The 288,358-nt window shown below is 38.4% G+C and overlaps 2 protein-coding genes across 8 annotated transcripts; both read left to right on the top strand.

Moving 5' to 3' along the window:
• The first annotated feature begins 59,208 nt into the window (after positions 1 to 59,208).
• CWC22 (CWC22 spliceosome associated protein homolog) lies at positions 59,209 to 90,709 on the top strand. 2 transcript variants are annotated; one of them, XM_074829268.1, is made up of 20 exons: positions 59,209 to 59,266; positions 59,863 to 59,974; positions 62,906 to 62,973; positions 63,788 to 63,904; positions 64,006 to 64,263; positions 64,753 to 64,881; positions 67,112 to 67,280; positions 67,654 to 67,707; positions 68,625 to 68,760; positions 68,850 to 69,056; positions 69,176 to 69,238; positions 69,590 to 69,685; positions 70,899 to 70,980; positions 72,191 to 72,251; positions 82,959 to 83,036; positions 84,006 to 84,158; positions 85,080 to 85,207; positions 86,168 to 86,269; positions 86,368 to 86,561; positions 89,870 to 90,709. In XM_074829268.1, the coding sequence occupies exons 2-20, from the start codon at positions 59,948 to 59,950 to the stop codon at positions 90,454 to 90,456; spliced, it is 2,709 nt and encodes a 902-aa protein (XP_074685369.1). In that variant the 5' UTR covers positions 59,209 to 59,266; positions 59,863 to 59,947; the 3' UTR covers positions 90,457 to 90,709. The 2 variants fall into 2 exon arrangements, with proteins under 2 accessions (XP_074685369.1, XP_074685370.1); XM_074829269.1 differs by lacking the exon at positions 59,209 to 59,266 and adding an exon at positions 59,495 to 59,703.
• Positions 90,710 to 115,309: 24,600 nt separating this feature from the next.
• Positions 115,310 to 288,113, top strand: ZNF385B (zinc finger protein 385B). Of its 6 annotated transcripts, none has more exons than XM_074829263.1 (9): positions 115,310 to 115,491; positions 148,076 to 148,378; positions 229,021 to 229,151; positions 247,371 to 247,481; positions 261,215 to 261,377; positions 282,375 to 282,620; positions 283,693 to 283,871; positions 284,972 to 285,073; positions 286,672 to 288,113. In XM_074829263.1, the coding sequence occupies exons 2-9, from the start codon at positions 148,078 to 148,080 to the stop codon at positions 286,888 to 286,890; spliced, it is 1,452 nt and encodes a 483-aa protein (XP_074685364.1). In that variant the 5' UTR covers positions 115,310 to 115,491; positions 148,076 to 148,077; the 3' UTR covers positions 286,891 to 288,113. The 6 variants fall into 6 exon arrangements, with proteins under 6 accessions (XP_074685364.1, XP_074685365.1, XP_074685362.1 ...); XM_074829264.1 differs by lacking the exon at positions 115,310 to 115,491 and adding an exon at positions 115,554 to 115,781; XM_074829261.1 differs by lacking the exon at positions 115,310 to 115,491 and adding an exon at positions 115,884 to 115,996.
• Positions 288,114 to 288,358: the final 245 nt, after the last annotated feature.

Raw genomic sequence — 288,358 nt, 5'->3', positions numbered from 1 at the left:
AGCATCTTTCATATATGGGGGGGACTCCTAGGTTTCTTTTGCTCTGCTGCACTAACTAAAAGGCTGTCTTCCAGTATGAGATCTGAGTCTAAGTTAATGTCTTCAAATTAACTTTTTTATTTACAGAATGTTTAATTTAAAAAATATTTTTTTTACAGCTATTTTAGCAATCTAGAATATTTGATACAAAGAGTGGAGAAAAACTGAAATGCTCATAAAAGTTGTTTTTTAATTTGGAAAAAGGGATGAAATATAGAGGGAAAAATATGTTAGCTAAAGCAGTGAATAGGCAATGGAAATTCTGAGGACAAGGACATGAGGATGGCAGGGGAGGACAGTGAAGTGAATGCAGGCAGCTGCAGTCTGGGCAATGCAGCCTTGAATTGGCAGTGGAGGTGGTTCAGTTGTGAGGGAAGGATGGCTGTTGTTAACAACTGCTCTTCTTCTCCATGGAGCATTGCCAACTAATAAAGACTGTGTTATGAATCAAGTCCCCTCTCACCAAGTGTCTCATCAAAGGCCAAAATTATTTTCTTAGGATTGCAAGAATTTTTGTGATTATTTATTCTGGAGAAGAGACAGTGGAATGGTGTTACACCACATTGTCACTTCATGAAAGTTTGTAGTTGGGAAACTGAAGGCCATAAGTTAGATATTGATTTGATAGTCTGATGTATCTGGAGGTATGTTAAATAACAAAGTTTAAAGTATCTGTCTTAATTGTAGAATATTATGAAAATATTACTATTATGTAGTTATTTTGGTGCAGACCTAATTGATCCTGAAAAGTATCAACTAATGTAATGCCATATGGTGATCAAAGAATGGCACCCCTTTCATTTACCAGCTCAGCGTTAGTAGTGATCTGATTCCCATTTTTTGAAGTTTTTATTTTGGAACTTTTACGGAAGTTGTTTTCTGGTGTTGCTGGTTTGGAGGGCATTCAGACATCTGAAGCTGGAGGTAGACATTTGCTGTGCTGAAAGTCTGAACAGAGAGATTTGCTAAGCAAAGCAGATCAAACTGTGGGCTGAAGGTCTAATAGTACTCATGGCTGGCACTGAAGTGATCACAAGGCCACCCTAAAGAAACCATTGAGAACATACTGCCTCGATTCAGGCCAGCTCCCCTTCTTTTTATGGCCTTCTCTTCTTCCGAGTTTCCTTTTATCTGGCTAATGGATCATGACTAGAAGTCAAAGAGGATGGGTCTAGAGCTAGGAGAACATCCCTATGTGCACTAGCAAAATCTAGCCTGCAAAATGAGCATTAGGAACCAGTGTTGCAAGTATAAATTGCAGAGGCCTATCTGTGACCATGCCCAAGTAGAGCAGTATAAAGGTCTCATGAGCCTCAGCTGGCCTTATGCTGTCCACCTTGCCCATATAGCTCAAAGTTCTTATCAAACAAAGCCTGATATTGGAGATTCTCTTGTGCTCTCAATTTGTTTAAAATTAATTTCATTAAGTGAAACTTTTTTTGTTAGACAATGGTCAAGGAAGAATTAAATATTTTTCTCTTGCAAAGTTATCTCTCTCCTACATTTCCATCAAGGCATAGTTGTGATACAAATCTGTCATGTTTCTGAGTCCTAGAGTGCCTATTTAAAAAAATGCTGATCATATTCTTAAGCCAGGATTCCATAAATCCAAAACTCCTTAAATAATTTTTTTTTAAAAAAAAAAGATTTTTCTAAAAGGTTATCTAATTGTTTTCCTACTTACTGTCTGTTGATTATACTACTATATTTCAAGTAATTCTTCATCTGATTATCTGTAAGCACTGTAATTATGGCCAATTATCATAATGCATATGTTGTATAATTTCATTATATCCACTGGTGACTCAAAAGCCAAGCTGTTATAACTGAAAGCAGAGTCTGATGTAAGGCAGTCAACGTCATGTGAAAGAATGCTCACTTTTATAAAACAGCTTTTCTCACAGGAGATGAAAGGTGCAGTGGGTAATACAGTAGCTAGGGCACCAAAGCAGACTTGAAAATCCTTGCTGTAGTCACAAAAAAACCCTAAGGTTTTTATAGCTTGATCATCAAGAATGATATTAGATTACCTGACCTTGAGATCTCGTCCCTAAATGTAAGCTGTACAGAACACAATTGAGTAAAGTGTAACTTGGGCTCCTTCAGGAGGGAATTCAGAGCACCTGCCTCCACTGACAGGAAAAGGGTCTCAGGGTGGTTTGCTAACTAGATTTCCTGGTAAAATTAGATAACTAAATTCAGATAGGAACAATGGTCCTTTTCTCCTAAGGGTTCAAGCAGTGAGACAAATTTCCCTAGATAGAGATTTGCAGGATTAAGGAAACAGTAACTCCAGACATGATACACAGTCCTGTGACTTTCATATGCTTCAATTCCCTGTGATTTTATCCAAGTAAGGCACTCCATGTTTTGATCTGTTAGTGTGCAAGCTTGACATTGTCTTACATTATTAGCTATCTGGACAAGGTCTGTAACTAACCTGCCTATGTCAAGATATGTCTATCAGAAGCAAAACATGGACTTCATAGCTCCTTCTCTTAATTCAGTAGAAAGTGTTTGTCTAGCCACCCAGTGACTGGGAGGATTAATGATATAATGTTACATGATTTATAGAAACAATTCAGATACCCAAAAAACAGGCACTGAGTGCCATTTTAGATGGCTGGGGTATCCTGTCTAGCCTTTGCTTGCTGCCTCAGAGCAATTTGGATCTCTCCTATGTACTTCATCCTATTGCCAGTCCTGCATGGATGTCACCGATACCCTAGGATGTCTCAGATGTCACTAGACAAACCCATTTGAGCACCTGAATCTCACCTTCTCCATCTAAAATGTAAATATTTCATTTTAACAATACAAATGGTGTGAGATACTGTCACCAAGATGTTCCATCCTTAACAAAAGTAGCTTCCAAGCTGTTATGTCTGATGGGAACCAATACATAAATCTAAATTGTTGTTGTTTGGTTTGGGGATTTTTTTGCAACCAGAACTGAAAAAGCAAGTCCTTAGCAAATTTGGTCATTGCTTCAGGAAGCAAAGGAATAATATTGTTGCAAAACAGTTAAATGCCTAAAGCAATACAGCAGTTATTTGGAAACCAGATAATTTTGGTACCATTATGATGTGTTGTATTGTGCATCAGAGAATTTTGATATCATTGCATTAAACTTCAGCTGGAGCCTATGGAATGTGGCAATTTACATGAAATCAACTTTTGACCTGTAATGAATTATCTCCCTTGGAACGTCTGACAGTTTATAAAGCTGTCACAACCATAACTTCAATAATAAATTAGAATGTTCACTCAAAATATCTTGAGCTGAAAAGCAGCGGTCTCCAAGTTTAGTTAAAGCAATAAACTTCAGTCGTTAATTCTAATGTTGGGTTTTATTCTCCCTGACACATAAAATGCAATAAAATTGCTGTCTTCCTTCAAATACCTGCCAAGGATACTATTTGCGTAATGAAGTACCAAGTTTTAAGTTAGTCCATCACAATAGGCGTAGGAGCAGGAAAGTGAGGTTTCATGAAATAAAAGGGTTTTTTTAATTAAACTTCTTAAAAAAAAAAAAATATTTCATAACCTGAAATATTTTGAGGAAAAAGCTTATCCTCTGTAAAAATGTTTGATTAATCAAAACAAATTCTCCTCCGGAAAAAAATTCCAATAGAAAATTTGCAATAATTTCCATCTTGTGATGCTTTGTTGGTTTAATGTCTTTGCCATATTGCTCTGCTAACTTCAGCAACACTCAACTGTTTAACTCAACTGTTGCCATAAGGTATAATAAATCACGTTTGGAAAGGTATCTGCAAAGCAAATGTTCCTCCCAAGTTAAAAAGTCGAACATCTAGAGTTGAGTTGGCAGTAGATACATGTTTCTCATTACTTACTACACCTCTGATGTAAACTACAGGCTTCTTCAAAAGAAGCTCAGACCTGACCCAGGAAAAGCTCTTTCATCCTTTACTCTCATCTTTTGGAAACATGCTCTACAGAGAAGTGTTCATAAAAAATAAGAAAGATGTTAGAACTTTTTGTGATATAATTTAACCACCAAAAATAAATATGCCCCTATTTAAGATAACAGGAGTATTGCCAGTGCTCTCAATGAAGCCAGAACTAGGATGCCAGACAGGACTTAGCTGCTTTTTATTAAATGAGGTCTGGAGTTTCTTACAGATTGTTCAGAATCAACTCTCAAGCCAAATCTCTGGTCTGCTACATGTTACTGACAAGAAAGAAGTACAAAACTTGAAGCACTGATGAAAAGATTTAATTTCATACTTTTTAAAGAAAAAGCTAGTATGTCAACAGGTCCAAAATAAACATTTTCTCTGTGTTACTTTTTCTTTTCTGAACTTGAAATTCAAAATTATACTTTATGCCACTTAGCACAATGTTTCTTTACTAATAATTAAAAGATCTTCTAACTTTAAATCTACCAAAGCTTTACAATCTACTCTGAAAATTTTCTGCCTTTGCTGTAAATTTTTAAATGGATACATACAGATACGTTGAATGATTTTGTAATGGTTATAAATAGTCTTGGCCTAATCCAAAGGTTATTTTGCCTCTGTAAACGTCTCCTGCTGATGTCAGGGGCCCTGAACCCAGCTTCTTTAACCTGGCAAAGCACTTAAACTAGCACTTAACTTCAAGCACAGGAATAGATGACTGGCATCAAAAAGCTAACGTGTGTAAACAATTTCTGGGTTATCGACCAGCTCCTTAGAGGAAAAGAATTAACTTCAAAATATGCTTAGGCTTCCATAGCTTCAGGGGCAAAAGTCACGCAAATCAGTAAGACCTGGCACATAGTAGAAAAGAGGCCAAAGGTTCAGATACAGAAAGTTTCGTTTCAGAACACAAAATTTATTCTAACTGTGACCTTGTAGAATTACCAACAGAACAAATACTGATGAAAATATTGCAAGTGTCAGGTACAATTACAGCCAATAAATTCAGGAGATAGTTGATAGTTTTATTTCAGTTTAGATGCAGATTCTTTTTTTTTTTTTTAATTCTGTAACTTACAGGTTTTTCTCTCAGTTACATTTGACAAGGCTAATGTGGCCAAAGTCAGCCACAACAAAATTGCTTAAAATTTGTCATGACTAAGAACTATGTAGATTTGGGATTTTAGCAACCAATGCAGAGAGACAGGCTAAACAAAACCCAACATAACCAGGGAAGAAACCAGGAAGACAGTAAGGTGTGTGGTGTTGACACTAGCCATGGACTATGTTGATCCTGGGCAAAAAGTCATTGATAAAAGTTGGTATAAAAGCTATTACTAGCCTGCAGAAATAGGTGGAAAAAGTGTATTGCAGACAGCTGGGAAGATCTTTGCCCAGAAGGCCCTGAAAGAAGAGGTGACTATGTTAATGGAAATAGACAGGTCTGATTCTTCTTTAGGTCATCTATGTCCTCAGCAATTCCAGTCACTTCCACTTTCCTTCACTAAGATTTAGCATCATCTTCCAGCAGCCTGAGTTAGCTTTCAGTCTCGTATTAGCAGCCTTGCAGAGCTTTAGCTGGATCTGAATGTCCCCATTCTATTCACTATAGCTCAGCAAAAAGTTTTTATTTTAGTTGGGTGAGTCCACACACATTTGTATTTTTTTTTCCTAGATAAGCTAAGTATACTTTCATCATTGCAAAAATAAGTATCTGTTAGACTTTACCCATTTCTTTAGCTTATCTATCTACTAAACTCAAACTCTATTGTAAAAAGATGGTGAATTCCTAACACAGTAAGAGTTTACCCAGGAAAATCAATGTTGAAGAATGACAGCAAAGACAGTCATATAAGTAGTATGACTTTGCCATGTGCTCAATATTTTTGGAGCCCAGACAGTACATTAAGAAGTGACAGATTCGTGTAGTTTAGCTGGTGATTTATAAAGTTTGCTAGCTGATTTAATAGAGTGCTAGAAAGCGTTGTTGTTCAACCAAGTAAAGAGAATCATAAAATGGTAATGAATGTTATGACAGTTCATGAATATTTCATTTGGGGTCTCTTTCAGATGCCTGTTAGTTTATTTCAAGATCTAGGAGTATACTGCATATAAATCTGATGGAGGGTAGAACTGCACAGTATGCCAAGAGATAGAGAGGAGAGAGGTTGGTGAGAGCAACGCGTGTTTGAACAAGTGTCTCAAAACCACTGTATCTCTGCTAAATTCTCTACATGAATTGTAAAGTATTTAGGGCATCAAGCAGTGGTCTTGTATTTATTTGCTATTTGAACATTTAGAAACAACACGTAGTGTCTTTCAAGCTTGTCATCTTTACCAGTGGCTGCTGAGAGCACTGGGTTACTGTGACTTTGGAGGTAAGCCTTGTTTGAAAAGGCCAAATGGATTCCCATCTCATCAAGTATTTCTTACACATGCCAACCAGAGCAATAACCAATGTGGGCAGATATTTGTAATAAGGTAAATCTGGAACAAAGGCTTCCATTTTTTCACCTTTAACATCCTGAAGTGGGGAATGTATTCTCTATGCTACTTTGTCTTGCACAGGTATATTTACCCTCTAATCAATTATGTGTTTCATTGTTGATTTTGTAATAGGTCTTGAATACTTCAAATTGAATTCTTTGTGTGATCTAATGCCAAATATTAATGCAAAAATAAGAAAAAGTTTTATCCATATAAGCTGTATTTCACTGTCTTTTGGTCCACACAAGCAACATGGACCTGCCTTTTCATAGCAGTGCTGTCCACCATGAGGTGGAAATTATTCTGTTTCCACTTCCCTGGTTGTTTCTTATCAATAAACCCCTTTAGAACAATGGACTTCTAACTATATGCAGCCTGAAGGCTTGCACAACACAAAGCAATGAAAGAGCAACATCTGAGAGTGGGTCAGCAATAGCACCATGCCAGAAGTTCTGAATAATGGGGATTACTCATTCAGAAGAGGTGAAAACAAATATGAAGGACTTGAAGAGGCTTACACAGGTGGTTCATAGGTTTTCTGTCAGTGCTCGCATATGAAACAAGATTGAATCCCATCCCACAGTCTGAAGGCCATGGGATGAAGGGTCTTATTTCAGCTAATAAATCGTTTTGGTATTAGCCCATGGAATCCAAGATTCAGCTTCATTTTTATATCTGTGGGCAAGATGAGCTTGTATCTGAGGATGAAAATGCACTATTTAGAGTGAATTAGAAGGATGCTGTTAGGACAGATTCTCTGCCACTAACTGTATCATGGCACAACTTTGTACCAGTTGACACCATCTGAGAGACAAGAAGGTGGGAATGGCATCTCATGAAAGCTGCAAGGCCTTGCAGTTTGTCACACTGGTTGAATCACCATTTATGAAGGGATTCAATTAAGTATTAAAATCTCTGTAGTATAAATCATTGTTTACTTTCAATAAAAAACCTAGAAGTTCATAAATGAGTCTGCTTTTACCAGATGAATTTGGTGCTGCAATACAAAGAAAAATGTGCAACTTTCCTATATAGTTTATCACGTTAATTATAACGAGTATAGGTAACTGTGGTGCAGTCTTGTATAGGTAAGTCCAAAGAAATAGTTTTTCCTGTTGTTATCACATCTTGGACAGTAACACACTGAGAAAACAGTATGCACCAATTTTTCAGTGACACCTTCTGTGATAACCTGATCTGTATTTGCAAGATGGACAACGAAGTCAGAACATATTTGTGAAGAATTGCTTGTTAGGTTCTGGTTTTTGTCCAGGTCTGTTCTGCAAACCAGAGGGAGAAAGACATGCTGTCCTAGCAGATTTGACTTATGTTTACAGTAATTTGTTTGGCCAGTGTTTATTACTTAATAATCAATCTTTATTATTACATTAATTCTAATTGGGATATGTGAAGCATGTAGTGCATTGGCCACATGACATCGGTTTATTTGCTGAATAATTTAAGCTATTTCCTTCTAATACCTTAGGCTGCAATATCATTACTATTAGGCTGTCCTAATACTCTAGTTATATTGATGTTATCTCACTTGTTATTACCTTCTTGACATGAAATTGTTTTTCAAATATGGAAATCTTGCTCAAATATTTCTAGATGACAGAATCCTGCACTAGCTTATAATGTATCATAATAACAAAACAGTGCAACATAGAGGAAATGATTTGTTTTCTAGCCTGTGCCAGCCTTCACAGTAACGGGACAAAAGATGCCACAAGGAGAATTTTGGTCTACGTATTTTTTTCATATATTCTTATCCAGTTTGCCAGAATGCAGGGAATAATCTTGCTGATAACACAGAGGCAGCAAACGCACAACCATTAAATGGACAGTGTGATTTATCCCACTTCACACTGCTTTATAAGCAGCATGTATCACTCCTGTGAGTCATCTTCTGCTTAAAAAATTGTAAGAAATATATCTTACTATTACTTTTATTGATAAAACAGACCAAACCACCTTAATTCATTCTTCATTCAGAGTCTTTTATCACAGCATGGCTGTGATTAGGATTCTGATCACCCTGTGTGCCACTCTGAGATTGAGAGGCTCTATCTACTCATCTATTATTCTTCACGAAGCAAAGCTCCAGCGTACCATCTGTTTTCTTACTGAATCTTGCATGTAGCTGCAAAGAGCTGGTCACCAGAGATAGAGTCTGGCAAACAAGCTTCTTGGTTTGCTTGGAGATAGCCAAGCATTCACTGCTATTGGCCTGCTTAAGGTTCAGGTGAAAATAAACTACTGTTCTCTGCTGTATTTTAATTTATATTTGATCTGGTATTTACTTATATTTAATTTATATCTGATCATAATTTATTTTGTATTTTTGTTGGTTTTATCCAACAAAAAGTCAGTTGGGAAAAGACCCCAGAGCCATAAATAAGCATGCTATAGAGCTTTAATTGAGGACAGGTCTGTCTTGTATCTTATAATACAACCTGAATTAACAAAAGCAGTTTTATGCTGATGATGCCTGCCTCTTTTGACACAAGGAACAGAGATGGATCCTGGTATGATCATGCTCAGGTAAAACATGGTAGCAGCAACCAACTGAATATACCTGATTGATTGCAATCCATGATTGCTCTTGCTTAACCAGGTCATATAATCACCTTTGCTTTATTTTAAGAGTGTAAGATTGAAAGGGACTAGCTGAACCACCCAGGCATTGCAAGTTTACATTACGTTGTACAAGACTGAAGGGCAGGGTGCTGAACACTGCATATAGTTGGGATGTGGCTTTCTCTGGGGCATCCCGCCATCCCTGCCCCATACACCACTGTCTTCTACTGTACAGAGGTGTAGCTCTACCCCACTCACTGCCACTGAGCTTTCCCCGTCTTCCTTGAGGCTTTTTTCCTTTAAACTACATGATGCTATTGGAGCTTCACAACCTGCAGTATTTTATAATAGTCTGCGCTATTCCCCAAAGAGCAATAAAAAGTAGCTTTTGAGGCTCCTCTTTTTGATCCATTATTTAGAGCCTGATTTGTGCTGTCTGCAATCCCCACATCAGTGCCAGTGGTCCTGCAGTTCTGCAAATTCCCTTCAGGACTAGACTAAAATCATAAATCTTTTTTTAGGAGGTATTTAGATATCATCATAGTACAATTTTTTACAATCTGCTCCTCTTACCATGGATTTGATTTTCATAGCAGAGAAGGACTGTCTGAGGAAACAACTCTATTTCTTACTGACTCTCAGCTTCCAGATTAAATTTTTACTTGGCAACAAAACTTCCTTTCCCAAGATGATGGTTAGACTGTATTAGTCCTGGGCTCAGCTCAAGCAAACATTTGTGTTTGTACAAAACCTGGCTATTTTCCCCATATGCTCAGTAGGACTCTGGGAACTGAGCCATACAGGGTCAGCAAGACCTAAAGTCATTAGCTCTGTGCAGATTCTACATCAAGCAATGCAGGTTGTTAGACTATTTCAGTAGTAGTAAGGGAGTTTATTTTTGCTTCATTCCTGTAAATGACAGCTTTATAAAATGTGCACACTTGGGCAATCAATCTTTTGTTTCTTTTTTTTTTTCTTTTTTTTTGGTGCTCCTTTTACAGCAGGAGTAAAACCGTTCTTTTCCTTAAATATGCTAAGGCCTTTTTTCACTTCCATTTAATTTGTTTTGCGATATACAATGTTTTGCCTGACATAGCAGCCCAGCGATGCCACATGGCAGCCTGATACTGCATTATGATTCATTCAGATGCCATAGCTGCACATACTAATTGACAAAACTAGTCACTGACAGGCTCTTTAGCCCAAGCAACTTGCAGTCTAAGTGCTAATGATGCTGTGTGGTGCAAATCCACAGAGTCATGGGCATGCTGCTGGCAATACTTGTGCAGAGGTTTTGCAGGCTTCATCTTTGCATCACCAAGGAATTTCATGTGGGCTTTAAAGCAGCCCAGAAGGCAAATTTGTTGAGTGAGAGAGTAACAATGCACATGAGCATGTAAGTTACACAAGAAGCAGAGTAACTCCCCTTCCTGCTGGGTGAAGGGCCCTTGCATGGGGGTTCAAGAAGGAACACAGAGGTTTGGTCCCTACTTCAAAGACTACAGAAATGTCATAGATTAAGTCATCCTTGCAACACAGCTCATCCAGAACACTGCTCAGAGGAATACCCTAGGGATATAAACTATAATGTTATATTACCTTGTTTCACCTCACAGTCCCTCTCTGAGAACCAAAGACAATTTTTTTCTTCTTTTTTTCTTTTTTCTTTTTTTCTTTTTTCCTTTTTTCTTTTAATTTTCTCTTTTCTCTTTTTTCTTTTCCATCGTTTTTGATGCTGAGTAGTTCAAAAGCAGTTCAACAGGAGAGGAAAAGAATCTTTGTCCTCTCCCCAAATAACCTTAGGCCAATGCTGAAAACACTCCTCTGGACTGTAGAACTAGGTTGAGAGGGTGCTGAACACAAGTCTCCTGGATGATCACTAACTTCCCGTGGAAGAGGGGAGCGACAGCATCAGCACTGCCCCTGCTTCCCTCCCCAACGGTTGGTGCCACTGCCGTGCCCCTGCTGTAAGGACCCCTCTCTCCCGCTGCACTGGCGCATTCTGAGCAGGCCCATGAGGCAACCTCAGACCACTGACAGCACATCTCTGCTGAACTTCCAGATCCCATTTAGCTGAGGCTCACGCCCGCTCAGACTGCAGCGATTTAGGACACAAGCAAAATTCCAGGCAGCCTTGCGTTTATGTGCTTCTGGGGTCAGGTTGTGGAGAAGTGGTTTGCGTGTGGGTGCTTTGCTTCTTCCTAAATCCTTCCTAATGAGTCCAAAGTCCCTACTCTTTAGCTTTCAAAGTGGCAATTTTATTAGTTTATTTTGCTGATCACAAACTGTAGCTAGTAAAAAGGAAGATGTTTTAGGGCCTGATTCAGATAAGAAGTAAGCCTGTGCCAGCTCATTTGGAGACCTGGGTACAAGAAGCTCCAGGAATGGGAAGCACAAGGTTTTCAAGACTCCTGAAAGCAGTTGTATCTGTCTTCAAGCAGGAGCTAAGAATCTCATTGTGCACGTTATATAAACAGCTAGACAGAACAAAACCCTTCAAAGAGAGCAAAATCTGGAGACTAAAAATGGTATGTCAGAAATTAGTCAACAAAAAGGTGAGATTTATTCAGGTGCTTATTCAGCCATAGCTCTGGGGACTATATCATTTGCTATCAGTGCTAGAAGTGCAGACGGAGCAACAGAAACTTTTTTTTTTTTTTAAATCATCATGGATATCCCATCCCGCTTGCCTCCTACACTCATCAGTGCCACCAGGGCCTCGCTGGACTGAGATGTGTATCAAAGAAAACCAAACAATATCACTCCTTTTACTGTCATCTGTGACTCTTGCCCATGATGCTGTGAACCTGTCAGCAAAAAAAGCAACTTCAGTTTAAGACCAGAAGTCATTTGCTGTACCTAGAGGGCCTGATAAAGCAATGGAAAGTGCCTTCCTTCTCTGGTATATGGTCTGCAAGTCAGAGACAGTCTCAGAGACTGTCTCAGAGACATGAGCTGCTGCTTCTGCCAGTGCTGTTTTGCTCCTTTCTTTGTGGGTGTTTCATTTTGTCATCTCTCCAAAAGAGCTGTTATCTTCAACACCATCTGAAAAAACCTAGTGTGATCTTATGTAACAGGCTAAAATGATTGCTAACAGATCACTAACAGTGGTGGTTTGCCATGGAAATCAGCAGCCTGATAGCTCTTTACTCAGACCTCAAACCTTGTTTAACTGCCTCATATCGTAGGATGACAAGGCCACACTAGCATTTTGACCATCTGAACCCATTTATGCCACTGAAATCACCCACATCACAGTGTACTGAGTAATGCTTCTGCTGTAACTCCAGATGCGCTCTGAAAACCTTCAGGCTGGAAGAGGCTGTACACAGGGAAGACTGTCATCTGAATTTCTGCAAACCCCTTCCTGCTCCCTCCATGCACACCAGGTCTGGCTCTTACCTACGTTATTAATTGTTTGTTTAGGGTTTTCTTTATAACCATTCTTCAGTTATCAAAATCGTTGTTGCTTTTTGATAAGTTGCAACCTGTATTATTAGCATGTCTGAAATAGTAACAGAAAATGAATTAAAGTGGATACCTGCTGCTTTCAATTCTGATATCAAAACCATGTGTGACATAATACCACTGGTCAGAAGAAGCAGACTGAGCTGCTAATGGCCACATTATCTGTGAAATACAGCTATTGCCTTTCCACGGATTGCTTCGGGGAAAAGTACAGAACAGTGGATTCTCACATTTCAGATTCCCTCTTGATAAAAATAAATATGTTTGATTATTCAAATATATGCTGATTGAAAAAACAAAATTCAAAGTAGATATTAAAAAATGAAATGGAAAGCTGTCTTTATGCTTAGGGCCTAGAGCATGAACGGTTCATATTCATGATCATTTCTACACTGAAGTCTCCATCTATGGCACTGGACAACTCTGCCAGGTCAGATGCTCCAGGTGGCCACATAACATTGCAATCCACTTGGTGGTATGAAGATCTTTAAGCAGCTTTTGAGGATCTGGATTTGGTCCCTGGGGGTTGGTTCCCCACCTCTAAAAGAGCAAAAAGTAGTTTTCTGTTTCAAACTACACTTCGTAGTTACATTCTGAGTAGTCAGAATACTTCTGTGATGGAGACCATAGCAGAACACTTACAACTTTCTCGTGTGTGTAACAGTCAAATTTCTAACTTTGCTGTGCTCAACACCTAGATCTGAACTTTATATAGTAAGCCATCTCAACTGAAAAGTTAAAGAAAATAAAACAGTAAAAATAACATACAGGAAGTAGAGATTTTTTTATTAAATAAAACGTCAAAATAATTGATGTTCCGAAAAATACTGTGTTGAACTGAAACAGGGATTTGAATTTTGTTATAATTGTTTAAAAGCACAGAGAGTATAAATACATTGACTTTATGCATGCATCTTGGCTAACTTGAGCAACTGTCACACTCATAGTGGCAGTGGCTTGAAGTTGTCTTTCCTCTTGTAGGGAAACCGTAAGTTAGAAAAGCAAGTTCTCCCTGGTTGCAACTTCACTTTCTGTGGTGATGACAAATCAGTGTCTCAACCTAGAGCTTTTATCATGAAATGTGTATGAGAGGGATGAGCGAGTTTAAAGAAAATAAGGCAGCGGGTACATACTCCATTTTATTTATTTAATATCTTGAATTATTAAAAAGACAGGTGCTGCTTGGCAGCTAGCTTCCATTGTTGTATGAACTATCAACCAGCAAAAGGACCAATGTGTTGACAGATATCTTGACCATGAATTACAATTACAGGGATTGAACCATGAAGGATACAAAAGAATGAATCCCATTATATTTGTAGCTAGAGTGAACAGAAGCCTACAGATATATGATAACAATATAAACTGACATGAATTATTTTAGGATTAATTCCTTTTTAAACAATAAATGTAGAAGATCACAAACTAAAGGACCTCTTTGCTAAATGACACTTAACACTAGGGCAAACTATCCTGGCAGACTGGTAACAGGCTACAGTGCTTTTAATCCATAGGTCATTGACTTGAATCTGTCTCAAAATGCTAATGATCAGTGGAGGGTCAAGGATCTCTTCACTGATCTAGACATTTATGTTCAGGAAATGGCAAGAACAATGCAAGAAAAAAATGAAGGACAAAAGAAGAATAAAAAAGAGAGAAAAATGCAGTAATCTTTTTTTTTTTTTTTCTTTTACACCATAGCAAGGAACATAGGCAAGATACTGAAAAAAGTCGTCCTTAAGGAAAAGAACTGTCTTTGCTGATAGAGGTACCTTTGAAAGAAATGTGTTATATTTACTTTTCAGAGAATATATAGTATACGAATAGATTAAAAAATAGCATGATATTGTAATGTATCTCCCTAATTCATGAGCAAAAGAACGTGATTTTAACACCTATCTTGGACTAGGAATTTTGATTCAAGTCTTTTCATCTAATGATGTTGCTTTTGTACATGATGTTGGGTTTTTTTGTTTCATTGTTTTTTTTTTCTTGGGCATGGACTACTGAACTAGAACTAACTAAGATTTGATTAAACTGCCTCTCTTCTAAGCTGTTTGACTCAGAATAGAATCTATTCTAGTGCAATTGCTCTGTGCAGAATTCCACAGCTGAAAAAAGTAGTCTTATTTCCTCCTGCCTCATATTGTGCTCCACTTTCGACTAACTCTGAGGAGATGTCCACATGGGGATTCAAGTATGCTTTAAATTTCCACCATAAATTTCTCTGCACAGCATCCTCATGTAAATAATCCATATAGTATCAGTCCTTGAAATATATCTACTTTCAGACTACTGTTGTAGCTCCCATGGCATCTCTCTGCTGGACAGTCACTCTTTTGCTGTCAGTGGGCTTTATGTTCTTCCAACTCTCAGCAGAGAATTGAGACCAGTCACAACCCTGTCTGCAACTCTGGAGTAGGGGGTTCCTCATTTTTTGAGATGAGAACTGTCTGACAAAATTAATAAAGTTTTGCTTGTTATTTGATTCAGCCTCTCACTAGTGCTCCCTTTGCACTTGGAAAAGCCCTACCATGCTCATCAGACTCCATCCAGAGCCACCTCAGTGTTTTTATCAGAGTCACCTTTGCAGGGACACCTTACATGGTTGTGCAGAGCCAAGCCCTGACTCAGCAGAGCTTATCCACTTTGCACTGCCTGCAGTGGGCCAAAAGCAGAGCTCCCATGTGGTATCGCTCGGCAGAGCACACACCTGTGTGCCAGCTCTGCCTGGATATGTCTCAGCTGCTGAGGCCCTGAGTCTACATTGTCTCCCCTTTGTGTCACCCACTCCTCAGAGGTCCTTTCTCTAGTGCTGCACTCATTTTTTTTATGGTTAAATTATTTGAGGTCATCTACCAGGTCAGGTAAAGAACAAACTTTGAACTAGAATTTCTTAAATGTGCAGTTTGCTGTTGGAGAGCATGTGAAATGTTTACAATTAATGAAGTCTATGAATTTAGATCCTGAAAATAATTCCATCAGACATCAACTTTTTTGGGTGTCTTTGGGAAAAGTTGAAAACATTGCTGCTCCTACTTTCCCCTTTTGTGCTAGAAGCTCCCTATCACAGTAAGGATATTATTTTTCACAGTAGAAAAATACGATGTTTTTATTTTTAATTCTTCTCTCTCTACCATATCCTCTTTCCCTACTCAGACTTCTGTTTCTGACAGAGTGACTAAGAGTCAGTGGCTTTACTTACCTGCAGCCCCATTTCCTAACATGTCGTTTGACCTGTTTCAGCTTTCTTAGTTGCCAATCCACTTCTGCTATGGAACAGACCTTGTCAAGCATAGTAGAGACTATAGACATAAAAATAATAGTAGACAAATTGGCATCCAGACTCTGTCTACACCACCACAATTATGCTGTTATATGTACTTCTGGCAGTTGGATAACCTGCATGGGGCATTATTTTTCATGTTGTTAATAATGTTTTTGACATTTTGACTCCTGTGCAGCATGGTAGATTTGAGTACTGTCAAGAATTACATTCACACTATAACTCCTGACTATTTTGTAAAAGAAATTCTCTTTAACAAGTTAAATAGCAAAATGATGAGTGTGGTCAAAGATTTTCATTTAAATAGTATTTATTGATTTACCTGTGGTCCAGCAAGCAAATCCAGCTGTATATAACAATCACATCTGCTTCCTTCTGCCAAAGTTTATACTCTCTCTGCTTCTTTGTTGCAAGAGCTTAGATCTTCAATAGAACCACTAGTGACGATTAGTGCCTCATAGGTACAGCTCTTGATTGACTGATCTTAACTTTCTTAAGTAGTCTTAAATGCTTAACTTTCGTTAATTAAGCTCTGGACAGATGCTTTTATTCAGCAAGGGGGTTTCAGGATGCTGCCTGTGTGCAGGTCCTGGGACAATCAGATGATTACCTTTCAGGAGAACATTGCTGGACCATTCTGCTTTACAGTTCATCACCCTTACCTCTTGTTAAGAGTTTAGCCTGCACAGAGAACAAGGAAGGTTTTCTCATCCTCATTATTTTCCAAACCAGTAGTTCCCTGGCAGGAATATTTGTAAATCCAAGTTCTTCATTAAAACAGCTAGATGAAAATGTGATCTAAAACTATTGCCACATAAACCAAGAAACAGATTTGGACATAATGGTCATGTTTTTACATAAAATGTGAAAAACATTACCAATTGTATATTTATAGCTTAGAAGATACCCTTTAGGTCACAATTATTTATGTACCCAACTGTAGAAGTTACTAACCCTTTAATTTAAATGTAATCTGATGTAAATCTTTGCCACTTTAGAGAGTTTAGAGACCATTAAATTATAAAACTCTGTTATCAGAAGCAGTAAAATGGGGGAAATAGTTTGGTAAACCACATACAGAAAGAAATAAGAATCTTCTGAAAACTCTGTACATCTTAGCTGAAAAAAAGCTCCATTACAAGCTAAAAATCTCTTTGGGCTGCATTCTCAATTGTTAAAATAAATGACATAATTTGAATGTGTTGCTTTCAGACTATTAAAAGACTAAATAAGCCATACCTAACTTTTCATGTTGCTATTCTGTTTAATAACTACATTGATAAAATCTTTCCTTTTATATGGCAGGAACAGGCTTGAAATGCCTTACTCTACATAACATAGCACCCTGGTAGTGTGCGCTTGCAAAAGGAAAACTGTCCTTGTAAAATGAAAACTGGACACATGCAAACAGACTCAAAATGAGTAATTCACGCCTCCTCTCTGAAGCACTTAATACCGTAACTCAGGAGGCTGTCTGGGTCTGTATGTCACAAAACAAATGTCCAGACTGAGACTGAAGAGGCTAATTTGCACCCTCTAGTGACCCAAACTAGTTGAAACATTGGCAGCTACAAATTACTAAATGACTTGGAATGCTTCTCCCCAGTCAAGACCTTTATTGCTCTATTACTGTTTTAGGGCAAATAATCAAAAATATCAGTAAAATTGAGAAAACTGGACTGTATCAGGTAATATAGAAGCTTCCACAGACCATAGGTGTTGCTGTCTCCCAGCCCACAGGTGCTGCCAGCCCAGCCATGAGCAGCTGTATAAGGTGGAAAGCAGGCCCACCTTATGGGCCAAGCTGTTTGCTCTGTCCTCACTGCCACCCACTCTTGAGCTCTGCTTTCCTGGAGCACAGGCCGGGGGCGGGGGAGTGGGGTGGGGGGCGTGTCTGTACCCTCCATGCAGTCCCTGTACCCCGTTTCCCCTCTGCGGGAGGGCTGTGCCACTCCCAGCTTCCTGCAGCCATGCAGCAGGGTTGTACAGATTAGCCTGGGGGAGCCTTGAGAGCATGTTCCAAAAATAAAGGCAGTTATAGTAATCTGCTGTGGCAAGCATGCGTGTGTATGATACGCATTTACTGCAAACCTAGTGATTTAATAGGATTAAATTCTGATCAGCAGAGAGAAGACTGATCATAGTAATGAGAAGATGGGTAGAGTACATCTGGCTCAATGGCAAACTGGCTTGAGAAAGAAAGTGATACAGTTCAGTGTACATTATGAAGGAATCATACTGGACCTTGGGCTTATTCACTATATTAAGTGAGCAATACTGTAAGAAGATTGGATAGGCTAGCATCCCCTTTTTGGGTAAGCATCTAATGCTTTGCTGTGATACTTTATTCTCCTTTTTCAGTACTAGGCATGAAATGAAGTGTTCAAAATAATATGGTCATAAAAGCAGATTTACAAACAGAGAAGAATTCCCAGCCCAGTAGCAAATGTAGTACCATGTAATGCAGCATTTGGTGAAGATTATAACAAAGTGATTTTCATGGCTGGATTCAAAACTTATGCTGTCAGTAGTCCTGCTTTCAGTCGCAGTGAACCTGACAGGGAAATCATCTGAGAAAGAATAGACTCCCGGTGTTGTCAGACTGCAAGGCAACTCTCCAAAAGGGACAGCTTGCAGCATACAGATGAAGTAAAGAAAACTACAGGGGGTTAGACTCCAGTAAAGTACAGTATAGGTGCTCATTACTTAGAGGTAAAGCAAGTGGAGAAAGAAAGTTCAAGCAGAGGGCTCCAGGGAATTACCAGGGAGAATAATTAAAAATTTGGAAGAATGCTAATGTGCTGAACTAAGAAAAAGAGAAAATTTAAAGATTAGGAAAAAAAATAGGTCAAGGGAGTAGAAAAGGCAATGAAACCTGACGACTGCAAATGTGCTTTTCTGCCCTCCTGGCAGCCTTAGACTTGATAAGCAGAGATTGGCAGAAAGCAGGCAGAGCAACCAGCACATCCATGTGCAACTAGCAGACACTTCTAATGAAAAACAGTAATGGGAGAATGTCCTCTTCAAAACTACTTTTGCCAAAGGTTTCATTTTGCTTGGGTTTTTTTTTATGTTTTTTTTTTTCCCCTGTGATATTTTGTGTTTCTAGAATTTTAACTGCATTTTTTTTGCTGGCTTTTTGCTGGTGGTGGGTTTTGTTTCAATGTGGCCGTTCTGGTGTATTTGCATTGCCATATTTCAGTTTTGATTTGCTGCTTTGACAGTGTAATAGCACCTTGTTTAAACCTCGAAGTTTATCATACGAGGAATGTGAAATTTTTAAACTTTGGGAAAAATCTCATCAAGAAATCCATGCATGACTTCAGGAAGTGTGAAAAGTCATTTATTTAACAAAAGGAAAATGAAGATGTTCTTCAAAAGTTGCAAACATATTTTTATGCCATTGTACTTATTTTATTTTACCATGTTTAATAATAAGTCTCTACACATGGTCCACCTTTTTTTAGTTCAAGTCTTGAAGCAGAAGCAGTAAATAACAACTTCCCTCATGTTCATTATCTGATTAAAGTAATTGAGGCATGTAACAATACAGAGGTTAAAAGATAGGGAGGATTAAAGGATGAGTGTAGCTAATTAAGGAACCAGCCCTGCAAGCAATTACATACATGGTTAACTTTAAGCACTTCAGCATTAATGGGACTACTTGCATGCTTAAGTTAAGCACATGTGTTTGTGAACTGGGGCCTGAAGACCACATCCTGTGAGATGTTGAGAACATGCTGTACATTGAAGAGGACAGGACTGCCCTAATTCCAGTGGGAGCTGAGGACATTATGCACTTCCCACTACCAGGCTTCAGGAGAGGGTAGCACAGGCTAATTGGGAAGAGGTTGTTGATGGGGGTTTTACAGTAAGGCTTCCTAGGTAAATAATGGACAGCATTTCTTTTCATAAACATTCAGAAGCAAGCCTTTGTTGATGAACATGTATTTTAAATAAGCTTCACAATAGACATACTGAAATTAAGAAGGATTTTTATGCTATCAGACAGCAACATAGAATAAAGAAAACATGAGCTGAAAGGGATCCATTCCACTGGGGTAGGCTGGTACAAGGTATGGGCCCGCAAGAAGTGGGTTGTGACAAGGTGCAGTTTTATTTCTCAAGCTGTGTTTTATGCAGCTACCTCGTTCGTGCATTTGGGCTCATGCCAAGGCCACAGTACAGCCCTATACAACCAAAACCTCATACACAAAGGACATATAGCAAGTGAGTCATTCTATGTATACGTTTGATCTAGACATCATTGCTTAAATTAGTGAATTCATATGTCCTTGGGAGCTGTTAAAATCTTAGAAACACTGACAACTGCTTTTCAAAGAATAGTGCACTGAACCTAATCCATTTACATGTACAAAATTGTGACATACTCTGTATTATCCCTCTTCCCCTGATAAAGGTAAATTGAATTTGATTTCAGATTAAAGTTAGTACTTTTTGTCTCTCCTGTAGTGATGATCTATTTTGACTCAGGGAAAGTACAGAATCATTGATCCAGTAGGATTTCTTTAGTTTGTCAGTTTAATTTTTAGAAGTACTATTTGTAACTTAAATGAGCAAAGGAATCAAATGTAATTTGGTCACATCTTCTGACAGTCATAACTGCCCACACTAGCTGGGAAAATATTTCTTACACTGTGTTTGGTTTGCTGTTTCCTAGTAAGAAGGAACGGCTGTGGGTATCTTTTCCTGTTTTTTTTTTTTTTTTTCTGTTTCCTGGTGTGCCAAAAAGAAAGGGCTTGTTTGGCATTGTGCTCTATGTCGTTTATTGTCTTTCTGTATCATTTCCAAAGAAAGAAATAGTTGTTGACACTGATTTAGAAATTAGGATTAAACTGTCAGCATCATAACTGCCAACCAGTTGAGCAGACAGTAAAATGATGAAAAGTGAGAAGACAGCCTTATCTTAGGCAGAGTATATCTCAGTGTCCTACAGTTTCCTCAGTTGGAATCCATTAAAATGATTGATTTTTTTTTTTCCAATTCAAAGGCACTGACTTTTTAAACTGGGCAGTGTAAAAACCTGAGTACTGGTGTTTTCTCAGCTGTTGTCTTCACCAGTGAGGCTCCATTAGTAGTGGCAATTGTGAGAATGCAAGGGGGGCAGGGGGTGGGCAAAGGCATGGAGGAGAGGAGGGATTGACTTGATTGACTGGGCTATCAGAAAAAAAGTCGTTTGACACTGAAACTCGGTTACTGTTGACTTGACTGTCGGAGGCAGTCTCTGGAGAGACAGTAGGAGTTACAGGGATGGTCCCTTCTCTTGTACTTCTTGTTGCTCCTCTTTGGGGTGCGAATTCTGAAGCAGACCGACTGGGAGAGTCTAGATGCCAGCAGCAATATGTGGCTGCTTGGCATTAAATTCCTACTCGTTACAAAGGTCTATCTATCATTTCACAGAGACACCATTCTCCTCACGTTCAGTAAGCTTTCCATACCCTGGCATGAGGAAACAGCCTCAGCTAAAGAACTCCTTCTCCCAGAAGAAGGTGATATTCCCCTGCCTTCCTCCTCAGCTCTCCCATTAGCAAGGTAATGCTGGAAATTATTTATTTTCTGCCATTTTTGAGTGTCCATTAGCAAGTCCCAGACTCTCCCCATGAGGTTGTTTTGCCCTACTCACACACTCCCATGAATATTTTGGAAAGAAAAAAAAAAAAAAGGTTTTCTTAAAAAGTGGTATTCACATAGATTTTCAGCAGTACCTTTAGTGCAATGATAAGCCTTATGTTGCTCATGTGGATGCCTATGTCAGTATGGGAAGGGTCATACTACATCCTTCTTTTCTTCAGTCATCTTGTCATGGTTTTCTTCTCCTCCTAACTTCATACCAACGTACCACTTTTCTGCAATTTTGAGTTAAATTGAGAAAGACTACTGCCACAACTATAGTGCCCCCAAAAACAGGAAAGGAGTTTGCACTTACTGGTGTGGACAATCATTCAGAAGTGCAACTGCACATAGCCTATCCAGAGGTTTGGCAGCTTACCTATCATTCTGTGTTATCAGTATCTGAACATCCTTCCCATTCCATTTATCCTTAAACTAGTCTGAAAGCTTCTGCCTGGCACACAGACTTTGCAAAAGGGTCAGAAGTAGTATCTCAGAGCTGGTTCTTGTGCACCTCAGAGGCCATCACTGGTTCCTTTATCTTTGTTGTTCACTTCATTTAGATACCTCAGAGCAGGTGCATCCCGACAGCTGTGAGCACCCACACAGTGGTGTGTGCCAGGCTCACCTGGACCCGCCTCCACCAGAGAGAGCTGCCAGCAGCAGCTTTGGGCTGGCAACCATAGAGGAGAGTTTGGCCTTTGTTCTGCCCTGGAGTCACCCCTCAGAATTTCAAATGACAGCATCTTCTAAAGGCCCTAATTCTTCTTAAACCTTGTGTAATTCAACATCAAAGTTCATATCCAGCTGTGCTCACTACTGCTTTTTTCCCTCTTCAGATCCAAATCTGTCGCTAACTGCATTTTCAACTTTTTCAAGTTCCTGGGTCTTTTGAAGTGTCACTACGCCCATGTTCCCCACAGCCTATTCCCCAACCTGCTTTGCACTGTTATCAAGGACTGAGAGATCCTTTGTCCCAAATCCTCAAAGGAATATTTCAGTTCTCTCTTTATCCATTTCTGAGACAGCTCTGTCCTTTGGCCTGTGCACTTCTTAATTTACTCTTAACATTCAATGCATTTTTCTATGGGCGCTTAAAATTCACTCTTAACTTTCCTCATTTCAATCAACATTCACACAGGGACACTTGCATGTGTCTTGAATTGTCATTTTATTAAAACCCTTTGCTCCTTTACCATTTCAATTACCATTCTGTATAATATCATTTGCATTTGCATGGTACCTTCATCCATAAAAGAATAAAGTTTTTATTCTTTCTTAACAGATGAGTAAAATGGAATCAGAGAGATTAGAAAGATACCTTTGCAGCTCAATACAGCTATATGGTCTCCAATTTCTGAGCTTAATTGCATTGGAGGAAAACACTGTAAGCACGATGGATTGACATGTAAATCAAAGTGATATAAATCACGGATCTGAATCACAGAACCTTGATTTGAATAACTGCTTTTAATCTTGGTTTGTATTTGCACTTTTGTTATTCTAAAAATGTTTGCACTTACTGGTGTGCACAATCATTCAGAAGTGCAACTGCACATAGCCTTTAATCCAGCTGGATATTTCTTACTATGTACTGCTCATATACGTGTTTATTTAAGCAGAAAATTTAACCTATCTTTATTCAAATTCTGTGCTAGAAACCTTAACTTGCATTAGAAAATAGTTCACTACATCTTCAATTTGTTTTTTTTTAAATTTGTATCAACCTGAATGTACAATAACAATGCAAAAGATGTACAAATTGAGATTTAAAAAATATACTATTAGTAATCCTTTTGTTACATATAAAATAGCATCATTTATTAAAACATATATTAGCATTATATTAGTATTAATTACAGTTAGTGAATTAGAAGCTTGTTTCTTGTCACTAGATATTAGGACTCCAAATCTGCAGTAGAGGTGTAATGAGATTTTCAAAACTGCACTGGCAATCAGGTGCCTGCTTCCAAAGAAATCAATGGATACAAGGTGACCTGTAGGTAGTCTTGAAAATCCCCAGGGGCATCTGTTCACAAATGTTCTCAAAAACCTGTACTGGGCACCTTCAAATTTCTGAAATTAGTTCAGTTTATCCTCACTTGCTGTGTCTATTCATGGATTTTGAAATACCAAAATAGGCTGTTCTTTTCAACTCAAAATTGATCTCATTATTCTGACTTATTTGGAAAAGTACATATTCTCTCTATTCCTGCTGAACTGCAGTGAAAAGTCATTTGGCCAAAAGCTTTTCTGCAGTCCTGAACATACTTACACCTACAAAAGTAAACAGAACCCATCGTCTGCTGTTATAAAGATATAGAAAATACATTTAGTCAGTAGCACATTACATATGTTGTTAATGAAGTTGAGATAACATTTTTGGATTTTTATGTTTCAGCGATTCTGCATATAATTTAAAAAGTAACATTCTTTAACTCCTTCTTGAGTTAGAGTACTTATTATAAAACATGGTTTTGTTTAGCAGTAAATTATACTAAGTCTTAGCACATGCTTGCTCCACATGTAATTTCACATTAAATTTTAAAGTTTTAAAATGAAAAATAGTATTTTTTTAAAAAAATATTTTTTATTACTTCTTTGGAAAACTGTTTTTGTAAGCTATTCTTCTCTAGAGCTAGCAGTGGACCTCAGGAAACTCTTCAGACTTTCTCAGCCCTGAGCCCTGGTTTCCGTACACAGTTGCCGAAGCCCCCTCGAAGTCCCTGCCTGACAGCAGCACTCTTGCTATTTGACTCCTCAGTCCTTTCCAGTGCTGGTGGTTCTGTTGTTGCTTATCCTCTAAATGGACTTTTATTAGAAAATGATAAGCAAGTTTTTCAGCATCCTAGATCTTTTCCCAACTAACAGAAAAAAAAAAAAAAAAAAAAAAAGGAGAGATTTTCTGAGATCTGCGAGCAGTGTAGCAAAAGATGGGAGAAGAGCCAGAAACAGGAAAGCGCAGCCTGGGGGAGAAGGGACGGGACCCGCCTGGGCACGAGGGGCAGACGGGCCTACGGTATCCACAAGTCTGACCACTGCAGGCCAACATGGCGGCCGACCTGGGGGAGCAGGTGGTCTTAGAGGTGTGACATGGATGTATGCCTCGAAGAGGCCATGCCCTGAGCCAGCCATCCCCACGGCTGGCTTGGCTTTTCACTGTTCTCCAGTATTTGGGCAATAGTTGTGTAAGGCCTGACTCTTAAAACACCCTCCTTGGTGAGGCCAAATGGCCGCTCTGCTGAGGGCTCACGACCAAGACCGCTCTGCCGCAATTAACGCTTTCTCTGAGCAGCAGCAGCTGTTCCGCCCCCCCTTCGCCCCTCACCTCTCTGCACCCCGGCTGCGGCACCCGAGCCCCGACCCACCCTCCGCCCAGACCCGGCCCGGGCCGCCGCGCCGTCCCCGCCTTGCCGCGCGCCGGCAGCGGGACCGGGGTGGGGAGCTGGCGGGCGGGCGGGCTGGGGACAGAAGAGGCCCTAAGCGGAGTGACACCCCCGTCCGGGCTCTGCGTTTCCGCGCCGCCTGCTGCCATCTTGTGGGGAGGGGCCCGCACTGCCCGCCGCCCGCGCGCGGAGGGAGAGGGCGGCTGCGGGTGCGCTGAGGCCGTATCGCTCCGCGTTGCCTCAGCGGCCGTGAGGCGCTAGCGGGCGGTGTCTTTTGCGCGCCCCGTCCCTTCCTGCCCCCGCGCTCACACCCGGCCAGGGCCTGGGGCAGGGCGGGCGGCTGGGCTCAGGGCACGCCATGGCGTCCCTCAGGGCTAACGCGCCGAGCCGCTTTGCTCCCTTGACTAGGCGACGGGGGGGGGGGGAGGAAATGACGACGGTGCAAATGATCTCTGATGACCCCAGCTGTTTGTATGTTGGTTATGAGAGGCACAGGGGTCGAGGCTGTCTGTGGTATTTCTGTGCCCAAAGACCACGAGGCGGGCCTTCATGCCGAAAGCCGCAGGACACGACAAAGCTGGGTTCGGCTGCCCTCAGAAAATCCTCGGAAGCCTCTCAGAAGGTGCTTTACCATAAACAGCCGTGTGTCAAAAGCTCTGTTTAACCTTTCATAACACAGAGACCAGATCCTACCAAGGAGTATTTTTTATGATGCAAAAATTGTCATGCTGTGTACAAAGAAAAGTAGACAGTTTGACAAGAATTATTTCAATTTTATCTGATAAGTCTAAATCATTTCCATTTTACTCTAAAGAATGATGTTTCAAGAGCTTTAAAAAAAGTTTCATTTTTGAATCAAAGGAAATCGTTGGGTTTTTTTCATCTGCTTCACTTGCAGCTTGTTGCAAATATGAGCACTACTTTGTTTTGTTTCAGGTTAATCCAATGCAATTTTCATTTTGACATTCTCAGGCAAATCACAGTAGCTGTTATTTATACAGCTCTTACTCACTGCTCACCACTTTAAGGACGAATTGAGGCCCTAATCCTGTAAAGACCTATCTATTTTTATGGGTAGAACTGCTTACTGAGCATAAAGTTAATCACGTTAAGCTTGTAAAGCGCTAGAGATCCTAGAATGGAAAACATTAGAGATGTGCAAAGTAGTATTTTGACTTTCAAACACTTCTCCCTTTCTCTGCCTTTTCCTGCTGAAGGATAGGGGACTCAATTCAAACGGAATTAAAAAAAAAATTTCAGTTAGGATCTCAGTTCTGCGTATTTTCTTTCATTTTATGCAGTGACTGTATTCTCTATACTAGTAGTATTTCAGTTTAAAATAATGCTTGTCTGGTCAATTCAGTTCAACTTAAAATATTTTATTCCGATCCTTCATATTAAAATACCGTATAAACAGAGTGTGGAAGAGGTGTGCAGACATGGAGAAAATTACTGCCCACCTTAATTTAAAAGGTGGTGTGAGTAATGCTTTTTTTACAGCTGGAATAATGCCCCGTTTGCTCTCCTTCCTCTCCTCTCTGTTCTCTTCAGAACATGGATCTCAAGAGTTACTGACCAAACCAAAAAACAGTGCTCTCTTCACTCTTTGCACCCTCTCCTACCCAAAGTGCCTCTGCTGTAGACTTCACTCAGTGTCATAGCTTGGGTGATGCTTTTCACTCTCCTTTTTTCGTATGTGGAAAAAAATTCATACGCCAGCTTGAGAATGCTTTACATTCAGACAAGTGAGACAGAATGAGGGATGGGCTTAATCTCAGTTTTGCCTCAACGAGAGTTTGAAATGGGCTTTCATCAAAATATATTCTAAATGAGCTTTTCTCAAAATAAATTCTAAATGAGCATTCTAAATCCACAGTTCCACATGGACCATACTCCTCCTAATTCCTTTCTTCTTTCAGTCCGTTTTTCATCCTCTTTGCTGTAATTTGGCTGCACTTTCTCACAGTTCAAACAGGGACAGACTTTGAGACCTACCTCTGTCCCCCACACTTAAGATGGCATGATACCTGATAGGTACAGATTGGTAGACGACCAGAACAGTTGTTAACAAAATGTGTTGTTCCCATGTTGGACAAAACAGGAATAGAAGTTAAGAGAAAAAAGCTTTCCTAGGACTGTGAAGTGTGAGAGTCTTTGAAAGCTGTAAGACAGCCAGCTGTAAATCCATGCCTTTGCACTGCGAAAGTGGCTCGACTTTGGCATGTGTGGTACCAGGCAGGTTCTGCAATGCCAGTATCACTTGTTCAAAGCTAATACTGCAGGGAAGCTGTAACATACCTCAGAACAAAATTCTTACATTTTTATCCTTAGTGTAGGAGTTAGGTTTAAACATACGTTGGCATTGCTGACCATTGTTTATCACTTAGGGTGTTCAAGGGTTAAATTGGGCTCTGGCAATGTAGGTCCTCAGTTCGCAGGGCTCTGAAGGCTTGTCTTTATTGCATCTGCCAAGCTGGCCTGGCTGGCAGAGGCCCTGGTACAGATTCAAGACATGCTGACAGAAGGAATTTTTTGGCTTTTAGCTGCACCACATTCCTGACTGACATAAGCAAAGACAGCATTTTTCTGCTGACGTAGCTGAGTGCACAGAAGAGGTCTGCCAGTGCAGCTAAGAGAACTAGAAGTGTGGATTTATTTTTAAATTAAAAAAATAATTATCTATCACGATTGCTCCAGAAATCTTGAAAATCTGAAGCTAAAAGGCTTTAGAACTATAAAACATTTAAAAATCAAATATAATGTAAAAAAATCTTACTATTTGCTGTAATAGGGAAGTATAGGTCATGATTTATGTTTTTTTGCAACTGGAAACATTACTGTTTGATTCATGTGAGCCCTTCCCTTGTGCCCTGAAATCATTACAGTCAGCATAGTCGTATGTTGACACAACTCTCCATTCTTTGGGCAGAAGCAGGGTGTAAATGGCATATAACAATTGCTTAAAGGTTCAAACATATTTTTTTCCCTCCTGGTACTTTTCAAGAAATAGAAGAGTATTGGTATCTCATTTCTTAAGTACCCTTAATATTGTTTTATCAAGCAACAAGGATTTTTTTAGATTAAAAATTGATGGTATAGAAAATAGTTAGCATGTCATTGGCAGAAAATTTCAGAGGTCTTTAAACAAATGCCCCTGTCCCAGACACGTTACAGGCAGGTTCCTTCATCGTAAATGCAAAAGAGAAAGCTGCCAACTCCTTTATTATCACCTCTTCATTAAGCACTTGTAGTTAAAAGATTTAATATGGAGTAAAAAGATACATTAAAGGCAGTGTTTCAGGCACATCCTGTTTTGGTGAGAATTATATGTTGCCGAATACAGGCCTCAGAGCTGACAAGAATCAGGATAACAAATGATGGACTCTGCTCCAGCCCAAAGTCCCTGAAAGAGCCAGAGGGGTCCCTGGGTGAAGACCGAGGAGGGCAGGGATTTGCCACTCTACTTGGCTAAAGCCCCAGACATAAAGAAGGAGGATCATTACTAGAGCCTCTGGGAACTGAAAGGTGGTTGGGGCTAATAGGTCAAAACAAAGAAATTTTTATCACATCAGTATTGCAGAATGAAATTACATGAATTAGTAAAAAAAAACATACGGAGGGCACTGAAGATAGATAGAAAGTGTTATGTTTCTAGTTCTGGGGTGCAAAAGGCTGCATCACAGCCATGTCTGCAGTAGATGTTGTCACACTGTGGGCCATATGCTTTTAAGTTTCTCAGGAATTAATAAAATCATGACTCTGCTTCCCCCAACCTCCCCCACAGGTCAGCCAAATTACGGGGTGTGCTGCCCTGGCATGCTCTCTCACAGTGGTGATACTTTGAAAATCAAGTCTAAATACATCTTCTCACATAATAATTCTACCAACAAGTATCAAGGCAGACTTTGCACAGCAACTTTGAGATGCAAATATCCTCGCTGTGACTAGTGAGCTAATTGGACTGCGTAGGAGGCATACAAGTGGAATTCCAGTTTTATAGATGGGCACACACTAAATAATTTTTAGGTATTGTGATCTAGCTAACCTCCTTTCTGCACAGCTTTAATCCATCAATCACCGACCAGATCTATAGCATTTATTTTCTTTTGTTAGCTACAAATCTGAGATGGTCATGATACTTGTCAAACTTCTAGAAATATTGTTCATCATCCTTGCCACTGAGTGTATTGACCGTACACAGAATTAAGTGACAGGCTGATTAGTTAGTTATCCGAGGGCTCTTGTAGTGGCCAGTAGTAAGAAATAAGGATAGCATTAAGAGCCTTATCCTTCCTAAGCTGCCGAGTAACCTCATTTTCGGTAGACTTCAGTGAGGAATGGGGGACAAAAGCCCAACATGGAATGGTGTCTTTGGGGAGGAGCATTGTCTCATGACAGCCAGCAAAGCTGTTCTGGCAGTGGGGACAGCTTCTGTGCTCACTATATATCTGATATGAGTCAGAATATTACATAGTGCTGCTATGTCAGAGAAGGGCATTCCTGCCACCAAATTCTGCACTTGTACTTACTGAAATAAAAGCCATAATAGAATATTTTATATATATATAAAAATTCCTTTCTTCTGTTACTATGGTGATTAGTCTTAAAAGGTACTATAATAAACACAATGAGTAGTAATTATTCAATGTTAAAAAAAAAAGGAAACAAACCCCTTGCTCTAGTTCCCTTGAAATGTCAAGCACTTCTGACTGGAACAGGAACTATCTGCTAAGAACAGTGGATTGTTATGATGAAGTGGGAGGGTGCCTGCTTTATAGAAATGCAACTAATGAATTAAGAAAAAAATCAACACTGATATGATAAGCTTGCTTGACTTAAATTAGTTGCTATGAGAAATCACTGAAAAAAGAGGCTTCTACCGTTTTTTTTTTTTTTGAACTGGATTATGCTTATGGTGTTAAAAGGGTGAATGTATAAAAGCAGTGAGTTGTAGAATCTTTAATGTTGACCTTCTTTTGATAACTTAGCTTTGGCATAGCCTTTGCTTTTAAATGAGAGCACTCAGTTTGTAGTGCTGGCTAAAATTCAGTGTATGGCTAGTGAGCTTCAGCAGGTTTAGTGCTTCTCAACTTTAGACACGAGCATTTGTATGTTTTTTCCTCCCCAAAGAAGTAAATTATTTATACAGTACCAACCTTTTTTAACCTAGCTTCTGACAGGCTGGGATTTTTCCAATCTCAGTTGAAACTGTCTAAATAATTTATCAAGTATTCTTTCAAAGTACAATGAATTCTGAAACCTAAGAAATGTTAAATGAGATTCTTTGCCCTTCCAGTGTGAGTGGGTTACTGAGGTTAAGCTAGTATTTTCTTTGAACTTTTCTCAGTCCCTGTTTTCTTGCATTGTACAGATTCCCCTTTTTCTCTCCTACTGTCTATCTATTCATTTTCATGACATTTTCTATTTATCAGACTTTTCTTTTGTGTTTTGTATCTTTTACTAACTCTAGCCTTGCTGATGTCTTCCTATACCTTTTATTCTTAGTTACAGTAAGACAGCTGTCCCTTTCGATGGTCCTCCAGATAGAGGAACCATTGATTTCTGTGTCCCAAGCTGTACAGGCAGTATCAGTCTAGCCAGTGTCCTCAGTGCTGGATCTTTCAGTCCACCCTCAAGTTTAACTGACCCTTCTCCCATGCTCATAAAGAAAACAGTGATGAACAGTGTTAAGATCTTTGGTAAAGATGAGCACAAAGAAGTTTGCATAGAACTTGGGTCTGCAAACAATACGTAAGCTTGCAAGGACGTATTTTCAGGTCAGGTATCTAACACCTCTGCCCCCCACCATTTCTGTCTGGTCAAAATTTCTTCAAAGATAGATTTTTCCTTAAAACTTGGATAATTGTCTCAAAGTACCTGTATAAGAAGTTTCTAAAAAACAAAAAAAACCCCACCACAACCAAACCAAAATGTCTGGAACTATAAACAAGAAAACAGCAACAAACCAACCCACAATGACATGGGCTATTCCATATTTTCCAGCAAGTATTTTAATCCTTCTAAAATTTTGTCAAATGTTTCAGCTGACTTCTTTTACCTGAATCAATTATTCCAGTTCTACTCACAAAAGAACTTCCAGTTTTCTTTTCAGAAGGAAAAAATAATGAAGTAGCACCCCATACAGATTTTTATTTAGACTCAGCAATTCATAAACATACTTGACTGTTATGTGTCTATGACAGGGGCATTTGTTGAAAGATCTCTGAAGACAGACTAAGCAATCAAGTCTGTTTGGAGCAAGAGGAAAAGCCCGAGGTTTCAAAGAAAGCTGTAGCCTTGTTGTGGTAAATGAGAAGCAAGAGGTTTAAATTGCAGTGAAGAAAAGCAGTGTTGCATTGGGGAAAACTTGAGCAATCTGGTGGGATGCTGCTTACAGCAGCAGCCTGTAAACTAATTTTCATGCCTCGGGAAGAGCAGATCCTGCCCAGCTTTGGGGCAACTTGGTAAGCACAGGGAAGGGACATCTCCATGCTGCCTTCTAGGCAGCAGCCCTCTATGCACAGCAGCTGGGACGCTGGAACAAAAAGGATGCACTGCTCTAGTCAGGTGAGGGGTATGACCTGGTCACTGTGCACTGTCCCCTTGCACAAGCAGAGATGGTACTGGGCAGCAAGGAGAGCCCAGGCTCCTGAGGCATGGAGTATGCTGGAGAATGTGCAAAAATGTCACAGAACTGAAGTAGCGCAAATGCTAATCAAATTTAATTTAAATCCTGAATAAAAAAAATTATTAAAAGGGCAAGAACTGAATGCACATTAGCAAATCATACCAAGATGCCAGGGAGATCCTAATGTGAGCAACTAGAAACCACCACCATTAACATCGCACTTTAATATTGTTAGTAAAGCTGAGAACTTTTTTCTGTAGTCTTCAATCCTTTCTTTTCTTGTACTAAGATTTAGACCTAGATTGCTACTGAAAGCCTACTGGTCTCCTTGCTGGCTGTGAACTGCACAGCTTTTCTGCTGACAGGTCAGAACAAGTCCCCCCAGCATGTCCTTTATGGCTGCAGGCATTGGTTTTCGAAACCAAAGACAAGAATAAATTGTGGATTTCTTCCCAGGAAAGCCCACCCACACACTCAGGAAGACTCTGCGGAGACGAGAAGACACAAGGGCCTGATGGCATTGCTATTTCTGTGGGTTGACATGCATTAGGAAACTCTTGCTCTATCCCTGACCCACAATGCTCTCTCTCTGTGCTGCAAAGGGTGTCCACACAGGGCTCCCAGAGCACCCCACAGCCACTCACCCCTTCCCCCTCAGGAATGTGAAAGAGGTAATACAGCAGAAGGCTCAGAGATCGAGATAAAGGCAGGGAGAGATGACTCGCCCATTATGGTCACAGGCAAAAGACAGATTCCTTAGGGGAAGAAAAAGAACATCAATTTAATTCAAACACTAACAACAAGAACACTTAACAAGCAGAGTAGGACAGTGAGATGTATTACCACATCTTAAAAAAACACCATCTCCCCACCCCTCCCTTCTTCCCAGGCTCAGCTTTGCTCCCAATTTCTCCACTTCCCACCCCCCTCAGCAGCACAGGGGGGCAGGGGATGGGGTTCCGGTCAGTCCCGCCGCTCCTTCCTCCTCAGGGGGAGGATTCCTCGCATTCTTCCCCTGCTCTAGTGTGGGATCAATCTCACAGGAGAGTCTTCCATGAACTTTCTCTGACATGAGTGCTTCCATGGGCCATAGCCCTTCCCGAGCCACTCTGGTGTGGATCCCCACTGCGTGGTGCAGTCGTCCCAGCGCTAAACTAGAACAGTGGGGGCTTCCATCGGAGTCCCAGCCTCCTTTGGGCACAGCCACCTGCTCCACCGTGGGGCCCTCCACAGGTGGGCATCTGCTCCATCCGTGACCCCATGGGTGGCGGGGGGCAGCCCTGCCGCCTCACCATGGGTTACAGTGGGTCTCTGCTCTGGTGCACCTCCGCCCCTTCCTCCTTCATTCCACTGACCGAAGCAGAGAGGCTTGTGTCTCTGCGCCTCCATGGACCTGTGCCTTGTCTGGTCTCCTGCCCCCATTCCTCTGCCCCGCAGTGTAACAGGAGCCACAGTGGGTGCACTGCGTCCCGTGAGTCCCATGCGAGTGCTAGGCCGCAGGGTCTGCACCGAGTTTGCAAGGCCTCTGGGAGAGGAGGTAGTAGGGCCCAACGGACATGTGAGGAAACATGGCGTAGGCCCAGGAGAAGGGGGAGAAAGCAGCACAGGTGGGGATAGCAGTGCCACCAAGGGTGATAGTAATACTGAGGCTTTTTCTGCAGTTCTCATGCCTTTTATTTCACTGCATTTTATTATTAGATTCAAGGGGCTGGGATCTCTTGGGGACCATCCTGAGTCCCAGCTGCCAGCCCGGATGTATCTTGGCTGGCCGCTGAGGCACCTTCCCAGTGTTACTGATGGCAGGGTGGCTTCTTGGGGGGCTGGGAGGGTTCCTCAGGGCTGCTAGCCCTCCTCTTCAGGGCTCACCAGGGACCCCCAGGGGAGCGTTGGCTGCCCCGGCTGGGGGTGGAGGGCCCAGGCACAGCCTCCTCTGGGTCATCCTGTGGCTCTTCTTGCTCCCCATGTGTGGGAACAGGGGCAGAGTGGGGGACTGCCAGGAGCCCCACAAAGGGCTGGGTTGGGGGCAGAGCACCCCCCTCGGGAGACGGTCGGGCCGGCGGCAGCTGCGGGGCTGCCCACCTGCTCCTCAGCAGCACAGGCATCCCCCAGGCCCATCTGACATCAGGCCTCCCCACTGCACTGGTGCACGATGGCGTCGATCAGCTGGCACACAGAGCTCCTCGTGTGCCTGCCCAGGACGTCCTGCCACAGCTGGAACAGGGTTTCCTCATCCAGGCCAAAGAGGTGTGGGCTGTATAGGATGATCCTCTGTGCTGCTGCTGCTGGTTCCCAGCAGCCACCCTTGAAGATCAGCCCCGACTCCTGTTGCGGCCAGGGCAGCTGGGGCTGGAGCAGAGCTGGGTGCTCTGGGAAGAGCAATGCCCGGACGTGGGGATGGAGGCTGCCCACAGGAGCCCTGGGCACCAGCCCCGCAGCTGATGGCTGTGATGCTGCAGGGCAGTGAAGATTGTGGGCGGCTGGGTGCCCAGGAGCTCCTTCTGCCTGGCTGATGGCGCTGCCGGTGGTGTGATGACATGGTCCTCAAAGACATCGTCCGCCTGCACTGACAGCATGGTGGAGGGGATCCTCCTGCTGCAGACGGGGCCCTCGGACTTGCTCTCAGCCCACCACAGGATGCATGGGGAGCAGAGTTGGTGGAGGCATGGCATCACATAGCTGGCTTCCTCCCAGCTGTCCAGGCATAAGTGGTCAGCGGTTCTCCAGTTCCACGGCCATGCTCTCCACTCTCTGCAGTGGGCTGGGGGGAGCTGGGGATGCCGAGCCGCTCCCTCTCACTGGCACTGCAGCAGCTGGTGTCACACTAGAAAGGGGAGAGTAGCCACGGTCACTGGCTGGCCCAAGGAGGGGTGTAGAAATGTCCAGGTGCCTCAAGAAGAAAAGTCTCCCAGATCCCAGGGTGAGGCTTCCCCTCCCAGCTCACCTCTGCTGCTGTGAGCAGGCCCCCTGGGTGTCCCGGCTGCCTGAACCGGGCAGGGCCAGGGAAAATACTCTGGCGGCTCTGGGGTCAGACACGGAGAGTGCAACGAACTCGCCAAGCGCAACACCAGCACCAAAAGCCTCGCTCAACACTCCAGAGATCCCAAATTTGCTCAGCTGGAGCATGGACATGAGCTGGTTGGGTGAGGCTCAGCACCCGAATATAAGCAGCAAGGGATGCGTGGTCACGATCCATTGCTCGGGGACATCAGTCGATTGCTTGGAGATGTCAAGGCCCATCCTTCGGTGACGTCAGAACCCATCGCTCAGGGCCATCACCATCGCTCACTTGGGAACATCACAGTTCATCACTTGGAGATGTTGCATCCCATTCTTTGGTGACATCAGAACCCATCGCTCGGGGACGTCACCATCCATCGCTCAGGGATGTCACAACGGGCCGTCCTCATCTGTTTGAACACTAAAGTCAGGGCCCTGAGCCCAGCAGCCTCCAATTGCCATCCATGCTTAGCCAACAGCCACCCGTTTCTGCAGTCCTCCCCCCGTATCACTAGCGACAGTCCTAATGAAAGTATCATTAAATAATGCAAGCTTGCATATCTCATAACAAATCTTTACACATACAGTTTTAAAGTATTTTTAGTAGTATCAAGTTAGCCATACATTGGAAAAACTGTTACTCCTGAAATGAAGGTCAAAGCTTCATTCGTGACTGATCTTTTTATTATGTATGGTGAAATAACAACCCAAAGTTATGATGGGACAAATCTCTGGTTTTAAGACTGAGCACTAGAATGTAGTTTTCTGTAAGGAAACCTTCAGAAAAGGAATTCAGTGTAAGTCAGAAAATGGCAACATTTGGCAAGTGGAGAAGAAAAACTGCAATATAGCTGTGTTACGGAGGTATGCCAAAGCGGCTCCACACAGATAATGAACAAACTTCAATTTGTAACCAAATCCGAACAGCCAAAACCAAGAAGACAACAGGGACAATCAAAACAACGCTCCATGAACATTTAACAAACTGCAGGTTCGAGGTACCAGCTGGGGAAGTGGCTACTACACAACGAGACAGAAGGACAATGACACATTAGATTGATGATGCCACTCACTGGAGGGGAAAGCTCTCACTCAAGGGTACCCAAAAGGTGTAATCGCTCACCCAGAGGGCCAAGAGCTCTCTCAAGGATGCCCAGCAGGAGTATTCACTCACCAAGGCGGGGGGTGAGGGCACTCAGTCCTGGGAGGTTTCCTTGGGTGGTGTCCCATTCCCAAGGGGACGGCTTCCAATCACAGACCTGCTGCTCCCAGGAGAACCACTCAAAGGGGATCTCCAGCGAGGGCACCATTTTATAGCCTGGTTGGATCTCAGCTGTGGTCATATATGGTCAGCGTTCCAGAAACTTCTCCAGACCAAAGCGTGTTGTTGGCCAAAGGTCTCATCTGTCAACCAGGGCTCCTGCCTCCCTTTTCCCGCCACAGTGGGGAGGGATGTGCTGGTCTCCCCCTGGCCAGGCCGCGTACTGACAGCACCCACGGTGTTCCGCCACAGGTGTGAAAATGAGGGTGCGAAAGAGCCGGCGGCTGCCATGTTAAAAGCCCTAGGGTGTGGGGGAGTGCAGGGGTGTTCCTGCCACCACCTGTAATTCACAAAAAATTATTATAAGGAGCTTATCTGCAAGTTAGTTTGCTGATTTCATCCCCTTTTTTTGTTGTGTACTTTTTAGATAACTAGTGGGCAGAACATAGATAGATGTTCCAGGTTGTCTAGGAGTGCTATAGATGAAGAAAATGACCACCCTCAGTTGTAGTAGCAGCATATTGGTATGGCAGGTATGACAACAGTGTATAATGTCATGTGGAGTTTTTAATAGGGAGTTAAATGGAGGACAAGAAAGTTTCCCTGTTAAAGAGATTTTTCAAAATAAAGTGGCAAATCCAGTGAAGAAAATACTGTCCATGATGCAATTCCCCCATTTTCAAAGAATAAGCTAAATTAGTTCAAACTTACTGCAAAATTGAGTTAATATTTTATACACCTAAATTTTTTCCCAGGTTTGCCAATTGCAACATAAGAAATTGAGAAAGGTAAAGAACGCTAAATAATTGTAATAAAACTGAATAAAAAGAAATGGAGGATTAGTTTGCTTGTTAATTTGATGTCATTCTTTGCTTTCAGGACTAGCTGCCTAATCAATATTTCTGCTTTTCACATTTACTTAATCAGTGACCAGAGGGGAAAAATCACTAGTGGATAAGTATCACCAAGGATAAAAAAAATCTATTTCAGTGTTATTTTGTCTTATATAGAGTAATAGTCACTATATGGGAAAATACTGATATGGCAAAGAAAACAAAACTCTTAAGAGCCTCTGCCTTTTATGAAAGCTGATGCAAGCTGGAGAGCAGGCTCGCTGGGGAAGGGATCTGTACCCCCTGGAGTATCCCATTGTGCTACTGGGGTACCTCTGCGAGAACAATTGAGACCCAGCCACTAATAGGAGATATGTGCAACTTTGGGTTAAATTCTCTGTGTAAAAAGTGATGTAATGACACACACGAGGTGGGAAGTGTAATTTTTAAACTGCTACAGTGTATTACCTCATGTTCTTAATTGCTTGTTGGTTGGTGGTAGGAGGCAAGACAGGAAGGATATGGAAAGGGACTTTGTGGTGTGTGTTTGCAGCCTGTTCCTACAAGGTGGCTCTCACAGGGTGGGTGTCAGGAAGCATCGGTTTATCTAAACTGATGCAGCCCATCACTAACCTGGCACAGCACTGCCTTACAGGCGTCCCGCTGGGGCCCGCTTCAGCGCCAGTGCCCACAGATGCCAGAGACTGAAATGGAAAAATGGGCACCACAGCTACCACTGTGATTATTGGAGGCATAATCAGGGGGGCTGGACTGGGGGAGGAGTATTTAAGCTGCATTTTGTTTCTGTTCTTGCATGGCTGCATAACAATTGCGGACTTCTATTGAATCTCTCCCTGTTTGCTCCTTGGCCATGTATCTACATGGGATGCAGCACCCGGGCACGCCCCAGCATTGTTGCTCGCCTGTTCTGCACGAGTAGTGCCAAGGAGCACTGTGCGGCCAGGACTGCCACTGAGATGCCTGGGCAATGCTCCCCCGTTCCCCGCGGTTCCCATTTGCATCTCAATGCCAGAACTGGGGCGATGAGCTGCACTCCATCTCACTTACACCAGAGTAATAATTGATTTCAGGCCTGAGTAAGTCCATTGAGCCCAGCTGAGTTTCTCCAGATTTACACTGATGTAACCAAGATCAGTTTGTGACCTCTGTGTAAGATGAAACATTATCATTAAGCATTTGTCCTTTTGCGTTCATGAAGAGTAAAGCACACACTACTGACAGTCATATGCTCATAAGGGAGCAAAACGACGACTGAGGAAGGAAGAAAGAGTTTTGAGTGCAAATCTTAGAATTCTGAGACAAAGGTGAACAGTATTTAGATAGAGATGGATCTGACAAACATATATATAGATATAAACTTTGATTCCCATTATTTCAAAATTGTTTTTCCATCAAGTTCAAAAAAAAGAGTTATCCAAATATTCACTGTTGTGTTTCTCTCATTGAACTTTATGCTGTCATGTGAACATGCTCACCTTACTTCCCAGTAATGCTTTGCTTTTTTATTTTGAAAAAAATCTTTGACTATCGTATCATAACCTTGAAAATGAAATGCAACACTTTGGTAATTATTTATTGATTTGTAGTTCTATTTCCTGTTGTAAAAAAAATCTAAATTCTTTGAAATTTGAGATAAAACCAAAATTCTAGAATTTCTCTGTGAAAGAAACATGCAGTTCCTGCCTGCTTACCAAGCCTTATCCTTTCTGTGGCAGTACATAGAATCCTGCCCAGAATTCTTCCTCTGTGTTGTGTTGCCTTCAACTGCCATTGTATGGCAGAGATCCCCACATCTTCCTGAGAATGGTACACCACATCCACCTAAAACTCCAGTTACATTATTACTTGCCTATGTAGAAAATCAGGAAGAATATCAGAAAACCTGAGTATGTTAGTCATTTTGGGAAAGCTGACCATAGTAAGCACAGTTAGCACCAGTGACATAGTAGGGTCCAACACCTTTATCCTTTCAGCAGGGAAAAGAGGCCAAGCCCTAGATCATATCGCTCCAATCCCAGCTGTTGAGAATACCCGAGACGGGAGATGTGCAGATGAACCCCATCAAAATGCTTGTCTGCTTGCCAACACATAGGCTGCCTTCCCTTTTGAATTTCACCTATCAGTTTTTCACATTTCTATTCCCCATCCTATCATTACTCAGTTCTGTGACAACCTCTTATATAGATGCTGGCAAATGACAAACAGGGCTAGGAAATACAATGTGAAACATTTACAGATCATATATGCGTAGCTGCATAATGAGTATCTAAGAAGATAGCACATTTCTTGGCAGAATGGATTTAAAGAAAGTTCTACAAAGTTAAAGCCAATCCTACAAAGTTCTATCATTCTGCTGCCTTTCACTCGTTTCCTTCCTGTATTTTTTTTTTTTTTAACTTTGGCGTAGAGCAGTAGGGTCAACACAGCAAGTACAGCTCTCTACACAGTGGTTACTAGCTGAGGCTGTGCCTTTGATGTTGGGAGTGGGATCTGCCTTAACTATATATTTCACTGAAGACTTTTTAAGGTACTATATTTTTTCAGCTAGTAAATAAAAAGAGATGATCCATGCTTTTCAAAGAATGGACATGTTTTCCACACTCACAATGGTTCTTACTAGCTGACTGAAATATAATTCAGACAGCACTTGAGAAGAATTGACTTTCTAAAATCCTCACCATCCCTGCAGAGGTGCTTTGGTAGAATTTTAAATAGATATTTCTGTTCCTGGTTTTGTTCAGTTTTAAGATGCTACTCATTTTAGTGCATCTTCTTTTGCAAATCCCAGAATAAAAAGAAATGTTGCAAGTGTACAAGTCAATGCTGTTTGAAGAGAATGTATTGTAAAATTATCTCTGCATCCTTTTTATACTATAAAAGTGCTGACAGCACTTTGATGTGGAAAGGATGAGATACAGTAATCTGAGGGGCTGCTATGAAAGGAACAACATGCTTTAAACTGGAACTATACAAAGAAACACACAGAGTAATGACAGCTTCACACAACATCTAATTTGATTCCTTCCTTGCACCACAGTGGAATCATTAAACCACAGCCATCTGCTAACGAGCAGGGAGGCTTCTGAACAGAGGTCACCTTTCTCCCATATTTTGTAAAATTCACTCCACCCCAGTTGTAAAACCATCATCTCCTTTTGTTCCACAACATTTTGTCTTTGGCAAGTGTACTGTCACATAGAAATCAAATCAGGAAAGGGAGAAATTAGTGCCTGCTTGTCCTGGTTTTGGCTGGGATAGAGTTAATTTTCTTCCTAGTAGCTGGTACAGTGCTGTGTTTTGGATTTAGTGTGAGAATAATGTTGATAACACACTGATGTTTTAGTTGTTGCTAAGTAGTGTTTATCCTAAGTTAAGCATTTTTCAGTTTCCTGTGCTCTGCCAGCGAGGAGGTGCACAAGAAGCTGGGAGGGACCGTGGCCAGGACAGCCGGCCCGAACTAGCCAAAGGGATGTTCCATACCATGGAACGTCATGCGCAGTGTATAAACTGGGGGGAGTTGGCCGGGAGGGGCCGATTGCTGCTTGGGCAAGGGTCAGCGGGTGGTGAGCAGTTGCTCTGTACATCACTTGTCTTCTCCTGGGTTTCATTTCTCTCTCTTTTTGTTATATGGCTTTTCATTATTATTATTATCATTATCATTATTATTATTATCATTATCATTATTATTATTATATTGCTATTATTTTATTTTATTTTATTTTAGTTATTAAACCATCCTTCTCTTAACCCATGAGTTTTACTTTTTTTTCCAATTCTCCTCCCCATCCCACTGGGACCAGGGAGGAGTGAGCAAGTAGCTGTGTGGTGCTTAGCTGCTGACTGGGCTTAAACCACAACAGTCATTTTTGGCACCCAGCGTGGGGCTCAAAGGGTTGAGATAATGACAGATGACCAGAGTGTGTTAAAACAAAATTGTTATAAGCATTCATTATATTAGTTTAATAATTAGTCACTGGTCACAATGTTGATTTTTTGGCTCTTAGAGTTGTGGTGCTTGTTCTTAGAATCACCTCACTTGCTGTATATAGTCCCTGTGCTGCTGATTATCGCCCATAGGAGGTGGATTAGGGTTTTCACTTTGCTGTACTATATAACACTGGTTTATGGTATGATAGTAGTATCGGTCGTGGGACTAATCCGGTATTTTTACTCAGCATTGCCGTCACCTCTGTACTTCGGGAGCCATCTAGCGAAAATATTAATAAATTACACTCTTTACCTTTTCTCCTCGGAGAGGCAATCTATGGGGAGACACCTTCCTTTACCTCCCCCTTCTCCTCCAGGCTAATTACAATAGCGTTTGAGAATTTTGAAAATTTTTAGTATCCTTGGGATGTTGAAACTAAAAAGGTCCTATTACTAGGAATCAGCATGTCCCTGAATCTGATTCAGGTGTTGTTCAGGGTTAAAGAACTATTTAAGAGTACCACCCAGAGACCTACTCCAAGGCTGGAGAGTTATGAGTGGCAAGGTGTGTGGGATAGCATGGGCAAATGCCTAGGATGGTGGGAACCTCCAGTGTTTTGGAACTTCACCCTTCAACAAGTGCAGAAACCTGGAAAACTAGGAGAACATTTGGAAAAAGTATGCTGTCATCCCAACAATTCCAGGGAGACACATGAGGAACATGTGGAAGAGGACACAAGGAAGTGGGATGGAAAACCTACTTTGATCCTAGATGCACTGGTGTGGCAGGTGCACCTGCCAAATGAAAACAGAGCTTCTTGGCTGCTGAAGTGTGGCAGCTCCTGATTGCCATTGCTCTCGGGGCTTCACGGTAGTTGGGGCCTTTGGTCAATGGGAGCCACTATTGACTACAGGTCAGATTTGGCCTGGGTATAAATGGAGTCCCCTGGGGAGCCATTTTGAGCTTGTCCCCTGGAGCAGCACACTGCGGTCAAGGACTCTCCCCTTGGGTCGGGACATCACCCAAGGAAACTCCTTGAGGTGACTTGGGTAGAGGCACTACCCTGAGCAGGTCCTTGAGGTTGAGAGCCCTCACTTGTTAGGTGAGTGGTAGAGTGGTTTGGGTTGTTGTTAAACCCTAAGGAGTTGTGCTTTGTCCTGCGTTTTGGGTTGTTGTTAAACCCTAGGAAGTTGTTCTGTTCTCCTCTCACAGACATTCGAACCTGTAATTTGCGGAGGGCTAGTTAATTGTGTTGACAATAAATTTTTAATTTTTGGTGGTTGGTTGTTTATTTGAGAGCCTCCGTAACAACAGGTACATGAGTTGTGAGGAAAAATAAATCACAAAATGGGATTCTTCCAGGAAAAATATTGCTCCAGTTTCCAATGGCCAATTCCCCAGACAGAGTAGAAGGGCTGATCTTCTGATCCTCTTGAAGGAACTTCTTAGCCAATTTTACAAGAAGTGAGTAACAAAAACTCTGACCAGGATTAGAGGGGCCTGGCCTCCAGCCATTGAAATTACTTCTAATTTGAAGTAGAAATTACTTCTATAGATGGAGAAATTAGTTACAAATATTCCTTAAAAAAAAAAGAAAAGGCAGACTTCCTCTCCCCCCCACACACGCTCCAGCTAAATAACAAATGCAAAGCTGGAATACTGTCGTTTCAAGCAGGAGTATCACTACACACATGCTTCCTGGTCACTGCTCTACCAGAAGTGACTTGCAGTGTAGGATCACATTTTGGTATTGCCAACTCAAGTTGGCAAATGTTGACTACAGTTCTCAAGGGAAAGAAACTTGAAGAGCAGCAGAACTATTTGCTGTACTAGGAAAGGAAATCTCATACTCATTAATACACCTGTTCAAGTTTCATATTTGACTGTGTTAATGCTAAAAAGAAAAACCCAGATAAAGGCAAATGCTGAATTTTGAATGCTAGGAAATAAATGCATCAAGTTATGTTTATACCTGTGAATGTTAGATAGTGAAATATTTCCTAAAGCTCTGAAATCTGTCAGTTTATTGATCAAAATAAAATAAACCCACTGAATTGCAAATAATGCACTGAATGCCTAGTGAAAAGGCATGCTGATTAGCCATACCACAACTTACCTGTGCTTATATCAAGCACAAAACACAACTGACTCACCCTGAAGTATCTGTGACTATCACAAGTCACCTAAAAATTAAGAGTACTTGTTTAATTTTCTCAGAGTAGAGTTTATTCTACCACCCCTAAGGTATGTGCTGTGATGCAAACAGACTGGAAAAACTAGATGTGTGGTGTCAAAGCTGTGAAGATCCATAAAACAGTGATTAAGACAGTAGATCTTTATTTACATTTTTTTCAGAAGCCAGTATGGCCTTTAAAAGATTGTCTACGTAGATGAATTTGACAGATAAGTTACAGCACATTTATTTTATTATTATTAGGGAATCTAATTAGTTGTAATTCTAATACAACAAGGAATAATTAAGTTTTTAAACTCAGTGAGATGAAGAATGGACACACTCTGCAACCCAAAATGAGCTTTTAACTTCCATGTAAAAATATTCAGTGAATGTGTAATGAAGGGAGGGAAGCTGCAGAATCTAGACACTTCCTATGCAGAGAACAAAGCTACATGTCACAGAGTTAAGCTTAATTCTGTTGCTTTTCCCACGACTGAGAGCATAGTTTTAGTATTTGGAACTTGGGAGTGCCTAGGAATGCTATGATTTATTTCTTGTATGTGTGTTTTATAGTACTTTCTCATACTTGTCTTCCTTCACACAGATCTGTACAACTCAGAAATAACCACATCTGGCTGGCTGCACTCTTGATCTGAACAACATCATCTAGTTTACTGCATTACTGCCCTGGCACAGATCTTATCACATCACAAGTCTTTCACACTTATTTATCAGTCTGAAATGCTCTGTACTGTGTCCAGATAGAGCTCAAAGTACTGCCTTCAACTCTAAAGCTCTCAGTGGCCTAGGACCTGGCTGGAAATTGTCTGTTTAAATGGAAATATATCTAAGAAAACTAGATCACTCTGCTAAAGAGAGGTATTAGCAGGCTATTTTGGGAGACCATGCCTACTATTTAAACTTCCTACTTCTGTGGCAGATGCAAGTCCTAAGCTGTTACTGTGACAGGCTATTGACAATTGTTTAAAGCAATTATTTGCATATGTATGTTTTTAAATTTCATTTCTAAATTAAAACTTATGGCCAACCCATGCAATGGGATGGAGAGAAAGACATAGAACTACCCAGAATTCTGTTTGTGGTGTATGTTTTTCAGGGTTAGACTATATCAGGGCACCAGGGTGGTGTAAGAAATACTGGAGGGGAACAAATTTTGTTTGTGGAGGAGGCAGCTGTCTTGAACCGGCAGTCAGTAAGAGAGTGTGAGCAAAGCTGGAGGGTCACCAGCTCAGCAGGTGGCAGAGGACCCTGCTGAAGCCAGAAGGTGCCTCAGCTGGGCAGCTGAAGTGTGTGAAGGTGCGACTTTGATAGACTTGCACTTACACGATCCCAGCTCCTCAGTCTGGTGTGAAATAGCCTGTATTGCTGAACATCACAGTGTGCTGCAAAGCTCATCTGTCAGTGACTGTGGTGTATGGGACTGACGGGGAGACTTTGCCAGGACAGGGAGTTCTTCCTTTCCATTTCATGGATTTTAATTTTTCACTGCTGACAAATTAGGGTAACTGCTGTGTGAGGCGGATGCTCTCACCTTTCATTTTAAATTATTGTGAAATAGTTTTCATTGGTGTGGAGCTCATTGATAGGAATCTTTTTCTTGCTTTCCTTTCCAGTAAGGTCTGTTACCCCAGGAGACCGACCATTACAGAGAAATGAAGGGCCATGCCCACTTCTCCTGGCTGTTCCTCTCACAAACCCAACCTCAGCCTGTCAGCCACAATCTCCAGTCCTTTTTACTCCCTTTCTCTTCCTTTGCCGCTCCCAGCGATGAGCTAATCAGACCTAAATGTTTACTGTCCATGCACAAACTTGTATCATCGCTCTGATGTACACCCTTTTACTTAACCATAAACATTGCTACTTTTCAGTAGATAACTACTTTAAGCAATCAGATTAGACTGAGTATCATCTTTTCCGGGAAGATCTGCAGTCCAAATTGTCCTGTCTGTATATGGTAGGTAATCTGCAGACAGTTTTGGATTATAGTTAGATATACTTATGAAACTAGTTGGCAGGCTGAAGCCAATGATTAATTTTCCACAAAATCTATCCTTTCCTTTCCCCCTTCCCTTCCCTTCCCTTCCCTTCCCTTCCCTTCCCTTCCCTTCCCTTCCCTTCCCTTCCCTTCCCTTCCCTTCCCTTCCCTTCCCTTCCCTTCCCTTCCCTTCCCTTCCCTTCCCTTCCCTTCCCTTCCCTTCCCTTCCCTTCCCTTCCCTTCCCTTCCCTTCCCTTCCCTTCCCTTCCCTTCCCTTCCCTTCCCTTCCCTTCCCTTCCCTTCCCTTCCCTTCCCTTCCCTTCCCTTCCCTTCCCTTCCCTTCCCTTCCCTTCCCTTCCGCTTATGACTCTTCTTGTGCTCTGTGGTGCTAATAATACAGTAAATTCAATTCTACACTGAATTCAAAGATTAATAAAGGGATTTTTTTCCCAAGTGGCATCCCTTCCTGTTTTCAAACCTCTTTTTCTCTCTTACCCTTCCCCTCTTCCTCATGCTCTCTCTGAATATAAAGGCTCATTGGCAGATAAACTGTCATTTTTTCATTTCCAAATTTTGCTTTAAAAAATTCCTTCTTTAAGTATGATGAATCTACTAGATGCTGTGATGATGGTTCCTCATTTTTTCAACAGTCATGATGCTGTCAATCAACTGCTGTGTATTACTCAGAAAAAGTAGTGATGACTCTTAACACTTAAAAAATGCTAAAAAATTATATCACTTCAGGTTATTATAAAAATCTGCCTCTATGAGATTTAGAGGCTATTCATTATTATTTTCACGTGTTTTTCATGTATTTTAGGGAAAATGCCTAAAGGCTTGTAAATTTGTATTTTTATGACTGCTATAGCTAAAGCTATTTGTTCTCTCTCTTTGTTCTCCTTCACTTCATGCCATCTTTCTTCGCTGTTTATCCACACACAAACAAACAAACAAACAGTGCTTCCTGCTGCCTCCTGGGCCGCTGCCAGCTGTCCTGATGTCAACCAGCAAAGGACAAAACCAGCCCAGCAATAAAGAAACTTGCCAAGAAGCAATGCTCTGCAGCCTCAGCAGGCAGCGCATCCTCCCTTTCTTCAGAATGCCAGCAAAGATGTCCTCTGCAGGCAGAGGTCTCCATACTGGAAATATTAGAATTCAGTCATTTAGCTAACTATTATTTGGCATAAAATAAGAAAACCAAAATAAACTGTCTTTTGACTGTCCTTCAAACCAACATCTCTGGTTGCAATGCTTGGCAGAATTTTTATGTTTAGAGATTAATATGCTGGTGAATAGTTAATTGACTTAATTTTCTTAAACTGCCCTTTCCTAAAGAAAAGCTCTTGGGGGCACTGTTTCATTATGAAAAGAAGGGAGAAAAGCTGAGAAAAAGAAGATGCTTCTGTTTGCAGAATTTAATTTCCCACAATGATACACAGTGATGCTATAGAGAATGACACATAAGTGATAGAAGTATTATCAGTAAATTTTGGAGCTATGAAAACTTCTCAGTGTCAAAAATGAATAACTAACTTCAACGTAATTCATAACTGGAGCTGAGAAGCTGTGGAACAACATATTAGGGAACTTATAAAAGGATTTCCAGAAGTAACAGTTCATTATAGCTATAGGTAGGAGGTGGGGGAAAAAATCGATATTGTTGCTAACAATTGGTATGGTAGAAAATAACAACAGCTATTTGATTAGGTAGGGAAAAAATAGGAATACATTTTAATTCCTAGAGCATCTGTGCTCGAAAGAAGAAATTCTGAAAAGAATTGATTAACAAGACATTCTTTCTCCTGTTACTTCTTATACATGCAAATTACCTATGATCCAATGCTTAAAAAAACCACAGCAAAAAACCAAACCCTCCAGCACTTCCTAATGCATACTGACAGGAACACACACCAAAAAGAAAATCATATCAGGTTTTCAGGAAACATTCATGTCCAAAAAATGGCTACCTTCAAAATTTAAGTTTTTATCAAATGAGATTTTAAAAATTGCATCTATAAAGTAAACCCAGTTTAAAGCTGAATCATAGTAGAACTGCAGGATGCCTCATCCAAGTAAGAGTTAAGGAACATGTTTTTGTAAATCTTAGTAATTTTATTCTTTTTGACCTGTGCTCTTTTTTAGAACTACTGAATCTGAAGTGTACTGAATGGGGTATTTGTGCTTATTTTCATCTCTGTTAATTGAGGAGGCTCTCTGTCCTTGCTATAACCTACTTTCTCTCCTGAAGTCATTTTGCCTTATAAACCCCATGGAGATTTGAGACGCGAAGCCAGTTTATTTCTACAGTGGTCCTGCTTTGTTCAGAAATAGTGCCAAAGGCTTATTTGGAAACCCTTCTCATAGGAAATAGGAACATTTGGTACTTTGCAAAGACCGTTAAGGACTCAAAATAGAAAGTGCAGTTACCAACTGTAAGATGAGTATACTGCCTCCCTTTAAATTTAACATCTGAGGAGAAAGCCCATTAGAAACTAAAAACTATTAATATTCATCAGGTATTGAAACATAGTGTGACTGGAAGTATTGATATAATTATTGGTTAATTGCTTGATAGTTATTATCAATTACGATTGTCATTTTCTGATACGGGCTTTACCATTCTGTAGCAAAATGTTAAAGAAAATTACTATTTTTGTGTATACTTTCTTGCTGCATTTTATGCCTGAAAATATAGAAGTCTCTTCACCGTGATCAAAAAGGATGGGACATTTACAACTGCATATCTTGAAAAAAAATCTCAAATCTTTACAAATTTGTAAATAAATGAAGTATGTGCCGGTATGCCTGAATGCCTCCTGTTAAGCGGGACGCAGAGGTGACTGACAGAGAGTGCCACCTGTACCCAGACAGGTCTTTTATGAGCACTGTTCACGACTGCTCTGTGCTTCCAAAAGAGAACAGTGTCACTATTTCACGTGATCCGCCCCACAGTGAGGATGAAATCTGTCTGTTCAGAAGGACTCCTGGGAAGCAGACAGTTTTTTGTCAGTGTTCAACTGCAGTCATGGTGTCCCCAGAAGTTTCATGAAGTAGATACTTCACCAGTAACAGGGCAGCAAAGAAGTATAACCATATCAGCAGCTGAGCAGCTGAATTTCCTACCCTGGGTAGCTGAGAGGAACTGCAGGAAGGAGGCAGTGCTTGGGACTAGAATTTAACCTTGCAGGGGAAAATAAGAAATCTCTTCCTTGAGTGCAGTGGGATTCTGCCCTTCAGAAGATTCCCACCCATGTCTGTTCTGGTATTTCCACACCAAATCTGGTATTCCCATTAATAGTTTTGTATTTGTTATTTATAGGAGGTCTTCACCAAACCAGTAATGCAATTAGTTTGGCATTAGCTCCATTAACTGTGCCCCGGACCTTGCAGACCTTCTGATCTGCAGGCCATAATGGTAACTAAACCATCAAATAACAGTAACGTATTCTAGATCTTAAAGTTGCTATATCACAGCCCTTTGAGAAATACAGCCATATGCCATAGGAAAACCAGTGCCCATTTTTAGCACAAGCAACAAGATACAAATCACATCACACAGAGTCAGAGTTAATTAAGTCAGGCACCTACTGTTTGCCTATAGTTTGAAACAGCTATTAATTTGAAGGTCTGCTATAGTGCTGAGGAAAGATAATTAACAAATGTAGCATTTCATGACATGAATGCATTTCTAAAGGGGCTTGTTATGGTGACTTTTTCTGGATAACGCTGCTCTTAGTAAAATTTTAGACAATATACTATAGTAATTTAAAGGGAAAAAAATCTCCGTCTCCAGGTAAAGTGGAAAAAGGCCAAGAGCTCTTACCATTGAAAATGCAGTGTGCAAAACCACACTACAACTTGTAAAACTATCAAAGGAGCATCAACATTTTCGTATTTGTTTTCATTATTTTGAACACATCATTTTGCCAATTTCTGTGAAATTGTTTTTAAAATATATATATTTTTAAACATGACAGAAACTCTGTATTTTGTTTAAAATCATACTGAATGACATACATGCTGTCACTGTCACTCCAAAGTCATTGTTTTGCTCTATTTAGAGCATCTCTGCTTATTGAGTGAAAAATCTTCTCTTCTAGATTGAAGTGCTAACTCTTCCATTACACACCACCAGAAGAAGCTTCTATCTTGGAGAAAAAAGACAGTCTAGGACTGAGGAACAACTGCTATGATACATACTACAATTAAAAAGATTAAAATGAGAGACAGGAGACAGTATTAAGGCTCTGCGAGGATTTGGACCAGCTACAATCACAAGTCAGGGAAAATCCTTCACCCTGAACCCAAATGTTGATCTCACATAGTGAAAAGCTGCACTTTTAACTAAAATGTATCACTTCCAAGAAAAGACTATTGGCATCACATTTTGCACAAAACCTAATACTGCAACACTAGTTGGCTGTTATAGAGGAATAAATATTTTAATACAAATATGCTTAAGTTTAGAATTTAATTGTTATTTTTCTTGTTAACTATACTCTCCTGCCTTTATTTTTTCAATCATGTTACTGTTCTGTATATAATAAAGTTCTTTGTGAAATACTTCAGGGGGTCTTCACAGCATTGTTACTGTGTTTAAACTCTGAAGAAAATGTTTTCAACCAACCTTCTAAGTTTTTAAATCTCTGTTGAGATTAGCTCACATAGCTGGATATGCTGCAAGATCCAGGAGCTCCGAAGGGTGCTCAGTGTCCTGCCCATATCTGGATGTTCTGTTATGACATCAGGACCATAAGATATATCAAGAAACTGAAGAAATTCAGAAGAAGTAATTAATACACAGGTTTTTAACATTTCAGGTCCACTAAACAAGGCAAACTATATATAGTCTTTCTAGTACTTTATGATATATCATCTACCCTGATGTATTTATGCTTTAATGTCACATGAGATTCATTGCAAGCAGTCACTAGCTCCAGTCAGACAGTACCTTTCCCTCTGCATTGCTGAATAGGTGAAAGATAAACACAACATCAAAATGCCAGTTCAGTAGCTGAGAAATAGCTATGCTAACTTGTCCTTTAGTTAAAGGCTTCAGTGGCTGCTTCTGCTCGATTAAATAATCACAAAAATACAGCAGAAAAGGGACAGAAGGAATAGGGGACTATTTTTTTTAACTGTTGTGAAAGATAAACTGGGGGAAGAACACATATTCTCCATTTCTAGCTTGAAAAAGCAAAGTTGAAGAAGGGTCTAGCCCCATTTTTAGAAGCATGTAACAATTAATTAATTGGTCCTTAATACAGGACAAAATGCAGGTGGAATTTCCAGTATGGATGGAATATTCTTGTTTCTGGTATCTTTACAGTCATGTTCCCTTTCTATTTAAAGAGTAAAATTTGAGTAAAATTATATATCTAGATTTCAGTGAGAGAAGATTACATCACATAAGCTTTGCATGCTCAGCAAAGAATGTGGCCACAACCCCCCAGACCACTAACCAGTGCATTATGCTATACAATCACCACTTTAATGCAGGTAGTTAAAACCAAAAGTGCGTTCATCATACCCTGTCCTACAGTTTCTGGGCACAAACCCTCCTTCTGGCACTGAACGTCATGTCCCCACGAGGGGCTTTACTGTCCCAGCTGTGCAGAACAGCAGAGATATTTTTTTCTTTAAAGGCTAGGAGATATAAAAATACTTCATAAAGGCTGAAAAAAAATCAGCACAAAGGAACAAAATCATAATTGAACGGGTCTTAGTTGCTAAAAAAGGATTTTAGTTGCAAAATAAGCTAAAGCTGCCAAATGATGATACAGCTCAATTCATGGTATAGCCTCAAAATTTTAGACAGGCTTATTCTAATTCAGGAGGCTCACTGTAGAATAACACCCTGGTTTGATGAACTCTTACCACTGTGGAATAGAACCAGCATTATTCTGCAGTGTGTAAGGGTGAAGTGAAACTAAGGACAGGAAAACACCAGTTCACACAGATCAGTGACCTGTACCTACAGCACTACCTCTGGCTTCAGTCTACACCACTGAATAGGAATGGCTTCAAACAAACAAACAAAAAACCAACAACAATAATGAGCAAAACCTGAGAGTAAAACAAAACCTCTTTTATGCCAATCTGCATTTCCTGTGCACTTCTTTTCTGAATAATATGCTTTGTGTATTACTTTAAGGGTAGAAGGTGCCTGAAGGGACAGGAATTGTTTCCAGTCCCAGAAGCTGGTTGGAGAACAGCATTGCCACACAATTAAAATAAAGAAAACCTTAGCATACCGATTAGGAACCTGCTTTAAACAGGAGCTGAACAGATTTTTGACTATGAGAAGCAACTGAGAGACTGTCATTAAAAATAATAGAAAACATATGTGATGTGTTTTCACACAATGGAAATTGTGTGGAAGTTCCACATATGATCATCCCTACCCACTGAGCTCATGGGGATAGCTTTGCTTTGATGAGGTTTCAAAGCAAGCTAGGACTCTGCTGGTGCTTTCTTGGAAAAAATAAAATTTGTGATGGAGTGTCACGAATGTCACCCATTTAAGGTACTAAAAAGAGATACTTCTCAGTTACTATTGTAAATCCCTGATCTTCTAGCATTTATGAAAATGTAACGGTGACGGGACTTCACAACATAGATATTAGATCCCTCTGAAACAGTGGTATATTCATGGTGTAAGAGGTTTCTTTCTCTCTCTCCCACATGTTGGTTCTTAACACCCTGTAGCAGAGATTACTGCTGCCACAAAAGAGGTAGCAGACGGCATTACGTGGCCATGTCCCACTCCATTACCGAACAAGTTCAGCTTTGTTGTCTCAGACCTCCTTTGCTGGCTAGGCTCAGCTCACTTATCTGACCTTGTACTGAAGCTGCAGAGGATGTGATTTCTTGTCTCAGCTGAGGTGTGGAGTAATATTCTATGGCTGGTGCATTGTAACAGCTATCTGGAAATACAGTTTGAGCCTTGCACAAAATTTTAATTCTACAGCATGCTAAAGGTCACACTGATTAATTTTAATGGGAATTAGTTGTGTATAAATGCCTTACTCTTAATAAAGCAGGCAGGGAAACCAGTCTCCATCATTCTGTGATTAATGAATAAAAGAATATGAATTGCAAAGAATCTGCTACCAGAATAAGGTATTGGAGCAGCTATGGTTGCCTTTCCAGTAGCATTAGATACTTTCAGTGAGTTTCTAGATACAAACCTTTATTGCTCATTTGTAGAAGACTGGGAGTTGATAGAGCTACAGCTGCTTATGCCAGAAAAGGCACCAGTCCAGGCAGCATATGGATGATTTTTAACTTGTATCATTTCAAGCACAATGACAAAAACTGCCTTGGGAAAACAACATGACTAAAACTATGTTTTCTGTGACTTACTAATGGAGTATTCATGCACAACATTAAGCTGATGAATATGAATTTGTTGGACACATTATCCTTTCTCCCTTTGTGCAGGTTTCAAAGATTATAATTATGTTTGGTTTAATTGCTATTAGTCTCAGTTGAATTGTCACTGCTTTCAGCATTTTCAGTGCATAGAAATTTATATTTTAAATTTGCCTTATCTGAAGGCACAACTTCTCATGTTGGTTTAATTTTATATGAATTGGGTGTTACTGTATTTTAAGGTCTGATCGATCATTGTGCTCACTTAAGGAGAAGCATTCTGTGTTGATTATTGCTGTCCTAAATATACATAAATCCACTTGACATGAGTTAATTCAGATACCAGAAGCAATGTGATCCTGCTAACCCATCCATAGCACTGTGCTAACCTAATGAAACAAGGTGTATCAGACAACACAGATTTCTACCTAGTGTGGCTATATGGTTTCTGGTACCAGAACTAGCTCATTTAGAGTTAATTTAGCTCATTTACCTCCACTTCACTCGTGCTATGGAGTAGACATGCCCTGAGATAACTCATACATACATATAAACCCATATGAAAGTAATCTCCAAAGAGCTCTAGTTATTCTCATGCAGTTTCTTCCAGTATGTGATTAATAATGTTTATGAGTCACTCGTGCTTCTATGCATTTTACTGTAACTGGGAGGGTCAAGTTTCAGTTCAGGGTTGAACAGAGTCCCGCCACACTCTGACTGGTTCCACTGGGTGAAGGTCCTGTTACCTGCTCTTTGCACATGGGGGCAGCTCTGTGAGGTCACTGGGGTTACTTGTGCGTACATGTAGGACTGATGATTGAGTATATACTTCTTCGGGGCTTTTTTTGTTTTGCTTGTTTGTTTCTTGTGTGTTTTTGTCTTTGGATTTTTTTTTCCAGACTCCATAATGATGCTCCATTCCAATTGCAAGAATTTACTTCAGTGATATAGAGATAAGAGATCCTAGCCATCTCTTACACTTACAGACTAGCTGCGTGGCTCCTGCAGGGTGATTAGAATTGCTACAGTTAGATGCTTCATCCACCACAATCAGAGAGACCTGAGTGCTTCCCAGGCAATTAAGGCCCACATGTTGAGCAAGAAGCTGTGCAAGACACACCAAGCAGGAGGATGCATCTGAATTCCTCCTACTCTCTAGAAGTAGGAAACCACAGTCATGGTTCTACTTCAGCCTCTGTACATTTGGGATCTGGAGTGTAGTAGATTAAAAAAGGCTGGTCTGGGGTATTCAACCTGCACTGCTGTCTTCTGCTTAAAGCATTCACTCAGGAAGTGCAGGCTTTGGACCTATGTGTTCTTTTCACCCTCACAGAATTAAAACTTACATTTCTTAAAGTGCATTGCCAAACCACAAGACTAGACCCGCTATAAAACTGAAAGTATTCTCCATTCACCCTGATGAGGAATAAAATGTAAGGGTGATATACTGCAGAAAAGGCACTGCAAGATGAGCACACCAGAGAAATGAGCAGAAGGGACCTTCACTCTGTAATCCAATAGTAAAAGAATTAACTTAGGAAAGGAGAAAGGGAAAATCTCACTTCACTACTTCTATTCAGCACTAAACTGCCCTCTCCGTTTCTTGTTCAATGAATCCCACCTTCCCAGCCCCTCCTCTGCTTTCCACATTTAAGCAGAGAACTGGAGTGTAATTTATGTCACCCCATGTTATTCAGCTGCTTTCAAAACATAAACTTGTTTCTCAGAGGCAATCAGTTGTCTCCAGGTGAAGGCACCTCGAAGCAGACTGTTTATTTTCCGTCCCTGTCCCCAGGCTCCCTCTGAGGGGAATGCTCAGCTGTCCGTGTTTGCTCTCTCCCAGGGCGTTTGAAGGGACAGCCTGAGTGATGGTACATGCGCCATCAGCCACAGGACGTCCTTCTCATGAGATGCTGCTGCCACACTGATGCCATATGCCTTTTTATTTCATGACACCTGTTTACACAGTGTGAGTCAGGAAAAAGATTACTTTCACAGCAGAATGGGAAACCACAGAGCATCCACAGGCAGGCGACGTATTTGCAGTGGGTTCACGGAATATCTAGTGAAAGCATTTAGCAATTCATATTGTCAGAATTTGTATAACCATCCAGATACATGCTGGTTTCAGTCTCCTGCAAGCACCACAGTTGCAAATAATTTTAAAAAGCCAAAGAAATCAAATTCTGTAGCTAAAACTTAGTTATATGCAGAAAAAAAGATGTACTTTTCCCGATTATTATTATTTAACATATCCTACCCCCATGTTTGTTTTGATTAGAGATTTTTTGCTTTATTGTTTATTCTTAGTATGGTAAAGTAAATGAGAGAGTTGAATTTTATGACCTTTTAAGTAAAAATTGTTGTCATCTCAGTGCAGAATATTTATATCCGGTATGATGCACAATTTTACAATAGCACTGCAGGCCTTTGGAAAAGTTTGAGAACAGGTTTGTACTCATTTTGCTAATGCTTCAAGTGCTGGAGAGTAAAGAGTAGTACCTTAGTTTAAACCAAAGAGGTTTTAAGTTAAAGTGCTGCATAGCATACTCAGTGATCTCAGCCATGGGCTGATGCACTCTTCTATGGGATCATAGTCTTGGACAGATCAGGGCAGACAGCTTAAATCTTGGTGGCTAAGTCTTCAACTGCTGCACCACATTAGCCAGACTTAATCTATCAAATCATGAATGTCCCCTCCTCACTGTGTTGTGATTTTTTTTTTTTTTTTAACATGGAGGATTCAAGCCTGTAATATTTGTTGCAATGAAAGTAGTTTTACAGGTGTTACATGATGTGACAAAACAGAAGTACTATAATGTTCATCAGAGAATAAATAAGTTGATTTAAGAACCTATAAAAAGAAAGAAGGAAGCTTGTAACACTTTCCAACCTTGAGAAAGCTTTACTAAATTCAGTTGATATTTTTAAAAATTAACATTACCAGAAAATATTAAAAATACCCCTAAAAATATTAATTGCATTGCATTCATATGGTTTTATCCACAAAAGAAAAAAAAAACCTACAAAAACTGTGATCAACTATAAGCCAAATGCACCCAAAGAAGCTGTGTTTTCTGTGTTGTTCTACAAAAGGGTTATTGAAATAGTGAGGAAGATTAGGAATTAGCCCAATGTATCACAGCAAGTCGTTGGCAAAACTGGAAAAACAGCTCAGGAGTCCTGAACAGAAATTATATGGTCAAGGAGAAAACAAGGTATTCCATTCCCACAGCCAGGAACGTGGTATCATTAAGAAACAAAGGAATATGTAACTTAAGAACGTTTAGGAAAGAAGTGGGGGGAAAGGCTAGTCATTTCCCTGAGCAGGGTATGAGAAACAAGCCTTTATAAAGCAGGAATGTGGCTTCCTGTTTGAACAAAACCAGAGAAGTAAGCAGAATTCTGTCTTGTGTCCTTCTGCCTGCGTGATGCAGTTAAGCGAAATACTAGCTACTAAAACTACAAGTCATCTGACCTAAAGAGAAAGGAGTGCTGAGAGTCCTCAGTTGTTTCAGCACTAAAAGAATGGGATTCCCCTCTTTTTATACTAAAAGGAGATGGATCCACGTTTTGAATATGGCTCTCATTACTACTAGGGACCCTACTGAAACAGGGATGTGCATGTTCAACAGAAAAGCAAGAGACAGCATCGTTTTAGGAATGCTAAGAACAGATGGCAGCAGAATCAAAACAAATATTGGGGTTTCATAATAACATGTAGAAACCATCATTTGATTATGTACTTCACTTCTTCTCTCCTTTACATATTTTGTATGCTTAACAAACCAACTAGGTGTGTTCATGGAAACCGGTATTTCTTCACAAAGCACCAGTGACAATAGACTCTTAATGGCATCCGTGTATCTTTGCAGAATGAAATGCTGGATCTGAATTTTAACTAAATGGTATGACTGCATGAAAGTTATCATGATTAAAACGTTTTCCTATATTTGCATCAAAAAATCCGAGCCTTATATTTACTAATGTATACTCAATGTGAGCAAAAATGATGGGGAGGAATGCTTCTTTTAAATGATAGCATTTCAGAACAGCTGGTTATGTGATATAATGTCCTAATGTCACTGGTAATCATCTGCATGACAGAACCTGGTGGTAGAATCAAGCTCTATTTAAAGTGAAGCATAATTATGGTAACATTTTCAAGCTATATAACTAAGCCTATCTTTTACCCTTAGCAAATATGCAAGTCAAACACAAAAAAAATTCCATAAGCAATTAAGCAATAAGGCCCCAGTCAAAGCCATGCTAAACCCATGCCATTTACAAGATCACAGCTGTTAGGCCCCAGCTCTGCAAATTCTCTAGCCCCACACTTCACTTCAAGCAAGAATTTGATACGGAGGTTATTGTAGTCCTGACCTTGCAAAGCAATCCACAGGGTGCAATGAGGAAGTGGTTTGCATCACTGGGACTTAAAAACATTTTGTTTCAGTACAAATAGCCTTGTCCCAAGAGAATTCTCGCAAAATAAATACTGTATTTCCGTATTGATAAGAATGAATAAAATGGGAAGTGTTAGACATGTAAGCACAACTAAATTTTTAATAGTCTTATCTAGTGCTCTATACACATGTATTTAAGCAACAACAAATCTTCCAGAGCATGTACAAATTAAAGTTTCCTTGTTATTGAGGAACAAAAATCCCCATCCTTTCAGTAACTACCTTTTTAAATCAACACCTTAATCCTCCAGAAGCCTTATATCATTCCACAATGAGAACTGACTGACATGGATATACATCAAGCACGAACAGAATAAGTCTGCTGAATAATAAAGGAAGCAAATCAGTGTCCTGAAAGGTCAGTTAAAAAATAGTAGCTATTCCAGCAATTGCATATAAGTGTGAGCTGCTATGAACATGAAAAAAAGTCTGGATTCCTGACAGTAAATAATTCTTAGAAAGTAGCAAGAAGATACCGAGAACTGTGCTTTTCAAAAAAGTGTGGACCTTAAAATTTGTAGCCTAAGCAATAAATATTGCAGAATAAGTCAATAGAAGATTTCCAATAACTCTGTATTGAAGGGATTTTCCTCAAAAATAACCACTGAATCAGACTTCTACTTTACATGTTTTCTTACAGAACTTTGTGTCATAAATTTCAATTATTTTTTTTTAAATGAAACATCTTAATTTTGCTTTCTTTACTTCAGCATTTTGATTTCACTGTTTATTCCATACTTTGTGGTGTATTGAAATAGCTGGTTTTCTGCACTGTTTCAATAAAATTTTCCTATTGTTTCAGGAAATAACACATCTCTACTTTTTCCCCCATGCATGCTGTTTCCCCATACTGTTGTCTGGCATGTGAGACTGGTCAGCATCACAACACAAAAAGGCGATTAAGCCCTTATGACCCTTTTAGTCACCCTGCACCTGAAGTGAGAGGTTCAGCTATCTGGTCCCTTCTTGCTTTACAAAACACTTAGGGAGGACTTGAGTTTTGCAGATTTTAGGATCACAGTCACTAAAACTTATTCAGATTGGCTCACCAACCTGGATGACCAAGGCAGTGCATCAGGGCTGCAAAACATGTGGCAGAGAAAGGCAACACGACCCTAGCACAGCCAGGAGTCCCCCAGCTTCTGGGCTCCAGATCTGGCCACCTGGGCTGCCCTGGGGGCTTGAGACAGGGCAAGGACTGTACAGTAGTGAAGAAGACACCTCCTTCTTGACAGCTACCTAGTTGTGAGAAAGATGTTTTCCCACTGCCATGACTGAAGTGCATGATCAGGGGTGCAGTTCTTACAGGAGAGGAAGGGGGAACAGGGATAAAGCAGGGAAAATTACATGCTTTCATTCCCTGGTCCTTGCAGGGATGCTGTAGCAAATACCTGCCACTCCCAGGAAACAATCTTGTGGATTGGTCTATGAATACCATAGCTGATCAAATTTCAGCCGTGGGAGGAATGCAGGGAACACATTAGCAGATAACACTGTATTTTTGTCTGTGAGTCAGCATAAGGCCAGCATCCACTACTGCTCATCAGAATTACGCTGCTGTTGATGCATTTCTCCCTTCTGTTTGAAAGGGGAAATTGTGAGCAGTATTTTTCCAGCACTGCTCCCACCTTGTTGCCACTTTCTTCCCCTCAACAAATACCATGTCCCACTACATATGCACATGCAGGGACTGGCAGGCAGGTGCTGGCGGGCACAGTGCAGCAGCGCTGCTGCACGGCTCGGCTACAGATACCCCTGCAGGAACCATCTGGCTCTTGGCTGAATTAATGCCTTTCTGACCCTGATCTGCTGTGTCCTCTAAGAGTGTATTTTCATTATCGCACAAGAGCTGAAAATGAACCATAAGCATTTTAAGACCTTACATAGCATTTTCCTTTTTTTTTGCCCCCCCCCCCCCCCTTGTATGCATTTAATTACTTTCCACAATCCAAACAAATTTGTGCCTGTAATAAGCCACAGGTCCTCTGTTAGTGTGAATCAGTGGTGCTCAATTACTTCATACTTTCAGAGGCCAAAAAAACCTCCGCTAATAAACAGGTATCCTATCAGCATTGTAACACTCAACTTGGTATAATGTATTATGTAGGTCCTGGATATATTTCAAGTAATATTTAACCAACAGCCCGTGTGTAAGTGCCAGCAGCATGTGCTACAGGTGTTATTCAAGGGGCAGGTGTACAGAATTCACTCAGTAAAATCACTGAGAGAGATGCTGGAAGACTCTGGACAGCTTCTCATCCTTAAGGGAAGTGCATTGATTGCTTGTTTGCTATTACCTGTATTTCTGCCATGAACCTGGCACATTTGGTACTAATGGGGTTGTTTTTTCTGAGATGCCGTCACCTGAGAAGTCAGCACTACAGACGTGCACACTACACCTGCTGTAGAGCTACTCAGGAGTCACGCTATCGACCTGTTTTGTTGGGGTTTTTTTTTCCCCTGCAACAACCGCTACAAACACTTTTATTCCAGAGAACAGACCGAAGGCCAATAATACAGACGACGCCGGCGCAGGCGGACCCCCGCACCCGCCCCGCCGCTCCTAGGCAACGCCACGGCTCTCCCGGCAAGATGGCGGCCAGCACGGCGCTGCCGGACTACGCTTCCCGCCGCGCCACGGTGCCCGGAAGCTCGCTCTCTGCCGGCACCGCCCCCAGAACCGCGGCCCGCTGTCCGCGTGCGCGCGCCGAACGCCGCTGCTGGCTCACGGTGCGCCGCCTTCCGCCGGAAGTGACGCCGTTGCTGGCCGTGCGCGGCGGCGGGCGGTAGGTGCGGGGCCGGGTGGGCCGCGGGCGGTTGGTGGGTGACAGCGCTGCCGCGGGCAGGGCGGCGGGTCACCCTTCCCCACTTCTCCCCTTCCACCCGGGAGTGGGGGGAGCCCCCGAGCGCCACTCGCCCGCCCGCCCCCGGGTCCGCCCATGGGTTGGGTGGTCGCGAGGCACCCTCCCAGGCCGCAGCTCAGCAGCGGGCGGGGGGACGCGGGCCGGGCGGTAACGCAGCCCCGCGGAGGGCTCGGTGGCCGGCCGGGGTCGGGGCTGGGCCTCTGGGCAGGGCCTCGGCGGCAGGGCCTCGGCGGCAGGGCCTCGCCATCCCCTGTCGCGGCCTGGCCGCCGGGTCTCGCGGGTGGCTGTGCCAAGTGGCCGCGGCGGTGGTGCTGGTGAACTCCCGGCTGCTGTTTTACAGCCTTTATCTCCTACGACAGGTGCTGTGTAACCTTAGGAGATCTGACTAGTTTGGGGCGGGGGAGTGTCTGTTTTGTTGTGAGGAGTTATGCAAGCATAGCTTTAAAGAACGAAATAAAAGCGCAGGTTCCTGCACCGTGTGCAGCAGAAAGTTTTTGATTGTCTTCTCTGTGTTATAGATGAAATGTTTTTCATATGCTGAACTCCACCTTGGATTGTTTCATTGCTGCATATTGAGAACTTCATAAAAAGTAGGAAGTCAAGATGAAGAGCAGGGTGACACAAGTAAATGTAAGTGTTCTTAAACCTAAATCGTAGGATTTGATTGATTATTCCCTTACTACTGGCAATTAAGTTTGTAGTTGATGTTACATTAAATAAAACTTCCTGAATTTAAAGCAAACAATATCCACAATTGGCAGCGGCTGTTTACAGGAGAAACATCACTGTGAAGTGGATTGCGACAGTTTCTAGCACTTGTCCTAGCAATGAAAGTTCTGAAACTTATTGTCATAAAACGATAAAGTAATTGGTGAAAAGTGGCTGAATGATGACTTAACAGAGAACCATGTATAGGAACGAAGAAAAGAGGCATTGAAAAATTAACAGTGATGTTAAAATGAAAAGATCAAAACACAGGAAGTAGCAGTTAATGTGGCAACTATTTCTTACCGTGAAAGTTAAAGCTTTCGTGTTTAAAATCTGTGTGGTATGTCTATGAATGGATGGGAGTGATTTTTAGCAATGCAAGAAGAAAAAACTTGCTTTAAAATTACTTTCCTAAAATGATGGTTTAGAAATGCGATGTTTGTAAAGTACACTAAATTTGGGACACGATAGCGGAGCAATGCTATTCAGGTACACTGTCTGAAATCTATGGTGGTTTTCTGCCTATGTCTCTAGAGCTCAACCCCTCATAGGCTTCTCCACTCTGTTGGTTCCAACTCTTCCAACTGAAGTGGTTTCTAATAGGGATGCTTGAGGGATAGTTTGATATCTTCTCGTATCTTCCTAGTCTGGTTATGGTAGTGCTTCCTCATCAGTCAGAATAAGCCAGTTAGCAAAAGCACTGCTAACTTTCAGTTAATAATTTTGATCAAAATGGACAAGGAAGCAGGCTGTAACTTGTGGCAGATAACCTGGTCACAAAGAGCTGAGGGTGACAAGTTCTCCAGCAAACAGCTGTTTCTGCAAGGAGATGTGATAACTGCCAAATACGGAGACACCCATAACCTTCTTTTATTTCTGTGAACACTTGTCTTTTTGGGTCTGCTTGGGCAAAGGCGTATGATGTAGAACTCATGAGAACGGATCATTCTAAAAAGATTAATTTCATCCCATCTGCTAAATATTATTTAAATACAGTAACTGTTCTGTGTTTTTCAAATATTTTTATTACCGCTTTCTTGGAAGCTGAGGTTACAATCTTGCATTATATTATTTTGAGGAAAAAAAAACCCAAGAACTTTTTTTAACCTTGATTTATTTCAGTGATCTGTATGCAATAGTCCCACAAACAAGTATTGAAAGGGGAGTAAAACTTTTGTGAAAATATGTGAATTTCTTGTACTGGCTTTGCCATCAAAGATAATGTTACTCTGGAATTAAGTTGTCAAATGGACATTACTTTTGTAGAGATGCATACTCTGAGGAAATGATGCAGTGCCTTTGTTTTGTACCATTGTCTTGATTCCAGCAAGATAATACTGAGAATAATTTTTAACAGAGTTAGAAACGTACCCTAGGGAAGGTGATATTCTAGGATATGTTACAGTGGCCTCAAAAATATAAATACATATTTACACACACCCCAATTTGAGTGATAGCAAGTCAGCCTCATTGGTCTGTTGATAGGATGATGCTCATAAACTTTGTGTTGCTATTCTTTATTTAGGAAGCCTTATTTAATGTTGGGTTTACTTAGCTCATTGTAAACACCGCACTTGGTAAAGAGACTTTTCTTCTCAATTAAGTTTTTGGAGATCATTGGGTATAACTGTCCATCAGGGTCTGCTTATGAAGGAGGTGTCATTGTATTCTACTAACCAACAGTTTTAACTGATTCTTTTGTGGGGCAAAAACTAGTGTGCTAGTGTGTTAACGGATAGAATGCCACTTCAACAAATGGGGTATTTCTGCAAAAAGTTCAGTCAAGGTGCGTAAGCAAGTCCTTGTGTTGAGTTTCTGCATCAAGGTGAAGTGTTACCTATTTCACAGCGATCACTGGATGATAACATGAGATTGTGGTTCTGAAAAATCATAAATAGTATTTTAAGGGAAGAGAAGACCCTTACAATGAAAATAGAGTTTATAAAAGCTGCCTTTAGCTGTACCAGAGTAGTTTTGAAACATCTTGATGAGGTGAATTTCTTTCTATGTGTGTTGTAGGTGCTGTCATGCTCTGATTTTTGTGTATGATTCTGTACTTTTATAGGTCATGGTTCAGCTTACAGAATTTGCTGCAAACTATTTAAATGTGTTATCACTTAAACAATCCTGCAAACTTATGCTTCAAAAAAATCTAGAATTTACTTCCAGGATCTGTCAAGGGGAACACTGTAACTTAGATGTTTATATAATGTATGAAGCTGGGAATGACTCATGAGAAAATAAATCATGGTTAGTAAAAAGGAGGAAGGTAAGGAAAAATTACTCAATAAAGAGGATTTTTAGGAGAGAGGAAAAGCACTCTTCAAAGAAGAAGTGGTAGACTTCTGTTAATTGTATTGCAAGTGATGCAACAAAAGGTGCATGGAAGAAGGAAGCAGAAAGGGCAGACCAAAGGTCCATGTACTCTAGTCTCCAGCAGTAACTTGACAGCAGTTGCCTTAAAAAGTTTGGGAACGGCACAACCATAGAAGTACTTGCCAACGTACTCTTCCAGTCTCTGCCTATTTGCAGCTTCCTGAGACAGATAATTTTTTTGGTAAACCTGTGAGTTTTTTCTTCAATGTTTGTCCAGTTTCTTGAACACGTGTAAGCCTTTGGCATCTGCAGCATCCTGTAGCAGGGAGTCCAGCTGCTTAACTACTTGTTATTTAGAACCAGCTCTCCTTGTCATAACTGACTGCCATTAGCTTTATTTGATGGCCCTTACTTCTTGTGAAGGAATAGGGAACTGAAGACATGGTATGCTTTGATCTCAAAATATGTGTGCTCACAGTAATTAATATATAATGTTGGGGCTTGATTTTTTTTTTTTTCCTTTCTGTTTTATTAAAGCATGGTTCCAGTTACGAAAGGAAGGAAAACTACAGTTCACGCCAAAAAAGTTTGTCTCCAGAGGACAGGTAGAATGATTGATTTTTATACCCTACAATTCTGTATATATACACCAAACATAGTGAGTTAGATGAGTTAAAAAAAAAAAATCAGGTCCTGTTTCTTTTTATATATTGCCGTAACTAAGCAGTGAAAAATAAGTGTAAGTTTAATAAAATACTTGCATGTCAATATAGCAGTAAATAAGTAGATTTGTTATTAAAATATTTAAAAAATCCTTAGCATTCAGTTAAATTGTGATGGGACTTGAAAATGAAAATTATGTGCCAGCTTTTTGCTTGGACTCGCGTATTGCTGATACCACAGTTGTCTCCTTAGAGCAAGTTTATTGATGCCAGCAGGAGATCAAGAAATATCATTTGAAGTGCAGCCTACCGAGGCATGAGATGAACTGTTACCAGTTTACTTTTAATTTCACATTTTAATTGGAATGAAACCTCTTGTACTAAAGACAGTATCATTTTTTTCTAGTAATGTCTATTCTGCTTCATGCTACACCGGCAAAAGCAGGTGAAACAAATGAATGCATATGTTCTAAGGAATGCATGGTGCTGAATTTACCTTTGATATTTGATCTTATTACCATTCAGCGTTTAAGTTCTAGGAGGAGCTTCCTTTTACAGTGCTGGTTTGATTTTTTTATATTTTTTTTATGACAACAAATTATTATAAAAGGAGCAGCTTCTGTTTGAATGATGTGTATATTGAAACTCAGGTTGCAGAAGTGGGACGATTTTTTATTGTAGCACGTAGATTGCAAGTAGATGTTAATAGCATTGCTTTTCTAATTACTAAGAATGTTGTGTCTTGGGTTGTGAATAGGGATATCGAGCATGACAGGTCTCCATCTCCCAGAAGGAGAAGATACTCTGATGACAGCAGATATGATCAGGAATATTCAAGAAGGGAATACTATGATGAAAGAACTTCAGAAGGAAGGTATCAAGCCCTTTCTTAATCCGTAATAAAATACTCATTTTAAAGAATAAGATGTGAAGACCTTTCATGAACCCTTGGGTGTTTGGTGGTTTGCTTTTTAGAAGGATGGAAAGAGGAAGAGACAGACACCATGAGAAATGGGAGGAGAGAGAGTCTGATCGAAGGAGGCAGAGAAGGTATTCATCACCTGATCGTAGGAGTCCAGAGAGGTCAACAGTGCAGAGCTCACTTGCTCATGATGACACCACTTCAAAAAAGAAGAAAGAAGAAGTGGATCCAATCCTTACTCGCACAGGTGGTGCGTATATTCCACCTGCCAAGCTCAGGATGATGCAAGAGCAAATCACTGATAAAAATAGGTGAGTTGAAAGTAACATACTAGAATTTTTTTCTGAAAAGCAAAACAGTAAAGGATTTCAGTGAGTGTTGGTGAAAATGAGATACCTGTTGAGGGCTGTGATCATTCTTTTGAAGGTATATTTTTATCAGAAGGAAGATAAAAGAATCAGATTATAACTGCACCTGCTTCTGCTGCAAAGTGTAAATGGGAAAGTGGGATGCAGAACATAACCAGGGATATATTTTTTTTTTTTTTAATATCTTAGAAAACTAAACATACTGGGTTATACCATATCTGCAGACGATTACATTTTGGTTTATCATGCTGGTTCAGTGATTTCTGAAGAGTTAAATGTATAATTGTGAATTAGTCTTCACATCTATGCAGTGAATATTTTCTTTCCTATTTTACTGATAACAACTTACATTCACGTTTTCATATGTATAAAAAAATCACTCAGTGCTACCTCAGATTTATGCATCATTAATTTGTGGTATCTTTGTAATAGCTTGGCATATCAGAGGATGAGTTGGGAAGCCTTGAAGAAGTCAATCAATGGTCTTGTCAATAAAGTGAACGTTTCTAATATAGAAAATATCATTCATGAGCTTCTTCAGGAAAATATTGTTCGGGGAAGGTGAGTTAATATTTTAAAACAATTCTTTTGCTTTTCTGCTAGTATGTATACTGTTCATGTGTACATCACTGTGCTATGTGTAGTGTATGGATGCTAGTCAGGTTTTAAAATTAACCTTAGGCTGCTCTGTGCTATGTGGAGTAGTCCCCTACTTGGGGAAGGGACTGGGCAGAAAGGGATTGTATGCTTGCAGGAATAAGTGCAACAGATGGTATATGTTTCCTTTTCTTACAGGTTTTACCTACACATTTTACTTGAATGACTTGCAATTTATAGGTGTCTCTATTTCCTTTTGTATTCCTGGATTTTTTTCTGTGGGACATATAATATCTGTAGCCAGTATTTAGTAAAACAAGTTTTACTACAGTTATCTGGTTGAATTGTTTATTGTTGTAATGTAGAGAAAAGATTATTATGCTATTTGAGCTCAGTACTAAGTCATAGTGACTGCAAGTACTGTGTGATGACTTTCCTTGCTTTAATTTTGATGTCAATAGAGGTTAGATATGCTAGTATAAAGGAGTATAGGTTTCTTAAATTGGCTACCTTTTAAAACAAACAAAACCAAACCACCACCACCACCAAAAAAATCTGAACAAAATATCCAGAAATAATTCTGTTACATTTCATACAGATAGCAATGCTTTTTTCTGTCACAACTTAATCACTATTATTTGAGGAGGTTATAGCTAAGGAATGCGTTACCTATTTGCATGTCATACCTGATGGGAAGATCAGAATCCTGCAAATAGTATAAAAATAACAGAAGAGAATTAAGTAAAATGTAGAGAGGGAGCAAGTAGTTCCTGAATGTGATTCCTGTTAAAAGTAGTAATGAAGTCTCAAGCAGTCTGTTGTAGAACTGCTTTTTTCTTCCCTGCATTTCATGTCCCCAAAACTTAATTTTCATACAAACGGTAATATTTTAGTTTAAAAATGAGCTTATTGAATGTTTTTAGAATACACTTGTCTGGAAGTTCTTATGTGTGGCTTATAAGCTTATAAATTTCCCTTCTTAGAGTTAATTTTGACTTCCAGATTTGCACAAAGGTGCATATACAAGTAATGACATGAAGTTTTACTTAGCTGTAAAGTCTTTTTCTGAATTTTGTAAGTGGAGGGTAAATACGAGCTGAACCAGACCAGTTTCAGTTTGTAAGTGAGAAGTAACTAATAGTTTCAAAATTAGGTACTCTGTTTCTGTGCACTAGTGTGAAATGAATTCTATTCCATTTGTCAACTCCAAAGCAAGAAAGAATAAGGTCCTTATACAGTTTGTATTTAGTACCATTAGGAGGGTTTTTTGGAAGACTTCAGTAGATCACAGAGATACCAGTATGCACTTTGAAGATTCACATTTGAAGGGCTTTTTTTTTCCCCTCACCCATTTGTAATGGAGTAATACAGCAAAAGTCAAATTCTATGTGCTAAATCATTAGAAGAAGCAAAACGGAGAGAGGGAGAAAAAAAGTCTCAGATTCTTTTCAGACTTTAGTCTTGATATAAATGTGTGAGAGACCGTTAGTATAATAGAACTATTATGAGCCCTGTGTTTACGTTCATTTAGGCTCTAAACAGTAGTTTTTCATAATCAGTTGTCAGTTCCAAAATATATAATTATTATGTTGAAAATATATGGTTCCATTTGAGAACAGCATTGCTTTGTCCATTCTGATTTTACTGAACATTCAGTTTTATTACTCCCAGGTAGATCTTTATTGTTAGGGACCTCTTTAGGGAAATATATTGTTTATTTCTTACAAGTTTGTTTTGCTTGTTGAAGTTGTTGTTATACTGGAACACAATTCAGTGTTTTTGATAAATAGTTGCAAAGCAGATGTTTCTTCTGTCACAAACAGGATTTTGTTTTTTCAACTGGGGAAAAGAAAAAATTTCAAAGCCAAGAATAGCCTGTGTTGGGGTTAAAGAAGGGATAATTGCAGGGTACAGGATGAAGACTTTTTACATGTTTAGCACTTTCAGATGTAGTTATAATAGGAACAGTATTTAATGAAAGGTAGGCATCAGTTTAAGAAGTTCTTGCCTCAGACACATTTGGGCAGTACTTTTGCAAAACTATTTGTGGCATGATAAACAGTGGTTTGAAAATGACCATCTGGTATCTTCTAGCTATTCCAACTGTACAATCCTATTTTATGTGATACGTACTGAATAAAGACGTTAAATGCTTTATTACCAGAAAAATCTTAAAACTTATGTATTTTTACAGGGGATTGCTGTCTAGATCCATTTTGCAAGCTCAGAGTGCCTCTCCAATTTTCACACATGTTTATGCAGCTCTTGTGGCAATTATCAATTCAAAGTTTCCAAATATTGGTGAATTGATTCTCAAGAGGTTGATACTTAATTTTCGCAAAGGATATCGCAGAAATGATAAGGTATGCAAAATGTGAAGAAGCAACATGCTGAAACTTGTAATTCTGCTCTGTTAACCTTGTATCAAGTGTGTTAAAATCACATACTTCAAAGAAACACAGCCAAGACCTGTGGGAAGGGACCTATCATTAGCACATAGTATAGTAGTATTAGAGTATCATGAAAGCTTGACAACCTATTCTGGGTTGGCACTGTGACAGGGGTTTTTTTGGGGTTTTTTAATGTATACAGTCCTAGTTGTGAACAACTATCAGTATCCCAAAAGTTTCATGACTTAATTTGATTGAGATGCAAAAATCTGTAGTGTGTCTGAGTTACAATTTTTTTTCTTCCATATATGATGTGTTAAAATTTCCTGGTTTATTTCTTTTGCAGCAACTCTGTCTAACATCTTCAAAATTTGTTGCACATTTGATGAATCAGAATGTGGTATGTTACTTCATGTTTCTACTCAATCGAAATTCTATATGGCTATTTCTTTAGTTTCAAGACAGCAATAGCCTAAGTGAAGATGCTCTCCCTGTTCTAAAGGTTACTGAAAATCTAAGTTCAGGTTTCCTTTTAATGCCTGCTTTAAGTTGTTAGGCCCTTTTTTAGAAAAGATGATGGTAACTGCCTGTGCAGTAATCACTTACCATTGCACGTGAGCTTCCCCAGACTTTGTAAATATGACTGGACTAGTATTCAGATAAATCTTGAGGCGAGGCAAGTGTCATCTGAGGCTCTGTCCCACAGATCTTAAACAGATGCAACACTCATCTGTCTTAAACATTTACGTAGGCAGAACTAGAGTCAGTTGCATCTAAATCAAATTTGTATCCAGCTCTATGTCAATTTTTTGTGTTAGAAATCAGGATACTCCAATTAAAGTCATGGTAAGAAGCAACATTTCAGGAATGCATTGGGAATGTACAGCATTTTGGTAAAGAGGAAACTAAACTGAGGTATGCCATTTGCTTATATCCCTGATCCTGGAAGACCTGATTTAGTTATAGACACAACGCACTTACAACTAGTTTCTGTAATGTGAGTGCTGTTTTATTTGCTTTTTGGAAATGCATTCTATTTTTTTCTTAATGGCAAAATGCTTTTCATTGCTTTCTTGTTCATTTCAATAGCATAGTCACATTCACTACAAAGTTGCTGTAAATACAAGTGGTACAATTGTATTTGAAATTTTGACTTCCTCTTAATTAGCTTTGTCCCACTGCTGTTACCTTGTGTGTGTGATTGAACAAGTGTGTTGTGACATCCTCAAAGGCTGGACTGCTCCTCCATCAAGTAAATCACTGTAATAAGAGTGTAGCATTGTACATTCTAATTCTTTACTGATATTCTTTCCATAGGCTCATGAGGTTTTATGTTTGGAAATGCTCACTTTGCTTCTTGAAAGGCCTACTGATGACAGTATTGAAGTAGCAATTGGATTTATTAAAGAGAGTGGCCTCAAATTAACAGAAGTTTCTCCTAGAGGTATTAATGGTAAGTATAATTAGCCATAACATTTGTCTTTTTGGTGTGTGTATTAATAAATCCTTTTTATATTTAAATTACTGTCTTTTTTTCCAAAGCAATCTTTGACCGTCTTCGACATATTCTGCATGAATCTAAAATAGATATGCGTGTTCAGTATATGATAGAAGTCATGTTTGCTGTAAGGAAGGATGGCTTCAAGGATCATCCAATCATTCCAGAAGGATTAGACCTTGTGGAAGAGGAGGATCAGTTTACTCATATGTTGCCATTAGAAGATGACTACAACCCAGAGGATGTTCTTAGTAAGTTAGAAATGGAAGATAATTCTATGACTGCATTCCCCGTGAAAACAACTTAAGATTAAATATTCATTGTTTTCTTCATTTTGTATTTTAAATAAAGATTTTCTTTTATTCTAAAGATGTTTTCAAGATGGATCCAAACTTTATGGAAAATGAAGAGAAATACAAAACGCTGAAGAAAGGTAGGAGTGTGTGTGTATACACATTTTATAATATTTTTATATTTACACATTTATAGGGCCTTTACTTATCCAGCTATTGTTACCAACCTTTATTATTTAACAGTGGGTGATATTTATGTCCCAGATAACTGTCTTTAAGTTCATCATAGGCCTTTCCAGTGTATTCCTGCTATTTCTTCAGTACTGTTTCTTCCAGCTACATTTTCATTCAATTATGACATACCTAGTTTTTTGGCTCTTCCACGTTCTCCACCCAAGACACCCTTTCACTCTTGGGTGTTAGATCAAGTTTTTTTTGTAATGAAACTATTCTGGTCTGTAACTCTTTAATGTGGGATACTGCTCTTTCAGAAATTCTTGATGAAGGTGACAGTGAATCTGAAGCAGATCAAGAAGCTGGAAGTAGTGAGGACGATGAAGATGATGATGAAGAGGAGGATGAAGATGGTAAGTGTATGACTGGCACCTTACTGAAAGAAAACTTAACTTGTTATGTTTTTTGTGATACTAAGACTATTCAAACGTTAAGGGATGTTTCAACCTTAAATTATTCTCACATCTAAGCATTTACTAGCAAATAGTATAAAAATAATGGTCTAAAAGGAAGCATTCAGCACAGGGAGAAAATGAAAAGCAACTTTGCCCGATTGTTCTTGACCATATCAGTTTCATGCGAGAAAAGTGCTGCAATCATAAGACATAAAAAAATAATGAAAGTGAAAACAGTTCCCTAAAAACTAGTAAAGACAACCTTTCTGGACACTTTCTAGTGGTCTGTCATATTCTTAAGTCACTTTCAAAATCAGAATGGGTTTTCTTACAATTGTATTTACATCCTCTGTTCTCCCTTCTTAGTTCAGTTCGGCCCCCTTTCTCAGTCTTTAGTGGAAGCAGTCAGCATTTACACATTTTGAAAGAATGTATTTGATTCCCAGGAAAAAAACCTGATGGATAAGCATAACTGAAATGTTTGTCCAGACTGTGTGAGTAATTGAAAAGCCAGCCAAGTCCTGTTCTTGTAGAATACCAGGAATGGATTTCCTCACCAGTTTGCTGGAGTATTTCACAGATCAGACCTTCCAGGCTGTTGAAGAGTGTGAGAATTTGCGTCGCATTTCATCATTTATGCTATTACAAAACTTTAAAAGCATGAAGGAATAGCAAACACCTTATGAATGACGGTGTTCCCAGAATGGTTTTGGTTTGGAATGGATTTTTCTACACTTGCTCCAGGGCAAAACAGAACTTTGCAGATTGCTGCTACGTAGATCCTAAACATAACAAACAAAGAATTTCCTGTTAAAATCAGGAAGGCTACATAAAGCATTGTATAGTTAAATTATGCAGAAAATACGTTGCTACAACATAGACAAGAAATGTTAAACCCAGAGGTTGCAGTGGCTAAGTTATACGAAAGGTCTTTAAAAAGACAGTTATCCTCTTAAAACTTAAATTACAGATGAGGCAAATACTGGTTTTTTGATTGTTTTACTTGTACAGAGAAGGAGAAAAATCAAAAAATACATAAACCTGCTAAACACTCCTAAAAACTTTTGGAGAAAGCGTTACATAGTGTGCTACAGACTTAGTAAATAGGGCTGTTCTAAGAGATTACATATATAAGCCTCAAAGTTTTGCTCTTCATGTTTTCCTTTCTCAGGTCAGAAAGTTACTGTCCATGACAAAACAGAAATTAACCTGGTGTCCTTCCGTCGTACAATTTATCTTGCTATTCAGTCAAGGTAAATATAATATCCTTTGTACACCTATGAGTGTAGTTCTTTTGAAATGGGTGAACTGGAATTCTCTTTCTTTCTAAATTCCTTTTTAATGAGCAATAAAAGCAGAGAAGCAAGCGTTCTTTATGGAGCCTGACCTGATTGTATTATAAGATAAATCTTAATTGTTTCAAAATGTTTGAGTACTGCACTGGGACTTTTCTGTGAGGATTGCTGTAATCAAAATTTTCAGTGAACAAAAGTCAGTGATCTTCAGATTATACAGCATTCTAAAAATTTCTGAAAAAAAATGTGACATGCTTAAAGTAGAGATACTGTAGAGTTTTTCCACTTCTGAGAGTAAGGGGTTCTGCAGTGTGGTACTCTTTAGGCCTGTTCCCATCTGCACTGTTTGGAAAATAAGTATATGGATACCAGCCTTGAAGTGTACTGTATTTGTATTTGTCTTGAGAATGAAATCCCCTTGCAGTACCTGGTGCAAATAATCAAAATGTGGTATAACTCCTGTGCCTCCTGGTTGAAAAGAGAGATTAATGTGTTGCATGCCACTCAATTTCATCATTAAAAATAGACATGGCCCACAGTATTCTGCAGGTCTGAACCTGCACAAGGAGTGAGATAATATAGTTGTGGTATTGATTATTAGGCATATCAATTAAGACCATACTGAGGTGTATGAAAGGCTCTTCTATTTCTCAAAGTTACTGTTCAGTACTTTCTTGCCATACCTGAGTTTGTTCCTCTTACACTTGGGTGGAGGGAGGTACTTACTGGTAGCTAAAGGCTTTCAACATGCAAGAACGGGAGTGCAAAGAGGAGGGTGTGGTACATGCTGCTTTTGGAGCTTATGTACAGTGCTTGCATTTCAGTGTTTTTCAGGATGTGCAAAATGAGCTTACATGTTTGTTTTGCTAAGGTTTGTAAGATGATGTAATAGTAATAGTGACCTGAGTCATCTTGTTTTCAGATTGTCTGCAAATGTAATGACTTTGGATTAATTTTTAGATACAAACTCATGAAATACGAAATGTTTATTAAAAAAACCCACAACATCAAAAACCGCAACAAAACAAACAGCTTTCTGAATGTGAATGAGATACTTTATTTCAAAACAGTTGCAGTTTCAGCACCAACAATCAATATAATTCTGAAGTGTTTTTAGCATAGCATGTATTGCATAGATAATGAGAAGTATTTTTTCCTCTTTTTGCAGCTTAGACTTTGAAGAATGTGCTCACAAATTGCTGAAGATGGACTTTCCTGAAAGTCAGACTGTAAGCTTTGCTTCTTACTCTTTTTTGTTATTATTAAGAAATAGTACTATGGTAGTATCTAGAATCCTTACTCTTGTCCCGGGACCTAGTCTGTTTAGCAAGCAGATGAATGAGTAATTCCGTACAGCTGCTGTTCCTCAAAATGAGTCTTACAACCTTTAGAGCAAACAGGCTGACACATATTTCATAAGAGATTTGTCTTAGGTAATTGCTTCTTTCTATCAAGCAGTTCAAAAGTTTGCTCAGAGCCTGTTTGAAGAGGTTTGTTGGTTGGACTGTTGAAACATTTACGCTACAACAAAAGTACTGTAACGTGACAGTCATTCTTTCTCAGAGCTGTGTCTCTGAAAGAACTCAGAGTTGAAGATCATATTTGCAGGCAGCTGTAGACTTTATCAGTGTGGCTTGAAATTTAGCATACTGCTAAAAGAATGCATTGTTTTGCTGCTTTCACAGTCCTCTTTGAATAACAGTGTATTGAATTAAAGCAGTTGTAAGTTGTAATCTTGGAGATGTCAGACAAAATCTGTTTTGTCTTCAGACACTGTGTAAGATCAATACAGTTGGTATGTTTTCAGGTAAAGGAAAGTGTCCTTCAGCTAGTACTTATACTAGATCCTGGTAGAATGTAAATACCCATCTAATTATATAAACAGCTTTTTAGTCAGTTGTAAGCTGTCATGAGGGCTGCACTTGAGAGAGCTGTTAATTTTCTTGTGGCTTTAATTATCACTATTCTGTTTTATTTGAAACAATGTGTGTAAAAGTAACCTTATTAGTACAAGAGTAACTAGTAAGTGGAGATCTGGGCTACAGTTAAGTGTTCTTTGAAAACTCCATTTAATCTAGTAATCAGAAACTGGTTTGCCTGTTTTTTTCAGTTCTTGTACTGTTTTGTTAATTAGAAATTTACATGGAATAACCTAAGAATTCAGATGATTGTTGTGTATTTTCTCATCTAATTCTTTAATTCTGTGCATGAAATGCAATACCAAGCATGCATAGGATTATAATTCTCAGTGAAGCATAACCTGAAGAATTCTAAAGAGGAAAAAAACTGGAACTGTTGGGAATCAATTAAATACAATGCTAACTAATTTAGAGTACAGTAGCTTTGTGACCAGCAGCACTATAATCTCTGAAATGTTTCCACTGACTTTCATGTCTATATAGAGAACAAATGATCGGGGGAGACAAAATATGATATCCCACTAGCTGTCTAGTCAAGTCTCTAGACAGTATTACTTTGTTCCCTTGACATTTCATTCTAACAGACTCTTTGGTATCACTTTGTGCTTTGGAAAGTGTGTAAAATTCACTAAGCATCACAGTTTTTAATATTAAAATTTATAGAGTTCTTTGAAAACTACTATATTTAGATGGATAAGAATTTATGTATTTAAATATTGCAGTTTGTGATGCTTAGATAATTTATTTTGGTTAGCACACCACCCTATTAAAAAAGAGGAATCTGAGGTGATGTAGTTATGATTCAGCTGTAATTGTGAATGAAATGCTTTTAAAATAAATGCATAAGTGTTATTTTTGGCATTTTGTGTGTGTGCAAGTATATGTCTGTCTAAAGAGATAAAAATAAATTGGTATCAATCTATGATTCAGTAATACAAAGCCTACAGTTCAGTACTAGGAATTACTACATTTCAAAGTTCAAAACTGCTGTAAAACTGTCTTCTAATCATGAGGCATCTTCTTTTTGCTGATTTTTTTTTTTTTTCCCCCTAATAATCATCATTACTTTTCACCTCGTCTTAATCAAAGATTTGAGAGCTTTGACTTGCTCATTGCATAGACTTACAGCTCCTAAGGAGTGTTTATGGGAGCAAAAAGAAAAAAACCCAAGGTTTCCTGATCAGTGTGAGAGCAGAAAGAACAACCAGATACAGACAAAATTATTCAAGGATTTATGGGGCTCAAGTCTGTCCATGTGGATAAAAAACTGAATGTGTTCAGCAGGAAATTTCTAGTTGAATTAACTGTCACTTTCTAAACAAGGAAAATTACCTTTTATTCTTTCAAGTTAATATCTTCTGATTGAAGCCTTTATTGAATGGATTCCCACTGCTTTCATTATCAAAACAAACCACAAGATTATCTTTTTAGCCATAAAGCACTTCTGGGCGTTCTTTTGGGTCTGTTTCACTGACAGCTTCAGCAGACTGTATTGCAGGATGTTGTGTCTTTATAACTTCTTTGCACCTTGTGATTCAAAGCTTTAACTAATCTTGAGAAGTTCCTGAAATGTTTGCTGAACTCTTGGGTGAATCTTCAGTTTGTTTATGCTTGTAAGAAAATTGCAATTTAGATTGAGTGTAGGAGAGGTGATGATATCATGGTTGGCTGTTTCTTACGGTTAAGACCCTGCAAGTAAGAGCTCCTTCTCTGTGCTATGAATTGTGGTTATCATGAGAAGCAGGTACAAGAGTGTTTGACTGAAGTATTGTTAAATGTAGTTTCTATTATGTAAAAATCAGGCTAAACTTAAAATTGTCATTGTTGAAATTAAGTCTAATTTTACAGTAACTTCATGTTTTCCTTCTGGAAGGCTTTAGTTAATAAAACTAACTTTCTTTAGTTCTGTCTTTAAGACTGTTTTCCACAGGCTTTGAGTAGTGAATTGTCAATTAAACACATTCTAAAACCTAAAGACAGATGTGAACAACAGTTTTGAGACTAATACAGCCTTAACGACTTTCTTGCAGGTTAATTGTTCTGGAAATTTTATGTACAGAGATTTTCGGCATGATTTAATAGGGCTGAGTTCAGGAATATATTTAGGAGTTTTTATCAGTGGTTGAATTATCAGATTATCGTGTCATGTTAACTGCTGTGCAACATGAGTGTTTGTATGCTTAATGCCAGCAATGGATCTGTTGCACAGCTCTGACTCACAGAAAGAGGATTAAGGTTCAAATGGATAATCTACAGAATAGAACAACATAATACTGCTTTTTGGCATTGCGGTTTAGTACCAGGTGCTGAGGGGAATGTTGGCAGTCATTTTCTTATTTACTAGCCTAAAATTGTTGTGTTCTGACATAAACACATTTTTCATTTTGCCATGAACTGAAATGCTGCTTTTTCAGAAGTGAATGATGTTGTTAAATGGAAACATCTATCTTCCATTTCCCATCTGATTTGCATGCAGTTAATTTTTAGTCTTCAGCTATATATTCTCCTTCCTCAAAATACTCACTTATTTCCATCTCATCCTTTCTTTTTTTCCCCCACATCTTTTTTTGGGTGAAAAGTTTGTCTACTACAATGTCCTATGTTTCTCTAGAAAACACCTTTTCTTTCCACAGTTTTCTTTTCCAGGTTTACAAACTCAGTTTTTGTTTCCAGCTTTCCAGTTTTTCTTTTTTTCCTTGACTTTTTTTCATCCACTTATTTTTGTTCCAGGATTCTGGAAATATCAGCTTCTTGTACCTGGACCTTGTGCTCAAACTGTTCTCCTGATTGCACTTGATCTGGTTCTTGTGCTTTTCAATACTTTTTTAGATGACTCCAGCATGTTCAACGTCATCTTCTGCGTCAATGGGCCCTTCTAAAGAAGACTTAATTTTAATGACTGAAATGCATAATTTTCTTATGTATTTTATTAATGTTTGATAGATGTAGGCAAAGTGCTTTCTTGTTTCTCTATCCTTGTGGTATTTTTGTAACTCTTCAGGTTTCTTCTTTCTGTATCCTTTTTTGGCATGTCATAGTTACCTTGAATGAGCAAAAGTATTACTCCTCTGTGGTTTTATGCTGCCTGTTTAATATAAATGTCCAAAAGCCATTTCCAAACTTTTTTGTCACAAATTTTCTTCCTGATCCTTTTTCACACTGTGTCTTCCATGTTACGGATTTTCAGGATGCCTCTGTGCATGATGTTTTGTAGATCCTCTCTTGTTCTACCACTTAAGAAGTCTTGTAACTTTTCTCAGTTTTATTATGAGAATTTTTCCTAAATCTATTACTAAAAGCCTATTCAAATTAATTTTGTTTTTCCTATTACTCTTTCTCACAACTTCAGCAGATGAAATGGTATTGCTGTCTTCCTGCTTCTGATTTTTTAAATTATTTTTGCCCCCTGCTTTGTTTCTGAACTCTCTTCTGAATTCTTGTCCAAATACGAAAACCTTCTAAGTTTTACTTCTTCAGTATCTCTTGTGCTGACATCCATCCCCACTTGAGGAGTGGGTTCCAAGTGGACTCTTGCTAACCTAGCATACCTCTGCTTCCTTTATTTCAGATCTGTGAATGTTGTTACTGTAACTGAGATATGAAGACAATTGTATGCATCTCCTGTGCTTTGGGACTCTCTGTTTCTCATACTCTTCCATGTGGATTCTTAAGCTTTAACAAAGGAGTTTATTGCTTTTTTGTTTTGTCGTTTATTTGACTCACTTCAGTATCCTAGTTCTGTTCTGCATTAGACGGTAGTATTTAAGTATGTCAGATACTCAGAATATTATTTTCATGTATTGGTTTCTGATTTTTTTTTTTAAGAAAAAAGAAATTCAAATAGTTGAAATTCTTTTTGCAGTAAATTTAATAGGAGGAGACTTGCTTTTCTTCGTGTTACTTAGACCCAACTGAAGCCTGCAGACCAAAAGTTGAAAAGCTTTATTGTAGTCTGTACTACAGCCTGTGAGAAACTGTTCTAAGCAAGCCTTACCGTTGCTGCTTTGGGCATATGTTCAGTCTTGGCAGAGCATGCTATTTCTCTTTTTTAAAAAGTACTGTTATTATCTGTGTTAAAGCTGCATCAATCCCATGCATTACCAAAGAAGAAAATTTAAATAAAACTGTAGTTAGAGGAGTATGGCATTACCAGTTGTTCTGGCTTGTGAACTGTGAGGAACGCAAACAGCAAGCCCGACTAAAATGTCAGAAATATGCTTTTTATGCTTTCCGTTAAGAGATTTTTGTTGCCTCTGTTCTTGGAGGAGTACATTTCAGTTTCTGATGGTTTTAGCTGAAAGAAAAGGAGTTGAGGATCCTCACAGTACTACAAATCTAGACAGGAGTGACAACTACTTAGCTAGAGAATTGATACTTCTTTAGGAAAACATATATGAGGAATATAGATTTTTTTTTTTTTTTTTTTTTCTTAAAGATGATACTGCCTACAGAATACTTATTTTTAAAAGGTTCTTAGCATCATACAAGCTGAGAGCAGAAAGGGAAATGTCTTACCTTGTTGCCCAGTCTCCCTCAAGGTGGGAGGTAGGGTGGGGACAACCCAACCAAAAAGACAACCAACCATACATTGTTCTTGCTCTTTGAAAATGTCCCTAAAACAGATTGGCTTTTAGGCTTTTGTTCCTTTTTTTTGACTGTGATGAGAACTGAACTAGTATACAGCAATGCTTGGAACTTTGCTAAATTAAATTAGAGCCTCTTCCATAAGACTATTTGCCCCTCAATGCAGTTATCTCAGACAAAGTAATGGGTCATGGGATAGGGGTTTTTTTCACTGGAAAAGAGAAAAGTTATTGTAGGCACATCCTTCTTGAAAGAATTATGCATGCATTTGACACATTTTCATTTTTACAGGATGGTGTCACACTTGCTCAAAACAGTCCTAGTTGGAGGGGTGGGGGTGTCAGTGTCTCTTGTGCTATTTATGCATCGAGTCTTGAAGTTAACAGAAGTACTTATTTTGACATTCAGTGAGAAGGTAGACCAGGAAGCTGGTATACAGTGGGATGGTCTGAAGCTGATAATTCTGTTCTGATCAAGTCGATAATTTCTTAAGATTCATTGGTTACCTTTGTTGTTGTAGGGCATTGCAGCTGGTAGGTTTGGCAACTGCACCATGATTAGTTCACAGGCTTGCTATACTGCCTGTAAAAGGCGATCATCCTCAAGTAGATTTCTTGTCTTTTGAAACAGGATTCCTTGTGGACCTGAGATGCTGAATCAATCTGAATTTTCGTAACTTATCAATTTTTTTAAAAAAGGTACAGAGCAGTAACTTTGACATTGAGGTTTAAAGTATATTTAATTGCAGTTCTATTAATCCATAAACTTCCTTTATTTCCCTGCTGCTTTTGTTGTTGTTAATGTCTGGAAGTATAAGTCTAATGACATGGATACACCTAATTTTCTGAACCATATGCTAATTTAGCCTGGACTATTGTAGCATTTAGTTCAGATTTTTCATTAAATTTAACTGTACTTCTTTTCAAATACATTGCCTTAAATCTGCAAGTTCCATCAATCGGCATGATCTTATTCTCAAACTACTGATCTGAAGATCAACCCAGCTTAAGGCATTAGTTATCTTAGTTTCCAGGTGCTTTAGTATGATAAATAACAGTAAAATAAGAATTTATATATTATATAAAATATAATATGTAATTAATATATAATTTTAAAAAATCTTAATTCTTCAAAAACGTTGATAGCTGAATGTTAGTAATTTCAAAACTTTGGAATAAGCTGATCCTCAGCCTCATTTCCTTTGTGTTGCAAAGGACTGTGTGCTTACAGCTGTTTCTTAATCCAAGGGGCAGTAAGTAATCCCTACCTACAGGGCATAGTTTCTTAAACTGTTTGGCTATCTCTTTATGACCTCTATGATCCTGGGAATATTTTTGACAGTCCATCAGTTTACAGGATGTTTATTTGGTACATAAGATACATAAGTTATCTTATATGGCTTGTGAATTAGATATTCAAAATGGAATTAATATATTTAATGCTAGAGATGCGTAGATCACAAATTGAAAAGCAATCTGAGGTCAGTTCCTTGGGAGTCTTCAAAAGGTGTTGAAGAAAGAAATTATTAGTGTTACCAGTAGCCTTGAGTTTGAGGTGGGTCCACACTCCCACTAGAAACTGGACTTTGATATTTTTTAAGTCAAAGTGTTGATTTGTATACTTGTTTATATTATGCTACTGTCTGGCCATTTTACACTGATCAAAGTTTTTACAAATTACATAGTGTTTTTGACCTGGTTTTCACACATTGTAGGAGCCTCAGAAGACTACAACCCAAAAAACCCCACCCTGCTTCTGAACACTCTATAGTTAGGATATAAAGTTTCGATAGACAAGGTCTTGCTTCTTCAGTGGCTTTAATTTCTGTAACATACCGTGCCGTTGACATCAATGTAATGCCTGAAGATACAGAACATCAGGAAATGCACGTATAGGTGCAAAATCTGGATATTGAGTTAAAATTTGGAAAGACCCATTAGTGGAAGTAGTTTTCCTCTTTCATTCCCTGCAGTTAATAATGCAGATTACATATTTAAATTGAAAACAGTTTCTAAATAGTTCTGTAGGTGTGAATGAACTAGTTGTTTTGGCTGACCTGTGACATCTGCAAAAGCAGTGCAAATGTATAAAATGCAAGGCACTAATTTCACATAATTCCAATTTCACATTGATTTAAACCAACCTATGTTCTTTGCTAGGTTTGTTTCCAGCAAAGCAGTTCCTTTTAGTTCCTTGTATGATTGTAGAAACCAAGTGCTGGCACTGTTAGTTTTGTATTTTAAGAAGCTACATTAGCTTACAGGGTGGGGGTGTCTCATGATTGCTTCAGCTTGTGTATGCAGTGGATGGAACAGAGCTGTGTGGCTGGCAAGGGAGGGGAGGTGGAAATTACATCGCTTCCAGCTAGGCAGGGGAGAAGGAGACCTCTTGGAGGCGGCCTGTGGGGCAGCTCCAAAATTGCAGTCTTAGCTGAATGCAAATCTTAAAGAAAAGGAATAGCAAAAAATAAGGGAAGAAATGGGAAGAAAAAAAAAATTATGTACTAGCTGTAAAAAGGAACCCATGATCAGCAGGGAGTGAGAAAGCTAGAGTTGCTCTAGCTCTTCCATCTGCAGTGAAATAGCCTTTGTGTGAAGCTGAGAGAATACAGAGTGGGCAGGGTGTGCTTGTTTTTTAAAATGGTAAAGCTGGGGAAAAAAGCGAGTCTGATTTTTCTCTTTCCTAGTTTACCCTTTAGCATCTTTAAATGTATGATGATACTTGCCATGTTAGATTGAGCCATGGTCCATCTAAACCATTATCCTGTTTGGATAAGGGCTAGTAGGAAGTGTTTAGGGAGAGCTGTAAGAAATGAGTGTATTTAGAGGGAGCTTTCTCCTTATCTTCTGTCTTAGCAGTTTTGGGAAGTGCCTCTTTTTCCATGATACAATAATGAATGTAAGATCTTTACAAAAGATCATTCACTGTCTGTATGGGATCTCAGATATTTTCAAAGTGTTTTACTTCATGATTGGATAGCTATACATACTTTCTTAACTAAGATGAATAGTCCCTTGTTGAGCATTTTATGAGAACTGTTGACCAACACAGTATATAAATTGCCTGTAAAACTGGTAAACAAATTCATTGCATTCTTTAAAGCAAGTGATGGACTAAACACAGGCTCTTCTGACATAAACATCACCAGAAGTGTTATCATTGGAAGTACAGAAATGAGTTAACTAACCTTTAAAGCTATAAATGAAGCTAGAATTCCCATGTGAACTTGTCGCATCTCTGAAGAAATAATTAAATCATTTTAAAGTTTTTTAAATTTTTAATCTGGAAGACAGTTACTCTAGACCTAACCTCAAGTTGTTTAGATAACACTAGCAACAATGTCTTTGTGGGCAACTCTATTTTCATGCGTGTGGTTATTCAAGATAGCCTCCTAGAAATCGTTGTCATATTTAATTAAAATGTTAAAATATTTAATTACTGTAAACCACAGGGGATGCCAAAGTTGTAATTGCATTTAAGATGAGGAAGAAAAGTAATTTGTTTTTCAAGTCTCACTGACATTCTTAGCAGTGGCATCAGCACTTTACCCTTTTTATTGTTTAAAAACTGATTAACTGCAGCATTACTGTAGAACAGGATAATATAAAAAGTTAATACGCATTTTAATACATCACACTAACATGGTGTGACAGTGTTGAAAGGAGTGCCTTTAAACACATCTAAGTTTGATACATTACTGCTTCATTATTTGGAGGAGGTATTTTTTTTCTCGTTCAGCATGGTTGGTTTTTATTTTGAGTTTTTATGATGGGCAAAATGTTTCTTTTTGGAATACATGCTTGGAAGAATGGCACAAGTGGGAGAATGAGATTGTATGTGTTACAGTAAACTGGTGTGAGATATAAAGAGGACAAAATGCTTGAAACTATTCAGCATTTTTTATGGGAGTGTTGTTATTAGTTTAAGGAGGAATTAAACTAATCGTGAAAGATACATGACTGACAGGCAAAAACCTGATTGGGAATATCTTAAATTGGTTTATGCTATGGAGTTAGTCTTATGAGAAAATAATAATAAAAATTAATGAGAAAAAACTGCAGTCCTGTTTAAGTGCTGTGTATTTCATGGCTCTTAATTTACATAAAAATGTTTGCTTCACTCATCTTAATGTTTCAAAATAAGCCCTAAACCAGTTCATAATTGCATTACAATCTGTAACCTACAGAGTAGGTCAGAGGAATAAGTTTGTTTTTAAACTCGTGTATGCTTATTTGCCTAGATCACTGCTCTCAGCTGGTGAAAGGCTCTGGTCCTAGAGGCGATGTACAAAGCAGAATCCACCTGTGTGTGTTTCCCTCTGGTCCTTGGTTTGCTGTGTGTGAAAGAGTGGGAGGAGGTAGCTGCCAGAGGGTGATTCAGTAATGATCTTGGGGTGATGGTGTTGGGGAACAAGGAGAAAGGGAGCCAGACAACCTGTATTTCAAAAGTACTGGGACAAACTGCTCAATAGTTGGTATCGGTGGAAGGAGAGCCTCTTCTGCAGGTCTGCCATAGCTGGTGCTTACATCCATGTCCACTATGGAGAGGGTGAAAAATGGAAGGTAGGCTGGTGGGGGGGTGTGCGATGCCCAAAAATTTTTGGGAGGCTAATCTAGCTAGGCTTTCTCTGCTCCTTCCTAGCCAAGAAGGAGAGATGCTTTTCTAGAGGGTGATTCAGAACATGAGTCTAAACCAGCTTCTTTAGAACAGTTCCTCTCACTCTCTTGGTTATAGAGGAAGTCCAGGCGTACTGGCTTCCCAAGGTTGAGTTTAGACTTTCTGAATGTCACTCTCAGGCTCTGGTGAAGCACTGGCTTCTGCTTGTTTAAGGTAAGCAGAGCTTGTCATGAAAATTATGTCTAAATAATTAAAGAACCTGGTATATACCAAAATCTACAGATATTTCTGATTTTGGAAATCTGCTGCTAAGCATGCACATTGTATCGTGAGTTACCAAATGGCTTGTCTGTAAGCTGTTTTGACATTTGGAAGTTGTGAAGAATCTTCATTCTCTATAAATGCAGGGATTGGTGCTATTTAAAAAAACAAAAAACCAAACAAATGTACCAAAACCACAAGAGCTCTAAAAACCTTCCTTTTTTATCTTATACCTCCTTTTTGCACTGTGGTAAAGTCAGTTTGTAAATTAGTTTTTAGTTTTTTGGTTAGATATACAGTGTGTTAGCTCATAAATTTTAGCATGAGCAGAAGAGGAAATTTGAATGTCAAAAGTTTATATTAGCATCCCAGATAATTTCTAAAACCTGAGAAATTCAGAAAACTACTTATGTTGCCAATGAAGTTTTATGTAAATGCTCTTCTTTCAAAGCTCACATCCATGTAAGGGTTTCTTCAATATTTTTGCACTTAGTAATGATGGCTTCTTGCTGCTACACTGAATTTACCTGGAGAATTTTTTTTATCTTAAACCAGAAAGAACTCTGCAATATGATACTTGACTGCTGTGCTCAGCAAAGAACATATGAGAAATTCTTCGGTTTACTGGCAGGGGTGAGTTCCATTTTCAGATTTTGCACTTTATGGTAGATAACTTCATTGGTTTACTTTTTTGTGTGTCAAACTTAAGTTTTAATGGATAAATTAATGGACAATAAATCAGTGACAAAGGAATGGTACTAAAAAGAGGTAACAATATTCTGAGTTACCAGAAAATTTCCTTTTTATAGTGCTGAAGATTAATTTTGGAGACTCTTGTCTTTTACCACTTCATTCAAAGCTGCTTAGTAGGTTTTATTTTGAGCACAAGACTAAATACTTACTGTCCCAGTGTTGTGGGTGGGTTTTTTGTTTGTTTTTCAGTAAACAGCTAGCTCTTTAACTAATTGCTAATTTAGTTGCAGTTATTTCTTAGTTAAGTTTTCTGTATCTATGATATTGACAGATCTGATAGTTAAGATAAAATACTTGTCTTCTCAAGGGAGCAAGTTATGCTGAAAGGTAGTGGTTTTGTCAGTTTGTGTTTCTTGTCCTGTATTTGAGGAAATACTTCTGCTGACAGTCAGTTACAAAGCACTAATCATATGAATCTACACATTCAGTAGAATATAAATGTTAATTTCCATGTTCTTTGGAATGTTTATGTTCAAAATATCTTACTGCTGTGTTCCCTGCTGCTATTTTAAATAGTCATTCAATGATGTCATGAAAAAAAAGTTACCTTTGATGGGGTTACATCAGGTGAAAATACTGGATGTACAGAAGTAAAAGCATTTACTGGATAATTTGGTGTAGTTCAAAATTGATAATTACTACTTTGCAATGCAGATGAGTTTCTTGTTCTGACAAACTGATGAAAGCAATAAAATGTATCCATTTGAAGGTATATTCTTCTCCTCCAAGGGTTATTTAAAGAAAACCTTGTGGTAAATGTTTGCACCATTAGGTCACTTGCATGTAGGTTATTTGCATGTTCAATATTTTGTTTAATCTGGTTGTTTAAATTGTACAATGTTGTCTCAGCGCTTCTGCATGTTAAAAAAAGAATATATGGAGTCCTTTGAAGCTATTTTCAAAGAACAATATGATACCATTCATCGTTTGGAAACGAACAAACTGAGAAATGTTGCCAAGATGTTTGCTCATCTACTGTACACGGATTCGATTCCGTGGAGTGTAAGTAAAAAAGGATATTGTCCTAGATTTCCTTTTCAATAATTAATCTCCAGTATTCAGAAATAATATACAATACATTATTTTTCATATTTATTCTACAATTTGGAACTACTTGTATTTGTAGCAAACTGGATTATTTTAAGTATCTTCTGAGACATTGTTGAACAACTCTGTGTTGCTCCATCTCCTCTTTCTGCTCCTTGTGCATCATTCTCCTCCCTCCCCCATTCTTAAGTAGTGATTTAAGCTTTTATTTTATGGGGCTCAGCTGGAATTGGTTTATTAAAATGTACTTTTTTTAGAATTTTTTTAGAACTTCTAATCAGCAATGTAAGTAGCAGAACTGTCTCTAAAACACAAGCCTAAAGAAACCTTTAAAATTATCCTTATATATTAGAAGTTTTATAATTGTCAGAAATTTAAAAATATTGCCTTTTTGTGATTAAGTGCCAAATAAATAAAGGCAGTCTTGCATTCTGAGATATAATAATATAACATTAAAAGTGAAGAAATAAATATCAAGGTAACTTTTCATACTGTTTTATTCTTGTTTCACAGCCTAGTCTAATAGTCACACTTCAGGCACACAGAAGTCAGTCCAAATATTTTGCTCCTTTAGACCTTAAGTCAGAAATCTTTAGCTTCCCAGAAGTTCACACACCTGATTTTCTCTTATGGAGCTTTCCTTGATAAAATAAATCCTTAAAGAATTAGTAGCATAAATATGATCAGAAACTGCTCCTATGTGGTAGAAAAGAATTTCTGAGGAAGAAATTCTCAACTAGGATTTACAGAGTTTATGTTCCTGGGGAAGGAAAAAAAAAAAAAAATCTTTATTGGTTATTGCAGGAGGACAGAAGTTTTTAAGATAAATAAAATAATGTATGTTTAAACTAAAAGGCTTTTTCTAAATATTTGCAGGTCCTTGAATGTATAATACTGAGTGAAGAAACTACCACATCCTCCAGTAGAATTTTTGTCAAAATATTTTTTCAGGAACTCAGTGAATATATGGGACTTCCTAATCTAAATACAAGGTTAAAAGATGAGTAAGTTGAAATTTTATTTTGAAAACTGTAAATTTAATTAGTTTCTTTATCTGAAAAAGTACAGCTAAGAACTCTGTTTTCAAGTTCAACTAAGAGTGTAGTTCTGTAGCTGCTGTGCTTGAATATCGATTTAGTCATTGCAATGAGTGAGCAATTAAGCTGAGTGTGTTACCATCAATTTGTGTTCAAGTATGTGCATGCCTGTTTGCAAGATGTATCTTACGTTTTTTTCTGTGACATTCAGCTTATATAAGAATTTTCCAAGTGCAAGTCTATTTTTATATATTCTCAGCTATGTATCTGTGTAATGTTACTGTGGCATATTTTTCTGACAAAACTTAGAAAAAGCACATAAATACTAATAACAGTTTTTCTAGGATTAGTTGCTTATCCTTAAGTGTGGTGTAAATAGCACATTCTTTTAAGCCTGTAGGTGATTTAATGCATTGCATTCTGGCAGTGTTGCTTTCAGTTGCTTAAGCTATTTCCTGTAAGTTGGGATTTCTTCTATGCATGATGAAGAATTTAGTGGATGCTCTAGCTCATGTAAACTTCGACTTGAAACTATACTTAGGTCCCTGTTTGAGATTTCAGCATAGATACCTAGATCTTTGAACTTCTTGGACAACAAGTATTATAATCTGGTAGCACAGGCTACTGCAATTTCACAAGTCTCTTCAGGGCTTCACAAAATCAGGCTTTCAGTTGTCATAATTTGATAGTATGTATGTAATTCTTGTGTGGAAGAAGTTTATGTTTTCAGAAAAGAGCAAGTGTTTAAATAGCATTTTGATCCAGATACATCACAGATACCAACAATGAAAGTTTTGAAAAACGCATGAAGAGAAAACTTTTGCTGTCCTGTGGAGATCCATACAGTTTCTTTTTCAGTTTATTAATGTCAGTGAGAATTAGTGCTAAACCGGCATGGTGTTTAATTTAGATGTTTGTTTCCATCAGAACATTGCAGCCTTTCTTTGAGGGATTACTACCTCGGGATAACCCAAGAAACACTCGCTTTGCCATCAATTTCTTCACTTCTATTGGCCTTGGAGGACTAACGTGAGGAACACTTTTCTGATTTGATACTTAATTTCCTTCTGTCCCCTCCCCCCTGCCAAAAAAAAAAAAAAAAAGTGAAAATTTTTTTTGTTAATTAGGGATGAATTACGGGAGCATCTTAAAAATGCACCAAAGATGATAATGACGCAGAAACAAGATGTTGAGTCATCAGATTCCTCTTCATCTTCAGAGACAGACTCTTCCTCAGATTCTGACAGCAGCAGTAGTAGTAGCTCAGAGTCATCCAGCAGCAGTGAATCCTCATCTAGCAGTGACAACAGCAGTGACTCAGGTACTTAAACATAGCCATAGCTATGGTTAGCTATAACTATTTACTTCTCTTTTATTTACTTCTATACACCTATTTATTTCTATTTCTGTGTATGCTTGTTGTGAGGAAAAACTAGCTATAGACAGTGTTAGTTTCTCTGCGTTAAAAACTAACCAGTTTTTTAAAACTTACAAGTTTTAAAATATTAAATATTGTTTGTGGAAATTTATTTTGGAGTTTAGAAAAACTGAGTTCCATTTCTAGAGACTGAGGAACATTTTTGTAGATTACTTTTTCACACAGTTAATACCTGTTGCACAGTACTATCACTTCAGTTTAGTGGAGGATGGAGGGATTAGAGTGATTCCCTATTAATACCTCTGTGGGATGCTGAATGGTGAACTGTAGAGGCTAATGCCTACAACTCTTTTTTTGCTTGGCTTCATTGAGTGAGCTTGATACTACTTGTGTCCTTCCCTGTGAATATGTGCTACTTCATGGGTTGGAAACTACATGGTTCAGTTGTAGCAATGTGTTTAATTTTATTCTCCTTCTGAATCTCCATTTCTAATTCCTCTTCCTCAGGAAGAGTGTGTGTGGTGATACAGGGAAGGTTCTTGTCTATAGAGAAATCTCCAAGGAAGAATTAGCTTTTGCTGACAACTTAGTATTTTATAGTTATGCATTATAATTAGTGTTTAGCATCTTATACCATCCTGCTGATGTAGAACCTTCTATTTGATGTGAAGTGTCATAAACATTGCTTAATCTATAAAGTACATGCTAGTATGAGTTAGTGTGTGCAGTCTTCCCCATTGTATATAACGTGGGCAGATGATAACACAGCATGACTTTCTATAGTACAGAAGCTTGCTGATTCAAAGATAACTTGATTTATTACACACCTTTGAAATGAAAATGTTGATTAATAAAATAAAAGCAGTGTGAACTGCTCACGCTTTGGAAATGCTTTTTTGTTCTTCATTGCAGTTTTACTGTACAAAGTCTGATTTGTGTGTCATCACATTAATGACTACAAAGCACTAGAGGAAGGCACAGTTAAACAGGGTCAGAGAAGGTGTTGGTTCAGCAAAGAGCCAGATGGCTCCTGCGTAGACAGCTGCAGCTCTACTGAGCTGCTTGATAGGAAACAGAGAGGTAAGTCCTTAGTGACAAACCAACTGAGTCTGCAGTCTGCTAGTATGAACACTTTATTTTTGTAAGCTTAGGACCTTCCCTTTTACGACTTGGCCTTCCTCCATTCAGGAACACATTCACGAAAACTTGCATTTTTATATCTTTGCAGCCTGGTTTCACTTTTTTTTTTTTCTGGTTCTTGTGTACTTAAATACAGTGGTCAGAACACTAATTGGAGGTAACTATATTCTTTAATGGTCAGCTTGGTTGAGGTACATTACTGGTTATAACTCCAAGTCTTCCTGTGTTTGCAGCATTTTAAATCTTTTAAAATAACTTAGTAGAGTTGAAAGGCATTTTTCAGAGGAATGTGCTACAGTGTTTCAGTGTTTTAACAGTGCAGTGTATAAGAGAAAATAGGAAAACTGCTGATTAGAAATCGAGCATACAGCTAAATTAAAAATTATTGTCTTACTGACACTTAAAGTATGGAACTCAGCTCAGCACTGCTCTGGAGTGGTCATTCCAACCTAAACAGGTACAGCAGAGGATGAAATCTGTCTGTTATCAAAGCAGCTTGTGTCTTTGTATTTACTTTCTCAGGTCTTTTTCTGCATTCTGGTGGATGTAAAATAATAGGGAAAACGCTGTTTAGAAAACTTTAATGCATTAAATTCTATCCAAATTGATCCATCATCACATTTTATCAGAATGCCAGGGAGCCTTAGTTCAGACATGAAACTAGCCAGCTGCTGTAGAATTCAGATATTTGATGTAATATTGAATCAGCTTGTCTGTGGTATTTTTAAAAGGTGATTAGAAACAGCTGATATGATACTATAGTTTATACAGTAATGAATGGTTATTCTTAAATGGCTGCTACTGATAAATACGGTTGAGTGAAATCTAGAAGACGAACAGGAAGAGTAAGGCCTCTTCCACTGGGATGAGCACTACTTGTATTTAGAAATACAGAAGTTAGTTTTAATCTCAAATTGTTGACAAAGCTGTGACTGTTTCTTCTGAAAATGAGCCAGAGGGCCATTGTTATGTTGCTGCAGTACCACTATCTCAAGCCATCTCAGCATGACTCTGGTTTCCCCATAGGATAGTGTTGGAGATTTTTTCCCCATCTGCTGTTTTTAATCTCCATTGACTGATAAGCTTTTCCAGGAAGTAGTTGTAAAAGTAAATGATTTTAAGAGACTGGATGGTCTGGGAAACGTGATCTTTCCTAAAAGAATTATTTGTGAGAATGCTTTGATGTATGACTTCACAGCCTATGCCTAGTCCTTTTGTATCAAGTTGGCAAGAGGATGATGATGGGTAGAATTTCTCAAAGGTCAGGCAACACTTGCAAGTAACTAAGGGATAAAAGCCCTGCTGATGGATACTGCTGAGTGGCAGCCATGTCTGTACAAATCTAAGTTGTTCCCTCTTAAACAATTAACTGGGGGTGGGGGGAAGGTTATTGGAGTTTTGTCACCAATAGAATTTCAAATCTTCAAATATAAAAGCATATCTTACATAACCAAAAAATTCTTGGATCAACATGTTTGCAGATTCCCATTTAGTAACTTACTCTGTTTTAATGCTGGTATGACTGCTTTGTAATGTTTTACATACAAGTGCAGGTTTGTTGGGTTTTTTGGTAAGTTGAGGAAGAAGTTTCTTTTTGGTTTGAACTGCATCGTGTTCTGAATACCTGTATAGGCATTGTAAATGGGATGAAATGCAGAGGGCTATTCCCTAATTTCTTATTTGTATGCTCTTAAGGTTTTAGGGTGATGTGTTGTGACCTTGCTTTTTGTTAACATGAGGTTCTTGTGTTAATAACAGTGGAGTTACTGAGAAATATTGAAGCTTAGAGGAAAAATGGAGAGTTCACACTGTTCTAACTTCTATGGAGAATTTCTTTATGTAAAATAAAAAGCCTGTAATGTAGACAGACATTTAAAAATAATCATTACCTGCTCAATTAACAAATGCTTGAATTTTCCCCCATTGCATGAGACAGTTGGGAGTGGGGGGAGCAATAAAATCAAAGCTCATTATTTTGAAACCTTTGTTCAGATACATACCCACAGAAGTTTTCCAACAAAAAATACTTCTATAACTTTCTATGTTGTTAAACAAGTTAAGCATAATAAATTAAAATGCAACCTTATTTCCGTAATTTGTTATAATTTCAGATGTTCCTAAAGCCAAAAGAAAGAGAATGCAAAAGAAAAATAGAGAATCTGATAAAGTTTCCAGGAAAAAACAAGAAGGAAAAAGAAAATCACTTGAAAAGAAAATGGGAAGGAGGCAGCAAGAGGAAAGAAGTGATACTGAGAGCAAATCAGAAAGAAATCATCGAAATTTGAGAGAATCGCACAGGAGAGATGATGTATCAAAGTATCATCACAGAGACGAGTCCAATGACAGAGACACTTACCATAGTGGCAAGGATAGGAATCATGAAAGAAGTAAGGATCTAGTAAATAAACACAGTAATTCAAAACCAAAGAAAGCGGAGAGAAGGGCTTCTCTGTCTGATGATGAAAATTACAGACACTGGAGCAAAGATAATGGACATCGCAGTAGAAAAAGAGAGAGATCAAAATCTGGAGAGAGAGGCCATAATAATTCAAGTCCAAGAGAGGAGGAACAAGAAAACAGATACAGAAATGGTTCAGAGAAACACCGAGAGAAGTACAGCTGTTATTCTGACCAGTACAGAGAATCAAGAAAGAATGAGGACAGACGAAGGGAGAATTCCCCACACAGACGAAAATAATACCTAACCAGAGTTTGACATAAATGTGCATTTCTGAGCTGTTAAAACTGTATTTTAAAATCTGTTAGTGAACTTTCTTTAAAAAAAATTTTTGTACAAAGTGATAGTTTGCATTTGTAAATTTTATCAGACTTTTTCAAATTTTCAGTACCACTTTTTTATAACTATTGCATTGAGTGTTTCTGTTAAATTCTTCCTTCGGAAAGATGAAGCAGTTTATTTTGTGAATAAAACTGTTAAGATCTCAGCAAAATGGGTGGTTTTGTCACTTAGCTTCAAGTATTTGTAATTGTAACTTTATAATCTAAAAACCATGGGGGTTTAACTTTGCTTGTAAGTTGAAAGTCAGATACAGAGGCTAGGATGGTAAATGCAAAAATTTCAGATTGCAATGTGAATGTTACATGAGAAGGCTTTATAAAAATTTTCAAACCAGCATGAGTGCTTCAGGCATTCTGTAGCTGTTTATTCTTTTAACTTCGCAAACATAGAAGCAAGTTTGACCAAAATTTTCAGGAAATACTCCAGCTGATTTTTTTTCTTCAAGAGTTAAAAATTGGAAAAGCAATATTGCTGTTTTAAATGTCACATTTGAAAGTGTGTCAACTTGTTCTGTTACTTTTCACAATGTTTTTTAATATTGCGACATCCTGAGCTAGTTACACTTGTGGTGAAAAAATTAGGTTGTTTTTTTTCAACTATGAGTTTGATTTTAAAGTCATAGATTGCAACTCTAGCCCTACAAAGGAAGTGTTTAAGGAACATCTTTCCCAGTATATAAAAAAATAAGAAAACAAGAGGTGTTTCAAATCTTTTTAGCTTTGAACTACATGGCTTGAAGTGCTCAAGTTTATTGGAGGCAAAGTTTGCAAAAAAAAAAAAAAAGTCAGTTGCTGCAGCAGTTTATATTATTGTTCTACCTGGAGTCATTTGAAGCAACTAGCTCAACATTCATTGTATGAGTAATAAATCAAAATCATCTGGTTAAGACACTGAATCTCATTAGTAACTAAGGAAAATTTTGCAAGTCTTTCAGCAGGAAATAGGGAATAGTGCGGACATGGTCAGTAGGAAAGTTATGGGTGATAGTTGTATATTATGCAATTGTTGATGCTGTAAGACCACTTTTTTTTTTTTTTTTTACTTTGTGGAATGAACACAGTTGCTGGGTATATGACATCTTACACATTTCATGTGTAAATCATATTTCATCTTGTATAAAGCATAGAAAATGTATTTGAGCTGTTTTATAACAGAAAATAGAACAATTCCTAAGGAAATACATCAGTTTTGCCTAAATCTTGTCACAACATTTTTCTAAGAAAAATGTCACACTTTTAAAATGTTTTCTGTATTTAACAGAATTTATTTCTGCAAGCTTTCATGTAATAAAACATTTTCAGTCAAAAAAACATTTTCATGGAAAATAAATTCATATTGCAGAGAAAAAATAAGATTTCTATCTTATACCACACAGCTAAAAATGCTTTAGTGGCATCATGAGGTATATGTTTAAACGCTGGTGGTTTTTTTTTTGTCCCACGCACTTCTCATTTTCAAAATGATTTGTGCATTTTGACAGTGTGTGTTAATTCCAGGAGAACTTAATTTGAAAGAACGCTTTTTAAAAATTCTGCTGATAACTTGTTATGCTGCTTTGATAGCTCTCTACAAACATTATTGGAAATGATCTGTACTTCATAATGGTTTAATTGTACAAACTTACTTAATTTATCTAGAGTAATACTTCCCTTACTATGTTATGGGCTTAATAGCATAGATTTTTATTAACCCATAGCTTTTGAGATATTTTGTTCAAGTTAAAAAGCTTCTTAATTACATCTTTAATAAATGGAAATACATTAAAACAATAAATGTGAAAACAAAACATTTATTAAAAAATGAAGTGTTTGATCTCAGACATGCTGATTGGGAAATGCCAGCTTAAACATCTCCAGTTCTTTGTGTTATTTCATACTAGCTGATAAAAATTTGATAGTGGAAAAAGGGAGAGGGTGAGATTAGGAATTGAGCTGGGGTCTTAGCTGCATATACAATTTCCTAGTGGTTTTTTTTATTTCCAGGAATATTAATAGATATGTAATAGAATGACCTATTAAAAACAGCTGTTATTTTTAGCATTACTACTCTGAGCAGGTTAATGTTAGTTAGAAGCAGTCAGGCAATGAGCAGCAGTTCAGATGCCTGCCTGCCGACTAACAGGCTCATGCTCAGAAGAATGGCTGCACTGTGGCAGACCAAAAGTGTCTCCAGCCCAGAGACCTGGTGGTCAGTAATACCAAGTGCATTCCCAGTTTTTAGCAGACTGTTGCTTAAGGGCTTCCTGAGTCAAAGGCACTATGTGCATCTCTGAATAAGGCCTTGCCCTTTAAGTGGCCTAATTCTTTATCTCGTTTTGGGGGTCCTGTGTGGGCCTGTCAGCCCTGCACAGCTGTGGGAGATTCAATACTTAAGAGCCAAATGGACATTGGTGGGTCAGCTCAGCCAGAGAGCTCAGTTTGGGGAACTCGGCAAAGGTGGAGAGCTCTGCTCGGGAGAACTCTGCTTGGTGAGCCAGCCAGGAGCTCTGCCCTGCGCTGGCTTGGAGAAGCGCCAGCTCTGCGTAGGCCCGGAGAGGCCCGGAGAAGCAGCGAGGCTTGGAGGAGAAGCAGTCTTGGAAGAAAGATAAGTCAGCTCGGAGAAAGTATGAAACTGTTTCTGGGAGAGAAGGTTGATGACTGTCTAGTTGCTGATTTGCTTATCATGAAGTAAGAGCTAAGGTAGTGAGAGCATAGCGAGAGAGTAAGTGTATACCATTGTAATAATAAAGCACTTTCCTTCTGCACTTGAATGGAGAGTCCGTGCCCCAATTGCCACAGTCCTGTGCCAGCAGTTCCAGTATTTTACTGTACGGTTTGCATAAAAGTATGTTTCTTTTATAGCTTCTGCATGATCACTTTAACTTGCTACTTTCTGATGTGTTTTCTGAATAATGGTGTGTAGTTTTTTTCCTGCCTGCCATCTTGTTTGTGATTTTTATAGACCTAAACCTGTATATTCTTTGCAATTTCTTTTCCATAAGTAAAAATTCACCTGTAATCTCTCCTTGTGGGGGACTGTTCTATAGCCCTGATCAGTCCTCCTGCCCTTTATTTATTTTACTATATTCTTTATAAGGGAAGTCAAAATACTATGTAGTAGTCAAAATGAGCGTACTCCAGGAGCTGCATAGTGACATAAGAGTTTTGAGGGTTTGTTTTCAGTCTATCCTCTCAATTGCTGTAGAGCTGAGGTGGTCCACGGTGATCCTGGGCTTGCTTTCCACAGCAGTAACAGCTAATTGTAGACCATGCACATTAATGAATTGACTCATGCCTCTAGTACGTAATAAATACTGGAGCTCTCCGTTGTGTTTTGAATAGCAGTTTTGACACAAAGACTTCAAAAAGTTCAGGTTCTATGATGTTCTTCACTATTTTGCTCAGTTGTTAATGCTTGGTACTTAAAAGCATGATTAAAACAGCCCAACCTTAGCTTTCTGCAATTGGGTCTGGTTCTGACTTTGTTTAATAGACCTCTGCTATCAGAAGTCACCTAATGCAAGTACTTCTGGGCTGTGTTGAGGTAATGGCTTGGCTGCCTCTCACATAAAATAAATACTTGGTCTTACTGAACTGCAAGCTTCAGCCACAAGGGCTCTTGACTCAGAAGAATGAAAATGTCAGAGAAATGTGCTGTTTATGTGCCCTGTAACTAGCAACCTGTACCATTGGACTTAAAAGTGTGTTATGAGTGGGGGTATTCATAGCAATGCGGTGTCGGCCATCTGGCCCTTGGTCTTTGTGGTGTGTTTAAATATAGAACTGTTGTTAGCATCTTGAGTTGCCTCCCCCAGCCCCTTGTGCTGGTCAGCATTCAGGTACGAGTGACATTACGCAGCACTGTATGTACTAACTGCCTTCGCCTGTCAAGGGGGACAGCTGCTAGAGGAAACTGTCAGACTTGGCTCGGCCTGAGCCGCTATGAACCAAAGAGATGTTTGGGAAGGAACTTGTGACAACCTGTTCTGATCTCGTATACCTAAAATTTACCTTCCAAAAGTACTTGTAATATCCAAGTTCATAGATACAGTAAAGAGACATTGCATCCCTCTTGCTAGGACTCCCTGGCTGAGTTTCTGAATTTGCTCATGGTGTTCCAGAGATGAGCTGCTGACTCACCCAGTGAATTCACCACCCATGTAGGAATAGATCTTGACTGAGATGTTTGTGGTATTTGTAAGAAGCATTATTTTGTTCTTTAACTATAAATTCATTGGGAGTTAGGCTGTGAAGCTTGATTATTCATATACTCAAGTCTGAAGAATGCGTTTTTTTTCTGAAAAAAAAGACTACCACTGTTTAAGCCATCTTGTTATATAAATCATCAAAATATGGCCGCATAGTATGAAAGCAGTTAGATAAATTTTGGGACAAAACTCTCCACTCCCTTTGTTAAATCATTAACAGATCATGCTTTCCAAAGCAGTTTTAGTTGCTATTTAAGCAATATTGCAGTCCTCAAACTGTAGATAGTTCATCTCCACAGTTCTGCATGGGAATGGGAACCTGACTACAAGAATGTTTTTCTGTTTGTGCCATTCATGTTAAATGAAGTTTACAAACAGATCATGTACATGTTGAAAATCAAATTCAGTTTTGGAAATTACTAGTAGTACTAATTAGATTTAGACGGTATATTGTTTTAACCTAGGAGTATGGTGTTCTCTAATTTACTTAAGGCTCCAGTAACATAACTCATCTTAACTTTTGAATGGAGGGTATACTCTAAAATAGGTTAGCACGTCAGCCACCAAAAGAATACATGAGCTAGGGTGGACACTTCAAGCTTCAGTAGCAATTTAAGTGCCTCCCTGTCATTAAACTTGTACAGTCTTATGAATATAAAAGAAGACACTAGCTCATCTTCATTCACCATTCTTAAACTACTTTGAATTATTTTTCACTGTTTAGGAAAGCATAAGGCTAATTTTTTGTGGAGAATCTAAACAAAACAAGAGTCTATTATTATGTTAGCAGAGAGAATTGACTCCAGTTACTCTAATAACACTCAGAGAGCAGGGAAACTTGTCCTTAAATTTATTTTCAATTGGATAAGTATTTTTTTAAAGCTTTTTCATTTGTCAAAATATTTTTTTAGGAAATGAAGTCAAAATGCAGAATAAAGGGGTATTTTAATTGAAACTCCACATAAAACATGTATTAGTAGGTTAAAAGTGGCATGAACTAAATACTACTTTATACACTGGAAAATCAAGGTCACTTCAGAGATGTTCTGCTTTTTATATGTTTTCCTCAAGCAAGTCTATAATTTGGCTGAGACTAGTTAGGGATTTTCTTTTCTTGTCTACTCATGACTATCATCAAGCATTTTCTTCTAACTTAAAAAAAAAAAAGGGGAGGGTGTGCAACTTAAAGCTTAGTGTTGTTGGGAAATGGTTTGTTAACCCATAAAACACAAGTCCGTTAAGAAAATTAACTGTTACATTTTGACTCCATTTAAGCTATGTCTGTCTTGAGTCCTCTTTTTCCATTATGGATATGGAGGAGGCTGAGGTACTCAATGACTTTTGCCTCAGTCTTCACCGGCAAGGGCTCCAGCCACACCATCCAAGACACGGAAGGAAAAGATGGGGACTGGAAGAAGGAAATACTGCTTACTGTAGGAGAAGATCAGGTTTGAGACCATCTAAGGAACCTGAAGGTGCACAAGTCCATGGGACCTGATGAGATGCATCCACAGGTCCTGAGAGAACTGGCGGATGAAGTGGCTAAGCCACTATCCATCATATTTGGGAAGTCGTGGCAATCTGGTGAAGTTCCCACTGACTGGAAAGGGGGAAACATAGCCTCCATTTTTAAAAAGGGAAATATAGCAGACCCGGGGAACTACAGGCCAGTCAGTCTCACCTCTGTGCCGGGCAAGATCATGGAGTGGATCCTTCTGGAAGCTGTGCTAGGGTACATGGAAAATAAGGAGGTGATTGGTGACACCCAACATGGCTTCACTAAGGGCAAATCATGCCTGACAAGTTTAGTGGCCTTCTATGACAGGGTTACGGTGTTGGTGGATAAGGGAAGAGGAACTGACATCATCTACCTGGACTTGTTCAGGACACTGTCCCACATGACATCCTTGTCTCTAAATTGGAGAGACACGGATTTGACGGATGGACCACTCAGTGGATAAGGAATTGGCTGGATGATACACTCAAAGAGTTGCGGTCAATGGCTCAATGTCCAAGTGGAGAGCAGTGACAAATGGCATTCCTGAGGGGCTGGTATTAGGACTGGTGCTGTTTCACATCTTTGTTGGCCACATGGACAGTGGGATTGAGTACACCCTCAGAAAGTTCGCCAGAGACACCAAGATGTGTGGTGCAGTCAACACAGTTTGAGAGCAGGCCTGCGGAGAAGGACTTGGGGATATTTGTGGATGGAAAATTGACTATGAGCCAGCAATTTGTGCTCGCAGCCCAGAAAGCCAACCGTGTCCTGGGCTGCATCAAGAGAAGTGTGACCAGCAGATTGAGGGAGGGGATTCTCCCCCTCTACTCCACTCTCATGAGACCCCACCTGCAGTGCTGTGTCTAGCCCTGGAGCCTCCAACAGAAGAAGGACATGGACCTGCTCGAGTGGGTCCAGAGGAGGCCACAAAGGTGATCAGGGGCTGGAGCACCTCCCCTATGAGGACAGGCTGAGAGAGTTGGGGTTGTTCAGCCTGGAGAAGAGAAGGCTCCGGGGAGACCTTATAGGGGCCTTCCAGTACTTAAAGGGGGCTACAGGAGAGATGGGGAGGGACTCTGCATCAGGGAGGGTAAGGCTGGGATGAGGGGTAACAGTTTTAAACTGAAAGAGGGTAGATTTAGATTAAACATAAGGAAAAAATTCTTTACTGTGAGGGTGTTGAGACACTGGCACAGGTTGCCCAGAGAAGCTGTGGCTGCCCCCTCCCTGGCAGTGTTCAAGGCCAGGTTGGACGGGGCTTTGAGCAACCTGGTCTAGTGGAAGGTGTCCCTGCCCATGGCAGGGGGGTTGGAACTAGGTGATCTTTAAGGTCCCTTCCAACACAAACCATTCTATGATTATTTTGTAAAATAAAGTGGGGAACAAAATTTTTCCTGAGGGAGAAAATAAGCTGCAACATTTCTTAAAAGAAGGTGGTGAGGGAAAGAGCAACGGTGTGGAAGAGGATGCAAAGCTCCAAGAAACAAGAGAATTTGTCTTCAGTGTCAGGGTGCTCATGGCAGGTAAGGAGGTGAGGTCAAAGCTGTTCTCACAGCAGGGAGCCACTGACACAGTTGTGTAGGTGCAGTGCTAATTGGTTTTAGCTTGTTGACTGGTATTGCTCCTTAATTACTTAACTGAAATGTGTGTTCTCCCTTTAAAATTGCTGGTCCCTTGGCTTTTTTTTTACTTGCTTACCTATTGCTTTAGGAGGTACTTTATGCCTCAGTCACAGCTGTGAACTCTCTTGTGAAATTTCAGATTCTGGGCTTTTTGTATAATAAAAAGCTGTGTATAAATTCCTTTGTTACTACCTTACCTAAAATTTGGTTTAACTTGAAGAAGATTCCTTGTATTTTCAAGTCCCCATGGATAAGCCCACTCTATCCCATACCTACTGGAAATTTTCAGCATCCTTCCTTGCCCTGGAGTAATACTTAAGCTAATTGTAGAGATGCCCATTGATTTAAAAGGGAGAGAAGTATGTCTTTCATCTGGCCAGTTATATATGCTGCTCCTGCATCGCCTGTATTTGTGTTGCTCAGTATTCTTAGTCTCATTAGGCTTTTCCTCATTTTCTCCTGTTCTAGTTCTTCCATTTTTTCCTAGCACTTCTGAACTTTGTTCTTTATCACATGCAGCGTTAGCCATTTCAAAAAGTATAATGCCAAAAATACACATTAAAAATTTACTATATATCACTTGCATAATGCATCAAAAAAATGATCTTTAAAGGATAACTTGGCTGAAAGAAGAGTGTGTGCGCACACCTACAATAAAGAACAATCATGCAGCATGCTTCTTGCCTTTTCCTCCTTACCTTGAAATAATGAGTTACAGGACAATTGCAAGTTTGATGAGGTCAATCAGTCTTACATTTGTAAACCTTTATTTCTGATTGCCTTTATTTTGTACCACCTTTGCTAGGAAGAAGTATTGGTGGAGTTTTACAGGCTTCTGAATTTAAATAGAGAGGTGGTTGAAGGGCCTCGTCTATGCCAATATGCCCTCAGAGGAGCTGTGATGGTACTAGTAACAGCAGAAAAAGTAAAGAGGGGTCAACATGTAGCATAGAGTTATATCCCATAGGCCTCTGTGTGCCTGTAAGGAATACTAAGAGTTGACATCTTCTTACTGGCAGACTACATCATCAATCAGAATCTTTTGGCCATAAAGGCTCACACAGAGGGTCACAGAGAGAGGTGTGCAGTGCTCATCCAGTTTATCCATCATCTATACCTGGGTAAGGCTATTAGGAGAGAGATGCATCTTACTGTCCCCTCCCTGTCATCCCTCATTACACAAGTTCAGACCTGGGCATGTTATGTTGACATCCATTTTGGTGATTATTGCTTTAGTAGTGCAAGGCAAGGTAAACGGTAGGTCTGGTCAGTTCTTCATGTGCACTGAGGGTTTTCACAACGGCTGGCTTGAACCCTGTGAGTCTCACCTACCATGGCTGCTTTACAGGACATAAGTGAGGAAAACTTCTGCAGCATACAATGGACTGAAAGGGCCTCTCTTGGTTATAAAAGAGCACAAAGGGAATAGCTTCATTACACCAAGCTTAGCTTTTGCAAATACTTTCCTCGTTTCCTTCTTCATCTTCTTCCTGATTATCAGTCATAGGTGAAGTGTCCTAATTTTTCATTTGGTATGAGAAGTGCCCAAACAGTCAACTTGAAAATTCCCCTGGAAAAATAATGTAGGGCAGTCATGCTGAAGGGAGAAAGACTCCACCAATTCATGAGTGGTCCCAGTTAGGTGGTTGACAGCAGCCCTTTAGTTTGCTGTTTCAGTCTTAGTGAGAATGCCACCCTCCCTCTCTTACCACCACCACTTACTGCTGGGAGTGTTAAACACATGTCTTCAAGGAAATGCATGACAACAGATCTCTCTCAAACTGTCCTCCCCTTCCCGTCTCCCATGTGTCCCTCAAAAAGGAAGAGATGGTCACCTCTTTCTGTTCCCTTTCAAAAACGGCATCTCATGCCCCAAATCTGGGCTTTTAGAAGTGGGCTTAAGTAATTGATAGGTTTCACGTGGCCTTCTCTGGGTCTTCTCTGTCTGTTAACCTGTGTTAACAGATTTCAGTGTCAGGGGACATTTATGGGGGACAGAAAATTGGATTAATTTGGGGGTTGAAACAGCCAATTGAAAAGTTGATATATTAGATCGTATTATGTTATGGGTGCAGACAGCCTTTGTGGCTTGCCATGAGGAAGGAATACTTAAGTGATGACTACCTGGAATGGGATGCACACTTTTAATGAATGTTTCCTTTGTTCAGGCCTTGAGGTTGGATGTCTTGTCCGTAGGCTCTCGTTCTTTGATTAGATTCACAGGACCCCCTTCTTCTTGTGCTGTACACTTCGTTATGAGTCACCAGAGGTGGAACACAAAAGTGCTTAAGAAAAAATTGAAACAGAGTGACTTGATCAGTGATTGAAATGAGAAACTGAAAATATGCATTTGGAAAAAAAGAAGTCCCTTTGCAGCTCTGTTCATTCCTGTCCTCTCTTCTCTGCACAGAAAAAGCCCTTGTTATACCTCTTTGTAGGAGAGAGATGGTGCATCGGCCTGTTTTGATCATTGTACCTGTTTGAAACAGGAATTCTTTGAGATGTCATCCACAAGTGCTTCACAGCCCGTCATTTCCTTCACTCGTGCTGAGTATGTGATTGTGATTGTGAGGATGGATTCATTGCTGGGGCCTTGGCAGGGAAGGAGGCAGCCTCCATGCTCCTTGTGGAACCTCAGGCTAAATTCATCCCTATGCACACAGACTCGGTTTGTTTGTTTCATTTTGCAAAGCAATTCTTTCCTCCCTTTTCATTTTTAGCTCTCTATTTACAGAGGCACAGACATATTGGAGAAGTGTATTTCAGTTTTCCACATATGTATAAACATACACTTACACTTGCCCACAGTCTCCTATTTTCGTTCTCTTTTTACGTGAGAGTTTAGGATTAGTTGTATGTGTGAATTAATATAGTTCATTGCAATAAATTTCAGCTATTTATACTCTGTGTAATGAGCTTTATCGCTGTACTATCTGAATAGCTCCCAAACATTATTTTTCCTTTATATTCTGTTAACAGTACAAAATATTCATAGTCCTGATATTGTGAAATCTGACTGGAAAAAAAAAATGGTACGTGGTACATTCAGTGAGGTTCTGTGGTGATATATGGTGTAATATAATGCCACCAAAGTGGAAAAATGTGTATTTTTTTATAGTACCTAATGACAGGCACTTCAAAAGGTGGGATTACAGATACCAGCAGTGTTAGTGTATATTTTGGTGTCACATTCTGATGTTTTATATACATGCAATTATACTTTCCTTTCCAGGAGTAACTGACGTTGAAGCTTAACTAGAACAGTATGCCTGTCAAGATGAGGCTCTGCCTCGGTATACAGGGAAGATGGGTGGCGCATCCTGTGGGCTGTGTGACTGTGGTTACCAGTGTGGTAAGGAGCAATGACTGGCTTTAGTGCACAGGCTTTCAACCCAAGACTCTAGTCTACCTCATTTTGGGTGCATATATAGTCAAAATTTTCTTTGTTTCACAGTATTTATAGGAAGGCTTTATTTCCATAATTGCAGTTTCACTGTAGTTTATAAAGAAAATATGGTGTGAAGACCAATTGTTTTAATGATCTTGTTACTGATTTGTTATTAATTTGAGCTGATTTTAATGATTTTTGATGATTTGGATTTAAATAAGGAATGATTTAGAGTAACTATATAACCAGTTATATCCTGCTACAAAGTTCTTTTTTTAAGTCCCAGGCTGAGGCCATGTAGACTAGTGATAATCATTAACTAGATTTCTATACCAAGAATAAGACTCATGATGAGGTACCATTGTTAGACTGTCCAGTAAGGACGATTTATTGCCCTATAGACCAGGTGCTGTAAAAGTTACATTGTGAAAGGGCCTAGAAGCATGTTAAAATTGCAGTGTGAGCCAAAAATCCTTGGGTCAAGGCATTGGAGGGTCTTTCTTTTAGGTCAGTAGTCCGTGGTGGTCGCAAAAGCAGCCCCCCAACTCATTTCAGGACTCAAGTGCACATGACCGGAAAGAGGTGGGAATAAGAAAATGAGTTATGGGAGTTAACATGTTTATGTATGAGAACCTGATTAGTATGTATTACTGTATCCAATATAATCAGTATGCTACACGAGTTAGGTGTGCGTTGTTGGTGAGACGACTCCCCTGCGCACCTGGCCATTAATAAAGGAGTGTTTGCTTATCTACATCAAATTGGTGTAGATAAGTTCTTTTATCCTGTTTTGGTGACAATCTGTATATCATACTCCAGTCGAGGGACAGTGAGTTTCAAGGTTAGTTAAGTGGCAGTTGTCATCAGTCTGTGAAAGTCTCATTTTGAATGACAGGTTTAATTTGCACTTTAACCCTAGCGTTGGCTTTAGCTTCATCTTATTCCTTGTTCCTAATAACTCCAGTCTCTCCTTTTTCTGCGAAGACCATCATAATATCTTTTTATAAAAAGAAATTAAAGGGAGGGAAGGGGAACCTCATATCTCTAGAAGGCCCCTTTTATTTTCTTAATAAGCATCTGCTCCATCTGATTATTCTGAATTACATGTGAGATATTTAGTCCCTTATCAGTCAGTGTTTCAGAAGAAGATGCCACAAATCTTGCCGACTATTTTTATGGAATTGTCTACTACATCAAAAGAAAAAAGGTGTAATCTGTTTTAAATGTGTTGTTTTCATTTTCATTGAATGTCTGTCCTGTTACAAGATAGGGTAAGAAGTGCTCATTTTCTCTTCCATGTAATATTCATTATTGCCTATGTCCAGGGCTAAGTGCTTTCCTATTCATCTTTTTTGTAAACACTTCTTCAGAGTTTCACTTCAGAAGGAAAGCCTTCACAGCCTATAATCATTTTTATTCCCTCTCCTTTCTCTCTCACTCTGTCCTCTGTGATTCTGTGCCATCTCTGGGGCCATCAAACACAGCATCCCAATTGATGGGACCATACCACTAATTTTCAAAATTACATTGTATTTTTGGTATTTTTTTTTTTCTTTTCCTTATGCTTTGGAACAGTCTCTATGTTTGCTTCTTGACAGCCACTGAAGGTGGCTGTCATCAGGGTGACTGACCTATCCACAGTGATAATCTGGTCTTTCTTCCAAGATTGGTACACCAAACTGGCATGAATAATTCACCAGGTTTCCTCTAATGAACATTACCATGTTCCTGTCAACAGTGACTTTCAGCGGTCATTGTGTTGTCCTTTCAACTAATTTAGGTTCTTTAGTTTCCTATCACTTTTGTTCCAAGTAAGCTGAATGGTAGCTAGCAGTACTACACAATGTTAGAACATGGTTTTAGGTCTATTTTTACTGTTAATCTCTTGCTATCCAGAATATTGATCATGTCTTTGTATGCTTGTGCTGGTTTTGGCTGGGATAGAGTTAATTTTCTTCATAGTAGCTAGTATGGAGCTATGTTATAGTTTTGTGCTGAAAACAGTGATGATAATACAGAGATGTGTTCATTATTGCTGAACCATGCTTGCACAGCATCAAGGCTTTTTCTGCTCCTAACACCACCCCGCCAGCAAGTAGGCTGAGGGTGCACAAGAAGTTGGGAGGGGACACAGCCAGGACAGCTGACTCCAGCTCACCCGAGGGATATCCTACACCATATGACGTCATGCTCAGCATATACAGCTGTGAGAAGAAGAAGGAAGGGGAGACATTTGGAGTTACGGCGTTTGTCTTCCCAAGAGACCATTGCGCATGATGGAGCCCTGCTTTTCGGGGGATGGCTGAACACCTGCCTGCCAGTGGGAAGTGGTGAATGAATTCCCTGTTTTCCTTTGCTTGCACATGCAGCTTTTGCTTTATCTATTAAACTGTCTTTATCTCAACCCATGAGTTTTCTCACTTTTACTCTTCTGATTCTCTCCCCCATTGCGACATGGGGAGGGTGAGCAAGTGAGCAGGCGGCTGTGTGGTGCTTAGTTGCTGGCTGGGGTTAAATCACGATGATGCTTTATATTCTAGTGCCATGTTTCAAATCCCTGATCTCTTACCTCACTACTGGTTGCTTTCTTTAATAGCCTCTTGTGCAGGACTTGTTAAAGGCTTTTTGAAAGTCCGGATGAATTAAATTCAAAAACTATGTAGGTTCCCTCCTATATCTTTTGGTAGTTCCTATAATTGTAATTACATTTAAGTTAATACTTTTAATTTTTACTGAATATTTATCATGTAACTAAAAATGAGGTAAATAATTCCCCTAAAGACCTTTGATACAATTTATACAACCGACAACTTGAATTAAAAGATTGAATGGTTGAAGAAAAGATGAAAATCTTTCCAAGGGGATAATTCAAGGACTTTAAGTTCAAATACCTTTAAAAAGGTATTTAAAGGGAAAGGTATTTAAATGAATACGGTAAAGAGACTGGGTGTGAAAAATCATCTCCCTTGTTGTGGCTCCAGGTGGTTGAGCAGCTTCATTTGAAACTACTTCAGGAACAGCTAGAGTTTAATTTGTTTCATGCCAAGGACCAAAAAAAGCAGTGAAATAAAATATTTTACTTATTGAAAACCATCTTAATCCCTTGAACTACTTAATTCAATGACAAGTAGGTATTACAGAGCTGCTGTGTCCCTGACTTGCTACAGCAGGTGACAAAAGCAGGAGGAAGTGTGAACACAGCATCAGTCCCTCTGGATTTATTAATCCACCATCAGGCCATGTGTTACCGCAGACACAGAATGCAGCAGCCTGGCACGCAGCACGGGGAGAATGTCACATGCTTGAGTGCAAGGCCGAGGACAGCACTGCCCTGCCCCATCTCCTTTGCTGGCTCTCTGCTGGCCTTTACTGTTAGGCACTTGACCGGGCTTTCCTCTGTGCCCTCCAGCCGGCTGAACCGATGGCAGGACAAGGGTACAGCTGAGAGAAGCAGACTGCTGGGAGGGAGAGCAACGTCCCAGAAACGGCCGGGTGGTGGAGCCCAGCACTGGGCTGTGGCACTGGGTCATCCTCGGACCCTACCTGATGCAGTCCCAAGGAGCGCACGTGGGAACCCCCACAGTGATGGATACAAGCTCATACAGGAACAGGAAATGATCTCCTGGGCTACAAACTCCCTCATTGTAGATAATATTGCATACAATGTGCTCTGTTTAGGTGTTACATACATGCTCTTCATGCACACAGTCCATGCTGGAGAAGCTCAGAGCTAGACAGCCAGGGCTGGCTGTATCTTAGTCTGTTCTGCAGATTTCTCGCTCTCTTCTCCATGCAGAGTCATAAGCAAGTTCTCTCATCCTGCTTTATATTATTTCTAGGTCCTAATCTTAATGATTGGTCTTAAACAGGATTGTAGTTTACAACACGAAACAGCAAAGTACCACATATTTAACTTTCAGATGTGGCTACTGTATTTGGGGTAGAAGCCAGGAAACACATGTTCATAATCCAAAGAGAGGGGTATCCACCCCCCGCTCCTAAATACAACCTAATTTCAAGAGAGAAGGTGATACCCCAGTTGATACCAGTTTTACTTGTAGAAGTAGATAGGGCAGCGAAAAAATTATTGAAATATTTTTTGACATAGTAAAATTCTGTAGGGGCAATGGAAATTTTTTGTTGAAGACCTGTATTATTCAATGAGAAGATGTGAACCTGGTGCAAGGGTCATGCAGAAACTCTGCTTGTTTTAATAAGCTGAGAGAGAGATACGACTCTGACCTTTGTCCAGAAGGGCCGAAGCTGGCCTGCCAGCCCATGCAACAAGCGCTGCCAACAGGCAGCGACCAAGATGCAGCTGCAATGAGCTCTTGAGAAAATAATTCTTTTCTAACCCATTTAGTATTCCTCGTTCTACTGTGAAGAAAGAATGAACGCAGGCTCTTAGGTGGAGCCTGTCTCCCTGCTACATTTGCTGCCATGAAGATTTTAAGCTCCAAAGGGAATCAGTGGAGGTTGTAAGGTTTTGTAGGATGATGGCTGGCAGTAGAGACAATCATGTCATATATCGTTTTCTTTGCTGAGACACAACAGCCTGTCTGTGCCATGCAGTTGCCAGACTGTCACATATTTTCAAAAGAGCTGATTTCCTGTGCCTACTGGGAAAAGAAATATGGAAAGTTGTCCCTAATGAGCTAAAAATTGTGAGAGATAGGGACTTTGTGTAGGTGTAGAGCTGAGCAGAGCATCACTTTGTCTTCCTCTCAGTCTGATCCCAGAATTAATTCATTCATTTCTATGCTTCTTTCCAATAGGGATTTCTTGTTATAAGAAAATGAGACTACCCAGTGTCTTGCTTGATTCTTTCCTATTTTCCTATGTTGTGCAAACATTAAAAAAAAAAACCAAACAGTCCCACTGTTTTAATATATCTGGATTGTTTAGTGTAAGGAAGGTTGTTTTTCACTTCTGCTGAACACTGCTGCAGCCATGATTGCTGATGTCCTGATCAACCTAGTCATTCATTTCACCTTTATGGTGAAGTGGGAGGGAAGAGGAAAAGAGCGAGTGCACATGAATCATTTGGTAAAATATCCTGTAGGTTAATAGCTCATTTACCTTAAGTTATTCAAATTCCATTCAATTCATTTCTCAGCATAATTACAGGGTGGACCAATTTTGATAAAACCTCCCCAATATATAAACTGCATTTGTTGTTTGGTAGATAAACGTGTATCTGCGTACTGAAGCATTGTCTTATCCACGTGGAAAGCAGAATATTCATCAGTGTTCCCCTTGGAGCTTCCATCAAATGGACAGGGTAGGAGCTCAGGGGGAATTTTTTTCCCCTTTCTGGCACAGGCAGTAAATCTGGTACCAAAATCTGCACATTCTCCAAAACCTGTAACAGACCTTGAAAAGTCCCCAGAGATCCCTGTGCCTTATCATTATCCCTGGGACTGCTGCTGTATTTCCTTACAGCCTGTCGCTGGCACTCGCAACACCCAGGAGAAAGACTTGTTCTACAGACAACAGAGGCTTCATGAAATAGAAACATCATGATAAATTTTTTACTAGTTCTGAGGAAGCACGCTGCTTGGCACATGTTATAAACCAGTGCCTCAGGCTTGTGTGCCCTGCAGAGATCCCTGACCACAAGGCTGGCTCAGCCCCATACCTGGTACAGTGATGGGAAGGGTTTCACAGCGACCACCTCCCCTCCGCTCCAACAATGTCTTTTCTGTCTGAGGAGCTTGGTTTGGTAAGAAATCCACAAGTATAAGACTAGGTGTGGCTTTTTTTGCAACTGTAGACTAAGCAATTCACTTCTGAGATCTGCGAGCTTCCCCTTCCGCTTTTTCTTTTGACAGTGCTTAAGCTACGCTTTTTTTGTACATGGTAAGTCTCCTCTTAGAGAGAAGGCAGATCTCACAGTAGCACAGATTTTACTTTGCACATGAGGTTTGATTTGCTTCTCTGTGGTTACATCAGATGTAATTTGGTTTGGTGGATACTATTTTGGTGACTGTTCTTTTTTGGAACTGTATAATCATGGAGGCAGCTTTTGATCTGTTTAGTTTATAATTAAGCTGTATCTATTACTGTCTTTTTTCTACAGACTGAGTAAGTAAATGAATGAATGAAAATGTACTGGGAAAAAAAAAACACAACTGTTTTTTCAGCTGAATTATAAACCCTGAGAAAATCAGATGTAGAACTCAAGTGTTGATATAATTTCTATTCTATCAGAATTAATCTCCTCCTAAAATCTTAATGTACAGGATCCATAAAAACAATCTAAGGAAAGATTAATGATTTAAAAATTGTTATGGGACTTAGTGGCAAATACAGTAATTGTATTTTAATTACAAAATTGTAATTTTGTAAGGCTGCAGGGTTGTATGTTTAATAAGCAGCTATTTAATTACACATTGTGTTGGGGTTTTTAAAATATATGATGTAATTACAAGGCTGTGTATTAAAATTAATCTTTAAAATGAGGAACCCATCTTAAGTTTCCCAAAGTGATTTTACTACATTATCTGCCAACTAAAATTCAGTAATCACAATATTACTCCTTAACCAATAGTATGATCCAGTCTTAACACTATGTATGAAATCCCTGTGTATTTTAAAAATGATATGTCCACATAATATATCCATCCCTTCTACTGGTTAAGCAGAAGTAACTTTCTGGAACTCGAATATATGTATACATGCATAAAACCCCTGTGAAAATAGGAAATCAGAATAATCCAAATCTTGTTCTCGGTCACCTTTTGTTTCTCTTTCTGTACTGTTCTTACAGCACAAGCATGCTCTTGTAGGTGTCCAATTACTGTGCCCTGTAGATGGATTCATATGACTCATCCAGTGTGTCTAAGAGACATCCACCCTATTGATGCAATTTCTCACATTTCTACTGAAATTAAACAAGCACAGCTGCAGCTTGTCCTTCACATATTCTTAGACCTGGTCTCTGTTGAGATTTTGTACGGATGTAACTACTTAGGTTTGGGTTTTGTCCTATTTTTTTCTTTTGACAGGAAAAGAAAAGGAAAAAAAAAAAAGAAGTTTTGGTATGGAAAAGGAAAAGTTTCCATAGGAAAGAGAAGTCTTAATATGCAGTCTGTTTGCTGGTGGGAGGAAAAAAAAAACCAAACCAACAACCCAGTAGTCAAATTTTCAGAAATAATAGTATGGCACACAGTGTCCAGTAACACATGTAATGCTAGTACAAACATTTAGTGTGGATCTTTGTATCAGTAGAGCTGATGTGTATACGTATATCCTGGCACAGTAATGTACTTGCATAGCCCTCCAATACTGGAATATGCTGCAATACCAGCATAAAGCACCTAACAGATGTGTCTACACCCATACACAGAATTTTACTGCATGCTATACCAGTTCAGTTAAGTAGCTAAGTAATATCAGCTGTGTTGCCAAATTTGCACTGGTAGTCTTGTTTAAGACACAGACAGAGCTGCAGTTAGAACCAAATCCCATGTCACTAGAACAATTTTCCCTGAGGATTAATTAGAAGGACTATTATTTATTTCATAATTCTGGATGATGCATTGAGACTTCATACTGAATAGTGTTAATCCAAGTACTTGCAATCAAGGATCACAATGCATTTTCATAACGCTGTCTTTTATTTTCATTGTCAGAGAAGGTCCTGAGGCTGTTGTAAAGAAAAGAGTCTGTCTTTCACCACCACCCTTATTTTACCCCACACTAGCTTTTTCAAGGTAAGCTTTGGGTATGTAAAGAATAAAAGATTACTCTTATCCTTGGTACCCTCTTCAATCCACAGCCCAGGAGAGAAGATGACTAGTTTCCCATGTGATCCAAACTACTAACATTTACATTTAATTTTTTATTTCATACTTGTCCATCAGGGGAAAAGTGGCAAAGTTATGCTGCATATGCTTAGCTTGTTGTCTGTCCTTGAAGTGGCAGATCTCTTAGAGAGGACACCACTGTCCTGTAGCTGAAGAATGATCTTTTCGATTCAGATTTTCTTGGAATCATAGTTTGTTGCACTATTTGTATATTAATAGGAAAATTTCCAATATATAAGCACATATGATACATCATCCTTGTTTTTGACTCAGTGACACCAAAGAACAAATGCATTAGCTCAAATTCCTTATACTACCCTTCTCACAGTTCCTCATCTCCTATGCTGTGCAGGTATTATTATTTTTAAAAACAGATGGGAACTCAGGAGGTGACTCTGATCTTTCACCTGTACTTTAGAAGAGGAACTGCATAGTTCTTATCTGGAAACCCCTGGTGATTTTTAATGGACGCTGATTTAGGAACACTGAGGGAAAGAAATATTCTAATTGGGTTTGTTTTTCAGCTGAAGAACAGTTTGTTTCTATGTTAAATGAAGTAGCGAAAACAAATAGTATGCCATCTGGCTAGCCCACCTGGGTACTTTACCAGGAGGTTTTCAGATGTTCCCTCTGCCAGTTTTCAACTTCTTAAGTCCTATATTACTAATGTACTGTCCTTATCCAATTGTTCTTCCCTGTCTAGAAATTATCTGATTTCATGAACTGAATTAGAATTTAAAGAATCTGCCTCTCTTTTGCAAAGATTTTCCCTGTCTGTTGATGGAATTTTTTATCCTCTAAATTACGAATGCTATGTTTCCAGCATTCACAGTAAATCAGTTATGCAAAGGAATAGGCCTCCATGTTATCTGTGAAGCTGATATTCCCAGGGGACAGGATAACATTGAATAGTCTCAATATGTACCAGTGAGCTCTCATTCTTAGAACAGATTGTAACTGAAAGGAAGGGTTTAGCTGCTTTTCAAGTGTTTGGAAAAATGTCATATGTTTTTCTCTAGAGCACTGTTTTCTGCTTCAGTTTCTCAAACGAAGAACGTCCTGCAAAAACATAAAAACACTTAACATAGCTGGGAAGGTAATGAAGTACAGATGCAAATATTTCATTGAAACAAAATATTTATTTCTGATTTGCAACTTTTAATGTTGTTTTTACTTAGTATAAACCAAACATTAGTTCACAAGTGATTTTGAAAAGAATTGTATGTAAATGAAAACAGATTTGTGAAGAAGCATTCATATGACTATTCAGTTACTCTGTTTGTGATTTATTATTTATATTGAATGTGCACATACAACCCTAATCATAGCTCATAGATGTGTTTTTCTGAGCACGACATAGACAGATAATAAAGAGAACTCCTTGTGCCATACAGTTTACAATCTAAATCCACATAATTTTACTCAATGTGTAGCCAGGAAATAAAAATGTTAGCATGGGAATTAACTGACCTGTCACACAGTACAAATTGCATAGTTATGTAAGATTGAATGGTTGGCAGATAATTCAGAGAGTATATTCATATAAACAACTTATCAAATAATTTTGAATAATGCAGATTATTTGCAGGCACCCTCCCCAAGCTAAATTAATCAGATCTGAGCATTCATTATAGTTAGCAGACACAAGTTTAAAAAAGGGGTATCTCTGAGCAGCTAAGAAGACAAGTAGGACACTTAAACACACTTTAAAAACACCAGAAAATTGGAAATCTGTGGGGAACAATAAAAAAGATCAGTAAAGAGTTAACAGCAAATTGCAAAAAGCATCTCAAGTAACAAGGACTCCATCCAATATAGATGCAAGGTAAAAAAGAACAACAAAATAAATCATTGCCCTACTTAAAAAAATAAAGGTAGATTGCTTAGCAAGTAGCAGGGTGGCTAAGTAGTTGCTTTGTCTGTTTTTACAGGTGAGGCAGATGGAGATCTACAAAATCTGGGATTGTTTCCCCAGAGGCAGTAACAGGAAAGCTAGAAAACGTACAGGCATATAAGATATCTGGTTATAAAATGTCAGATTCCCTTGCAGGAACCAAAACTCAAGACATGCATACAGCTGTGAATTTTAAATTGAGTAAGGAAATCAATGAAGTTTCAAAAGTCTTAAAAAAATTACTCGATCCGGACACAACTCTAAAGAATTTATTTACTGGAAAAAAAAAAACAACAAACAGGTGACAAATAAGGAATGGCATGCCAGTGGGAAGAACTCTTAGGAAGTTTTTTGAAGCAATGTTGTGAGAAAATACCAGGAAAATCTCAGTTTGATTAGGGACAGGGACATGGATTCAGGCATGGAAAATCATACTTCAGTCATCAGAGGGTCTTTCTTCACCATACTTTTTCCATGCATGAAAGTAAGTAGTTAGATTTTTAGCTGTATTTTATTAAAACTCTGTTGTCAGATATTAATTTTGAGGACCATAGAAACGGGTGGAAATCTTCAGGGAAAAAAAAAAGCAAACACCTCTTTTTTTCTTCACATCTACATGGTGAAAAGGCTGTTAAGTGTCTTGGAATGGGTAGAGTGCAAAGCAAACACAGAAGGCTGCCCGTATTCAGTTAAAACCAAGAGAATATGAGTTTAAAGAGTCTGGCCCAGTTACCCTGGGAACGAAGACATGTTGAGGTAATCTCTTAGAAACATCTTCCATTACAAGAAGACTCGGTACTTAATGGAAGGGAAATATTGAACTAGCTCTACCTGTAGTCTCTGTTTCTACATCTGGTCTCCCAGTTTCTGAAGTCTTTTTTACTAAAACATTTCTCACCAAAGGCTAACATGGAATAGGTTATGGAAGAAGTCAGTTGAAAAGGAGTATTGGAAAGACTTGGGTTTATTTCTACAGAGGGAGACTTATGTAATGTGCTTTAAAAGTATTTCTTCTTCTTGTTGTTCCTTGCATTATTGGCCTTATGAGATCACCAAGAAGGTAATCAAAATTTGGAGCATTAAGATAGTAATTTTATATTTTGCATAGATATGACACACACACACACACACGTATGCGCATGTGCCCCCCCCCCCCCCCCCCCCCCCGCCCCAATATTCATTACCTGAAATGTCCTGTGGTGCTTAGAGGCAGCTTGTTTTTGACACGGACAATAATAAAAACTTATTGAGCCTTAATTCTCATAGGAAGTACAACAGTCAACTAAAGGAAGCCTTCCTCAAAACAGGCAGTAGGCCTTTCATATATATATAATGGATTAGTGCAGAGAACTCAGTAGTTGCCCTGTTTCCTGGAGGAAAGAGAAAAAGTTAGATTTCTTGCACTATGTCTCTTAGAGGGGAAGTCACGTTTGTGAGGGTTGCTTGAAACCTCCCAGTGGTGACCCCTCCTCATAATCTGATACAAAATGTCATCCAGCTTTAATATTACCATTCCCTTTGGCAGGAAATACTTCCCAGCTCTTCGTATTTCCCTAACTGATTTTGGGTTGTGGGCATCCCTAAGAGGTTTGCTTGCACGCGCCATTATGCATGGATCTATTCTCTTCAGTGACAAACTCGTGTCACATTAAATCTATTCTCAATGGACAGATGTTTTAAAAAAACCAAAACCATCTAAGTTTACTTTGGTAGAGCCAAATTTAAAGTTCTCAATAAACTGAAACGATAAAATGCAGTTCTAATTCACACTCACCATGTCTTCTTCCTACTCTACATATTCTTACTTCGCTCAGGATAGGATCCCACCTCTCCCTGTTCTTATTAGTTGGTTTATACAGCTTTTCAGTGGAAATGCAGCAAGTAGCAGCCTCTCCTTTCTTTGAGGTTCCTCTGAGTTTACAGACCAGTCATCTCCTTATAAGCTCTCCTAGGTTAAATGGTCTTCCTGTTGCTCACACCATTTATACAATTGTTTTGATATTCTTCATCTCCTAAGAAATACTAATTGCACAACAATTCCGTAATTTTATAACTTCAAGTGTGCTTTCAGCATTTGACAGAGATGAAATGTGACACTTTGATAATACAGATCACAGGGCATTTAAAATTTTTCATCTTTCCCACCTATACCATCTTCTAGAGCACAGCCTTTGGCAGGGAGCTGGCATGAAGAATGGTGGATTACACAATGGAAAACTTAACTGAAATGCTTTAAAAAGATGTTTACAATGATGGGTTAAATGTTGCTGTTTCTGACGAGAACAGTCCTTTCAAAGACGGATCCAAGATATATTTTCACATAAAGTGTTCAAACTCATATACAATTATCTATCCGCCACTACATCTCTCTGTAGGAGGTTGATGGTTAGCATTCACTGAAATAACATTTTTTTTTGTAAAAAGTAATTCATGAGCCTACTGAACAGAAATGTATTTGTTCTGAAGAATGTTAGAGTATTCACAGGGGTTCTTAAACATTTTAATCTTAACAGCGAATGTGGTGCATGGTCATTGTAGACCACCTTTCAGTTTGAGACTGAATAACATCTCTATGGCAACTACAACAGCTGCTTACATAGAAAAATAGTATTTCATGAACATAATATTCTTAGTTCTTTACAATAGGACTTAACGGTTGGATATGAAGAGAAAATTGCTGATTTTTTTCCAGTCCTGATATATATTTTGCCATTTCTGAACATATTTTGGAGACTGTTGTTCTAGATTACAGCAAGTTTATGTTGAAAAGGGCTAAAAGATAGACAGAAGATAATCAAATATGAAAATGTTGGATATAGCTAATGTGCGATTATACATGGATGTTCAAGATGATCAATTTGGTGTCTGACTGACCCCAAATCCTGCCAGTCTGGGTCTTTTTTTTTTTTTTTTTTTTTACTGAAGGGGTTGCGTACACTTGCAAATCCTCTACCATTGGTCCAATGTTCCTAGTTTCAGTAGTGGATTCTTCCTACTGTGTCACCTATTCTGCCACTACAGATTCAGACAAACTCAGAATTTCTGGGAAAAAAGTGTCCTGTTTTCAGCTTCTCTTTCTCTCTGTAGGAGACCTCAGTAAATCTTTGAAAAACTTAGTGATGCTTTAGAGTTCAGATTTCTTCTTAGCAAATAGTCTGTGGTAGGTAAAGCACCAGAAGAAGGGCTATATTCATGTTTTCATGGGATGATTAATTCAAACTCTGAAAATTTCCTGTCCTGAATTATAAAAGAACTTATTGAACATAAAACTGTAAACAAGGTATGATGCAATTCTTAATGGTATTAAGTAGCACTGCTCTTCTCCAAAAGTTGAAATTAAAATACAGCGAGAGGGTTTTCTCCAACGTTAAATCTTGTTTTTCTTTCTGCTGAGAAACAACAAATTAAGCCCCGCAGGATTTCCCCCGTTTGCTTCATGTTCTACAGGAGGGATATTCGAATTATAAAAGCTGATACTATAAAAATGTTTATACTTAGGTTTGTATTGATGTTATTGTTTCTGTCATTTACAATATTATTTTTCTCGTAAGTACACTTACAGAACCTGATGTTTTCTAGTGTAATGATTATATTTAAGATACGGTTCTGTGCAGTTTACAAACCAGAACTTAGTAGTAGCGCTTCTTGTTTTGCACCACACACAGGTGGGCTGACAAAGCCAAAGGTTTGGGAGTCTTACTAGCGGTTTGTTTAAATGTAAGAAACAAAGAGAAACCTCTGATGACCAGAAATTGAAGGGGCGGGGGGCAAGAAAAGCAGGAGGCACGGTGTTTCAGCTGGTTGGTTGGTGGTTTGAGTTTTTTTACATTGAAAGCTGTTGCTCCTGGGAGATGGCTGTGGTGCTTCTGGCACGAGAAGTCCCCGAAGAATCGGAAATTCTGAGGTAACAGCGACCGGCCAACTCTGGGTTTGCCCCGGGAAAATAAACACGCTGTGCCGGAGGTCGCTACTTCCAACAGGAGCCGCTTTCGCTCCCCCTTGCCGAGAGACTCCCGGGGCTCCGCGCCCGCCCCGGGCTGGCCCCTCAGCGGCGGGGCGGGCGGCCCGGGGGCAGCGCTCGCACCTTCGGGCGGTTCAGCCCTCGACGGAGCCGGGCGGCGGCAGCGGGGACCGCGCGGGGCTGGCGGCGGCGGCGAGCCCGGCCCTCAGCCGCGGCGCTGTCACAGCCCGTCCCCTCGGCCTGGGAGAGACGCGCCCACAGGTGCCGGGGGCCTCCCCGCCCCCCGCGCAGGCCCCGCCCCCGCGGGCGACCCCCGGCCCGCACGCGCCCCACCGGAGCCCGCTGAAGCGGGGACCGCCCCGCACCCCACCGCCCCGCACCCCGCCCCGCACCGCCGGGGCCGGGCGGGCGGGCGGACGGACGCATGCGCCGGGACGGCGGCAGCGGGCCAGCCGCCGGGGTCCGGCGGAGTTGGGACGCGCTCGCCTCGGTCCGGCCGGAGCGGGGCTGCCGCGCCCGCCCGCCGGTGCCGCGCTGCCTCCCTCCCTCCCTCCTTCCGTCTCGGCGGCGACTGAGGTAAGGGGCGGGCGGTGCCCCGGGGCTCGGCAGGTGCCGGCGGGGACCTTGCTCAATGTCACGGCGCGGCGGAGGGCGAGGAGGAGTTGGGGCGAGCGCTCTGCGCGCCGGGGATGCCCAGCCCGGCCACCGCGCGTGGCCAGAGCCGGAGCCCCGGTCAAGCCCGCCCGCGCCGCCGGGAAAACTTTGCCGGCGGGGAGCGGGGCCGCGGGGAGCGGGCGGCGGCGGCGCGGGTCTCCCCGGGGGTCCTGCCCGGGCGCCTCTGGCAGCGGCGGCGGTTTGCAGAGCAGGTGAGCCGCGCCGCTAACTAGGTCAGGGGCTTCAGCTGCGCGAGAGACCTGCGTAACGATCCCGCTTCCCTCAGAGGGGTTCGGGGCTGCTTTCCCTGCGCTCAAGGCTGGACGGAGCTCTGCCTTCCTTGCCTGCCGAGTGACTTTTTAACCAAACAGTTGCATGAGCACAGCTCGGCTTTCGTCTTTTATAAATCACGACGACTTTGGGAAAGGTAAATTTCTTCAGTAGAGGAGGAATTAACCTACATGAAGGAGTCATCCTTGTTGAGCTTATTACCGGTGATAATGTAAGTGCTTGGCTTTGCAGGCTCCTTCATCACAAGCCCGTGGATGGCGGTGGCATACTTAAAATGTTAAACTTTTAAGTCCTGGTGACACGGTGTTTCAAACCGTGTACAGGAGAGGTAGGTGCGAGGTTGAGTTTTCTGTGGGTACAGACAAGAAATTTCCTTGTTTCCGAGAAATTGTCAGAATATTTATGCATTTGTGAATGCACGTGTTTGTTTTCTGTTGATTTTTGACTCCTAAACAAACTAGGCAACTCTCTTCATGGGTTTTAAATCTTCTGGGCACTGGGGCTTTGTTGTTAAGCTTGAATGGAAGAACCTGTAAATGGAAAAGTTAGAGAAATGTGGCACTGTGAGTACTCAAAAGTTTAAATAAATCTTCAAAGTGAACATTTAACTGCAGCTAGCTACTACTTACAGGAGGGAGATGATAGTTTTATTTCCTGTCCTCTGCTGCTATTTCAGTGATGCCTTTCACAAACTATAAAAACTAGGTGCAAAACAAGGTCTCTGTTACTGTCAAGAACCTGTAAGTTTTCTTAAAATGGAATGTCATACGAAACGGTAGTGTAAAAACCTTAAATTGATGGGGATGCGTCTCTGTGATTGCAACAGATGTAGGTGAAGCATTGCTACTGCAGGTCCAAAATGAGAGGTAATGGTAAGACACTGGTGAGACGCCCAGGCTGGTGAATGCAGGGAGGACATGCTTTTTGAAGCTTCTGCCTCTCGCGGCAGCCTTGTGCTCACCAGTGGATGCAGCTGCCCCCTGCCCTGTTACTTCAGTTCTGAAAAGGAGAAAAAGGTGTCTCTTTGCACAGTCCAAGCTGATGCTACATGAATTTGAATGGGTTATGCTTCTTCTCCTTTTCCAAATAAGTAATCTTGCTAGTCCTTCCAACTCACCGGGTCAGTGGACTGCTTAGAGGGAGGGACAATGGTTTTTTTTACCTTTCTTCTTTTTGGTTGCTAAGGTGTTCTTCCATGGCCGCAAACTTTTTTTCTGGTGTTCGGTCTCGCCCATAGGTTTTCTGTACCTCACGCTTTTTCCAGTGAGCAGTGGTTGCTGTAATTGTGTGAGCCCTGAAGACAGAAGAGAAACTGGGGGTTATGAAATGGGTCATGTTACTAACTTCTTTTTCTGTTGTTTGATTAAATAATCCATAAGGTAGTAAGAAATTAGAAAGGAAACAATCCTCTTGCATGATATCTTCACTATGTTACCAAGTTCCTGTGTTTTCTCCCCAATGAATAATATAACAGGCACTTGGTTACACTTAAAAGTATTAACAAAACCTAGCTGTTGTCAAGAGATTGTGCGGGTTTGCTTCTTTCCATGCTACTGGGAGCTGTCCGTTGCCCCTGTGCTCCCTCTGCACAGTGCACTCTCTCACCAGTGATGAATGTATTCACACCAGCACCACTGTCTCTCAACCAGCTGTTCTCAACTGTCTCCATCTTTTTTTTTTTTTTTTCCATCTTTGTGGTTTTCTTCAGCTAAGTTTTAACTGAGAGGTTATCTTCCTCCTTGAATACTGTTGCTCAGGGATAAGGCGGTGTAAAAGCAGGAAAAAGCCTTGTGGAAGATAATCTTTTGGGGAGTGTAGGCTTGTTAATTAGCTCTGCGAGTCCTAGGATTTCAAATGGCAATGAGGATTGCTGCATAAAACATAACAGATGCTTAACTGTCATTTCGGTCTTTGCTCTTCAGGTTATCACAAGGGACTGTGGTTTCAGAATATTTGCTCTAAGAGTTTGAGAATTTATGAAACGAGGCATTTGTGTTATTTTAAAAATGGAGATATGGTACAGCTGTGGTAGTCTCAAATCCTGAAACATTCATCAGGCTGTGTTGGGATGTAACAGAGTGTGGAACTGGAGTGCAAGATTCCCTAGTGTACCAAAATATGCTGCAGAGCCTAGGTCATCTGTAGTTAATGGGAAGAAAAGATGACTTTGCAGTCTGAATAGCTTGCTTTCTGAAGTTCTGATATCACTTTGTTACATGCTTTAAAACCATTGAAATTCCTTTAATGTCAGCTTGTAGCAGATAAATATTTTAGTCCTGTAACTTTTGCATTTCATTCAGAAAATTGTAGTACTTAATATATGTCACCCATCAAGATACAAATGTGAATATCTTACGTGATGTGATCCTGGATTACCTCTGATGCTCTGAAGGTAGACACAGATGTTAAATGCGATAATATCTCAATTAACAAAGGGGAAATTTACCCAAATCCATAGACTGCACTTGCATCTTTTATTCTCAGGCTGATGAATGGACAGAGAGCTGAAGGAATTACAGAAACTTCTCTCCTGTGTGACCATAATATCACTCTAGCTGCACAGGTTGGTAGATTTTCACCAGATGCTCTGCTTACAGAACTTTACAGATGCAATTCAAACATTGAGTGAAGGGCAATTATCTATTGTTATTTTGCCCACAAGTGAGAAAAGTACAGGTCCTTTCCAAAGGTAAAATTTTTCTTTTTACTGCAAATTTACAGAGCATGCATAATCTTACTATAGGAAGTTTATGGTTGTCATATTTAACAAATGGCAATGTTTTTCACAGAAAGCATTTAAAACATTTTGAAAGTTTGTGTCCTAAGGATTTTTAAGAACATTTTTCCTAAAATTAATCTGTTTTCTGATTTTACATAATGCACAGAGCAAACTGGGGAATTACAATAAAAATTGTATCTGTACAGTGCAGACATTTAACATCATTGTACGTTACTGGAGAAAGTGCTAGTATTCTAATACAGTTACATTTAGTGGAAGCATATATTCTTAAGTAAGCATCACTTAATTTATGGCATCAACAGTATGTTGATAAAAATAAATACTTGGTAATTTGTTTTGGTATAATGTGCCTTTTAATGACAGGAGGCCAGGGTCTCTATTTGTCAGTGTCCTGGTTTCGGCTAGGATAGAGTTAGTTTTCTTCCTAGTAGCTGGTACAGTGCTGTGTTTTGGATTTAGTGTGAGAATAATGTTGATAACACACTGATGTTTTAGTTGTTGCTAAGTAGTGTTTATCCGAAGTTAAGCGTTTTTCAGTTTCCTGTGCTCTGCCAGCAAGGAGGTGCACAAGAAGCTGGGAGGGACCGTGGCCAGGACAGCCGACCCGAACTAGCCAAAGGGATGTTCCATACCATGGAACGTCATGCGCAGTGTATAAACTGGGGGGAGTTGGCCGGGAGGGGCCGATTGCTGCTTGGGCAAGGGTCAGCGGGTGGTGAGCAGTTGCTCTGTACATCACTTGTCTTCTCCTGGGTTTCATTTCTCTCTCTTTTTGTTATATGCCTTTTCATTACAGTTATTATTATATTTTATTTTTATTGTTATCATTTTATTTTAGTTATAATGCCATTCTTTCAACCCATGAGTTTTACTTTTTTTCCGATTCTCCCCATGCCACTGGGAGGGGGGAGGAGTGAGCGAGTGGCTGTGTGGTGCTTAGCTGCTGGCTGCGGTTAAACCACAACAGCCAAAAAGAAAGCCTTTTTTTTTTTTTTTTATGCCCTGAAATACATCACATTTCATGAAGTTGAGCTAATATTTCCAAGAGTGATGAATCATGCCCATTAACTTTGCAATTTTATCATGTTTCCTTTTTAGATGAGTGTTCTCATCAGATCATCTGCAATAATTTTTTTGAATTTCTCAAATGTAAACTGTAGAATCTTAACAAGTATGTTGTAAGTTTTGCATGCAACTGTGATTTTTCTTATGCATTCGCTAAAGCTGACATTGCTTTCTATAAACATATTAATTGACACGTTAAAAATTCATTAGAGAACCTGAGCTGTCAAGGCTTGTAAAAATAGAAGCCTTGTAAACCAATCTAACTGTATCAGTGCAGTTCCAGTCCTCTGCTTATCAATATTGGTACCTTACCAATTCGCTGCTGTTAAACTGCCAGATGGATCTTGTAATGACAGGTGGTGCTAATACATATCTAGGCACATTAGAACTGTGCTGTTTATATTATTGATCAACATTTGGATATGAGCAGGTTAGGGTGTTATGAAAACATTGCTAATACTTCATTCCTCAGTGAAATCATACAATAACACTTTGTTTATTGACAACAACTTTTTTGGTGTTAAACATCTATGATAAGGAGTTTAAGGGGGGGTTTAACTAAACATGAGTACAGGTAAAAGCTTTAGACATCTACAGCCCTTTTCACCTCACTTTATACACCTAAATTCTTTTCAATTACATAGCCTTCTCTGTTTAAGTGCTTTATAGGTTTTAAAATGCAAGTTGCCTAGAATGCAGAGACTGCATAAAATAGATTTCAGTTTGCAAATAGGTGAAATGCACTTTCTTCTGTCGCAGAATCTGCATAATTATGCATCCTGGTTCACAATTGTCTGGACCTTTTCCTGATGATTTTGCTATGTGACAGGATGATGGTTTGGGGTATTGGTAAAATGCTATCATTCTGGAATATACTGGACAGCGTTTCATTACTCTTGGCTTTCTATTGCAAACTGGTGCGGACATGCCAGTGCTGCAAGTACAAAGGATTTGGGGCACACCTGCAACTAAGTCATTCATTTTGCATGTGAAGTAGGGTAATGTTGTCTCCCGCAGCTCACTGAATCATACTGAGAGATGGCACACCAAGTCTTCTCTTGCAAACAAACATCAAAGCTCAAAGCCAGTCCACTCTGTGATAATATGATGATGTTCCAGGGAAGGCGATCCTTAAAAGCCTAAAGTAAGTCTTGTGTAATAAAGGAAGATTGTGTAACTGCTTACTACAGGCACTGAAGAACAATTCTGTACCTGACTGAAACGATAGAGTTAAGGTCAGGAGAGCAAAGTAAAATTAACCGAGGTGAAGACTGAATTATACTGTGATGTTAAAATATACTTATTTTTCTGTTTTCTGTGTTTGGTTTTTTTTTTTTTTTTTTTTTTTTTTAATGTGCCATGGTATTGTTATGTTTTGTGAGGCTTTTGGTGCATCATAGCAGCCAGAATGCTGCCATTCTATAACCAGTGTCTTCTCATGCAGAGTGGTTCATAATCGATTTACTTAATGGTGGCTGGTGTAGTGCTGATTCCCAGCAGAGGATGCCACCTACTCAATCTTTAACACTACTCAGCATTACTAAACTTGTAAGATCTAATGAGTTTATATCATAAGTGGTTATGGCTGTAGGCCATGTTGTTCTCTCTATATATACTTGTGCAGGTACCAGAAAGTTAAACATATGGTAGGAGATTTTGTTTAACAGCTCATGCTGTTGAGTTTTAATTTGACACTTCTCAGTATATCCCATTTAAATACAGTAGACTATCAGGTCTCCTTAGTCCTATTACAATTTGATACAATTTCAAAGATTAATTAGTTGAAGGATCAGTGATGTGACAGGCAACATTAGTAGAGTATGCTTCAAAATGGGAAGAGAGTGGTTTTTATGTAACTTGGTTTACACTTTACAGTGTTTATTTTTATCTGTCATAATTTTGAGCTTTAAAAATGAGCTTGTTTTTCTAAGCCAGGGAAAAAATTTTTTGAGCATAGAGACTCATTATCAAGATGTATCCCAGGGAAGAGGAGTGTGGATAAGATATTAAGTAAATACTCTCGAAGTTCTTACTCTGCTCTGTGTAGCAAGGCTTCCAAAGAAGGTATAGATAGGAACCTCCTAACGGGAATTTATAATGGAAATGCTAATACAAGCTAGCAGAGGAGTACCTAGTCTCTATCTTTGCATGACTGCATATGACAGAAAAAAATAATAATTGCATAATCTTTCTTCCTTTGGCCACCTGCTAATAATTGGATGGTGAATCTTTGACTTGGAATTGCAAATGCATGTAAGTGCCTAGGTGCACTTCATCTTTCTTTTAAAATTACATTATTTAATATGTGTTACTAATTAAGAAAACCCCTTATAAATCAGTGTCAAAGCTTTACAGAAAAAGATTCTGCCTTTGTCCGTTTCTGCAGTCTGTTATCTGCAATGCAGGTGCAGTCTATGCCAGACAGCTGCATGTTTGGTAGTTTGTGGGGCCTGTGCATAGTCAATACCATGTTTGATACTTAACTTGGTCCCTTGTTAATCAGAGAAACAAGAATACCCATACTATAGACATCAAACAGCATTAAGGCAACTTAAAAATTGCCAAGTTAACTACTTGAAAATTGGGAAATGCCAGAAAGTGTTGTCCATACAACCTTAACTGAGCCTGTTGGTGTGTATAAACAGGAGTAATTTTTGTTTTTTTCTGTGGGACTTTCACCAGCCTTTGTACACAGGATAGGTAATGCTTACTGACAAATGACTTTTCCTGAATCTCTTGGTGTGTGCCTTGTCACTCGAACGTTATTCTGAGAATATGGGCATTTCACTGGTGCTCAGCTTGTAGTAGCTGTGTGCTTCACAGTCGGGGGCGGGGGGGGAATAAAATCTTTGCAACACTTCCACGACATAAATGTATGGCTTTCTTCTGACATAGGGGGGGAGCTTTGGCACAGAGAGAGGTCTTCAGTAATGTTAGATGCTCGGTTTGAGTCGTGGGGACTGGTGTGTCAACACTTGGAATGATGTAGTATGCGTTCACAGCATGAGCATCCAAGAGCTCGCAGTTATCAAGTTAGGCTCTCAGAAAAGGCGTGCCCAGTTAGTGATTGTGGAAGGATTGATTTAAGCGACTTTCCTAGCATTACTAGCAACTCTGTGGTAGAGCCCAGGATACGGATAGATTCTGCACTGCAGCATTCAAGTGCCGTAACCCTGAGAGAATCTTTTTCTCTTGCAGGCTCCTGCTTTGCTTTCAACTTCTACAGCAAATGAGGTAGTTTTTTTCAGAAGGAGGTTGTTCTTATGACTTATGTTGATTGTCTTTATTCATCTCCAGTCTGCAAGGAGAGGGAAAAACATGAACTTGTAATTTAAAGAGCCTATTAGCTTGCCTTTTTTTTTTTTTTAAAGCAAGCTATACAAACTGTAAATTCTGTCCTAAGGAATTATGGTAAATCTTGAATTGTTCATAAGTGTGTTTCAAATGTTTGGATCCAGAGCCTGGCTTCTGGAGCTTATTGAACGATTGAAGAAATGAACTTCATGCTATGTGGAGCAGCATTAGAGGCTTGACGTGCTTTGTGTTTCACTGGTTTGCTCAGATATCATCAGATCCCAGTCTGGAGAACTTCAGCACGTTATTTTAGACAGGTGACATCAGAAGCAGCAGAACCTTATTATAGACAGTTTTGGGCAGCCAAAAGAGTTATGATACTGCTAGTCCCGTAGGTAATATGAAAAATATGAAGTACTCTAACATATGGGTAGGGATATTTGGTGCTGTTGTCTTATTCTGTGTAGTATTAAACTGCTCAAAATTAATATTTGTTATCTGCAAAACTATAAAATAAATTTTGAAGATGCAAATCACTCTTCTTTTAGAAGTATCTGAGACTGCTGTAGCTTTATGGATCTAGGTTTGAATAAGACCATCCACTGTACTTGGGACCCCTCCTCTACTTCAGGTAGGTGACAGATGCTCTGGAGCAAGTGATATTCCTAAAAGGCTAGACAAGAGCCACCTACACTGGCATTTTCTTTTTCTTTCAAACAGGTTTAAGAAAACACTTCAAGTCAAATTCTGCTGTCTTTCCTCAGCATGTGGGTTAGTCTCACCAACTCAGGAATGCTACAAAAATAGCTTAAGAAACCAGACAGCGGAGCTTTACAAACTTCAGTAAGCATCAAATAAAGTTGCACTGATGATCAGTAATAACAAATGTTGTCAGAACTAATGCAAAAATTTGATTAAGTTGTGAACTTCATAATTTGGTTATATTGTCAACTATGTTGCAATGCTGAATTTGATGAGTCTCAGTTGTCCCCTTCATAATTACAATTTATCACTTAACTCATAGGATGGGGAGGAGAAAGCAAGAGGTAGACAAAACAGGAATGCTGTAATGCTTGTTTTTAACTCTTTCAGTGAATTTGCATTAGCCAGTATTTCTGCATGTAACTTGGTGGTGGCTTGTTGCAGTTTAAAAGAGCTGGAAAAACCTCTGCCATTGAAGAAACCCCACGGACCTCTCTTATGTGTTACTTGTAGCTCTCAGAAGCTTTTCACCTTGTTTTCGTAACTGTAAATTAGAATATCGATTGAATTTCTGTATTGTAGTTTTGTAAGAAAAGATTTGAATTTTCTTTTCCATCTCTGAAGTGGACATCTAGATCTTCAGCAAGGATAGGAAAACTTTCTTCTTGTTCAGAGGAAGAGATTTATACTAATCTGATTTGGTGAATTTTTTTTTTTTTTTTTTTTTAAAAATGCATGCTGGCGTTAAACCCCAGATGACATGACACAGAAGGGCTGCAACGAGTCTGTGGTTGACAAGAGTGTGTGGGGTTTGTAATCTCTATATGCAGCACCACAGCCTCTTCCTGCCTGTACGCAGTTGATCAGAGGGTTCTTTTACCATGTGGTTGTGATAACTATGCGAACTGTCATGGGGAGTTAGGAGTCAACAGCATGTTTCATGCTGAGCATGGGGGTCATGGCAGATTTGCTTTTGTACACTACTACCGTATAAATGTGCTTAATATTAACATGATGTTTTGTGTGGAATGGCTCTTGTTTTTACAGAGCTGGAAATCATATTTTTTATGACACTGCATCAAAGTTTTGAGTGTTTCTAATTATGATTTTTTGACTATATATATTTTTGAATCCATTCTTGTCCTTTATGTTGCTACTGCTGCTGCTTCTTCCATCTTACAGGAACCCTCAAATTCCTTTCATGTCAATGACTTGTTGCAAAAACCAGATATATTTTAAAATTACTTATCACGTTGAAGTAGCTGGCTTTGGGCTACAAAAGGATTTTTTTGCTTAAAAGGATCATTTCAGCTTGCATTTCTGAATGGGCTAGTTTTCAAAAATGGGCATTAGTGTTTTTTTTAAGCATTGTCAGAATCTCTCTAGAATGGTTGTTACTAGGATTTGTATTTTATGTTTTTCCAAAAAGCCACAGGCAGAACTTAATTCACTTATCAGAGTACGGCTAAATGCTTCTTAGAGTTAGTAGGATAGTGTGAAGATGAAAAACTTCCTCGAGATTGCTTGGGATCCTTCAGGTTTGAAGGTCACAGGAGAGTGAACTGTGGCTTCATGAGCTGACTGCAGGCAGTTCATCCCTGCCGCTTCTGATCATCCTCTACACCTGCCTCTTTGTCGTCCCCTCAGGCAGCTTAATGCTTTGGTCCTTGGCCTTTCTTTCAGTAGTTGTATTTCTTGGCTTTTCTAATTTCTTGACCCCTGTGTTGGCTTGGTGAGCTTAGTATGTGACCTAGTTGTGTATCCGATCAACGTTCCCCTTCCTGATTGCAGCCTAGCTCTACAAATTGCAGGAGTGGCCAGCGACTCACTGGGATACCCAAGTAAAATTTGAATTTTCAGATGGATACTGCCCCATTTTTAATAAAAATGTTTTTGAGCCCTTTTTCCAGTCAGTCAAGTCTGAAATAAAAGTATTTTTGAAAAATTTCACATACCTTTTTTTTTTCTTCAACAGAATAAAAGAATGATGTTCTTTATTTTTAAAGCTTAGTTGTCAAACATGTGTGTACATTCAGAGCAGAAAAACATTTGTTCTTCTGTGTTTTAAGGTATTTGGTGGGAAACCAAAGTTATGAAAATGATGTATAGGACTGCCGTATAAGCACTAGACTATTCCTTGTAGTTACACATTATTGAGACTGATCAATAGTCGTACTTTAAAATGTATATAGTTAATAATTACTCTGAGATGAATTCTCTTGTGTTTGGTGATACGCTTTAGTAGCTACAGTTATTAGGTCACTAAAAGGAAGGTGAAGAAGTAGTAAAACATATCCATATCTGTAGAGAAAAAGCTCTTGGAGCTAAGAGGATCGTCCTCATGCTGTATTTTTGTATGGCCTTGGTATCACGGGTTTCTCACCTGCTAACAGATGCTCTAGGTGTCACAGTAATATGCGTACTTAAAAGCCCTCTTGGGTTGTGAGAGAGATATATATATTTCAGTTAACATGTCTGCATCAGATTTACCTCTAACCCTTCAGAGAAGATCTTTTACTACATAATTGCATCAACTGAGAAATCTGGTATCAGGAAATAGATTGTTTTTTCTCAAGTGAGCCATACCTTACTGGCAAAGGAATCCTCTAAGTAGCCTGAAGTGCTCACACTTAACTTTAACTGCTAGATTTAGGTGCATTTGATTAATGCTTTGCCTTAGTGCATGTAGAGATTTCTTGGGTTGTGAATTGCTGTCTTCAGAAGCATAAGAGTTTGCTCTAATTGGAAAAAAACTAAGTTCAAAGACTGTATACGAGACTGTACTGCAACACGTGTGCAAGGCGGAGTTAAGTCTGTTATTAAAAAACTAAAAAAGACTGACTCAGGGTTTTGTGGGGCTTCCATGCTAGGAAACTAAATATAGGTGCCTTTCAGATAATAACACCCACCTCTCAGCACAAAATACCTATCTGCTTGAAATGTCTTTTAATATTTGACAATGTTTTATACAAAATATGGCCAATTTTAGAGCTCTCTGATATGCAACAATGCAAAATTATATGCTTATCTGACCCTTTAATTAGCTTTCGTTCTGCCTCACATGATTTATAGCTCCATGATTCCTATGTAAAAATGATGTATGACTTAATGAAGTGGAAAGCTAGAATGGGATCACACCTCTAGTTGTTTAATGGTTTCCCCTAGCTAGGTGACTGGTGTGCTGGAGAAGAAAGCAGCTGTAAGCATCTTCTCATTTATTATGGCAAGGACATAAAAGTCCATGTTGCTGTGACTTATAGTTGTTTGCTTCGTCGTCACATATACAATTCATTGGAGCAAGGAGGGAATGTGGCTCTTCCATAAAGCATAAAAGTAGCAGGTAAGAATAGAAATGCAGATGTAATCTTTCTTGCTCAAACTTTAATGCAGCTGTTTCAGATATTTAGAATCTAGCTCTAACTGTTTTCTTGATACGGGAAAACTAGTGTTCCAGCATGATTTAATGCCAGTAATAGGGTGGGAAAACCCTTAGCAGGCCAACTGTATTTGCTAGCCAAGGGATTTTGGGAAGGGTCTTTTCAAATTGCTACTTTGACTACTTAAGTAACTTTTCTGAAGAAAGAAGCAATTGTTTGCTGTATTACTCGTACACCTGAAGCTTATCTAGTTATGTTTCTGTTAGTTTCAGAATATTTGTCTTTACAACATCTTTGATATGGTGGTTCTGGTATTCTTAACTATAATACTGTAAACTCAGGTAATTCTGGCTTCTTAGTGGTTTGTGGTCTAAGTGTGTCTTCTGGAGTGGGGAGGGGGAAAAAAACCAGGGATATCACAGAAATGAACTGACTTCAGCCTTGTTTCCATCTCCAGAAATCATATGGATTCTAGTTGGGGCAGCTGCTTTCAGTAATTGCTGGGAGGAGCCATCTGAAGTACAGGAGTGGAATGAGAGGTCCTTTTTATTTTGCTGTGTGGCTGCATAGTTTAAGTTCAAGAATTATCACATCCTGCCAAGAGTGCAGTAACATTACAGGTATACCTGTAGCATCTGTGTGGGACACAAACCCATATGTATTTAATTCTGAATCTGTTGTGATCTATGGGCATTTCCTACATATTCCAGAAAGCATCCATTCCTTACTTAGTCTGTAGTCCTATCTCTGTGGAGCCAGAAAGGCTGGAGCCTTTGCTAGCTAGCATCTGAGAGTTGTGGTCTGTCCTGAGAGATCTGTAGGTCCCATCCTTTTTCTTTGTTTTCCCTCTTGTGAAGTTTGAATTTACTGCTATTAATCTTCAAAGAACCAAGTGGTACCTTTGCAGTTTATGTTACCGTATACATGAACTACTGAGTTTGTAAGTGAAAACTGTTACCTACTACCTACTCCCATGATGGGAGATATGGTTTCTGACATATATTTTGGGGTTCACAGAGGGTGATGCTTTGCTATTGCCTGGTATTTATTCATTAAGTGTTTAAGGATTTGTAGAATTTACAAGTTCTTCCTTCAAATTTCTGATCACTTTCTCATATTCATAAATATTTTTCCAGTGTTTCTGGACTTTACAATCTATCCTGGAACCAGCGGTCTTTGGGACAGCTGGTCCAGGAATTTTTAGGTATCTGGGGAAAGAAATAACACTCCCCCTCTTCCAAGTGTCCTCCAAGCACTGGCAGTGGGTCTAATCGTGGAAGTTTGCTGTGCGGGTCATTGTTGTATTTGTATCTTTGGCTTCTGGGTGTTGGACTCTCATCATTCTTTTAAATGGCGGTAGAAGAGAAACTGACTTGCCATTTTACAGTTGCAGTTTGTGCTTACTTCTTGACTGCAGTTAAGATAACAGAAATATAGTATTCAGTGAATTATGCAACCTTCTGAGGTTGTGGCAGAGCTTGAGAAAATAGTGAAAATGCTCTTGGAAAGGTAGATCAGTCCTCTTAAACTCTGTATTCGGTGATGTGTTAGCTTGTAGTTCCACAAGTGAATTGTATAAGCTTTCCTAGCACTTCTGAGATTGTTGCAACTTCTGGTAAATCTCAAACAAGCTGTAATTTCTGATGGACCTTTCAAGGAGGCTGTTTCATAATATGTAATAGGGATCTTGCTCAAAGTATAAGGAACACCAAAAGAGCCATTTCCAGAGTAGAGTAAGGAGTACATGTGCCATTCACTGAATAATCCTGGAAGTACTTGCTGCCAGAATGGCAAATTTCATAGGGTATGAAGGGGATTGCACTATGTGCTGTTATATAAGATGATCTGCCTCACTCAAATTTGGATGGAGGCTTTTTAAAGGCTTATGTGTCAGGCTTGTGTCTCAGTTGTAAAACAGAATTTTGGCAATGGTGGAGGTTCCTGATTCTGTGTGTGTGTGTTAGCTCACTCATCGCTATGAGGCAGGCTGAGGTCACCTGCTGAGAGCAGCCTCTGCATGTGAATGCATTCTCCATTTTTTTTCCATAAGAAAATGGACTTTCTAGTTTAGGTCATCAACTAGGAAAGAGTTTTAGTTAATATGAAATATAAGCACCTGTGCTGAGGTATGGTAGGTGAACCTGTTTGGATTTGTGTAATGTAATAGCTACAGATGCTATTAAGACCATCCAGCATCTTAATTTTTCTTTGGGAATGTTTTGTCCAATTCTGAGTAGGCTCATCCTGTCTTAACTTGGGATATGATCTGTTATATTTTATAAGGTGATATGTTTTGTAGGGAGTTGGAATTTTAGTTACACATTTTTTTAGGTAAGGAATTACATGTTGATGAATATGTGAATATAATAGGGTAACACTGATACTATCTTTACATGAAGGTGCTTGCATAGTTGCTGTCATCATGAGGTTATTACCAAAGTATTAAATTGTTCTTGCTCATGACTTTGGTATTTTTCGAGGTACAGGTGCATCGATGTACCTGGCTTCAATCATGCAAATACATTTGCATCTGTGGGTCCCTCCTTTCCTAGGGAGATTGTCCCATGGTCACTGATCCACCTGTGCAGAAGCATTTGTGAGATCAGAGCCTAAGCGTATTACTGTTAAATGTAATTAGATGTTAAACTCACACTGTAGTGTAATTTCTTCCGAGTGTCACCCAAGATTAACTGAAGAACAGGAATGATTGAGGACACTTTAACTGCTGAATCCTTGGAAAACCATTCTGAATAGGTGGATTTCTTAAATTGGGAGCTGGGGACTGTGGGCCATTACGATGTGTAACTCCTTGCTGAACAAGGAGTTTTAAAATGTTCCTCCTTGCTTAGTCCACTTTTAAAGAATACATTTTTTTTCACGAGAAATAATTTGATCAAAAACTAGTATCTAAGTGTTAGCATATTGATTATTTGTTGCTGATTTTATATATCTTAGTTGGTGGTGTTTGCTGATAAATGTTTCTTTGTCTAGATAAGAAACTTGGAATGAGTATCTAAAAGGCAGGGTCAGTGTGATCAAATCAGTATTTCCCAACTTGAATGAAATATTCTATTAAAACAACAAACAATGGATGCTGTACTGGCACTGTTTAGGCTTGCTATGTTTTAGGAACCTTGGGATTAGTGTTTATCTGTCCCATAAAGGACACAAATCATTTAGATTAGAAGTAATCTGATTGTATTGAAGTACAAATTATAGCACAAAGGCCATTCAAGTGGGTTAAGTGACCAGGGTTGGTAAACACCATATGACTGCTGATTGGTCGATGAAAAGAGTATTAACTGAAAGATAATGATGGATTTTAATCCAAATCTCTAAAGGGCAACAGCTGTAGTTCCCAAATGAGTTCACTCTCTGACAGAGTTTTGAGACACCAATTTATTTGTTCCCAACTATTTTTCTTGTGCAAGAATTAATTTGAAATGTAATTCATTATTCCTATATAGAATATGCCTATTCCATACAGCTTTCTAGTCTACTTTCAGTAATGAGTTCACTATGATTTTTATGCACATTGAAGAAATTGCAGTTTTTATTCCAGGGTTCTGCAGTATGCTAGGGTAAATTGTTAGTGTGATTTGGTTTAGGAAAATCAGCTGATATTCTTCCTGTTCATGTCTTTTATCAACAGAGTATGAAGTCTAGTTAAGTATTTAATTAAAAAGAAAAAAAAGCAAACGGAATAACTGGTATTCCATATGAACTTGTTTCCAGAATGCTTACTGATGTTAATGCTTAAGAATGGCAAGTAAATGCTTATCACTGATAATAAATGACATGTATTTGTGTAGTGTGCTTTATTTCAGAGGGTCTGTATGTGCTTTAAAAATGGGAATTGCATCACATAACAATGAATATATGATATCCTGAGAGTGAGAAGTGGCAGCATTTTAGGAGTACAATGTAACATTGTTTAGGATGTGAACTGAAAAATATAGGCAGGCTGTATTTATTAATGACTTCAGTATTGGGATTATACTACTTTTTTGGGTGGTTGTTGCAATAAGAACTTTGCAAAGTTTCAGATTCTCTCTTAAATTTCCCCCCCCAAATTTGCGCTTACTCTGAAATATGCATGTTCATTAAAGGAGTCTGAGCCACTGCAAAAGGAAAGTAATTTAACTTTGTGGTTCCCTGGTCTATCTGTCTATTTGGTTTGGGAAGGTCAACAAGAGTACAGATGAAGTGGTCCTAAACTATTGTTTACAGTCCAAGCATTCAGACATAGGAAAAAGAGTTGAGGTCCTTTAAAATGATATTAATTTTATCTGTCTTCGTATCTAGAAAATGTGCATGATTAAACCATTCCTCTATTGTTATTGAGGATTTATTCAGATAATCTAGACAAGATATGTCCTCATGGCAGGAGCAGACAATAGATCAGACTGGGTACTGTACCTACAGATTGTTTTGAGAGCAAAAATGGAGTCATTAGTACCTAAGTCGTGTTTTGTCCTTTTGATGTAGACACACCTAATGCTATAGCAAGTGTAAATAAGTAGGGATCTTGTCCTTTGGATTTACATTATAATTCAAAAAGAGTTAGGAAAACTTTACCTGGTACAGAAGTTATTGGTGAACCCCTTTGCAGAACTGGGAGGACACTGTTGTTGAAAGGAGACCTTGAATGCAGTTATGTTAGAGCAGTCTGAAATGCCTTTAGAAAATTGTGACAAAGAACTTGTGACCTACCTCTACTTGATTTTGGAGCCTGTGAAGTCTCTTATTTTATTTGTTTTCTTATAATGTAATAGATACTGCTTAGTTATTGAAATGAGAGAATTTTCTTACTAAGAAGCTGGATAAGACAGACTTCCAATAAACAGTAACTATACTGCAGGTGCTATCTTGAGAGTTAAAACTATTTGAGCATTGGCTTGTGCATTGGGGTAACAGGATGTCTGCTTTACTACTAGTTCATGGAAAGGGTAAAGTGAGAGAATCTGACAAGGTGCCCATATATGTTTTTTATATGTGTGTGTGTATATGCTTGGCCCGGCAGTAGCAATGGAATATAATTGTGTCATGTGTCACGCTTGCTCAAGGAGTTGAGCAAGAACTTTGGTCTTCCCAAAGTTAGGATAGGATAGGAGATAGGATAGAGTAACCTGTTAAATTTTCTTTCTTGTGTTGACAGACTAACCATGTCTTACAGCTTTTGATATTTTGAATGTGGTTAATCCATAGGTAATTGGCTGTGTGAATGTTTTGGTCATTAGAGTTTACGAAGCTGGACAAACCCAAAGGCAGACATGAGATTGTTCCACTTACCCTTGGGAATTTTTGCAGTGTGAGGAATGTAAGGCTGGGCTACAAGTATGCAATGAGAAACTCAATAAAATGAAAATGGTGACCATGACTTTCTCCTGAGAAGTCGTCATGATCCAATGTGAACCTTGAATGTCTTTAGAGGTCAAGAGCTCCAGGTTGATCAATACCAGGATATTGTTGTACTGTGGCTGGAGGTTCTGCTATAGCATCTGTAGTTGCACTGAGTGATAGAGTTAGCCCTTAAAATGCTTCTTTCTCCCTATTGCCTATTTTTGGGCTTTTTGCTTATTTTTAGAAGAGATTTTTTTCATATATTGAAGGGGGAGAGTGGGGATTAGGATACAGCCCCATTTCCTGAAAAATATTTGTCGATCATCTCTAGCACAGCTACAACTGTCACCTGAGCCATGCCCGAGTTCAAAAGATGAGCAGGAGTGAGGAGACTTTCACAATATCAGCCTAATTCTCAAAGGGTCTCTGAATTAAAAGACCTTGTGGGTTAACAGTGTTTGGAAACCAGAGCAGCTACCTTATTTGACTTTTCAGTGTCAATTTTGATTCCTGTTCTAAATTCGGGGAAAAGTCTTTAAATGTTAAACATAAACAAGCAAAAAGCCTTTTGAAGGTTGTTTCTGTAAAATTTAGAGTTCTTAGGTTTTCAGTTTTTCCATTTGCATGCTTGTTTGACAGTGCTGAAACAGGTGCTCATGATGCTATTTAATGACTGCAATTTCTGAAAATAACATTTTGACTAAATTGATTATTTTTCTAGAGAAAACTTTGGCTACAAACCAGGATTTTCCAAGGGGAAGTAGAAAATATAATTAGAAAATTTTCAGCTGTACGTATTTGGAAATTTCTTGTGGAAACCAAGTCCTTAATATCCATTGCAAGGGTATCTTGTGGGATCTCTGAACTCTAGTTGCTTTCACATGTGGTTTCCTGTGGCAGATGACAGTCTGTTTCTGCTGACAGTTGAACTGGACTTTCTTTGTTCATGTCTTAGCTAAGGACTGATAAATATTTAAAAACAGTAATGTGGCATTTAATTGACAGTTTTGGTTACTGATTGAATTGGCCATTTAACATAAGCTGAATGAATTAGAATAGCTGAGAATTCTCACTGATACTTGTCAGGTATTTAATTGCTTATGACTAAACAAAAAAAAAATGATTTGTATATTGTTTATAAGTATTTTGTTAAATGAACTAGTGAAGCCTACCCTTCCTGCTTTTTAGGGATAAAGAAGCATTAACGTTGCAATTGCAAAACTGATGAGTCCCCATCTGGAGTTCAGGGAACTGGTTTGATTACTGCTTGTGATGAGTTCAGGCCGAGATGGGTGCAGAGAAGTGTTCTGGTTGGGGAAAAGGAGATCCTGTTTTTTTTTATGGGGAGACTTCCTTAGTCTTGGAAAATAAAGGCTAAGGAAAGGGGGAGGGTGTGGGAACGTGAAGGAAGAGGAAGCACCTGCCTTCTGATGCATGTAGGCACTGCACACACCAGGGAAAGAGAAATTTTAAACCAACAGTCAGCGTTGGCCCAGAACAAGTGGCTAGAGATCACTCTGGAAAACCTTGTATGGCCAAATACAGGTCTGATTGTCCTGGCTGAGGTACATGAGGACTGAACTTGAAGGTCTTTTTTTTTTTTTTTAAGTCTTGTGTTTCTTATAGTGATAAAGCATAGCAGCAGTACAGGACTTGATCAAGTCCATGGCTGAGAGAACATCAACACTCCTGCCTAGCTGCCAGATATGTTGTCAGCTCTGAACATTCAAAAATTTGTCAGGTCCTAGTGTAAAATTGAATTTGTTTTCTCTTTATTTCCCTTCTAGTTTTTGAGCCTTTAGGGTTCCTATTTTCAGTCATCTCTACAAGGATTAGAGGGATACTTAAAAAGCTAGAGTTCCTAGGGATTTTTATGGCTGCATGAGCCAGACTTAAGAAAAATGCCTAATAGTGCAAGATACAATTCTGAGAGCTAGCAGCCCTGAACTGATGAGCAGAGTGTCATAAACAAGAGACATTAGATTGATAGAGTTTTTTTAAGTGAACCTTTCTAGATGATGTTTCAAAATGTCATGTTTGTGATGTCAGCACAGGAGGCATGTTCAATCCATTGGATCTTTTAAGGCAGTAAGTGTGTTTTAAAATTGTTTTTTAGGAGAAATTGTGTTCAGTTATCAGCTATTCAGCAAAGTGTAACTTGAGTACAGGTCAGCTAGATAAGGTAGTGTGAGAGCGCCAAGGTCTTCATTAATCAAGGGATCTATTAGAGGAATTGCTTATCACAAGGATGTTTCGCATTATAAAGTCAACTGTTTACACACTGCAAAAATAATATTTTTTTAAAATTTCTTGATTAATAAAACATTTAGGAAGTTGAAAAACCACCAAATGTCTCCAAGGAATGCAGCAGCTCTGGCAACGGAGAGAGATCTACTGAAATAAGGTATAAAAGACAGCTTTACTGCAATCTTAAAGTTGCAAAGGGCTTTGAAAAGTGAATGGCCAGAAAGAAATATCTCATGAGAGTAAAATGGGCTTCTGAAGGATAACTTCAGCTGTAAATGCTAAAGTAAAAGCTTCTTGTTGTGCACCTCAGCATTTTCAAGGGCAAAAAATATATATTCTGATCACACTTCCATCTTTCTGGGGGTTTTATTTATTCAGAGGAGATTAACAGCCAATTTTCAGTGTGACTGCTTTCATCAGAAGTTTATCCCTTCGCAAAATGATGTTTTTACTTTTTATGGGAGCAGTATGCATGAATTTCTGTGAAGACTTCAGATTCGTAGTTGTAAAATGAAAGGTGGAAAAATGTTTATATCCTAAGGAGATGCCAGAATTGTATTCTGTGAAGGATGGCAGTATAAGACTAACTGTGACTTGCATAATTTTATTTGTCAGATCTTTTTGTGTTGAATAACTCTATTGTGGCATTGGGTTTTAATTACATTTATGATTACATAGACATGTAATAAAGCCATGTGTTCTGCATATAGCTGCAGTAGGATGCATAGATTGGTATTTGTGGTCTCTGCAGTAGAGGAAGCAGTCTAGGATGATTTAAAGCAACTGACAGTTGTACTAACAGTCATTTAGAGTAAGGAAACTTTTTGTTAAGGAGCATGGAGAAACTCTACCTTGTGCCCCACATTGCCTCTGGTTGCTTCTTTGGGGGGAGAGGAATGACAAATCCTTCTTTTTGCATGTACTTGTCCAGATTTTATTTCTTTAGATGGGTCCTACTTTTTCTTAAGAGCTAAGCTGTCATTTGGAGGTGACTGTTTGGTGTATTCTGTTCTTCTGCCCTGCCTCTACCCGACATGGTATGAATGCTGGAGGCGGTGATGCACTCGTGCTGACTGGAGGCGTCTCCCTTCAGCATCCGCTGCCGGGCTTCCAGGAGGATCTCTGCTGATGCAGCCTTGTAGGTGTGGGCTGTAGCACCAGGGGCTCGTACAGTGTTGGGCTGCAGCAGAGACCTTTGAAACCCCTCTCTCTCATTACTGTGCAGTACAGACCTTCACGATCTCTCTCATGCCCTGTTTTTCTGACGTTAATGATTTAAAGGCCATTTGGCTGTGTTTTGAAATCCCACTTCTTAAGGGGTGAGTTTAACCAATACCTTTTTTTAATCTGTGCAGACAGTGATGTAACCTTTACACTTGTGCAAGAGTTAACTCCCTGCCTCAGTGAAAGGTTTTCATGTACCTGGTGATTTAGAACTGTTTGGAAAAATGCACTGGTGGATGTGTTTTTATATTTTCTCTGCTTGCTTTATATCTTTATCAATGTACAAAAAAAGATTTAATTAGATGATTTAGAGAGGAATGTGTAGAATTTTATGTAGTTCGAGTGGCCCCAGATTGGGGAAATTGCTGTATTCTCTGTTAACCATCTATAAATGGGTATGACAGATGAAGTGAGTAAGAGGAAGTTTGCGCTGTTTGTGAGGCAGGCAGAAGATGTCACACTAGTTCTGCTTTTTACTTGACTTTTATTTCCTCTATGTGTATATAGTATGACAACACATGAGCAGGAGGATAAGAAGAATCTACAGAGATATGGGGGTAGGAAAAGAGCTGGGGCTGGGCAAGAAATCATAAGATGGAGAACAGCTGTCAAAATGATAGCAGTAGAGAGATGCAAGCAAAGGAGGCAGAAAAAACATCCTGTCAGCAAGAAGGAAAATTTCTAAAATTTCTTCAGGCCAAAGAAATCTGTAAGTTCTGCAGAATTTCATCTTGCTTCCTGGTCTCAGATTCCATCTGGTTCCCTCTGAGCTTGTGGGCTGTACGTGCCTTTTGCCACTGATCACAGTGAGAATCCTTTGCTGCTCTCAAGGTGTTAGAGGTGGGCCCAGCAGCATGTTGTCACTTGTTCCTGATTTACTGCATGCCTGTTAACAGTGCAATTTACCCTTCTTTTATTGGGCATTTAGAGAGCCATAGCCTTCTGACCTGTCTGATCTAAAATAAACTTAAACTAACCTAGTAGGTCTCAAAGTCTTATAAACCTGACAGCAGATGGCACATGCTTTTTGTTTAGCCCTGCATATACTATCTTGGTGGGTGGTAACTGCCTTAGGACAAAATCAGCATCCCACCAGTCACCATCTGGGATGGCAGATGATATGTGGGACTGTCATGAATAAGCATTCTGATGTTTGTAAATGTCCGAAGGAAGACACTGCTTGTTAGCGCGGCAGTTGGTATGCAGTCAACACTGTGAGAAGCTCACTTTATGCAGTGATCAGCAAAAGCTGAATTGTGTGCCTCGGGTCCATCTCTGTAATATGGGTGGATGTAAGGTGATTCTTCCATACTTTGTTCATTTTTGTGGTGCGCTTGAACGGCCCATATTTTGGCAGACCTTTAATCTTTGTTGGTGCTTTTGTGCTAAAAAAAATTCTTCTGTTTCTTAAGTACTGTGTCAGAGGTGATGTTTAGATGCCTCAGATCATACCTGATGCTGATAATGAGCACAAATGCATGCTACAAAATGTGCCCTTGCTTTGAAAGTCTAGCCTGAGTTGATGGGTGAAGGGAGGGGACGATTTGGACACAAAGGTGTAAAATGACTTGCAAAATAACACCCCAGAGTTTTGTTCCAGATGCAGGAGTGGAAATGCACATCTTCTGGCTGTCCTCTACTCCCCTCCTCTCTTCTCCCAGGTTGGGGATACACAGACAGAAGTGTGAACCATGAGGATACCCACAGGACACTTTGCTCATCCTTTCTGTCCCTGGCTTTATGCACTAAGCCTCTCTTCTGGTCATAAGTGCTTTGAGAAATACTACTTAGACCAGTTTTGGTTGGAAGGGTCGCTTGTTGTTCATGTGACAGCTTATTTACGTAGAGTATTTTAGACAGTAAAGCTGTTCCTGTAGGAAGCTTTAGGTTGTATAAAGTACAGACATCTTTGAAAGGAAGAAATCTGTACATGTATCATGCAATTTGCTTTATACTGCAGTTAAGACATCTGTTTTGGTTTGTGTTACGGCATGTTTTATTTGCACTTAGCTCATCTGTGTATCTGCTGAAATGGGTATGAAGCAACAGTTTCATGAAATGACTTCTACTTCAGTGATTCAAATGGCCGATGACTATTTTTTTTTTTCTCAGTACCTTCAGAATACTTGGTATAGAACATCTACAGGAGTCTGGCACTTAAAAATTTTATGCGGTTTAGTGCTGTTGGAATTGCCAGTGGTTCTTTGGTATGAAGGTTTTGGCGTAGGGGAAATGTGCTATCTGAGTGTCCTCAAGTGTTTTTGCCTCTTAAGTATGATATGAAAATAGTATACTGATTTTATGCAAATGAATAATAAAAGGGGAGTCAGCCAAACAAAACCTCACATGAATTCTCAATTCAAGTACTACCTTTTAGCTTAAAATTAAAGTGTAAATCTTAGAGGTATGTCCAAGAGTTTATCCAGTCCAAATTAGATTAGTGCAATATGGTTGCACTGACTGGAATGCAAAGAATTGAGGAGCGTTTGTCTGTCAAATTTGTATGAGCAAATGCATTTACTCTAACAGGCTCTTAATTGAGGGAAAGCAGGGTGGATTATCTGCAGCATGGAAACACATGCATGTGCTATTTCTGCATCAGAGTGTGAAATGTCAGCAAAACCAGCAAAAGGCTGGCTCATTTTTTATGAATGGAAGTGTATTTTAATGTGGAATAAAATAGGTATTCATAATGGATTTTGCAGGTAGCAGTCGCTTAAAGCCTGAGGTGACTGGCAGCTCGAGTTTAGGAGAGGTTTGTGCAAGTCCATGGATGGGCAGGAGGAATTAGGGAGTAGCCATGTCTTCGACTCTGCCAGAGGCTTCTCTGAGTTCAGTATCAGCACGAAATATGCTTAACCGCAGTTCGTTTAAACAAGGAAAATGGGAAGCGAAGGGTTACACTCAAGGCAGTGCTGACTTTAACCTGGTCTGTTCCTGCATGTGACTTCAAACTAGGTGATCCACTTGCCTATTCTTATGGTCTGTTGCTACCAGTTGGATAATTCTCTTATAACTTGATCATAAATCTTAAGTCGTTAATAAGACCAAACATATGTCCCTTTACCTTTGAACTGTAAGGGAACATTGCTTTCAATATTTTTAAGTTCCAAAAGAGAATCAATAGTTTACATGGACACTGACAGTCTCTTACGGATGACTAATCTGGGAGGATCCTAATCTTTTTAGGAGCACTTTAGGACTGACATTCACTGCTACTGATCATGCTTGCAGTTTTGAGCAGGGTTTTCTCTCCTTCATATTCTTAGTGCTGTCAAGCTAGCTGATGTGTCTCAATCTCACACTATTTATGAATGTAGTTGGTTTTTGGTTCATGCCCATGTATTATTTTCTCACAGTCCTCAAAGTTCTTCCCTTTGTGTCCAAGAGCTCATTGTCAGACTTGGGCTGTATGAACAAGGTGACTGTCTACTCTGCCTGGCTTTCCATTGTGGCTTCCCTTTATGCTCAGGTGAATTCTCGATGTTTTTTTTTTTTTTTTTTTTTTTAGAAAGGTACAAAGTGATTTTTGCTTCCTGAGACCAAAGCTATATACTCCTCAAATGTGATTATGCTCAAGCAAGATAAAACAACAGCCACGTTCAAATATCCTGTGGGAATCTCCCATTATGTCAGTGGGTTTTGAACTTTATTCATGCAAGTTCATACCTAAAACTTTTTTTATGAATAAAATAGATGCTTCTCTAGAAGTACCTTACATCTTGTACCAGTTCTCCAATTAGTTAAAAGCCATTTGCTTTAAAGTGGGTCTTATCTTACATTTTGAGAGATTATTCAAAAACATATAGAAATAATTCTTTAAAAAACTACTAATTTTTTTGTGGTCCTTCTATTGTTGAAGGCAGGTTCAAACTATATCCTCTACATCATTTTCCTTTTCTAAGTTTGTTCTCAGCTCTTCTGAGTTGTAAAATCTGGTGGAGGTGCATCTAATTAAAGTTTCATGTTATTCAGTGCAGATGTTTTTTCTATGGAGGAATACAAGAGGAGTCCTTTGATTTAAAAGAACACTTGGATACAATACTTTGAAAGATGCAAGAAAAAAACCGATCTAGCAACTTTGTAGAAGTCTAGAGATTTAGGAAATCTCTAGAAAATTTTAGGAAATCTCTAGAAAAACTCTAAGAAAATTATCTTAGAGACAATATCATTTAATTTTTTTTATTAAATTACTGATTGACAAGACAGTTCCCTAGTCTCAGAGAAGCAGATTGTGAAAATGGGCAAAACTGGGAATACACTTACGAAAACTCACTTTGTTCATTTCTGCTTGAAAAAATTAAGCTTTTTAAAAAAAATTTGATCTACTTTTTGAGGAGTTGCTATTAAAATGACTTGTACTTTTCACATGTTTAACCTTAAAAAAAATAGGTGGGATGGTTTTAAAACTATTACTGTTTTTTCCTGGCTTCTTGGCATTTTGGCATGTGAGATGTTTTAATCCTGACTTTGTCTGACAAAGAACTCATGTAAGTCTGTCCATATTTTTGTGGGTTTTTACCTGCTTCCTGGGCGTTGCTTCAAAAATACAGAATATTTGGGGTTTAGGTCTTTGATTGAAAACTAGAGTTCCTGGATGAAATAATATGTAAATATGACCCAATACTGAATCAGTGATGTTTGGTATGTTGTGGACTCTTTTTTGTTTATGAGGAAACTAAAATGCAAAGACTGGACTATGTGGTACCTCTTTGAATGTGTTGCAGCCACCACAGTAGGGGTGGCAGTGGTTATCGAGAGTGTTATATGGATTTATTCAACAGACTTGTTGATGGAGAAAGGTAAGGGAGCTGAGTGGCCATTTTCCTGGCAGGTCTGTTGCCTCTGATAGACGTATGCACGTGGTAGGGGAAGACAGAAGTCTTAAGATGACATATACAACCATGTGTTGAACACTTTGGGCATCTAGATGTTCTTCTACAATTAGATAAGAGTACCTGAAGTAGAGTGCAAGTCAACTGAAGGTAAGTAATGGCTTAATGACAGATTCCCAAGTAGAAAGTACCAACTTGTCAAATGGTTCATCAAGCAAAATCATGTTACGATAATGCTGGGAAACTATCTGTTCCTCTCGAAGCATAATCCAGTATAGCTGTCTGGACTCCAAACTTGATTAACCTTCTTGGCAACAGTCAGATATGTCAGGTGAGGATATATCTCTTTGGTAAGTAAATTGATGTGTAAATCTACTCTTGTTAAGAATGCCAGAAATCTGTAAGTTTGGGGCCTGAAGAGGAAAGGATCAGCCTTATAATTAGAGCTATCTACAGACATGGGCACATGCAACTGCAGTCTGTGATAATCTAAACCAGGAGTGATTTTATTTACTCCAGTTTAGCTGAGCTCACAGTCTAGTACAGTAGGTCTAACTTTATGTTTCCTTAACATGGACAGTTACAAGGCTGGTAGTGTTACTGTAAATTTGGTCTCAGAAGAACCCTATGAGACTTAGTTTGAAGTTTTTAGAAGGCAGGCATTCTTTATTGCAGCCCTGGATGCATGGGGGATCATTCCACCTAACGTGCATGCCGAAAAACAAAAGCACGCTTATTATATACAATAAAAGAAATGAATATTAATGTAATTTCTGAGAAGTACACACCTATTTCCAGAGGATCTAATGAGTATGTTAATATATTGTGCAAGTGTACTAAAATTTGGGGAAGGGTTTCTGGGGGGGCTTCCATGGGGGTTTTCAGTGGTCTGTGGTGGTCCCTAGTGGTTGTTGGAGAGGTGTCTCTTAGTGTCCTTTCCATGAACTCTGAGGTTTTTTTCCATATAAGGCCTCATCTTGGCGTATTGCTCTGTCTGTAAAGTTTCTCAGCTTTCTTATCTTTGACTACCACAGGTGTCTGTTGGTTTCTCTGCCCTCTCTGGGATGTACCCATCACAGTTGCAAAAATTATGTCCTTGGGCGAATTCTTGTCTGAGGCCCCTTACAGCAGCTAGTGCCAACTGCTTGCAGGCATGAGCTAGCAGGCATCAGTAGAACTAAGCAAAATACTAGCTACTTGAATGTTTTCGGTTTTCTGAATTACCTTGTACTGAACAGCTAATGTTTGCGTTGTGAAACAACCATCTATTTTTGTAGTTTAGAGAGAATCTCATTCAAATGTTAAATACTCTAAAATGTGTTAGTGAAGAGGCTGTCAGCCATTTGTCATACTATACCATTCAAAAGTTTTCATGAACAAGAATAGCAAGCTGGGTTGCTATTCTTCTTCACATTGATAAACTAGCATCAAAATACAGGCTAAAAAATTACTTAACCTAGTTTGGTCAGTGTGCCATGATTAACTGATTATTTATCCGTCACAAGGAATAAAAATGTATTTGCTTTTCTGAACCATCCAGTTTTTACTGTACTAAAACATTCTATGTGCTTTGTGAGCAGAGATGAAAGAAAAAAGGAAGAGTTGATCAGATGTGTGTGGATGGGTAATAAATAGTTTGACAGGTGGAAACGTTGCAGAATATGATGCCTCCTTGAGAAATTTCAGAACAAGATGAAGATTAAACATGGCAGTTCTCTGTTTTGATTTGTACTGAAAGGAAGAGGAACACATCTTCTGAAAGAAAACTGGTCCCTTAAACATATGGGGGATTTTTCAAGGTTGGCTTCGAAATAGTCTCTAGTGCTTTTTTAACACTGTAGGATACTGCGCACAAGGCACTATGCATATGCTGTTCACCACAGTATCCCAATAGAACTTGTTGCCCAGATGGTGCAAACCATATGCCTCTTGATAGTTTATCTATGTTTGGGAAATACTATCTAAAAATATAAGAAAGGTCATAAGACTTCTCAAAAGCAGCTCTAGTGAGTTTCTTTTCAATAATGCATTGGAGGTATTCAAGCTGTTTGTTTGGGGGGGGTTTGTGTGTGTGTGTGTTTTATGACAGAGATGAGGAACTATGGAATCATACTTGCTACAGTGCAAGACCACAGCTCTTAAGGCATGCATGCAGACTTCACTAGTCCATCTGCGTAGATAATTTTTCCCCACAAGAGGTGCTTAAGAGGTGTTACAGCACAAGGCTCAGTCTTGGGTGTCTCTTTCTCTTCTCCCAGCCCCTGCCAGTTGTCTGAATGAACCTTTTTGGAAATTTAACAAGCCAGTTAATTTTTATATTTGTTCCTTTGTCTTCTGTAACTCATTTGACTATTTCCAAAGGCTAAAGGAGAAAAATCTCTTTGCCCATATGTAAGCTGTTAAAATACGTTTTCTATTTTGCTTACCTGGCACAGATCCACAGAGGGACAGCAGTCTAATTACACTTCCAGCATAGTGGTTCTTTGAAGTATCAACTAATTAGGAATGGGCATTGCAAAAAGTTTAGACCAGCACTCAGGAAAAGAATGGTTCATGTATCCTAATGAATTAGTGATGGTTAACCAAAGCTTATTTCCTCTGAGTAAAGATTTGCACATTCTCACCTACAGCAGTGTACTATATATGCTACTTCTTTGTAGCTCCTTTGAAAGCACAACTCTGTTTAAAAGTAAATTAGCTAAATTGAAAGGCTAATTGCCTTGAGCTTCAAGTACAAAGGATGTCCATGCTTAGATTTCTTTGCCAGCTGTAAGAGGCTGAGAAGATGTGGTTTCAGAAATCCTAACAGGGTATCTCATGACACCTAGGAATTTTAATGTGGTGTCATAAATCACTAATTTATTCTTGCTCTAGTATTGCTTGCAGAATCTATTCGGATAGATCAGCTCTGTGTACTGAGGAGGAAACGTGATGGGGGACAACTTGTTTAGTCTGGTAACAGCTTATGTCAAATACCTGAAAAGCTCTTACACTTGCATTGCTTTCTCTTATGATTTTGATCAGAGTAAAAATGAGTATGTCTTGTTTGAATCGGAACTTACTTTTGCAAGAGAAAGCAGCAGACTTTCAAATACCTGTGAAAGATGAATATGGCATACAATCCCTTTATGGACTTCGATTTTTTTTCTGAATCATTTCAGCTGGAAGTTTTCTAACATACTTGGATGCTCTTCTTTGTTTTCTGCTTTTTTTTCTTGTTTTCACGTTCTCACCTTTCAATTTTTAATTGGGTCTAGTCCTCTAAGTTGTTGAGTAAATACAACTACAGTGATATAACACTACCTTTTTAATCACACTACCTGTGTGTAACTCCACAGAATCATGTCCTTTATGTATGGGACAGTTTACTTTGTGGATATTGTTATGTATCAGCTGCTGCTGAATGGCTTATACTGTGCTGTATCCAGGTTTTACAAAAGTGGGAGCTCGCAGGATTGATCTATTGTATTTTCTCAATATGATCATTTGCATCCTTTCTCCCTTTTAATGAACTTGTATTCTTAAGTCTTAAACCTACTTCTAAATACTTCACAATCCCATCTATAACTATTACTCTAAATGATTTTTTTGATTTTGCAGGATACAATGATCATGTAACTTCTCTTTATTCTCAGTTCACTGGCTGTAGTCTCAAGTAGCTGCTTCTGTTACATGATAATGTTATTGAGCTATGTGTAAGCCTGAGGAATGAAATGACCTCATTTCATATCTGACTCCTGGTGAGTGAGAATAAGTACCATCCAGAACTCTTCAAAATCTGTCTGCACTGAAAAGCTCTTTTTGAAGAAAAAAATAAAAAGACATTTGCCAGATGCTTGCTTGCATAAATTTGAGTGACTAGGAAATGTTGAGAATAGGAAGAATGCTCAAATTTTTTGGTGTGTGGGTTTTTTTTAAATTGCAATTTAATGTGTATGTACAAGTTTCTTTCATAAAAGTGTAAAGCATTCAGATAGCCTTCTAATGAAAGGTTACCTCTTACAAAATAGATCACATTCATGGTGAAGATTCTTAACACTGACTCAATGCAGAATTGTACTTGTTCTGTATATTCTAGAGCCAGAACATTTCAGTAGAGATTTGTAAAGGTGTGTTTTTCCAACTCTAACTTTAAAGAAGAAAGGAAGGAGACGGTATTTTAAAGACAAATGGGACCTTATGAGAAATAACCTTTTTATTTTTTGAATAAATGGATACACCACAAGAAGTGATCAGTTATAGTAAAAGCTGTATTACTGTGTGAAGGATGTGCATACTGTAAAGTCTTGGTGGATTTTTGTCACCACCACTTTCTTCTTAAAGACTTCAGAAGGGTCTGGACAAGGCTTTTCAAACACGGATTATTTGCTGTACCAAATGTTCAGGTCTCTCAATTCCAGGAAGACGAGGGCTGGGATTTCTGTGTGGGAGCAGGCAGGCTTCTGAGGGCTGGCGTGGTTTGGTCTCTGGCTGCATGTACAGGTCCTCTCCAGGGTCAGACCAGTCAGAGTATGCTGCTGCAAGCCCTCCTAAAGCCAATGTTTAAGATGCTCAGTGTAGGTATTTTTTCAGAAGTGCTTTGCATCTGGTGTTCCCATCAGTTGTTGGGAGGTCAGTGCTGCTTATAATCAGGTCACCTTTTAATTTAGATGCAGAGCTTTAGACAATCAGGGTTATTTTAAAATTTCAGCTTGTGTTTCTTATTTCTTAAATTAGTAGCAAGAGATTGCTTTAAGGATTCATTTGTCCCATGTTAATGCAACTAAGACAGTACTTTGTAGTAGGAGTGAATATAAAACTATTCTGTTCTTACAAACAAAAGTAAACGTGGACAGTAATTTCTTTTTCTTTGAAGGTTAATTTTCTTTCTAGACTGGCAGCTGGGATGCCTTAGGGTGTAGGTGCAGCGTTTGAGTCCTTGCTGCGCTCAGTTGTTCTTTCAGGGTGTGTCCCATATTAAAAACATTTTTGGTCATGTCAGGAGTGCACTTTTGAGGCAAGTGTTCTGATTTTCCCCACTTAGTCTGCTTTGGTTCGTATTTCAGCAGGCTTTAACAATTTAACAACTGAAAGGTTTTGCTCCGTTGAATGAAAGTAAACCAAAATGTGCAGTTCAGGAGTGTGTGTATCTTGTGCTGCAGTGATAATGGGCTAATGCAGTACCAGACCAGTACTTTTCCAAAATAAACCCCCTTTGAAAGGTCCCGGTGCTGTTACAGGTACTCAGCAGCAGCTGTTTGCTCCATCAGTCTGCCTTCTGATCCACGCAGCTTCCCAATGCAGATGTTTGCCTCTACCACTTTTAAATGTATCCAAAACAACTGAGTTTTATTAAGATCTTACAGACTATTGAAATAATTACTGAATTATGTTTTGAATTATTTGCTTTCTCCAATCAAACATGAGATTTCTGACAAGCCAAGATTTGTAAACTTCCCTATTTTATTATAAATAATAAAGTTTGCATGTTTATAGCATCTAAAACATTGTAATATAAAAATACTTTTGTTTCAAAACCTTTTACTTCAGGGAACAAAACCAACAGCACTGTTGAAATAAAAATATACAGAAAACTAAGGGAGTAGGGGAAGTTATTTATGGTTTAAAAAATACATTGAAAAGTAACAAATACCAACTCTCTAAGCAGATTAAATTTTCAGATGAAAACGTCATCTAAGCTCAGCTGAGTCGAGGACCTTGGTTGCTTGCCTTGAAATATGATACTTACGCTTAAATGATTTAGTGTGACACTGTCTAGCCTAGGTTTTCAGGATCACTAGTAATTTGTTTTTAAAAGCAATTAGGTACCTCTACCCTACAGTTATTTTTAATAATTAGTTCTTGTTTTAATATTTGATGTGCTGTTTATCTTAAACAAAAAATATAACCAATACATTCATTATTTGATGACAAGACTGTTAGCTATATGAAATCTGTTTATTTAGCATACTTAATCTGTGAATCATGCCTGAGGAGGAATCTTTACAAATACTAAAATTTTAAGCATGGGCTAGATTTAGGAATGTGATGAGATACTCCATCCCACCATATAAATGACTCTTTAAAGAACCTATCTCTGAAGTTGTTTCCATTTGTATAGCTGTGCCAAAGAACCAGACTTTCTCCTGGTAATATACTTGTCTGGATAACGAGAGGACTATTCTAGTTCTGCTTGTGAAGACTACACTGTTTCGGGGAGGATTGCTACCACTGCTTTTGTGTTTTGTTTTGTGTGCGTGGAGGTGTGGTCTCTCTCATTCCTCCTGCCTAACAGGACGGTAGGTGTGCATAAAGATCTGTGCTCCTCTGGTTCCCGGGGCTTAAAAAGGGGACTGCACTTGAAGCCTCTTTGCTGCTGAAAGCTGATTATAGGTGCACTCTTGCCTGTAAAGAACTTATCACCTGCACAGCTCCCTGACCCAGCCTTCAGCTGATCCAGAGTATTTGGGGGGAGGGGGGCAGGAAGAGGAATAAAATGTAAACAGCAAGTTGTTTAGCCAAGAAAACAGAAATATTAGAGTTATTCTAGACCCTTCTCCCACTTGTAAGGAGTGCCCCCCTCCCCCCCTTCCTTCTCTCCTGGTTTATCAGCATACCTTAAATAAAATACAGAAGTACACACTTCCCCCCCGCCCATATATAAAACTGTTCTTTGTGCAGCTTGGTTCATTTATCATTATGAGGTTTTTATTTTCTAGGGACAAGTGCATATTTCAGGTTCTTGGATTGTTGTTCAGGGACTGTCATTTACTGTGTATTTGTGTAGCTGCTACAAGACTGACTTCTAGCTGCTATTTCTCTAGAATAGTTTTAGTTGTGGAGGTATTGATGGACTGCTGTAGACAACATCTTAATGCTTGTATGAAGGCTGAAGATTTGGGTGTATATAAAAGTAGAAAGTATTCATTAGTCTCACTTGAACAGTCAGCTCTCTTCCAGTGTTTCAGTAACATCTCTTGTCAGCATCCTTTTTGTTGAATAATTGTATTTGAGGCAGTGGGTACTGCTGTGGGCATTGGAAAGTGAAAAGCTCCAGAACCAGTGTTTAGTGAAGCGAAGGAAATGTATTTGAAAATAATCTTAACCTCTGCTAGAAATGCACTAATAAACCTGCTTTAAAATAGAGAGCTTGCAGAACAAAATAATGAGTTGTGAGTTGTCGTCGTCTGCAGACTGCGATATATCGCCAGCTTACTATTTCTGAGCTCTATGGTGTGTCACAAATATGTGTATTTCTCTATTAAGCGATGCCTCCGCCATTTGGAACCTTATTTGTTGGAACTGGTCTTTGGTTCATGTTGTACAGCATTTTGAAAAAGAAAATGCTGATTTAGTAGTAAGCATTATTATTTGACTTCTAGTAACAATTTTGTTTGTTCAATTTGTAGGTATGAAGCGTCCGTTAAGTCCTGACCACGTCTTTGAAGATGGGATTATGAATCAGCCAGTTTTTCTACGGGGCTTTGAAGAGAAAGGACTGAGAAATGACAGACAGGACTATCAATTAAGCAAAGAAAAAAAGAAGATACTCTTTTCCTTCTGCGAAGTGTGCAATATACAGCTGAACTCTGCAGCACAAGCTCAAGTTCATTACAATGGGAAGTCTCACCTGAAAAGAGTGAAGCAGCTAAATAATGGAAAACTCCCTGCAAGTACAGCTCCTGGCACTTTGTTTGCAAGTACGAGCACAGGTACATGATTAGTAGGAGATGTTGGATTTTGGTCAAAAAATCTGAGGAGGCTCTACCATCCCCACCCAACATAACCATTCAACTTAATACAGATTAATACTAGTAGTTACTAATGTTTTGCCATATTCAGAACTACTGGTGTATTTCTTCTCCTGTGAAGCCAACTTCTATTGAGGCAATACTCCATCAGTGCATGATTAACGGCTGTGTTGGGCCTTGTGTAGTTGAGATATGGTCTGGTTTAAAAATAGCTGTTGTGGCTTCAAATAGTCATGCATTTTTCCATCTGCTTTGTTCCCAAAAGAAGGTTCTGGAAGGATGCTATGTGTACAGAAGAAACTTTTCAAAGAAATGTAGTGGTGGGAAGAGCAGGAGGAGAGCTGGAATTTACAGGCCTGGCCCTTTGATTGTTTCTGCTTTCAGTGGTCTGCCTTTTAATTACTTTCATTCAAGTGAGAAGTAATTTGAAATAATACTTTTTACTTACTGGGCAAAACAAAGGTCCCAAATGCTTGGGCAAAATGCATTTAACATGCATAATGTAAAGGTGCAAAGCACATAATGTGCTTTTTTTTTTTTTATTTCAGTGTTAGACTCAACTCATAGCTATTCTGAGGAAAATGTATTATTTCCTTACTTCTCTATGCAGATAAGAAAGTGAACACATGGAACAAATGATTCAATCTTGTATGGTTGTAAGGGTAAGGATGTTGAGACTCTCCTTCCCTTTTTTTAAGGGGTCCTGGTATGCCATATGGTTTCTTGCTTTGATATTCATAGTTTAAGGATTTTGCTGCAGGGATTATCGTTCTTCTGTGATGTTCCAACAGCATTGAAGGAAATTTGTTTGAGCACTTTAAGGACACTTTTCTTACTGGTAGTTGAGAAAGATACTTTCTTCCATTTATTTTGTTAAGGATAATTCAGGAGGTTTGGACATTCTGGAGAATCCAAAAGGGCCAAAGTTGATCTTAAAAAGTATTCTTTACATCTCCAGCAAGTATAGCAAGACATCCTTTCTACTTCTGAGATAAATAAAATGCTGCAGGTTTAAGGAATTAGTGTCTAGAGGAAGCAAAAGTTGCTGCTTATTATTAACACTCGGTATTGATGAAATAACTCTCAAATCTTCATGAGAAAAGTTTTAATTTTATTAGAGATTTTTTTTTATTAACCACATGAGAGGATTTGCTTTGGGGTTTTTGTTTTGTATAGAAGCAGTCAAACTGCATTAAAGGGTTTAGCTTTTTTTTTTCTGATTTTAATTCTTGTTAACTGAATTTGACTTTTTTTGAAGTCTGTGGTATTGTTTTGTTTGGTTTAGAACCAGGTAGTGTAAGAGTATCGTTTGGGTAAGGCCTGTGGTCCAAAAGATTAAATTCTTACTGAATAACACCTAAATTACTTAATTGTGTGTATTCTTAAACCAGCTTAATATCTATGAGACATTCTGATTTGATTTAAATTCCTCTGTGTACTGACAGAAAATATTTTAAATGTTTGCAGTGCATATTTTCTGTTGTTTTTTGTTACCTGGACCCCTGCACCTGATGTCTTTGCTGTCATTCTTGGGCATTGCAGCTGATGCACTGGCACCGTTGCTCAAAGAATGCTCTGATGCTGAGAATATTTTACAATTGCTGGAACACATGCTTTGGGGTTACCGTATACCTTAGGAGTTAAAATTCATGTTTCTTTCTGCTTTGTTCACTGATCTCTATATTAGACTATATCCTAGTTACTTACTAGTTATGCTGGTCTATCCAGTATATGTTGAAATAGGCGTTCTGTTTTCATAGCTGAAGGATGTTGGTTTTACAGCATTTAAAAGAAAGAAATGCCTTGCATAGGCAGTTTATTATTATTGCATAGACAATTTAATATACTGCTTAAGAGCCAGTACGAGAACAAGATTTACTGAATTGTAGTTCTCAAAGAACACTTTCTAAAAATAAGTAGAAATTAATTTTCTTATAAATTGACATTATCCGGGCTCAGTTTAAAACCATGTCCTCTGGAGTGTTATTAACCCTTGTAATAGGACTTTGCCTTTCCCATTTCTTTGGCTAACATTGTAAACAGAATTAATTGTGCAGATGGTTAAGAGAACAATTCTATTCATCTCACCTCACCAATGAACAGACTTTATTCCATGTGTGAAGGAAGCAAATAGCCCCTCTCATACTTCACTGTTATAACTACATACCCTACACTTCAACCCACCTCAGGAAACTTTCTGCAAAGGTTCCTGCTAATCTGTGATTGGAGTTTTCCTCTGTCTTCATAAAATGAATGTGAAATTAATAATCTTCCTATTGGAAGAGAAAGTTGTGTAACATATACACGACTGTAAATACTCATTGACAGTATAGAAACCAGGATTACAGACCTGCCAGGACTGTCTTGATCCTGTGTGACAGAACTGATCTGTGTACTATCACTGCATCCAGTCTCCTTGTCTCTTGCACTTTCTTCCAAATGGGGATGAATGCAAAGGAGTAATGAGACATATTTTCATATTCATCCCCTTCTGAGGGTCCTCTCTGCGACAGCTGGCCTCAGGTTGTTGCTGTTACAAAGCATCCTTTTAATTGTTGATTTCCACTGTGTTTTAAAACTATGACCTCAATTTGTTGCTCGTAACTTTCAGTAATATGTAATGGTCCTTGTACCACTGTTGAAAAGTTTACTAAGATTTGGTAACTATGGAATTCCAGGTCTTGGAAATAATACTCTACAATGCATAAATGAGGAGATTTTGTATATTTTAAGTCTAAGTATCTTTTTAGAGATAACTTTAAAGTTACTTCTTTAAGATAACTTTAAAGTTACTTCTTTAGAGTAAGGGTACGATTGTCACAGAATTTCAAAAGGTACTTAGGAACATATTTTTCTAAAAAGCCTACCCTGTTTCTGTAGACTCTTGTTTATTTTGCCTCCTCCACCCATTACTGAAATCTAAAAGCTATTTTGCTATTGTACCTGTACATGCAATTTCAGTTACTTCACAGCGAGTAAAATTGAATATTGAAATAAAGTTTACAGCTGTTTATATTGACCAAATCAAGAAATTGACTAAATTAGAGGACTTTGATTTGATCCATTCATTGAACTCCTCATTTTCTTTAGATTGGTGTTAAAAATAAAGTGTGTGAAGAAAACAGCATTCCACTGGAAGAGTATATTGCACTCTATGTTAGAGCCTTTGAATTGCTTATGTTAGTGATTGTTCATTACCGTTCGTACCCATCCCATCTTACTGCAGCTCAGGCTGAAGTCTGTCAACAATACCATTCCCAAGGGCCATCCCTACCCTTGTGCTAGGCACATCTGAGGTACTGCCAGGCTTCTGCCAGAAGGAAATAAATGAAGTTTCAGGAAAACAAAAAGGTAAGTGTTCACTTCTGCAGCTTGAACTGGAAATTATTTCAGTTATTTCCTATAAGCAGGAAGAGAAAGGCTAGTTACTTGCAACCTTGGGGAAATGTATTTTGGGAGTGGGCCCGTTCAGAGCTTTTCAGCAGCATGTGTCTTGCTGGAGCCTGCGGCGGCGATAGCTGTGGGTCAGGTCACAGAGGCTGGGGTACCCGGAATCCCACCCGCCACCCCGAATAAAAGGGCTAAAGTATCTGCTCTTCAAAGGGGGAGGAACCAGTTTTGAGAGTGTGCTACGAACTTGGCTAATTTAAGATTGTTTGCTTTTCTGTCTGCTAACAGAGAGCGAAGGAGTGAATCGTTCAGGAGCTCAAGGCAGGAGGGGGGCAGCATTTTGCAGGCGGGAAGGGCGGCCTGGCTGCGGGACCGCAAGGCATCCACGAGATGGTGCTGCAGGCCGGGCCATCCCGCTGACGAGCCACGGCCGGGGCCTTGGTTGCCTTGTTCTGCTACTGTTATTTTCCTCAGCCTCTTTTATGAAGCAGGGATAACAGTGAGTTGTTTGTTTATATATGCTGTGGCCAGCTCTGTGGATGACTACGTTATATTTCTTCCAGTTCTCATTTGAAGATGACACCGATTTTGCTCCACAAATTCTCAGTATTTGTTTCCTGGGGTGGTATCTCGCGGTGAATGTCCTGATTTTCTTTCATTTGCCCCCATGCTAACATGGAAATGGTTGGTGTAGTTTTAAGAGTGAGTGTATTAGAAATACCTACTGAAGTCCAGATTTTACAGATCCCTGGAAATGGGTAGGTTAGTTTCTTTTTTGTTACAGAAAGTGCCCAAGTTGTAGAAGTGGGAAGAGCAGAATCACTTTTTCCTGGGTCCTAGGCTGTTTTAAACAACAAATGTGCTTTAGGGTCCAGATACCACTCATTAATGCTCATTCAAAGATCTTTCTGTATGTTTGGCTGGAAGTGAGATTGGGACATCAGTTCTCTGGCAGTGTATATTCTGGTAGCAGCTCTGCCTTTTTGCTTTTGAAATCTCTGACCTTGCAGGACAGTTTCGGAAATGCTGTGGGTCCCTATGCTGTAACTCGGTAGGGAACAGTCCTACAAGTTAATGTGTTCCCCTGTGATACCGAGGAATAATCATGGCATGATTTCCTGAGAGCTTATCAACACACAGTTGTGTGATCTGGCTCACAGCGATGACAGGCAGGGGTTTGTTAAACTAGCAAAATAAATGCATAGAGAACTAGACTTCTGTTGTGTTCATGACTTAAATCAGGTCACAAAAAGGGCCTGGTAACGCTAGTGCAAGGGAGAAGGTAAAACAGCAATCTTGGACATGGGAGGAGAACAAGGGCGTATGGAGAAGGCAGATTTTCTTCACTTTTGGCAACAGACATTAGAACTGCTTTGCCTCCTTGTGTGATGCCACATTAAGTTGGAAGTCTAGGAATCCTTTCAAGTTAATGGAGGCAAGGGAGGCTTACAATGCAAGTGCTCAGAATTATCCTTCAAAGCTAACTTGCATATGCGTTTGCCAAATGTCTAGAGTTAGGAAGTGTGAATAGAGTCTTCAGCTATGTCAAATGAAAAGGACTTTCTTAAACATCTAATTTAAATGAATAATTAATTTTTTAAGCATTTGACTTTTTCTTTCTCTTAAAAAGTAAAACTGACTATTGGTTAATGTTGAGAAATTATCTGAAAATATTCCAACTAGCCTTAAATCCACATGTCCACCTTTGGCCTGGTGCATATGAGGAAGACTTTTCTTTTTTTAAATGAAACCGTAAAGAAATTACCTTGCCAGGTGACTAGGTCAGCGCAGGATTAAGCAATGGTCTGTTAAAGCAGAATGAAACTGTAGTGCATTGCTCAGATTTCAGTGGAGTTTTTCCTTGTTTTTTAATTGTCAGAAGAATCTGATCCTAAGTGGAGGTCTCTGTATGTAGGTTTGAATCCTTAACTGGGCCAAGGCTAGCTTTCTGGCAGGTAGCTTAGTTGCCAGCTAAGACTGCTTTGTGCCAACTTAATGGAGAAAAATTTTTGCTTGCTTTAAGCCTCTTGATCTAGGTCCTCAAATTCCTTATCAGTGTTTGTCTTTCATTTTTCTAAAAAAAGAACAAGGTTAATCTGACTTTTATTACAGAAGATCTTTATGAATTATTCTACCAAGTACTCAGAGGAATGCTAAGCAGTAACCAAAAGTAAGTTGAAAAGGTTTGTGAGCTGAGTCCTACTAAATGTGTGCATGCATAGCTACAGAATTGGTGTGTAAGACTAGAGTGAAGAGGAGGAGGGGAGTGGAAAGCACTGTGAGCTTACTCTTTCTTGTGTTATGCCAAAACCTTTTTTGCACTTGTAGAAGGTCAGCACTTGTTATGCCTTCCGCATCTGCTGCCTACAGCCCAGCCTTTTGGAAAGTGGTTTGAATAAAGCTGCTGCTGTGGGGACACAAAGTGGAGTGATGCCTCAGGGCATCTGCGCCCCCCCCCCCCCCCATGAAAAGGAGGTTGCTCCCTGTTTTGCTACCCTTTTTTGCTGCTCTATTTGGAAAAGATTAGACTCTTTTGCTAAAAAGCAAAACTATTACCTTTCTCCAATGTAATAATAAAAGAGAGTTACATTCCTGTAACGAAACTTGGATTAGTGAGCTGTTGACAAACTGTTACTGTTTCACTTCTTGCTACAGGGTATGTTGACTTCTTTTCTTATTCAGTGGTCTTCTGAACAAGATTGCATTTGGTAGATGGTTCCACATTCTTTCCTCACTTGAGTATCTTCCACAACTTAAGAAATATGTAATGTTACATAAGTTAACATTTTTCCTACAATATGAAATGTATTTATGATAAGTGCTGTTTTTCTTTCACAGCAGTCGTGAGTGGCTGCTCTGAAATTACAGGGATTTGTTATATTGTTTTGGTGCACTTGATACTCCTTACAAAATGCTGATGATGAGAGTTAATATCAAGGGACAGAGCTGACATTAAAGATGTCTTCTCATTTGCTAATAACTACAAACTGTATCTATAATATTCTGCATTTGAGTAGCTGCACTGTGAAAGTACTGGTAAAATTAATAAAAATAATAAGTAGATGATATGTGTACTTACTGGTAGTCTTCGAGGGGAAAAAAAATGGAAAAATTATTGTTTCATTGAGGTTGGTTGTTTTTAAGTAATTGTCAAGTTGCATTAGAGCAAAACTTCCAAAAATTCCCTAGTGGAAAAAAGAAAACCCAACCTTTTTTGAAGTTGGTAATGGTTATCAGGCCAACTATTCATTTGTAGCCTCTACTTCATTGTTGTAGGTGGGGAGCCCATGAATGACATTTGTAAGCAAACAAACGGAGTATGTGGCTAGTATGGAAAAAAGTGGTTTATGGGGGGTGGTGCTTTCGGTGGAGTGGGGAAGGGTTTAAAAATAAAATTGGCTACCACAGTTGGCACTCTTTGCCACTAGTTTGCATAAATATATTCTCATATCAAAATTCTCTGCAAAATTTCTTCTTTAAGAGTTTAACCCGTCTTCAGGAGCAGTTATGCAGTGGTAAAGAACCTGCATTTAAGATATCAGATATTCAGATGTTCTGGAGTATAGGACCAGAAATACAGCTGCTCACCGGACATGATTTCAAGCTGAGAATGGCTGCAGGAGTGGTGATGGCAAAACTGCTCAAGTTGAGGGGTCTCCCTTGTTATTTAACCAGCCCGGGCAATGCCCTGGAGAGCTACTGAAATCAGTTGAGTTCATGTTGCTGCAAGGATTTCTTCACTGTCTTTTTGAAGGATGTGATCCACAGTTTACAGGTGTAGACAGCTGATATGAAAAGGGATCTATAGATGCAGACTCATCGTTTTTATTCAGTGCACATTTCCAACAGTGATTTCTATATTGAAATGGCAGAAAAAATAATAAAGTCAGATCTGTTTATTTTTTTATCTTGCAAAAGTAAATCAAATACTCTCTCTGTACAATAAGTATCCTTATCTGGGATCAGATCCTGCCAAAATTTCTCTGATAGTTGTCTCATAACACAGTGGTATATTTGTATAGCTGCACAGATATTATAATAAAAACTCCCATGTCTTTCTATTTCTTTGCAAACGTAACCTAGTTGTGATTACATCTGATTCTTATTATGCTGTGTATCTCTGTGGATATGCACAGCGACACATGCCCTCTTACCTTTTTGGGAAAGAAAACGTATGAAGTACCTGAAAAGACAAAAAGCTTTACATAGTGGCAAGTCTGTGGGGGAGTAAGAAGAGCATGAATTTAATAAGCCATGGAGATTTTTCATAGTAAGTAATTAAAAATTATTGTTGCTTTTGAAAGACGAAGGCATTGGTCATGTAATGTCATGCTTTTAGTAGTTGATTTTTTTTTTTTGTACAAATACTTAATTTGCTGGACTGTACAGATCTTTTCTGGGTCAGTATTCTAAAATTTTCATCCAAATATTTATGCTTCTCTTTAATAGATGCCCTATTTGTTTATGTATAATAGACTTTGGCTATTATGTGGTTAAAAAGTACTTATTTGTTCATTTGCATAATTGTAAATTAATCTTATTTAGAAAAGCTGTAAGGAATCATTAATTTTTATTGCTGGATTTTTTTCCAATAACGAACCTCATCAGAATACAGGCTACTGATTCTCCCCTGTCTCGTGTTCATTGTAGAAAAGACAAGGCTATTTTTAACATTTACACAGTCTAGATAGATGATTCTTCGGTTTGTGTGGTTCGGAGCTGAATCTGTAGAGCCTTTCATAATCATATCCCTTTCTGTTTTAATGGTTTGTTTGAATTTGATCAGTGTAGCTGATTCCATGCATTGATAATGAAGGCTTGGGTTGCCTGTTTCTCAGCATAAATTCACCTCAGACTTCTACTTTGACAGTGCTCTGTGTTTCGGTACGCATGAAGATACAGAACTGAAATTGCTTTGCTTTCTTTACAAATGACTCAGAGTGTGCTTGTCCTTCCCTAAAATGTTGCCAGCGTGTGAAGGATTTTCAATGAGCAATGCAATAAGCCGGCATCTGGGAAGGTTTGAGGCTGCACTGGTATAACAGTGTACTGTCACACAGATGATCAGGGCTGGAGCCAAGTCTGTAGCACCGTAGATCATATTGGTCACATACTGGAAGTTTTGTTTATGTAACTTGGTTGCTGTTTAAGCTGCATAAATAGTATTGCCATAATGTGGAGTGGACTTCCCAGTAGAGGTGAGCATGATTTTTATTATTAAACTTCACTGAATTGCTTTCTGATATGATATTAAGAGTGGATGCTTACATGTTTGGCATTATTTCTGTGTGTACTCATTTGTATTTTAGTTATTCCAGTGGAAAGTGTAAGGAAAATGACAAGGCATATAATGCATATTTTTCTTCTCTTCTTATTTCAGTATTAAAAGTAACTCTAAATATGTGGCAAGCTCCCTTTCCTTGCTTGCTGTTTGCAGAGGGCATCTTTCCAGTAGGTGACTTCCTATGCATTTTAAATGTTTTTTGAACATGTCAGTGATGCTGTATTATTGTTATAGAAAGAAGCTAATTAGCAGTGTGACTAAATGCCTCTTACCAGAGCTTGCTTTCTGGCTTGTTAAATCTCAAATTATAGTTATAATGATATGTAAAACAAAGAGCTGTCGGATTCTCTAGATAAACTAAGAAGGTAAAGAATGAAATAAATTGTATACTGGATACACATCTTGCGTGTGTCTGTCATTGTTAATGTTAAAAGTTATGACCTGTCATGCCCAGGATAGCTTCCAGTAATTTGTTTGCACTGACAACTTGCCTTGAGAAGGGTATAAAATTACTGTTGCTTCTCCCTAACCAGTTAAATTTGAGATTTAGTGCAGTAAGTTTTATTTAAGGGAACAGATAGCGTGCTAAAGGTAGCCCGTCAAGTTCTAGTAGTAAATCTTTAAGCTCAAAAGAAGCATTATCATAAACTAAATAGACTTTATACTTATGTGTTTAAAAAAAAAAAAAGTTTATTGAGAATTTCACCTATAGCAGAACACAAAAAATCAGTGCAACGGAGTTACTTATTAAGCATTGCTCTTCTGCTAATATGTTTAGTTTGTGGTGAGACGTGCTATGATTATATTTGTTTGATAGTAATTTTTTTTAATAAAAGAAGGAAAGATGCTGAAAAATATTTATTAAAATGTTTTTCTTGCCTGCTATAGAAATGTCTATGCTTACTATGTAACGACTGCTGTGGGGTTTTTTTATGAGGAACTAGGACAGCTCATGTGTTTTCCTGCTAAATATATTTATGAGGCAGCTGTTTTATAGCTTTCAGCTCTAAAGTTATAGATAAGTGTGTATTTGTTTGACAGAAGATTCGAGAATTTCCATTTACTGCCAGTACATGTAAAGCTTGGCTAAGCAGACTGCATCAGGAGCACACACCATTTGTATTAGCCAATCTGTCTTTGCAAGTCCCAGGGCCACTATCTTGCTAGAAGCCACTGTGTGCTTTTGAAAGCATGAAATTAGTTTTATACTGAGCACATGGTTTCTCATTTAGCAGTTCTTTTTATGGTAATGGTCAATTTATGGTTCAGTGCCAGAATTTTGGTGTTCTGTCAAAGCTGATAGCTTCTGCTAAGGTGTTCTTTGGAGATAAAAACAAACAAAACCCAAAACAACACCCCCCCCCCCCCCCACCCCCCCCACCCCCCCCCCCCCCCCCCCAAAAAAAACCACCCAAAAAACCAACCAAACCACAAAACCCCTGTTTGTGGTGGGGATCATAGGGAGACCTTAATAAAGGAAGGTTCTCCCCAATGACCTAAACTACTGACATTTCTGACAGCATTTTGGTTATTTTCTTGTAGTCTTTCAGATAGCATGCGGTTGGTATTCATGACACAAAATTATTAAATTCATTGTCACCTTCTTACACTTCATACAGAGTTTTATAATCACTTTGCAATAAGCTTTTTTTCATGACATGGAAAATTACTATCCCTCAATGCTGACTTGCTCTGTGTGCTTATTTATAACGATCAAGGACCAAATACGCTTGAAAATTGTATATGAAACACCCTAAACATTCAAGGGAGATGCTTTTTAGAAAGCAACTTCAGAACACGTTACAAACTTTGCCCTTTCTTTGGAAATCTATAGGAGTCAAAATAAGTTGTTAGTAAATACCTTTGTAAAACCTCCTTTAATACATATAATTCATAAATTGATGAGACAACATTTTAACCCATGTTTCATTCTTGGAAGAGGGCATTCTAACTCTGCTACAGTGCTGACTGTTCCCTCACTAGCAGCTATCCTTAGTGAAAGATTAAGGTGGTTAACATTGTGCATTGATAGGCTTTACTTGGGTTACTTTGTCCAGTTTACACTAATTTCTCTTGTATATTACGTACTTTTAAATTGTGTTGCTTTTAACATAGGTCTCCATAATTCAGATTTGATCCTGCAATAAGCATTATTTTAATGGTACAATATTTGCTTCTTTGCCCCTTGCAGACAGAACTGAGCAAAATTTGACATTGCATTTTGTGTGGAAGACGTGGTGGGCTCTAGAACTGGTAATGTTTCTTCTCTTAAGTACTGGGGAGAGATCCTGATCTGCTACTGATTTGCCTTCCTGGGAAAGAAGCTGGAGGCCATAGCTTCCAGAGGCTTACTTAAGAAGTAAACTTAAGCTAGTGTACCAATTTTATTATTCCATCATCATGGAGGAGGAAGAGAAGTAGAAGCTATGGAGACTACTGCACTTTGTCAAAGATGCTTGGAAGGCACAGCAGAGTGTAACTTCAACAAAACTCCTTTCTCAGAGCTGTGTTGTTTGGATCATTCTGTAGTCACAAACTAGATGCAGACTGACAGCCTGGTTTTTATACAGCTTTAAAAAAAAGGAAAGATTGCTGTCATTTTAGGACCCTTGAATAGATTTGCTTTCTATTCTTCAGTGTGTGTTTAAAGGCTACCAGATAGAAAATATTGTTACGAACATTTGGAAAACAATGTGTGACATGTCACTACCATGACGTATAAAACTTGTTTTATTTCTTTAAGTGGTTGAGCTAGAATGCCTTTTCTTGTCCTTTTATTCTTTTTGGGATTCTTTTTATCTGTGCTTTTTATCTCTATGAATACAAGCTTGTCACATTTCAAGCTGGCTAGTTCTTTGTTCCAAGTGGTTGTTATCTGTAAGGTGCTTTCAGCTTCAAAGATCTTGCATCCTCTTCCAAGTGTCTTTAGTGCTGCATATTTCCGCTCCTGCCATTTCACATTGGTAGGTAAGGTGAGAAGCAAGATCTGGTGGGCTCATTACACTGGACAAAGCTAGTTCGCTTCCTGGTAGGGAGCTCTACTGTTTCAAGAGCCATTTCTATATCAGATTGCCAATTATCACGTGGCACTATAATTTTAATTTCTTTTCCTTTAGAAGACATAATTGTTAAATATTTGGTGTTCTTTCACAGTTTGAGAGCATTTGGGGGATAGCAGCCTCACTACTGTGAGATTACAAGGAGATTCTGAAGGAGAAGAGGGTACTGTAAGCTAAAAGAAAAAAATGATTGGGGAAGTGGTATGGGGTTGTGAGCAATTCCACGTTGATCACTTGACTTTGGGACTCAAGTCTAGTCAAGCTCTTTGTGGAAATCTTGAATTTGCCTTTTTTAGTGAAGGTCGCTTGATGATTCCTGTCAGAGGAGCTGAGTAAACTGAGACCTGTAGTTCACTGTGGCAGCCCTGTTGAAGCCTTACTGCTGAAGCTGTAGTTTATATATGTTTTTCACTGTCTATAGGCTGAAGAGCCAAAGATGTTCTGGAGGTTTCACCCAGAATGTTCAGCCAAGAAACTGTGTGGTTTTTTTCATATGCTTTCTGTTCTGTTGGATTCTGAGCAGTACTCATAACATGTCTTTGAAGGGAAAATGAACTGAAAACTTCCCTCTTTCACGTATGCTTTTTATTCCTGTAAGGATTTTTTTTTTTTTTGAAAGTGGGGAAAGCAGGGTACTTTTTGATCTGTATGATTGTAAGGATAGTGCTTTTGTATTGACACCAGCAGTTGGGGCAGATGAAAGGCTAAATTCTGTAGCCTGAAAAAGCTTGTTTGTGATTGAGTAGTGTAGATCTCGGAAGGAGATGAGGAAGTCTTTTTAATACACTGTGAATAGAGAAATACAGCTTCTTTAAGGAGTGAGATTTTCAAATCCATATAGTGTGTTATAGAAGCTACCTGAGGGAAAGGATATGACTGTGAAAGCTCAGTGGGCAAACCTTTTCCTGGTAGTAAACTTGTGAAGGTGTCAGACTTTTGACTGGACAAGAATTTATGGTATGATGTATTTGGTGGTAGCTCTTGTTAGTGTGTGTGGTTGCTCTGGATGGTGTATGAGATCTATGTTCAGGTGATTAAAGGATGATTCCAGGTCTAGGGACTCCTGACGTTATTGTGGTGTGTTCTTTGGATTTTTTTTTTTGTTTGTTTTATTAGCTTTTCACTTGGGTAATGTTTATACTTTTACCGAGCTAGAAGAAGAGACAGAGAGCAGATCTCCAGTGTGCTGGTTTCCCTTTTGCTCTCTTTAAGTGTTCTGTAATGACATAATTAGAAGTCAGAACATACTGCCTGGAAGTTTCTGACTTTGTACAGGGGCCTCCATTTTCTTTCTTTATGATACCTCATAGTAGGGGGAACAGAGAGAGGAAGGGGAGGGAAGAAATTCGTGAAGGAGGTTCTTAAAATTGTCTGCCTTTCTGCTCAAACTGGCTTCAAAATTTTCACGTGCAGTCTCCTCTTGCTCAGCTTAGGGTGTTTGCAGTGATGATATCCTGAAATGTTTTGTTTCATAATAGGTAGAATGAAACCATACTTCTGGGACTGAGCATTTAAATGGGAATAGAAAAGGAGTCTGCTTTTTTTTTTTTTTATCAGCAGAACACACTTAAATGGAGCATGGAGAAAATAAAGAGGCGAGGAAGATTTCTAGGCTTTAGAGTGGCACATCTGGATAAAGAGTCACAGAACTCACCTCATCAAGAAAAAGCAGACTAGTTGGAAAGAGCTGAAGGTTATTGTTAGGAATTGCAATTAGTGTATTGTGGCCAGCTTGGTTAGTGGTACCATTGAAGCTTGATCTCTAGTAAGTTTCTGAATAGTAAAAGTCCATCCTCTATTAGGTATAGTCATTGTAGCAACCTCTTTTTAAGGAAACATAAATAGCACTTGGAACCTGTGTACCCAGGTTACTTCTGAAAATAAGATTTGAGCTTTTCAGTCACTTCAGCTGATGAGCAGGGCACAAACTTTCAGAAAAGCTAAAGCTGGAATACCAGAATTTTATTCACTGGGGATTAAATCATCATGAAAACAAACCCAAGTGTTTTTGTAGACATGATTATAAAGAATGCTTATATTAAAGTGGTGTAGTACCAGATATTTGTTAATAACTATTGACAGAAACAAGGAAAAATCTGGCAGAAAAAGGTAAAAATATTGTTGTTCCTTCTTCAATTTGTCATTTGCAAATGCTTGCTCATTTTAATAATTTATTCTCTCTAACAAGTATTTCTCCTTCAAAGGAAAAATATCTTTTTTCTTTCTTTTCTTTCCCCCTCCCTCAAAACAAACAAGTCAAATGCCTTTTGTTTTAGAGATTACTTCAGATTACCTTTGCTGGAAAAAAAATATTTGAGTTTACATTGTTCTCTTAATTATGTACTACTACTCTGGAAGTTGTTGTTACTGCATGGTATCTATGCTGTTGGTATCCTTCTGTAGGTAATGTTTCTCAACTGGACAATCAATGAATCTTAAAATCCAAATTGATAACATAATAATTTACCAGCAGCTAATGAATTAAGTCTGTAATCTACTTATGCTTTGTAAGGAAATACCCATGAATATCTGGGTGACAAAGCTATTTACTTAAATACTTTATAAATTCACAAATTTTAGAAGATTTTATTGCAAATAGTCAGTGTTTGGTACTTAGTGTTTCATTTTGTTCACTAACAATTTTTCAGTTACGAGGCGGAAACAGCCTGTTGCTTGATAAGTATCTCAAGATACCCACTAGCAAAGTGGTAAAAATGAGAAAAGTATAACTTATGGAAAGATTAGTTTGAAATGTGTACCCATATCCAAACTACTAAGTAATTATGAAAAAAAAAATCATTGAACCGACATAATTTCATATGTGATTTGCTAAGTATAGCTATATAATTGTAACTTTAGATTTACAATCAGATATTGGATTTGTAAATATTTGTGAAAAAGTTTTACCAGCTTTTACCTAAAGCTATCGTGTTGTTCACAACATGATATTTATTCATTGATCAAGCTCAAATTTACTGGACTCTTCTGACAAACAGGATAAACCATAATGAGCTATTGCAAGAATGGATAAAAGCTACTGGGGATTTCCATGCTCTGAAGGTGCTCTGCAACCTAAACACATGACTTCTCCTCCCTGTCTTTCATGCACATGCTCACTTGTTGGAAAGATGTTAATGGGTTTGGTGGTGATGAGGGAGAGATTTGGGTTAAAGCTTAACTATGATGTGCCAATTAACTCAGGAAATAAATTAAAATAAGAGGAAGGAATCTGTGAGAGCAGAAGGCATTGCTGCATCCTGATGCATGAAATGAAACGGTGGCATGGCTGGAGTTAGGGTCTTCCAGACTTTTCAAGGGCCAGCTACCCTCACACGTGCACTTTATCTGAGACTTTAGTGATGGTTAATCATGTACATACGTTAAACATTCATGTGTTGACAAGTTGTTGGGTATGGTTCATGAATAGGAGTTTGAATTGGAGCAGAAGAAAATCCAACTTCTGGCCATTAAAAATGCTGCATTAAAAAAGGTTGCATTAAATCAAGATGAAAAGTAGTAACACAATATTTTTGGGGATCAGCATTAAAAAATACTACTTGAGGAGATGCACACTGGATTTTGATTTTTTTTTTTTCCTGTTTTTCACATTCTGGCTGAAAGTTTGATCAGTTGCTTTGTTTTTCTACTTGCAGAAAGTGAAGCTAATGTGAGCTGTGCAGCAGTGCAGTACTGCTCACCAGAAGGTATGGAATGCTGAAGCATCCCAGGGTTTTGCCCCCATCAGCTGTGCTTGTAAACTGCAAGTGAAGTTGATCACAGCTGAAGAGGCAACTGACTAGGCAGTGTGAATTCTGTGCCATATTTTGGGGGTTTTGTTTCGGTTTTTAATTTAAAACATTTTTCTAAATCTAGGAAAACTTCTTGTGGAGAAAACTTCTTTTGAGGAAATGCACAATTGATCAAAAATAATTCTGAAGAAATGCACAAACATTTTAATTTTCAAGTATTTTGTGTTTCTTTATATTTTTATAGCAGGAGACTAGTATTTGAATAAATATGGTGTACCACACCTTTTTATCTGTGTTTAGAAACACAATTTGATACACCAAACTGTTTTTTATCATCAGAAGTCCATTTTATGCATGATAGACATGTTATTAAATAAAACACAATTCAAAAGGTTAAAAATAGCTTTATAAATAATATTTTTGACAGATTATTTAATTTTTATTATCATTTCAAATAAAACATCCAGCCACCTTTACTGAAGCCTGTTTTGAAGAGAAGTTTTGTTGAGTTCTTTAACTGATGTAGGTTTCTTTGGGTGGTGGTCTTTTATATACAAGAAATATAATTGAAGGGCTTATTGAATAGCAAGCATCAGTGAAATTTAAAAACCTCTTTAGAATTGAAGTTACAGATTTCAATCACATTTTATATGCAGACTCTGATGACAGAAGGAAAGAGCAGGTTTTAGTGGATAATGATCCCGTCTGTTGCACCTTACTGCACTGGACATCTACCCTGGCAAAGGCCATGTTTACAATCATAATGTCCTTGTTTTCTGCTTAAATTCTTGGGAGGTGATGGAATGACAGACACATACTTTCTGTCTTAAACTAAATGCAGTTATTTTTCCATCTTTTTAATATGCTTCAGAAATATTTGTTATGATTATCCAGACTTGAAGTCAGTAGATGAATTGGGCAAATAAAGCCAGCTATACTTTTAAAGTATTTCTACTTTTTACTGCTTTCCTCCTTTGAAAACCTGGGATTGCTTTGATAGATAGCAAGCACACTACCACGGCTGCTTCAAGCCTTACCTCTGCAAGGTTGATGCAATGCATCAAAGTTACTTTAACTGCTTTAAATAAATAAGATAAGAATCCTAATCATAGAAGTTGTCATGCATTAATTGAATAACTACAGAGTGGAGAGTGGGAATGTGTTCATTCTGCTGGCTGCCGATTAGCAGGCTGTTTGACTGCTTGGAGTCTCATTCATCCTGTGCAAGGGGTTATCATTCTCGGAACTGACAGCTCCACACTATGCAGAAGGGAGCTGATCCAGCCCCTCTGACACAGGATGTTCCTTGTTTGTTCCACAGTGATCCCTGGGTGGTAAAAGCATACTGCTGGAAAAACATTAGTAGATCAGAAAGACTGGATGAGGTGCCCATGTACCAGATAGGGATCGTGCGTGGAATCTGGGTGAAAAACCAGCAATTTTTATTCTGTTTTGAGTGGTCCAAAACATGTAGCTAGAAATTGTATATCCTGAAATGTGTCAAAATGGCAGATTTTAGTAGGTAGTTGAGTGGTGATAATCTGCAAGAAACTGATGTACTACTGTAAATATGCTACTTACCCTGAAATTGAAATCCCTTTACTCACTATATTATTTTCTAGGTGATCTATTGTGTGAACATGTTGTTTATTGGCTACCTTTAATAGAGTCCTAAGGTCAGTAGAAATTGTATTGCAAGCGCAAGGCTTCAGGTGTTGTGTAGTTGTTAGAGCAACAACCAGTAACAGTGCAGACACACGGTGGAGGACTCTTTGAGGAGCTACAATCCTGTAGAAATGGTCTCTTTTATTCTTTTTTTCTTTGATCTTGTTGTTGACCATTAGTGGAGCAATCAACTGCTAGAGTGAAGTGAAGTCTGAAGGGACGTCTACCAATTAACTGAAAATAATGAGAAAAATCTTCTTGTTACACTAATCAAAGGAAACTTGTTACCAAGAAATTTGGAAGTCAACAAATTTGTAAGCCATGTATGGTCTAGCCTGATTATTCTGGTATAAACAAATTAAGAATCAGTGCATCCAGTTGGGCTCATAGACTCTAAGGACCAAGTGAATCACCGAGCCTTATCTCCTGTACAATACCAGACAAAATAATCTCAAGCATTAATTCCTTCAGTAGAAGAAATTGCTTTCCCTAACATGCCAGTGCTTGCTGTTAAGTCCAATAAATCTGCAATTGAACTAGAACACATTATTTAGAGACACATCCAAGTTCAATTTAAGGACTTCAGGATGTGATGAATTTACTTGTTACACTGTTGAATTGTTTAAATAACCCTTTACCTTTGCAGTTAAGAACTGCATCTTACTGCCAATTTGAATTTTCTAATTATGAGTCAGGAGGTGCCTTTTCTTCCCTACTAGTAAAGAACCTCTATTATTAGATACATTCTCCTTCTAAAATGCAAGGAAGCTTGATTTAAAGTCCAGCACTGTTTGTATTAAGTGTGCGATTGCAAACATGGACTGTGTAACATCTGAAGAGGGTATGTGTTACTTTTTTCTTTTAATAACATGGTTCACATTAGTGGTCTCAGTGACTCTCTGAATCCAAATGACAACTTTGCCTCCACAGTAGTGGACTGTTGGATCCTGGTTTTTAAAGTCTGATCAACAGTAATATACTCTTTCAGCCAGACTTGAGTTCATAAAGCTCTTTTTCTTAGCATCAAGTTATGATACCAGTACTTCTCAAGATTTTTCTGGACTTTTGCTGTCTTTTCCTCTCCTCCAGTTAACTTTCAGCTGGCAGGATCAAGCTTTTCTCAGTGAGCACTTGTGAAAGGACAGTCGTTTTCCAAGTCAAATCCTTTGCTTGTGATATACACTGCTTGTTTTGCTCTTCTGTAGACGTTGGTCTCCGTTTCTAAAACTGTATGTTAGATACTGAAAGGCAGCTATGCAGCAGCTCTGTGTCCACTTCTTGATACCATCCAGGATGTGCAGTGACTTTTGTCACTCAAAGTTATTTTACCTATTGTTTCTTTTTTTCTTTTTTTGCAAATGCATGAAGCTTAATACTAATGTGGGGATTGGGGTGGTGTAGTTTTCATCTATTTCCTTTATACGATGTGTGCTTTTTTCACCTAATTTTCTTGGTATTAATGTCGAAGACTTTATTTATCTACAGCATACCTTCAGTGAAAAGGCAAAAAACAGGGAATACAGAATCTTCTGCCTGTTACCTAACCAGCTTATAAAGACACTGCCTATATGATTTACCTGACAGATGGTTTCTTACAGTTTTACTTGAAGTTTTGGAACTGACAATATCTGTAATCTAACCATGTAAATAATTTTGTTGAGTCTTTATCTTTTTTGGTACATTAGTACTAATCCTTGACAGGCATGCCCATTAGCCATTGTCTTTTCCCCACTTCATTGGGATTGTTTAGAGACAATATCATACAGTGTTGTATTCAGATTATTATCCTTGGGATGTCTTTAACTCCTTTGGAGAATGTCCCCAGAACCCACATCCATCTATCCACAAAGACTTCTTTCTGTAGTTTGTGGTAGGAGTAGAAGCACAGCGTAAGCATACTAATTTATTTGGATGACTAATTCCTTCCTGTTTTACTTAAGGTAAAATGCTTACAGTTTAGTTGCACAAAACTGTCTTGGACAAGACGTTTAAGCCTGTGACTGTAAGACATAATACTAATCTTTCTAATACCTTGCAAGTTGGTGTTCAGGATTTCTGACTCCAAAGAGCATGCTGCCAGAATATGGCTTTTTTCCTGATACCAAACTTTCTCCCACAGAACTGGGAGCAAAAAAGCTCTATGAATTTAAGTATTGCTTGGAATTTATTTTTGCAATTTCTGTATCGCTTGTAAACTTGACCTTTATCTAAGCTTTTCTCACTTCTGTGTCAGGATGACCCCTGATCCATATGTCAACCTGTAGTCAGGATTTTGACAGTGCTGTCCATGAATAAATCCAAAAATGTGTTGCAATTTTTATTTTAAGAACTGAAAATCCATCATCATTTAAATTAACAAAGGAAGTTATTCTGTAGCAGTATCTAAAGTGGAAACACTCAAACTAAAGCAGAAGTAGACTTCTGCTCTTCTACACATCATTGAATGTCTGGGAAGGTTCGTCACTCCTGAATTGCCTGCTTTTTTTTTCCCGCTGTGTAAGCCCTCCCTCTACTTACCCTTACTGAAGTTAAGTAGTTACCCCAGGTCAGTTACATGTGTGGTGTTTTGTTTTTTTTTTTTTTTTCTGAAACATCATCTTACACTCTTCTAGTCTAAACTGAAACTTTATCTAATCATAGGGGAGTATTTTCTCCCCCCACCCCCCCTATAATTTTCTTTTAGTGTCAGAGTTTATAATTGACTTTACAGTGAAGTAAAAATGTAGTGTGCTTTACTGTGACTTACGTTCCTTTAGCTGCAGGATTAACTTAAGTTTAACACGTTAAAAAGTTGTTTTATATAAATAACTGTTCAGGCCTTTCTTTTAATGGCAAGCCTAATGTTGCCTATTTTGCTTCGTGTTTCAGCTCTGACGGTATCTGAGTATTTTGAAACACAGTTTTGGAAGTTGCTAGTAACTGCTGAACAAAGACTTCTTTTTTTGCTAAATAAAACATCTATAGAATGTGAGAAGTTGGAAGGAAAATATTTTCATCTAAGGTAGTGAGCTTGGCTTGGTTCCTCTAAAATGACAACACATAGAAGTGTTTTTCCTCTTTTGTCATCCATCAGCCACATGTACATCTGAGACTTCTGATCTTTGGCTTAAACTACTGTTAAGTTTTCATTATAAATGTGCCACCTACTGGAGCAAAAGACCCATCACCAAGTATTTATTACTATTATCTTCTCCCAGACACATTTGCATAGTAATTTCTTGCTAGATTCCTGTGCTTTCGGTTGTCAAATCCACACTACTTCTTGTCAGCCTCACCATAGGGTATGGAAATGGTAATAAGAATTGGGGAGAATCTGGAGCACAGAGACTTAGTACAATGCCTTAAAAAAAAAAAAAAAAAAAAAAAAAAAGAATTATAATGAAAAATACCTGCCTGCCAATGAATGTCCTATAAGGGAGTCTTAAATATGTAGGTACGGTACATCTTGATTTCAAGATGAAAAAAAATCATGTAACTGTTCAATATAGCCTTGTAGCAAAAAGAAACTTTAAACAAGATTTTAGATTACACTGTTGTTTTTTGATGTTGTTTTAAAAAAATATCTTCAGCCTTGTCTTGACATAGAACTAGTCATGATCATCTTTACAAGTGAGAGGAATTTTGCTCAGAGCTTGTTGTCTTTTATGTTATAGCATTTAACTAAATGATTATTTGTTTCAGAGGTATGTCTTAAGATCCAGAATTTTATTATCTTAGACTTCTACAGAATTATGGGAAAGACTTATCCCCAAAATTTTAAAATCTGCTTTGGAACATAATGCATGAAGACAATAGAGAAAATTGGAAGGAGAGAATGATTTAGGAAAAAATCACTCTGCTAAATTCAAGTGATTTTCTTGATGTTTGTCATGAAAGTGAACATTTGTTTTGGCAACATTTCATTATATCATGATAGAAGAACGGCTAATATATGAGCAAAACCAAGTAGAACAGCTTCCTGAAGGTTAATCTGTTTTTCTGCGTATTAGATTTGTGTGTTTCTGTAGGACAGCCTTTGGCTTGGGCAGGGTTGCTTTTTTTTTAATGGGCTAAGCACAGTATAGCTGATATGTTAATGAGAGAGGTGTAAAAATTTGGTGGTTTTCCTTATACAAGTTGCTAGTTTCTTTACATGCCTTGTAAGTAGAACTCAGTCATGAGGGCATTTGCTTTTGAAAAGGAAGAATGAATCAATGGACTGCCCTCAGAAAACAAGTACACAGTCTAACAGACTATGAAGAATGAGATAGGAAGTGGTCAGAGACCTCCTAACTGCCTCTCTCAGGTTGTGATGCAACCTGACACCCAGCTTTTCAGCAACCCAATTTTAGGTCCTCAGTGTTCAATGGAGAGTTCAAATTTTATCTTTGCTGAATCTTAAACTTCTGTTATATTTCAACAGAAATATAAATATGCGATTGCATAAATTTGGAGATTTTTAACTTGGATTTGTAAGCTGATCACCATAATCGGTGTCCTTGTGCACTGCCTGTTCATTCCTTTCATCTGTCAAATGCTGTTAAACTATTTTTTGATCTGGAGATGTTGGGATGGTGTTAAACATTTGGGCTATGTATCATAGATTAATAGAATGTAAGTATCTACGAGAGACTCAAGGAAGTTGGAATGACCACTGATCAGGCTACACGGTACATCTGAGATGGCACAGTAATTGGAAGGAGCTAGTAGCAGGATGTTTTCTTTCAAGTTTGGCACTTATTTCTCCATGTTTAAGAGGGAAATTGAATTTCTTAGTCATAGGTATTTGTTGCATGAATTATCTTTTCAGTTGTTTATTTGGCCAGTTTTCTATTGCTGGGTGAAGAGAATGTAGATTTCTTAAGGTGTTTTCTGATGTGTGCAACTGAACCAAAACATTATTTTTTTTAAAAAATATATTTTTTTGGCTTTATGTGTGTCAAATTTGTGAGCAAAAGCTTGCACATTCATTTTTCGGTGCTATGTGAACAAAGACAAGACATGTTGAAAGGCTCAGTGAATTAATGGCTTTAAATGATTTGGAGATCCTTAAATGAAAGATTTTACAAAAATATACTGATTCTGATTTTTATTTTCCCATTATGGAACTATCTGCGTCTTAAACTACTTCCTTGGAGAGAATAAGCTTTAGTGGGTTTGTGGTTTTTTTTTTTTTCTCCCTTCTCGTGACTCACCTGCTTTTATGTTGAGTAGTTCTACTTACGGAGAAGATAAAGGATTTCTTTTTCTTTGGTAGGCGACTGAGTGTAGTCTTCTGCAGTTTTGTGGAGCAGGCCAGGGTATATGTCTGGCTTTGCTCCAAGTAGTGAGCACTTGGGAGTGGGCTGGGGCAGTGCTTCAGGAAACATGCTGCTTGCAGGAACAGGGCTCACATTTCCATTGGCTGGAAAAGTAGGAACATCAGCTGGAGTCATTAACATCGTTGTCTTTGGGGGTGCCTGTAGCTGATCTGCCTACTTTCCCAGAATGGGACACTGAAGCCAGTAAATAAGGCAATAAAATATTTCACAGGTAATAAATCTCATATACCAAAAGAAAATAAGATCTAAGCAGTTCGAAGAAGAACATGGTTCTTTCAAATGTTAGGAGATTGAGGTGATGTAGAAAAGGCATGGATAAAGAAAAACTCTGCTATTTTTATAGGAGATGGTAAAGATTGTATCACAGGAAACTTCTGAAATGGTTTTAAGCATTTTAATAATGAAAAAACCAGAAAAGGGACGTAAGTCCTAAGCAATGTCTGAAAGTGAAAATACTTAAAGTACGTGAATGTGACTCAAGGAAATACCTGAGTGCGAGAACATATCCCAAGGAGATAATTTGAAATAAGCAGAGTACACTATTACAGAACTGAAAAAAAAAAAAAAAAAAATCAAGTTCTGTATGCAGTTTTATGGGCATGTGGAACTGATTCAAGGCCTGTTTCTTCATAACTGGGCTTTCAAGGATAAAAAAAATGACCTAATCTATTACTAAAACCATTGTTCAAAGTATGATTTGATTTTTCAGAATGATTTGGTTATTAGTGTTTTGTCTAATGGGTTAAATCAGCAGTTTTTCAATTTATAATCTTTTATAGGGATACATATGGTTGTATAGCATATGCACATGTAGAATTAAAAAATAACTAAAGATAATTTCAGAATACAAAACTGAGGTGGGCGGAGAAGTGCTATACTAGTTGTCTAAGCAGTGATAGATTATTTCAGTGAATTGCAATTAATTTAGAGTTGTGTGTATTCATAATGAGAGCATAAATTATTTGATTCTCATTTCAGTTTATTTCCTGTTATGCCTAAGCAGAGGAAATACGCTTGGGAATATGCGGAATTCAGGACTGCAGAATCTAGCAAGAGTGTGTAAAAGACACGCTAACTGAAGTCACTGAGAAATATGCAGTACCTGAATGTCTTTCATAAAATATTGTGGCATCTTAATTACAGCTGTTTAAAAATATGGCAAACTTTTTGTAATGTTAGCATAAACTACTAAAAAATAAACCTTTCTGAAGGAACATCTGGAAGTGTTTTGAAAGTCAAAAGTTTGTGTCTTTGACTACCTTGAATAATGATGCTTTTATAGGGTAATCTCAAAATAAGCAGTTTTTTTCCCCAATTGTGTGTTGTAACCATAAATAAAACCACAATTTTATTTGTCTGCCAACCAAGAAGAATTGTTTGCTAGTTACTTTTCAGTTGCTGATATGTAAGTTAAACAAGTGTGCATAAAATTAAAGTATGTTCTATTCATGATATTTATACACTCCTTATCACTGTCATACCAAATGCCCTTAGAACTCCTCTGAGATGTTTTGAGCATTTTTTGTGTGCAGTTCTTCCTTCCTGTGTACAGGAGGAAACTGCAAGGAAGGTTTAATGAAGTAAATGCATATGATATATTTTTAGTGTGTGTGGTATGTGGGGAGCTTTAAGTATAACAAATTTGACTATGTCTGTGTCTTGTGCTTGTGGCATTGCAGTTGAATTAGTTTGTTTTTTTTTTTCCATTCTGGTAACCTTTATGGCCCCTGTCAACCATTGAAGTCACTTCCACTTTTGTCAGTTGGGAATGATGACTTAGCTGTGGTTGTCAGCATCTTGGAGAAGGTTCAGACTCATATGTCATTAGGAAAACTCCTTTTAGATAGTATTTCTTGTGAACAAAGATGGCTTCAGCTGAGGGAGTGGATATTGCTGAGCATTTTGGTGGTGCCTTTATACTCTGAAGGATTAAGATGGTCTTTAGCTGCATTTGTAAAGGCAGTGACTGCCTGCCTTGTTTAGTATGTTAGATAAGGGCTTTTCTGCATCTCTTCAAGTGCAAGAGGTTGCAGAGCTTCTCTCATTACATGAAATGACCTGTGACTAGATGACGACTCTGTTTTTTCCATGCTGCCAAATAAAACCTGTATCTCTATCCACAGTTGTGGCTTGAACTCTCTGTCTAGTTTGTTTTGAATATGTGTTCTAACATTCTGCAAAGATGAACTGATTTTTTCTTTTGTCTTTTCCAAATGTAGCAGTTAAGCACCATATTGCTGAAAACAGAAGCTAGGTAGACTTATTTTCATTCATGGCAGGTGTTGCTGTCTGTTCCTCAAATGCTTTTTCTGGCCTGTCATTAAGCTTAGCCCACCAATGGCTGTTTAAGGGTGTGCACATGATTAGCATGCTGTGGTGGCATTGCTGGTACTTAGTCTGTTTATAGGGAGTACCACTATTCTGAGTTTATTAAAGATGAGCTTCTCTTGTTTACATAGCTTGTTTGTATTTTGAACGTGTCCTGTATAGTTGCCTCCAGATATTCACTGTCCCTCAATTATCTTCTCAACTTAGCAACTGATCAAAGGAGAATTACCACTTGCAAAATTAGATCTGTGATAAAATGTTCTAACGTAGTTGTGATCAAGTTGCCACTTCATGAAACCCAAGCTGAATCTCTCCACATTTATCGTACAAATGTATTGTGCACGGCTAAGCTTTTACACAAGAAAAAGCATTAGATTATGTTGACTGCCATCATTAATTAGTTTCTAAATTTTGTGTCTCTAAGGTGGAGTTGCAAATCCATATGTCCATATCTAGAATTCTGCGTTTCAGCCTCTGAGATTTCTGAGAGGTTTGTAAAATTGTCTGTTGCCAAGCTGCTTTCTACTGAGCACACCTCTGGGAAGGTTTCTGTGGCTCACTTGTTTTGTTCAGTAGGAGTCTTGAAGCAGTTTCCAGTCCAGAAATGTGTTCCTGATTTCTTCATTCAAGATGGTAGTGTACAAAGAATTGAGTTGAAGAGCTTGAAACTTCTGCTTTTAGCCAGATTGGACTGTCCTCAAACACATATGGAAAACATTAAGCTATCTTAGTGTATGAATATTAAATTGGCAGAGACCTGTATAATGTGAAATTATACATTATGGTTGAATTAGGTCCTGATTTTTGAGTCAATAGCTATATTCATTTGTGATAATACAAGCCTCTATTCTTCTGTTAACATGCAATGTATTTGGGTTTTTTTCGAAAAACTGTACTTTAAGTTGCTGTTGGGATAAAAAAAGTGTTCACTCAAAACCTTTTGAAGATTCATATCAGCAATACGGATATTAAAATTAGCAAGGCCAGGAAAACTCAAGGTAGCCTCGTATGATAGTTCATCCTATGCATAACAGCTTAATGGTTAAACAAAGTGGCATACGTTTGGGTTTCAGCAAGGACTTAATCTGGCAAGGTGTTGAGTTTGCAATTCAACAGAGCACTTGAGAGCTTAATTTGAAGTATTTTAGTAATTATCTTGAAGATTTGTGATTAAACATGGATTTCTCTTCAGTGACTCAAAGGCAGTAAAACCAGTGCAATGTCTTGTACTCTGGAGCTTCACCACTGGTACCAGGTAACACTGGGGTTGTACATCAGATCAGGGTCAAGCACTGAAGCAAGTTCTGTGGGCAAAGTGTGGTACTTCAGCTCTTATTTGCAAATCCTCAGTAAGATGTGGAAAATTCGGTGTGTTCAATGTCATGCTTGGAGAGTGCTTAGAATTGGTGTAACTTTGTTCTAAATGTAGCATCCACATCAGTCAGCTCATTCTCTTGATTTGTGAGCGTTTTTATGTGTTTATTGCTTTGATAGACTACTTATGTGTTTTTAAGTAAGGCTCTGAGATGCGATTTTATTGCAATGTGCTGCCATCAATAACTATATGAAGAGGTATGGATAAGATTAAATTCTACAATTGATGGAGAATTATTTACTTTTAATGTGTTTCTAGATTCTGTCTATTTTAATTTACCAAAGTTGCTTAAATAAATAAAGGCTAAGGTAGTAGATTGAATTTCTATGGTAGCATAGAAGATTTTGGATTTTTAATACTTAATAAACCTTGACTTGTATTAGTGTGTCTAAATGTATTGGCAGTGCTACTCAAATTCAGGCAATATTTTCTCTCTTCTTTAAGTTACATACAAGTTTTGAAATTATGTGATAAAACCTAAAAGTTTTATCACCTAATTGGTTTATAAGCCAAGAGGTTTATTTATTCTATCTGTATCCAATCTTACTGCATTGAATAATTCCAAAAGAATGGAACTTCAGTGCTGAAGTTTGCATTGTGTGTTGAAATAACAGGTGTTATGTCTACTCTGAATTGATGTGAATGAAGTACATAGCACTACTGCATGCTTTTATTGTTGCACCTGTGCAGATACACCAAAATGTATGTGCTGTGTGAGAAACTGTATTTGCACACTTTCTAGAATATTTCCTAATCATCCTCCTTTCTCAATAACTAGCATTCACATTTATTAAAAGCATACATTGCTTAGAGTAACAGCTTTTATTTCCATTCCTTGGAACACAGAACATTTGCAAGGCTTTGAATCCTTAAAATAGTAGGTGCACCTTTTCTGGGGGAAATTTCATTTAGTTGATGAACATTTGCAGGCTTTATGATTATGGTACTGAAATTTAACTCATTACTTCTGTAAGATTTATGTAGTCAGTTAATATATGGCTGATTAGAATTACATAACATTTAGAAACTTTCTTTGCTCTTATTTCTAAAAAAATCTACAGCATGTTAATCCAGATTAACCGAAGAGGAGCTAAAAGGTTCTGTATAGTACTAATCCATTTAATTATCATCTGTGTTTGAGGTACAGATATTAATAGAATATTTCCATTCACTTACCATATTTATAACTTTAAGACTCTGAGAGTTTCAGAAATTGTAGGTTTGTTGTTTTTCCCAGCCAGCATGTGTAATATATGCACATTTATCTGAATCAGAACAAACAGCTGAATTACCTTCATAATTATTTATGAAATAAATTTTGAAAACAGTCTTTTTATACTATTTCAGTGGTGTCCAAATGTGTTTTAGGGGATTGCTGTTGCAGTTGTTGCTGTTGAAAATCAGTTTCTTCCCAGATAAAACATGAATGTTGCTTTTATCACATTATATACCTTCCTATATAAATAAAATGTGAATTTATGCATATGCATTATGCTATGTTTTATTTGAATTTTGAAATATTATTAGTATACTTTGTGTAGCCCATTTTCTGAATTCTTTTACAAGCACTTAAGTAAATGAGATTAAATTAAGCAGGCACTCCAGTATTACAGGTTATGTGCTATTGAAAGGATGGGACAAATCCTCAAAGAACTGAGTTAAATAATGCAAAGTTTGTACATCTGACTGTATCGGTTAAATTTTCCTCATTTTTCCCCAAAATTCTTACTTTTGGTATCTTATGTTCATGGCAGTAACTTCAGTATCCTGGTAAAAACGTTGTGTGTCCTTTCTATATTTTGGCAGTCGGGGTTGTGTTGTGGTAGGCTCCCCAGTGGTAGAGGGCACAAGACAGTACCGATTTCCTGATTTACAGGTGCTTTAAAACCAGACTCAGGAAGTGTGAGATCACTGATAGAGGAAAGGAACATGGTTACAGGCCAAAATAAAGAAGATTATGTAGAAAATACCTGATGTTTATATAGCCCAGATATGCAGTGCTGTTGCTTTTTCACAAACTGTACAGTGTAAAATGTTAAATATGAGTCATCTACCTAGCTACATCATGAATCATCTACCTAGCTGCTAGAAGGTGACAGTTTCTTTAAAGTAATCCATTAAAAGGTTTATGATGGCAAACTGGGCGACCATTAGATAGAAATTTCCAGTGTCAGGGGTGGCATAAGGAGTGATCTGCTTGTGAGAAATGAATGAGTTGATGTTCACATTATCAGTGGAAGGATTGGCAAGGGTGGTAGAGAGACTGCTTTGCACAGGGCCTTAAAGTTTACTGTTCAACATCTAAACATAAACTATTCTAGTGCTTGTCATCATCTGATAAGTGCTTTCCCACCACTAGGTCATGCATGCAAGTTTTGGTGGTGTCTGGAGTCCAGCCCCTCCTTCAGGCTGTGCAGTAGGTTTGTTCAGGAGAGATCATCACTGGCTGCATTTCAAGAGAGTCCAATTTCTGCACTTGTGTTTACATTAGATTCGATGTTAATTCATTATTTAATTCTGGCTTATAACTATAATATCCAGATGCTGTCTTCCATTATTTCGGCATTATTTTCCCATTCTCTTCAGCAAGCCATGTTACCCAGGCTTGACTGGGATGTTGTGTATACTGAGCAAGGCCTTGCAACAGTGCAGTCCTACCAGATGCAAGAAATGGTATTAAAGTCAAAACCAGAACACTGACACCTTACAAAATAAACCAGAAGTTAATTTGCAACCAGGGTAAATATTTGAATAAAAAGGAACCAGTGTGGAGAAGAATGTGCTGTGGAGACTGAAAAGAGCTCAGAAGAACGATCGTATTGATTTTGTTCTTATCTTGATGACCTTGTAGTTTGAGTTAATGGTTTCTGAACTCTAAAGAGTTTGCAGGACAGTTCTGTTTGTCTCCAGTCAAGGGGAAAGGAAAGTAATGTAGAGCTGAAAAACAGACTCTTAAGATTTTGTTCATTTGCTAAATGTGTGTTAATTTGCATGGGTGTAGGATCAATGAAAACACTGTATTCATATAATCTACACAAGACTGAAATGTACTTCATCTGTGTTAAATTGTATATTGCTCTTAACGATCTGGAAGTAATCTGGAACTACCGTACGCACTTTCTCTTACCTAATAGAAAGTCTTGATGAAGCTGCATTTTGAGGAGGAGGGGGAAAAAGGAGTGGGGTCTTACTGATCTAAAAGCCAGGCTGTTTCTCACTGTGGCATTCATGGTGTGGCTTCTAAGGCAGAATAGGTTTATGCATATCTGTGGATAGATTTATCTAGAGAGGAAGCTGTTCTACCTTTGGGAAAGTAGGGTTGCAGAATCATCTCGGGGAATGATCTTTTGTGACAGATCATTAATTGATTTTAAAATTTTCACAGCTTCTGTAAATCCAGACATAAAAGCAAGTACGCAGCATTTCATGTAGCTAATGTTAAGATACATCCCAATTTTCAGTTCCCACATGGCATAGTGAACTTCAGCTCCATACATAATGTTGTTAGAACTTGGACGCTGGGTGTTTTATAGATGGAGAGGTGGTTGTCCTCTTGTAAATGTTAACTATCAGAGCCGTCTGCATAAGATCAAGAGGCACCAAGGGGTAATGTAATTGCAATTTTCCAAACAACTGTATCTGTTTCAGGCTGAATATTCATGATAGGAAAAAATAAGACAAAATAGATCTCATAGTTTCAGCATAATTAAGGGTTTTGCCAGTGGCTATTACGGGAAAACTTTCGTAAATATTTTACCCTTACCCCTTTGAAAGATTTGATGTTAGATGAGCAGGATTTTAATTCAGCAGCTACTTTATTAAGCAAAAGCAGCTCTGATTCCCAAACTTGTAGCTGACGAAAAGGACCAGAGCTGTAATTACCATATTTAATTACCCTTTTTTTTTTTTTTTGCTTTCCTGATGGAAAGCTTCTCAAGAGGGGAAATTATGTTAAAGCACAGTGTTATATTCTTACTAAAAAGTTGAGAAAAAACAAACAGAGTAATAATATATAATTATATAAAAAGATTTGAGCATTGTTCTTTATTTTTTATGGATTTATATTATGTAAATACGTCTGTTCTTGGGAATTTACATGTTAGTTTCATCTTCAGCAAGGTGGTAAAGCATGCTTAAGCATGTCCTCTGTTTTGTACAGGCAAGGAACAAAAATAAAATAAACCCAACAAACTTATAGAAGGTATAAAGGGGAAAAAAGCTTGTATTTTTACAAATATTTTTGTTTTAATTCAGTTGACCTTAATAACAATATTGTAGAAGCTACTATATAAAAATTCTATCTATTAGCAGTATTAAAGCTCCATTTTAACAATATTGGGAAGTAAACATTTGAACTCTTACATGTTATTGTAGTAGAGGTGTTTGAAAGACAGTCTTATCAACCTCTGTTTGGTTCCTTTCCTGAAGATAACTGAACAGCAGGCTATGTCTAGATTTTAAGCTAGATTCTTATATTAACGAGCTAGTCTCTCATTTCGTGAACTAGTATCATTTAGCACAACTTATTTTTTTATGGGTTTTTTTTTTTATTTAAGTGCTAGTGCTAGCTCTCATCTGCATAGAAAAGAGTTAAAACCAGTTGTAGAAGTCTTGAAGAATCAGCTGATACTTTATTACTGTCTGTGTTGTTATGATGCTTTCTCTTAACGTGTAACAGAGAAGAAATGATTTAAATAAAACCAGTAACTAACACTGCAATAACAAAGTTCACATGAGTAAGGTAGGGAAGAAGAAAGAACTTGTGGCAAAGTAATGTATTATACTGAAAATTGATAATAGCTTTATTCTAGCAAATTAAATTTTGTTCTGGATAGACAACACAAAAATGGGAGGGACAAGATGAGTAAAGGATTTGGGATTTAACCTTTCTGTTTGTAAAACTGCTGAATACATTTCATAGTAAGACACTAGTGTTACGGGAAATGATAATGAGCCCATTCCCAGGTCAGTATTGACTGGCTATTCTTATCTGCTACAAAAAACACCTCCTCTGAGGAAGAGGAGCACAGAGCATGCAATATTAGGTACTATTGCAGGTAGTTACAATCCGCAAGCACTTTCTTGTCATTATTATAATAATGAGAGAAAATAAAACCTGACAAACTATAGTGGTTTGGTTTTTTTTTTTTTTGGTGTGTTTCCCCTCATGTTTCAGCAACTGAAGCTGAAGACATGAAATTACCATTTCATATTCACCTTTCCAAACCCTGCTATTATGTGTAATACTTTTTGTTTGAATATAAAAGTGGATTTCCTATGTCACTTTGATACTAGAGCTTCAGAGAATGCATGAAGCAATAGAGATTTTTAAAAGCCTCTTGACTGGATCATTCTTGGAATTTTTATATCTTGAAAATTTTAAGTCACAGTATTATGAGTTGTGATCATTTAGTCATAAGAACAATAGTTTTTTCATCTCTCAGGGTTCTGTACAAAGAGTGGACTCAATCATTTCACATGGTCTACAGGGATTTTGACAGGTGGCTGTTAGCAATATAGATGGCCACTTTCCCTTGTAGGTTGATTTCATGAGATTTCTTAATGTTGTTTTTATGTTCTAGAACCGCATGTTTAGATGTCCTATCTGTTACTAGATAAAACTCTTCATCGTTGATGGACTGTGCTATGCACAGTGGCTGTCACTCGGAACTTGCTTAAGCCAGTAATGCTATACAAGCAGAATTGTGGAAATCATCACAGAGTTTAAATGACTGTTTTGAAAAAGGTGAACAAGAGATAAGCTCTTTGATAATATTGTGTTATGTTAATTTAGCATTCTTGTGATTTTTTTTTTTTTTACTAAATTGATTTTTTTTTTCATAAGTCTTTTGGTATCATCAGCATATATATGTGTACTTATAACCTTTATCATGACATATTCTTGCAAAACTGATTAATCATAGTATCTGAGAACAGCCCAGGTTGGAAGGGACCTCAAAAGACCATCTGGTCCAACCTTTCCTGAGAATGGGACCCTAGATGAGGTTATCTAGCACCCTGTCCAGTTGCATCTTAAATCTCCAGCAACGTGGACTCCACCGTGTCTCTGGGGAGGTTGTTCTAGTGAATGATCTCACTGTAAAAAATAAATTTTTTTTTCTTGGATCAAGATTAAACCTGTCCCAGTGTAACTTGTACTCATTGCCCCTTGTCCTCTTCATGTGGTTCCTTGCTAAGAGAGAGCCTCCATCCTCTCTGCAGCTGCCTTTTAAATACTGAAATATTGTGATGAGGTCTCCCCTAAGCCTTCTCTTTTCCATGAGAAGAGACTCAGCTCTTTCAGTCTCTCCTCATAGGGCAGGTTCTCCAGCCTTTTGGTCATCTTCAGGGCCCTTCTTTGGACATCTCCAGTCTGTCCATGTCTTTCTTGATTTGGGGTGGGGACCAGAACTGTAGACAGTATTCCAGGTGAAGCCTGACAAGCACTTAGTAGAGTGGGATCCAGGATTAAAGGTTAATCTTAAAATTAAAAATTTGTTTCATACTGAGATTTTGAAAGTTGTTGAAATGGCCAGTGCTTGTTTATGCTGTTCTGCAATCTCTCTGTGTTTAGATACACAGCCAGTAATGTTAGACATGGTTTCTATTTTATTCCGTGCTTTATATCTGGGTTCTTATTGATAGAAGATGTCCATTTCTCTGTAAGGAAAAACTAGGATATTGGTCTTCCTCAAAAAGTAAATGTGAGGTAGCAAGAAGATGTATTTTGGTGCTAGTCTTTATGTAACTGTGTTCCTGGTCAGCTTTCTTATATGAAAATGAAAGGTTATAGGAAGGATTGAGACAAAGCTGCTCAGGCTCTTCTTTGCATCTCAAGTTTCAGTCTAGATCCAAATCTGGCTCTGGTACAGAAGCAACACTTGCCTCATTAGTCAGTTTTTCTCTTGTCAGGGGCCAGCAATGTTGAATGATATAAGTGAGCGTGACCTGTTTGGGAGGGATAGACAGGAGAGTGCTTGTGTGACTGTTCAGAGATGTCCAAGAGTAAAATACTGAATTACTATTTTGCTGATTTCGTAATGTGGAAATACTCATATTTCACAGTTCTGTTGCTGCTAATTTTTCATGTTTGTTTACACTGAGGTGAGACAATTGTTTGGCTGCAGGTCGAATTTATTTTCAAAGAGGGCAAAAATTTTCTGTAAGGTTCCTTTTCTAAGTTCAGGAGGTACCTACCTCTTTCTCATGATGTATTTGAGAATGGCTGCTCTATGCAGGTTAACCCACTGAATATGCTCTGGGGCAAGACTGATATGGTCTGTATTCTTCTCACTGGTTTTGAAGGACATAAAATTCTTGGCTTGTAGGATTTGAGGACATTGAGTTAATTACAGAGGCTTTTTCTTTCTGTGAGTTATCTTTTATGCAGGGTTTGTTTTTTTTTTTTTGCTTTGTATATAAGCATCTTGAAACCTATACTTTCAAAAGCAGTTATTTTCTCATATACAACATATTTTTAATGATTTGAGATGACAAATTAAACACTGATTTACCTCTATGTGTGGTGTTCTTAATTATCTGTAGAAGTCCAGATTTTAAAGAAGAAACCAAAGTCAGTTTTACTCTTTCTCAAGTTTCTCTCTAAGGAGCAAATTTTTTAAGGAAAATTCTTAAGAAAGATGTTATTTTTATCTAAAGAATGTGAAATTGAGAAGAGGAAACCTAAGGCTAAGTTAACCTAAGATCAACCATTTCTTCTCATCTTCCACTAAATCTGCTTAGCTACTGTGTACTCATTAAATTTTTCTATGAAATTGGTGAAATGAAGGAAGATACCTGACGTGTTCAGTAGAGCAGTGGGCATGGAGACCTAGAAATATGTGCAAAATACATAAATAGTAGAATAATACCCTGCTTCTTAAATAATTGTGGATAGGTTGGGAGAGGGTGAGCTGCTTTCTCACACTGCCCCTTTACTAAGTGAAGGCACTTGTTAAGGTACTTTAACTGGCAATACTATATTGAAGACAGGGATCCCAAACTACCTAGTTAATCTATTCCCAGGCAATACAGATATTTCTGTATATTGCAGAAGGAAGTGAAAATGAGATTAAAAATACAGTCCACTATTATTCATCTGCCTTTAAAATGAGATAGCGTGACCTAGCCTTGCAGGCTGCTCTGTGCAGCCATATTTCTGGATGCTCTCATCATGTCTGCCTAGCACCTGAGGAGAACATCCCAGGTAAGTAAAAACCCACCAAAGTAGTGACCTGGAGTTGTTGTGAAGTAGTGCAGATCACAGAATAGCAAGGTTGAGTTACAGGTAGTCACTACACCAGTCAGAAGGTTTGGGGAAACAAGAAGCAGGTGACTTTTCTATCCCAAATTCATATACTAAAGCATGTTCAACTTCTTCACTAGCCTGACTTGAAGAAAAATGTAAAGACAAGTGAACAAAGGGCTTTAATGTCACTCTGTTAGCTTTGTAGGTAGGTGCTGGCTCCATCTGCTGCCCAGCAGGGCTTTTAACAAGACCTGTAGTCTTATTTTCACTAGCATGTTGATCTTGGTGCAGTAATTGATTTGCATTTGGAGGACTTGAGGTGGGTGTAAAAGTGTTTTTCTCCACTGTGATCCTATCAAATGCTTGATGCTGACCCGAGGGTTTTTGGAGCAGTTCATAAGAACAATATGGGAATTTGTCCATATTTAAAAAAAGGGGGGAAGGGAATTATATAAACTATATAATTTAATAACTTATATTTATATAATCAATTCATTATGTCATTTGTTGCTAGAGGAGACATAGAAGCTAGCCTATTGTTATGTTAAATATATTGATAATCCTTATGATGTAACTTATCCAGGTGTTTGGTACAGTTCTACAGCTGTCAAAATGAGCAGACTTGAAAAACTGACTCATTCAAAGAAAATGGTCCTCTGCTCAAGTGAATTAAAACTTGCTTGTCTAAACTAGAAGCTTTCTATTTATAAGAGCACAACTATTATGATTTTATTAAACTGGAAAATACTGAGTGATCTCCATCACTTTTTTCCTGAGCCTAAGAGGCCAGACATAACTGGGAAAAGCAAGGGATTTAGGAATTACTTGATACACTGGGAAGTAGAGCGAGCTGATGACAAGACTTTATTTAATATTCAGAGCACTTTTTCAAGGAAAGAGTCAAAAAAACCTTTATATGTTTAAAAGACAATGTAAATTGTGTCTGATTTCCATTAAACTATATTTAAGTGCCGGTAGGTGCCTAAATGCTCTGTGGCTAAAGGAGGTGCAGGCTATACTGCAGTGTCCATCTCATTCAGTTGGTTTAGTTCATCTGTTCCTGAACGTTTGTTGTTTGTGTTTCATTATGTGGCAATTCATAAAGCTGCCCTAGTGAACTGGCTTGCTCTACAAAATTTGTGTTGTAATATCATTTACAAGTAGGACAGATGTAAGTCTTATCTACATTAGTAGATCTTGCCCATATTTTTATTAGGAAACCGGCCTATCATGGCAGCTTAAATTAGTACTGTATAAGCAGGTGTAATTGCAATTGTTGTGGTTCAGCACCATTCATTTAAAGAGAGCTTGAGTTATGATTTCTCAGACTTAAACTGAGGTGAATCTGAAGGATTGCAAGTCCCAGAAAGACAGCTGGCCCAGTTTTCCAAGGACACAGTGTCTGCAGTTTCTTTTGGCTTCTGTGTAGTTTTAGAGGCTCAGTGCTTTTGGAAAGAGTTGAGTGGCAGATAATAGTGAAATAGCCCTCTGGAATGATCACCAGATTAGGAAAAGATTAGTCGAATAGCTTTACGCTTCTGGTATTTTTATTTAGATAATAATACTATTGAAATAACCTAATTTGAATGAGATTTTTATTGGAAAAAATGCAGAGGCACGTCAGTTGTATTTAAAAAAAAATGTTGTGATGCTTATCTGTTTTCTGTATGACAATTAGAAACTCAATTATGTTTTTATGGGTATAAATCTGCATCCTGTCATGCATTGTAGGATGTTGGCACTTTGTCAAAAGGGTGGCAGACTGCAGTGCTATGAATCTGAAGAATGTACAAATTTGTTTCAAGAAAACCAGTGAAAATACGTGCCATTCTGATTGACCGAATACAAATTACTTCAATCTATGATTAATAAAATCAGGTTGCTTCAAAACTCATAATGGGTGTCTGGAATGACCTTACTTAATGCTGTGAGTGCTTTAAATGTCTCTGGAGAACTTGGATTAGCTGACTGACTACCCTGTCAAAGAAAGGATGTTCTATGTGAGCAAGTTGTCCCAAAGGGATAAAACTGGTCTCAGATGCCCTGGAGGAAATACACACCTGAATGCATGGGATAAAAGGCAGCTAAGGTGTCAAATAAGAAGCTTAGAGGTTAAAATTGCAAGATTAGTATTTTATCCAGATTGGAAAGAGAGGATGTCATGTATACATTGCAAATAACCTTCTATAGGAAAGCTTATCAAATATAATGTGATTTCAGAGATAATCTTTCAAGATGAAGTAATCGCTCTGAGATGTTGCTGTGATTTTTGAGCTGTAATGACATACCCTACACAACTCGTGATGCTTTTAGAAGCATTAACTTTGGAAGCTGCAGAGCAAACTGATGGAATTTTCCACCAAAATGGTATAGGTGGAGGTCTGACAGCGAAGCCACTGCTGCAAGCACTGTTCCTGGAGTCGTGGAGGGGAGGGTTGTTTTTCTTCTTCAATCCAAAGCCTGGAAATTTTCAGCCAACCTTCTGTATATCTTGCACTTGTTCATATACAGCTTTGGGAGCATATGCTTATATTTGTAGTACATATAAATACTTATGGAATCTCAGAAACATTCGAACAACTGTGTGCATCTGTGAACCTGCAAACCTTTTGGGATGGATTTTAACAGGTGTAAATCTGCTTCTAGTTCTGATGTGTCTGTACAGATGCCATCTTTGCAAAGCCCATGCACACAATTCAATAACTTCGTAGAAAGAGAAGGCTGGCTGCCAAGAAAAATTAACTCTGGGTCTTATGTCAGTTAAGCAGTTTAATTGGCTTTCACACCTAAGGCTGAAATAAAAACAAGCTACTACTTGTCACCATGCTCTGAGAGACTGGTCGCTTCATAGAGTAACACACATCCATCTGCTTCAGATGGAATTTATTACAACAGACTGTGTCCTACTACACTGAAATTCAGCTGCCTTACCCCAGAAATGATCCCCCCCGTGCAGTGCAGGGTCCTTGATCATCTTCTCACACCCATCTTCCATGTCCAAAATAACCCTGACATGGATTCTCGTGTGCTGGGTGTCTCCATTCCTTACAGCTTTCTCCCTTCCCATGATCTGCAGTGTAGCTATGCTGATGCAAGAGTGTGCTTTCTCTCCAGCTGGCTCCGAAGCTAGTGCCATTGATGAAATGTATTGCAGAAATACAGAAATACTGGAACAGAGGCTGCAGAATGAGATATTGTGCAAATCCAGGAAAAAAAACAGCTTCTAACTCAAGCAGCACCAAAGAGGCAAAGGATTCTTGTGTGAGAAGAAAAAGCAAAGGAAGAGAGGCCAGTATCATCATAGTTTTGCACAGTCGAGTGTGAATTAAGAAGGGAAGGGATAGATGGAAAGACTAAGAAAAGGAAAACCAAGAGAAGGTGGCAAACAGAGAAGGATTGAAGGAAAGGGAGTCTGGGGAACATGCAATTCCTCTCCAACTTGAAGAGGCTGTGTGGGAGAAGACTGGAACCAATAAACAGTCCACAGAAGAACAGACATCTCACTTCACATTTACAGAGTATGGGTAGAAATTGTGTTTCTCAGATTGTGCCAGTTAAGCAACTCAGCCCCTGAAGGCAGGAGAATTTCCTCAGCATCTGTTTTACAACTGTGGATTAATACAAATGCTAAGACAGTGGCACTGTGTCATGCTTGAGTCCTGTTGAAGCACCCAGGTTAGGACTAGACTGTACAGCCTTCCAGGCCTGCATTTTATCAGAAGTGTGTTCATCTGTAGAAATTTCCTGTTGTGCCCTGCCATTAAATGAGAATGTCCATTCAGGGGAAAAAAAAAAGTTAAAATCTGAGCAGAAACAGATATTAATATCTTGGATAAGTCTGCCACTAAGATCCCCTAATGAGTGAGCCTGTGAGTCAGGGATGGTGTTTCCTGATATGGTTTAATTTCTTTTTCTGTTTCTTCTTTTATCAGGATGTTACTCTTTTCATAATTCAGCACTCAAGCATCAGAAGGTAATTTGGGCCTATTACTAGCACAAATTTGGACAAGTCAGTGGCTCAATGCTGTCATCAACTCTGAGTATTATTTACAAAAAAGTCCTGTCCTGCCAAAAATATGAACTTTAAATTATTAATGTGTCATTATGGCCTTAAAAATGTAAATGCAACAAATCAGCTCATCAAATGGTTTTTGTCTTTGCTATGCTGCTGCTTCTAGTTTAAAATTTTGTTTTGAAACACTCCGAGGAGAGGGAAAAGGACAAATGAATATTGTTTTGTGAGATGGTCCTTAAAACAGAGGATTAATGCAGTTTGAGCTGTCAGCCCATATTATAATATACCTGGATGTGTCATTTATTTCTTATGGTTTCATTCTCTCATTAAAATTCTTGATACTTCCTGCCTATGTTTAAACTTTTTGGCATATTAATCCTTACAAACAGTATGTATGTTTTGTTTAGGTCTGGGTTTTTTTTTTTTAATAATTCCTTAGAGTCACTGGAAGGATTTGAATGTATTTTCAAACTAAATAATGGCTTAGAAAGCTGTCTTAAACTTTTTCATGTTAGTGCAAATGTCTTTCTCATTTTTTATCATAATCTAACATTTCTGTGACTGTGACCTACTCTGCTTCCATTTATGTCATATGAATTGATGATTGGTTTGCTAACATCTATTATGCCTTAACAACAGAGAGAAGCATGCTGATTTAAAAAAAAAAAATGATCTGCATGGAACTTATTTTTGCTCCTCTCCCACAGCCTTTACTGTATTTTCATATTTCTGGTGTCAAAGGGGTGGCTTTCAAGATAGTTAAAGAGTTTCTTTCAAGGCATTCATGACAGTGAAGTCAAATACTTTCCTTAGAATCAGACAGTAGCTCTTAACTGGTATCAACATATGCCATAATATGCTCCCCCTGCCCAAACTGTAGAAAGTGCTTTCAGCAACCCAAATCCCTGTCCCCTGCTCCCTTTTCCTTTTCCCTTTCTACTTGGAAGTGCTTATGCTTTTGTTCAAGCACAAAGACTTCCCCAGCCTGACTGCGCAAGTCTGCACCACAGTTTGGTAATCTCTGGAGCACGAGTGTTGCTTCTTCCTCGGTGACAAGGTGCTTGGCAAATGACATTGGAATGTTAAGCTGTTATGGGGTTTTTTGTTTGTTTTTTTAATGGTGTGTCATCACTTTCTAAAAAAACCATAATATTTCAGGAGTAATGTCACTGGGATTTATCTGTTATGATGGGATAACTGTTTTCCAGCTCCAGTAAAGATGTCTGAATTAAAGAAAATTATCAGAATAGAACTTGGTTCGTAAGGAAGATTTGTTATTATAAAGCAGGGCATATCACATACTTTCTTTTTGACTTTGGGAAAGTCACAGATGCTTTAATTCATTATACATAAAACTTGATGTACTTGTCACATATCTTTTTTTGGTATTGCTTACTTGATCTGTAGTTGCTTAGGTCAGGAATTCTTGTGTATGTAGAGTTCAGTACTGTGAAGCTTGATGTCATTTGACACCTCTCAGCATTACTGTAATACATATTATTAAAAAGCATCAAGCAATGTTTTATAGAATTTTTTAGACTTGCAGCGGCTTAGTGTGATTCCCCTTTGTTCACATTATTTAGGAACTCTATCATTAACATTATGATAAATGTATATGTATTTGAATTTTGGAAGGAAAAAGTGGGGAAGAGATATACATGACTTAATTTTTGCCATTTCCAAATATACTGTTTTTTCAATGCTAAATTTTTCTGAAGGTTATACAGAATACAATACAAACAGAGTTTGAGAACTGAAAAGTGATGAGTCTTTCAGAATCTGTGTGCTCATGATAAAGAGAAAGAATTAAGGGGGTCTGATATACTGCCTGGGAAACATTCTCTTCTCCAGTGTTTGGGAGCACAAGATCCTAAGCAGAAACTAAGTTTGTTCTCTTTTTCCAACTTCAGTGAAGTACTTACTTACTGGGATGGGTCCTATAACGTTTGTTGTCATCTAGACCTTATAAAGACAAATTCTTGGGTCAAAGTAGCAAGTAAGATGGGGCAGTGGTGATTAATGGTTTGAACAAAAGTAACTTTGTAACTGGAGTGGCATGCCTTTGATATTCTCATCAGTATTTGTTAGGGCCTTGAGGGCTGCACACCTCTTGGACCCACTGCAATACTTGAGACTGGAGAAAGATTCAAAAATTTGTCTATGAAGATCCCTGTTCAGGGGTGAGAATTAAGTTGACACTAAGTTCTTATGGCTGTCTTATCCCTTGCCATGACAAAGGTGCATGTCTTAAAGAGCGTGACACCTGGTTGCTAAGTATGGAAAGACTTCTGTGCTCCATAAAAGAATAACATATAGGGGAATATATTTGTCATCTCAGCTGTGTCCTAGGAGGAATGGTTGAAGGTAAAATGTCATCTTTGAGGCTGCACTGTAGATCACCTCTCATGGCAAAATTAAGATCTAAGGATCTGGAATGTAATGATATATTTTCTTTTTCTGACTACCGTAAACTGGAACAGGAATATTGTTTTATTATTTTATTTAGCATGCAAAAAAGTACGGAGTGTGAAGTTTAATGGCATGCATAGGCACATGTGAATATCTGTGTGAAGCATCTGTGTGAAGTAGATATACAGACAACTAGCAATAAGCAGGATTTACTTCATGCAAGCACAAGTAATAAGATACACAGTGTGAGCTGGTAGTTTTTAATAGTCCTTTAATATGTGTTTCAAATATGTTTTTAGTATGAGAGATACGTTTTATCCATAAACTGGGGCAGACTTAAATGTTGCTTTTCTAAATTCTCCTAGAACAAAACTTTTAGTGAGGGCTGGACCTCGTGCTCTGTATGAGAGGAAGAGCAAGAGCTGTAATTCATATATGACTGGATGTGCATATTTCTTGGGGTTATGATTTGAGAGTTTGGGAGAATACAGTTGCTGGCCTCTGCTTTGAATCTGTGTCTTCGTGTACCACAACTCACTAACCTGATGTGGGAAAAAGACTCAGAGAAGAATAATTGAACTCCTTTGATTCAATACTTTTCTGTTCTGAGAAATTTCTGAGAAGCCTTGGAAGTTTGTCGTGTCCTGTGAAATTTATCTAGTGAGAGAGGGATTTAGCTGTTACTCCCTGCACATGTGATTGATGTCTTCTGCTTGTTCCTGTGTGTCTGTACAGTAGGGTCAGGTTATTCTACCTCGCTTCTGTTTTCTGTTTTCCTCCTTCAAACTGAGATGCTTCTTAGGGAATGTGTTAAATGCATTGGACTGAAATACCACTCAGGTGTGGCCAGTAGATTCCCCACAGTGTTTGACAGGTCTTCAGTATTCTCCTGACAAAGTTACCTTGCCTTTGCTTTGATTCCTGCCTTGAATTTCAGAAGCAAAGTATGGGTGATTTGGCACTCCCTGTGCTTAGCAAAGTTTGGATTACTGGTGCGAATCCTTTATTACAAGAGGTGGGATAGTTGTGTGTTTTTGATTGACCAAAGGACTGTCATTTCACATACTAGTCACTGGTTTAAGTCAATGTCTCTGGAGAGTGCTTGTAGTTCATTAGTGATGTTCCATGTATCATTATAAATTCGTTGAGATATTCATGATACTCATTTTAGCTGAGATCTTAACAGTAGCATTCTTGTGCTCAAAATACATATGTGAAAATACCTGGTGAACAAAACTGAGGATTAAGAATCATGGGTAGTACAATAACAATAAGGTCAAACCTTAACTACTAAATTTTGTCTTTTTCTTAACTTTTATGTTATTACTAGATGTAGTAGCTATAGCACATTTTTCCTTTCGTGAAAAGCTTCTACAGCACTTCTGTATGTGACTAGTATATGGTGCACTGAAGATACAACCTTCAGAACAGGTACAACAAGCCTAGAGTGTTGTTCTTGCATGAAAAGCAAAGGACCAAACGTGAAGGATCCAAGCATGGCTGTGCAGAGAAGCCTCTTATGAATTTGATAGTCAGATACTATTATTGCTGTTTGACACTAATCTCTACAGAAGTCCATAGTGCTAAATTTTGGACTTCTGGAAGGATGATTTGCTCTGTACTCAAGCAGAAAATATGGTACATCTACATACACTGTCTATTTTTCTTCAATTACATCCTGACAGTACAATTCTCCAAGTTTCTGAACATCAAACAAAATACAAGCAAGTTATATTGCAGTCTACTAGGGAGACTTACCTGTGTCAAAGTAGTCTGGGGTCAGAGAATGGATGTAGAAAGAATGGAAGTCTAAACACAATGTTTTGTATAGACGTTGATGGATTCTAGGTGACTTTTGTTTGTTATTAAAACTTGTTAGCCAGAGATGATAAGTAATGTATTATAAATGCTCAAAATGCCACTTCTCCAGCCTCCACATACGAGAGAGAGGTACTGGGAAAATACAGGGGGGGAAAAAAATTTTAAAGCATGAACTTTTTTTTTTTTTTAAAAAAAGACATCACCTGAGCATCTTACCACTTGAGCTGTATGTCAGCTCTTCATTCTTTGACTACAGGAGCTGCTCATGAATGAGACTTGAATGCATTTGCCTGCAGATAACCTCCTCAAGAGGCCTTTCCTTTCTTGTTGATCTATGGTCCTAGTGTGCATGCTCTTGTGCTCTCTCTCTTCCCCTTAATTAGATTTGTGGTAGTAGGTACCACACTTGCAGTGAATTTTGTACCACCTTGTCTTCTGGAAGGTCAGCACCCGATAGCTGGAAAAAAATGTGTTCACTTTTGTCATATTTAATTTACCATTGTTCTTTGACTGTTTTACTTTCATTTCTCCTTAATGTTTTTGCTTTCTTTTCATTTATCCTTCTCTGCCTTCTGTTGTCTTATAGTAACATTTTGACCTTTCATTCCATTCTTCTCTCGTATATAATACAATGTTTAAGTCCTTTTTTTCATCTTTCTTCTCTGTATTCCACTGTTTCTCCTCTTTCTCTTCCATCACCTATCCTTACTCTTGTTGCTTCTTTAGCACCATCTATAATACAATAGCAGTATGATAACCTCAGACTGATGCTCCAAAAGAAGGTGCTGTCCTGCTTTTCTCCTTACCCACATCTCCATTGTGCTTGTACCTGTTGTGCTTGCATGCCTTCATAGCCAAAGAGGTTTTCATGCTGACGGTGTGGAGGGACCATTCATGCTGTAACAGCGCTGATTATGAACTTCTGAAGAAGCCTTCTTGGACAAAAGAAAATCTTGGGACAGTGGGCATTAGTAGATGGGAGTTAATAGTTGTTTTAAAGGGAAGGGAAGAGAGATTGGTAGTTAAAACTGACTGTTTGTGTCCTGAAGATCACATTTTAGATGTGAGCTAGAGTGCGGACTAAAACGTTAAAACTGTGATTAGTGAGTTCAGTCTTTGGTTGCAGAGGAAGGTCTCAGGTCTTCTGTGAGACGAGCTGTTATATACTGTTGAGAGGGAGAGTGAAATAGAAGGGAGCTACAGTACATTGAACCAGCTACATGGTTAAACCTGAGCTTGCTAGTGCATTGTAATGGTTTTAGCAAGGAACTATCAAATATTGCCAAAAAAGAGACATTACAGTCATTGAACAAGTGGAGGGAGTGGGGGAAGCACGCCTGCCAGTTCAGGGGGGGATATAGTCCTTGCCATTTTATCTTGCTATAATGCATAAACATACTGTGTGCTTATGGAATATGTGAGACACTTCTGCACTTAGTGAAATTTAAAAAAAATAAATAAATCCTTCGACATCACAGAAAATACAAGTATTAGTATTACTGTCAGCATGAGAGAATGTAGTATTTATTTGGGAATACTGGTCATCTTGCTAAGTCATCAGAGTCTATATAAAACCCACATAAAGTTTCATAGAGGTTTGGTGTTGCCAGTCCCAAGTGTGCAACAAGAATGAGTCACATCTTCCAAGATCACAAGATTTGCTTAAAAATCAGAGAGGTTTATTTTTAATTGGGTTTCATTTTTATTTGCCTTTTTATGTCAAACCTGATTCATTTTTTCCAGTGTTTTTCTGTGATCGTTACTGCTAGCATTGCCCACCCCCTTCTTTTTTTTTTTCTTAAAAAAAGGAAGGGATTTTAACAAGAATACCAAATATTTCAGGACATGTAACAAAATCATGTAATTGCTGCCAAGTCATGTTGGCAGGCAATTATCAAAGTAATTCCCCTTTTAGTAGAAAGAATGAGGAGTAGGAGGTTGTAGAATAAAATAAGATCAAGCTAAAGTTTTGTATGTGCTCTTTTGAGTAACCAATAGTCACACCCTAGAGAAGAGTGTCGTCACTGGAACAATATGTTTTATTAAGGACTGGGTACAAAATTAAACTGGTCACAAAAATTTTGTCTAGTACTTCTAGGTATATGGAAGTTTGTTCCAAGTAATTTGCTCTTTAAAGTCCTCTTCTACCCCTCCTCCCATCCCTTCACTTTTGTAAAAAACAAATGAAATCAAGTAAATCTTAACTCTATACATTTAAGGCAAAGCACTGAAGTGGAAGGGTTATATACAAGGTTTCTTCCATAATCCTCAGTTTCTCCATGAGGAATTATCTGACATTACTGCAACTGCAAATTGCATCAGATAAAAATCTGTCCCTAATGCTCTTGGATTTTTTTTTTTTTAATAAAACTCTTTCTATCAAGAATCCTTACTAGGATGCTCTTGGAAAAATTCTTTTGGAGAGTCAGAAGTTCTGTGCAGACCCCCGTTGTGGTGTACCAACACAGCACATCCCAAAGTGAGGGGATGAAGGGCATGAGCATGTCTTTCTGTTCAAAATTTATGATTTGAGTCCCAGCTTTCAGATGACGTGTCTTTTGCTTTTATAATAGGAAAGAGGTTTTTTGTCTCTTCATAGCAGTACTTACTTTTAATTGAGCAAAAAACAGTCTGTGCTGGGTTTTAGTGGACCGTAGGTATTTGCCATGATAACAGCAGTGTTCTAAATGCTTCTATTCCATGTCCAAATTACTCTTGTAGGTGACTTTTGAGCTAAACAAAAAAAATCCTAAACCAGGTCCCTGCTGGTATTTCTTTAAAGGAAGACCTTTGTATCAGAGGAGGCAAATTCACCTGTGATGTAATCAAGCACTATGGAAAAATGGGGCATTTGCTTTTGCAAAACTTGAATTTAGTCTACCGTTTATATTTTCCTTGATATGCTGTATTACTTAGAGTAATACAGTAGAGTTACTTAGAGTAATACAGTCATTCAGTAGGGAGTTTTTCCCTTGGTCTAAGATAGGCAACTAGTTTAAAACCAGTTGCAGGAGAGATATATTAAAATATATAACTTTAAAGCTTCAGTGAAGTGACAACTTTTTTTTTTTATGGTTTTGTTAAATTAAGGTGGCACCAGCTACTGCCTGTCTCTGCATCACTTCTACATAGTCTGAAGAGGTATCATTCACCAATGAGAGTGAAGTAAGGTGTCCCAGCAGCTTTATGGGGCAAGGCATATTTCTCAGCAGCTCAAGTTCAAACCCTACTCAAAACTTGCACCAAGTCAAAAAGGAGCTTGTGAGAACTTTCCCTTTGCTAGATCTATTGTGCAGAACTTTCTATTCTGCTGAACTAACTGTAGATGAGAAACATGCTTCTGGGTAAGTAATTCCATGTGGAAGTTGAAATCTGTCTTTCAACTAGCTGCATAATAGACGGCTGTATGTTTGCTCCAGCTGTATGGAAGGAGAAATACATACACTGTTTTGCTGATTTATTTTTAATAGCAATCCATTAGTGAAAGCTGTGCTCATTTGCTGTAGTTTAGGAACTGAGTAGTCGAATTAGGAAATATTAGCACTGTGGGTGCCTGTGATCTATTTTTTTAGATACTTTTTATCTTTAGGTAAACTACGTCAGAGAAATACAAATGCCAAAGTCAGCATTTGAACTTTATCTTTTTCTTTTCCCTGTTCAGATGGTAACCGTGACATTTTCTGAAGGAAGGCTATAAATGAAAATTCATGTTAGTAAGCCCATTGGAAGAATGTATTTCTTAAATATTAAAATAAATTTGTTTCTTACTTGTAAGCACACTGATGGTTCACTGTAAAAATTTAATGCTTGATTATTGTATGTCTTTAATTTCCTTTTAGCATTATGCCGCGAAATCCTGTTGACTGATATATGTTATATAATAGTTTCAATAACCATGAATAGTAATAGCATTTGAAATAGAGAATGCCTTCATGTGTATTTTAAAGAACAACTTCAAATTACTGAGCTTATGAAATGTTAATATGTTGCAGATTACACTGTGCTGCTTAGCTGCAGTGTTAAAAATGTGCATGATGCATTCAGAAAGTTCCTCTTAGGATGCCTTGTTAGGTTGAAAACATAAATGCTCTCTTTCTATCCTCAAAGTCCTGTTTATATTTAGATGATTAGCTTCTAGAAAACATTTTTAATTTTTTTTTTTTTCATACAAGGCAACCTTGTTTGGAGAAATGTCATTGATAGCTTTTTCAGATGTTCAAATAAATACTAATAGAATGCTCATTTGCTGTGAATTGATTGTTATAAAATACCCTCTGCTCTGTGTAAGTATGATCATCCTCAGGCTGTGGCAAATTCAGTTTCATAGGATTCCATTGTTTTTAAAGCTACTTCTTTTATCTCTTTTTTTTACTAAAACAGGTATGTATCCATCGACCATAATTTTTGGTTACTGTCACCTATTTTAACTTTCTAAAGACGTGAAAATGGCCTGGGGAGATGTTTTTATTAGGCAGAATTTAGGATTAGTGCAGTATTCATCTTAGTCTAGTTAAATTGTTCAGATTTCAGCAAATCAGGTTGTATGTTTGTAGGTGCTTCAGAACTTCAAATATAGCTATTTTCATAAGCATTTATCCCTTATTGTCTTTTTCTCCATATATGTGTCTGTGACATTGTTCTTATGGTTTGTTTGACGATCATTGTTTTACAGCTTAGATGCTGAATTCTTTGTGGTAGGGAAATGCTCTCTGATTTTTCTAGACCTTTGCTTCTCTTTGTCATTTTGTGTATACAGACATAGCCATGACAATTTTCTGTATTGTGAAGAAATACATGTTGTAGAAGGTTTTAAAAGAGAAGTCTGAGAGAAATCTGGTGATTTGGTTGCTCCCTTAATGTGATTTCAGCATTCTGTATTTAGAAATGTATTAATTCTCTCTGAACTTGGAGCAGTCCACACCTTCCATGCCACCTTCAGGATGCTTAGTTAAACATCACTAGTCATAATTTCCCTGTGCTACTGTTATCATGATAATGTCTAGATTCGTATTTATCTTTGTTTTTCCGGTGTGGCTTATCTCACAGCCCACAGAATGGGCCAGGTTGCCATGCACTCCCCACAGCAAATGGCTACTGGGCAATGCAGGCAGCCCAAAAATCTTGGGTTGTTCCTGACTCCTGGGAGACAAGGCATAGGTGATGGGAAGTCTGTGTGGCCACGCATTGTCTGTCTGCTGCCCTTGGCTGGTGGATGACAAGCCCAAGCTGATGCTGTCCTGGAAAAATGGCTGGCAAGCTGAGAGAGAGAAGTGAGTTCAAAAATTGGTGTCAAGCCTTTGGGGACAGTTGCAGTGTGATGAAAACAATAGAGGAAATTCTGTCTATCCAGAAAGTGTAACAAAAAAAACAAAAAACACCAAACAAAAAACCCAAAAAAACCCAAACAACAACAACAAAGAAACCCAACTAACCAAAAAACCCCACTTTTAACTCATCAGAACTGCTTTATGCAGAACGTGCAGTTCTCTTAAGCTGAGAGAGATACTCTGTTGAGAGGGGAAACCCAATAAAACTTGGAAGCTTGTGCACCAAGGATGATACAAATTTCAGCAAGACCTGAGCAACACAAATGCTGCCAGATGAGGAAAAATGTCTAACCCTTGCTGGTGGCAGTGACTACCACTGACCCTGCTTTCGGGGAAGCAGGCTCTGAGTCACAGGGGCAAGAGGCAGCAATGGGGGTCAGAAAGGGTCCTAGAAAGGGAGTGTTTGAATGGGACTCTGAACTTGTGGCAGGTGTTGGGTAAAGAATGGTAATCCAGAAGTACAGAAGTACTCCACCATCACTTTCCCAATGATACTTCCTAATAACAGCAATTTAAAAACTTCCTCTTTAGGAAAGATGAAAACAGCTTTACAAGTAAGCAAGTATTTCAGTGATGGGCACTGGTAATGGGCAGTGCACAAATAAAATTTGCATCATAGGTTTATGTCTAGATAAGTGAATATCCCAGATGTATATACACATTTCTTGTTTTTGCAAACAGATATTTGGGTTTGTTTGGTGCTTAAAACTTTGGCCTTTGGGGAAAAGATGCTGTTATGTGCTGTAATACTAAAATACTTTGAGCAAAGTTTAAAGTCATTATAATCTATAGCTGTAGGGAACACTGAGATGTTTTAGAATGACTTACACCATCAACTATAAGGATATTTGAGTATTCATATTTGAATAAATTCAGGAAAGATTCATCCTAAGCTGTTTCTATCCAGTATTGCTTTATAGAAACAGGAAAGTATAATCATTTCGTCACTTGAAGCTGCTTAAACCTTCAGGGGAAAAAGGGTTACTACTTAAATTTCAGATGAAAGGAGTGTTTTGTGAATTCATCTGTGTCATGTATTCATACCTGAATTAAAATAAGCCATGATGTACTGCACTTTCTTGGGAACATTACATAAACTTCCTTGTTCTAAACCACGCACAAGTTTGAAATGTGCAAACAGAACTGAAAGAAACTTTGCAGTAGTTTCTCCCCAAGCAGGAAGCCTAATATTTACACAACAATCAATAGTTAATGGACACAGAGGCAAGCAGTACTCTCTCCTACAAAACTTGGTTTAACTGGTAAAAATAGGTAGGAACTATCTGAACAACAGCTTTCTTTTTAGTTAGACGTGTGCAGTTGGGGATGGGTTTGGCTTGAATTCTGCGGAATCTTGTTGGCTGAGATTCGGAGTTGTGCAATTAAAACAAGGGATTGTTTAGAAGCATGTTATATTTGGAACAGTTTTCTCCTTTAATTTCTGGGATTTTGATCAGATCTTTCATTAGTGTTTTTGTGAGTCTCTAAAGATGATTAGTCGAGGAAAAATCTGATCCTGATACAGCTTGCTTGGGCATAGATAAGGAATTTCTTTATGTATGATTTACTTATATCTTCCTGTAATTTTTTGCTGTGATGTTTATTCTGGTTGTTCTGTGTGCCTTTAGGGAGAAGCTCTGCCTTCATTGCGGGCAGATAGGCAAAGGGAAGCAAGAACATAACTGACCTCAGTGCAACCAGAAAGGGACAAGAAGGGACAGGGGACGGTATACTTACTATTTCCCATTATTGTCCGATCTGTAGGGCTAATAATATTATCTGACATTAAAAGCTGACAATTTTCAATTCAAGCAAAAAGTTGCTGAATCCAGAAACTTGTAAGAGCAAGCTAAACCTGTCTTAGTTCCTCTTGTTTTCAACATCCTTCTTGTGAGGACTTTGAAAAATGTTGTTGTTCACTAAGTTCTGTGGATAGGCATGTGCTACCTGCAAAGAATGGTTGAGAGAAAGGCCTGCCTGTCCTCATACCCCTGGAGGAGACCTGTCCGTTGGAAAGAGAGGAGGTAGCTGGAGTACTGTGCTAAATTTCAGTTTTGAGAGTGGACATTTTGCTCTTTTACCCTGGTGTGTGAAGGTTGTGGGTATGGCATGAGCTTTAGAAGTAGCATGGTCCTTTCTGAGATTGGTCAGATTTTTGGCAGGCTGTTGAAATCTCTCTGGGGCAAAGGTGAGGGTAGGAACTGGTGATTTTTAACCCTTCAGAAGGTACATCAATAAATCAAAGACTAGGTGAACAGGCTTAGGAGATTCTTCCAAATATCAACGATCAACAGAAATGTGAGAAGTTACCCAAAAATTTTAAGAATCTTTCTCAATGGACTGCATCAGGTAATCCTTATTGGGTGATGTCTACCAGTTTTTCTTTGTTCAAGTGTATATTCCATATATTTATAATATATGTTCTCAGTAGTGACTTGAAATTTTAAACAATACTAAAAATTTAAACCAGGCAAGGAAAACTTATAGACTGGCAAACTATAAGCTACTGAAAAACATAGTCTTACGGTAAAAAGTAGCGTGCAAGCCTCCTAGTTATTCTAAATGTTCTGCCTATAGTAGTAATGTAAGCCAGACAGTGAAGTTAGGCTTATGCAATGACACCAAATATGCTTTTGTAGTCTTGGTAACTGAAATCTCTGTTTTATTAGGTAATTTCATTAACAGTTGCTATCAAAGAGAACTGTATCTCAGGCTTGCACGTTTCAAAGGGCAGTGCTCCCCAAAGAACTTCTATATATACCCTTTGGGTGTAGATCCACACCAATGCCCAGTGTTCCCTGGTAAAGCAGATTCCTTTATTTGAAGAGGTAGTGATTGATATAACAGTGATAGGTGCAGTTATCCACAAGTGATGAGGCATCTCACCAGCATTTATATGTTATTTTCAGAACCCACCTGCTGGCCGACTAGGATCTTCATGCCTATTCAGAGCTCCATTTGGTATTGTTTTCTTACTTAGCATCCTGCTTGTATGGGTGTGCTTGTGTGGTACTAGAATAAAAAAAGAGACTTGCATATATAACTAAATTATATTCTGAAGTATTCTTTTTCCTCTGATTTTAGCAGATAGTTAGACATTAACTAAAACGTATGTCCTTGGTGATGCTGTGATTTTTAGTCGTCAACTTCAGTTTAGTACAGAATCAGATTGTTCTTTCTAGATTTTATGGGGAATCTGAAGAAGGAGCTTTCAGAATGGAGGAAAGAAAATTTCTTTTTGACCTCCTCCTCTTTGTCATTCTACAACAATACATGCATTGTTAAATGTCAAGACATTTGCTAAACACAAAAGAGTGCTCAAGTTCATCTCACCATATCTTGCTCGCTGTGACCTGTATTTCTTATTCTTGCTCAGGAAAGCATGTAGTCATACCTTTTACCATATTACATAACACCACCATATTTTTGAGATGGACTCAGTTATGTTTCTCAATTATGACTGAGAAAAGGCTAAGAATAGAAGTAAAACCCCAAAACAAAACACTGCCCCCCCCCCCCCCCAAAATCCTAAACTTGTCATATACTTCTATAGTTGTGTTCAATTTGTTGTAAAGAAACCAAAATATAATATATCCTTGTATATAATATATAATTGTTAAAATAGAACTGTTGCAGACTCTGGAGACTTAAATTACTTTTATGTTACTTATGATTACTTAGGGATACAGCACTACATTGTTCTTAGGAAAGTAGTTCTTGCTGACATACATCAGGAGGCCTTCATGAAACTAGACTCAGAGAACAGAATGAAATAGGTATGGCAAGAGGCTAATGAGTCTGCCATAGGCCAGCTTTTTCATTAGAAAGTGTAATATATTTAAAAAGCAATACCCAATGATTACTTTAAAGATGTGAAAATATATAGTGTTGTTCTACATTCTTTGATTAGTTTTTTAAAATCTTTTTTTGGTAGCCCATGTCTTAAGGGTAGATAGCAAATCAGAAGAATTTTGAAAAGGCAGCTAATTCTTAATCCGGGAAAAGTAGCTAAAGCATCTTCAGTGTTGTTTTTCCCAGAATTCCACCTTTAAAGAGTTTGAAAATATTTTGGAGGTTCCATGCTACTAAAAACAAGTTTTATTCTCTCTTTTTTTAAGTTTGAATTTAAGAGGATTATGTAGATTAGAGATTGTGTTTGGCAATAGCTGCCAGGGCTATTCTTAGGTTGATTCATGTGCTTTGTATGCTGTGTGAAAATTAATCAGTTGTTGATATTACCAACTGCTCTTTAGTGACTTGAGATACCATATAATAATGTCTGTCACCATGTCCTAGGGGTACAGTTGAAATTTAGGTAGAAATGTCAATAATAGGTCTAAAAATAGTTCTGAAAAGTTCTTTGAAAAGCTACTGCCAACTTCCTGAAGTGTCAGATAGTAGCACAGCAGAACAAGAAAGCAACCGTGCCTTGTGGGTGGGTGAGGTTATCTCTGACAGATAATCAAAGTACTGCATGTCTGAGTAAATCGTAGAAAAATCATGGCTAACTAGAAAGCAGAATTCTTTTGTCCCTTTTGAGGACTGAATACTAATCTGTCTATAGGTCATGCACTTACGACCTTTTAAAACTTACTTATAAAAAGAAGGCTGCAAGCCCTAAAGAAATAGCAATAGTTTGAAGATCTTGATTTGAACATTCCAATGTGTACTGATTGACAGACAGCTGAACATGAGCCAACAGTGTGACCAGGTGGCCAAGAAGGCCAATGGCATCCTGGCCTGTATCAGAAATAGCGTGGCCATCAGGGACAGGGAAGTGATCTTACCCCTGTACTCAGCACTGGTGAGGCCGCACCTTGATTACTGTGTTCAGTTTTGGGCCCCTCACTACAAAAAGGACATTGAATTACTCGAGCGTGTCCAGAGAAGGGCAACAAAGCTGGTGGAGGGTCTGGAGCACATGTCATACGAGGAGTGGCTGAGGGAACTGGGGTTGTTTAGTCTGGAGAAGAGGAGGCTGAGGGGAGACCTCATTGCCCTCTACAACTACCTGAAAGGAGGTTGCAGAGAGCTGGGGATGAGTCTCTTTAACCAAGGAACAAGCGATAGGACAGGAGCTAATGGCCTCAAGTTGCACCAGGGAAAGTTTAGACTAGATATTAGGAAGCATTTGTTTACAGAACGGGTTGTTAGGCGTTGGAATGGGCTGCCCAGGGCAGTGGTGGAGTCCCCATCCCTGGAGGTGTTTAAGAGTCGGGTTGACATAGCGCTGAGGGATATGGTGTAGTTGAGAATGGTCAGTGTTAGATTAATGGTTGGACTAGATGATCTTCAAGGTCTTTTCCAACCTAGATGATTCTGTGATACTGTATTGCATAGCTATTCAGATTTTTGGTAAGTACAAAAAAAATCATAGGAGTTAATGAATTCTGTCCTGAAAGGTAATGTCCATAGCTGAAGCTCTTCCTAAATCCCTGCTCTCTCCCCTTTCCATGTTCTTGCAAAACCAAGAAGCTTCATTTAGTTTAATGCAAAAGCCTGTCTTTTCTCTCAGAGAGTCCCAAATCTCTAGGACTACAGATAACTTAGTAAAGTGCTTCTCTGTAAATAGAAGATTTGTTAGTTAAGGTGCCTGGGAAGAGAGGCCATTTTGCAGATGCACACTGTAAAACTTAAGCTTATGGGTAAGTGTGAGACAATGGCTGAGGCTGAGAAGGAAAATTGTATGAGCGAAGTATTTGCAACTTTTTTATTTTTAATGTGCTGTCTGAAACTGAAGGGAGGAAGAGATGTCAGAACAGCTTGGGAGAGCACTGTGGCAGAGAATTACAGAAGCAATGGGGTTTCTGGGAAAAAAACAACCCCATAGAGGATACAGTCACATTAGGGATATCACTAATAGTGGGAAGAGAGACTTTACTCCAGGCTTGCTTAGAACTGTAGGAAACTAAGGGCACTATAGACATAAAAAGAGTTTATTCGAAGTGTTTAAAGCTTTTGAAAAGATTGAGGAATAAGGATAGATTCAATCCTATTGTTTAACTGAAAAAGTAATTTCAGTGCTTGTGATTTTGATGGCACTGAAAGGGTAGCTGTTCAGCCAGTGAAAGATATACTTGGAGGTAAAGGAGTAGGGTGTCCATCTCTCTTTCCCGGTGTTCTTATAGCTTATGGTACGTGCCAAGCTGTAAAGCTGAGTGACCAAGTTTTGCAAGATTCACTGTGAATGTTGTTCTCTTACCCTTAAATTGTTAGCTTGTAATTCTGGTTTTGCTGGAAGTTTTGCTGCTCACTGCAGTGGATTGAGGAGTTGTCCTCTGAAGTGGTATATTGTATTTCTGACATGCTTTAAAACAAAAGACTGATCAGCATCTCCACTGCCTGTCAGTTGCCTGATGTACTGCAGGTCAGTCTGTCATGGACATATGCTTCAGCTCCAACTGTCTTGTGTCTGACTTGCTTAGTCTTTATTTTTCACCCATCTGAATCCTCTGAGGCTAGTGGAATTAATCTAATGAACAAGAGCATATGTGAGAATAGAAATAGGCTTAGCAGTCCGCAAAATCTGGTCTTTGTCCAATTTAAATGAAAGATAAGTAAAATCTTGGGGGGGGAGAGGGAGGGCATTTTTATTTTGGTTCTGCATCTTTAGTGCAAAGGAGCCCATGGGGAGTGACGTGCAGTTTCTGATTAAGTAGAACTCCAGCTATAGAACAGAATCAGTCAGCATTTCACTAAGCATACTCAATAGTAAAGGCTATACTTTAAGATCAGCAATGTTAGAGACTGCATGATTACTCAGTGGCTCTGTGCTCTTTAAATTTTAAAATTATGGTAATTATCACATTTAAAATAAATTTTATAAGTTTTAATATTAAAAATACAAATGAAACATAAGTGAAACTGATACTGAAACATGTGAAAATAGGCTGCAGTCACTAATTTCATTATTTTCTGATATTTCTTTAGAAGTCCTAAACTATTAGCTTTCCTGCCTTTCCCGTGGGATGGTCTCCTTTTGCTTTATTGCATAGGTTGTTTTGGATATTGGTTTTTCCAATATTAAGCCTTGGGAATACCATTCATTTACTCCATCCCATCATTTCTAATTATGCCCCAGTGTATCAAACTAAGGGACATTCTTTGCTTACAGTATTTATGCCTCAAACATTTGTGGTGCAGTGAGGGTACAGATACTAATTTCCTTTTAAATTAGTCAAGTAATAGCAGTAAGAATGGTGTTCTATGGTTGCATTTAAGGGTCTTAATAACCTCATTACAATATTTATTTCAAAATTGTCAATATCTAGTCAGCTAGATAAGATACCTTTTGAACAGTGCTTTCCCTGTAGTGGAGTTAGTCTGTGGTTCCTGTCCTGGTCACCACATTCATAAAGGTGATACTCAGTATTCTACTATTTGGTTATTGCTGTTTCTCTGTGTGCAGCAACCTTGGAGTTACTTTTAGTGGCATGCTCTGTGTGTATGCGGTGCTTTGAAACATTCATTAGATTACATGAAGGGTCTTTAAGCCAAATGCTCACTTCTAGCAGCTGTAAATGGTATCAGTTTACTGTTTTAGCTCTCTGCTCTTGGGACATTAAGAACAGTTTCATTTTACTTTTTGAGTCCCTGTTCAAGTTTGGCCATTGAGAAATAGAATCAGATAATGAAAGGGAAGGGATCCTATTACAGCTTAATAATAGTAAAACAAATAAGCAAACAAAAACAACTAAACCTGTTTTCTTCCTCTTCAGGAATGCAATTAAATTAAAACTAAAGACTTACTATACTGTAGTGATACTTAAGAAGCTAGTAATAGTCTTTAACATTTCAGAGATACATTACTGGGATCTGAGTAGCTCTTTGAGTTAAAAGAAATGAGCAGCTTTTGTGGACTGGGAGGGTGAGCTGATTACAGAGGAAACGAACCACAGAACATGGTAAAACTTTCTAATACTTGGTCTAAATAGGAATGATTCATCTAGATACATTTAACATGCTGTGTCCGTAAACTTAGGGATTTATTTTGCCCACAGTTGGAGGGCTAGTTGTAAGATTTGGGAAATCTTCTGTTACAGCTGTTTGAGAAGTACTTTAAGATGTAGTTATGCAAGTCTAACAAAAATTATGATCTTAGCACTGTCTTTGCTTTTAAAAATTAAACAAAGGGAAGACTTCTGCTTGAAAGAGAGGAATTGCTTCTTGTAAATGCAAATATCAGGGCTTGAAATCCTAGACCCTTAAAGCAAGGAAAGTGTAAGAAATTTTAAGAAGCATAACAGTTTCTACAAAGTCAGTATTTTATATCCTATTGTGAGTCATTCAGTACTTAAAAATTATGTAACACTGTCAATTACAAATACAAATCCAGGGGGAATTTTAAGACCTTTCATCAGAATTTTAAAACCCTGATACCCTAAGTATTAATTTCCTAACGAAACATGAATATAAATAATGAAGTACCTGATACTGACCTCTGAGAAAATACTCAAACTCGTATTAAATTGCATCTGGAATGATTGTTCACACCACAAGAAACAAAAGGATAAATGATGTACTTACTGGAAGGGCAGCAAGGTTTCTTAAGCTGTTACAAGGACATTGCATAGTAGCTGTAACAGCTTTGCTGTGTTCTACCCAGAGCTCCTTGCTCTGAGCAGCAATGCAGCTTCTCTCTGACAAACTTCTCAGGGGAAATGCTTCCTGCATCTGCGCCTTCACACCGAGGAATCCCTCATCTCACTGACTAAGGTGCAGCAAGGAAGCTAATAGCAAGATAACAGTTAAGTCTGTGCTTTTTATGTTTATTGCTAGAAGTTGCTAGATCATCTATGCATGTGTTTGCCAGTTTCTGCATTATTCTTCGTTTTCATAATTTGATTGGATCCCTTCTAAAACTATATGTTTGACCTCTATTTACTCTTAAATGCATTTCGTCCTTTGCGCTTGAGTAGTCTGAGTACCCTACTCCTTCACCCCCCAGTTTATCCAGATATTGTCCTTCTTTATTTAAGATATTATTAATACATTAAGATATCTTAATATTTAAGATATTGAGGCATTAATTTTCTTTTTTTAATCTAGTTGTCATGTGAAAGAAAGACTAATACTTTGAGGAAGTTACATGTGTGGGTTTTTATCAGGTGCCCTTAAATAAATTAAGCCAGACTTCACATAGATGCTAGTACAGTGTCTCTCGCAAGGAATTTGTGTGAATAGCTATTAAGCTTTTAATGCACACACTTTCATATTCCTCATAATTTCTGAATATATGTTAATCTTCAAATACAACTTGAGCTGGAAGTTATCAGTTTCTTGCTTTATTTGAGTTCCATCTGGAATTTTTTCATTGACCAATCTTTTCCAAAAGTCTTACCCCTATAAAATGGTCTTTCCATATAACCTTTTAAATTGAAGCCTTTTATTTCCTGCTCCATCACATATTTCTTTAAATTGTGTTTCAGAGAAGATTTTTCTCTCCCATGGTGGGAGCAATTCCAAACATATCTGACAAAAATGACATTGGGACAGCTGAGTCTGCCATTCAGCTGTTTTCCTTTTCCCTTTGAGTTTTACCTAGTTTCATGGTACGTGGACTTCTTTCCCTTCCATTCAGGCTTGACTGTGAGGGCACAAGGATCAGAAACTTCATTTTGTTAGCAGATTTATCTTCTCCCTTCATCCCTCACTTTTAGAGAAATGTGGAATTGGGCTTGGCAACCTGCCAGAAGTGATGTGCCAAACTGCATTTTTCTGTCTGTAGCTGGAGACCAACGTGTTGGCTCAGACTTGTCAGAAACTGGCAGCTGCTGCAGTGTTGGTGGGGTGATGCCCAAGTCCTAGCTCTCCGCTGGCCCTGACGGACACTCTTCCAAAGTGGGGGTTGTGTGCTGTTGCCGGGCATCCCTGTCACAGGCTGTTGATGCCTCTAAATAAGATGTGGTAAGAGGAGAGCACTGTCTCTTTTTGGAATGAGTTCCTGTCTTGCTGGCCATCTGCCCAGTTGACTTGCTTAAACTGTGAAATCTCTCTGTGATTGGACAAGTCTAGAGCAGGACCTGCTGAGACAAAACTGAGCTTGGAATAATGCAACTCCTGAGAGTGGGCAATGAGCTTATTTTAAATACTGTCTTGCCCTCTTTTTGATGAAGTTGCTCTTACCTTTTCACTCCTTCTCTTTGTTGTTGTGATCATTTGCATCATGTCGCTTAGACCTTAGGATTGCAGATGAGTGCTGTCTGAGATGCTGAAATAAATAACTAATAAAAACTTTTCATAATTGTCTCTCCTCTTTTCCCTCAAATAATAGAAAAATATTTGCTCAAAAGAACAAAAAATTAGTGTTCTTTCAGAATTTTATTTCCACTTTAGGCACCTTTGCTATAGATCAGAGAATTTGTAAAACCAGGATCAATCTGTGTGTTTAATTTCAGCTTATCAATAGAATGTTCTCACTCAGCTGGAAACTTCCAAGCTAGAGGAACAGACCTCCACTGTCACAGCCTGCCTGTTCTTTCATATATTAACATTTAATATTTTTGCTTCTGTGAGCTCCAAAGTCAATTCAAGGCTTCTTAGCAAAAGCAGATTTTGTCCAACGTGAGTAAAAGATCATAATCCTCAGTGTGAAGTGTTCTTTTTGAAGTGTCACAAAGTGCATTTTGGCACAGAGGCTGGGTTCTTGAAATGTGTAGGTTCGCAAGATGCTTTTGTAGAGGTAAAAGGAGCTGCAAGTGGGATGTCAGGGTTGTGGGCAGCAAAGACAGGGAGGGAAGAGAATTCAGTGACTGGAAGAGGGCATGCAGGAGTCTTTCAGCAGAGAGATCTGGTAAGGAGGAGAAAGAATCATCTTTACCTCAGTCGTCTTTATCGCCTACCACATTTTTGTGTTGCTGGAGTATTTCCCCCTGACTGTATTACCCTGCACCTCATGGGAACAGGCAAGTCAGGGTCTGCTCATGGAGCAGGAAATTGCGGGACTAAAGCTGCTCCTACTGCTGGGGACGATCAGGCAGCAACTCCTGGGAATAGGGTTTGTGTTCTTGCTGCCATTGAGGTGGTAGGAGAAGGACAGTAGAGTCAAGTGGAGGGTGAGGGAAGGCTCTTGTGTAGGAAAATATTCCTTCAGCTGTCCCTGACAGCTGCTTACTTTGCCTACTGGTTAGCTTTGCAGGACAAGATTCTGCCTTATTGCATTTTTGTCTCTGATCCACTGTACCAAAGCGGGGATAATCTGCTATTTGCAATTATTAGAAATTCTCTGACTCACCAACAACAGGATTTAAGATAGAAAAGTCTTTAGGTGATACTCATTTTGATCCCATGTGTTCTGCCCACTCAGGAGCAGGAGCTGCGGTGAGATGGAAGGAATTAAACATCTAGGACGGGAATCTGAAAGGTGCCAAGTATGCCAGGGCTGAGCGCCCTCAATTCCCATCAGTGGCAAGTTATACTGTAATGTGAGTTAATGGATTATGAGCAGAGAGCAGTGGGATTCAGCTGTTAGTCTGAGCTTCTACACATACTCTGTGTAGGAAGGGTTGTGCTAGAAAAAAAGCAGATCTGTATGGCTAGAGGAAAAAATTCAAGGAGAAGATCCTTGATTTTTTTTTTTTCCTAGTTCGTGTTGTATTTTTGTGGATGGAGCAGCACTTTACCTGAGTTGATGAGGAAGATGAAGCATGGAACTTCCTTATTCCTTCCCATTTTGAGGTTATTTGAACCTAGAGGCATATGGAGGGAAAATAAGGTAAGCATCTTGGTGCATCGGCTGTTGTATCCTTCAGAATATGGGGCTGGAGGCAACTTCTGCTGAGCTGATCTCTTGTGCCACAGCAGGGAGACAGTCTCCTCTGCTTCTGTTCGTTACCAGTAGAACTAGGGTGAGCAGGAGGTAACACACAAAAAAAAAAAATAAAGTCTTTTTTTTGTCTTTGTCTTTTTTTTTTTTTTTTTTTTGAGTGAGCCTTTGATTCAAAAGTTACTATTTATAACAACTTTCATTAAATCCTGAGACTCCATACTGGCAAGTAGCATCCTATTACTAAAGAATAAGCATTTCTCAAGCATTAAAATTGCTGTTCAGCTGTTCTTTTGTCTCCATGGCAACTTTAAGCGTAACAACAAAGCAGTAGGTGATGTTGTCAGCCAAAAAATCTGTAACGCTCAAGTGAATGTTGATAGCAACAAAATGGATGCCAGTGTAGGGTCACTTACAGCCTGTAATAGATACTGCACCTATGGCTGAAGTATTGCATGTGACATTTTAAAGCAGAAAACATACCAGGAAAAGTAAAGTTTATGCAAGTAACAGTTTTTATAAATTATACATGAGGTAGTGTTTTAAAATTTATCAGTAAACTGTGGTTTACCTTCTCTAATGGAATGACTTGTATGAAAAATGAAGAGCTCCTTGTATGTACAATACATGCCGCCTGGAGAGGAGCTCAGTCTTTCTTCTCAATTTCTTGATGGAACAGAGAACAATTGCTACTTTGGAAAAGTAGGGTCGGTTCTTAAAGGGGATAAAAGTTAAAGTTCTCATCTAGCTTTAGTGTTGATCTGAGAAATGAAGCATGTTAAAAAAGGCAATGCTTTTGTTACAAATAATAATAAAAGGGGTTTGGGAGGAATTATCATCAGTTTTTGATCTTAACCCCATGGTGCTGGGGGCTTGGATATCTTACTGACATGTAAAATTGAAAATCATTCATGGGGAAAAAGCCTTGAGAAAATCAGACTGAACACTGCTGAGACTAGTGCTGGAAACCAGCTATGAGAGGAGAACAATTTCAAAAAAGGATGCTTAATGTTAAAGTGGGGTGAATAGGAATTAAAGTAGTTTTTATGTAGTTGAGATATACTAAATTAGGAAATCTATTTTTAAACAAAAGTAGCGACAGATGAGTTAATGAAAATAAAACTATATTATTTTAAATAATGTGTCCGATATTTAACAAATCTCTTTGAACTCTTGGTGCTGGATGTACTGTGAGAATTTTGCCTCTTAATATGTATGTATGCATGCTGTCAGTGCAGTGTGTACCAAGACATCTTTTGGAAGCTTAAATTAGCTGTACTTGAGTGCTACTTTCCTCAGTCAATGTATCATGTTAGTGCTCTGTATTTTGTAAAGGTGTCACCTCATTTCTTGAATCCAGGGTTCCTGATTGTTTGAACCGTCTATTATCAAAGAAGACTTTTCTACTCTATGAGAAAGATGGAGGATGGAGATTGCAACCAGTTGTTCTTTGGTCTGACTTGACAGCATCACACAAACCCTCTTTTAATGCAGCAAACAGAACAGCTTCATTCACTGACAACAGCACGAGATACCATCTGATGTCTGTTTTAGACTTCAGAGAACTGGACAGATACTCATGTGGTCCTCGGTTACTCATGACTCCAGTTACACCTGTTTGTGTCACTCCTAAGTGAAGACAACATTAGTGCATTTTCTTGAATTTGTTTTATTCAAATAAGTTAGCCTGTTTACACTAAGAAACATGTCCAACTCTTGGTGAAAGCTCGATTTCTGTATTTGTTTTAATTTGTCTCAGATACAAAAGCTTTCTGAGCAGCCTTTTGGTTTTGAAAGTCCATAGGTAAACCCAAAGCATACATGTAATTCAAAATAACACATTTTTGAAGCTGCTAGTTATTAGACTTTTAAAAAACTCTTAACTGAACTGAAACTCTGACCTTACATAGGCCTTGACTGTTGTGTGACAACTTAAACCTTAAGCTGAGATCTTATAGCAATTATTCATTTGTTTGCTTACAGCTGCTTCTGCTGTACAGTTTGAGACCAGATGTGCTTAAGGGAGTGATGTGGTCACTGCTGTGATTAGCATTGGAACTGCAGGTTTCAAAGGAGAGCACTGTTACAAGCTCTTTATTACCTGGTGTTAACAGCTCCATAACTTTCTCATGAAAAGTTTGGGATTACTTTGAATGAACTAATGGGGTTTTTTTGTCTTGGCTATTTTCTCTTACGTATTTTTAAAGCCTATACGAACAGGTACCCTTCAAATTATGCACCACTTCAGGAAGTTGCCTTTGTAGTCAGAACTGATGCAGACTCTCTGCAAGGGATCTCTTCCAGATAAGTGTCTGAACTTATTTTGTGTTAAGCTGCAATGGTGGAAAGTGGAATGGTCTACAGGAGCAGGCTCTTGGGACAGCAAAGCACTCTGGATGGGGTGGGGATGGGAGCTTGAGGCAGGGGCTTGTGCTTTGCTGTGAGAGCTACCAACAGTACACACATGGTGCTGAGGAGAGATACCAATCAGATGGGGAAGGATGTAAGTCATCTTGCATATTCTTACTAATTCTGCCATCGGCTCATTGGTGTGGTGTCAGGGCAAGCAACTAAGAAAACTGGACATCCTTGACTGTCACCTGAAAGGCATTGCAAGGGAATTCACAAATGTAAAGATTTTTGTCATTTTTACTTTTAACATGTGGAGGGTAGACATGAGGGTAAAAGAGTTGCCACCTACTCATTCATTTGTCAGATACATTAAACTACCTGTAAAGCAGTAAAAGAAAAGAGAATGGTGGGAATCTAAATGAGAGTGAAATAAACTTGGGCAAATGTGCTTGATGAGTTTAAGTGGTATGGGTCAATGGAAGTGTGGGACAGTAGTTGTCAGGTCGCTTAATAAAATTCATTTTATTTTCATGAGAGACAGGATAACAGCAGTACTTGAGACTGACAGGCTCCTTTTCACAGAGCGGTTATAACATAAGTAGTGGAGGGTTCTCTGTACCTGTTTGCTCTCCTGAGAAGGACAGTTACGTATGTAATAGTGCCAAATGTGACTGTACATCAGTCATAGGAGGAACTGAAGACCACCAGGTAACTCCAGGCCGGCCTCAAGCTGAGCAGTGCCCACTTAAGTCAGTATCCCATCAAGCTCGATTCTGTACCTTGTCTTACAGTGAAATTTTATATCTCATTTCAGTCCTCTTCCCTTTGCTTTAATCTTTTGGGGAGCATTTCCCTTCTGATGTGTGTGTTAAATCTCACTGATTCCCTAAGTTGCTCAACCTACAAGCAAAGCTATTATTGCCCCTAAGTCCAGGCCTATAAGCTCTTCTGAAAACAAAGTTGCATACGGTTCTTTTTTGCTGTGGTTTATCACCAATGACAATTTTTTTTTTTGCAAGACAAATATTTGTTTATACTTTTGTAACTGTAACTTTTCCAGTGTAAGCAAAACTTTGAGCAGTGGGATTTCAGACCTTCAGGGAAAGATGGACCATATGTCTCTATTGTTCTCAGTGGTATTACACAGAACAGATCTTTTGACATCTAGTCACTATTGAAGGATGAACTTTGAAATGCCTAAGTTGTTGTTATAACTCCTTCAATTAGTCTTCATAACAACTATAATCTGCCTGATTATTTTCCTCTATATTTTCTCTTAAGTAATTAAAGTTTCAGACTATGAGCAAGATCTTAACACTTGTCATTATTTGCTATTTACTCTGCAAATATCACATAATCTTGCCGACCCTTCTTTTAAATGTGAGACACATTAGGGATTTTTGTAGTTTGTAGTGAATACCTCTTTACAGTTCACTAAGATCTGTTTCAAAGATGTGATTTTTTTTTTTTTGAGCTACACATGTGCACAGAAAATGCACAAAATTCCATGGAGCCAGTAGCAGTCTCTTTTTTTTTTTTTTCATCTCCTGCCAGCTTTTCACTTATCTTTACTTCTTTTCCCCTCTGTTCTGAGTGCTATCTATAGTAAAGCGATTTTCAAATATTGTGGAGATTGACACTGTAGATTTAAGGTAGAATTCTTGTTTTATTTTGTGTAGATGGATTGAATGACTTGAGATTGTCTAGGCCTGCTTTCTGTGGTTCAGTGATGAACTTTTAATCAAAATGCTTTGATGTGTCTAGTAATAATGGCTGAAAGTTGCCGTCACTCTAGAAAAAGTAAGTATAAATTCTTTGATAGATATCTTGCTTTGTTGCAACTTGCACAAATCCTAATATCCCTAAATGAAAGCTGTTTCTGCTTTTCACTGATTCAGATCATGGTGCTTTGTATGCAAGCAAGTTGTTATGGTAGGTGTGAGGGACGTGGCAACTAGCAGCTGTGCTTGGAGTGTTTCATCATGAACTTTGCTAGAAATGCATTATGGAAAATTAACATTTAAAATCAGATACAACTTATATTTAGGAATAAAATTATAAATCTTGTATTTATTGCAAAGATAAGCAATGCTGCTCTTGACTATGACGCATGTTTGTCCTTAATACGAAAATAAAAGTGTTCCATGAACAAAAGTTCCCAGTTTCATTACAGCTGTGGAACTTTCCATTTCATGTGCAGTGGTAGCATGACTCTGTACAAGTTGCTTTGACAAAAATAGTATTTATATAAAGTGGAAAATTCCACTTGCAGAGTGAGAGGGAATCTTAGCAACCTTCTTTTCCCAGAATTTGCAACTGCTGCTGTATTGAGAGCTACTGAAATGTTCAATTGTCAACAACCAGATTTCACAGAAGCGTACATGTGAAAAGTTTTTCTGCGTACTTGTCCACAGGAATAGGTCCATAATTCCTGTCAGAGTGATTCTGTTAGTGTTTATATTCTCTGCATTTCAAATGCAAAAAAAAATGCAAGTACCATAGGAAAATAAAAATGCAAATTTCAAACAGAAATAAGTGCTCTTGTCTTTTATTAAGCTAAAGCTTTTTATTTCTCTATACAAATAAATACAGAGATATTTCTATATATTTCCATGTTATGATGTTAAGCTTTTGACAACCCTATTTGTGGAGGAGGGACCCACTTCTGTGCTGTAGAATGGTGACATCATTGATGTTAGCTTGTAGAGTATGTTTGTGCTTTTGTTTGCTTCTGTTAAATTTTGTTTTATTGATCTCTTAACCAAAACTCGTGATAAAACTATTTCTGAAAGACATAGCCTCCTCGAAATCAAGCAAGGCCATGTTTGTACTTCATAAAAGTTTGACACTGGCTATAAATACCTTATTGCAATTTGTCTTTAATGACTGCAATCATGGTACCCATTGCGGGTCATCTAATCCTCGCCTTGTCAATGTGGAATTGCTTCTCTTATACCTATAACACCATTTTATTCAGTCTTGATACAACTGCATGTGTGGCTGAGTTTCCCAGATTCTCTTGGGAGATTATTTCCACAGTCTGGTTCAGCTCAAAAAGGCTGCCACCGTGAACATTAAATATCACTCAGAATAATCTTGGTGTCAAGAAGCTTTCCCTGATGTTCAGACTTGTTTTTCTCAGTTATATCCGTTTATTTCAGTTCTCTCTGTTCTTCAAAACTTTCAGCATTCTTTACTTCAGAAGCCCTTCAAATACCCTGTCCCCTCTCTTGCCTCTGCATCTGTCGTGTATTGTTCCTAGGGTGTCCATATTTAACTTTTTGTATTTTCTGGACTTCCCAGAGCTTGCTTCTCATATTGCTTTGCCTCAGTCTCTTTTCAATTTGTAAATCCTTTCCAAGTTAAAAGGTACTGCTGCTCAACACAATAAGCTTTATCAGACAGGGACTGATAAGTCCTTGCTTCATGTAAGGGATACATTGATACTTTGAGCTTTGTCCCTCATACTGTGGCCAGGTTATTAGGCTTCGTGCATGACGATTTTATGCAGAAGAAGGAACTTGGCTTTTTTGTGCTACTCTGGCAGGTCAATCTGTCACTCTTGCAACTCAAATAGTATTTGCAAACACATTAAACGATTTCACTATTTATACCTTTTTTCATATTTCTCGTTGCGTGACCAAGGTCATCTTTAAAAAACTTTTCAGACAGAATGTCCAGATACTTTTATTTTCTGTAGTTTTTGTCTAAGTCTTATTTTAATTCTGCACCCCTGCCTGATGGATTGATTTATCAATCTATAATCTATACCTAGCCCAACATACGAAAATCAGGTGGTCTTAGATTGATTTACAGATTTTTTCCAATTTGTTTAAATATGCACATATAGAAATACTGGGCAAGGCTCATCTTGTCCAAACCTCTGTTCTTGTAGGCATAGAGGTTTACAATCTCAAAACTAGTTAAAAGTTTTCTAATTCTTACCACACTGGAATCTATTATGATTTCTTCTTATTCTCATCTTAATTCATTTTTCCCATCCTTCATCATGGATACCAGGAATTAAATACTGTGCTGCAGGCGAGATCTCATGCCATTGGATGACTACTCAGTTTGTGTTGGAGATGTATTTCCTCTCTTTTTTTCATGTAGAATGATGACTCTTCTGGAGTTCATTGTTGCAAACAATGTTGTTAAATCTGGGAAAAAGAAAATGTTTATGGCTGTTTTCTGTTTTGGCTCCAGTGTTGCCTAAAGACATACCTATCTTTTTTTTTTTTTTAAATTGAGGTATCACTCATGGTATTCTATTCAAATGTGCATTCCATAAAGCATGTAAAATATGTGACATACATTTCTGTTCTTCTGTAACAGAAAAGACATCTGAGGATTAAATTTCACTTTTCACTCATTTTTTTGTGTAACTTTCAGAAGTGTTTAATAGAAGATGTTTGAAGTTCATTTCCTGGGTAAAAGGTGTTGTAGAAACCTGAATTTCTGTGTTGGCTGGAAGTTGTAAGATAAAAACTGTCTTTGCAAAACATGTGGTGAAATGGACCTTAAATTAATAAACCTCAACCCTAATACATCACATCTTTAAAGCATGGATTTAGAATACTTTATATATTTTTCTCTTTAGTGTAAACATTCTGCTACTGGCAAATGGACTTTTGTCTTTCATGTTTTATTCTCCACTCTTGCTACACTTTTTTAAATACGTACGGAATTCTTTACTTTGGAAGCAGCTAAGGTCATCATATATCTTCCCGATCAAAGTGCATAAGAGCAAGTTAATGGTAAGTTCAGTTGCCTGTCCTCCTCCTGTGCTGGCGGGCATATACTATAGTTATGGACAAGTTTCACCCAGACTCTAACATCAAATACTTCCAGAGAATGATTTTGAAAATTCTGGAAAAACAACACAAATTCCAAGGGTGTAGGTACTGCCAGTGCAGGTGGAGGGAGATAGCTTATGCTATCTGTTGTAGGTGACCATGTTAAAATGGGGGCTCCTTCTGTGGGTGACTGAACTGCAGCTGCAAAATGCAAGTTCAGAGCTGCCTACTCAATCACCTGCTTAAGGAACTTCAGCTCTTGAATTAGGGACTTTGGTTAGAGTCCTTAGGTTTTACAACAGTGAGTATATTTTGGAGTATTGTTTCACTCTGAAAGGCTGTATCTATTGCAGAAATATATGGCATATTTTAAACCCATTCTAAAATGCATGCTTAACTGTGAAACCATGACTGGTGTATCCGCAGGAACGTGTAAGCCTTGACCTTAACGAATGAGCCAGCCTTTCATCCCTGTTTTTGCAAACTTCTCTTGCCAAATTTAGCATGCTACTGTAGCAAGTATTTATGCGAGGAGATGTTATGATTCAGGACATTTGCACAGAAATGGAGAGAAAGTTTCAATGTGTAGCCCAGAATATGTGAATAGGTAGAGTGAGTAAGCTGTGATCCTCTCCCTGGACTGCAAGTCATTCTGTGAAATATATCTGTCTGTTCCAGGAGGCAGGCTGAAGCCTGTATGCTGCTTAGATCTGTCTTTAAACTAACATTTAGGATACTAAATACCAAGTTGCTTCATAATAGAAATAACAACAGAATAGCCATCTTGCCTGATTTTTAAGTTTTGCAGCAAAATGCTACTAGATCGTAGTACACCAAACAACCAGTAGTGAAAGTAATTTTGAGAAGGGGATTAAGTGGATTTTTAAAATACCCTTATCAGGATATTTCTTTTATCAAGCATACTGTAAGGGTTTGGAAGTTCTTTTAAAGAGACCCTAATTAGAGCACAACTGCAACCTATCCCATAGCAGAGGAAAGATAGGAAGTGTGACAAGGATAATTTGAGTAAACTATAAAGTCTGTATGGACTTGGGCACAGACTGTATGTACAGGTAGGAAATGGAAAGTAGTTTAAATTACTAAGGATGATGAAGAAAGAGTAACATGAATGAGTAGGACAAAATTAGAAAATAAAATGAGACTGAAGTAAGCATCAAACTTCAAGAAATCTTCCTAAAAGTGCATTTACAATACTTACAAAATACCAAAGAGAAAGGTGGATTCCTATTCTGTGAGTGTCAGAGGAAGCCAAGAAGTTTGCGTTGCATGGTGCCATTTTTGCGTTATTTTTCATTAGATGAATTGTGTTAATGTGACAGTCACCAACATAAATAACAAAAACCTGTAAGAAAGGTCAGAGTGTCTTGATGAACTAGAATCTTCAAAACACTGGTTCTGACAAACACAACGCAAGGATACTTGCACAGATGGAAATATCAGAGCTGTTACCACTTCTGAAGAGAAGACAAAGTCCCAGAGCAGTAGGAAAACAGGAGCTGAGTAATAACCAATGCAGCGCATAAGCAGGAATCACTATTCTGAGAATGCAGGAAAGGATTGCTGTGTATCACAAGCTGAATGGGAGTTAACTGCCATGTTATCAACTAAGATGGATACTGTCCTGAGAGATACAACCAGAAACATAGTGTGGCAGGCATGAAATTTGTCTGCTACACTGCAGGAAAGATGAGGGCTAGTTCAGGTGAGTCTGGATGAGAATAAGAAGCATCAGCACTCACTAAATTTTCTTTTCAGCCACCTGTGTCTCGCTATTCTCCATTTCAGGACCATGAGTTCAGCTTGACCAGCTCATTGGTCTGGTTGAAAGCATATTTCTCTTTTGTTGGTTTTTTGCCAGTTTGTTTCCAACTGGTCTGACTCCCGGCGCTGGCTCAAGAGGAGTCTCAGGAATGGAGGGGCAGTGGGGCTGCCCAGCCTCTACTCAGTGTGGTCATGGAAAGTAGATGCAGGCTGCGTGGCATGTTTCATGAAAAATGCTTTCACACTTTTTTTACATCAACTCTCCCCTCGTGTTTATTTCTCTTTATTTTCAGTAAAGCAGTGCTTGATTAATTAGATTTAATTTATGAAATAAGGCATATTAAAGTGATATTAATTAGTCCCTGGGAAATTAGAGGTGACTTTTTTTGAAATGTTTATTCTGACTGAAGTCCTGTTAAAAGTCAGTTTTAATATTTTGTTTTAAAAAATTTCTTCTTTGGTCTAATCTCAATTTAATTTAACAGAAACATTCTGTTATATACTGGGGTGGTTTTTTTGGTCTCTTTCTGAATGTAGCTGAGCATAGAGTTGCCCAAGTTCATGTCATTCAGTCTTTGAAAATGTAACAGCATCAAAAGTCTTTATGGTCTAGTCCTGGTAGGACTGGTGCACTGCTGTACCCAAAAGCAGAATAAGATTTCTAGTCAGACACCAGTGTTTAATTAATGTTCAATAAGATCACATGTGTGGAGATCTGTGCTACCAGATCTGTTAATTTGAAATCTATTGCCTTCATTCCTCCCTGTGTAATAGAGGGTAGATAGCACGTATTATAGTTAGGATTGATGAATAAGAACTTGAAAATATATAAATTTTCAAGTTTTTATTCATCAATCCTGACACTGAGAATAAGTAAAGCAGTGCACCTTATTTCAGGGGAGCCAGGATTTGTGGACTTTGATCTTTTGAATGTCATGACCCCACATTTTCTGTAACTCTGTGCTCCAAGGTCCCCTTTTATGAGCTTTTAAAAAAATTCAAGCAGACACCATTTCTTTTATTTTTTTTCCAGAAGTTATTTAAAATGCAGATCTGTAGCAGCCAGCTAGCTATTAACCCATCTAAGTTTATTTCTAAGAATAATAGCAGGGAAAATGCCACTGAAATACAGTTTATCAGTCTTTTAGGTTGTATTTGATCTGGTGATGTCAATAGCAGGCTGCCCTCCCTCTGGAGTCAAGTTGCAAACCCTCTTCTCAAAGGTAATTAAAGCTAAGCACACAATTACAACAGCCCAGATTTGTTCAGGCTTGCTGGCTGCCCACTGTCTCATAGCACCCAATATCACAAAAGCACTGTGTTGAAATGAAAGGATTATTTATCTCAGAGTCTTATGCTGTGTGTACGTTTAAATGCTGCAGAGGAGGTGGATTGTAACCCTAGGGACTAAGGTAAGCATCATGGCACTGATTAACAGTGGGAAGCCTTTATGGGACTACATGGTCTCATAGTCTGTGTTTTATTATGCTTTTGCTTTGCTATAACCACATGGTTGTGTGGTTATAGCAAAAACCTCTGCAGGTTCTGAATAAGGTACTGGTGAACTTGTAGTATCTGTCTTCCATTTCTAAATGGCCTACAGAACTTTGGTCAGAAACGCAACTCTTGTGCTCTTTTCACAGCCAGGTTAAAGTACCTTTATTTTTATTTTTAGGTGAGGGAAGTGCTGAATCTGGCTCCTACTTTCTTGAGTGGGATGACGTCTCTGTGTTTTTTGTGTTTCTGGGTACAGTACGAAGTGCACTGGTAACTTGTAAAGCTCAAGAAATGGAGCTCTCACTTGTTCCTTGCCGTGACTTTTATGAGTGTGGGCTCTGAAAAGAAGGAGATGTAGTATGGCATCTGATTAGGAGAAAGTTGAAATCTTCCAGGAAATACTATGAAGACATTCTTGTTGCTTTAGTTAGGGGCAGTAGGAAGAATTAGAGAAGTTTGAGAAGGAGGAGCTTTTCCCTTCCATAGTATTAACTAGGAAATTATGAAAGACTACTTTTTTTTTTTTCTTTAAACTACTTCTAAGCCATCTAGGAATTTCTTCAGTAAACCAATCTTAGAAGAAGGTTTATATCACTTGGTCTTACCTTAAACTACATGTGTGGTAAATCTCCCCACTGCCTTTACATGTTTGACCTCTTTTGGATGGGTGCCTGTATGCTGCGTGCCCTATGCTGTGGCAGAACAGTTAAATTCAGTGTGGAACGTAGGCTGCAGGGACAATGTTATGAAGGTTTTTAAATCTGTCTTTCTTCTCTGTCTCATTGTTTCTTATTTCTAAACGTAAAGATAGCGTTTCTTCTAAAAGCATGTACCTAGCTATGGAAATAATAGCAACTAAGGGTAAGATTGTGACTGAAATTGTGACCTTTTGGATAGAAAGGGGATGGACTGGATGTTCAAACTTTTTTGAAATTTCTGAAAATTGAAAATTTTAATTGGAAGGAAACCTAGATTTCATTCAGTAGAGGTCTTGGTTTCCATTGGAGGTAGTTTCAATAGACCACTTTCAACAACCTAAATTAGCTGTTGTTGCAATCTTTTATCTGACAAGTATTTAGGGAGCAGTACCAATAGAAGAACTTACAAAAAGAGAGCAAGAAGCAACTTGGATAACTGTATTTTCTAAAGGTGATTGTGTAATATGTGGGAAAAACAAACAAGGTGTGAAATTCTCTGAGCTATGATGACTTCTAAGAGAGTTGGAAATTGTCTGATGTGGTTAAGTGATTAGACACATTTGTGAGGATGCATATGGGTCTAGACCCCCTATTACCTTTGTGCACAGTGTTGCTGAGCTGGTGTGTTGGAGTACTGAAATGGAATGAGGACCAAGAAGCCAACTGCAGACATTAATCCCCCAAATGTAAAAGTTAAGGCATAATGGTTTTGACTGACTAATAATTAAACGGTCACCCAGCAGCATTCCTGGTGATGGACTTGTTTGGTTTTAGTGGATAGCAACTCGGTACCTCCTGAAAGAAAGTCTGTGTTGAGTCTTAATGAGTGTTAGGTGATGAGCTCAGCAGTGACAGAATTCAGCATAAGAGTTGGGTTTTGAGAAACTTCAGTTGTATGAGAGTCGAAGTGGCAACAGACTCTCTTAAAAGCTAACTGCAACCAAGCCCCATCCCTCAAATTATGAAACTCTTAAAGTCATGTAAATTGGGCTTTTTTGCTCCTCTTCCTTATTAGGGAAGCTTCAGTTTGTAATGAAACATTGTGTTAAATCAGAATCTTGAACTGAGAGGAAAGGGAGTGCAGCGCTTCATCTTGGCACACCTGAAGGCTTGATGCCCAGCATCTAAGAATATGCACTGAGGGGCAAAAAACAGGGACTGGCATGGAAGTTGCACCATGCTCTGGACAAGATTGTGAGTTCAGTAGTCATGTGGGATGTCATGTTTTTAATTAAGGGTGACAGCAGAAAAGCAAACAAATACCCTCTGTCACTGTGCCTTTGTGTTGGGAGAGTGGAAAAGGCAAGGGGAGGGGCCTGGTTTGAATAAATCCAGAGAAAAGATCCTAAGGATTTCAGAAAGATCTCCATTAGTGCAGCTGGAAAAAGAATAGAGAACTGAAAAAGACACGGCTGTTTTTTGTCATACCTGGAAAACTTCAAAGTGAAAACAACTCCAACGCAGTGTTTCCTAGAAGCAGATAAGAACAGAAGATGGGGCAGAGCTGCTCACTTGGGCTGTGGGTACCAGAGGGAGAGTCTTGAGCAAGCCACGAGATTCTGAGAAAAAGAAACTGGGATAGACTGCAAAGCACCAGCTGACTTTAATGCAGGAGGAGCGTTACATTTATTAATAGTTGTCACTGTTGGATTGCAATAAAATTCAGTTTACTGAGCTTGATGGTGTTAACCTATAACATGCTGCTCTGCTTTCCAGTCAAATTGTCTTGGTTGCTTTAGAAGTCTAGACAATTAGCTCTTTTAAGAAACTAAAGATAAATATTTCCATTCTACCTATAGATAATAGCAAATTGCTGTTGTACTGCAGCCAGCATGTTTCTTCTAAATATAGTGAAAGATGTTCCTTAATTTATTTAATTGCTTAGACTTGACAAGGAGCCAGTGCTAACAAACATGCTTTGATACTACACTTGATTTGGGAATATAAATACTGCAAAAAAAATGTGTGGAGCATTGTAACACAATTACTATAAAAGGCAGTATGTTTTGCAGGTGTGCAAGTTCTTTCTCAGATGCAAGAACAGAAGTGGTGGCTAAAGGAGAAGGAGAACCGGAGTGTGTCACACGTTCTGCAAATCCAGGGAGGGACAGGGCTCTGCCAAATGTTATGATCAGGCAATTGTAACACATTTATTTAAGGAAAACGCAAGATAATCTGTTCCACTTCTAATTATTGGACTTGACTTCTCACTCCATCTGTTCTGGTATGTTCTGTACAAAACCTACGGGGATTCCTGTTGTTACTACAAACTATTAGAAATGAAGTGCAATTGCAAGGAGAATAAGATTTTTCTTGGTTAATGTTTTGATGCATTTGTCTCTAAAATACTAAAATTCCAGTTTCCTATTATTATGCCTGTACCATTCCCCCGCTCCCCTGCTAGGTAAACATCATTATTTGTTCTCCATGATTTTGATGTACTAAATGTAGAGATTAAGGAAATAAATAATGACACCGTTCTTTTGAATATCAATATTATTATAATAGAAGTTTTCGATATCAGCTTTTCCAGGATTGTCTTCATATCAAGTATATGCATAGTATTTATGATCTATAGTTTACATTTTTATTCTTTTAAATGAACATCCTTCAGTCGTAAGGTATTAGAGATGGAAAACAATTAGACAGGCAGATGAATATTAACAATTTATGGAAGTTAAAGTAATTCCAAGTCAGCCCTAATATTTCAATGAGGAAGGGTCTGATCTAATAAAGATTTGCTTACTTGTAAGTACAAGTAGGCTTATGTTTTTATTTTTAGAATTCTTATGTGAAATACATGCAATATATAGCTATACTTATTTTCTGCTTATAAATGAGTTATATATAATTACCAATATTAGGTAAGTAAGTGATGGTTGACTTTTTGGATTGATTAAATGCTAGAGCTTCCATTCATTTCAACAGCACCAGATTTCAATTTATTTTTGGTATTGACCTAGTTGGTGGAATCCTACATGTATTTGAAATGTAGAAATACCTCATTTCACGGTATCTGATTTTATACAAAAGGAGAATATGGAATTCTGTTAGCACGCCTTCATAGAACATTTATTTGTAGATGGATAATAATGGAAATACTAACTTCATGCTCAAGCATACTGGAAATCATGTTTTAATTTGTAGGGAGAGAATTATTTTCATAATCTGACATGGATTTAAATAAGTCATTCTTGAGCAGAAAGAGCTTGAACTGTACAATATATAGATAATTTGTACATGGCAGTGAAGTTGTGTCAAATGCCTCTGGGTTTGCTGAAACATCTACTGGAAAAATAAACTCAGAATGGAGTGCAAAATACTTGGCATGTCAGTTTGTATCCGTATGTTGCTATGGAAGGCTAGACCTGGGCCAGTGCTTTCTTATCACTTGTCTTATGAGTGTTACATGGAGTAACACTTGTTATTACGAGTGTTCTTGCTTAGTGCTGTTGAATAGCCATAAGCTCTACAACAGTTCTTGCTGCCTGTCCTTGTGACTTCTGAACAAACCCACATCTTCTGAGGATTTACCCATTTTTAGTTCCCAAACATGGATAGGCATGTACAGTTTGTGCTTTTTAAATCCGTTAATAATTCGATGGAAGGTCTGACTGCTCCGCTGATATGTGAATAATGTTTAAGAGTATGAATTCAGTTCACTCTCCCAAGTTTTAAAAGATGCATGTGTATCAGTAGCTCTGATGGTAAACATATCAACTCCCAAAGGAGCTGCATCCTCATTCATTAGTGAGTTAGTTTGTACAGTGCCCTGAGGGCAGAGAAGGTCTTAGCATTTTTCCTATTGTCAGCTGCAGGCAGTGCCATGTCTCATATATACTGGGCTTACTGCTTCAAGTTATTTTTAAAAATAACTTGCCTGGATAGTGAGTTATCTCTTAGGATCATGTTAATTTGCCGTTTGGGAAAATCTCTTGAAGTAATGGTCTTATCTCTCCTTGACTACTTTACTTTTGACAGAACTGTAGTCCCTATGGATATCGTCTCATTTATCATAATACCATATTATGAGGAAGCAATGTTTGTTCTGCTGAGTGAATCCTGAAAAAGGAAATCTACTAAAATGCTGTATTTATTCACATTGCTTTTTATTTAAGAGGGGGAATACTTCTAGAGTAGCTTTCCCCTTAAGCATTTTGATATCAACACCTGCTGTTCAGAAACGCAGAATTATTTTACTTGCACTTAACTTATTCTTATCAGTTTATCTTAGCAATAAACAGAAACACATGATATTCTCTAATACCAATGTATAGTTGTAACTAAACAAACAAAGTTAGAAAAATTCAGAATCCTGTAAACTGATCATATTGAGAAGGAAAAAAGACTAATATTTATAGTAACTATTGGGAAAGATCTCAGGGGCTAATGTCATATAAATACCTAAACTACAAAATGTAGTGACTTGCAAGTGATTGATTTTTACCTGTCATTTATGGGGGGAAAAAACCCTGTAGTGAAAGCAGGTAGATCTGGGGCATGTGCAATGGGGACATCAGATATAAGGGAAGAAAGCTATTTTTTTATGATGTGCATTTCTGTAGTTAGGAGGGGGTTTTTTATAAACATAATTTCATTGTGCCAATCTTCCCATAAAGCTGCCTATAAGAAAGTGTCTTGTGCAAGTTGGGGTTTTTGTGGTGGTGGTGTGTTTAGGGTTTTTTTTCGTTTTTGGCAAGGCATAGGTGATAGAGCTGAAGAGATTTTTATTCAATATGAAAACCTAGGCACTACCTCTGGCTCTAACCTGTTTCTAAAACTGTTTTTTGAGCCACATGCTGAAGTAAATATTTCTGACAGTGTTCAGAATTTCCACTGACAACTTAATAAACTGTACTGAAACTGTAGGGTCCCAGAAAAAGCTCATAGATGAACACATGCAGAATTATCTCAGAATCCTTCCACGGAGCTGTTTCAAATATGTCCTGCCTGGTCTCTCCTCTGGAGCTCTGAAGGAAAACACTGTAAATGAAGATGACAGTGTGAAGTCTAAAGGCGGGCTGGCTGTGCATAGTGTGGTTGCAGTCCATAATGAATTCAGTCAATGTGGGCAAAACAAAAGGAACAACTTTCCATCCACCTTTGAAGGGATACTGTTGGGCTAAACAGTGTCTGGAAAAACACTGCACTGAAAAGGTCAGGGGAAGAGAAAGCCCAGTACTGACCCATCCTATCAGTTATACTGCTGCTGTGCCCTGGCCAGATGAGACTACTCAATACTGCTGTAGAAAGTAGAGGTTGTTCATAGCTGAATTATGTGACCATTTTCAGAGATGAAAAAGCCAGTGTAGCCTGTCCATAAACTGAAAACTCACAGTGTAATGCTCATAAGTGTTGGTGGGTGTGAATAACTCAAACGAAGTCCCTTTGAAGTTTTCCCAAGTACTGTTCATGGCACAAATTAAAACAAAGGCAGCCACATGCAGTCTGAGGTGGATGTAGATTGTCTAGTTCACAGAAATTAGTCAACTTCATACTTCTATTAAGTCCTGATAGCACTTAAGTTACTCTTGCACTGCTCTTGTTCTGAGTGTGGACTGCCTCCTTGCATCAGAGGATTAACACATTGTAGTAATATATCTTCAGGTAATAGAAAAAGGGGAGACACTTGAGCATGGCTTTAGATTTCTCTATAGTTGCCTTTAATGAAGACTTCGGAAGAGCATGCTTTCAAGTCTGGAAAGTAATTAATTTCTTCAAGTATGCTTGAAATTGTTCACAAAATGCCTTTTAGATGAGTAAGTTCTGTGATGGAATTGGGTTTTTCATGTAATGGTCTAATACTGACCCAAATCAGAGGAATTAATGTGCAGACATTACACCTTTTATTTTTGTGTTTGTCAGTGATAAAGAAAAGCACTTAGGGAGAAAATTGTAAAGTAATACTTTCACAAATAGTTTTCAGGAGGTACAAAGGGAGAAACTGTGTGCTTAGACCTGAACTTGACACAGCTCTTACTTGAAAAAGATGAGCAGTGACTGTTAACCATGGCCAAAATTAACTGTGATTTGCTTCTGCCAAAACTGCGATCTTGCCAGTCTTGGCTTCTGCAGTTTTTCTGTGAAGCCACAAAAGAGCTGCAGGGGGTTGTTGGTGTCATCTGCCCCCTTTCTGGCGCCTGGCTGAAGGCTGTCTCACTGGCCCCTGAGACTCATCTTGCCATAGGAGTGACCAGTGCAAGACTCTCTAGTTACTCCCCCAAGATACCACTTTCACTGCTTAATCAATTCATTACATGCCTTTTTTGTTAGAGACGGATCAAATTTGAGTAAAGATTACAACGTTTCAACTTTCACAAAAACATCAGCATCCCAGTGCGTTGTGCGTTCAGTGTGTGTGTGAAGCCACATCTGTATGTGGCTAAAGGGGAGCAGCGCCTATTACACAGGGACTTGTTTTTCAGATAAATATGTGTAGGAGGAAGAAAAGCTTTTAATAAAACGAGACATTTTGGATCATCTGCTCAGATGAAAACCTGTTTTCCTCCTCTTAGACAAGGGTAAAAGGGACCAGTGAGGATCAGTGCCTTTTGGCAAAGTCTGACTGCAGCTTGTATCTCCAGTACATACATCTCCCATGCCATGGGAGTCAAAATTGAAGTTACAAAGGTAAAGCACTGTTTAAAAATTAGGAAGCTGAAATGAGCAAATGAATTTACAAGAAAGGTCAGTTATATTTATGCTAAAGATTTACAAGTAGTTTAAAACAATCTGTGTTTGACATGGTAAGTTGTCTTTATCATTAAAATGCTAATGAAATGGTAAACATCTGTTAAATTTATGAAGATAATGAAGCTTGTCAGCTACATCATTCTTGTGCCAGTATTCCTGCTTAGCTCAGGTCTGCATACAGATGTGGTGGAGTGGTGGTGAGAATCTATTTGACCATTGGGAACAATGCTAGTGCAAAACTGGCCCTGTTCTGTTTGATTTAATGATTTTGTTCTGAAGTGGTTCTACCTGTAGTTTAGGTCCTCTTTAGCTGATCATTATTCCAGAGACTTTCAAAGGTGGGTCTGAAAATCGAACTTCAGTCAAACGGCTTCACTGGTATTTGATTTGCAATAGTTGAAGTAGTAAACTGGTGAACAGAAGTGAACAAATTTTTTCTTATTAATGCCTCCATTGATCGGTCTGGTAGGTGTGTATGTTTTTTATTCTGTACGGGCTCCGAACGTATCCGAGTCTACTGGTCATATATTACTCTGGCAGCAGAAACACCTTGGACGGCAAAACTGTAGGCAGACTTCAGATGTCTTTGTTGCATGAATTGATCTGTACTCAGCCAACGAGTACAAAGAAGATTGCGTTGTTTGCAGGAGGGTGCTAATTGTTTTTTAATTTTTAAAACTTTCCTGCCAAATTTTTTCAATACCTTGGTTAAAGACAGCATCAGAAAGCTAGCTTAACTTTGTTTTTAAATGTCAGTCACAATTTAACTCTATTCTATTTTTTTTTTCTGTAAAATTTAGTTAAAATATGTAAGCATAGCTTCATTGAAGTATGTATATGTAAAGAGAGGACATCTTTTTTAACTTCATGGATCTATAATTGCTTATGAACTTCAAAGAGAAACTTGTAGAAGTTAGATTGATGATGGCACTTTATGGGCTTTAGGTAATTGAATACAAGATAGCTGCTGTTTGAATACAACTCTGAAATCCAAATTATGTAAATCTACTGTTTCAGAACCAGCTAGTAGAAATAATCATTTTTGCAGTTGAAGATATTTTCTTTGGATAAATCCTCTGACACGCTGCTTTCCTATTGATGCATTTTCTTCATTATGGATATGAAGAAGAAACTATAGGCATGTTAGCCTTTAGCTTTTTGACGTTTGTGACTCCACTTGAATAAGCTTTGATTTACAGTTAATTAAGCACAACTGTCAGTGAGTTTCATGGGCTTATGCAGAAATAAACCTTACATTTATGAAAGTATTGGGGTAGGAGAAGGGAGAAAATATTCTGGGAAAGTGTCTCAAGCACATTTTTTCTTTCAAGTTGTGCAGCTCAGTTGGGATAGCGTTCAACAGATCTCTCTCCATAGTTGTCAATGACCCATCTTTGTGCAATCATCACACTTTTCCTATAGAAGAAACAAAGAATACATTATAGCCTGCTATTCATCTTCTAGACCATAATATAATGTTTACTGTGCTGCAGCTGTGATCAAAATGACTGTCTCTCCAGCATCTACAAAATTTGATCTCAGGGCTAGTTGTAAGTGGTTGGTCGTCCAAAAAAATCCATGCAGCCCCATCTGGCTTCTGAACTCGGCTTTCCTCTTGGATAGCATAAGATGGGTTTGAAATTGTGTCTGTGGAGGCAGGATGATGAGATGAAAAGGAGGAAAAATTCTACTCTGTCTTAAATTTTGCATGTCCTTAACAGGGAGAAAGGGAGATCCCTTAATGGAAGACTGGTACTCAGGCAGCCCATATGCATTGCCTGGCATCTTGCAAATAGATGCAAATGATATGATTTTATGGGAGAAGAGAGGGAAAATTGCTTGTTTACTTTTCTCCTTCCCCCCCCACCCCCTTCCTGACTACATTTTAAATGGTCAGATAACTTCTATGAGAAAAAGCTTAGGTATTGTGTGAAGCTCTGCTTGAGACCAGAGAAACTCCCAAGAGGACTGTTATGCTCCTAGCTGATGTGCTGGCCATGGGTGAGTGGGAGAAGGAGGTAATTATGGAGAAATTCTGGCAGAGGTAGGAGAGACAGAGAGTGACTCACCCTCCTTTAGAGGTGTGGGACACTTGTGTTCCAGTGCCTGCTCCAGTCAGTGTTGAATTATTTATTCAACCCAGAAAGAAGAAACTGAGATTTTTTTTTTTCATTTTTTTTTTTTTTAATTTCAATGAGGGAAATTTTATTTGAAATCTATTTTGTATGATTTCAGGAAAAAAACACTCCCACAGGCGTAGCTGGAGGCTGTGTACTAGGCACACTATTGTGTGAATAGGGCAGATAGCTAGTTAAAAATGAATATTTGGACATCTGTGCCTTCCCATTCCTTCAGGGTCTTTCTGGGGAATGATTCTCAAGTGGTATACAGAAAGAATGTCAGTATGCAGGCTTCTAGAAAGCTCTTGTTTGGAGGGAAAGATCTGGGCTCCAATTAAGGAAATGAAAGTTTGCATTGTATATAAGGAGTTGTGTTTGTTTATGTGTTAGCTGATTATTTAATTGTTGTTGGTCTTCTAACATTTGCCTTGCACTGTAAAACGGAAGGCATTTTTTTACATGTTAGGTGAAATGGTGTTTGTGCAGCACCTGATAGTTACTGTCAGAAGAGGAAAAAATAACATGCAGCTCACTATTTGGAAACAAACCTCTGGATTTCATCTTGTGGTATTGTCTGTGCTAGCTGATCTAATAGGCAACCATGAATTGCAAAACATCTGACTTTCATGCGTGCCCATCCTGGCCTTTTTGGCACAGAAGAATTTTTCAGCTTTAGAAAGGATTTATTCTACCTGCCAGTGTGATTTATATACCATATGTCTCCTCTTTAGTGTGTGAGTATCCATGGCCATAGGGAAGTGCTCTGCCTCATCTGCAGTGTGTGAAAATAGGTTTCTTTTAATGATATTAACTCCTACAGAGCCACTTCATTACCCCTCTGTATTATTTTTTCTTGGCAGTTGTCAGCTATACTATGTGTGATGTGGAAAGGAGAATACTATGAATTCCTGGTTTTGTTTGCTCTTGGCAGGCGCTACTACACTTCCCACCCTTGTGCGCACACCTACCTTGATGATGCAGCCTTCCCTGGATATCAAACCCTTTATGTCCTTCCCTGTGGACAGCAGTTCTGCTGTTGGATTCTTCCCAAATTTTAACACAGTAAGTAAAGGTGTTTCCACATTTAGTTTCAGTGTATGCTTTGCAAGCCAGTTCTAATATCCGCAGTTGAAGCTGCCTTAAAAAAGTGCATCGCTGACACAATTCTAGAGAACCCTTTTTGTCTGTGCTGTGGTGGTTGCTGTTGCCTTGTGTGAAAGGCTTAGACTGGTACCCAGCTATCTTACTAAGCTAAGTGAAGCAACTGGAGGATCTTGTTAATTCTGTATAATAACAATAAAGTCTAAGATTGAGCAGCCAGCCAATGTGAAAAATGTGAATCTGCTATTTTTAGTTTATAGTAAAGCATCTTGGATTTTTGCAAAAAAAAGTTATTGACAAAATAATGCTCAATGCTTCTATACTTCTCCATGTTTATCAGAGCAGCAATAACAAACCCACTCTTTTCTGTAGCTCCCGCTTCTTTAACAGGTCATAAAATGGTTCTGAATGTTATCAAAATGCTGTTTTGCTATCAGACTTCATCATTTGTTTAATTAATTATTATCTTAAATGCATTAAGTACACCAAAACCAATATTTTGCATGTTGCCACTCAGGTTTCCATGTGTGGAGGTAATTCAGCATGGAACGAGTCGCCAAATAGTAAGCTAATAGCAACAGGAAAGAAATTGCTCTGGGTCATTTCTGCCAAGTCAGCGAGTACGATCTGTTCGTACGTGACCGTTGCCTGAACTGTACAGCATCGTACTTGTCACTGTAATTGCGGGGGGGATGGAAAGGAAAGCAGTGTTACCGTCGCCAGACAGTGATCAGCTGAACCACTGCCAAGTGTTTCCTTTTGCAAACTCACCTTCTGTCTGAAGTTAAAACAGCAGGAGGATATTTTTTTCTTCATGAATTGCAAATACATCTTGCTGACAGACCTGTGCTACAGCACGAGGTGCTGTGGGATGGTTATGAGGTAACGTATTAGCCAGTTTCTTTCAAATGTCAGCAGCTCAACACATATTATAAACAGTAGCAAATATTACTAAATCATTGCAAAATGTATATGTGAAACTTGTGCATTTATGAGGGAGATGTGGTGATGTGTATGTGTATAGATTGGGGGGATACGCACGTGTGCATGTGTACAAAGAGATAAAAGGTTAAAAAAAATCCAGGTATGTTTAAAGTGCAGGACCAAAACTCAATACAATTTTAAGAAAGCAGTATGTCATTCTCACCTTCTAGGCATGGTGTGCATTTTCCATCCTCTTTCTAATACATTCAAGAATTTTATTTGTTACTGATTTGTCTGCTTTCCAGTTGCACTGGTTTTATAGGTGAGCTTTTTCACAGAACATAAAGACATAAAGACTTGGCGAACCTTTTCTTTAGGGATTCTGTAGTTGTAGAGTCAACCAACATTACTTGCTTACTGGTGTTATTATTGAATTTCTGAGTTGCAGTAGCCTCTAGAGACAGATTAATTTGGATAGTTAGACTGGTTTTGCCTATGTACACTAGCTTACATTTATCTGGGTTACATACCATTTGCCTAATTCCTGGAGCGTTTATCCTTCACACTTGTCATTCCTCTCCAAACTTCTATGGGTTTTATTAAAAAGAAGAGGCCTGGGGTAATCGGCAGATATTGTCGACTGAATGTCTACTTCCTCCCTTGGAATTCTTGATAATTGTATAAAATCATGCTGCTATGCTCCACAGACATCACATGTTTAAACTCTCTTTTTTGAGGAACCGTGACTCAGTACTACTCTATTTCTAATTCACAGACTTTGCCATTTATCTTGCAGGTATTGATTTTCCCTAACGGTCTTTTACAATGGACTTTAAAGCTCATTGGAAAACTAAATCATTCATGGTTATCTACTGACAGGCACAGTGAATGCCAGCTGTCATGCATTTCCTTTCTTTCTAACTTAGCACAATCTTTGCAAATGTAGATTTCTATGTTTGTGTATATACAATCTTTTTTTTTGTTTTTCACTGTAAAGTGGGGGGGCGTGTATGTAAAAGTTTGTAAAAAGCCTTTTTCCAGAAAAGTTCGAGTGAGTATAAGCTAAATCCAGTTGACCCATAACGTATGTGTCATCCAGAGTGCCTTAATTTTTCATCTTCCGCAGAAACAGAATATTGGAAAAGCTTTTTTTGTCCCTTACCACCAAAAAAGCCATCTTTTGCCTTATGGATCAACCAGGAAATCTGTGCACTTCACACACAAGAGGACTTGACAAGGATTGTAGGCAGTGAAACCTCTAGTGTACAGCACTCAATCTCTTTGCCTTCAGTAGGACTGAGGAGACCCTGCAGCACGTGCCAGGGCCGCTGTTCGTGTTTGCAAGTGTTCACTGAAGGTGGCAAAAAGAAATGTGGTCTCAAAAGAAAACTTCTTTGGATCCACCTGTTCATTTTCAATAGCAGTCAGATACAGAAACATACTTCTAAACCTTGCCAGGAGGTGGTTTGTAAGTTAATTTCAGTGGCCTAGTGGCCTGAAAAAAGAAAAGTTTTTGCTTAGGAGCTTGATACAGTAACTACCAGGGCAGGAAAAGCAAGGTAAAATATATTAACTACAAACATGTTTAAAGGAACACCCCCTACAGTGTTTCCAAAAGAACTTCTCTTATTTATGGAAATATATTTAAAATCTGGGGTAAACCCTTTCTTCCACAGTTAACTTTGACATTTTCAATTCTGAAAACATCTGTGATGCTCCAGATGAAATATCAGTGTTCCCATTTCATTTGTGAAAGTGTTCTGATCACTTGCTTCTCTCCACATGGGGTACTTCCAAATGAAGCACTGAGCAGGCCCTGATTTTTTTAAAAGAAATGCCTACCCCAAGTATATCTTCTTTTCTTGATGGAATTGTGTGATTTAGTTTAAAATGCCTCCCCTCTGTTTCCTCTAAAAATGTTAGTACTAAAAATGCTATGCACATGTGTATAGTACTTACTGATTCACACCGTGATTAAATGTCTTTGTTCCTTAGAACTTGCTTATTATTATAAAGGCAAAATTAATTGGGGAATGATTGCACTAACTCCTTGGATACATGCCTTTATTCCTCAGTAAGGATGCCTTTTTGTTTCAACAGATCAGCCAGAAAGGGATCTTCTAAGGGCAGAATGAAGGATTCCAAACACAGAGGTATTGCAGAATAGGTGCCCTCTTCTTTCCTGGTCTTTTCCCAGCACTGGCAAATAGTTTGGTCAGAACAGGACAGGCATGATCAGACTGTCACAGCCTGAACCTGAATTGCTGCACAGAAAGACAAACCCTCTCTCAGAAGCGCTGCATCAGTGGATCCAAAGGTGACATCATGTTTGTCCTGGCATCAAGTTCTGAAAGCTCTTGCTCAGTTACTCATACCCCTCTGTCTGAAACACATAGCTTGAATCAAATTCTTGGCTGGTATTACTTAAAATGTTCTTGTCTATAGCAGAATTGGAGACAACGTTATAGGAACTTCCCAAATCCGTACCTCCAATTTGGAACGGATGCTGTACAAAATGGTATTGTTTAAGCAGAGCTGGATTTAGCACACCAAAATGACTAATGATTCCTTAACATGCAACATCTTGCATATTGATTATATTTAAAGATCTCTAAGACTTCAAAGTCAAGTGCATAAAGTCAGTGGAAATCAAAGCTAAGATTACTGTGGTCCTCATTTTGTGTTTATTATAATGTAATCTTGAATTTTATACTCCCTGGCTTCTACCACACAGCTTCACCTTCTGTACCAATCTTTCTCTACACCTCCCTGATTCTTTGTCTCATGTCACCCATCTTGTGTACTGAATGAAAAAAGGATGCTTTGTGTTCATCACATCATGGAAGGTTATCATGATGCTTGTGCTAAAGTGGCTGAAGGCCAGGATTTATCTTGTGAGTCAAACTTAATGCATCTCCCTATAAAGGATGTATACTCCCCAGAAAAAAAATCTCAAAACTCCAACATGTCCTACCTTGTCCTGAAGTGAGAGCAGCACTGCATGATTCAAATTTAGTTGAAGTGGTACAGCCAGGGACTGATCAGTCTGCACAAAAGCAGTATCAGCAGAATCTGAGAAAGATTCTATCATCATAGAAAATAATCAGCAATTCATATGCTTCCTTCTGAGTTTGTTAGGGCCTCAGGGGTAATCAAAGATTATAGCATCTCTTGTAGCTTTCACGTTAGTGAAATGTTTTCCATCTAACTAGCCCATGATTGGTTTCTAAATGCTGGTTCATACCTTCATATTTTAGAGGACACATGGGTTAATGTGGCCTACTTACTGCTTTAGTGTCTATTTCTCTTCGAGTAGGTTTATGCTGATTCTTTATATTAGAGTTCCCTCAGTCCCCTTGCAAAGTGGACCAGAAGTATTTTACATCTGCCAGTGAAGGTGAGCCAGCTGGAATGGGCTACAGGAAGGGAAAGACAAGCTGACTGGTAACTTAGAAATCTCTGTCTCTTCTCCAGCAATAGCCCTGCCTGTACTAAGTATCCCTGGCCTACCCCCAAGACAACTACTGGGAGGGACTAATTTGCTCTTTCCTCTTCTGCATTTTCAATTATGTCCCTCATTTTTATTTGCTACCTATCTATTTCTCATTTGAAGGGCCCAGTAATCAGCCAAGGCAGAAGCAGAGGTCTGCAGATAAGAGTGCAGGGCACTCATACCACCGGCTTCACTCACCCTTCTGCGCCAAGTGCCTCTTCTGCATTTGGCATGGCTCTGTGGCTCAGGAGCTTTCTCTTTCCTTAGCAGGGTCTGAATTCAGCCACTTAACGCCCTGCTACAGTGCCAAAGTACGCTCTGGAGCTCAGGATTGTATATAGGAGGAGCAAATTACAGATGCAGCCAACTGGATGTTGCCAACCCGTTATCTACGGTCCTCTTTAAGTAGCCTGTCCATGTGCTCTGATTTCCCCTTTCCCTTTTGTTAAGTGCTGGAGGAAAGTGACCTGCTCTGCTCCTCTGTCTCTGAAACACTCTGCTCCAGAGAGCAGGTGAAGTTTTGTAAGAGCTATACTTTACATTCATTAACAGCACAGAAAGGAAATTTAAGCAATTAACTTAAAAGGAGAGGTGTTTTTTGGGGTAGCTGGATATTTTGTTTGGGTTTTTTTGTTGGTTGTTTTTTAATCAAGTAATGGCAGGATTTCTTTCTTAGAGACATTTTATATCCTTTTTTAGAGTCATGCAGGCAAAAGACACTTCAGGTTTGCTTTCTATTCCTGTGTCAAGCTCTTAAAAACATTCCTATTTAATTTTTAATTATTACAGATATAATAGTTTGTGTTTTCCAAGTCATAGCCAGAATCATTCAAACTACAACATGAGGAATCTGCCTGTTACCTTTCATAAAGGGAATAAAAGAGAATAATAGGTGTTTTCGCAGATACTTAGAGGTGAGGAAAAACAGAGGTTCAGGAACCACATAATAAAGCCCAAATTCTGGCAACACAGACCTCTGCTCTGTGGCTAGTCTTTACTTTCTCCTCTGACTCTCTCCTCTCACAGTACTTGGCTGCAAAGCCCCTTTATAACCCTCCACGTCTGCCTCTTTTCAGTTTCCTATAGTCCTTTTTCTTTGTGTCCTTAGGCTTTTTGTACCAAGCCAGGAATTCCTCCTTGTCTTTCTGTGGCTTTGATGCAAACCAGCAGAGACCTCTTTCAACTGTGGTAGCAGTTTTTGGAAAAATTCTTCTCAACCTTTGGAATCCCTGAAAAATGCTTATTTAAGGTGGTATATTTTTCCCACAAAATACTTGAGCCATTTCAGCTGAAACTTTCAAAAAAGATTGAGCTTGAAGCAAACACCTGGTGAGATACAGAATTAGATATGGAAAAAAAAAAATTGCTGCCAAAAGCAGGGAGTTGTCAATCAGTCTGAAGCTTTTATTGTTTGTGGTATTTTAACATAAAGATGCCGGTTCCTTAGTTCCTGTCAGGAGTCTCTTCAAAGAGCAACTCTGTTAAATTGGTGAGCCTAAATAAGTACTTTTCTGCCTTATTTCTAGTCTTTAATACATATTATTCTCAGGAAAAAATCTTACTTAAAATAATACAGACGGGCTTTAAGGGAGAATCTCTTCAAATGTTAATTATTGTTTAAAGTTTCATGTTGCTTTGTATTTTCTCTAACAGGAATTGAATGGATGAGCTTCCTCCACTCAGTTCCCAGATCAGCAGCCAGATAGGAAACCCTGTCTCTAAGGAGAAAGTGCACTGACACTCACTGGTGAGAAACAGAAGTCACCAGGTGCCGTAGCCTTTCCCTACCGCTTCACAGGAGCTCGGCATCCACAGTGTGTTTTCTGAAAAATAGGTCCTAATTGCTGCAATACATCCATTACTGTGCATACAAGTAATTAGGTCAGAAGCCTAATTCTTTAAAGAAATACAGTTTCTGCATACAAATCCTACCATTTGCTGAGTCTTCCAGAAAATCTGTTCCTTGGCTATGTGTTTCTGTCTTTACAGAAAGCTTGAAGTTAGTGCCTCCAGCACTTCAGCAGTATTTATTTCTTTTACTGGTCAGCATAGGGAAAAGCTAAGAAGCCTTTATCTTCATTGAATTGCTTTCTTCTCAAGTTAGTAGTATGTTCATGACATAAGGAAGCTGGTTAAAGGGAGAGGGTTGTTAGCTGTAAATATTTTAGACTAGATGACTGAAGGATGTTTTGCAAATACTGTGAGGAAAATGTCTCCCCTCAAAGCAAGCAGTCACAAAATTGTAGTTTAAGACAAACAAGGTATGTGTGTTGCACCATTGTGCTTATAAAGGTTTTGCTAGTTTCTAATTATAAGTCTTGTCCTAAGCAACATTCTAGAGCACCTTTAGATAAATCTAATTCTCCATGTGTCTGATGAATACAGAAATGGCTGCTTTTGCAGCATCCTGGCTGTACATGTCTGGCTTTCCTTCCCTCCCTCACATTGTTCGGTGAGGAACTAAGAACTGCTACAATAATTACTAATGAATGAATTACAAGCATGTATCTAAGAATTAATTTTTATTGTACTCTTTCTTTCTGAATTTGAGTATAGCTACTGGTCTTTTAATCTAGATACAGTCAATTTTATGACAACTTAAAAGTACTGTATGGCAATTTAAAGTCATGGTGTGAAACCTGTCTTTCTTTAGCATACCTGAAAACCAGTGAGAACAGGTTTGAACCTCTGACCAGCTCATTTCAACTACCAGAGCAGGGCTGGTTTGAAATCTGTGCCTTTCAAACTGGTCTTCTCTGTATTCAATCTGTCTGGTCTCACAGTAGAGATACCACGAACTTCAGCTGCTTCCCCAGGTTAACACTAGGGAAAGAAGATCACATTTCTTGCTCATGTATTTGTTAGAAGAGACAAGTTTCTACCTTGCTTTGTGTCTCATTTACTTAGATTGAAAGAAAAAAAACCCACCAAAAAAAACCCCAACCCAACCAGCAGACTTTGATACTACATTAAGTTTCACAACAGGTTTAATTAGAAATGGAATGTTCCTTTAAAGATTCATATCTAAATACAGCTCTTTTTAATCAAAACCATTTTAAAGGCTGTTCGTGTAGGGTGAGGTACTGGTCAAAAAAACCCAAACCTAAGACAGAAACATCATTATTGATTTTTAAATGAAGGAAGAATATTATTCCTTACTGTAAAGAGTAGGTGACAGCTGTCAGCTAACATATTTATGAAATTCTTGGTTCTGATTTGCTTCTCATATTTAGCTGTTTTATATATTTATATTCAAATGTATATATACAGATATAATTTATCCTCTTTTTAGATTTTTTTTTGGTATGTGAAAGATAATTATATTAATTCATTTCAGAAGACTAGGCTTCTTGTGTCTTTATTCTCTCCTGTTCACAGAATTAACCAAGGCCATTAATTTGTCCCTAACAACTCCTTGCACAGTTCAGAACTGTAGAGGAAATTCAAATATACATAATGGGATACCATTCATCTTTGTGTTGTTGATGTTCTGGACCAGGCTGGGAGCAGGAAAATTGTCATCAAAACTTAGAGCAGACCCTTAAGAAGAAAAGGACCATCTCAAAGATGAAAGCAAAAATCAGGAATCTTGTTTATCCCACATGTTATCTAAGCTGCTTTTCTGACTACTAACTCCTAGGCTTGAGTCTTTTGGCAGGATTCTACCGAAAGGTAATTCTTCATATTATTTTACTTGTTCATATTATTTTAATGTCAGATGGTAATAGGTAGTGTAACAAGAATAGCTTTGCTCTCAGAGTATGTTACTGGTTTGAGTTTCAGCAAGTCTCAAACTGTAGTATGTTTTTATTTTTTGTTGGATCTGGAGGCAAGATGGTTTTGGTGGTGTTTTTTGTTTAGCTGAACACAGCTGAGTGTTCTGAATAACAGCAGCCTTAATACATAAATAGAAGTTGTATAGCGTCTTCCATCAGATTATTTTGAAGCATTGTAAACATGTTGTTTAGACCTTTCAGCCTTTTTGTGAGGCTGTAAGCATTTTTATTTCCTTTTTACAAATGAATAATATGACGCTCAGGTGAAGTGAGTCATGTACAGTTACATTTGTGAGCCAGCAGAGCCCCAAAGGGAAGGGAAATTGTCATATTCCTTGAGTATTAGTCTAACTGTTGGGTTTGTGCTTGACTTTGTTCTTTTTCTGAGGTTTGGTCTGTCATGGTCCTAAAAATTCATCTTACAGATACAAAGTCTTGTACTATGGTAGAGGAGTAATCTGGATGCATTAAAAAAGAAGCTGCTGATTACTTAAAGGGGGTTTAGTTTAGTATAAATAAAGAAACATTAAACCTCAGATACTTGCTTTTTTCTTCATTCTCCATTTGCTTGGGAGGGAATTTTCTTTTATCCCAAAACATTTCCAGCAGTTTTTTGTTTCTTTATTTCACCCACAAAAATCTGCTCCAGACAAGATTGGAGAAAAGTTGACATTTTTGTACCATAAGGGTTAAATATGTTGTTGGTGTTCACATTACACACACAGTCCTTTTATGTATTTATATCCTCACTTGAGAATAAGCCTTATAAGAAACTGAGACCAGATTCAGAAGTTTTTTTTTGCTGTGCTGCCTCACCAAGTCTTTATTTCTTTGCGTTGTCTTTCTACAGGAATCAGTTATGAAATTCTAATAATCTTTTCCATGACAATTTCTAAAACAGCAGTGGTATTTAATTTTTAGAACACTCTTTCTAAGGCTCTCCTAATTACGGTTTTCTAAACCAGAAATTATTTTTAACATACAATAAATATCTCCATGGATGAAGGGAAGGAAGGGCAGAGGAAATATCCCCAGCACTGAAAAAATAACAGTAAAAAAGAATTAAAAGGTGTTTTCTCAGTTCTTTCTTGATTTCTGTGCTTAATCATATCACGTTATACAGGGAGAAGAGAGGGGTAGGAAGAGATTAGAGTTTGTTTACCTGATTTTTTTTTTTTTTTTTTTAAATACAGAGTTTCTTGATTTAAGCCAGGGAATTTCAAAGATAGAGGAGGATAGAAGAGCAAAAGATCAGGAAATCCCTGATTTTATTTCAGTTAGACAGTGTAGATTGTTTTTCTTTTTCTTATGTTGGTCTAAACCATTATTTTGGACTGGTTTAGGAGAACCAAAATTCTACTGAGAAGGCTCAGATTCATCCTTGGCCTCCGGAGCTTGGTCTGACAAAGTCTTGCAAATTAGACTTTCTAAGTGAAAATCCTACTGAAAGCAGTCTCTGCTCTGACATAAGATTCCCAGTTTGGTGCTATTTCAGCCAGCTCCCTCTCCTAGGCAGGGTCACAACACGTCTTAAGATAGAGAAGAATGTGTGATGGTGAAATTACTTGTGCTAGCACACAAGATGGATAAATAGGCATGTCAGTAAAGATTTAGGGCTGTGCTTCCCAAGTTGATGCTGAGGCAAGAAGATGAATGCATTTCTTGTTAAAACAAAAAAGATGTCATTAAGTAGGTAAAGAGAAAGTATATTTGAGCATATTGTTCTAACTTTTAGTACCTATGTTTCAATGACATTGAAAATCTGAAAAGGAGTAGGAGAAAACCCACTAAATGAATCAAGGCTTTCATAGCGAGAGGCTTAAGGAACTTACTTGGTTTATCAAAGAGAAGGTTAAGAGCTGATCTGATTGCAGTGTATGAGTGCCTACGCATTCAGAAGGCATCTGAGATTAGGGTGACCTTTAACAGAGAAGGACAACTAGATCAAGTGGTTTATAATAGACACGGTAAGCATTGCTTCCCCAGTGATGTAAATTAACTTAGTTGGAAACTTTTAAATCAAGCTGTTGAGGTTTTTTCCCAAAATTTAGGGTCTGGTTGACCACAAATTGTCAGTCTTCATAATCCAAAGGGATGAAACTCTCCAATGAATGAAATTGTGCCAAGAATTTTTTGGGAAACCAGGTGTAATGGTTCCTTCTGGCCTAAAACAAATCTGTAGATTGCTGCAGGCATTGCTTTCAGTATTCTGTGTGATTGTGAATACAAGCACTCAGAGAGAATCATCTCCTTTTTCATTTTTCTGTGCAAGCTGTACTCTAAAAGGGGAACATGCAAGAGGATAGCACACCAAGTGGCTCTGCATTATGCCATAGGACTGGACATAAAAAAGTAGGGAGGGAAGCCTAACTGCTAGCGGCCAGAGACAGAAAACCGGTCTCCCAAGTCCAGGACTCCAGCCCTGCCACTCTGTTAACAGAAATGATGTGGAATTTACAAAAATACTATTAGTTGAACCTCAATCTCTAAAAGGAAAATTAGAAAGATGAATTTATTAATATTTCACCTCATTAAGACATAAAAGGTTGTTCCCAGCACTGGGTCCCCTTTTAGTTGTACTAAAAATGTCTTAGAAGTCTAAACTCCAAAGGTGTCTCCTTCCTTCTTTGTTTTTCAAGTACTCACTGTTATTTCAACAGCTCTTCATGGATAGCTGTAGTATCTGATATGTTAGCAAGTGAATTACAGCAAGATTTTTGTTTTGTTTTAAAATGCCTCCAGGCTGATTTAACTGACTAGTTAGTGGTGTGTGGAGACCACAACTACCACAGTCACAGTTTTCCTTGGGGAAGCTGGAGCTTGCTGCCAAATTGATCAAGAAGGGGAGACACAAACACAGTGAGAAGTTGCATTCAGAGAAATATGCCTTCAGAGTACAACGTTGTTACTGTATTTTGGGAACCATGTGGAAGTGAAGGGAAATATTAGTCCCTGGGGTCTGGATTCTTTCTTAGTGGATGCTTATGTCTTTCTGCACTTGGGGAAAGACATCTGCTCAGAATTTGAAAGAGAAACAAAAAGTAAAATCATGGGCTCATTGCAATCTGAGTGAGGTTAGGTTTGATTTCAATGAGATCCAGATTTCATGCTCTATGCAAATGTGCTACGTGTACGTACATTGAGAGAGCCTGTTAGACAACAAAATGTGATTAAAGCAACCCTCAGTTAGACCACAGGATTATGGTAAAAAACCCTATAATGTTGTAAATTAATTATTCTTTCTGTTCTATCTGAACATTTGCACAAGTCTCTGAATCAGCTGCTGGGAATCTGACAGAAGCCCTCCCCTGGCTTGGTTATTGGCCATTTACATCTGCTTATTTTTTTCAAATCCCCAAATGTGAAGAGCATAGAGATGGAGGTGTGGGGAGATGGTGTTTAGAGAACTGCAGGCTCACCATACAAAAATACATCTCTGTGGGGACGTGCTCTGTGCTAGTCAAGGAGGGTTGGTACATGGGGAGCATTGATGGCATTCCTCCAAGATAAGGAAGTTGTGCACATCACAGAATCATAGAATCATTTAGGTTGGAAAAGATCCTTAAGATCATTGAGTCCAATCATTAACCTAGTGCTATTAAGTCCACCACTAAACCATGTCCCTAAGCACCACATCTACACATCTTTTAAATACCTTCAGGGATGGTGACTCAACCACTTCCCTGAGCAGCCTGTTCCAGTGCTTGATAATCCTTCTGGTGAAGAAATTGTTCCTAATATCCCATCTAAGCCTCCCCTGGTGCAACTTGAAACCATTTCCTCTTGTCCTGTCGCTTGTTACCTGGGAAAAGAGACTGACACCCACCTTGCTACAACCTCTTTTCAGGTAGAGCTCCATCTGTAGAGCTGACTCAGGTGTTCCTGATGATGAAGAATAAGCAAGGAAATGTATAACAGCATTGCATTGGTTTGAACAGTAAATTACACTTAGTATTAGCCAAATGAGAAATATGTTCCCTGTTGGGACAAAAGCAGCACAAATGTGGAGAGAACAGATTCTTGCTAGTTTGTGTTGGCCAACTGTGCCAACTATTGTATCACAATGTTAATGTTTCTGATTTTATGCTGGGCATTTTAAATATGTGCTCTGTTGAGTATGTGTATTCATTTCTGTTACTCTTTTAGTCATCATAATATGTACAGTTACGGTAGGAGACTGTGTATATATGACAGAATTTATGATAAGCTTCAGCATGTGGTCATTCTCCACAGTGGCAGTGTGCTCAGCTTTCCTGACAAGTGGAGCTTAAACACAGGAGGAGTTCACATAGGTCTTGTGATCTAGAAGGATGCTGAAAAACATGTTGTGTGTCATCACAATGATGACACACAAATAAGAAGTGTTGTCCAACACTTTAAAAAAATCCCAGAACTTAATTTAGATGCTGCTCCTGCATTGGTAAATTATGTATGCCCCTGTTTTCTCCCTTTGATTACCAGAGGGAAACATTGGATTATGTTATCAGTTTGTTCCACATACAGTTTAAAGTTTTGCTTCATGAGAGTAAAACAACACAGTATGCCGTAGGGCCACTCTTACTGTTTTTTCATGAGCTTCTTAATGCCTAGTGGTTAAGTGATACTCAGTTAAATCGCTTATACCCACTTACCATTCTGTTTACAAATGCTTGTCTAACAGACAATTTTAGATTTGACCCAGAAGTTACATGATGAGAGGTAACTGAGCTGAGGGCATAAATTCCCAGTCGCAATTCTAAACCTTAATCAGATGTGAGGTTATGCTGCTGTTACAAGAAGACAGAGCTTTTGGCTGTAGATTTTTGTTGGAGTGGTAGCAATAACATGTTTGACACTTGTTTAGCATGCTTCAATAGCTAAGCAGATCGGGAAGAGAATGAAAGCTTAGAAATTAAGTCATTAGGTAGAAATGGCAAATGTAAATCGGTGCACTATCACTAACTCAGATGTGTAACTAGCAATTTAGCCCTGGATACTAGACAGCTGCAACTCAGATAAGCATCTGGACTTATCCAAACTTTTAAACTGGAGATTGCACGCGAGCAAAAACTAATACAAATATTCTGGATTTCCAACATCACAAAAAGCAGCTTTTCTTGCAATGTATGTCACCTCATTTAAAAAAAAGGCTTAGAAATTATATGTAACCTTTCTGTTTGCAGGAATTTACCCCTTGGCAGGATCAGTGCAGTTTATTTCTAAGGTTCACAAATTGATGTTTGTACTGTCTGCTATGTGTAAAGACATCTTTTAAAATAACCAGAACTTTAATTTCACTGAAGGAGTTCTCCTGATGCACTTGCTCAATTTTTTTTTCTCCTTCCTATGCCTACTTTGATGTCTCTTAGTAGTCTGGTTCAGTTCCCAGAAGGCACTAGAAGAATCTGTGGTACCATGATATAGAACAGGGCAGGGAGAGTTTCTGGTAACAAGAATTATAAGGGAATTCAAGGATGAAATTGTTGAATTCCTGATGATAATGTGTAACAGCTCATATAAATGTGCTGTTGTACCTGAGGACTTGCAAATATGATGCAAGTTTCAGAAACTCATTCCATGGAGAATGTAAGCTTTTCGGTGCCATCTTTTTGCCAGGCAAATTAATAGAAACCTCAACATAAATAGTATAAGAGGACACCTCATACTGTAAACTGCCTGTAAAGTGTCAACATCATTCCTTTTTAAAGATAAATCCTTCTTTACAAACCTGCTTGTAAGGGTCAACAAACATGTGAATAAAGATGTTTTAATTGACACATTTCAAATTACCAAAAAGGTTTTCACAAAACCCCGTGGCAAAGGTTTTTAAGAAAACTAAATTGGCATAAGGGGATCCTGATATGCCAAAAAAGATGCTTGTGAGGTAAATGAGCTGAGGAAGTTTGCTAATGATGAAGTTCTCCAGGGTAGTGGGAGCAAAGAAAGACCAAGACATAGTGAAAGACCTTAATGAGACTGAGAAGCCAGACAGTAAATGGTTGGTGAAGTTCTATCTAGACAAATGTAAAGTGATGACACACATTGAAAACTTCACAAAACTTCACATAGAAAGTAATGTGCTGTGAATTGGCTATTAACACTTGGGAGTGAGATCTCAGGTTTATAACAGTGATTCCATGTAAACATCAGCTCAGAGTTCAGTAGTGATCCACCCTGAGTATTGTATATGATTCCTGTTCATGTCTTAAAAATATTTGATTGAATTTGTTAAATTGTAGAATTGAGAAGGGCAACAATGATGCTCAAAAGAATGGAATGTTTTCTGTGCACAGAATGACTGAGCAACACAGAGATAACCTGGGGTGTGGTACAGGTCTTACAAAATTGGGTTGCATGTTAAAACAAAAAGAATTGTTTCTTGACACAGGAGATTGTAGGCATTGGATCTCAATGTAAAGTGTGCAGACTGTTTTACATCAGTTCAAGGGGTGACTATGCAAGAGAAAGTTACTGGGATTTAACAAATACACAGAAAACAGCTGGCTCTGGAAAATTTTTGGTGGAAAAATATGTGAACCGTGTGAAAATAGTTGGGGGAAATAGGATGTATGTTTGTGCTGCTCCTGTTCTCTTGGTAACTACATATGATTGTTTTGGGGGATAAAATGATAGCCTAGATGGAACTTCAATAGAGTGTAGCAGTTCTATGCTTTTGGGTTGTCTGTTTCTACATTTGCATTTTTAAAGTGCTTTGAAAGTCATTGTCACCAGTCGCAGTAGTTGTAAAGTCTCATGTTTGCATGTTCTGAAATCAGGAAATAGTAGTAGTAGATTACTGCTGAAACCTGTCCAGATTCTGTTATTCCTACCTCACTTACACCACTTGTGTGGTTTTAAGGAACCTTGTTGCAAAAAGATAGCAACTTCAACTTTGTTGGAAAGGCATTTTTAAATTTAACTTTTTATTAAACCAATTGAAATAGGAGAACAAGACTAAAAGGTTGTTAAACTTAGTTATGGCTACCAGAGCACTGTGAATTGGTTTATTAATTCCTCCTGTAGCATAAACAGCATAGTGCAGATTTTTATTTGCCTTTGTGGTAGCTGTTAGCTTCTCTTATTTTTTTGTTTTATAGAACTGGTTTTTAAATACTGGTGCTCCCCACTGGCAAAGTATGCTGCGTCATTTCCTAATATACACCTCAGCAAATTACTCTCTCCCTCTTTCCTATTCCTTTCCTCCCTGCAATGAAGAGGATAATTTTGTGTAGTGATCTGAGATCAGTTTACTCTGCAGCATTAATCTTCTAACAGAGAGATACTATTTTATTTTTCCAGCATGCTGTAATCCACCCCAGTTTCTGATATATTTAAAACCTATTAATTGTTAATGTTGCACTTCTTGAATTCTAATCATGACCAGACTACATGCGGGGCTCCAGTTTGGGAAGGATCATTAGCTGTTCCCCTGGGGATCCCGATTGGTACTTTCTGGAAGCAGCGTGAGCTGTATTATTTGTGTAGATTTTGTCCTTGTGCTGCTACATCTGTTTGAAACTGGGACTTTGTGCATAGTCTGCATTATATGGTTTTGAACTGCATTGCCTAATGCTAGCGCTGTGGATTGTTATCTGGAATGCACAGAGGAGTCATTGATCACTGCTGCTTTTTCCCTTTTTATTTTTTTAAACGGGACTGCAGACGTTAGTGGGTATTTTTGCTATTTCTTTTCACCGATCTCAGACACTTCAAATGGTTGAGGTACTTTTCAACATTACTCTTTTGTTCTAGATTACCTGATCTAACAATTAGTAGTTAAATTGAAAAGCAAAACATATCTTCCATTTAAAAAAAAAAACCCTATTCCTTAATTATACGACAATTTTTTAATATATGTAATAAATGTTGTAATATGTATTGACTGGCATATGTATTATAAAATGGATGCTCCAAAAACTTTTGATCTGCATGTATAATTGTGATGTACCATTTACTGCATCACCCTGCATAATATAAGTCAAACATGTTTTTTGTTATATCTTAAGCTTTTAAACTTTGGACTGTCAATATATTCTAAAAACAGAGAAAACAGGAAATAAGGATATTTATAAGGATATTTATTTTAAGGGTTTTTTTTAGACTTTATCACATAGTTTGTAACAACACTGTCATTTAATCAGTAGTTCATTCTAGACAAGGTGTTTTTACTTTTGTAATTGTCTTGATATGGTACCCCTATGGCAATGAAATACAGTATTTAATGGCAAAAGCTGATAAAAATTATATCATCTTTCCAGAAACTTTGTTAGCAATGTCATTTACAAAACCATGCATTTGGTTTAAAAGGAATGTAGCAAGAAACCGATGTAGCTGTAGTCCAACAAAATTAAGTGAGCGTTTAATGTTAAGTAATAGATTATCAGAGAATGTCTTTTTAGGCAGATAGGATGCAGTATGTTTTTATTGAACTTGTGTATTTGTGTATCTGCATATATGTGAAGAAAATCCTCATTAGTACAGGCTTCTCTGGAAGCTTAAATGTGTACTAGGGGAAAATTACAGTATTTATCCCCAGGTTTAGAAAGTCTGGAAGCAGCTAATTTACTGCTATAATTCTTTAACTAATGAATCAGTAACTTCACTTTTCTCTCTTCCTTTCGTAAGTCAGCTTAGTATCAAATATGTGATGTGTACCAACCAATATTAAACAGCCAGGTTTGGTTTCTTCAAATAATACTGTAAAGGAAAAAAAATCATCATTGTGACTACGAAGCAAGCTTCAGAAAAATATGACTTTACAACAAATTGAACTATTTTCTCCTGAGCTGGTTTAAAAAGAAGGTTGGAAAATGAGCACTTTTCTTGTAGACTGTAATTTTTTGCCCTCTTCTCTTCCAAATCCATTTCTCATCTTAAATAAGGATGGAGGACCACACGGGCAAAGATGCTCATAGGATAATTTGAGTTGAAAGGGACCTCAGAGGTCATCTGGTTCAACCTCCTGCTCAGAGCAGGATCAACTGTGAGATCAGACCAGATATTCTGTTTTCTTTGAATTAGAAAAATATGCTTGAATCTTTTTGAGTCAGGAAATTAATTTTAATCTGTATCCATGCCACATCAGGAAAAATGATATATTATGCTTGAGGCCTCGACAGAGGAGCAGTTACAAACTCAGTTTCCCTAACATCTAGTGCCATTCCCCAGCTCCAGCAGTGTTAACAACAGACTCTCTGCCGTTTTGAGGATATTCTAAACTGGGGACCAACAGAAGTCCTGGTATTTAGCAAAAAAGAGCTAATCAGTTCCCAATTCCTGAAAATGCTCGGTCAAATTTAGGATTAATATATTCAATGCTTCACTTATCTCACATTCTTCATAGTGTTTTCTGAAGTGTGGTAACTTCAGTACCTTTTCCTGGTGCAAACACTCCCTGTGTGCTCCTCCAAACTTCAGCCTTCCTATGGGCTCTGTCACTCATCTGTTCTGCACAGAAATGTTTGGGGATTGAGACCTTTGTTCCCAGCAAGTGGTGTTTCTAATAGAGCCTGTAAAGGACCTCCTCTCACAAAGAGTCTTCAGGAGAGAATATTTTCCACGTAAGTGCTAATATCTATCACTGAACAGAAAAACAAGTAGAGAGAAATGACAGTGATTTGTTAGGGGGCAAAAGTGGTTTCTTGTAATGTGTCTGTTGGATCAGCAGGTGATAGGGAAAGGCTTTCAGGGGGCTCTTTGCAATTCAGACGCGACAGTGGGGCCCCGCAGCACAGACTATGTGCAGGGTTCAGGGAGGAACTGTTTAGTAGCCTGGGGATGGCAATAACAATGGAGCCGCCTTTTTTTCATAAGCTCTGGCATGCTACCAATTCCCTAACCTATGCTAAATCTAATTATTATGAGGGCTGAAATGTTATTTCTTCCTGTTTATCTCAAAAAAAAGTAAAGAAAAGGAAAAGCTTCCAGCAGACATTGTTATATTTAATTTTTATTCTATACTGTATGTTGCCCTAAAAAGTTGTAAATTGATTATTGCTTGTTCTTCAGATGGATCCTGTGCAAAAAGCAGTCATAAACCATACATTTGGAGTGTCCATTCCCCCAAAGAAGAAACAAGTAATTTCCTGTAATGTTTGCCAGCTTCGCTTTAACTCTGATGTGAGTATTGGCTATTTTCATTCCTTTTTCTCCCCCCCCCGCCCTGGTACATTAGGTATAATTAATCTAAATCTTTTTTTTCCCAAACAAATCATTCCAGTTCTGCCTACATTCTGCTCAGCCTGCTAGACTGATAATTTGTCCACTCAGAGGTGGAAGTCCACAGAGTTACATTGCTCTTTGATTTTCTTGAATGGGTCTGGCACGATATCCAATGCCACGTCCATTGACCGATATCCCATTTGACAGTCAGTAACCTCCAAGATGCACTGCAAAAAGAAATTAAAAAAAAAAAAAAAAAAGAGGGGGAGCAGACTGAAAAGCTTCCCTGAGAGTTCTCTGTGTCATACCCACTCTTCTTCCAGAAGAAATATCATTTTCCTGTTGTTCCTACATCCTTGCTGATAACGTCTTTTGATTTCTTAATAAAGTCACTCTTCCAGTAACTTTCATTTGTAATAAATATGAACATTTACTTCTAGCTGTCTTTTTGCATATGATAAAGTTCAAGGAAATGGTTTTCTGAGGTGTAATTAAAAAAATGCATTACAAAAGAGTACATTGACTGATACATTTAAAATATATATCCAACTAATGTTTTTCCTCAGTAGCTTGAAATTAAAGAAATTCAAGAAAACTATGTCTAAGAAAAAAATGACCTTTGACACTTTAAAAATATGTGTTTGTTCTGGGAGACTACTTACTAATGTCATTAAGCTTATTAAAAAAAACCCCAAAATTCTCAGATTTTTTTGTTGATCTCAACTGTAAGAACAAATCTGTAAGTGATGTGTTTAATATTATATATATTGCTGTTACAATTCCAGTCTAAGAAATAGTTTGCCTTCAAGTACTTGGTGCTCCTAGAGATTTGGAGTAAAACACTCATACCTATTACTCTGATTTTTCTCTGCCTCTACCATTCCACTTTGAAGAGTGTCTTGTAAAGCGGTTTCCAGAGTTTGGCTTTCTTGTCTAGTCTGGTAAGGATTCTGAAGCAGTGCTATCTTAACCTTCAAATTGATTTCTAAATCTGTAGTCTTTTGACAAGCTTATTAAACTTTCTTTGTAGTGGCAATACCTTCTTAGATAACAGATTTCAAGTGTCATTATTTAAAATTTAGTTCACCTGTTTCCTCTTTAAGGTTAAGATTTAAGGTAAAAAAAATCTTTCTGCTCTGATACTTGGTCCAGATACCTACTTTCACTGATTGAAACAAAGAACCAATAAAGCTTTAAAAAATTTCCCTAGGTTCCATGGATCTGAATCTTGCATCTGAGCTGGACCTTACTCCGTCACCAGGGAAGCAGCTCAGCCTGTTCCTGCTCTTCCCTCTCCTCCTGAGGTCAAGGTCCCTCTGATGGGTCTTGTCCCTAGAGGAGTCACTCTGTCTGCACTGACATTCAGGTGGACAAACAGCACTTCAGGCAGATGGAGTGAATCATCACTTAGTGGCTCAAAACAAAAAATGAGCTGAAATGTTATATTGGTTTGTACATCTGCCAACCAAGCAATTTTACCTATCTAGACTTACGCCCTTTCTGTTCTACTTTGTGAGTATCATATTCTGCTTTCAATAGTGGCATCACAAAAGCATGGCAGATTATAGCCTTCTTTCTTCTTCTGGAGCAGGTGTATTCATAGGCTGTCGTTCTCCTTTCTTTCTGAACGTGATCAATATGCTCAGTTCTAGTTACTAGAAAACATGATCATCCTTTTATAATGGATGATTGCATGAAAAGATGAAGCATTAGGACTGTGTCACTGTTAGTGATAAAATGCAGTTCCTTACTTTCTACAGCAGTTTGCTTTACCAGGACACCCAAAAACAACCTGGGAATTTGATTTTAGAATGCACTGAGATTCTAGTAGTGTTATTAATACCAGAAAATGCTTAAATATAAATTTAAGTTTCACAAATATTTCATAACCACAACTTACAGGAATTTTTGGAGAATGTGTTTTCATAGTGTAGCACTTCTATTTTAAAAGCTATCTAGCCTTTCTTTGGATTATTCAGCTTCTCCTGGGAAGCTTACATAAGATTTTAAATATATCCTCCAGGTTCAGTCTTTTGGCCTTAAGAGTTATTTATCTGAGCGTGTGTTGCCTTTTTTTTTTTTTCCTGAGAGAGTGAGATCTTATTTTATTCAGCTATTATTCTCACCACCCCCACCATCTTCCCATAGTCTGTGTTGTTATAATTTCACTGAGGTAATGCTAATGGCCTTTCAACTAAGATCTGCAGACTCTTACAGTTCTTTCTTAGCTTGTTAAAAGCTCCTTCACAGAAATAAAAATCTGGACTCTTTGCTTGTATTTTTCTGTTTGGTCTCTTTATAATGTGAAATTATGCTTAAGAGGTGAAGTGGTCTTTGCAATCCATCCTGTGTTTTGTGGATTGGGGAAAAGGGAGTTAGATATTTGTGAACCTTGTAACTGTTGAATCTTTCAGTGAATCACAGAATCATCTAGGTTGGAAAAGACCTTGAAGATCATCTAGTCCAATCAGTTCCACCATGTAACAACCTAAGAATGTATTGAGAGTCTTCTGAGTGGCATCAAACTGATAACCTGCATTAAAACCTTGAGCATAGCACATTGCAGAATGAGATTCGTAGCACAGCCACTTCACACTTGCAGTTCCTTCTAGCTCTACAAGGACGACATGCTCCTTGTTGTTGATGGGCATTCTGTTTCTTTGAACTTCCTTTGACCTAAATTATGCAAGCAAAGGAAATAAAAATGACAGAAGTAAGCTATTAAGTAGTTTTCTTACTTTTGTTCTCCTAAATGAATTTCAGTTGCATGATGTTTGAAGATTCTGGCCTGATTCTGGTAGTGCTTTATCTATTGCATGAGTAACATACGGATCAGTGGATATTCATCTGTGAGAACAAAATTGGTTTCCTTGAGTGCAATCTTTCCTTCACACTGTGGACACCCGTTGGTCTGGATCAATAAATCAAAAAATTCAGCCTCGTCAATTTATAGTTGTCAAACCTCCCACTAAACTAATACAGTAAATTGCAAAGGTTTCAGTTTTCTTCTGCTAGTGTGTCTGCATGTTTAGCTTTGGTGAGAATGTTCTGGCATCAAGATTCAGAGGCAGGGATCTGCAGCTATCTGCAGGAGGAGAAAGTCTGATACTAGGGCTGGAAGGAGATTTTAAAATGGGTTGTCTCCAATGTGAGAGTAAACATCTAATGTTGAAGTATTACTTTCTGTATTTTGAAAAATAAAAATCGCTAGGATAATGCTATTTTTCCTCTACCATATTATAATTTGAACAGTTTCCTAACTGAATTCTTCAGTACAGTCTCTCATACTTTTAAAACTATTTTAAAAAGTACAACGTGAAGAAAACATCTGCGTACAAACTCTGAATTTGGTCTAGTTTTAGCCTGATCCATTTATCTTCTTCCAAAAAAGAAATGATGGGGTTTGATTGATACTCATAGGCATTCGCCATCATACACTATCTGTCCTTTTCTAGAATTCATTAACTGCAGTTTTGAACTCAGTCAACAGTCAGTTTGGAACTTGTGTTTTTCTGATAATAAATTATGGCACAAACAGTTTGACCACCCCTTCTAAGCTCTGTCACCTCCAGCAGAAACTGTAGTACGAAAGAGATGATCCAAAGTCTTGAGAAAAAGAAAAATAAAACGCCATCTCTGTGAAGTAACACCAAACTAAAGTTGTTTTAATAGCCTGAATTTTGAGGTTCTTGAATGGGAATTTTATCTACAATAGTAGTATTGACTTGACAACAGTGATAACTGAGGTTGCTTCAACAATATTTTTCACGTGATCCAGCTAAGATGCTCTAGCTGGTACTTAGAGTGGGTTTGGGTGCCTAAACCTAACTGTCTTGTCGTTTGAGTATCTGACGTATCTGGGACATCCACACCAGGCAGCTGGAAGTGAGGCAGGACACCTGAGGACATCCCAAATTGTACTGGATTCCTGTTTCTAGAACTGAATCCCCACTTATTAGGTTTGCCTTCTATGTTCTTTTTAGTTTCTTTTCTTCTTTTTTTTTTTTTTTTTTTTTTTTAAGAGGGGGAAAGCAGGATTTAGTGAGGAGAAAAAGCACTAAAAGAAAAAAGGGAAAGTTAATTAACCTCAAGATTATGTTACCAGAAAACTGGAAAGTTAGTAGAGCTCTCAACAATTCAAAGGCAGTGAAATGGCAAAAAAGTGAGGAGGGAGTAGAGAAATGGATTTTTCCTAAACTAATTGTTAATGATGGTAGATATCAGGAGTCAACTGCTGTTGAATTAAGTTGGAAATCTCAATTTAATAGCATTGTGAAGATTGGTAGTTGATGAGCCTGATTAGTCAGAATAGTCAATGAGATAGTTACTACAGCCTGTTTAAACTTTATTCTGTTATGCAGAAGAATGCATTTTTTTTTAAACTGTGGTGTTTTTTTTTTTTTTTTAAAAAAGCACCATCCATTAATAGTTACAGTTGGATTTGCTCCGGTATATTAGAATGAACACAGGTGTTTCTATCTTTGCATCAAAATACCTTTTATCTTTTTATCTTAACACCGTTTTATCTTTTAATTCCTACATGATGATGAAACAGTATGTGTTCCAGTGCAGCAATGACTAGTGTGTCAGTGAAGTTCAAGCTATGGTCTTGTGTTATAATCCAGCTCAGAAAAAATGAGAAATATCTCAGTTATGTTTACTACCACCAGAGACCAGGCAGCAGAAGAGGAAGAATCCTCTTCATGGAACAGATTGTGATAGTGAGTCAGATTTTACGCTTGCTTAAAGGCTACCAGGGCAAGAGACGTAACTGTATTCCACCAAGAGGAAGCAAGACATGCTGAGAAAGATTGTCTTAGCCTTTGAAAAAATAATTTTTATTCCTTTTAAGAATTCTGGGATTCCTTCCAAATCCATGGTATATCTATGTGGACTATAGATAAACTTTGCTAAATAAGTTTTCATATTAATTACATAGGTCTGGCTTGTTGATATTAATTATTTATATTACAGACATTCTAGCAGAAACAAAAAGCAGCTTGAGTGACTTTGCTGAATCCTTATGATACCCATAAGAGGGTCCAGTAGCAACAGGGCAAGGGGAAAAAACGCCTTTTTTCTATCCCATGTAGATTCCTTCTCTGCCTACTCTTGGCTCATTTTTTCTCATTCCTTCTGGCCACCAGATGAATCTGCAGCATCTCCTGCAGCTGCTGTGTGGCAGTAAGTCCCTCTGGCAGCTGTGGAGCTTTGGCCAGACTGTCTCTGAGATGTCTATTATATTCTGCTATGGCGTCTGACACTGTAGCTTGCAGCCATAAGAGAAAAGTGAGTTGCAGTTGCAAGGATGCCTGTTTGGCTTCTGCAGAATTGCTTTTTTCTCCATATCTATGAATCATCACCTTATGTGCAAGTAAATTCTCTCTGCTCTTTTCCCTCCTTATTTGTACTGATAGTCCAGAGTTTGGAGCTTGAGCACTATACAATAGTCAGTGCTAATCCAGTCCCTTTCCTCAGCAGCCAGACCTCTCTGTACTCCAAACTCACAAATACATTAGGCCAGCAGTGCAGCCAGCAGTCCACATGTTTTTTTATTCTTTTGTTTGTTTTTTTGTTTTGTGGTGGGTTTTTTTGAAAACGGAGTTGTTCATCTGTTGGTCACATCTAAAAGAAATACCTGCTTCCCTCTGTGCACTTTCTGTTTCCTGTAGGAAGGTCTTTGGCTGCGATACAGCCTGGTAGGTACCATCTTGTTGATAGGATGTCATTTGATATTTAAATAAACTTGTGTTTCTGCAGTGTGTTGCTCTGTGAGTAATGACTATAAGTTGGTACTACTTTTTGTTGTCACCTGTGAAGACTCGGAAATCAAGAAAAACACCTTGTAGGCCAATCAGAAAAAGCAGATGTAACAGTTCAGCATTAAGAGATGCTGAAGGTCATCTTACTGTTTATTGCATTTATAGCTAATAAAAATGATGTGATGATAGTGATCATCCTTTTAAAAAACCAAGAAGTCAAAGTTTTGAAGTTTAGGCAAGTATTACCAAATGTTAACTTTGCAAATTTGAATGAATCACTCGTGCTGTCAAAAAGATAACACACAAAATCAATAGCATCAAATAAAAATCTACAGAACTGTCGTCTTTCATCAAATGTTTTACGTTTTTTCTATAAATAAGACTATATATATTGATTCTTTGGGTATGGAGGGTAGTGAAGTGGATAGGAGGTAATTAAAAGCATAACTCTCAGGAACTTGTGAAGGTAATTTTCTGTTTTGTAGACAGAACTGACAAAATGATGAAAGTTGTTAGCTCCAACATGACAGAAATATTGCACGATTATATGGTACAGGGTTATAACATGCTGAAAGTTCTGTTCAAATAACAGCTATTTAACAGAGCTTTTAACTAAGTTTGAAATATTTAAAATATGAGTTGACTACTTCTGACGTGGCTGATGTTCACAGCTTTTTGATTTTTCTATGTCCTTTTCAATAGTAATCTACCTTACTATTTGGAGCAATTAGGTTTTAGAAATTTGTTGAGAACAGAATCGAAAAAATAATGCAAATCTTTGATATAACAGATGTATGAACGCTTCAGTTTTGCAGATTTCTTCAATTACATCTGTTATTAATATCAAATGAGATAAAACTAAATTTTTCAACGCCACTTCCTAATTTATCACTGCGTGTATTTTTTTATTAAAATTATTATTCTAGTCTAAATTCTTCATAATTTATATACTCCTAACATAAATATGCATACTCTTACAATATGGTTCTAACAGGTAAACTATTTGATCAGACATTTGGTAGACATTATTTTAAGGAAAGGAGCTGTATAGTTTAGGACATGCTGTGAATTAAAATGACAGTATGTTATGGATATAAATACCTCTGTGCTCCTCCAATCTTGCACAGTTAGATGCCTCCTCTGATAGGACCACTCCCATTGCAGCCATGTCAGGAGAGCCCTCACAGGGGTGCTGCACACACTTCATTAAACCACTTCTCCTTACTGCCTAATGTAATGCAGTTATGGTTAGCCTAGCTACTTCCACACCTGCAAAAACAATGATTTTTTTTTTTTTTTTTTGTACTCGAGACTATGTAGTTATGGTGGAATTCTGTAGTTACCAAGAATTAAAGAAGTCATGGCCTTGCTTAGATCCATGCTTTTACAGGAATACTATTACTTATCTTCTAGCACTATTTAAACCTTATTTATATCTTTCAGACACAAGTTCTATTGATTTCAAAATAGCTTCAAGCTATTGATAATTTCAGATAAAGACCTGAATATTATGAGGACATTGTAAGTATTCTGAAATAATTATAAAATAAGGAAATTATATATTAATGATATGCCCCCTGGAATTGGAATCAGCTTGATGTATAGAAGTGGGCAGGTACACAGGTGTTGAGAGGTGGTCTTTCTACAGTGTATGTTATGACTGTATTTAGGACATGTTAATTTTTTTTATCTTAAAATTATGTAAAACTTTTCATGGTATGCAGGAAGAATTTATAGATACTCCAGAGCAGAATACATGTTCTCAAGATTATTACATATATGTTAAGTCTTCCAGTTGTAAATTGTCTATGTGGTTGAACTGTTACTGGCAGAAGCTTTTGTGGTATTTTTAACAAAATACTTTTCATTGGAGATTTCCACTGTATTGACACCAAATTTGAGATAAAATTTATTTGAGATAAAATTGCTGTGGAGAAGACTTCCCATGCAGGGCAGAATTCCTGCTTTAAAAAGATGCAGTAGCAAGGGAGAAGAAATAGGAGCCTTGAGCCACCATGTTCAGTTCCATTTAGTTATGGCACTCATCTAGTATTGCAGAGCTTAAGGCATGAACCTGGACTTCCCATGTAGATACTTCAGTCTCCCTTTATTTCTGTATTTCTCCTTCGTAATGTCATGCTGCTCTACATATATGTAGTTTTATATACTAATTGTCACACCGGATAATGTGGTAGCAGATTCAAGCATTCAGCTTAAGTGTTGGCAGTCCAGTGGTCTTATTTCCATCAAGGAAGGGCTACTTCAGCTGATCCTGAAGAAACCTGAAAAAAGTCTTGATCTCACACACATACACCCTGAACCATTAGATTTAGTCAAACCTTGCATCAGGTTGTCATTGAAGGGATCTGGTAGGTTAATATTTCATCTCTTTATGTAGTAATAAATTCAGTTAATTACTCATTCACACACCAAATAGATTCTAAAACTCAGTCACTTGTGAACTGTCAAAATGAATAGTGATGATTTCAAATATACTGCCAGTCATTGCTCCTGACGGGGATAATTTCCTGTAATCTTTTGTACTGCAGTCTTACCTGAATTTCAGATTTCTTAAAGGTAATACCACTATCAATGAATCTGTATGATCTGTAAGTTTCCTGGTTATCTGTATCTTTCTATATATAGATATCTGTACATCTATACATAGTTAAGTTTATGCAAAGTAAAGCTACCAAGGTTATTTTAAGCACTATAATATGCTAATGATATTCACATTTATTTTAGAAAGCATGTTTACATGTAGAAGATGAAGATTTGCATTGCTGATGTTTTATTAGATGCAATGTAGTGTATAAGGTTAACATATTGTGTATAGTCTCACAGTTTAACGTCCTGATGCTTAAATTTCAAACTTTGTAATTTGGAGGTGAAAGTAGAAATTACTTTAGATTTTAAATAAAATATAACATTTCGATCATTTGTGTGTCTCAATGAAATATATTTTTAGAGAGAAAAACTTGTCCTTTTCTACAACTCAGTCATTAATCCTTATACCATAGAAGGCTTTCTTAACCAAAAAAAAAAAAAAAAAAAAAGATTTAATAGGTTGGTTTCTTTCATTAAATCATTAAATTTAATTGGTTGGTTTCTTTCATTACTACTTAAAAGACTCTGAATAGAACTAAAAATCTAGATTGCTTAGAGAGGACAAGCATCCTCCCACCATTTTAAGGTGTAGAAATTTGAAAAACAGGAGAAAATTGCATATTTATTTGTCTGACAATGATATCCTTAATTATTTGCAACTGAATTAAAAATACAGGTTTTCACTAAGCCACGATCTTCTAAAGATTTAGACATATGTTTAGTGTCTTAAAATATGCATCCAGTTGGTCAAAAAGTAATGCCAGGCAAATGCACAAACACTTTTGGGGAATTTGGCCTGTCAGTACAAAGGTATTTTTGCATTCTGGTTTTTAATGTATTTATTGCAGCTTAAAGCTTTTCCTGTTCATTAAATCTTACTAGGCAGAACTTGATGACTTTCTATACTTTCTAATAAGTAGGGAGATTCCATTTTAAAATGTTGTAATGTGTATATATCAAGCTAGTAGACCACAATCAGTTTTAGAACCAAGTGGAAATTAGATTTTCCTTCTAGGTAGGGAGTTTTTTCATGTGAAATATTTTTCTTATTCTACTTTTTCCAAAAGTGTCCTCCTTAACCTATTAAGCATTTCATTTAAAAATTATAATAATAATAGTTCAATGGTGACATTTAATTTTTATTACATAAGCAATAAATTTGAATATTTTTTATTTCAAAAAGATTAATAATATTGAATTATTTTACTGTAGAATTGATTCATCCCTACAGTAAATACAGCCCTATACACTGGAATAAATTATTATGCAGTTAAAAAGCATCACAGTACATGAGTACAAAGAGATTAGTTAAGGTTACCTATCTTTATTTTGGCTTTTCCTAACTTTTTTTATTTTCTCAAATACTGTTTTCATGATACGGAATTTACATTAGTTAGTTTAGTTAATGATGATCAAAAAAGTACATGCAGTATCCATTTAAAATATTGCATCCCTAAGATATTTACTCTTCATTTCATATTTTCTTGGGGCTTTATATTAAAACTGGTAAAATATATTTCTTTTATACATTTGACTTTTAAACCTTGTGTGTACAGAATTTCCTTTGGATTATCAGAGCAAATGAAAATAAATGTTCAGCTTCATGTCTTAACTAAAAATGCAAATTTTGTATGTCATGGCTTATTTCAAAGATATGGTTAGTATTTCAGTGATGTATGTTACAGAGCTTGTAACCTGTATTGTATTGCTGTATTTGTGCCAGAAACAAGTTTAAAATGGGACTTGGAGCAAATATGTTTGCCTTTAATGTGGTACTTGTGCAAATATTTTATAAAACTAGCATTAGTAATGAGCAGGACATTAATAATCAGAATAATTGGTACCAGTAATAATCAGAATTTGTGTTCCAATTTCAGATTCCCATAGCCATTCTTTTTTCTTTTGTTTACTATGTCTCCAGAAAACTCCCAATGCTTTTTGTAACATGGTTCCACAGAACACAGTTCCATGTTGATACTGCGTTTCACTCACCAAAAGGCAGCAGCATCAATTTATCCCATAATGGATAATAAGCAAACTCTGAACTTCAGGTGTATCTGAAAGGGTTAGAAAATAGTGCTTATGTGGCTAGGAAACATTGCTTCAGCATCTCAAGGAATGCTCCTCTAACTTCATGATTGGAAAGAGTATCTGTGTTTCCATTCAGAACAGAGATGAGTTGAAAGAGCCTAAAAACCAAAAGTTTAACAAAATACAGACACTGGAAGTGGAAACTAGACAAATTCAGTGTAGAAATAAATGCAATGTAGTTAACTGACAAAGTGAGGCACTGAAACAATTTACCAAAGGTAGATTTTTCCATCCCTAGCTACTTCAAAATTAAGGCTGGACAATTTTTTTCCCCAAAGGAATATGGACCAGTTCAAACAATTTTAGAAAAGGCTGGTGTTTTCAGAAGCTCTGCTTTAGATGGTCGTAGCAATACTTTCTGGCCTTATAATGCACAACTATGAATTTCATAATAAAAAGATTACAATAATTACAAAACTTAAATCAAAAGTGAGTCCATTCACCATGTTTCCATGAGACTTTGCTTGTGTTTATGGAAATCTTAATTTTAATTCTGCCTGGGCTTGTTTGTTCTCAACAGGTCTCATGTACACTATATGAGGATTGAATGAAAGGAATCAAAGACTGTAGTAGGTTATTACTGATATTGCAGGCATTATTATTGCAAATATCAGCAGAAAGGCTTATTATCAAGGAATTGACTTACTAAGTCTTTCTCTTGAGTGCACTTATGTCTCTTATGTTATAGCTTTGGCCTCAGGCAGCATATGATCCTATCAACAGCACACATATGCGCAGACCATAGAGTTCATATATTTAAAGGGACATCATCAACTTGAGAATGTTTGAGTGGAAAATCTTGTACTTGCTGTTATTTAAAGTTAAAAGTTTTGGAATGGAAAGGGTATACATACACCTCATTTTTTAGCTTCACTTTTTGTACACTGTAATGTGTGAATAGTTTATTTAATTTTGTTGATGGCAAACACTCCTTCTAGTGCATCATGTAGCAACAGCAAAGCTTAAGAGAAATACACAAACCCAGCAACGGTAGAGAGAGACAGGGTGAGACTCCTGTGCCTGTGTAAGGCCCATCAACATAACAGAGTGCAAACAGATTTGTGCTCCTCTACCCATATTCAGAACTGAAGAGGTCCAACCTGGAAGTTGACAAGTGTCCCTTTAAGTAGTGCACATAGTAGTAGTGGTATAGCTGTTTAGTGGTTTCTTTATAATCCTTAAATTGTGTTTGTACACGTATTAATATTTCAGAGGTTCTATCAAAAAGTAGTTTAATAGCAATTGATGAGTAGACTTTTTACTGTTTTTATAATAAAGTTTTTTTAAAAAAATCTCAATTTCAAAGGAATTCAAAGTAAAACGTATCTAGTAGCCTTTCTTACTAAATGTGTGCTTACTGAAATCTATAAAAGAAAAGATGCAGCCACAACATGTCACATACACTATCCTTTCAAGGTAGAAAACACTGTGTTTCACAGGGTGTATAATCACTTTAAGAAGCCTTGGTGTGTATGAACTTCACTCCCCTATTTTAGCAGCAGTTCTCCATCAGTTTGAATGATGCATGTAATTTTTGTGAGGACTCCAATACACTGTCTATTCTCTTGTCTGATTCAGCTGTTTCTTCTCTTCACTTACGCTCTGCCATATGATAAAAATGTTATTACATGCTGTCCCAAGGTGACTGTATTGTAATGCCTATTTCTGCTGATCTTAAAACAATTTTCCTTGTTATGGCAGCACTCCTTATGGAATTCAAATGTCTTAGATGTTATAGTTGCTTTTTATAAAAAGCATGTGACTTGTTTCACGGCTCGCTTCATTTAACACAGTGAACTAAATAAAATAGTCCTAATCGATTGAAGAGAGAGAATGTGTTTTTGCATGGACATGGTAGAAGTTTACTTGCACTGATGTTTTTATATGCCAGGTGTCAAGGTGTCATCTGGTTACATGAAGCATGCTTCCTCTGAGTGTTTTAGTTTGAAATAAACTACAATATTAACTTTTTTAGTTAATATGTAACCTTCAATAGAGGCACCTAGTAGTATGTCTGAAATATTTTTTTTAAATTATGTTTAGAAATACTAATAGTGCAAAGCTATTGCTGAATAGTATGCTGTTATGAAAATAGACTGCGTTTTGTGTAAAATTATGTTTCTTACCCATTTTTGGTAAATTAATTTCTTAAGAAGTCAAGAAAAACTTTTACATTTTTTAGCTGAAATTTCCAAGATTTGTGGTTTGTATTAAACATGTAGTTCCTTAGTTTTGCACCTAACAAAGTGGCCTGATTAGTCAAGGCAGCTTGCAGAGTCAGGAACAATAATGGGGACTCAAAATTATTGAAAAAATGGGCACTTATTTATGTGTCTAGCTTCTTCAAAAATGGGCACTTATTTATGTGTCTAGCAACTTCAGAAACACTGACCTAGTTTCTGAGGGTAGTTTTAAGACAAAGGTGAAGTAAACATTACATCTTGGTACATATTTCTACTGTTTTGTTTGGGCAGACCAAGAACAGTACTTTATATATAAAGCCCTTTAGCCAAAAAAAACCCAAAAACCCCAAGAAACCACCAAAAACTCCTCTCCTTCCTGTCTTTCAGGTTCCAGTTTTCTTAGTCTTAGTTCAAGGCAATTTATAAAACAATCAAGACTGAGAAGTATTTAGTTTTCTGTGGTTTACTTGGGTCTACTGAAGTTTATAGCTATGGTGTTTATTCATTTTAACCCTTCTTGGCTTGATCTGATAGTGAAGTCATAATGTCATTAATGCCTGTTTCAATTGCTGTTAGTGTAATGATGAAAATACTTTATGACTTTTGTACTAGATCAAACAGAAGGAAAAATGGATTATTTAATCATGTTACAGCATGGTACATCTTTCTAACTACAAGCAATAAAGACTAGGGAACAGTCCATGAAAATTGAGTAGCATCTTTCTCAATTGGGTGTGTTTACATTTGTATAGCATTTTAAATCTTTAAGCACCATGGAAGTAAAGAATTACATTAGGAGTGACAGAGTTTTATGTAATCTTGAAGCCTCGTTTTCTGAGTTACTGAAAACATGTGCCATTCATTAAAATCCTATCATTTGCATATATTAGAATTTACATTTAGGAAAACTGTTAGTACAAACCTACTAAAATTTTCTAGGTGGAATAATATGGTGCCTACTATTGAAAGTGTCACTTTTCTGCCTTGTCATCCATTGTGTTATATAGAAGTACAGAAAAAAGTGAGCCTGATTTGTTCTCCTTTGTAGAGCCAGGCCGAGGCCCACTACAAAGGAAGTAAACATGCCAAGAAGGTCAAAGCACTAGAGGCAACGAAAAATAAACCCAAAGTTGGTTCTTCCAAGGACAGCGCAAAGGCTAACACAAGCTGCTCCACCACGCCAGTCACAGCCAACATCTCTGACAAATCAGGTCAATGAAAACTTTTTGTTCTATACATTCTTTATTTTCTCCTTTTTTTGGTGTTTGTACGAGAGAATCTGGTTGCATGACAGTGATCCATGAATTGTGTTTTCTAAACTATTTACTGTGCTCTCTTGGTTTTGGTATTATCAAAGTGCTTTTTCACATCTGTGAAACATCTGGTGTCCCTGAATGCTAAAGTCAATTTTTTTTTAAACTTGTGAATTTACTCTTATAAAGTATGGATGTTGTTCATATAACAATAATAATGGATGGATGTGGGTAGAGGGACAAGTCTGAGATGTATTTAGCTGAAGCACATGAAACCTTTGTAAGATTTTTTTTTTTTTTTCTTTTCTTAGTAGGATAGTATTGCTAAAACAGGAAAACGTACCTACAGAAATGTAGTGAAGCCTCATGGCACGGATATTTTCTGACTTCCACAGCTCATTAGTGCTTCAACATCACTTTTTTTTTTTTTCCATATTGGTAATCTGAGGAAGATCAGTAACACTAATTGCAGTGGAGTTGCTTGAGTCTCTTTCTGCTCTGTCAGTGTTGTGTTACTGAATGAAACAGGAGAATTTCCTGAACTCACTGGCAGTGAAATGCTGTACTTGTTATCCAGGAGAAAGCACCTGCTGTGGGTTACCCAACTATTGGTCTAATAGACTGCTTCCGATAAATTTGCTTCTGCCTTGGTAACCATTTATTATTATCTTCACCAGAGCTGAAATTGATTCAGATGCTGTAAGGTGAATGACACGTTTTCTCACACACACACACACACAAAATTAATTCTATATCAGTAGCTATTTGTCATCCTCATCTCTTTACAGCAGCACCAAAACTGTCTTTGTCTGGTCCTTAGCAATGATGATGCATCCCAAATTTTGGGTTGCTTCACCTAGCAAATCACATTTTAGGTTTGAGAGAGATAACATGAATCCAAATAGCATTTTTAGGTAAATCACAGAATCATTCAGGTTGGAAAAGACCCTTGGGATCATCGAATCCAACCATCAGCCCTACTCTACAAAGTTCTCCCCTACACCATATCCCCCAACATCTCATCCAAATGACCTTAAACACATCCAGGGATGGTGACTCCACCACCTCCCTGGGCAGCCTATTCCACTGTCTGACCACTCTTTCTGTGAAAAATTTTTTCCTAATGTCCAGTCTGAACCTCCCCTGTTGCAGTTTAAAGCCATTCCCTCTTGTTCTGTCACTCATTACCTGTGAGAAGAGACCAGCACCAACCTCTCTACAATGTCCTTTCAGGTAGTTGTAGAGAGTGATGAGGTCTCCCTTCAGCCTTCTCTTCCTCAAACTGAACAGTCCCAGCTCCTTCAGTCTCTCCTCATAGGATTTGTTCTCCAGGCCCTTCACCAGCTTTGTTGCCCTCCTCTGCACTCGTTCCAGCACCTCAATATCTCTCTCGTATTGAGGTGCCCAAAACTGGACACAATACTCAACAAGCCACGTTAACTATAAACCAGCAGCAAACGACTGTTGATCTAAATAGAATGTGGACTATTGAATGGAAAGAAATTTAAAATATTTGATAAATATTTCACTCTCTGAAATACCAGAAGCAGCTTTGGTTAAAACAGCTTACTGCTCCAGTAAGAACTGTAAGAATTCAGACAACTGTTTAAGATACCAGTTAAAACTTTAGAGGATTTAACATGTTAAGAATGCAATCTGTGATAATGTAATTGTATAATGCCCTCCCCTGCCTATGCCAAAGACTGAGGGCCAAATAACAAAAGGTTCAGCATCTTTTACAGATTCCATCACCTTTTCCATAAGTCTGGATCTGTCTTGTGGTTTTTTGCCAGACTATGAGATGTGTCCCTGACTTAATTTTATTCTTTTCTGTGAAATGTACCTAAAATCATTCACACCTCTACATTCAGTTTTTGATAAAATAATTTAACCAATGACAAGGGAAACCTGCTTGTGATATTTTTATATTGCCCTGTTTTGACAGTGTGGTGTTTTATGCTATTAATTACTCCTCACAAATTAGACAGATTACCATCTGTGTCTGTTGGATTACACCACTGCAAGTGTTTCTACAGTACAAATAAATCACAGTGGTGATTTAGTTAAACACTTTCTTCCCGTTAGGAGAACAGTGGGATTCTCTGTGGAGGGGAGGCTCCTCAGAGCCTGTTACTGCTCTGCAGGAGATTGTGAATGGGATGTTTGGGAGGACAAAAACCTGAACCTGGAATGGCAAATTCTCTGTATACGCAGGGAATGCTGGTTGCGGAGGTGGGGAAGGGCTTGGAGACTGGAGGTTTTACCAGCCTATAGACATGAGACCAAACATAATTTTTCCTAATTCAGTTATGCTTTCCCTTACAGAGGTGATAGTTCATCTGTTCTTTAATATATGTTTAGCTCTTTAACATAATGCTTACTGCAACTAGAGCAATCACTATGTTGCTTCTGGGAATCAGTGGCAGGTTTTTTTTTTTGCTTTGGAGCAAATTAACTGATACCATTTTTTCTGAATATTTTAACACAGCTTTCATCATCTGAGAAATGGATTATTGCTATGTATTAACTGTGTAGGTATATTTTAGTTTTCCTTAAAAGATTTCTAATACTAAGATTTTCAGTTCACATGTGTATTTATGGTCTTGGTTTTTTTATCCTGATTTCCAGAGGAAATGAGCCTTAAGGTCACATCATCTGTCTTTATCTCTGTTATTCTCTGGCCCTGTCTTCACAATTTTGACTGTATTGCCTAGTGTAAAAAAAAAAAAAATATCATCGAGATGAAGAGGTTTTAATGAAGCTCCTATAAATTTGATGAAAATTGGCACCTGGGTAGAAGGGAAGCATTAAGGTCCATCCTGAGAGATGCTACCATGTGAGCGCTGTTTTGCTTGGCCTGCTGACTGGCCAGGCACTATGTTGGTCTTCAGGACAGGGGATTTGAGAGTGTGTTTGAGTGGTGTAGGTCTGAAAAAATTGCATTAGAAGGACATAAGGTAGGGGCTACATGGAATCAAGGAAGAGAATTAAATTCCACTGTTTGTGGAGCTGTTCAACATTGGAGAATTTCCTAAGTTCCTGAGAAATGTTCATCAAGAAATAAGTAATTCCTGGTGTCCTTTTCTTGAGTATGGAAGAGAAGAATGAGAAGCTAAACAGAGAAGACAGTTTTAAGTTCTTGTGTTCCTTTGTTACCTGCTGTACTTTAACTGGTATTAGTGCAGAATGGGTAGGGAGTATTGTAGTAAACTGATAAGCTGAATTTATTATTCTTTTATGTAGCTCTGCTAATAAAAGGACAAAACAGACATGACTAGCAGCCTTTTAGATGTGCTGTCATTTTGAATGATCTGGAGCTCTCCAGACTGACCAGTTGCTATATATTGAACTAAAATGTCAAGTTAAGTTTGCTACAGAGCCATGTCCTCTATGGGTCAGACGTGGCTTGAGATCCAAAACACTTACTTGTCAGAAGTCACTATTGTAGTAGTAACAGGAAAAATTATTTCACTGTTAGCTCAGCTTGTGTGATGAATCTATCAAAGGCAAAACCTAAATTCATCCAGTCCTTATTTTTCAAAACTTATGATGCAGTGGTCTCTCTACAGCTGTTCCTTTCAACTTTAGAAGTGTGACTACTGGTAGAGCTACAAAAGTTACATTAATCTAAGTTTTTTTGGGAAGTTTCCAGAAGAACGTATGCTCCTGCAGACAGAAGTGACCTAAGACAAAAAAGGGTGACTCTGAAACTCGGTCTAAGCATGACAATGCCCAAGTTGTGAGAGAGTGGTCTTCGCTGCTGACGTTAATAATACATTATGACTCAGAAATTACTTTTGTAAATTGATCGTTGGCAAACATGTAATGATAAAGCCCTAGTACCGTAATGCTGAGTTGGCTACAACCTTAGGTAAGTGGATATTGATGGGTTGGATAGCACAAATTTTGCATCCTAACACGATTAGACTAGTATGTGATCTTATTTTCTAAGTGCACAACTCCTCACCATTTAGAAAATACTTGTTTATTGGTACTTGTAAGTTCCTGTTCACTATTTCTGCAGACAGGAGGAAAATGCCACAGATGATGTATGATAAGGTGATTGTTCCCCTACCTCTTGTTGGGTCATGTCAGCTTGTCCTGATGGGTATTTGCAGATTGGAAGTGTCCAGAGGAGACCCTTTCATAACCTGTCTGCCACACAGTTTCTCTAAGCACCCAGGAAAAGTCTAGTAATGGCTATAGAACAGTTTCATACACTAGAAAATCACTACTGTGACACTGCAAGTTTTTTTGTAGCTGCTTTGAGACATGGTTACAGGACAGCAGTATTAACAGCACTGGGAGATGCTCTTTCATGTGGAGCTGTGGTGAGTTGACTCTGGCTGGATGTCAGATGCCCACTAAAGCTGCTCTATCACTCCCCCTCCTCAGCTAGGCAGGGGAGAGAAAAATAGAATGAAAGGCTCGTGGGTCAAGAGATCACTCACTAGTTACCATCGTGGGCAAAAAAGACTCAACTTGGAGAAAAGTTAATTTACTATCAATCAAATCAGAGTAGGATAACAAGGAATAAAACCAAATCTTAAAACACCTTCCCCCCACTCCTCCCTTCTTCCTGAGCTCAACTTCACTCCTGATTTCTCTACCTCCTCCCTGCCAGTGGCGCAGGGGGACGAGGAACGGGGGTTGTGGTCAGGTCATCACACATTGTTTCTGCCGCTCCTTCCTCCTCAGGGGGAGGACTCCTCACACCCTTCCCCTGCTCCAGTGTGGGGTCCCTCCCACAGGAGACAGTCCTCCACAAGCCGCTCCAACGTGAGTCCTTCCCACAGGCTGCAGTTCTTCACAAACTGCTCCAGCGTGGGTCCCTCCCACAGGGTGCAGCCCTTCAGGAACAGGCTGCTCCAGGGTGGGTCCCCTGGGTGGTCACAAGTCCTGCCAGCAAACCTGCTCCAGCGTGGGATCCTCTCTCCATGGGTCCACAGGTCCTGCCAGGAGCCTGCTCCAGTGTGGGCTTCCCACAGGGTCACAGCCTCCTTGGGGCACCCACCTGCTCTGGCATGGGGTCCTCCAGGGGCTGCAGGTGGGTCTCTGCTCCACCGTTAACCTCCATGGGTGCAGGGCACAGCTGCCTCACCATGGGCTGCACCACAGGCTGCAGGGGAATCTCTGCTCTGGCACCTGGAGCACCTCCTCACCCTTCTTCACTGACCTTGGTGTCTGCAGAGTTGTTTCTCTCACATATTCTCACTCCTCTCTCCAGCTGCAATTGCTGTTGCTCAGCTTTTTTGTCCCCCTCTTGTTAAATACGTTATCCCAGAGGCGCTACCACTGTTGCTGATGGGCTTTGCCTTGGCCAGTGGCGGGTTCATCTTGGAGCCAGCTGGCGTTGGCTCCATCAGACACAGGGGAAGCTTCTGACAGCTTCTCATAGAAGCCACCACTGTAGCCCCCCTGCTACCAAAACCTTGCCACGCAAACCCAATACAGGGGCAAAGATTCCCTTCCCTCCCTGTGGAAGCTCAGGATTTTCAGGATAACTTTGCAAAGCATATGTGTATGGCATATATGTATGGCATTGCTTTAGAAAAGGGCAGGAGTAGCAACCAGTACATAACACAGTTTAGAATATTTAGAGTGTGTTTTAAATATAGCTCTGAGAATGCAATAGAAGACAGTGTCTGTGATCCAAGGTTAGCACAGTCTAGATGCTTACAGTGATGAGTCCTTTAGGAATGCATATGATAATAACTGGATTAAAATGTCACTGCTTACTTATCAAGTAAAGAGGAATTCTTTGATCATACTTCAAAATCAAAATAAATAGTTCAAAATTAAGCAGACAGATGATGTGGTATTACCTTCTTTGCATTTTGCTTTGATATAAAAATCAGGAAGTAAATGCAACTGTTTTAAACTACTCAAAATAGTCAAAACCAGGTTTCTGATCGTAAAAGTAAGGTCATTTTTTTTCTGTCTTTGATCCATTCAGTATATGCTCTATTTCCTTTGTGCCAGTGAGAGCTGTTTATGAAATGATAGGTATGGGCATTTCAAGTTCAGTCCTTATTCAAATAAGAGCAGAAGGCTCTGCTACTTGGGGCTTAGGTACAGATAAACCTTTTGCATGCTCTATGAAAAATCCTTTTGTTCAGCTGGTACAGGAATAGGCAACACTACGCACCTAAGTAGGCCAAATGCTAGACCCTGTTTCAAATCCTGACCCCTCTTACTACTACTTTGTTCAGTAGCCATGTCTCAGGACAGCTCAACAAGCAATTCACAGGGTCATGGTGATGATACTCCAGTGTATGAGCAGTCCTGTGCGGATCTGCTGTGTACAGTGAGGACGGTAGGAAAGGCATGTGGCTGGGAAGTTGTTTGCCAGCTTCTTGACCCTAAGTGGGCCCTGTAAGACTTATTCCAGTCATTCCAGCTGTGTAACTAAAACCAGCTGGAGGTTGTTCTGAGGAACGTTGTTGTGCTAGAATGTGGTACAGTGTCTGACACCGAATGGGCTAGCTCACATTTTGAAAACAGCCTAGACATGTTGATGGACCTAATAAATGCCACTTGATGTCATGTAGACATATAGTAATTAGTTGGTTCATTAGACGGGACTGGCAACTCCAAGCTTTATCAGACTTTGACCCTGAGGACTCTGTGGGTTTTAGTTCATTGAGGGCTTTCTATGGGTACTTTGACAACAAAACTGAGTTTTTTTTTCCTTTTACTCCTGAAGTGGAGTGTGTTGAATCACATTTACTCAGGAAGATTACAATGGGTTGGATTTCTCCAGTGTCCCAATTACCAGTGCTGTTTATTCATCAACTACCAATGAGGTGTAACGTCCCAAGGGAGGGCTCAGTTCCTATTTCACAAGTCCACCATCAGGACACTCCCTTAGTCATGTTGCTTTCGTTGCTTATTTTAAAAATCTTTCTGCCAGTACTTAAATTCTAAGCTTTTCCATATGCATCCCCGTACTTGAAGTAATCCTAAAAATGGTACCAGTTCTCTTAACAAAATCCCTTTTCACCTTAACATTTATTTTCATTTATCACCTTGTTTTCCACTCATGTTAAATGAATGGCTTGTTTACATAGCTCCAATAAACTTTTTTTCAGATAATCCTTCAGAAATAGCTAGAAGATAGAGACATGCAGCCTCCACAGCTGAACTGTGGTATAACTGTTCTGAGGAATTCTAGGTTATTTGTCATACAGATACCATTATAAGAACCTCTAAGTTCAGAGTGTTTCTAGGGCATTTGTTCTTCAATCTTTTATTTCTTTGTTATGTACTGAAGTCATCTAGGCATCAAAATATGTTGTGACAAAGTTGAATATTGAGGGTGGGGCAGAGAGAGGGAGAGGCTCTAGGAAAGGAACATGACAAGGATGTGTTCGGCTTGCTGTCCCCCAATGTCAGTGAGCCATATTTAGAGATTCTGTCTGTCTTATGCCCCTCAAAGATGCTTGTCGTTATGTCTAGCCTCCATCAAAAGCTACTCATGAGCCTCATCAGTTCTTCACATTTATGCTTACATAAAGAATTCTGCTGAAGTTATATGCTATAAAATAATCATACATCTGTGTTTATGTGTATTCAGATAGTGCCTGCTAAGCACAGGCATATTTCTGTTAGATAAAGGCATTAGTTTATGATCTACTGAGTAGTACATTCAATGAGATTAAGCCAGCAAGGAGAGTCATTTCAAGGACATCTTTTCATTAAACCCTCTGAGGATGGTAAGTTTTGTTCTCTTTTCATTCAGTGTTTTACAGTCATCTGAAGATCACTCTATACTGCTACCTGTTGAAACTCTGTCCCCAAAACAGAGATAAAGGCACAGTATAGAATTTACTGCTTGACCACAGTGCTTTTATAGATAATAATATAAAATAGAATTAATAAATCTCATAAATTTATCAATACACTGCTGCAAGTACCATGCATGTATTTCCATGAACATTATATTATTGATATGTATTGATATGTAAAATACACTGTCAGTGGCACATTAAACATCTATTGGATTCGGTAGTAAATAGCCTCTGGGCATTTTCTGGTGGGTTATTTCAGCAGCTGTTTCAGAAAGTTGCTGTTTGGTTTATGATCATAGGATGATAGATTATCCAAAAGGATAATTAGCAAATCAAAGTCTGTTAACAGGAAATCATTATAATAGGTTGGATCTTTAAACACTTTCTTCCCTGTCACTGTTACTATTCATGCTTTTCAAAAGTGGATATTCAAGCCTCATCTTTCCACGTGTGTCTTACAACCTGAATGGAAGAGCAGTCATTCTGCATGTTTTGGTGTTGATAAACTCCTGAGAGCTCCTGGAAGTCTTCAGGAGTTTCTTCAGTCTGTCTATGATAATGCTAACTAGCATATATCAAATTCTGCACCTCTACTGAAAACTGATTATAGGTGCCATTAACTGAAAAATAAGCTCTGCAGCTGACACAATTACATTGATGAGCTGTTGCAATTCCTGTTCAAATTGAAAAAGGTCAATCTTTTCTTTCTTCAGTTATATCAATCAGAAATACAAGCAAGCAGGATTTTGTTTTGAAGAAATGGTAAGCTTTTTCTCCTGCAGTAATTTAAGCAGAAGCTCTGCATCAAAAATATATTGTAAGATGAAATAAGACTCTGTTTGGGTGCTCTGCTCTGTGCCTGGGCATTCATGTGTCCTGTATCATTAAAACAGTATACCGCTATTGCTTTTACTTATTCTAGTTGTAAAAACTGGAATTTCCTTGCATGTTTTTTCATTAGCATCCTTAAAATTATACAAAGTTTTTCTTTGAGGAGAGGTAAAGATAGGCATTGGGCCAAGCAAGAATGACTCTACTAATGTTGCTGGACAGTGGGAGCAGAGCCAGGGATGCTCTCAGCTACTGGGGTTTTTTTTAGCTAGATGCATGTGATCATTTAAATAATCCATTTATATACATTGAATCTTTCAGCAACCCTGTTATATTGTGAAATAGGGCATCTATTTTTCTTGTTTGTTCTGCTAATGATGTGCCCATTGGATATCCAAAGATTTTTTGGAATAGGATGATAATGGCATGACAATAAGATGAATATGAAATAACAAAACTTACTAGCAAATATATGTATGTATATTTCCATAGAGGTCATAATACCAGAGAAGTGGCACTACCAGAACTATTATGTATCACATCTTTCTTTGCTCATCATTGTCTTTACAACATACTATTACAACAGTTCTTGAGTCTTCAGGTAAGGAAATGGAGAAGGGGAGAAAATGAGACAAAAACCAAGTAGCTGGCAAAAAAGAGAGTTGAGACTGAGATACCTCCAGTGTCACTCATCTGCTTTACAGTTTTCTATTAGGAAGAAAGATGATCCAGAAGTATCCTAAAAAATGAGGGTTATGTAATGAGATTTTATAAAATTGCAAATGAGAGAAATAAAATCTCCCCTTCTGTCACCTTAAGATAGTTATGATTTTGATGACGAACGACAGTATTATTTGCCGAAGAAAAAATTAATTTGTGAAGCAAGCTCTAGGTTTGTTTTTAGATGACTAATAAATTCAAATCAGTGGAAGTTCTCTATTTACGTAGGACTGAAATTAGCCCTTTAAATCCATTAGAATGGAAAACTCCCAAAAAAGACAGCTGCTGGTTTTGTTGTTTTTTTAATAAGCCTGGGAGGAGTAGCTTTATCTGTACCTAATACTTTCACAAAGCTTATGAACGAGATATATTGCTAAAGAAGTAAGGCTATTCTTTTGATGCCAGACATCTAGTTTTCTCACATAATCAGAGAATAAATGACATAATACTGATGATTACTCATACAATTGGTAGGTGAATGGAATTTGTCTGTGTCCAGTTGTGCCAAAGTTAAAGGTTGTGTCAAGTCTAAAATTTTAGTTAAATTTCCTCCTTTTCTCTCAGCGAATTTAGTCTCCAAATGTAAAAGAACAGGTCAGGCACAGTGCTGTTGCTTCAGGATGCTTTGGATTTGCCCCTAAATGAGATAAATGTCCTAATTTTTTTTAACCTTTTTTTCTGGAAAAAGTGTACTTATGATTGGGGAATACAGTCTTGCTGGTGGCTGTTTTCAGTATTTCTCAGCAACTGAGTAAAGGAAAAGACCTCTGAGAGTACAAGCTGGTCTAGTGGTAACTTCCACACAATCAATAATGTAGCTTGATTTGGGGTTTTTTTGGTAAATGTTATTTTTACTCATACTTATCTTCGTTTTTGCAACATAAATGCAAGCAGCATTTAGAACACAAGGAAAAATGCGTGTTGCTAGGGGATGGCAGGCAATTGTGAGACCAGGAAGTTGTGAGTTGGTTTTGTTACAGAATTGTTCAGAGATGCTGAATCAAAACCAAAAGCAACAATATCCATCACTAGCACATCAGACGTTTAAATAGGTCTTTTGAAAAATCTTCCTTTATCATCCTTCCACCTTAACTCTACAGCTGCTGCGTTATTGACTTGGTACGAGAAATATGCTGCGTTTCCTATAGTATAAAGAAGTAGTAGTATGCTACATTTCTTATAGTATATAGTATTGTATACATACAACCAATAGGTTACATATTATTTCCTTATTGTTTTCAAGGAGAGTGAAAATATTTTGGTGTCTGTTAGACAAGTTATATTTGAAATGCAATTTACTGGTCAAATCTTGAGGGCAGTCCTCAGGCAAACATGCCACAGAAATCAGTGAGAGTGCACAATTATAGATGTCATTTAACTGAAATGAAGGTGTTTCAAAGTTAACTTCAGTGGCAGTTCCGCTTGGGCAAGTACTGTGTAAGTAGTTCAGACACAGGCCCGCAAGAATGTACTTGCATGCAGATTGTCAGTTGTTCTTGATTCGTTTATTTAGACACCCATACATTTTGTATTGAGTTCCAAAGCACTTTAGCGGCTGTGGGTAGAGTTTTAAGATTATTTTTTTTTTTTTTCACAAACGGCAAGTGAAATGTGTTTCTAGTAATATATTTCAGATTCATAGATGAAGGAGGCAGTGTTATTTTTATAGTTGAGGAGATGAACCAAGACATTTTTAAGCAGAAGCGAAGGATGTCTGGGCAGAATACAGTATGTTGTAATCTTTGAATGTTATTTTTCTAAGCATTCCTACATTATTAAAATGTTAAAAAGACAGTGCAGTACTATAGAAAGTTTGTGTTCCAGAACCTCTAAAATAAATGTGGCAGAGTCTGTAATGGGAGTATAAAATATGTACAAAATAATAGATGTCTGGTGTCAGAAAAAGGTAAGTTTAACCAGCAAAAATATTTATTTTCACCGAAATGAGTCACATTTTGTAATAACAGAACTTATATTATATTTCAAACTTTGCCCAAACCATATTATAGTTTTCTAACTCTTAAATTTTTCCATTCCAGCCAATACAGACTGTCATAGATCAGAAAAGATGAAAGGTTAAGGTAGATTTAAAGTAAATTTGCCTAGACATACAGCAACAGGACCCAGGCAGACCAAGCTGTTGGGATAGTCTCACTTTATGGGTACTTGTTAAATTAACATCCACCCTTGCTAGCCATGTGTTGTTATGTGTCTGCTGGTCAGATCCATATTGTTTGCAACTGTTGGCAGCATAGTGCTACCGATCTTGCTGAGTTTTATGAACAAACATCTAGTGAAAGTTTTCCCAACCTTCTATAAACAGGAGTGTGATGTGTCACTGAGAAATTAGATATCAGCAGTGTACCCTAGGAAATTGCTCAGTATTTGTGTTTGTAGATGACCTGATCTTCTCCAGAACTAAGGCACTGCATTTACCATAGTTACCTGTTCACCATATTCAGTCTAAAAATTGTAAAAGGGGGGTGTGTGAATTGTAAAAATCTCTTTTCAAGGAAAAGAGAAGTCCAATATAACCTGCATTCTGTAAAATAGCAGAACTGAGGACAAGCAGGTGAAATGGAGACACAACACAAGCTGCCTCAGGTGAGTCTTGGAAGTTACTTTGCTTGCTCCAGACATAGTCCGTACACTCCTGCATTTTGGCTAACAGTGCAGAATCAACCCTTCTTCTTGTTCCTCTTCTTTTGCATGGAGAAATTGTGTTGTGTTGAAACATTAAATAAGAGATTTTTGAAATATGAATGCCCCCCCCCCCCCCTTTTCTTCCCTCCCCAGTGACTGCACCCAGATTTTTCTTTATCTTGATTAGTAAACCAGATCTAAAACACCAGCCAACCAACCAAAACGAATTCCCCCAGAATCCCCGACTATACAAGGAACTGACTAAAAATCATAGGTGTTATAGTGGGATCATCTCAGACACCCAAGTAATTGGAGCAGCAGGCACTCTGTTCAGGAAGGTGTACAAATAGGTACAGAAATAGATTTTGCAGGGCAAGATTTTACAGTTGCAGAACTGTGTGTACTTCTGAATATTTTCTAATTCTCATCAGTCTGCTTTCATAAAAATTAAACCCATCCAGAATTTCAAAAGCAAACCTTTATAACATTACATCTTTAGTCTGATCAGTTGCAAATAATTTTTTACTCTGAAAAAATGGCAGGTTCTTTTGTAAGAAAATTCCCTGGAGTCTTTGGTATGCCAAATGAGAAATAAAATATCTAAGAAATTAATTATCAACATCACTGTTGTACTATAGCCAAACAAGCTATACTTCTGAAATGAAAAAGATACTTTGGCTCAGCCTGTTGGAGAGTAGTGATGCAGTTAATCAAATAATCAGTCTAGCTACAGAGTTCACTCAATATTGCAGAGCCATCCAGACATTTCCTGATGTATCTTCAGTATCTCGAGAAAAAATGTTGTAGCTTATTTCAGTGCACATTTGTGTTTGAGATTAAAAGCTCTGTATTTATAGTTTCCGTTTGTTTCTCATTTTTGTATAGAAACAAAATTGGTTTTCTTTAGCATGTGTCAAACAGATTTATTTCATGTAACAACTTTTCATTATATAAAACCTATCCATTTTTCAGACGGGCCTGAAGGACAAGAAAAAACATTTTACAAAAGCTAGTGGTAATCAAAGGGTTAATGGATACGCTTTGCTGTCTGATTTGCATGTAGGTTTGCAGTGGAATTTTTCTAGAACAGAGCCCTACGGGTTTTTTAGCCTCATTTCTCAGTAGACTGCACAACTGGTGAGAAAGTAGGTATTTTGTCTGACAGCCATTAGAGTCTCATTATTCAGCAAATGTGGAGATAAAACAAAAAATATTTTGAAATCCCTTATCAAAGTTAGCTAACTCTGTCTTAATGAGTGTCAAGAAATAATCTAATGCTCTTTGTTGGTTTTTTTGAGTGATGCTGAGATGCAGGACAGAGTGATTACAAATGCTGTAAAGGCTGTGACCGCTAGTGACTTAATTGCTTTCTTGCTATTGTCTTTATGGCATATATTACTCATAGTGTTCATCTTTTTCTTCATAAAAAGGATAATTAATTGTGTAAGTGCATGCTTTATTCCTTTATAGCAGTGTGAGCCAGCAGAAGATAAGACTTTCTGTGAAGAGCAATGTTTTGAAACTTGCTTTTCTTACTGGAGCTACTGTCTGCCTTTCTATTCGGTAGCTTTTCTGCTAATATATTGAAGGAGGCCCTTTTTGTCCTTCTATTAATTCAGTCATTGATCATCTTCTCCCTCCATATCTTATTTCAGGTCAAAGAGAGATAGACAGCAACTACTGTTTTCAGTAGTTGTGGGTGTTCTCTCTCTGCCCCAGACCTGTGTTCCAGGATAAATCCTAGGGTTTGTTTAGGCAGTCCTTCAAGTACAGTGTGACTAAATAAATTTTTCCCACCTTGATTTTATTTTGTCATAGTTTCTTAACATCTCCCTTAATTGCTTTCAGCCAGGGTTGTAACCTCTTTGATTGTGATCTGTCTACTTCCATGTTTTTGTTTTAAATGCTGCAAATTTTGTTACAGTATTTCTGTGGTACAGCTAAAGCTACTGATTTTTCTCTCTCCAAAATCAAGTCCTTCACTTTCAAAACTCTTTATACCTTTGTATGTCTTCTATAATGTCTTTTTCAAGATGCTGACTTGCACCTACCACCCATCAGCCATTGAAACCATCTTCCCAAACAGCTTTCCACTTTTCCTGGTCCAATTTGTGAAGAGCTCCCTGCAAACAGTTGCCAAACTTAACTTCTGTTACTCTCACCTCCTGAAAATTTCTCTTTCTCTGTGATGGATTGAAAAGCAGAAAAAAGTTTGTGTGAAGTTTCGCTGCCACAGCGGTGCCTGTGTTGGGGATGGGTTGTTCTGTCTCTTTTGTGATTTCATACCTGTCTGTCTGCAGCAGTGATCTCTGCTCTTAAACTGAAAATTGCTTCATCTGGGGACCACCTTATTGTTCTGTGTGAAGAAACCTTAGAACAGCAAGGTCAAATGATAGATTTGAATAATATCAACTAACTTGCCTCTCTTCAACATTGTCAATGGGCATGTTTTATAAAGAAGTGTAGGAAGAAAAAATGTAGTGGGAAATAAGTGTCACTCTTTATGTCAGATGTGCCAAGCATCTATCATGTCAAATTTTAACTTAGAATTTTATTTTTCAATAAACATCTTTTTACTTTGTGTTTACTGATGCCAATTTAGCTACAGTGATAAGCTTTTCAGCTAAATTTCTTGGATTGTATATGGCTGTAATTAATGCAACTGATTTTACCTTTGCTACACAGTTGATGAGGGAAAGAGTGTTTATACAATAGTCTGACAATCTGATTGATTTCCTCTTCCCGTTCTGTAATCACTGTATGCTTCAAAGGTTGTTTAATGCAGCCCAATATTCATAGGCATATTTGAAGCTGTTGAAATTACAGGGAGAACCTGGAAATCTGTTTCACTCAGTACAGCTCTACTGCTTTGGGAGATATGCTTGCTTTACCTCAAAGTTTCAGTTACCCTCCTAAACCAACACTTCAAACTAATACCAGTTCCCTGTAACACAACTTATGTGAAATCAAGACTATCATGAGACAATCTTTGCACCACATTTCTAGTAACCCATAAATAAAACATAAACTCTTCCTTTCAGAAATCACTTTTGGGTTTAGTTACGATAGGAAGTGGCATAGACGGAAATTAATTGAAGGCGTTCAGGGTCATCAAGCTGTCCATGCTTTAAAAAGTCATTCTTTCAGTAGTGATGTGGTATTGTGACATCCCACTGTAAACAAGGCTGATCGCACCAAAGGATATGCACCTAACGATGCATCAGTTCTGCTCACCAGTTGCATGGGCTTGATAACCACGCAGTGATCAAGTTACACAGTAAATTATTTTGTTGCTGTGTTTCTCCTAATGTAGCTGGTTTAGGCTGGAAATGCCGTTGGAAATTGCATGGCTCTTTCCTTCGGGTTTTTCAAGAAGAAAAGGAGCACAGGTATTTACTATTTTCTTACCTTTATGAAGGAGAATAATAAATACCTAGACTGCCGAAAATAGTTTTTCCATTATGCTATTTTCTAAGCAGTTCTGTTGTGAGAGCAGGTGGGAGAATTATAAAAACAAATCTCCATTTCTAGGATGGGAAATGAGCAAATCTCTCAAAAGAGCTTTGGTGTGGAGTTGTCTAGAGCAGCAGTGGCCATTTTGCAATGTCTGTGCTGCCCTTACATTGTAAGTATTTTGTGTATGGCTGCTGTTCAGTGCCTGCAGCTGGGGGATGCAGTGAAGGACCTGGCACAAGGAGAGGTGCGAAGCTGAAGCCTGGCAGTGGGTGGTTATAAGCGTGGCAAGGTCTGTTCCCGGTGGGGAGCTGCCTCCATTGCAGCCAGTGCCGCTCTGGGAGACTGTTTGTTCTCTGTCCTGGATCCTTGTCTGTCTGTGTGCTCAGCCTTCGGCACAAGTCGTGGGTAATAGTCCCAGCTTCTGGCAGAGGAGAGGCGCAGACAGGTATAAAGCTATACTTTTTATCACATGCACACACACACAAAATATCTGTTTTCAGTAACTGAAATATTATTTCTTCTGTTACTGTCACAGTAAGAGCAGGTTTATTTATTTATTACAGACAAGCAGAAAATGTACGTGACTGTTTAGTAAGGGGTATTAGGATCATAGCAGAACTCTGTATCTAAAAGCATATGTGTTGGAAAGTGCTCCTGCAAATGTATCACATGTATCATCTTTACCTTGGATAATCTTTTAATTTCAATTGCTATCTGCACAAGCTGCTGCAGAACAGAAGTTTATTGCAAAGTTATGTTTTGCATATCTTCAGTGATAAAACTGTGCAGATAGGCATGTTGTGAGATATAAGTAGCAATGATACAGAAAACCTTTATCATTTGAATTGCTAGATTTATAATGAGTTTTAGAATTCTCCTGGTTTTATTTTTATTAAGAATCTCAATTCTGAATTAAGGATCTGAATTTTAAGTTACCTTCCTATTGAAAATAGAATGTATATTTTCATCATGAAGTCCAAATTAGAACTTCTGAGATGCACCAAAATCATCACTCTCACTCAAAAAGAAAAAAAGGTATTTCCTAGCTGTAGAAGGCAATACTTATCGTCATATTTTAGTATGGTAAGAGATCATTTTAAAATATAAATTTATAATGTGCAAATATATATATGTTATAAAATTGTAAACACTTCACACAAATGATAAAGTAAACCAAGTGAACTCTCTTAAAGGTACCTTATAAACCAAACTGCTTAATGGAGTGGTTAGGGGGATAAAAAAAATACATTCTTTTCGTTTTCTTCATGGACTGCATTGACTAGTGGACTATCAGCCAGGGCAAAGAGTTCACATTCAATTGTTCACCAGGAAAGAAAGTAGCTGAAGAGATGCAGGTTGAGTGTCAGAGGGGAAAAGTTTTATGGTAACATTTTTGCCCTTTTTTGAGATAGTGCAAAACCCATTCACTTAACTGGACTAGGATTTCAGCATTAATGGGTAGGTTTTACAGATTATGCTATAGCAACTGTAGTGAGAGGCACATGGCCTTCAAAGGTTGGTAAATCACTTCAGCTGGCCTTGCATTGGAACCTAGAACCTGTTAGATTTGAACCTGCCTGATGTTATCCTGTGCTGTGTCCTGACTTTGGTATGTACAGTTAAAATGAGGCAGTACTAATTAGATAAATAAGTCTTGAATTTTAACATGCTGCTGACATAAACATAAGGCAAACAACCAGAAATATGTGAAAACAACTTCAAAGCAGAATTGAAACAATGTAAGTAGGCGACAAGAGCATTGATATTACTGAGCCTGAAGCAACACTTAATTAGCTTGCTTTATTTTTTTCCTTGGGCTCTATTTCAAAATAAATTCAGACTTCAGTAAGAACTTGAAATGAACCATTGATTTACTTCTCTGGAGTCTTGAGGAAAAGGGAGACTTAAAGGCAGGAATTTAACACAGATGAAATATGGCCTTCCTATGTGGAAAAAGAACACAGTCGGATACAGTACAACAGTACGGGTTAGATTTTAAATTAACCTCTTGCACATGAGTTACGATGTGAGCATTTCAACCTGACCCTGACTCAGGTTGAATCACAGCTACAGTTTTCTGGGAGGAGGTTGATACTGCCATGGTCTCCTGCTTCCAGCTGTGCTCTGCTGAGCTGTGCAGCAGAAGCCAATGCATCCCTGGTCCTGGGCAGCATGGACTCACTCATGCACGTGTTTGCCTCTGTTGGGCTCTGTGGGCTTGGCCCAGGTGGAGATCAGAGCAAATGTGAGCCTATTCTCAATAATACTTGCCTTCAGAAGTAGCAGGAGGACTATAATCCTACAGCTGCATCTAACCATCCACATGTATTTTATACAGTGATTACAGTCTGGAAGTATATATCTGCGTGCAGGCATTAACAGTTACATTTCTGATTTCTGCATGGAGATATTATTTGTTAGTTCTGTGGTATAAGTACAAATAAAAGAGTAGTCTTCTTCGTGCTTTGTATATACACGCTATTTGCATTTTCTGTGCTTTGCACATTTGAATACTTGGCATTTCTGTCTCAAACATAAAACTGTAAGTAATGGTGTTTCGAATTCTGTGGATTGAAAACAATGAGCTGTTATCAAAAGCCCATTTAGAGAAGTGCAATTTTCTGATTTTAGAAGCCAGGAAAACCCAATTCTGGCCCCACTGCAGTGACAAATATGCACTTAGCTCCATGTACTTTCTGTGGGAGTTAAACTGTATAATAACCTTACAATTATGATCTTTGAAGATGTTCTGCATTAAGCATTCAGAATGGTGGCAGGAAACATTAATTCATAGAGGGGTGTATGTCTCTCCTTATACATCCCCATGGATGAAGAGCTTATTTGTGTCAGGAAGCTTTCCAAATGATGGAATTATTATGTGAACTGAGGTTCTTTCCAAAAGCTGCAATACTGGCAGAATTGAGCCCAGCTGGATGCTGGTAACTTCTCTTTCGTTTTCTAGAAGTTTTCTTGTTAGCTTGTTACGCATTATATACTCCAGAATTGCTTTGTATTATGAATAGTGAAAACACTGTAAATCTAGGGAATATTTTAAAAATTGGCATACCACATCAGCTGGTGGCCGGCTAAGTGAGGAGAAGTGGGAAATGAAATTTGTCATTTTTCAATCATCTGTTAAATTCAGCGATGGGAAACCATCACTCTGAAAGGGTAATTGGTGGCCTGTGCAAAATGGATCTTACTCCATTGCTCAGGATCTCACTCCACAGACGCTTGACAGCAAAGCAAAGAAATAAAAATCTGCTCCCTCTTCTTGCAGACGGTTTGAACAGCCAGGAGAGGGGCTGCAGGCAGGAGGGTGCACAGGGCAGTCTCTCAGGCCAGGGGTCCACCCTGGCTCACATCTGCTGGTGTCACTGCTGGCCCCGTCATGCTCACTCTCTCACAGGAGATGTTTTCTATCTCCAGGAAGTGTTTCAAAAGCACCAAATCTTTATGCTTACATTAGAAAAAATACATGGGAAACAACATAAAAAACCCCCAAACTAGAAGTGTAATCTCTATGTATTAACATACAGCTTACCATTCTGCAGGTGTATTATTCTTTTAAGGCCTGAAATGCAAAATACTAAGGAACCTTCATTTATTGCACTCAGGTTCACATATATCCTGGTCTTGTGCCTTTTCCAGTCTGACATAATATTGCATAGAACAACAAGAACAACAAGAGGTCTGTTTTCCAGTAATGTGAATTCACAAATGACAGCAGTTCAGCATGTGTCCTGTGTAGATGTTAGCACCTCTGAGATTTTTCCATATTGCAAACTCGTTAATTTAGAATGTTAGTAAATGCTATTTATTAAAAACATGTATTTTATGAAGACTCACAACTCATATAATGTGTTCTAGTTTTTTGCAGATGTAACTTATTACTATAGAGACATTAAAATAGTCTATGAACTATGATTTAACATCACTTTCTTTTGTTGTACATTATCAATCAAAATACTTTCAGAACCTGTTTTTTTTCATTAATTTGGTCCTAATATTCTTTGTACTTGATCATTTTCAATGCTTAGTACAGTTCATGTTGTGTAATTTCAAAGTATTTTTATTGCTATTAAAAGATTATAATTCTTTTTTTAGAATTTTCTTTCTTCTGGTTTTTAACAATCTAAAATTGATGAACTGCAATGCACTTCAGGGAAATATGCCAACAACTGTGGATTTTAGTTTCAGGATGCCTGTTCTTAGTTCATTCGCACTCTCAAGTGTTTGTCGTAGGGGGTACAATCCTGTTTTCAGAATTCTTGGTAGCACGGCATTGGCCTGATACACAGAGTGATGTTAAGACAGAGTCTGGTAGCTGTGAATATTAAGTGCCCAGGCCCGTATTTAAAAATAACTAAGTGCTCAAAATAGAACCTAGTTTTTAAAATCAGTTCAACACTATTTAAATCTATGCCATAGGTTTCAAATGGGATATAAGTAGTTTTTAAGCGGTTGCTGTAGATGTACTCGCTTAGATGATAAAATTTGATTCCTTTTGTTCAGAGAGACAACAGGTCACTTATGCAATCATTTCTTAGGTCCATTTTGTCAGGGTTGCTCATACCAGAACCACTGTACTGTCCCCTTCCCATCCCGTGTTCTTTATGGGTGGGCTTGTTTTACTGCTTGTAAACTTTTACTACTGTAAACAATGGCTTGTGGTCACATGGACTGCAGTTGAATGGCTTAAAATGTAATGAGCTCTTGTAGACAACACGTAGGCAAGGAGCATTTGAATACTGGCTCTGGCACAAAGTTCCTCTTTAGGCACAGCTGGGACATTTAATCTCTTGCCTTGAAATCGCCATCAGTAAAATGAGGTAATACCTGCCTACCTGTCTCATAGGAGCACAGATGATTGACTCATGCTCGTGAAGTGATAGAGGAATGCACTGAATGCACGTTGGAGCTATCTGATCTCCAGATATATGGGGAATTGTTCTTGGAAAAACCTAAAAGTATTAGCAGCTGTGTTCATGTGTGCAGTGTAGTACCATAATCAACTCCAGTAACTGAAATGAGGGATATCGTATGTCAAGATGGTGCGGGAGCTTTTCAGCGTCCTCCCAGTGACTTTGAGAAACTTGAGCCATTCTAAAGGCAAATATATTGTTTTTCAGAAATATTTTTGTAATCCCCAGTGCAAAGCCTTGCATGTTTCTGAGTGCTCTCCAGTCCTTAACCCTGGCTGCCTTTGGGCTTTCTTGGGCTTCTTTCAACTGGCCAAACCTGCAGCATGACAGCAACAACAGCTGGCATGAATTTGTTGAAGTCATTGGTATTCACTGGTAACCTTAAAACCAGGAAAATCACCTCTTTTGTCAAATTACACACATTTCATGGTAGGATTTTAACAAGATTTCAAGGATGCTGCTATCCTGTATAAAACAAGATGAATTAGGCCCCTGTTGTGTTAGGTTCGCTAAAACCACAGGACTATTACTGTGCGATTTTGTGTGTGTGTGTGCAGCATGTTATGACATACGCACTTTGCTTCTTTTAGAAGACAAAGGGAAAGCAAAACCCAGTAGTGCAAGTCAGCAGTCCAGTACAGAAGTGGGTCCTTTTCTTCCCAAACCTGGAGTGGCAGCAGTGGCACCAGTAACACCTGCCTCATCCTCCAAGAGCACAAATGGAGCTCCTAACACAGTTTCTGAGTCAGAAGAGGAAAAAGCCAAAAAACTACTTTACTGTTCATTATGCAAAGTGGCTGTGAATTCTCTGTCACAGCTAGAAGCCCACAATACAGGTGAGTATACTTACAGTGCAAGTCAGTAGTGTGTGATTATTTTTGAAATTCACAAGCTGGTTTTCTGGCACTGTGGTAGTCACACTTCACTGAAGAGTCTTTTAGTTAAAACTTACAATGGCAAATTACAAAAACTTTTCTGTTAATGACAGTTTCATGTGTGGTGTTTGATACTTCATTGAAGCGCTCTCTAATTTTTTTTTAACTGTCCTTCATGTTCTCTAAAGGCTTTTAGTTGACAAAATCCCTACAGTTCATGTTACCTAATCAGATTCCATCATACCTTCATAGTGAGGATCATAGTGGTCTGAAACACCAAGGTTTCTAAAATGTCAGCTCTCTCTCTCTTTCATATTTCATCTCACTATCTCTGGTGTCTATTTTTATGCTGGTACAATTTATAGTAATTTTTGTTATTTGATATGTTTGATAATTTATGGTGAGCTCCATAGATTTCCTAGATGTCCTAGAATCTTTTGATTATTGCAGATTAGATATGCACCCTTCAAAAGGCCACAAGCAGCAATCCCTAATGTGCTCTGGCTGCTCTGTGATACGCTGCTGATGTAAAGCTTGTTAACAAACCATTGAAGCTGGTTTGACAGCTGTAATGTATTCTTGAAATGGCCGAAGAAACCATTTCTTCCAAATCAGAGGATACTGACTGAAGTATTCCTGTTCCTAGGCAGGTTTTGAGTGATTGCTGTGATTCCTATCCTATTCTTGGCTAATGCCTTTTTTTCATGATCCAGCAGCTATATGGATTTTGGCAGAAGAATAAGCAAAAAACACCTTGGCCATACAGTCACGCACTGCCCCCAAACAGAAAGGCAGTGGTCCAGTGTGCCTGTTGTTCCCTTTTTGTACAAACCCTTCTTCCATTGCCTGGCTTCCCTTTAGATTGAGGAAGTGGGAACTTGACTCACCAAAACCAGAGTCATCATTAGTCCCAGTCCGTGGTGACTTTAACCATTCTGTCTTGAAGATAAATGTGTTACAAAAAGTCTCAAGGCTAATGGACATGGTTATATGTTGCTGATCATTAACTCCCCTGTGTCTCCTTGCCCATTAGGCTCCAAGCACAAGACCATGGTTGAGGCTCGGAACGGCGCTGGTCCCATCAAGTCTTACCCTAGACCTGGATCCCGCCTGAAGATGCAGAATGGCAGTAAAGGCTCAGGACTGCAGAACAAGACATTTCATTGTGAAATCTGTGATGTCCATGTTAATTCGGAAATTCAGCTTAAACAGGTAGCCTGCATGTATCTAGGGCTCCTTTGTTGTTTTTAGTTGCATTGCAGTATTTTAGGTGGAATGTAGGCCTGTGTGAAGATGTTTTGGAAAAAAGTGGACCTAGTATTTCTTTTCTGTCATCCCACAACTATTTCTAAATAGTTCACCATAGGTCAAGTTCACCTAAGTGTTTCAGCTGGGGAAAAAATGGTCTTGAGAGTCATGGACAAGGTGGTCAGTATCAATGAATAACATAGCAGATCTAGTTTCAAAGTTTTCTGTGGCTCAAGAGAGAGATTTAAACTTTGGTCTCCCAAATGGAAGAAATTCTGGGTTGAGGTTCCCTCAATTCCTCTTTTGCTGCTGTTTCAATCTGCTGGGATACTTTTTAATACTATGTGAGAAGGAGAATGTGACTTGAATCTATTGGTTTAGGACAATCAGCAGGAGGACAATACTGTAGATATGTCTGAATTGTTTAGAGCAACATTACCATTAACAGCAGAGCTGTGTGAACATGCAGGTCTGCTCTGTCCGAGCCAATTAGCCCTGGGTTCAGAGCTGTGCCAGTACAGATACACTGTTTCTGCTACCCAAAAAGGAACCTCTTAACTGGATGGTGCTGTGCTGTGTGGATGTGTCCTCTCATTCCCAGTTATTTCAGTTATCTCTAAGATAGTATTAAATTGCATGGTGTAGACATATCCCTGGGTACTGGTTCTTCCTTCAACTAATATTGAATTATTTATGCAGCTGAACAGCATCAGTGAGACTGAAATTTGCCTCCTACTTCTGAATATCCCTATGACCTAGTGATTACAGCTCTGCCTGGTTCAAAGCTCCTTAAGTGGAAAAAGGAAATACTAACCAAAATATCAATAATTTGCAGAGCCTGTCTCGGATCACAGAATTCACTGTATTTGATTAGTTTCTGATTCTCTGTTTGATGTGCTCCAAATTGTTATGTTTAATTTAGCAAAACTCATCTCTGCTCTCTCTAAAGAACCTACTTTATCTTACAAACAGGGGCTTAGGCATATCCTGCTGATAAATCAATTTCAAACTCAAAACTGAGAAATGTTTAAACAGCTAATTAAATGTGAGGATATTTATTTCAGCACATTTCCAGCCGAAGGCATAAGGACAGAGTTGCAGGAAAGCCTATGAAACCCAAATATAGTCCTTACAACAAACTGCAGCGCAGCCCAAGTATTTTAGCAGTAAGTATTTTTATTTCTCATCACTGTCTATGTGAATTTGTGACCTTGGGGACTCCCAGCGCACAGAGACAGGAACATGACAGACCTGATGCTTCCGCAGCATTTCTCCCCTGAAGGCTGAGTCTGCATGGGGATCAGATTTGAAGATAGTTACGTATTCTGTCTGCCCAGACAAAGACACGCAGACAGCACTGCGCGTGTTATTTACTGCTAGGAAGAAAGGAATAATCAGTGGAATGGGAATGAACCGTGTGCCCCGTGGAAAGGTATCGGCTCTGCTGGGCTAGCACACTTCTCCTTGAAGGCTGCAATGTATATACTCTGCCTTTCCGGGCACCTGATGTAACTCTCAGTTATGATGGATGCAGTTGGGGAAAAGGACATAAGATGTTAAGATATAGAAATACTAATGCTCGTTCTCTCCGTACAGCAAAACAGAGTGCTGTGTGGATGTATTATGTTGGCGCAAAAGAGTTACCAGGTGTTTAAGAGAATTGATTGCCTATCTGCATGCTCGGGCTGTGTCTGTCACGGGCTATCAAAACACCTGCCCCCAGCTGTTCCCCTTTCACATCAACCTGCATTCCCAGGAATTCCCCAAGCTGGTTCTGCCAGTCAGCTGCAGCTGGAGTTCAGACTGGCTCTAGCACAGCACAGATTGTATGTTTATTTGCTCATGACTCAGCCTGTATTTTATTCATTAGGGAAAAGTGCATGCCACCTATGGCACAAAAACGATTTATAGGTTGGAAAGAGAGAGATGCAAATGTGTGTGTGCAAGAGTAAGCATGTGAAAAGCCTTTAAAAGCTGAAATATTAATATGTCTTTGTAATCGTATAGAGGCAAATGCTGCAGGCTTTCTCTAAGTCTCCGCATTTGATAGGTTCTGCACACACTAATCTTCTTCACTTGTGTAATACTTCATTTTATAATCGATTGCATAAGGAGAGCCCTCCACTAATGAAGGATGTGAGTATCTTTGCCCCCACGAATGTGTGATTGTGGCGCAAACCATTTTCAGTGAGACTAGTGTATATATTTCTGGTTAGCTTTTTCACTGCAAGCACCAGCAACGATTGTAGATCATAAACTGAGTAATAATTCTTTCAGAAAGAATTCTTTATGGTACTGATCTTAAAAAATATTTCGATTTTGAAAAGAGCAGCTCTGCATTGGCAGGTTAAAAGCTGACTGGACTAATACAAGCTTCCCATCTTGACCACTCTACTTTTCTACTATTCATTTTTGCAAGTGGGAAATTTGACTTTTGACATTGAAGTCTTAATTATTTTTTTAATATTTCTTGCACAGTTACGATTTACATAATTTAATGTTGTTTACCTCCAAATTATGCTTCCTCTAAATGTCAGTGTGACTGCCCCTACACTCAAGATATTTATGTATCTAAAGATACAATTTGGTTGCTTTAATTGCCTTGGGAGTAAGAAGGCAATGTGGGTAAAATTTCTAAGCAGCTGACATGAGGTTTCTATGACAAACTATGCTGTGCCCTTTGTCAGGGTTCAGTTTTCTCTCATGTAAAAGTGGGCATGGGGAGAACTGTATTTACATTGCTATTTTGTGTGGTTTATTCCAGGCAAAACTTGCATTCCAGAAGGACATGATTAAGCCTCTGGCACCTGCTTTCCTTTCATCTCCTCTGGCTGCGGCTGCAGCTGTATCGTCAGCTCTGTCCCTTCCTCCTCGTCCCTCTGCATCCTTGTTCCAGGCGCCTGCAATACCACCAGCTCTCCTCAGGCCAGGCCATGGTCCCATCCGGGCAACACCTGCTTCCATACTTTTTGCACCATACTAATTTATTGATGTAAAAAAGAGATTACTGTGGCCAGTAGAAAGGGAAAAAGAAAAGCAGGAAAAGGGTCAAGATTTTAAAATGTCTTTCTCTGTTGAAATGCCATCCAGCGTGACACCTCAACCACCCACACCATAAAATTCATCATTGATGGTACTGCATTCTGGAGTCTAGACAACTTTCTTTTTCAGTCTTTCTCTGTCTCTCCTTTTTTAATCCAAATAGAGAGTGGTTTAGTAAAAACTTAATTGCTCATAAAATTTATACCATTAAAGATTCATGCATTTATTACTTTTTAATTTTTTTTCAATGTGTATGATGCACCTTGGAATCAACGAACGTAAAATATTTTCCTGACAGACTTGAAAACTAGGGTCTTCCTCACTCACACTTATGTAAATACTTCTCTGAAAACCAATGGGGTATGATCTAATGTGGAAAAAAGGTAGATGAACCAAATGCTTGATTGTGGGTAACATCTCAAAAATGAATTGCGTCTTTTTCTTTTCAGTGTGCTCTTGTTGACAGGGATTGTGTACTGTCCTAGGCCCCAGTACTGGTGTATCTTGTGTAGTACTAAAGATGTATCACATGTCTGATTTTAATATTTTTAGTTTCTGTGCAAATGTTTGAAAGCAATGCAGTGCTGAAGCTTTTAATTATTTCTTTTGTGTCACACTTTATTTAGAGAAATTAAAAATAGAAAGCCATATAACATATAGTTAAGATTACTACTTGTTTGCTACTTTCATTTAACTTATTTTTGTTGTTTACTCACTGGTGTTGCTAAGCAATGTTTAAAGAGAAAAAAAAGCTTTTCAATTGCACATTACCACAGCTCACATGCATTGTTCAAGAAGGCAACAGATCCATGTATTTGTACGTAAATATCCTTTTTTCTTCATTTCTAAGTAGTTTCCTTTGTAACAATGCTGCATAACGTTGTGGCTCCCTAATGCAATAATGTACAGAACATAAAATATTTATAATTGACCGTATTATCTGTTTACTGAATGTATTGCAGTAATGCCCCAACCCTTTTATAAAGGTGATTTCAATATGCAGTACTCAGACTGAAGTCATTATGTGATAATGGGGACAATAGGTGGAAGAAAGGAAAACAAAATAGAATTAACTTTTAGAGCATCTTTATCTGCAATCCATAATAGTAAAATGTCTGTGTATTTTTTTAAATGTACCTTTTCAATAAAATAATAAGAAAAATATACCTGCTTCTTGTGTTTATTAATTGGTACAGAAGAAAAAAAGCCTGGAACAAACAAATTTACCTAAAGGAGTCTTCAGGAGCAGACAAAGCACTAGAGTTGCAATAAAGTATAATTACAGAACCTGTGTTTACTTCCCTTGTGTTTTAACATCTTTTCCTTGCTACATCCTGTTACAGCGTTTACTGGGGCATTTTTGCAGTAAGACTGTAAACATTCACTACATTGGAGTTTCAGAGGAAGAA

The sequence above is a fragment of the Strix aluco genome, chromosome 6, assembly GCF_031877795.1.
Source record: "Strix aluco isolate bStrAlu1 chromosome 6, bStrAlu1.hap1, whole genome shotgun sequence".
Lineage (NCBI taxonomy): Eukaryota > Metazoa > Chordata > Aves > Strigiformes > Strigidae > Strix > Strix aluco.
Note: the sequence above shows the minus strand (reverse complement) of the source record. Positions and strands in the feature narration are given on the sequence as shown.

What these genes read in the sequence shown, in the direction of transcription:
- CWC22 (XM_074829268.1), top strand. Translation starts at nt 59,948, where the DNA reads ATGAAGAGCAGGGTGACACAAGTAAAT. An exon ending in ATACAAAACGCTGAAGAAAG is followed by an intron (nt 69,239 to 69,589) that starts GTAGGAGTGTGT and finishes CTGCTCTTTCAG; the next exon opens with AAATTCTTGATGAAGGTGAC. An exon ending in ATTGGCCTTGGAGGACTAAC is followed by an intron (nt 86,270 to 86,367) that starts GTGAGGAACACT and finishes TTTGTTAATTAG; the next exon opens with GGATGAATTACGGGAGCATC.
- ZNF385B (XM_074829261.1), top strand. Translation starts at nt 115,945, where the DNA reads ATGAGCACAGCTCGGCTTTCGTCTTTTATAAATCACGACGACTTTGGG. An exon ending in GTTTGCAAGTACGAGCACAG is followed by an intron (nt 148,379 to 229,020) that starts GTACATGATTAG and finishes TGCTCTTGGCAG; the next exon opens with GCGCTACTACACTTCCCACC. An exon ending in CAACATCTCTGACAAATCAG is followed by an intron (nt 261,378 to 282,374) that starts GTCAATGAAAAC and finishes TGCTTCTTTTAG; the next exon opens with AAGACAAAGGGAAAGCAAAA.